This window comes from Venturia canescens, chromosome 4 (genome assembly GCF_019457755.1).
Source record: "Venturia canescens isolate UGA chromosome 4, ASM1945775v1, whole genome shotgun sequence".
Lineage (NCBI taxonomy): Eukaryota > Metazoa > Arthropoda > Insecta > Hymenoptera > Ichneumonidae > Venturia > Venturia canescens.
The window spans coordinates 4,252,721-4,479,345 of NC_057424.1; the positions used below are offsets into that span (position 1 = coordinate 4,252,721).

At 38.5% G+C, this 226,625-nt stretch overlaps 8 protein-coding genes, 1 long non-coding RNA gene and 4 other non-coding genes across 32 annotated transcripts; 5 read left to right on the forward strand and 8 right to left on the reverse strand.

Moving 5' to 3' along the window:
• Positions 1-6,191: 6,191 nt before the first annotated feature.
• RfC4 (replication factor C subunit RfC4) lies at positions 6,192-8,891 on the forward strand. Its single transcript, XM_043416651.1, has 5 exons — positions 6,192-6,512; positions 7,124-7,391; positions 7,801-8,049; positions 8,121-8,444; positions 8,548-8,891. The coding sequence occupies exons 1-5, from the start codon at positions 6,400-6,402 to the stop codon at positions 8,647-8,649; spliced, it is 1,056 nt and encodes a 351-aa protein (XP_043272586.1). The 5' UTR covers positions 6,192-6,399; the 3' UTR covers positions 8,650-8,891.
• On the reverse strand, positions 8,490-35,232 carry sprt (PDZ domain-containing protein sprite). 3 transcript variants are annotated; one of them, XM_043416648.1, is made up of 11 exons: positions 34,728-35,232; positions 22,711-22,813; positions 21,893-21,986; positions 16,378-16,458; positions 13,354-13,517; positions 13,056-13,241; positions 12,485-12,640; positions 12,195-12,347; positions 10,549-10,813; positions 10,032-10,454; positions 8,490-9,700 (listed from the first exon to the last, which is right to left on the reverse strand). In XM_043416648.1, the coding sequence occupies exons 2-11, from the start codon at positions 22,764-22,766 to the stop codon at positions 9,266-9,268; spliced, it is 2,013 nt and encodes a 670-aa protein (XP_043272583.1). In that variant the 5' UTR covers positions 22,767-22,813; positions 34,728-35,232; the 3' UTR covers positions 8,490-9,265. The 3 variants fall into 3 exon arrangements, with proteins under 3 accessions (XP_043272583.1, XP_043272585.1, XP_043272584.1); XM_043416650.1 differs by lacking the exon at positions 34,728-35,232 and having other exon boundaries at positions 21,893-21,999; positions 22,668-22,804; XM_043416649.1 differs by lacking the exon at positions 34,728-35,232 and having other exon boundaries at positions 21,893-21,999; positions 22,711-22,741.
• On the forward strand, positions 9,563-12,391 carry LOC122409249 (uncharacterized). Of its 2 annotated transcripts, XR_006260637.1 has the most exons (5): positions 9,563-9,724; positions 9,931-10,047; positions 10,118-10,359; positions 10,618-11,706; positions 11,775-12,391. It is a non-coding gene; the product is annotated as an uncharacterized lncRNA (long non-coding RNA). The 2 variants fall into 2 exon arrangements; XR_006260638.1 differs by lacking the exons at positions 10,618-11,706; positions 11,775-12,391 and adding an exon at positions 10,504-10,616.
• Positions 12,744-12,815, reverse strand: TRNAE-UUC (transfer RNA glutamic acid (anticodon UUC)). The gene has a single exon. It is a non-coding gene; the product is annotated as a tRNA-Glu (tRNA).
• On the reverse strand, positions 12,904-12,975 carry TRNAE-UUC (transfer RNA glutamic acid (anticodon UUC)). The gene has a single exon. It is a non-coding gene; the product is annotated as a tRNA-Glu (tRNA).
• TRNAV-UAC (transfer RNA valine (anticodon UAC)) lies at positions 23,365-23,437 on the reverse strand. The gene has a single exon. It is a non-coding gene; the product is annotated as a tRNA-Val (tRNA).
• Positions 33,250-34,380, reverse strand: LOC122409017 (golgin subfamily A member 6-like protein 22). Its single transcript, XM_043416204.1, has one exon. The coding sequence runs from the start codon at positions 34,378-34,380 to the stop codon at positions 33,250-33,252; it is 1,131 nt and encodes a 376-aa protein (XP_043272139.1).
• A 3,675-nt stretch (positions 35,233-38,907) lies between the features above and the next one.
• TRNAR-UCU (transfer RNA arginine (anticodon UCU)) lies at positions 38,908-38,980 on the reverse strand. Its single transcript has one exon. It is a non-coding gene; the product is annotated as a tRNA-Arg (tRNA).
• Positions 38,981-40,551: 1,571 nt separating this feature from the next.
• Positions 40,552-91,378, forward strand: LOC122408950 (uncharacterized). Of its 5 annotated transcripts, none has more exons than XM_043416085.1 (11): positions 40,552-41,226; positions 75,178-75,662; positions 76,015-76,156; positions 76,434-76,451; positions 77,808-77,953; positions 78,621-78,721; positions 79,295-79,504; positions 82,354-82,479; positions 82,611-82,960; positions 86,765-86,899; positions 87,255-91,378. In XM_043416085.1, exons 2-11 carry the CDS (start codon positions 75,614-75,616, stop codon positions 87,529-87,531), a joined length of 1,554 nt encoding a protein of 517 aa, XP_043272020.1. In that variant the 5' UTR covers positions 40,552-41,226; positions 75,178-75,613; the 3' UTR covers positions 87,532-91,378. The 5 variants fall into 5 exon arrangements, with proteins under 5 accessions (XP_043272020.1, XP_043272019.1, XP_043272022.1 ...); XM_043416084.1 differs by lacking the exon at positions 40,552-41,226 and adding an exon at positions 62,919-63,244; XM_043416086.1 differs by lacking the exon at positions 40,552-41,226 and adding an exon at positions 72,716-73,245.
• Positions 91,379-92,850: 1,472 nt separating this feature from the next.
• LOC122408951 (probable ATP-dependent RNA helicase ddx42) lies at positions 92,851-95,501 on the reverse strand. The gene is made up of 2 exons (XM_043416089.1): positions 94,956-95,501; positions 92,851-93,989 (listed from the first exon to the last, which is right to left on the reverse strand). The coding sequence occupies exons 1-2, from the start codon at positions 95,340-95,342 to the stop codon at positions 93,654-93,656; spliced, it is 723 nt and encodes a 240-aa protein (XP_043272024.1). The 5' UTR covers positions 95,343-95,501; the 3' UTR covers positions 92,851-93,653.
• A 399-nt stretch (positions 95,502-95,900) lies between these two features.
• Frl (formin-like protein) lies at positions 95,901-127,773 on the forward strand. 4 transcript variants are annotated; one of them, XM_043415795.1, is made up of 17 exons: positions 95,901-97,094; positions 111,616-111,699; positions 116,475-116,561; positions 117,206-117,312; positions 117,550-117,689; positions 117,867-118,051; positions 118,166-118,242; positions 118,414-118,729; positions 119,078-119,194; positions 119,405-119,920; positions 120,375-120,642; positions 120,806-120,933; positions 121,168-121,612; positions 121,686-121,960; positions 122,135-122,248; positions 123,393-123,508; positions 125,427-125,561. In XM_043415795.1, the coding sequence occupies exons 1-16, from the start codon at positions 96,780-96,782 to the stop codon at positions 123,468-123,470; spliced, it is 3,252 nt and encodes a 1,083-aa protein (XP_043271730.1). In that variant the 5' UTR covers positions 95,901-96,779; the 3' UTR covers positions 123,471-123,508; positions 125,427-125,561. The 4 variants fall into 4 exon arrangements, with proteins under 4 accessions (XP_043271730.1, XP_043271727.1, XP_043271729.1 ...); XM_043415792.1 differs by lacking the exon at positions 123,393-123,508 and having other exon boundaries at positions 125,427-127,773; XM_043415794.1 differs by lacking the exon at positions 123,393-123,508 and having other exon boundaries at positions 125,472-127,773.
• A 1,725-nt stretch (positions 127,774-129,498) lies between these two features.
• Positions 129,499-135,052, reverse strand: cta (Guanine nucleotide-binding protein subunit alpha cta). Of its 5 annotated transcripts, none has more exons than XM_043415800.1 (7): positions 134,603-135,052; positions 134,181-134,535; positions 133,250-133,515; positions 132,583-132,843; positions 132,203-132,253; positions 131,857-132,074; positions 129,499-131,429 (listed from the first exon to the last, which is right to left on the reverse strand). In XM_043415800.1, the coding sequence occupies exons 3-7, from the start codon at positions 133,469-133,471 to the stop codon at positions 131,072-131,074; spliced, it is 1,110 nt and encodes a 369-aa protein (XP_043271735.1). In that variant the 5' UTR covers positions 133,472-133,515; positions 134,181-134,535; positions 134,603-135,052; the 3' UTR covers positions 129,499-131,071. The 5 variants fall into 5 exon arrangements, with proteins under 5 accessions (XP_043271735.1, XP_043271734.1, XP_043271732.1 ...); XM_043415799.1 differs by having other exon boundaries at positions 133,852-134,535; XM_043415797.1 differs by having other exon boundaries at positions 133,631-134,535.
• A 40,336-nt stretch (positions 135,053-175,388) lies between these two features.
• LOC122409458 (protein rhomboid-like) lies at positions 175,389-226,214 on the forward strand. 6 transcript variants are annotated; one of them, XM_043417042.1, is made up of 5 exons: positions 175,389-175,751; positions 216,099-216,383; positions 220,864-221,031; positions 221,976-222,131; positions 223,972-226,214. In XM_043417042.1, exons 2-5 carry the CDS (start codon positions 216,114-216,116, stop codon positions 224,290-224,292), a joined length of 915 nt encoding a protein of 304 aa, XP_043272977.1. In that variant the 5' UTR covers positions 175,389-175,751; positions 216,099-216,113; the 3' UTR covers positions 224,293-226,214. The 6 variants fall into 6 exon arrangements, with proteins under 6 accessions (XP_043272977.1, XP_043272978.1, XP_043272975.1 ...); XM_043417043.1 differs by having other exon boundaries at positions 216,102-216,383; XM_043417040.1 differs by lacking the exon at positions 175,389-175,751 and adding an exon at positions 180,704-180,870.
• The last annotated feature ends 411 nt before the right edge of the window (positions 226,215-226,625 follow it).

Here is a 226,625-nt window from a genome sequence, read left to right on the forward strand (position 1 = left end):
GCAACGAGCCGCGTTGTACCAACACAACGAGCCGCGTTGTACCAACACACCGAGTCGCGTTGTATCGACACGATTTAGGCGCATTTGGCATTGAAGCTCGAATATATACGTTTACAACCGTATTGTTTTTTGTTCAAGACGATCCATGCGTGCTATGTGTATAAAGATGAGCTCAAAACAAGACGAGAAAAAATTATTTTTGCAACTCTAAATACGTATATTTCTTCATGTTTGACGGTGTATGGCCTTTTCACGTACATCTGAAATTAATGAGATCGAAGAAAATTTCCTGCCTAACGGGGAATTGAACCAACTTCCTACCTAACACTATGTCCTAATGCATGCACGCTACCTACTACACCACACGAACCAATGAAATTGTTTCAAAAAATATGCTATTTCTTTCGTCGGCTCGAGAGTGTTATTGTTTACCGAACGTGTACACTAGCGCCATGACCATATATGGGTATTCCTTTCTTATTTCGATTGAAACATCACACAACAGTCTGACTTAGGCCTCGCATGCGCCCTATACATATACCTATACATATAATATTGTTTCCGCGTATATTGAAGTCGTGTTTAGCTTTCTTTTCCAATCATGGAAAAAATCATCTACTGCAAAATCAGTGAGCAATGCAAAAAAATAAAATTTTGCCGAAGTGAACACCAAAGTGATGTAGATTATTGTGCGATGGAAGCGGTGCGACGCGTTTGTGAGAAGGATGAGTTGAAGACAATGGTCGAAAATAAGGCCATTGTTTTACAACAAGTTATCGCAGGAAAAAACATCCTTTGTGACATCGAACAGGACAAGGATATAGCTACTGAGAGCGAAATAACCTGCGTCCTGGTATACCGCTGCTCGATGATTCACTAATTAATACTTGTGCAAGTATTTACACAATCAATCAGGATGGGATTCTGATTGAAGAAGGAAGTTTGAGTCAAAGTGAGCAGACTGAGGAAAAGGTAAGAAAGTAATTGCATAATAAATTGTAAGACTGTCGTTTTGTTTATCGATGAAAAAAAGCAATACCACTAACATAATGAATTGAATTGATTGAATGATCCTCAATATAAAAATCTAGAATTTATGTGCAACCAATTCAATATTACAGTTCACCAAGGAATCATTTATTTCATACATAGTGTGCATTGAAGCTATATTTATATCGGGCTAACAAATCATAAGTTTTCATCTCATCGAAGCATTTTTTCATAGGTGAATATAATTGAAGCGACACAAAAACTGGTTGCGGTGTATACCAAATGAGATTATTCACATCGCTGCGAAAGAAATTTTTATTTTACTCCTAAGAAACTAAATTTTCTTCTTTGACCGAAGAGAAATTTGGGATATTATTGTAAAAATGCTTAATTAACTAGATATTGCGTATTACCTCTTTCACAGAGAATCAGCTATTTCACCATATACTGAAGTCAGCAAAAGATAAACATTTCTTAAATTTGTGCCCACATTTTTTTATCAGCGGTTACAAAATATATAGTTGCGATTTGATCGGAGTCAAATATTTTTGGGTTTTTCCTTTGTGAAATGAAAATGCAGCTTTTGTATTTTTTTTCTGCTGGAAAATAAATTTCATTATAACAGTCAACTACATTAATTTCATTCATACAGTCAATGTATTGGAATTATACATTTTTTGTTTATCGATACCAACATTCGCTGTCAGTGAAAGATCCTTGAAAAGTATCCAAGGTTTTAAAATTTTTTTTGCAGTAAAATAAAATCGTATAACTTTGAATTGATTGAAATTGCATTTTTCAAAATGAAATGAAATTGAAAAACTTAAATTATTGAAAAAGAAAAGTAAAAACATTTGACCTCACCGATCCTCTGTTTCACCTTTGCTAAAAACGAATTTAAGTTTAAAAATTTTGAGAAAGTACTTCTTGAGAGAAAATATTGTAATTGGGCTGATGTCTTTATTTTAGGAAAACCAGCCGACTACAAGTCATAACATTAAAAAGCAAAAAACTCATCGCATGAGAGAGGATACATCAACTGGTCCCAACTCGATTCGAAATCCGGTGTTGTTACCAAAACTAACTCCAGAGATGGATGAAATGATAAAAAATGTCGGAATTTTGCAGGCTCAAAGACACCTAACTTACTTTTGGACAACCGATCTTCTGCATCGCACAGATGGCCAACCAACGAAAAATGATTGTTTTAATTATGCAGCGACAATCGTTGCAACATACCCAGAGTTAAGCGGTGGAGATCGTGGTTGTGTAAGTATTCATTTCGTTTATTTCTCTGGTACTGTGTCGTGTCAAACTTTCAATTAAATGATTATTTATTAATTTTGTTCCATGATATTTTGAACTACAGGGAATCATGAGAAATCAACTAAGTACGAACGTACGAAATCGACGAGCAAATTTGAAAAAATCAGCCGCGAAATTCAGCCAAAACAAGCTGATACCAACACAAAACAAAACTCCGTCCTTGATTGTCAATGAACGGTAAGTTTAAATTTTCATATGATGCGCACGTGGTAATATATCGTTATTTATACGGTAATTTCTTTAGACAAGATGATGTTGACGGTATCGATGCGCTAAAAGAGCTTGAAAAAAATGTTAATCATTTGGATTTCGTACTGTAGAAAAAGTGACAACAAAAATTTTGACGAAACGCTAACCTACAGTTTGTGATTTGTGGATTACAACATTAATTAAAAAATGATCAGTTCGGAGAGCGAACTTAGAGAAAATGGTGAAATAGTCCCGGAAGCTATAAAAGAAATGGCAAAAACTGTTACGCTGAATTTGTTGCCCAGTAAGTCTAAAAAACTATATACATCAGCATACAACAGGTTCAAAAAATGGCGAAAGGAAAATAAGTCGAATTCTTTTTGTGAAGAAGTAATGCTTGCATACTTCGCTGATTTATCAAAAAAATATTCACCAACAAGTTTATGGGCTACATATTCGATGCTAAAATGCACGATTAATACCTACAATCATGTGGATATTGGTTGTTACAAAAACTTGGCATCTTTCTTGAAAAAGAATAGTTTGGGGTATCGGCCAAAGAAGTCGCAAGTCTTTTCGCGAAACAACATTTCAAAGTTTCTCAACGAAGCGCCGGATGATATTTATTTGTGCGAAAAGGTAAGTACAACCTGAACAATCATACGCATAGATGAAATTATCTAATAACTAGAATTTCTTATTCTTAAATATTATGTTCAGGTTGCGCTTATTTTTGGAATTGCTGGAGCATTACGGAGAGAAGAGTTCGTCAACATCACTGTCGGTGACGTTAAAAAATTAGAAGATAATGTCCCTCTAGTCAAAATTCCGAAGACCAAAAACTATGTTCCAAGATCTTTCACGATAGCAGATGGATTGTTTGACTTCTGTTGGAGATATATGCAGGCTCGACTGGAAACGTGCTCAATCGACAGATTTTTTCTCCGTTATTCAAAAGGCAAATGCATCCAACAAGCCGTTGGAATCAATAAATTTGGATCGATTCCAAGGGACATAGCGGAATATTTGAATCTGCCTGATGCGAAAAATTTTACCGGTCACAGCTTGCGAAAGACCTCGGCGACTCTTTTGGTGGACGCTGGTGCCGACCTGACTACGCTACAACGACACGGAGGATGGAAATCTGCAACTGTTGCTTTTGGATACATCGCTGACTCGATAAATAACAAAAAAAGAATTTGTGACCAGATTAGTAGTGGAATCGATATCAATATAAGCGAGCCAAAACAACTAATGTTCTTCCTGGTGCTGTGGGACAGACAGATCCTGTAGCGTCAACTTCTGGAGTTAATAACACTTTTAGATTAAAGGAAAATCAAGCGATAACTTTTGAATCTGCTACTACATATATCTTGAAGAATATCCAAAATTCTAAAATTTCCATTCCATCTACATTGAGGACAAATCAAGAAGCGAACGTCCTAAAAAGTGATAAAAATATAAATTGCAGTATTTCTGGTGATTCCAATCATAGGAGTTCTGAGAGAACTTGCGAAGTTCAACCACAGGAACCGAAATTTCCTTTTTTTTATCATCCCGATATTGGCCTTTATATTCAATGCTCAACTAATCAGGATGCACCTACGCAGAATTACACTTTTAACAACTGCAATGTTCACATAACCGGTTCTAATAATACTTTTATATTTAATAATTGCAACGTTGAAAATAAAGCTGTGCAGACAGAAAACAATGAAAAAAAATTGTAAATGTACCTCAATACACCATTCAAACTTGTATTGTTATTTGAATTTGAATGACACATGTTCTGTAATGTTTTGTACATCGCCAAATAAATGTACTTGTATCAAACAAATGTATTCGAGTTTTCTTCAATCAAATCTTGAAAAAAAAAATCAATTCCAAATTAATACAGAAAAAGGCGAGTTGATGTTACACAACACAACATGTATTGAGTTAATGTGCTACTTTTAACATAATAATTTCATCCCTCGGGGGGCGAAGCCCCCCGCCCCTCCCCCGCCACGCGTCCAGGGCGGGTTTATGTCACACTGCTATAAAATAGTATACGATACTCGTGACTTAAGTTGTCTATTAATGCACGGCGTTTAGCACCCTCGCTGCGCTCGGGTGCTAACTTCACGCCGTGCAATAATCGACTACTTAAGGATATATTGCACAGGCGATACAATGTTGCCATGCTAAACCATGCTAAAAACATTAAAAAATTCAAAATGATCAGAATTTTATAAAATTTGGTGAACATATTCTTTAGTGCCAAATTTGACAATACAAATTTTTTAAGATTTTTCTTCTGCACAGTTATCGAGTAATTGATCACTAAAGTTCACGTGTATAAGCATAGCGTTTCCATATATATAGGTATACATTCCGGGCATAAGAAATCTGCTTTAATGCGTAATTACTTGATAACTAAACAGAAGAAAATTTTGAAAAAATTTGTGTTTTCGCACTTGATGTTGAAGAACATTATCACCAAATTTGATCAATTTCTAATTATTTCGACTTTTGTATCATTCACCCTTAAGTCACACGTATCGTAATATACTATTTCGGCAGTATTACGGATTCTTGTACGAACGTTCACCATTACTGTAATCGTAACGAAATTTTATTGCAAACTCGTAATAAAAGATATAATTTTGAACACAGTATTTACATGCTACATTATCCATTCATTTTTCACTGTGAAATGTTTTTTTTATTCCTAGCAGATTGTACGACCAGAATTTTGGTCAAAATTTTCGACTAAAAATTTTTAGACGCAGTGACCCATTCTGAGCCGCGAATAAGATCTTTACGATTATAATAGAGTAAGCGCAGCTAATTTGGGATAGCATTATACACGTTTTTTTGTATTCCAAATTAGCTTCCTTTTCTCTATATTTCAGTTACAATGCTGCCTAAGATGCGTTCAAAGAGCCGCCATATTTACGTTAAAAATGCAAAATATAGTAATACCTTTCATGCAACGGTAGTGTTCACGTTTGTAGCGCAAATAGCAATTCCCTGAACGCGCCTCTACTAGTCGTTCCGACCTGAATTTTTGAGTCGAATTTTATATTCCCCAGTCCCGCTGGTTGGTCGCTTCGACTTGAGAATTTCAAGTTGAATTTTATTTTATTTTTTTCACTCACTTGATTATAATATTAAGAGACTCGGTTTAATATAAAATTATAAATATAAAATTCGAGTCGAAAAATCAGATCGAAACGTCTAGGTGGCCGGGAATTCAATAAAAATTGTGACTGAAACATTTTAGGGCGGGTTGTTCCAACTTCTAGGTAAGCCTATCTGACAGTTAAAGTCTACAAGTCAATGCTTTTACCCGCCAGATAAGCTACCTAGAAGTTGGAACAACCCGCCCTTAGTCATATACGTCATATATAACGACCTCGTTCGGGGCCCAAAATGAATCGTTGCAACTAAAAATTTTTATAGTTCTACTGCTGCAGTTCGAAAATTGTCTCTACGATCGAAATCTTTGGTCAGAATGACCCCAAAAATAACTAAAAAATTTACAACCCAAAATTTTCAGTCGATAAATCTGCTAATACGCAAATCTATTCTCCATATAAACGCATTTACTTTTAAAAGAAAATCGAAATGAAACTAAATATGACCCTGGTAGTCGACTACTCGAGTCGATGGCACACTAAAATTGGCGGCATTGGCGGGATATAGCCAACCGATGAACCGATTCAGTCGCAGTCGCGCATTCGTTGAAAACGCATAAACACGTCAAAAATATTCTCGCAAGTAAAAAGTAAACTTTTCGATCTTTCGAGAATTGGTAGTTTCCGTTATTACTTTTCATTGCATGTAGATAATTCTACTTGAAAGTGCGTAATAAGCAAAAGAACTAAGAAGGAAAGGGTACACTTCAAAACGATGGCAGCCGATGAAATTGTAGACGAATCTATGGAAGTTGACGTTGTACCGTCAACAAGTAGCACAAAAAATCCAAAAGACGACAAATTCACAAAATCTCTGCATTTACCATGGTAAGGAATCGAAAATATACATCTACTTCATAAAAAAGATACTATTTCATGAAAATCCATGAACTGAGGTTATGTGAAAAGTTCGCCGGTTCGTTTACGTCAAACTTACAAAAATTCTGGCGAACATTGTGTTCTTCGACATAACGAAAAATATATTTGTCAGAGAGGTTTATCCGTAATTTTACAGTAAACATTGATTTTTTGATACCAATAATAAAGAACAACATCGATAAGAAGGATAAAAGAATTTGAGGAAATAACTACCTGGCTTAAACGATTGTAGGTTTATTTGATTTCTTATCTGTAAATTGTAATTTGGTTGCTGATCAAAAAGCTGGATGAACGCAAAAAAAAAAATTCACGTTCACAATGGAAAAAAGAACATTCAAATTTGGACATTGGAGTCTAACAAAATTGCCAAAAAAAAAAATTGCAATTTTCCAATTGTGTTCCCTTTATTTGCAATTCGTAGTTTTTTATTCTATACAAACAATTCGTGAAATAAAAAATTGGTGAATTACAAATCTTTTCCCGTTCATTTTATTGAACTTTGTTACAAACTTCAATGTTATAAAAAAAATTTATGTGCACAAAGATAATTTTAATTTCAGGATTGAAAAATATCGACCACAAGTGTTCACTGACATTGTGGGTAATGAAGATACTGTTGAGAGATTGTCATTATTTGCCCGTATGGGCAATACACCTAATATTATTATTGCTGGTCCTCCTGGTGTGGGAAAAACGACCACAATTTTATGTTTGGCTCGAATACTCTTGGGTCCTGCTTTCAAAGAATCTGTTCTTGAGCTCAATGCTTCAAATGATCGAGGAATCGATGTTGTTAGGAACAAAATCAAAATGTTTGCACAAAAAAAGGTTCGTAGATACTCTTTGGCAAATAGTAAAAACATTTTTCAAAAAACCAATGTTCAAAAACATACAAAACAATTGAGATTACTAAATCGGTATGAGGCTTGTTTTACTTTTTTCTTAAATGTGGAAAAACTTGTACAATTTCTTGAAAAATCACTATGTGTACACGTTCCCAGAAAAAAAAGTCAAACAGTTATGGATTCATTCTATCTTGGAAATAATCTTGAAAAACAAGATTCCAGATAATAATATTGCCTAAAAGACAAAAATCATTGGTTTTTCAACAATAACAACTTGAATGCCATATTATACTTCATAAAAAAGGTGGCTGAAGTGGATATAATATAATACCAAATGTGTGATTATCAGTTTTGTATTAATCGTTAATAAAGTTACGATTAATAAAAATCAGGTAAATTTACCGCAAAATAAACACAAAATAATCATACTGGACGAGGCAGACAGTATGACCGAAGGAGCGCAGCAGGCTCTGCGTCGCACAATGGAGATTTACAGTAACACTACGAGATTTGCTCTTGCTTGTAACAATAGTGAAAAAATAATCGAACCAATACAGTCGAGGTGTGCTATGTTACGTTATGGGAAACTAACGGATGCACAAGTGTTGGCAAAAGTTCTTGAAGTTTGCAGGAAAGAAAATGTAAGTGAGACAAACCAAGTTTACATTAACATCAGAAATTTTCAATTAATTAACGATTCCTGTTTATCAAGGTCTCATACACCGATGACGGTTTGGATGCTATCATTTTCACGGCACAGGGGGACATGAGACAAGCTTTAAATAATTTGCAATCTACGCACAACGGTTTTGGTCACGTGAACAACGAAAACGTCTTCAAAGTTTGTGACCAGCCACATCCTCTCGCGATCAAAGAGATGCTTGAGAAATGTTGTGTCGGTGACATGAGTTCGGCACACCAAACTTTGGAATATCTCTGGAGCATGGGATATTCTGCCGAAGATCTTATAACGAATATATTTCGCGTTTGCAAAAATTTACTAATTGATGAGGTGCTCAAACTTGATTTTATTAAGGTAATTCAAATATAAAATAATATATGGATAAAAAAGAATTTTCACTTCTTTCTCAACGAAAAACTTTTATTTTCGATATATGTAAAAAATTTTTGTTCTACAGGAAATTGGAATGACGCATTTAGGAATTGTCGAAGGACTGAACAGTCTTCTGCAATTAGACAGTCTTTTGGCGCGCCTTTGTCGCAGAGGCTTGCAAAAATAACATTTCCTCTTCATTATCATCGCATGAAAAATGTCTTGGTTCTTCATCGAATTATAATAAAGTTATTCATACAATCGTATTGATAGATTATATAAAAAAATATCCCTCTTTTTATATTATATGAGGGCGAGTTGAAAATATCGGTTTACATTCATCTCTTAAAACCCCTCAACTAATTTATAAGGTTTTGAATTTGAAATCATTGCAAATTATAAATAAATGCATGTATTATTACGCTTTAACGTACTTTGTACGAGTCATTTAGTTTCCAAATCCTGTGTATAAAATTAAAGAGGGATCATTCGATGAGCTTATACGTTCACAATTGCACTTTGTACATGAGATTCAATCCGCTTTTCATTTTAAATCATACAAGATATCACTTTTTCGATTGATTCGTTTTGAGAAGGTATGTAGCGATATATAAATTTTTAATGAGGAAAATTATCGTATAGAATATTTTTCAGTGAAATCAAGTCTTGAAATATCAAGAAAAATTCTGATTTTTAGCTTTCATGAGCAGAAATCTCTTTTGTAGATCAAAAATACAGTTGCGTTATGGGTAATTAATTATTTGAATGAATCTTAATACAGTACAAAAATTATTAGTTTGATTTCAGCACCATTTTTCCATCGGTACTGATGTTAAATGGGGTCGGGGCTTAGGAGATGGCCACCTTAAGGCGCTTTGACAGGATTCCGCTCTGGATGGTGTCCTCGGCGGTGGCTGAGGTGGATTCAGGGACGATTGCATATCGTTACTATGATTATTATGATTATGATTATTGTAATTGTTTAGCTCAGTATCGCTGCGTCCGTTTTTATCGATAGTCGGTGGATCACCGCGATAATTTCTCTTCATTGGTTTTCGTGAATTTTCGTGAGATGGTGTAGTCGGTGGCGCACTCTCGACCGATTGCAAACTTGCTGCACGATGGAGCGACAAACGTAACGGTTTTTTTGGCGGTGCTGGACGAATTTTCGAATTGATCTCGTGACAACTATATGTTCCTGACATTTCCGAGTGTTCCGAAGCTCGAGATTGATTATCCTGAAAGACACGAGCCGTTATGTGGTAAAAAAACATGAAAATATTATTTTTTGGCTATATAAATGATTTAGTACTGTTTGATTTTGTTCGATGGATTTGAAAATTAATATTGACGTTTCATTACGCAAATTATATATTAGTGATAAACTATTAACGATGCTCATTTCCGTCAAACTTTCATCTTCATTGTGCAAATTCCGCTTATTTTGATGTATGTGAATTTGTAACAGAATAATATCTTACTTCATGCAATTGAAGAACATTACAACGTAGATATGATCATTCTGAACAGTTCGGTATCATATAATGAATTGAATATTGATGAACTTACCTGCATTCGATAAAAGGTGGGTTCCGAGTCGAATTCCAAAGATTGTAATGCTTGAGAGCTTCTTCTACTCTTGTGCATTTGATCAGCAGTGGAATCGAGTCGTGAGGAGCGCCTTCGTTGCGATTGCAACTGTCCCTGTGATTGATGAAAATCTAAGCTCGCGGTTGAGCGTGTTAATTGAAAATTCGTCAACGATACGCCCTTCTGACGACTTCGGGATTTTTGGTGGCCGTTTGTCGCACTATCCGATGAAAAATCAAGCAATTCCTTCGGATTACGAGAATCTTGAACGAATGTTCGTCCTTGATCGGTTTGACGCGTTCGTACGGTAGGTAAACTTTGTCTCAAATCAGCTGGACTTCGGACATTCAAACCCGGCAAATTTGCCACTAACGCCGTTACTTGAGGCCCTTTCTGGAAAACCTGAAAAATATTCCAAATGTTTATTCGTTTCTTTTGCAATCTTTTATAGCATACAGATTGAAATACCGAATAAAATTTTTTTAATATTATGTACCTGGACATGATCCTGGTGACTCGGCGGTGTCTCGACAACGGTAATTTCGGGTCGTGCTGGCGCCAAAAGATCCCGAACCTGTTCCTCGAGATATCCGATTCTGTGTGTAAGCCTGAGATTATCGGATCTCAATGTGCGAAGTGCAGCGAGTGATTCGCTCCTTCGTAAAACAACGATTTGCGCAGCGTCCGGTGCAACGGCGAGAAGCCTCGTTAAATCGTTTCTACCAGCACCAACTACGATTTTACCGTTGACTTCTAAAATCCTGGTGAACAATAATCGATAACTTGAGTTAAACAGAGTATGAATGAATTCTGGATGAATAATGATGAAACCGCAATGCAATCACAAAGTTTGGTCAATCAACTAATAAATTTGACTCAATAAAATGATAATACTGTATTGATTGGTCGATACTAAACTTAACTTATAAATTTAAATTTTCGTGATTAAAAACAATTTTTAGCATAAGTATTGACTCGTTTGATAAATCTAGACTAATAAAGTTATATGTATGAGAAAAATTTGGTGGTCTCAAAGAACTCTTTTCGAGGAATAGAGAATCACAATCCAAGACATATAGAACAATTATTTCTCGAGAAATATACGTGTTTTAAGGCTTGACGAGTGCACTCGGCGTTATAAGGGGTCATGTGAAGTTGCAGTTGCAATTAGCGGGGGCAGGCCGCGGACTTCCGGAGCTTATTGTGTGTTTCATCAGTTAATACAGTACGAGAAATTTACGGAGCGAAGAAAAGGCTTCGATTCTCGTTATCTTGCGGGTGAAATCATCAACATGAGCCTTTTTGTTTGTAACTTCGTATATTTACGAATAAATGTGTATGGTGCGAGCTTCACGGTACAGAGAATCACGAGAGAACGCGAACGCCGAGATTGGCCATTGTTCTTCCTCAATCCACGCTCGTAGGAGTGCGCGAGATCGCCTCGTGTTTACCTCGCCCATTTTCTTCTTTTTCCTCTATATATACTATCTTAATGTTCTTAAGTGTATGCATAAAAGTGACGTTTGGGCTGCGGGAAACGGCGACAAGTGCATTCTCTATTTTTCGTAACGTTATAACAAAATTATGAGCTAAAATAATTTTTGTAAAAAAACAAATTATTGGATCCGATTGCAAACAAAAGAAATCGACAACGGTTAGGCCCAATAATTTTGCTTGTTTCAGCAAACGACGAAATTCTGAAAGAATTTATCCACATTTTAGAGATAAAAAAGGATCGAATGATATTTCGACTCTATTAGAACATGTCGAGGGTTTTGTGGACACACACATGCGATCGCGCACACGAATGGAAAGAGTTTTTAGAACGGATGTGAGAAACTGCGGACAAGGCCTCCAAAACCGGGCATTCCACAATAATCGTGATCAAGACAGCTCGCGTGTGGGCCCGAAGAGAAAAAAAGATAAGTCGAGAATCAGTTATGAACTACTTTTTTCGCAAGAAATTTATTTTCTCTTTTACCAAAAAAAAAAAAAATTGACTACTTAAATAAGATTGGAATGTAAAAAATTCAAAATCAGAATAATCATAGTAAATTAATGATTAATTGTTTCGGGCATTTTTTAATTCATACTTTTTTTTACTTCGAGAAAAATGTAAAAATTTAAAAAATGCCTTTTCACCTGTCTCCTTTACATAAACCTGAATCCTCCACTGCCCAATCGACATAAAGACCCACAGCACCGTCTCGCGGGCCAGCTCCAAAACGAGGACTTTTCGGATCGGCACTGACCTCCACAGCATGAACAGTCATTTGGGTACCGCCAGAAATACAGCTATAAAATGACCATCGAATATTTGTTATATAAATAATCATGTATGCAATAAAAAATAAATTATTGAAAATTTTTGTGACTTTTTATTTCGTTCTGTCATTGTAACATGGAACGTTATCGATTGAGAAAAAAAATACCTGAATATCGTATCGTTCTTTTGCTTTTCGTGTGTTTCCGCTAATTCCAGAGCGGCCTGCAGAGCTCTGCTCTCCTCACGAAGAGTCAGAAGTTCGAGCTCCTCCCGTCCGAGACGATATTCCAATTCGGCCTGTTGAATTCTCACGTCTATGTTGCTGGAATTCGACAAGATCGTGAGATCAAAAAAATGAATATCATTTACGAAAATGGTGCGACTTTAAATTGTTCGGCTCATTTCTGAAAATAGAAACAAAAATTTTCCCATACCGGGAATCGAACCCGGGCCTTCTGGGTGAAAGCCAGATATCCTAACCACTAGACAATATGGGATGATATAGAAATAAATATTTTTAAAATCACCACAAAATTAAAGTTAGTTTGAAATAGAAAATTCTAATTTTCTTTGGAAAAAAAAATTTTCCCATACCGGGAATCGAACCCGGGCCTTCTGGGTGAAAGCCAGATATCCTAACCACTAGACAATATGGGATGAGACGAGAAAGTATGGGTTGAAGCACTTCAAAACGTTCCTGTGACATTAAAAAATGAAAATCTGCGATTTATCCTCACTCTGTGATGTCGAGACGTTCAAGGGCAAGTTTGAGGTTCTTAATGGTGAGTCTTTTGTTGTCCGCGTCCCGTTGTAATCTTTGAAGACGTTCGTCAGTCGCCTTTCTGTCAGCCTCGGTCAATGGCGGCGCTCCGTTTCTCAAAGCCAGGCGATTGCTCAATGTATTGCACAGTTGACCTTTGAGTCTGCGATAATAAATAGTTGAGGCATTAAGGAAACATAAGAAAGGAAACGAGGCTTTTTTTATTTGAGAATCCGGTAGGAGGAAAGATTTTTTAAAAATATTGCGAAACCAACGTCTGAATAATATTTTCTTTATCGCGGAGAGCAACCCTCAGGGCATCGACTTCCTTATGATGATCACGATTCCGATGACTCGCTGGCGAGATCATACCTCCAGATACGCTGCCGCCTTTTTTCCGGCGCGGTGTTGTCGATAGCGAGACCTCGATACTCGCCATCTGAAACACCAAAATATAAACGAAACTGAAGGGATGAAAATTCGTTTATTGAAATTGTGGAAGAGCGGAACAAGATCGACGATTATTGGTGAATGTCCACGAGAGCATCCTCGATCGAGCAAAAATCGATTGTGCCTTTAAACGGAAAAAATATTCAGGGAGGTCATGAGAATAAATACATTTTTGCATCATTGCAAGAATTCTCATTTTCTCTTTGTGTTCGTTTTTCCACTGGTGATGTCCACGATCGCACGACCTCCAGTCGTGACTTTCCTTCCATCTTTTTTCATCTCCATCCTCTCTTTACTCTTGCTATTCTCCCCTTTTATTTTCTTTCCTTATCCTCTGAGGGGAAATGAATATTTTGCACAAGAACGTAAGGAGAGGATGAGAAAAGAATGAAGAAGAGGAAGATCGAAAAGCAGGATGCATATGGGTAATGCTACTGAAAAAATACCTCCGGATAAAATACCTTTTTCGCTGTACCTTACTGTTTTTTTGCCTGTCTTCTGCGCCCTTCCATCTTCTCCATTTACGGATCCAACTTCGTAATTCGCATAAATATATTTCACGCGGTTGTTTAACCTTACGTTTTCAATGGCAGCTTCGAAAAGTACCTTCTTCAATAACTTATTTGCTTCTTTCTCATGAATCTTCTTCAAGAATTTTTGTTTTCGATTCGTGAGTCTTTGATTATTTGAATACCGCAATATTTATCCGCTTGAGATGTACGAAAATAACGGAGAACGAGGAAATATTTTGTTATATTTTTTTATTCTGTTCACCAGTCTTCGTTGATAATATTTATTGATCCTCACTATTCAAAAACATGACTTTTACGCAGTTCAGTCTTAAATATCTTGTGGATAAAAATATGAATGGTCCTGGGGACTTTGTTTCCGACTCCTTTTTTGAGTTCACAAAAAGGACTACTTTTTGATTTATTTTTCAACTGGAGACTCTCACGGTACGTGGTTGGCTTGAAAAGCTTCTCTAAGAATCTTATTGCAAGCGACGGCGAGTACGACGAGTCTTATATACTCGTTTATACATCGTACAGTGCCTTAACGAGTGCCGGATACTTTGACGTCGTTGGGCGCACCGGAAACTCGAGTGCAGCGAGTCCAAGGAGTCCCTCCCTCCTTTCTTGTGTGTATACCCTTATTTCTGTTTCTCTCTATCCCGTTCCCCAGGTTATAAAATAAATGAGGAAAATCCACACGAGAGTGCATCCAACAATGGGAAACACCACAATTCTTTTTAACGCTTCTCTGTATTTATGTACACAAACATTACGGTACAGGAAAGTTGTATTTTACCGTTGATTGTGTTATATTATGGTACTACTACAGGCAACGCTTTGTACGCTCAATTGAATTCTTCGTGCGAAATTGCTATTTTTTTATTCAACGATTAAATAACTATTTACGAATTAATCCGTGAAAACTTGAATTGTGATAGAAACATTATTCAAAACAAGGCTATTTTACTGTTTCGGACAAAAAACATTCTGCAGGAGTGAATTTTCTAACCCAATGTTCTAGCGTAATTTATTTTTTTATGTCACAACTGAGAGACTGATTTAGCTACTGATTTCGTACTGTTTTTATCTTTACATATTAAAACTTCTCACAATGGGAAGAAATCTCAGGGGTTTTGTCTCGAACGAGTAGAAGATAAATGATATATCCGGTTGCTTGTTCACGTCGGCGTTGTGCGGTCGCGGGTATCGTGAGTCTTCTCGAATTTCTTGGTCAATCGTTAAAGTTCTCAAGGTTGGCGGAACGACTTCCATACAAATTTCGTACCAACGTACGGTTGTTATTAGGACCGGTTTTAATTGAATCGATCCTGTAGTTGATCTGTTTTCTTTTCGATTGCTATGACAACCCCAGAAAACTTTCTTGCTAAATTGAACCTTCGAAACAATAGGTACCGTGTCCTTTTGACCTTGAGAACCGGAAAATTCACTGCCGTGTTTAAGTCATTCACCAGCAAGTGAGGACTTTTTCATGAACCGTTTGGCTTGGCCAGACAGGTCGTGAATTAAAAAAAAAAAAAAAGAGTAAAAAAGAATTTACGAGGAAGTTACGCCACTGCAAAAAGGGCCAGTCCATATTCGTGTTTATGCGTGTCTGAAGAAGTTCACGTCGTTTGGCTCCGGGCAATTTTAATATTGCGAGGACGATGGAACGAAACGAAGAAGAAGCGAAAACCTGGAGTCGGTCCTTGGCGGCAGTACCCAACGAAACGAAACATCGAGGGGTCTTCTTCGGTGTTTCGGTACCCTCGAATCTGCATATAAATCACTGACTCGACGGAAACCAGAAGAAACAAGAACACGCCTGACGTTCGGATAATAATAATAATAATGAAAAAAGGTACCAAGTGCTATAACGTGGCTCATCGATGAAATGAGACTCGAATTGGTTACTTTTCTGTATCGAGTGAAGTTAGATTTTATTTAAAAATTGGTACTTTGTTATCGATCGAATATGCGAGTGAAAATTACGCAGAAAACAACTAGAATTTCATGAAGAGTAAGGCCTCAAAAATTATTTTGATTATTTTGCTGAATAATGTTGAAAAAAAGAGAAGAAAACACGACGAACACTCCTCTAGATCTTAAGAAAACCTTTCAATTCATTTTCTTAAGTAAAAAAATGTAGAAATTTGGGACAAAAATAGCGAAGTCAAAAAATGGAAAGAAAAAACGTTAGAGTTGAAAGAATCTCACAGATTTTTACGACCGAGATTTACTTTGCTCAAGATTTTCTCCTTTTTTTACCCATCACCGTGGCAAAAGTCCCGTCATTTTTTCCCCTTTTCCAAACCTATTGTTTATTTAGGATCACTTTACCTTGGCTTCGAGGGTTTCGAGTTGCGCCATTCTTGGCTCAAGAAGTTGCTGCTGTGATCCGAATCCTGTGTGCAATGCAGTCTGAAAGGAGAGAATAGTCCTCATGAATAATGGCTCAAGAAATAAAGAAACGCTTTGTCATTTATGGATCACTGAAAAAAATCTCAAATCTAGTTACATCGAGTCATTGCGCCGATCTCGAGAAATCAATTCAACGTTTCTCACTATTGTTGATAAACGACTGAACGTAAAAATCCAAAAATCGAATGATGCAATGAGAAGAAGAATGCTTAAAATTTGTCTTTAGACTGGCTAATTCAGTATGAAAGTGCTTCTATATCGATTTATCTCATGCCGCAGGTCGCTTTTTACTTCCGAATCGTTTATACGAGTCTCGGATGGATCACACCTTTTATACAATCTCGCCGAGACCTATACAGACTCGTATAATAGTCCGGAGACTATTATATAAGTTATAGTACCCTACTGTGCGGTGTATTTTCAATTCTCTTCTTTTCTCTCTCTCTCTCTCTCTTTCTTTCTTTCTCGATTTCGTAAAGGCTCCGTGCTTCTCCTTCTTCCGTACATATCTACGTTTATCTTCCAGAATCCTTTCACGCTTATACTCAAGATCTTTTTTATTCTCGCTCTTTTCACCTCTTCAACTTCTTCTTCTTCTTCTTCTTCATTTTCCCTGTCCATTGAGCGTGTCTCTCGCAAGAGATAATGAAGAAAGAAAAGCTACAATTGTACTGTTTGCGGGTAGATTTTACGGGCAGACAAATCCCATTTTACACGGACTGTTCCCAACACCACACTCTTTCCTTGTCAGTTCTATTTCTCAACTTCTTTTTTCCCTTTCTTCTGGTTTCTCCTCTCCTATTTATGACCTTAGTACGAATCCTAATGTGTTTGCAGAACTTCCATGGGATCTACGTGGCTTCGAGCTCTCACGATAGATTGATTCTTTTCTGACAAGTCCATTTCCCTATTTTCAGAACAAAAGGTGACGAAAAAGTTTCTCTCGTTTCAACCACATCAAAATCTTTTCTGATACGTCAAATCCGGAAGGAAATTTTCTTCTCTTCTGGAATCGTGTCCCGCACGATCTCCCGCTCAAAAGGAAAAAGAAAAAAAAACAAGAGGCATTCTCACGAAAGAAAAGTAGCAAGAGCAATTAGACCATTCGTTCGTTCTGAACGAGGGCGAAAAGTGGCCAGACTTCCTGGAAACATTTGGGAGTGAAGCTTCGTCAAGGCATTAAAAAAATGAGGGGAGTTTGGTGGCTCGGTGGATAGGAATTTTACAACCTACCTCAAACGACTATAATGGATCGCGTGCGAAAGAGTGAAGCACTTTTAATACGCTCTATCATGATGTCTGCATGTATTTATATCGAGAGATGCGAGTACATTCTCCGTTCCATTCCCAATTCATGCCATTAAGTTCGACCATCACAAATCAAAATTGTTTATTATTTTCCTTCACTTCTTTCTCGAAAAGTTAACCTATTTTTTCAAACTTTCGAATCTCTTTTATTCTCGGAAAGTTCAAGGAACATGTACGCGTTAAAAAAATCGGGCGGAAACATCGAACCTTTTCAGAGCACGAAGATTTCAAGGAACCGTTGGACTCGGGACCCCGACTTACTCACGCCTTGGAATTCGCCCCTTCTCTCTTCTCGTTCTTTTTGTATGTACTGAAAGATTTTTTTTGTTCCTCGTTCTGTGCCGTGTTACGAAAAAGTTGACACTAATTCAGTAAGCAAAGTTAATGGAAAATAAACCATCGAATGATAAAATTGGAATCATCGAAGGAGAAACAAATTATTTTCAGAAATAAATGCTCCAATGTTACTGAACAAATCCCACGAATGATAGATCTACGAAAAATAAAAGAAAAGTCTGAATTGTTTGAACGAAATAATACGCGTGTCTAAAATTCTGCAAAATCCAGCGTGAAAGGCGTCGCATTCTTCTTTGACTCTGGTGAAAAAATGCGGGATACACCAGAAGAGAAGAAAAAAATGGCGAAGCATGCGAGAGTTGTGTTGCTGCGTGAAGGAATGAAGGAGAGAGATTATTTGGTGTGCGTCCTCAACGTGGCGTAGAAAAGGTGGAAATCGAATGGAAATTTAAATATTTTGAAAAAATGACTGCATTATTCCACGGTTAAAAATTATAGACGCGATGAACCTCGCCAGCATGGACGCCTGATCGGAAAACCTGAGTTTTTCGTAACTAGAGCGTGCTTCTGTAAAAATTAAATGACCTTTACAGACAGTTTTTGAGGAATTATTGATGGAATAATAGTGCGGAAGAAATTCAAATGGGTTCTGCTCATTAATCATAAATTTCCCATTAATCACGATAATTAACAGAGGTGACCTCTTTTCGAGGAACTTCAAATTAATTAAGTGACTCATGAGAACCAAGATTGGATCCTAATTGTTTTATTACGGTTAAAGTATATGAAGGCCGACGAAAATGTAGCAGGATAAAGAGGAAAAAAATTCACACGAGCTAGTCTACTCGCTTTATCACAATCTATTGTGTGTAACGCTATCAATTATTCAATATGCTTCTAAGGCGTTCCCCTCAATGCTATGGAAGCAGCCCTAAAACGGAATTTCAAAAATTGCTTGGCAAATAAATGACTGCTTCATCTGAATTTTTGAAAATATTCATCAACTGATTAGTACCGATGAGCTAATTGATTTTATTGACATTTGCTTCAATCGAGATTCACTTATAATTACTGATTCGACAATGATTTTTGTCACAAAAATCGTGCTCAAATGCACTATCAGCATTGAACGCGTTAATATTTTGGATCATTCGGAAGTGTTTATTTCAATAAAGCTGACGTGTTCTATTATTCGGAGGGATGAAATCGAGCCGACGTCAAGGGGAGTTGTAGTTAAAGATTTGCATCGAAGGGAGCCCCGTTAATCGAGAGGGACTCGAGAAAAAAACGAAACGAAACATTGGAAAATAAAAAGAAGAAAAATAAAAAACAAAAATCGTGTCGGAGAATATCGAAAACCAGTTTGGCCTCAGCGTGTGTTGTTGCCCGACTCCGTTTCTCATTCGTTAATCGTCGTTCCTTGTGCGATCATATACTACGTGAAACGTACGCACGTACGGGCGGCTTCATGCCAAGGAAAAAATATTTGTTGTCTATAAAAATCTGTACACTCGAATGAGGAAAGAGAAGCTTCCACGACTGACATTTCGATCGTCACGTCACAAGTCGCCAGAGAAAATATACGTAAATAGAGTAACCGCGTCCGAACTCTTCGGGTCTCGCAAGTGACACTTTCACCTGCAAATAGATTACCCCCTCTCCCCGTCAGTACGCTACTTTTTTTCCAAATAAATAATGGAATCGAAACACAAATTTTGGAAAAAAAGCCCCATAGTTCGCGATGTATCGTAAATATGGCTCTGGGGATGCATCCATTCGTGTGTACAATTATGTGGGAGTCTCAGGAGGTTGAATGCGCATCGGGGGATCGCGGAGGGAAAAGCATTATATACACTGCGTGTACACTTATATTTATAAACAGATATATATATGTGGTGAATTGTGCCCGGAGCACCGAGAAGTTTTCTCATACAGTATCTATTTCTGTATGCGTGTTAAGCGCGTCCAAGTCTTTCCCCGACGCGCTTACGAAGGCGTGCGAGCTTCGTCGTCTTTCTCATCTACACATGCATCGGGCTTTCTGTGCTAAAAGTTCCAAGCCTCACGAATGAAATGTTGACAGGGGAACTACTGCTGCATGTGCTCCGCGACAGGTCCTGTACTTGGTCTCCAATTTTTTTCGGTATTACCAAGGACGTGAATGATTTTCTTTCAAATCTTTGTGTCAAGAGTGTCTGGCAGCAATTTTGGAGAGCATATTGACATTTATTTCCTATCAAGTCGTGATTGTAAGGAGAGAAAACAAATTTTTCTCATTCAGCTTATAATCGATTTTACTCGACGAAAATTTCGGAGATCTATAACACCATTTTTTTTTATTAAATAACTGATATTTTTATTTGCTTACACATACTTTTAAGTTACTTGCATAAATATTCATTAACGGTTTAACTAAGCACCTGAATTTGTTCAACCAGCTGTACCAAAGCTTTGACGGTTCGATCAAAAACTTGTGTTAGCGTTGAAACATTTTTGTTGTTCGTTATCAAGCTAAATATTTTGGTGAACGGAACCAAAATTTCTTTCGGTCAACGAACTTTCCTCTGAGCGAACTTGATCTCTGTTTTTCATCCGGTCGTCATAATTATTTCCACTGCGGTAATGAGGACGTCGATGATCTTGTTTCGAGATTTTCTGTCAAAAGTTATCCGCGGCAGCAGTTTTTACTAGCTTATCAACAAATTCTTTTCAACCCAATGATCTACGTTTCTTTTAGTATATATGACGAAATATTTAGCTGCTGAATACGGTTTGAAAAAACGATATGCATTAGAACGCCTCGTGCAATCATATAGTATACATACATTTTTTTATATCAGTGTATTCCCTCCGAGTCAAGAGTACAAGCATGGCTTGAGCACACGCCCAATACACGAACAAATAATATGCGTATGTGTGTTGTATTTTGTATGCAAATATACATATATAACACGTATTCCTGGAAGATTATGTAGCGAAGAGTGCGAAGATACATGAAAGGCCTCCGGAGGCTGTAACATGATGAACGATCCACTGGAAATTAATCTCTCTCGTTGTCGACTCGATCCATTCAATACGAGAATCATTTTCGTAAATAATCAAAGCAATAAACACTTTTGATTCATTTTGATAAGTCAAATTTTCGTATACATAAAATATATAAACGAAAAGTTACAGGAGTCGTAATAAGAGATACTTTTTCGAATATTTGCTGATTCGTAATATAATCGAGTGACTTTGACGGTACATTTAATACCCTCGTTGGCTGATTTTTTAAAAAATAATTCGAACTCTTGTATGCTGTTGTTTGTAAAGTGTGAATATCGGGTAGTGAATTTATCTTTGGGAAAGAAAAATCTGAGGAAGGCCTCTCGACCTCACATTGTCTCGATGAATCGTGAGCTTTTGTCGATGAAACATAACGATGGTACGAGCTTTTGAACAACATAATATATACCAGATAAAGAGGAACAAAGAAGTAGAGAGAGGAAGAGAGAAGAAATGATTGCCAGCCAGAAAAAAAAGCTCGACCTGTTTCTCGAGCCCGAAGAGCTGAGAAAAAAGACGAAAGTGCCCTCCTTAATTTTACAAACTTCGTAAGCTTTTAATCGATATGCTAAATGACCGAAAATCGAGGTCAAGAGTTCTCGGTACTTCGAAAAGATCGACGTTTTCTTCGTTTTCATCGGATTTCAACTCGGAACAAGTTCCGATCAAAATTTCTAAAATGTTTCATTCAAAATGATGATTAAAGTGTGCAAATAATCGTTCGAAAAAATACTGAAATCAACTGAAACTAAATTTATGATAATGAAATAAATTAATTTACCAATGAAACGGAGCGTTGTTGAATTTTCAATCCAAGATCTTCTCTGTCGTCACCACAGTCAGTCGTGTAAAAGAGAACACTTTTTTTAGAGCCCCTGAAATATGCACCTGACGTTTCATTAATAAATCCACCCTAAAAAGAATACACAATAATTAAATAATCACACGTTCCACGTCGTTACATCCGATTTTCATTTGTTTATACATTTTCTTTTTTCCATCAAAGTATGCGAATCGCGAGTTGAAAAAAGTGAGAAATACGCGTCCGGAGGCAATTCCGATGCGAAAACCCTCAATTATTAGACGATAAATCATTTCGCGTGTTGCTTCCCTTTCTGTCACGAGCAATTAAAGTTGCAAAATCGGGTGTAACGATCGAGTACCAAGCGTCCCAGCTGAACTTGTATATTTCAATATCTATATTTATATTCTGCAGAGTCGTAATTTTGTGCATTTTTTTTCTTCGAGTCTCCATTATATTTTATGCAAGAAACACAATATATTGGATTCTTTTTTTTCCGCCCGTTCCAAGGGGCACTTTTTGCTTCAAATTGTTTTTCGAGTTACTATGAAATTGTTCGAAACTCGGTTACACCAAACGAAACGGAAATTCAGCAGAAAAATCATCGATTGTTAAAAAATGATTATTCTCCAGGAACAACATCAACGAAATTTGTACCCAAACTTTAAGGAGACAAATTTATGTAAAAAAAAATCTTTCAACCGTTCAGTAGTTTCGCCTGGAATAGTCTATATAGGAAAGATTGTATACATACTAGGCTCGTGAGTACAACTGTATTTATGATAATCGTTCTTCACCTGAGTGCCTTCCCATTCCGATTGAAAGAGTGATCATGCCGATGATAATCGTTCATCTCGATTTTTTAGCGTACGTCATCTCGTGGCTGCCAAACTTCAGGGACTGAAAAACGAGAAAGCGAAATAAACAGGATGATCAACTGGCACTAATTAAAAATATAGTCTTAAGGAAGTTGAAGCGATATTTATAGGACATGATACGAAAAATACATTAGATTTTATTATTCCAAAATAATGAATTGAAAATTTACGTGAATCTTCTTGAATAGCGCTTAATTATGTGTGAAAAATTTGAAGAGGTTTCACCGCCTGGTAATCGAGATATTCATTGTCGAAAATGACAAGGTTAAACACGGGCTCTTATGGAAGCTTTCAAAAAATTGCAAACTTCAACTATAAATATCTCAATTTCACGACGGTGAATCATCGGCATATCCCGCCAAAAGTTTAATACTGTCTTAAGCTTTCTGTTTTTAAAATTTTCATGTGCAAAGTTGGAAAATAGTTTTAACATAAGATACGCTTCAACCTCCTTAATGAGAGAGAAAAACGGGTTATCCAGACATTTTACGAGGATTATTGTGAAACAAGAGAAACGCCGGGAACCATGAGGGAAAAAACGAAAAAAAAAATAGTCAAAAGGAAAAAAAAATGTGGTTCCGGCCGGGATCGAACTGGCGACCTTCTGCGTGTAAAGCAGACGTGATAACCGCTACACCACGGAACCCCGATGTCGTTGGTTTATGACTAGACCCTTGGTCAATTTTACCATTCCAACCGATATTCTCTTTTCATTTTCTCATCCTAACAGGGCCTAATAAAATTTCAAAGTTCTTATTCGCATTCAATCATCGTCAAATGGATGAGAAAATCGGAAAAAGTACTCAAAATACATGAGGTCACGAACATCTCCTATCCGTGGCATTGGCATTGAAACCTAATGTATCAGTCCCGATACCATTTGATTGATATCCCGAAAACGTATTCTTCGTTTCATCCGTCTATAGCAGTTTATTATAAAAACGACATGGATTTGTACCAAAAATCGACCATTTTCTGTAAGTCCCATTGTTTTTGCTATCCGATCGTCCACTTCGACATCAACTAAAAAATTAGTTGAATCGACGCATGTTCATTTTTAACGTTGACGAAAATATGAAAAATTTTAGTATTCTGATGAATCCTGTAATCCACCTTGTTCCATCAATCATCGATCAAATGGAAGAATTGTTCCTAGGAGTGTTTGCAAACGTAGAAGTAAACTGATTATCTATTCTCCGCTCTTTCATGGGGACTTGACGGTACATAATACATGGTGTGTGCGTGCGTGCGTATGCGTTGACTAGTTTTACAGGGAAAAGATTCGAGGCGCCAGGGCGTTTCGAGTTTCAAGTACCCACGCGCCTCGATTGTCCAGCCGTATTGGCACTAAACCTTATTAATAAATGAACGCGCACCTATGTATAAATGCATACATAACTGGTTAGTACATTATCCACATATGTAGATACATATGAGTGATATGAACATGTGTATGCGTATAAACACTATTCGTAACGTGTATTAAGCAAGCGTGGACAATAGTCGTATGATTTGCATGAGTTATGCACGAGAAAGTTCTATCCTGCACCCACGTCTTATACAGGGTATGACAAAAGCCATCCCCTCGGAAATAATGAGGTAGCAAGACTACGAAATGGTGAAGGAAAACGTCACCATCCACGTATGTCTTGGACGTGTAGTCGATTGAATGTGTTTCGGATGAGTGTCATGAAAAAAATGTCGGTCGGGACGAACGACTTCGGAAAATTATGTATTTGTGTTACGTCCAGAAGGGACGAGCTAGAAGGGCTAGCTAGGTTAGTTTTACCCCTTTTCGCTGCCACCAACCTACACTGGAGTGTGGGATTTAGACTTTTAGTTAAACACATATTTAGATGACTAATTGAGAAGCTATTAATCTCGACAAATTTAGACTGAAAAATATGAGATTATTATCGAGAAATATAAGAGTAAAATAATGAAATCTGAAATTTATCCCTATGGTCACCTACGAGCCCCGAAAGAGGTGTTGGAATCGCTAAAATTAATAAGATAGTGACAAAATGAGATATACAATTTGGAATTTATTGAACGGGTGAAAGAAGGAAAGTTTGGAGGGTTAGTACGACTTGCACACGTTGATTTTGAACGAGGACTATTCTCCTCACGACGGTTTCACATACTTTCAACAATGTCCGCGCTACAAACGACGCGCGGTTCTCACACATACACACAAGTTGAAGAATAATAAAATCATATGCAAGAACAACAAATAACAACAAAAAAATTGTAACGATAAGAACGTCTTTGAGTCAGGGGTCGTGTTACTCAGTCGCGTTTGTTAACTCAAAACATTCTCTATGCGGTTAACCGAAGAATAATTGAGATTTACTACCCCGCCGCGAGTTTGCTGAATTACGGAGTTATTCCACGGGGACGACTGAGTGTCACTTAAGACCAAACGGAACTAATGTACAAAATCCTCGGCACGGTAACGAGAACTCGAAAGCGATTTTCGTGGAGGGGTTTTCGGTGCATATCAGCATTTTAGTCGTTATCAAGGGCATCCAAGAGCCACCTTGGAGGCCGCGATCAGGCGATGCCAATTCGACGGATTCCAAGGGATTTTTTCCACTCGCGATAGCACGAGGCATCGCGTAGAGACCGAATCAAGGGCGTTCTATCACCTTTAATAAGGGAAATATTTGCTTTGCGAGGAAGCGTCGTCAAGTCTCGCGTTACCTGTCGCGTGGGATTATCCTCGCGTCAGAAAATAATGAAATTGAATTAAATAAGTCGAACTAAGCTCAGAACGTGACGTTTGATTACATAATAAAAAAAGTTTAAATACTTCGATTATGTTTGATATTTTATCTGGTCAATTTATTTACGTCTTACGCAGTAGCAGGCTGTTACAACGATCGATTTTTGGGGGTTCGTGACGCAAATGTTGAGTTTATCTCCCGGTCATGTTGAGGCATTTTTGTGAAGTTTTGGGACTGATCCGAGGACTGATCTATAACGGAAAGAGGAACAATGAAAAGTGAATTTGCTTTAAAAATAGCAAAATAGTAGCAGCAGCAGGCACGCTGGGATTGTTTGGTGGGACAATGCTCGGCACTAGAGAGTTTCGAGTGATCGTCGAATACAATCGCGGATCGTTGTGTTGTGGAAGTCAAAAGTTACAGAGAAAAAAATTAAGAGGGTGGCAACGCGTGCGAAGGGTAAAGTGAGAAAATATTGTGTACACTCGTGTAGGGATTAAAGGGAATGGCGATAAAAAGCGAGGCTCATTGTTACGAACAGCACTCCAAGAGTCAGCGGAGCTGAAGCTCTCGGGTCGTGACTAATTTCCTTTTTGCTAACTGCCTTCGAGCCAGGTCAACCTTGACTTTTGTCTCTCCCACTCGACATGCTAATCGGTGAGAGGCGAGAAAAAAATCCCTTTTGAAGCACATTTGGTAGAATCACCACCATAACCTCATTTTTGCGATTTTTTCAATAACGCAGAACGTCACTGAGGTGAGATAGAACGTTTCCCTACGTTTGGATCGTCGAAAGAAGAAATGAAAATGAAGTTGAAAAACGATTTCGATAGAGATACAATGATGGAGGCTTACAAAGTAAAAACGTCTCTTTTTTAGACAGCAAAAAAGCATTAGAAAAAAATACGTTTTGTCGGGTCATCGCAGTATTCGAGCCCCACTCATTCAAAAACACATTCGACAAGCACAAAAATATATTTTTTTTTAATATAGTAGCGTAGCTGTATTACTTTTATTTCGTCAGGGGATGAAACGCTGCTTATTCGACATCCAGTGAGAAATGATGGAACAGCTGTCCATCAGCAAACCCATCCCCCGATCGATCCCTCCACGACAACTATCGACATGCACAGTACCAGACTATTATACAAATCGCCCGAGCGTGTAATATCCCACATTCGAAAAAGGTCTAAGTTCTTAGCCTTACCGCATCATTAATTATCATCGTTGCTTGCTACCTGGCCGAGAATCATTCGAGATCATTGTCAATTTCACACTCCTGCTTTACACGATTTGTTAAAAACGATTTTCAAATGTGTGTGTGTGTGTGCGTGCGTGTGTGTGTGTGCGTGTGTGTGTGCGTGCGTGTGTGCGTGCGTGCGTGCGTGTGTGTGTGAGGAAAAGCTGCTCAATCGCCATCAACAGTTTTTTGTCACTTGAGAAATATTGCAATTGTTGGATTCCAACAATTATCTTGAAAATGATGAATGAAACGTAAAAAGAAAAACGAAATGATGTGGAAAAAGAGATCGACAACGATTCGCAACGAGCACCGATTATTTTGCGCTTAAGCAAAAAGTCACGAAACTTGCCTTTCGCGCTGTTATGTGGCAAGTTCTTTCGCATGAGCTATTCGATGGCAAACAGACCCACATCCTGATAAAATGATCTGGAAAATGACAATAAATATTTTTTCAAACACTTCACCCTCCTGTTAATGGAGTGGAATTTCATTAATTCGTCCACTCAAAATGTCAGTTTCGCGTTCAGAATCATGGATTCGAATACTACGAAAAAATGGTTGAGCAATTCGAACAGTGCTAGAATCCAATAAAATAATTTTCAAGAATAATTATGATGGTTTAACAATCCAATGGATTCGAGTGCGAACGTCCCATAGCGCGCAATCGACAAATAATACAACACCACTGCTGCGATGTTACATTCGCGTAATATAGCAATGGAAAGAATCGTTACACGCATAACTTGGCAAGATAATTGACGATCATTAAAGTCCCATTGGTTTTCTCGTGGTCAGTCTACCGCATGTTACGAATTACGTTTATTTTGCTTGCCCCTGGCAAAACATACGTAAAGATATTTGAAGAAGGAGATGTGGAGTCGGGGAGAGGCAGAAGGAGCATATAATAAATGGTTTTGTTCCCAAAGCATATTTTCTGTTTCTATTTATAAACAGCAAATTCAATAATGCATTCGTTTTTTTTTATGATCAGCGCGAGTTTTCGACATCATGGAATCGATTAAGGGATGAAGAAAGTTATTCGATACAAAAACATATCAATTGGTATGCGCGTACAAAAAAGTAGCATTTTGCTTTGAATCGAGTGGTTGGAGCGGGAGAGTCTCTGTTTTGGCAACAGAGCCAGATCGAAGTCGAAATCCTGAGCAACTCTAAAACATTCGAAGGAGACCCCTGCATGGCACAAGGGTAAAGAAACAAGCCGCAGAGAATAGAAACTGATTCGAATTTTTTGTCCCGTTTTTCAATGATTTTTTTCCCGTAACTCGACCCTGATCTGGAACAAAAGGTTCGTTATGAAGTCGAACGATTCGCTGCCATGAGATTGAACTACGGGGAAGAGACTCGCTCGTTGGAAAATAACTGCTATGCCGATCGGCACAGGGGATGCAACAGCGCATTTCATCTGCATACATATTTTTCCCTTTTTTGAAATGGATTATTTCCGGCAGGTATTGATCAAGAATATTTGTTGAATTTATGGGCCCATGTGGTTCGCCAGAATGTTCCCATCCCGAGCTAGCGCTAGTTTTTGGGGAAACGTGTACCCCACATTTTCTCTTCCGTTTTCTCTTATTAGCTCCCCTTTTCACCTTTCGATTCAGAGCTACGAAATAGCATACAACTTTCGATGCGTAATCCGATTGCTTGTACAGGATATCGAGACGATTGTTATAATCCGGAATATCCCATGAAATTGAGATTTTCCATTTATCCTCTGTCTCTTCTCCCTCTTGAAACTTTTCCTTTACTTTTATCATAGCGAATGAAATTTTCGTCGGAATGAAAAAGAACATTTTACGATCTGAAAATGTATACCAACGAATGTTTGTTTTCTCGTGTCAATAACGAAGCTTCGTAAAGTAATTTTACCGAGGAACGACGAATCTTCTTCGTCGTCGTTTTACGATAAAATATTCTTTGCTGATCGGTTTTTTCTCATGTTTGCTTTTTTCTTATTTAGATCAATCAAAGAATTGAACAATGAGCCAAAAATTTATTTGTCTTTCCAGAAATACTTCTTTAAACTTTCTTCCGTTTTAGTATAGCATTGAGTCATATTTCTGTCAATCGTCGAGTTATGTGTTACATGGGGGGGGGGGGGGGGGGGAGACTGAAACGAGACGAGGGGAGCCGGCTGCAGTGCAGCGTGCATCGATAGTTCGAGGGTACCCGAGCTGGAGTATTCTTTCCCCAAACTCTGCCATAGCAGCTGGTCGAATTCAACATTCAAAGAAACGAGGAAAAAAATGTCATGCGGGGAGGAAATAAAATCGGAAAATCTGCCCCTTGAGACACCCCGAAGTGTTGAATGGTCAAGAGTTCTAAAGTTCAAAGGTCATCCGGATACCAATATATCCGTATAAATATTTTAACAGATATAGGGTATTATTCGGAGCAATAAAATTCAACGATTCCTTTCTAAAAAGTTCATTAGATCAGATCCGCCAATAATCAATTCGAAAAGGATCGATCAAACTTACGAATTGGCTTAATAAAAATGTAATAAAATTCGTTCGCAATTCGGACTGTATTATGACGTCACTCTACTTATAAACAAACCCAAACAATCGACTAACTTCTACATAAATTATAATTCAACTGTTAAGAACTACGAAACAAAGAAAAAAAATAATATTAAGCTACCAACGAATACATAAAAATCTATTCATTCATATTTATTTATGCTTGGGAACACAAAAAAAAATTTATTTTTCATATTTTTTTTGAGTCCAACATTTTATCATGAACAAAATGTTTTCAGACTTATTTTTCATAGAAACACAATGCTGGCATCGATTTTTTTCAAAATTAGCTGCACATGTGTCGTTTCGCCAATTTCATGCTTCGAATACGTCAAGTTGGATAAATTTGAGGGCGGACGACGTCGTTACACATCCGTTTTCGAGTAAGTACAATCCTATCAGGAATTCTGTGCCCACGTAGCGTGTAAACACACACGTACACACACAAATATATGAAGTATGAACGTATGTTTGCAGTGGGCTACGCTTGCCTAAATAATGTACGTTCCGGAGCGAAATTTCGACGCCATTCGTCATGGTTAGTGAATATCCAATAGTCATAAATGCGCATTGAATAGACAACATGCAGTCTTGGCGGAAGTATGAAGTTTATATGACAATGTCTCGTCATCAAACACTAATATTGTCGTCATCGTTATTAGTTTTGAGTGAAAATTCTTGAATATCTCCGCAATCAAAAATCACACGATTTACCTTGAAAATGTTGAGCTAGCAGTTAAAGTCCACGAATGAAACATAAGACAAAATATCGATGGTCGATGTTTAACAAACTCGTTGATATTTGGATGAGGCAAATATCACTATAATTTGCATCGAAAAGTCTGCAAAGTCGCTGTCGAACGACTTTTTTGCTTCCTGTTTAAGTCAATATGAACAAGGCCGACAGATGAAAAACATTTTATAATTATTTAGATAAAAATATGGCTTTTTCGTAGACAACGCGTGTATGATAAAGGACGGAGTGAGCCCTGGATAAAGGTGAAATATAAATATGCGCATAAATTGGGGATAGACACCCTTGCATTTGGGAATTGAGTGGAGGGATGAACAGTACAAGGGTTTTTGTGATGAATCGCATTTTAATGCCGCTCGAGCTGGTTCTCTCGTCGTTAATTTAGGTATCATCGTCACTTCGAACATCCGGAACTTTCGCATACGCGATAGGAAAAAAAAATAAAACGAGTTTTCGACCCTTCGCGTGAACCCTCTGTCATTGAACGATCCACAGATTGAATCGCATTACTTCTGAGGATAAAAGTCAAAATGGAGGCTTTTAAAGTGCATAAATTACATCATCTGACGTTTGCTCAGAGAATTTACGAGTTGGAAATATGCTGCTCGTATTAATATGCATGAAAATAGGGGATGAGAAAACATGCAGGCAGCCAGAAAGTCATTGTGTCACGTGTAAATAATCTGACGGCGAAAAAACGCATTGAGCAGGACTGGAAAACTTTCCTCTTCGTTGATTGACGAAAAAAAAACGAATTGAAAAAACAATTGAATACGATTGTGAGTAAGAAACAATTATTTCAACATCCGAATACTCGAATCACCGATAAAAAAATAAACTTAATTTTCCGTCGTTGTTGCACCGAATCTAGTTACGATGAAAACAACTTTGAAGTAAAAAAAATATTGGGGATAAGAGAAGAGAGTTTTTCGAGTGAAAAATCAATGCAAGGAAAAACACTTTGAGGGGTTGAAAGTTTGAAGCTTTCGAGAGAGGAAGAAAAGAGTTAGAACACGTGTGAAAGGTATTTGCAATTTCACCGGTCTTCCTCCTCCTTCTCTTTTCCTTCTTCTTCTTCTACCTTGAGGCCATTCCATTATTCATGCTTGCGTGAATAATTGCTCGAGAATTGTACGGCGCGGTATAAAATATACGCTTATGCTTTTCTATCGCGCTTTCTCGGATCTTAAATGAATTAGTCGTTAAGGCTAAATCCTTTTCGTAAATAATCTCAATTTTTTTTCAACCCTTTTGAATTATCGTAGACAAATAAAATGTTATTAAAACGAAGGAGAGAATGAAACCGACGAAACCTCCTCGAAGAGTCTCCGCGAGAAGGATTTTTTCGATTTCTCGATTCTCAGTTCACGATCTCGCATGCTCAACACGTTCCGTTCCGTCTTAGGACAATTTATTGCTGCGTAAATTACCGATTTTCCATAAACTTCACCGCGTCGCTGGACAATTACGGCGTGTCATTAATTAAGAGAGCGAGAGTTACGAGGGACGAGGAAAAATTGTAAATGCAACGATGCCTTTTGCTGAAGAGTTTGAGCAAAAAAATGACCATAAAAAGCGAATAAATTGACGAGTTCAAGCTGCAGAAAAATCTTGATTCAATTTCAGCGGATTTTCATTCTCTTCGATCGTCCAAAGATTCATTATTTTCCATAATATTTTTTCAACGTACTTTTTATTGATTTCAGCAAGACCGAACATCAGAAAAAAAATGTAAATATATATTTGACACAACAAGTCAATGACCGAGCGGAAAAACGTGGGAACATTGATAAAAAAATGGGTTCCAAGCCCAGCTGCAAATTATCATTTCGCTTTATTTGCATGGGTTTCCTTTACCTGCGACGAGGATGGACATTTCGAATGAGATGCAAGTCCGAATAAAAACGTGACTTAATGACACACTGCTAAGTAAATTACGACACCTTCAAGGGGATTATCCGAGAGGGTTCGAGGGGATGAGAAAATAAATTGGGGATGTACACCGATTGGAATATGCGAGAGAAAACGATAAACGGCTTCGCTATTCCTTATTTCGTTTATCAATTTTTCAAACAGTGTTCCGCCGCGTACAATTTTATTAATAAATTCGCAAGAATTATTGTCCCCGTCAGAGAGACTCGTCTTCACATTTTGTTCCATCTTTTTCGTAATTTTATTTCTTTTCAACTACAATGATGATATTATTATTTGATGAAAGTCTTTCACAACCTGCGCTCTCAATGTTATTATCACACGAGTCCTTTGACACAAAAAGTAGAAGAATTTAATTATTGCGTGGATGCGTTACACGGTGTCACAGAAAAAGAGAATTAGAAGGTTCATAAAATTTCGTGTCACTCAAAAGAAAGCCGTGGGAGAGCATGAATTTCCCACGAGGTTTTGTGTTTTACGGTTATTTCATGTTTTTCTTCGCGTTTGTACCATTTAATTTGAATGAAAAAAATAATAACGTTGGACAAACGCGACACGATGACCATTGCACAGTGCACGCGATCTATTCTTCTTCTCTCGCCACTCGAAAGGGTGAAAAAATCGTGAGAATAACAGTGGCAAAAAATACCGACTACAAAGTCCCAATAATGTAATGTTATTTTTCACTTGATCCAATTGATGGAAAAAAAATTTCTTGAATTTGAGGGTGAAAAATCAGGCTCAACGTTCGATTGCCTCTGCTGATAATCGCCATCCCGATTCGTCGAACGAGTCATAAATTTCAGAATCATCAAATCAATTAAGAATCTCCAAATATCTTGCGAAGAATAAAATATCACGAGAATAGGAAGTAGTAAAAAAGTTCTCGCGCATGTTAACGGACGGAGGATCTTTAAAATCCACCAACAGTCAAATAACACCTGTCGACAGGTGTTGTGGGCGTAGAGCGGAATAGCCTTTGCTCCGTCCCAGCCGATACACTGGCTAAAAACACGTCTTCCTGTTCGTCGTTCTTTATTTTCTTCTTCTCTCTTTCTTTCTTTCTCTCTGCCCTCGCACTCGTTGTTGCTTTCCCACTCGTTTCGACGCCTCCCAAGTAACCACGAATCGTTTATTCATGAGCAATAAAAAGGATTGTGATGAAATACGCTAATCGCGTGTTTCCGGATGTATTATGAAATGACAATCGGTTATTCGCACGATCGAAGAAGTTCAATAGCGAATTTCCCATCTTTATGATCACAATGCTGGCGTGACAATCGATTGAGCAATCACTGTTCGCTCGTCCTCGGTCAAACAATCGTCTCGAACGTAAGGACCAACGTTTTTCGCGTGTTCCAATAAAATTTTACGTCTTTCCTCGAGAATTCGAGTGTTTCGTATTCTTTCGATCTCTTGGTCCCGTTTCAATTCCTCGTCGATTCTTTGCTTCTCATTTTGCCTGATCGTTTCTCTTTGGGCCATCAGTTGCATCAAATCCTGTCGATAAATCATTTTGTTTCGAATTTTCGCCTGGTTGGTCAACTTTTCAATTTGTTCATCCTCCATGATCCGCCGGATTACGTTTTCGGTGAATTCTTTATCGAGGTCATCATTGCGGCGGGATAATTCGGCCGCGAACTTGATCTGCTCGTCGAGGCCTTTCTTCAAATACTCACGCATTTTCTTCCTACGCATTTCTTCCAAACGTTCCTGGATCACGATTTCCCATGATATTTCCTCGGCCACCATATCCCGAGTCCTGGAATCGTGCTCTATTGACTTTTCCGCTTGACGGTCGATCAAAATAGCCGCAACTCTTTCAATCAACTTGTCGCGCCTCTCCCGCTGCTCTTGACAAAGTTTTTTCACCTCGAGCACTCTTTTTTCCAACTCTTTTTCGTACTTTTCTACATCTCTCGTCATTTTTTCTTCATTCTCGCGGGCTACTCGTTCCCGGATTTTTCTCATCTCTTCCAATATAAGTTTGTCTCTGCTCGTTATTTCCATCATTCTTCTCTTTCTCTCGATTTTCAGAGCCAGTTCATTCTCTTCTACTATACGGTCAAATTCTTCGAGCAATTTTCTCTCCCTTCTCGCCTCTTGATCCGCCAACTTTTTCTCTCTCTTTTTCTCCGACATTTGTGCTTCCAAGTCTCTTTTGTATTGTTCTCGCATATCGCGCATCCTCGATTCCCGTTTTTCCTCTTCTCTCGAAGCTTCCAACTCGCGACGCTTTTCCATATTCAAACGGTAGTTTTCACGTATTTTTGAAAATTCTAATACTCTTTCTTTATCACGAATTTGAAATTCGAGCACTTTTTTCATATAAGCATTGCGTAACTCGGCTTCGAGTTCGGCCACGCTCAGATCCCGATATTTAGATGTCATTATTTCGTGCGTTTGTTTTTCTTTCTTTTTCCAACTATCGAATTATTTTCTCTTCAGATTTCAGCAGTATTGTGCATGAGCGACGGGGAGTCTGAAACAAAAAAATAAATGCCTCGGACGTTCAGCGACGAAAAGGATCCTTGTGGGTGACTTTTTTGCCGAAATTAACAGTTTTCGTCCCAGCGAGTTCTCGCTTTATCACACTCGACATTTGATTAATGAAAATTTTAATTAAAAACGGACTCTGTCGCTCATGCACTCCCGCTAACTGTTTTGGAAAAAGTTCGTAGCGCAAAATGAAGGAAGAACAATTGAAAAACAGAGCAAATAATTTGTTCCTTTCGTACCTGTGTGCGTTTGTGTGAATAGCTCGAGGATAAGTCTCGCCTTTCGGGTCAGTTCGCTCCGATATGCAAATCCTTGAACACTGATACGCGCCAAATCTTTAATTCCCTTTCATCAAATTCAAACAAATATATTCACTGTTTCATGTTTATTTTTCTATTTACGATTTTTCCTCTCCCAATTTTCCGAAGATCAACTTTGACGTATTTTAATTTTGTTTCACGTTGAATTCAATTTTAATGACCGAAATATTCGAGCGATTGTTCATTTTTTACGATCCCCGTAACGAGAAGTAAAATCAGACGATCAGCACTGTCAACTTTAATGCTTTTACTACTCCGGGCCACTGTTTTTATTCGTATTGATAAAAGTAATTTTTACAATAAGGATTAATATTTTTTTTTAGCTTGAACGCCGGAAGCAAACTTTTTCGTGTACGAATGGAGAAAGGTAAAGAGCCTTGGCTTAATGCGTACAGTACGACGGATCGGGACCGACTAACCGGCTTTCCGCGTGAGGGCACAGCCGAAGGAACCTTTTGCCGGTTGCCTTAGGGGGGACTCCTCGCCTCGACCATCAAACCGCATAACACCGAACACCCAGTCGGAACCGAACCGAACACACAAGACCGAGGAGCTCGATTTATAGCGTTGGACTGACTTTTCCTGAATTCGGGCTCGCAAGGGTTATGCTGGTTCGAACTCGAAAAAGAAGGCGAAGCACAGCGAAAAATAATTAGAAAATTACTCCATTTGCTAGTGACGATTGTTCGAATGATCTTCCAACAACTTTTGATTTGATGAACATGAAGAACACTCGAAATAGTTAAAAATTTTATTAAAAAGCTGTAATTTGTTTATGATAAAGAATAAATAAAGTCGTTATAATGAACGAAAAACAGCATTAAAGTGAAAAATTAATGAAAATTTATGCGCAAATGGAATCCCCTTACGTGACTCGCATTCCCCCAATTTAGGATAATATCCAACTCACTTTAGCCATTTGTAAAAGCCAGGACACTGCGGAGCTCCTCTTGCGGTCCCTTCCAGGCGAAAGAGATGGACGAGGAAAGATTAAATCTCGGCAAAGCACGGGGTATAATATCCCAAGAAGGTGAGGATGAAACAAGAAGTGAGAGAACGCGTTACCCAACCGTACAGGCTCATTCAAGAATCCATCACTTACGTAAATATCCTTAGATTCATAAACAAAACAAAATAATGTAAAATTTCATTGGAATGGCAAATTTTTATAAAAAAAACCGAAATTCAAGAAATTTTTTGCCACAATTCATGTCTTTGATGTTTTTATAATAAAATGATGGTTTTTCATGATAGAAAGAGTCTTCAGGTGCTGTCATATCGGAGAGGGACATAAATAATCGGAAAAAAATATTTCCTCTATTTAATTTGAATGGATAAAAGCACAATCGGTGCAAATTCCGTTTTGCTAGTGGTTCCTTTCGGATAACGAAAATTTCGTCATACGCTCAGCACTACTCGGGAAGAAGTAGCTGTAGAAAATAAAAGGTTTTGTGAATTTGTGTGTGGGCATGTACGCGTGGGTTATTTGGCCGGGTATTTGGTCGTAAGTGGCCGTATGGGTAGAGCTCCGTGTATGCGTTGGGAGGAGAGACAGGATCGTAAAAAGCTTTGAACTTGAAAGAAATGCAATGAGAGGTCTGGAGATTCCTCTCTCCATCAGTATCGTCTTTTCCGTGGCTGCTATGGCTACTCCCTCTAGAAGAATCGCACTTCCCAGGAAAGGAATAACTCGTTACGTTTTATTGCGCTAATATTGTGCTGAAATAGCAGCGAGAGAAGCGTTTGAGGGAAAATGACTCGGAAAAGCGATTTTTTAACGAGGCTACAAGTGCAGGAACGGGGAGAGAAGTGATTGCGCAGTAGGAGGTTTTGGTCGATGGAAGCAAAGGGGCTGATTTTTCTTTGTAAATGGTGCTGGAAACATTGAGAAATGTGTGAATAATGTTGATGAAACAAAAGCCGTGAATAACGATACTCAAAGTGAAAATCCCCTCGGGAAGGCGACAAATTAAAATTAAAAAAAAAAAAAAAAAACGCAACAAAGGGAGACGGCTCGATGCTCCATAATTGTTCATGAATCAGCGTGCTGCTGCACGACCTTGACTGCGCGTCAGCATCCTTAATCAAGTGAAAAAATAGATTTTCATTAGCCTTTTCTCTCGTGCTATGAAAAGTCGAGGGCACGCTACGTAACGAGTGTTAAAAGAAGTGAAAAAAAAAACGTAGCGGCAGAAGCAGAAGAAAAGTAGGGAAAGGCCGTGTAATGACGTAGAGGGACCACACGTTGACATACATAGTTTTGTACACGCGATGCGACAAATCGATTCCGTATAAACTAGCTCTGCACGGTACTTGTCGTTCCGAAGAACGTTTACGAGCCACATCGCCAGTCATTTGCTGGACTATTCTCAGTACATACACTCCGGTATATACGTGCATTTTTCTATACGGAGCTCCGTACATGTGCGTGTGTTTACGTTGCGTAATATATCATGCTCGATCGGAGAGACACGATACAATAGGGAATTACAAAAAAAAACCATCCGATCTATTTATTAATTAAAGTGTCTTATTTTCTCTGTCCCTGTCAGAATATCAAGTAATTGAAAAACAGGCATGACGAAGTAATAGAAGTAGCAATCGCGAATGCAATATCGAGATTTTCAAGTACAGTAAAACTATTTGTGCATTTGCCAGTGGCAGAAAATTCTTTAGTTTTCAAATTCACAATGTTGGAAAGCACTCGAAGGAAATATATTCTTCGTTCATTTTAAGAATTCAGCTATTTCCCGAGGGCACGCGAAGTTTTTCAGGGAAGAGCAGAGTCATTCGGGATAAATGATCTTATCGCTTTCATCGTAAGTACACGGGCTGTCAATCGGCACACTCGTTCAAATAATTTCCGTCCTATAGCAGATGAATAATTCATTAGTTCTACCATTTGAAGTTTCCTGTATCACTATCATTTTATCTCTATCTATCGATACGCTTTTTTTTCATTTTCACCTATATACTGAAAAAGACAAACGAGACAGCCGAGTGACTCGGATTGACGCAAGTAGGTTCGCTCCTGTGTAAGCGGACACCGAGACACGAAGCATCGAAATTTTTTTCATTTTCTTCACTCCGCTCCGAAAATGTCAGATCTTCGTCTTACTCAAACTTATTTCAACCTCCTTTACCCGAGCTTTACCAATGTCCGCCAAGAGCTTTCGTAACTGACCTGGAAATGTCACCTGACTTCAATCATGATGCTTTTTCAGAAATTAAAAAAAAATTTATCAATTTTTTATAGAATCATTTGATGGTCTTTCTCATTGTGACTTACGAAAAAGAGGCTCTCGCTCTTTCTCTCTTCCCGGCTCATTACGGTCATTATTTTTGGGTGTGTCCCAAAAATTCATAAATTTAGATGAAAACATTCGAAAGAAGAAACTCCCAAGATGGTTTCGCCGTAATTACCGCACGATCCAATGACTACTTAAACTTTTTCCATGAAAGGTTCATGGCTGGTCACGGAGCGAATTTTTAACATTTCCCAAGTATGGAAAGTTGGCACATTTTAAATAAATTTCCTCGAACCTCAAACAGTATATTTCGCCAAGTGTGATGTGATTTTGTTGAGTAAAAACGACCGAAAAGCAGAAAGAGTTATGGACTTTGATTTTAAAAAAGTCAAAAAAATAGTGCTTTCATTAAGAACTCCCATGCACGGTATAATCACCAATTAAAAATTGGTGTTCGTTATCTGTATTCTGACGCACCAACATCATTTAAAAAAAAAAAAAACAACGAAGATCACGTAGCTTGGAACATGCGTTCATATTTGATTCTGTGTGATTCACCGAGCTCGATTATTTCGGTGATGGAAATTGCAAAAAGCTTCTTCCTACGCGTTACAATTATGTTTTTCATTGCAATTATTTTTCTCGCTCATATTTTTAAAGTTCCTCCAAGCCCAGATATAGAAACAGGAAAAAAAACATTGCTGTAAACAAGGCTGTAGCAACAGGGATTGAGCTCGACTCGTATAGTCGATGATACATTGTCGGACGCTCGGAAAATCGATGAAAAAAAAAGTTGGAAAAAAAGCAAAACCATACCAGTGGTCATCTGCAATTAAGGAAAATTATTTTAGCATCCCTTGCGGGGATCGAACCCGCGACCTTTGGATTAGAAGTCCAACGCGCTATCCTCTGCGCCAAAGGGACCATGTTCATTACCAAACAAATAAACGAAGGGGTAGGAGAATTCGCTGACTTTTTTCGTCGGTGATGTACTGTCGAATTGAACTCGCGCGGGGTCGAGAAACTCATCGCGAATGAAGGGCTATTGATTCAAGACTATTAATTAAAGTAATCGCTCGTTTACAAATTTGATGGTGCTCGTTAATATTTGAGGGACCATAAAATAATTATGTTCCACTCGATCTCTTCAACATCGATATTTTCAATGGAGGTTATTGAAAGATGAACTGATTTGTATCCAAGTTAAATAACATCCAATTGATAAAAGTGCATGGATAAATAGAAAGTTGCATTATTGTTTAGTGAATGAAAGTGGAAATTACGGTGGATCGAATGACCTCCGAGTTGTTTTCCGATTGAGAGAACAATGAAGGATGCCTATTATTATTATTATCTGCACTATACTCGGCAACAGGCAGGCAATCTTGGGAGAGTAAATTTCAAGCATGGCTGGCCCGAATTCGTCAAGACCATTCCCTCTATCTCTCGTGATCTTTAATAGCAGACAATTTAATTTGGCAAGAGGCAGCGTCCGGACTATAAACGTGTACGAGATCCTTAGATACGAAGCTCTTTATGAAGGACTGTTTTGACGGGAGAGAGAAAGAGCGAACGAGAACACGAACGATGCGCCTGTGTACGTGAACAAACCCGGAATAAAACTTTCCGGACGGAGGATGCTCCGAGTGGAATTTTCGCGAGTGTAAGATTGACGTTAAACTTCGCTTGCGACGCAGAGGATTAAAATTGGACGAGACGAATGAGTGTCAAAAAACAGTGCCGTTTCAAGAGGGATCCAATAAAGTTTCAATCAGCATAAACAAAGTATCACATCGCGAGATGGTGCCATTTGAAGAGCTCCAGAAAAACAAGTCCTTCTCGGCGGAGATCGGTAAACGAAAAAAAATGACAGCTGATTGTACGGATGAGAAGGGGAACCCTCGAAATCCGAGATATCGGCAACATACGACCCGCGCAAACCCAAAAAATCTGAAAGCTCAACAGGCTCAAACTCCCCCGTTCAAGGTCAATGGGGCTAATCTGACGCACTGATCTAGACCCGTTCACCCAAGCGCCGTCAGATTCGAGTCCCGGGTCACATAACGCATCATTTCCACGATTAGATCGCACATTCTCATCCTTCCATTCTTCCACAAAACTCACTAGATCGAAGAGTCCAAATATAGGCTGCTAAGAACATGTGTTTATTTCGCGATTTGAGTGGCACGTCCGTTGAAAGTAGGATTCGGGTATGGCACAGCTTACTCGCAGCGGAGCATCCGCACGAGCGCTTTCCCAGGTGTACGTTCGCCTGGGACGAATCGTCGCGGTGTAGGAGAGCGAGAACCATCTCCAATAGCAACGCCACCCACGGCTAGGTTTGCTGGCACATTCCCTCTGCCCCTGTCCTCCCGAGCCTCGAGTACGAAATAGTCCGCGCGCGTTTCTAACCACCCCTTCCCGCAACTCCGCCTCTGGCAACCCCGACCGCGACGCTTCAACCCCCTCGGAAAAGCGTTCAGTGCCAGCGCTTCTGTTGCTCAATGCGTTTGGTTTTCTTTCGATCTCCTGGCTCACAGAGTTCTTTCGTACACGTTATGAGCATCGTATCGGGATAATTATTTTCGGGCATTTAGACCGGTTGATAGCGTGGACGGGCGAAAAATGGCGATTCCCTGGGACAGTGATAATCAGCCGGAGAATCTTGGCTAGACCGGAAGTGCATCCGGTCGATCGTACTGAATATTGGGGCGCTCCTATCAAGCATGAACGACGAAGAGGAAAGTGCATCGGAATGCTTGAATAATGCTCCCGGAAACATTGTCCCTTTGCTGGATGCATAAAAGCATCGAAACTGCGGATTACAGTCCGAAAATCGTTGGATATACGCTCACCGGTATCTGGAAATCATCGAATAAGCCCTCTTCTTTGAGCTCCAATTTCGTTTCCGTTCAATCATCGCGACTGTCGGCTTGAAGGACAAAAATAAAAAATATATCTTTTGTCCAGCAGCCCGACGGCGGTCGAACCGGGTTTGATCGGGGTCCGAAATTTTTGTGAACAAATTCGCCGAGCGACGATCTTCGCGCGGCTTTTCGAACGTTTATTTTTCGATTTATCGCTCACCTCTAACCACTTCATTTCCTGTGCTACGCTGTGTGTGCATAAGTTTTCTTTCCTGCTGGACGCATTTATTTCTGCTGTATTCGGTAAGTTCAAAGCAGTCGCGTATTGTTAATCGAATAAGAGCGAGGTCATGTTATGTGATTGAGATCATGTTCTTGCGGTGGACAATTTCTTGTCACGTACGATTGAATACTAGTGTTTATAGCGATTTTCACGAAATATAGATATTTATAACTCATTACGGTTATCGACAGTGAAAAAGCATTAGGAGTATCGTCGATCGGACACAAGATTGTGGACACGAACCGGGCAACTATTATTCTAAGCTGTTTTGTGGCAAACGAACTATTTGAAACGAGGCTATTTATTCCGTGGAAGGAATCAATTATTCGTGAAACAACATGTCAAACAAATAATTCATTGAGAACAAATGTTGGGCGAGTGAATTTTGACTGAAGGAATGAAGCTATTGGGGAGTTTCAAGCGATGAGGCATTTTTCAATATTTAATAAGGAACACCTTGATGTAGACCGTTTGTCAATCGTAATGAAAAAAACCTGCGTTTTTTCCCGTCCTTTCTAACTTTTGCCTCGAATCAAAAGTTTTGCATGAATTTCGGAAAAGGCTCTCGCTCTTTCGCTCACGAGAAGAACGAAGAAAGAATTTGTCCGGAAATATACGATCAATAATTCGATATTTCACGAACGTTTTTCAATGTTTCAGGAATGAAAAATACTCAAACCGCGTGCTTACCACCCTCGCCTTCGGCTCGGGTGACAATTCTGCCCGCGGTTTGAGGTAGTCTACTTTCCCTCCCTAGGTGTGTAATATACTATTATGTTCGCGCATTAGAAATTTGCATTACAGCTAGCTGCCCGTCCGAGCTCTAATATTGTTGATTCGCGTGTACTGATACTTTAAATACGGATCAATGAAGTCGTTACGCAAAAGCCAACCTCTGTAATTGACATACTCGTTCTCTACAGATAATTGATTGCATCGATTCTAGTTTAATTTATATTATCATGACCATTATGAGCCCTTCGTCTCTATTTCTTTCAATGAACACCGCAAGACTTCACTATGGCTATTTTCGTCTTACCGTTATTTTATAATAATTATTATTTTCATTATCATTATTAATATTTTCAAATTATGCTGTCGCTAATCCAAAAGATCGCACGAACATTTTGCACTTGGGTATTATCGTTCGGGTATCGTTTTATCGTTTTATTACAATAGGAAAAAAGTTGAGGTGTTCAAGGCTTTGTAGAATACGTCAAATGGAATATGTTTTTCATTAAAAAAAAACTGTTCTGTTAGACGATTCGGTCATTTTATTACACTCAAGTTTTATCAACTCAATTGAAGACCAAAAATTATTACATGTATTGATAAAATCAAATCGGTTTTTTCGTTTTAATCGTTGAATCAAGGCAAGATTTTCCTTTGAGTGAAATCATTTTTGAGTAGAGATATGCTTATGATTATATTCGACGTACGTTGCGGAATAAAATTTTTTAGTTATAGCCACGAACAATCCGAAAGTTTCCTTCGCGATAAGATTAATTTTTTGTTTTTTTCCACATTTCGCTAAATTCTTTCGCTACTGTTTGATTATAAACTATGTTCGTGCTCTGTCGTTTCAGAAACGATGCAAATATTATAAGGGAGACCGGGGCAAAACGGGATACCTGAAAAATGAGAGAAATTTTTTTGTCTTTTTTTTTTTAATTTTTATCCTAGTCCGACAAGAACATGAAACATATTTTTTCCAAAATATCTTGTTTTTTTTGGATTTTCATTTTTTTTTTTCGAAAAATTAGTTTTTTTCAAATTCTCTTTTTTTTACATCACTTTTAAAGTGAAAACGTTTTGCACAGATATACAAAAAGTATTTGTAAATCTGCGATTACTGCCTCGCAGATTACTGTTTAAGACAGTAATCGCAGATATATGTTTGCGGATCATCATGTGTGGTTACACCTGCACACGAATCATGTGCCCACTCTGCACAATTTTGGCACTGAATCCATGATTCAGCAGATAAAGAATACAAATTTTTACAAAATAAACATCGGCAATCTTCGTTATTATTCATATCATTAATTTTGAATTGAATTACAGAGGGTGTGCGTTCGACGTACGTTAGAGCGTTGTAAGCGCTGAGAGCGCTCACAGCGTGAGCTCGACTTACGTTTGAGCGCTGTAAGCGCTGAGATCGCTGTCAACGCTTACAGCGGTAAGTCAGAAGCACTCGGGGTTACGGGTGTAAAATAGACCCAAGGTGCATTGAATTAAAATTATAGTAAAAAAAAAATCATGAGTTTTTGAGGGGTACCCCGTTTTGCCTCGGATTTTTTTTTCTCGAAAATTGAAAAGAATTCCAGTACATTTCTTAGTTTTTGGAAGTAAAAAATAGACAGAGCTTCCCAAACTTCTGAAAAGTTCGATATTTCCTTAGGTGTCTCGTTTTGCCCCGGTCTCCCCTATAAACAACCCAATATCTCTTGATTGACTGAAACACTCAAAAAAAAATTTTTTCGTTGGCCAACTTGTGCTAATATCGGGAGAAAAAATAGAAAAAAAGAATTCTCGGAACCATGGTAACCGAATTTTTCAACATCAAGGACCATCAGTTGCGTCATAAAAACGTGAATGAAAAAACCATCAGCGTTTGCTGACAACTCTAAATATGGCACCGTAGTAATCCTATGTGTTACCCAATCTCCCTGTGAAAAATGAATCATATTTTAGTCCTTTTTTCACATCCTCCAGAGGAGGGAGAAAAATTCATAATTCATGAGAATCGTACAGAGTTCAGAGGGTCGAAAAAATGTGGAGAGAATTCGCAACACGAAAGCCCAACTCCTTTTGAAACAAGGCTTTCGCATTTAATAACAGATGGAAATAAAATTCTACCTCCACTGAGAAAGCTGCTTTTTCTTGAAAATAAAAGGAAGAACAGTGTTGCATCAAATTCATTCGCCCTTTCCACGATTCCCGATCTTTGTCGTTCTTATGCTTTTTAACTAATTAACAACAAAATAATCATCAGTCATATTACTGATTACTGTTTCCTATATTGAAGGATGATTCTTATGCAATCGTTTATTCACTTTGCACAATTTTCGTGCACCCCTAACATTCAATTTTTACAAAAACTATTCGCTCTAAATTCACGATCTTTTCTGCGTCCAGGAGCAAACACGAAATACTAAAATTAGGAAGCAAATGTCACGCTTATATAGATTCGTGGAAACTCTTAAGAGAAAACAGGACATTCGAGTTTCACATGTTGTTGGAAAAATTTTGGAACAAGGCTATGGCGAACGCGCACTTGAATCGACTGAATTCAACTGAATTGAATTCAGTGTGACTAAATTGAATAAAATAGTTTCGCCATAACTTTGAAATTTGAAAGGTCTCGGTTTACATGACACTGGATAGCTTGTTGTTTGTTCCTCGTGGTTCTTATATGTTTGGGTAATAAAAATCGATCGGATATCCGAAAAGCGAAGTCGCGACGTGCGATTATTTATTTCGCAAAATATTGGCTGCCTTGGGAATTTCTCGACGAAATATCAAGAGAAGGAGAAAGAGAGAAAAGGAGATTAAAATACGCTTGTCGGGGAAAAAGTGTTCCCTGTACACTATCCGTAGACGTGAAAAACACGCACAAATGTGTAGAATCAGTACATGCATTAATCATGGACATAGTTGTAACGAGAATGAGGTAGAGAGAGAGAGAGAGATAGGTAGACTGACTGACTGACTGAGTTTATTTAGCCATCTGGCTGCTTTCCTCTTGTTCTTACAATCTTTCATTTTTACACAATCTTCTTATGGTTTAGTTAGAGTTACCATTAACCTATTGTTCATGTCTAAGACGCAGGGCTAGCCTGCGTTTAAAACCTTTTAGAGTCGGCTCTGATCGTCTGGCAAATTATTAAAAATGTTAAAGCCCCTATACATTATCGTTTTTTCAGCCGTTTTTGTTCTCGTAGGAGACATTTTTATTTTATTGTGGCTTCTAGTTTAATATTGATAGAAAGAGAGAGAGAGATAGAAGTGCGCAAGGAGGGGAGCCGAAATCTACCAAGGTGCTCAGCCCTCCAAATTTGAGGATAGAGATAAAATCGATTACGGAAATATTAAGTAGCTGGCCATCGACTGGAGCGCATCAAATCATAAGGACGTTCGTGCAGATAAAACCCACTTTGAAAGAAAAAGTAAAAAAAAAGAAGAGTCCGTCTCTTCATCTATCAAATTTTCAGGACTCATTCCCAGATCACGATCTGTCCAAGGGACATCTTTTAGTCGTCCAAAAAAGTGGAAATCATCGTCGACATACCAGCTTACACGCATATCGTCGAACAAGCCATCGATCGCTGACGTCAAACTCAGGACACAGATTGTCACCTTAATCTCTCTCTCTCTCTCTCTCTCTTAATGGTGAACATGTTTATGCCGGTGAGAGGGATGCTATACGTACTTGATCTAATGAGTATTAGAGAAAGAATAGAATAAAACGTCCGAGTAATTGTGTATAAAATGAAAAATGGTCTGACACCTCAATATTTGAACGAACACATACGAACTGTGAAGGAAACCCATGGGTACAATACGAGAAATAAGGATAAATTATTGATAAAAAGCACAAAGACTATTACAGCAAAAAAATCTCTTATAATCAAAGGTTTTGAATTATATAATGAATTACCGAAATATGTTCGAGATATAGAAAATTTAGAAAGATTCAAATGGAAACTAAAGGAGTTAATAATGGAAAACAGAACGTTAAGGTAATGTAATGTTAGCATAAATGTGAGAATATGTAAAAAAGGAACTGTAAATATCAAATTATACTACCTATTGTATTTATATTGGCCCTGCTATAAGCAGTAGTAGCTGATGAGCTAAATAAACCATATCAATCAATCAATCTCTCTCTCTCTCTCTCTCTCTCTTGCTGCATGTATGATCAAAATAGGGCCAGAAAGAATTGATGAAGTCCGAGAAACCAAGTATCTTCGTGTTGTAATTGATGAGCATCTGTTACTAGGAAGCCATACGTGGTATAAAAGATGAGAAAAAATTGGATTTTTAAACCGAGTGAAACGATTTTTAAGGATAGCGACAAGAGTAACTATATGCAAAACAATAATTGCACCACACTATGAATATTGTAGTTCGGTAATGCTCAATTGTAGTAAAGAAAATTTAACAATATTGCAGAGAACACAGAATTGCGCGCAATGTGCGCAATTTTGATGGCTTATGTGTATATGCCTGTGAGAGGGATGTTGTAAGTGTTAGATCTAATGAGTGTTAGAGAAAGAATAGACTACAATGTGCGAGTACTTGTGTACAAAATGAAAAATGGTCGGGCACCTCAATATTTGAATGAACATGTGCGAACGGTAGAGGAAAATTACGGATACAAAACGAGAAATAAAGACAAATTGATGATAAAAAACACAAGGACCGTTACTGCCGAAAAATCGTTAGTAACCAAAGGATTTAAATTATTTAACGAATTACCGAGATGCGTTCGGAATATAGAAAATTTAGACAGATTCAATTTGAAATTAAGAGAGTTAGTGGTGGATAATAGAACTTAAGGTAGTGTAGGAATATTGTAAATAGAAGCAAATGTAAAATGTTAGATTAAATTCTTATTGTATTTTTATATTAATTCTGCTATTAAGCAGTAGTAGCTGAAAGCTAAATAAAGCATATCAATCAATCTCTCTCTCTCTCTCTTTCTCTTGGTGTTTTATTAAGTTCGCGAATAAAAAAAAATCATTAATGGGAAAAGAAAACGATGTTTTATAAAAAGACGAAAAGATTAAAATTATCATTGTCGGTACCAAATAGAATAGAGAATTTGTAGAATAAATATTGATTCTGGTCTGATTATTATTTCCACGTTGTGTAATTATTTTTTTACGCCTCTTTATTTTCACTCTTTAAAGAAACATTCGTAACAAAGTCACGAATCAATTGGATCGATTGAGCGCCACTTCTACGTAATTAAGATGATAACGTTTTTTCAAACGTGTCAGCCACTAAATAGACATGTAGAAAACCATAATGATTTTCTAAAAAGAAGTGTGTAGTCTCAAAATGTTAGAGCTTTGCAAAGCGATTTTGAAATTAACGAAAATCCATTCCGATGGAAGCGGAGTACGCAGACACGAGAAAAACTCATATGAAATGATGGTCCGCACGATCGAGTTATTTGGAAAATCACGTTGACGAGAGTATGTATAGGAAACATGGCGAAAGGCCGGATACTCATATGCGGAGGATCCCGGAATATTCAAGGAGAGAAATATTTATTACCGAGGGGAGCTCAAGGAAATCCGATGAAATCCTCTTTTCATTCGTGCCCTCTCGTTCCCCAATCTCATATAGCCCATAATCAGTAACGAGGTGAAACTTTTTCTCTTGCACCGATAAAGGGGCTGGAGGGGCAGAGAAGGGAGTCCAGCAAAATATTTGTTTGCTTTTATTTCCAACACTCTCCGATGCACTTACGAGAGAATAAGTTTGCTAACCGTATGCAACTCGATTAATTATCGATGATAAAAAAAATTACTACGCTAAAATTACATTTTTCTGTGTCTATTTTAATGAGTCTGCAAAATTTTTCAGAGACTTTGATCTCTCGTTTCCCTTCCTGTTGACACGCTCCTAGTCGAATAATGTGAATGTTCATTAGGTAAATTATTAATTTTCTATCGCAGACATGTCAGATTCAATCTTTTTATTTGCGTTCATCTTACCCGTGGAAAGCGCTTTTTCAAGAATAAAACAATGTTCAAAATGCTCATATTTGTAGTGAAGGAACGTACAAACTTCTCGTCGGAGACAAGGCTCGACGCTTTTAAAACGAGGAAAAAAGGCTGTTTCTCGGTGACTCAAAGCGACTATTAGCACGAGACACAGTGACAGTTGTAGCCACAGAATACTTCTCTACCATATCTGCACCGGTCGATAAACACACTCCAAACTCAATGCCCAAGTGAAGCGTGAGAGAAAACCATTTTTTCACTTTTACTCATGCTTCGTAGAAATTTCTCTCCACGCTATTTTTTGCCTCACGACAATAACTTGAGGGAACGAAAGGTAACAGAAATAATGAAAAGTACCTGAAAAGAAAAATTAGTTTTTTTCCATTGACTTGTGCTCAGAATTCCCAAAATTTTCATCCCCTAAAATTGCGTTCAGCGAGTCGTAAAACATACTCAGAGGGTCCGAAGATATTCGATCTTTCGAGGACGAAACGACCAATTTTATGTAGGAGTAAGACCATCACTTTCTTATATATGATCAACATTGGCTCCAGAGGACACACAAATTATTTCCCATGTGACAACGAATTAAATTTTAAACTTTTTACTTTGCGCTCACGAATGATGATTTTACCTTGGCCAAGTTTATCGAAATTTTTTACCTTTCCAGGGCATATCTAAACCTTAAATATACATAACTTAATTGGACAAAGTTTCAACAAAATGTCGTGGACTTCCGCACAAACCCTCACCGGGACTCCACGTTCGTTTTAAATCGCTAAAGTCGCTGTGCGAGGGTTCACTACAAAAACTAAACAGAAAATAAGTGATTCTGACATTTGAAATATACATGCGAGCTCTCAAACATTAAACGATCATGAAAACTTTTTTCTTTGTGACTATATTTTTACATTATTTTTCTCTGTAAATTATTAAATATTTTTCAAAATATTTCTTCCTCCTGATGGATTTCGAATTTTGTAAATTATTTTGTAGAATATACACCCAGAATTAACTCAATAATGATGAAATCCCGATACATGTAAGGGCAAAATACAAACTTCTACCGACGTTTTCTCCCCAGGCTTGTTCACTTATAGCTCAAAAGCAGCTACGCACGCATGACAATAAATATTTCATGGGCGGAAAAGCGGATAGCTCACAGTGAGTTTGAGCTATTAGCATTCCGTTTATTATTGCGTGAGAACAACATTTTGTTGGCCGAACTCACTACGAATTTGTTGAACAAAATGTAATGGATCCACCAACATTTCCTGTTCGATGGCAAACGTTTTTCTCGTTCGAAAGTCTGTTTAACTGTATAATGCGAAAATTTACTTTGGAGGAATTAGCTCAAGCATCGTCGAATGTGTGTCGAATATATTTGTTCGAAAAACTCGAGTTTGAGCATAGTTTTTGGTTAGTTTAATCTGCAGAAGACCGAAAACCGTTAATATAAACTTGATCTATAATCGGTGCTTTGTTCATGATTGACATGGGATTACGCTGGGCAATTTCGTAGAAAATTCTAACTCTGTGAACCCCGGTTATGTAAAGGTTAATGGAATTTCGGTTCCAACGTCGTTCACCGAATCGACTATTATTGGAACGATAACGGGGAAAATAGTTTATTTTTTGATGTTTTGTTACTGAGTCAACTCTCATTTGTCTAACTGTACTTAGGTTTTATTACGAATTGTTACGAATTTATACGAATTATTTTGATCTTATCTGAAAAATATATCACGTATTGCTCGATTTAGATTCGAAGAAATGAAACTTTTTATCGTCGACAAAATTTCAAAAGATTTGGGTTACGTGCGCATCAAGAATATTCGACGATTAATTTGTGTTCAACTTTATAAATGGGCCAAAAATCGTGGCGAACGCACAATGCAATGTGGTAATGGGCTGAGAATTCGAACATAACCAGTGAGGCCAGTACTCCATGGAGTTAACATCGTAAATCTTTCAATTTTATCGATCGATGATTTTGATTATTATTCATTGATAAATAATTAATTGATTTCAATTGATTGATTTCAAAAATAAAAGATTGAGTGGGGAAAAAGGTGAGCACCGTGATTCGATTTTGATAGCCCAAAAATTTCAAAATGCCACAAAATTCTGACTCATCAGTAAATGATCATTAGGGTGATGCAAAACAGATCGATATTTTTTTTTCTTGGAGCTCTAAATCACCCTGATGATCATGCATCGGTAAATGAATGAAATTTAATTAGAATCAATGGTTTCTTCTACTACTAGCATTAAACTGCTTGAACATACTGAGAATAGATAGTTTTATAATTACACAAAATTTTTGTTAATCCGACAAACTGTGATCAACAACAAAATGAAAATCACAATTCTACTGAAGATTTTTGTTGGATTAAGGAATTTTTTATGTTGCTCATGATTTGTTGATTCAATAAATAATTTTGTTGGATCACAAATTTCTTCCCTAGGTGCAATTCATTTGGACATGGTTAGAACTTTTTTCTATAGATATTCTCATGAATTTGGAGACACAAAAAAAAAACAGAAATACAAAAACTAAATTTCCCATGAACAGGACGAAAGTAGGAAACTTACGACGCTGAAGTTTACAACGTTGAAGTCCAACGGAATTAACGAAAGTAACATTCGTAATTCACCAATGTTTTATTTCACGAATATACGAATTGCAAATTAAGCAGACAGAATTGGAGAATTATTGGAATTATTGGAGAGTTTTTTTAGATCATTTCTTTAGACTACAACGTTGCAAACTTCAGCGTCATGGAAACTTTTCCTGTGGCTCAATTGTGAATTATTAAATTGAGTTTTGGACTAACACGTATTTTTCTAATGGTGTGAGTGTACAAAAGAAGTAATGAGACGAACAAGTTTCTGAGTTTTTATCTTGGCTCTTTATTCAGTAGAATGGGCCTCTTATTCATCACACGGCGTATATCGATTATATCTTCCACTCGAGCCCTCTTTGCTTTTAATTAAAAATGATTGCAAAGATTAATAAGGCCTCCCCCGATCCCTTTAATCAACTGTTTATAACCTCATGAACCTCAATTACGTGTCGAGGAACAATCTTCACCGCGAAATACTTCTCGTCGTAAACCATTTGCTGACACTTCGTAGGGTCTCTAGAAGATCATAAAAGAGTCATTAAAATTTATATTATTGCAGCTTGGAAAAAAGTCACGAAAATTCTGACGTTTTAATGAATAATATTCGAATGATTTTTCAGTATTCCCCTGGCGGTGACCTCCCAGTAACTCTTCGGATGCGATTTACTCCCAGAATCTAATTTATTTTCCGGAAAATCTATCCTCCAAATTTACTGCCACAATAGAACTTAAAATTTTCATGGCACTCTAGAAAATTGTCTCTTGGTTCGACCCTCGAACATTTCACAGATTGGTGGAGGATTCTCCGCTGTACTCAAAGTTGTAAAAAAATAAAACGGCGAAATGCTGAATATTAGATTTATTCCGTTCATACATCAACCTTTTTCCTCGTGAAAGCATACGGCGGCTCTTCCTCAAATAGCTGCCGGAACAATAAGGGAAGGAAATTGAGAATCTGCGGTGTAAAAAGTTGGAAAGTTGGAATCAAAATGGGAGAATGATCAATTCGCTTCGTTTTATCAATTCGCTTCAAAACGGATTTCATTAACTTCCCGGGGTATACTAACAGCAATCACATATTTTCCTTTGCATGCATTGTTCCTCACATACGTTGGACTCGATATATCTGTGAGCTCTAATAGCGCTTTTCTCATGTGCGGGGCGAAGAAGAGAAAAATGGGAATCGACATTTGTCTCGCTTGTCATCCCGCTTCTGGGTTACATCAAGTAATATGAGCCTCCAGTAAAGATATCTGGACCGTAAGGAGAGAGAGAGAGAGAGAGAGAGAGAAAGGTGAAGAGAGAAAATGAGAAATCAGAGTAGACGAAGAAGTACAAAAAAACTACGGAAGAAAAGCTTGCTGCCAGATGAAGCTCCGAACGGGGAATGGAAAAACAAAAAAAGGATGAAAAAGAAGTGTATAAAAAAAGGGTCTTTCGTCTTCGCTCTCACAATCTTCAGACTTCTGGCCATAAATGTGACCGTGGTGACGATGTAAACGTCGGATAACACACCTCTGGATTATGCGATTGTACGACGTAGCTCCAAGAAGAAAAAGTATCTTCGGTCTGACCAGAACAAGAAGGATACCAGAGCAAAGATATCCTCAAGGTTTACGAGACTATAAAACGACATTTTCCCCTCGAGAATATCTCCTCAAACAGTCTGTGCGAGTAGAGGTACAAAAAAAATACGGGAAAACAAAACAGAATCGTCCTCTCGGACCTGCCAATCATAAAATGTCGTCTCGTAATTGGAATTGGAGCCTCCTTGAATTCTATGCGAGATTGCGCGTAAGAATATAACAGAGATGTGAACACAATACAGAAAAACTATGTAATAAATTTGTTTCCATTATCAAACACGAATTTTAGCCACTTTTTGCGTGGATTCTACCGGCGTGATCATGTTTTGAAGACGTTGATGAATGTTTAGAGTGAGACTCAAATATATGAACCGAAATATGAATTGCGGTGCTGGAGGAAAAGGGATTAAGAATTTTGGTTAAAAAAACACGAGAATCACTTCAAAGACGATACGAAAATATGGAAAAATGGGAAGATGTGATTCTATTTTTGGAAAAGAGAAATCAAAGAGAAATTGAGGGTTTGTCGATACTGGGTCATGACCTCTCATCGAACAATTAATTCTGACGTATTTCTCGTCCCACAAAGTAAATGACACGAGTGTTGTGTAAAACGTGAAAATAAAAAGTTAACGACCATTCGAACAGACAGACTCGGATGAAAAGTTTTATTTTTAATTAACCTGATTCGATTTTGAACCCGATTCCTGTCTGCTAGTCTTTTTGGCCTCAATGGTATCCGCATAAAGTAAAAAGACTGCCGATACTTCTCGTGCGCCTCGTCAAGCTACTGACACGGTGATGTATCGACTTCACAGCCTCTGATAAACAATGGAAGGAGCTACCGAAGAGTTTGGATGGTGAATTTGATCGATTACGAAGTTTGTTTTTCACAATTTTTCACTAAAAATAATGTAACCTTTTCCACCATAAGCTCCGCAAAATAAACATTTTCGAGGCCTTTCAAATTCGAAATTGATATTCAAGCAACGCGCGCGTCGAACAACATCGCTGAAACGAATGGCACGATATTGAAAGAGTCCCTTCGAGATCGAAATTAAAATAAATTTTCGATCAAATTGCTCAGTCAATATAACGAGTTACTCAGAAGTAAAAACATGAAAAAGCAAATAACATCGAACGTGACCGAGTAATTCAACCGTGGCACAGATTGAATAGAAATAGTTCCAGATGATTTGACAGCTCCGGTCAAGAAAACAGTTGAAAAAAAGTGGTGAATATAATTAAAAGATTTAAAAAATTGTTTTAAACAAACCTAATAAGCAATAAGCAGAGTCTAGCTAATGAGTCTTAACAATTAGGAAAGTTTATCTTTAAACCTCTGCAAGGTTTTGACGTAGATTTAGACTAAAGAAAACAGAGCAACAGAAAGATAATCTGTGAATAAATTGACTAGAGAATGATAATTTAATGAGAAAAATATATGAAATAACCCCCATAAAAATTTATGATAATATTTTATGAATTTCCATTAGGTGAAAAAATCAATTCAATCCACAAATGGTTGAGTTACATTTATGGGCTGCCAACATCTTATTAATTTATCATAATAATATTCGATTGATTTGCATTAATTGAAAAATAAAGTCAGCTCAATTAATCAATTATTACGTAACTTTTCTAAGCTCCCTTAACACCTACTGTTTTAACCAGGAATAATGAAAAATAGTTCGAGCGAATTTGAACCAGCCAACACCATAAAAGAGTGAAGACCCGTCGACGTCATCGAAAAACTAATAAAAGAGTATTTCCATCTAAAAATTAAAATTGTAACGATCCGTATTTTCCTAGAAATATGAAATACATAGCGAGATTAATCGGCGTCAGTAGAAATGTTGGAATACCTTACAGATCGATACGAATAATTGGCCTGGGCAGTTAGAGTTTTGTACATCTACACACACACACAACATAGACGCTATATACAATATATATTGTATATAGCGATAGGTTGTATATAGGTATATATTGTATGTGCAATGGAAAACATAATATAGAGTATTCGAGGGGTTGAGAATATGCACAGGAGTTGAGGTTCCACTCATACATGCCTAACAATGCCTTGCAACAAGTTTATCTCTATAGACATACACACGGCGTTTCATTTAGAATCGTTGTGACCCTCTACGAATGTTATAATCATTTGTTTTTTGCATATTTCTATAGATGAACTCAATGCGCGACTGCTAGTGTTGAAAGGATTTTTATACAAATATTACTGTGTCGCTTTTTGAGGAAATAGAAATTCTACTGGACAAAAAGTTTTGTGTGATATTCCCCATACATTTTTTTCTCTTTCCTTTGGCTCAACCGCTTCTTTGATTCTTGTTCGTTTCTACTAATCAAGATAATTCCTGAGCAAACTTAGAAGAAAGTTTTAGCTCGAACGTCCTTTTGCTCAGATGGTCGCAAAGTTTTATCGCCTCTTCGACAAATGTTCCGCCTCTTAGCGAGCCCAATTGTTTGAATGACCATCCGCAGAGCGTTGATGAACTCGAACGAAAATGCCGAATGGAATATTTTTTACGGATCTCCTACACGAAAGCAAGACATTGTACGATAAAAATATACGATGAAACGTGACTTAAGGTATAACTGGATGGATAGGCTCGACCAAAAATTATATCTTGATCGGAATTTCCGTACTTCGTGATGCAATAAAAATCTGAAAAAATTCAACAACATTTGGAAAGCTATGAACAACAATTATCAATAATAATATTGCCCAAAAGTTAATAATAAATTGTTTGAACAATTTATTATTCAATAATTTTGCGGTGACCTATGATTTTTTTTTTACGAATCGCATGTGCGCATTTTTCTGAATGCTCATGATTTTTTTCAGAATTTTCATGGATTTTTGAAATTCTCTTTTTTAAATTTTTTAAGTGGCTCTATTTATACATTTTTGATCCAGTAACCATGAGACTTTTCAAAACTGATGGTAAATATGTCTTCTAAAGCATATCCAAAATTCAAATTTTTTAAAATTTTTTTCAAAATTTTTTCAAGAAATTTCAAAAATCCACGAAAATTCTGAAAAAATTCATGAGCATTTGGAAAAATGCACATATTTGATTCGTAAAAAAAAACAATAGATCACCGCAAAATTATTGAATAATTAATTGTTTAAACAATTTGTTATTAACTTTTGGGTAATATATTATTATTGATAATTGTTGTTCATAGCTTTTCAAATGTTGTTGAATTTTTTCAGATTTTTATTGCATCACGAAGTACGGAAATTCCAATCAGATATAATTTTTGGTCGAACCTATCCATCCAGTTATACCTTAATTGTATGTCAAAAAACCTAACTTTTGATCAAAAGCTATTGGTATGTCGTTCGAATTATAAATAAAAGCTTAAACAACCATCGATTACAAGGTAATTCGAAGGATAATTGCAAGATTATTTGCGTCGCAATGACGCTCCGCGGCTGTATGATTCGAAATTCTAGAAGCGCGTATTCCCCATCGGCGGATAACACTGTATCATGATTTTTTCGATGATTCGTTCCTCGAAAATAGAATCCCCCGAGAGGAATAATACTCGTAGATAGACACATAGATGAATGGGATGCTTGGAATAGGGTCGTGGAGTGGACGAAATGGGGTGTGATGATGAGATTGGCGAAAGAAAAGACGGAAAAAAGGTTGAAGGGAAAGCTTCACACTTATCACGCTCGAATCCTCATCGTGGACAATTACATTGCAGCGAAGGGTTAAAAAATAAAGATAGATGGTCCGGTGTTTGTTCTCGAACGTGATTTTACTTATGTTCATTTGACAATCATTTACGATAAAATTTATTCACTTCACTATATATTACATCTGCATGCCTTCGATTCTCTCTTATTGTCGCGTTAGTCGTTGCAGTTTCGAATTGGACGTTAAGGAGTTTCGGTACAGGCGATACAATGTTGCCATCCTGAACCATGCTAAAAACATAAAAAATTTCAAAAAGTTTAGAATTTTATAAAATTTGGTGAAGATATTCTTTAATGCCAAATTTGACAATACAATTTTTTTAAGATTTTTCTTCTACACAGTTATCGAGTAATTGATCACTAAAGTTTACGTGTATAAGCATAGCGTTTCCATATATATAGGTATACATTCCGGGCATAAGAAATCTGCTTTAATGCGTAATTACTCGATAACTAAGTAGAAGGAAATTTTGAAAAAAATTGTGTTTTCGTACTTGATGTTGAAGAACACTATCACCAAATTTGATCAATTTCTTAATATTTTGACTTCTGTACCGAAACTCCTTAAGCTATAAAAAGACATTTTTTGCCCGATGCGAAGTCTGTTGCGGAGCTCAAAGATTTTTCTTTCACAGTCTGGTGAACTCCGAAGGGTTCCCTCCACCCAATTTCTAAAGAACTCATCTACACAACGTCACTGACCTACTTCGCGTTTGCTCTGAAAGGCGCACGAGATACTTTAGAACTGGTCCGGGATTATTTGGACGATAAATGAACACGACACTGACAATGACGATGACGATCATGGCAGAAAAGCCATATAAAAGAGAAAAGAGAAGATCGAAGAAATGGAGCCATCTCCGAGGCAAGGATCATTCTGTACCCCACGTGCAGAGACAAAAACTTTTATACACTGATGAATCAGTGATTACTGAGGCAGAAGGTATTCAAAGATAATTGGAGCCCAAGAGTTTCACTGGATCCGGAATCCCCTCTATTATTAGTACGAGGAAACTTCATTTGCATGCCCCGTTTGGCCCCCTTCTATAGTCAGCACGCTGCTCCCAGATGCAGAATGCTTCAAGGGCTTGTCGCACTCCAGCCCACGAGTCACTTGAAATGAGATCAAAACACTGCTGTTACGTGACCACGGAAAATTTAACAAATTCGACCGTCTTTATTTCATTGAGCTATCAAAAATAACTCCAGTTTTTATTACTGTATAACGGTAATTTCTACCTTCTAATTCTCTTCGTGTAGGTACAGAGAAAATCCTTTTTATGCAGAATTTGTGTTTTTCTTTAATGTCTTTTGGGAGTTTAAGGAGGGTGGCTACGTTCGTCAAATTGATAAGAAATTGATCAAATTTGGTGATAATGTTCTTCAACATCAAGTGCGAAGACACAATTTTTTTCAAAATTTTCTTCTGCTTAGTTATCGAGTAATTACGCATTAAAGCAGATTTCTTATGCCCGGAATGTATACCTATATATATGGAAACGCTATGCTTATACACGTGAACTTTAGTGATCAATTACTCGAAAACTGTACAGAAGAAAAATCTTAAAAAATTTGTATTGTCAAATTTGGCACTAAAGAATATTTTCACCAAATTTTATTAAATTCTTATCATTTTGAAATTTTTAATGTATTTAACATGGTTTAGCATGGCAACATTGTATCATCCCTAGCCACCCTCCTTAAGGAGTTCGGTACAGGCGATACAATGTTGCCATGCTAAAAACATAAAAAATTTCAAAAAGTTCAGAGTTTTATAAAATTTGGTGAACATATTTTTTTTAGTGCCAAATTTGCCAATACAATTTTTTTAAGATTTTTCTTCTACACAATTATCGAGTAATTGATCACTAAAATTCACGTGTATAAGCATAGCGTTTTCACATATATATAGGTATACATTCCGGGCATAAGAAATCTGATTTAATGCATAATTACTCGATAACTAAGTAGAAAAAAATTTTGAAAAATTTGTGTTTTCGCACTTGATGTTGAAGAACATTATCACCAAATTTGATCAATTTCTTAATATTTTGACTTCTGTACCGAAACTCCTTAAGGTAATGGAATCACACGATATACCGCAACTCGAAACGAGCTATAATACTGCGGACTACCGACAGATGTCACGACTCACGACGCAAGTCTTCCATCGGGTTACAACGTTACGCATTAGGCGAATACGAAGAACCCGATGGATGAGCAGTAAAAGAGGCTGTTGCAATAGACTGCTCTGGGTCCTCGCTCGAAAAACGGGTAGAGTTCGATAAACAATTATATTGTTCATTCGGAGAACTAGTTCTTTGTACAACTCCAACGATTGTCATCGCTGGGTGGTTCAAGCGAGTTCTCGCTTGAAAAAGCGGTAAAGATAAATAAACAATTATAATTGTTATAATGTACGTAAGAGCGATAAGTTCTTCGTACATCTCCAACAACTTTCATCATTGAGAGTAAGGGTTCAATATGAATTGAACAAATCCAGCAGTGAAACTGCTGAGTTCTCGCTTGAAAAAGCGGTAGAAACCGATAAACGATTCATTTCGTTTATACGAAATGGTCTCCAACGATTATAATCGCTGGGTGGTTCAATGCAAATTGAACTCTCCAGCAGTGAAAACTGCCGGGTTCTCGCTTGAAAAAGCGGTAAGATTAATAACTATTTATTTTACTTTAAGACGTTTCGATATCCGGGAGATGGACATTCCCTAAAATACCGAAACTTGGAATCTTTAAGATTCTCTTCCCTCATGTATGAGAGGGGGTAATAGGATAGTGTAGATCCTTTCAAGTTTGGGAGTCTTATTGTCGTCCGGGCGGTGCTCCGCTAACGCGAGAGCGCTCCGTCGTAGCCCTCTGACAGACTTCTGTGAAACCAGAAATCGTATGAGGGGGTAAGGCTGTCCCGTTACGGTTTATATACGAAGGAACGATTGTCATACCGTATGTCTCCGACGATTTTCATCGCTGGGTAGTTCAATGTGAATTGGTCTCTCCTACACTAAAGACCGCTGGATTCTCGCTTGAAAAAGCGTTAGTCACCGATAAATAATCAAACTGAGAAATAAAAAAATATTTACCAAAATTATTAGAAATTTCGCATCTTCGTCCGTTTTTTTCTCCCGTTACCTTTTTCTCTGTCTCGCTTTACATTTTCCACCATTTCGGCGTCCAGCACATGCTCGCACCGACGATGATCAATTTGTCCGAGGCGCACGAAATACACCCGACATACATTTTGACATCGAGCATGTTCCTTTGTATATTTTTTATTTTATTCCACAGCACTATACTTTTTCAATCAAATCACAGCATAACAAAACTTCCCGTCAAATCCATGACGCACACAAAACGTCACTTTCTATTATGTCTCTTCGTTTGTCTTTTCGGAAACTGATGGTCGCGCTCATTTTGATAAACTAATGTCGATAATTTATTTCAATAAATTTTTAAAAGCTTCTTTCTTATTAATTTCATTATCGATTTTGATGCAACAAAGCTCAAAATGTGTGTGTGTGTTTTTTTTTATTGTCGTTGGGCTGACATTTGCCAAATTGCGTTTCGATGAATATTTACCGAGTCATTATACAATTACTCAGATGGTGATACGAAATCCAAAAGAAAAATCAAAATTTCAAAAAATCCTCATGTCAGCCCAATTGGGGCACAATATTGTATTCATAGTTCAAATTTCAACACAACCGGTTGAACAGTACGGCAGAAATCAGCTTTCGAAATTTTAATGCACGTTACCGACTGACCCATCATCTTAAAGGGGAGTCTTGCTTCGAAAATTCAAAAAAATCTATTGTTTTTGGAATTTTTTTTAGAATAGACAAAAATAAGTCACCATTGCGAACTTTTCGGTATTTTTTTAGTGTGAAAAATCTATTAATATGTACGTGCTTATTGCAATTTCTCAGCTGTGGAAAAGACTGCATTGAGGATTTTTGTATATACAGAGTAATATTCTTTTTTTTCAAACTTGCTTAAAACATAGAATTTTGCATGTTTTTTCTAGCTTTTTATTTAGGTTTAGATAGAAGCGAACTGAACACAAAAATCTTTATTATATTTTGATCAAACGTGTAGTTTTTTAGCAGTCTTTCCCATGCACAGCTGAGAAGCTCAATAACGAAGCTTTGCGCAAAAAATATGAAAATATGTTTTTGCACTCTTGAAATATCCTTGAAATTTAAGGGAGAGGGGAGGGGATGTCCTACGATAGGCCTCCTAAAGCCAGACCCCCATTAAAGAGTTCATCCGATCACCGGAATCCGTGCTCCACCAACTTTGTCTTCCTGTTATCCTGACTCCTCCCCGGAGTTTTGTCTGCCGCCAATCTTTCGTGATGTATTACGATTCTATGAAGGTCGCGGAAGGAAACGTGCGGAAAATGCGGCTTGTATTCAGGGATACAAACTTTTTTATTGACTATCAATTGACCAGCAGCATCAGAAAAATAAAATCTGCTTTTTCCTCAAGTATCAGAGTGTGATTCAAGGCAACGGGTTGGTCGTTCCACCACCGGTTACGAATGTCTGATCCCGTTAATTCGATGACCCCGTTAAACCACCGGTACGATAAAAAGGACTGTCACCCAACCGGGTATTGACCTCGCGGAAGCTCTGCATTGAGAGCGTACTGAACGTCGTCGGTGCAGGTTAAATTATTATTGCTCGCTGGAGAGCAGTTGTCGACCCAATCGCCAAGAGCTCGGGCTCCACTTCGAGCTTTCCGGATCCTCATTCGTTGAAAAATTCAGCTTGTAAAGGGTGTCTCTCACACTTATGGGGGTCGTTTGGAATCCATTATCACGAATTCATGGCCGAAGACGCGTTCAATCATGTCCGATTAGTGTTCAGATGCTCCCCTTTGTACGGTTCTCGTCATGCGAATAGCATTCAGTCATTTATTGACCGATAGTTTACATCAAAACTGAGGTGGTTTCGACTCGAACGCTTCCGCCACGGCAATCACTGAATGGTTCCTGGATGAGCAAGATTTTGTGCAGTTTCTCTCCCCGCTCTCGATAGTTCCGGTACCACAATCGAGGCTTGCATGGACATATGAGAATCGGCAATTCAATAGCGTTTCATAGTTATTGGAAGTTGATAGATCATTCAGCTCTAGTGTTCTCTAGCTCGGTAAAAATGAATGTGCGATTATTCGATGAAAATGTTTTCAACTGAAATCATATACTTTTCGTTGGAAATATACAAGCGCCGACGTGAGGGAGCTGAAGAGGGAAAAACTCAAGGCATCGCGACAGCAACGATGCAATTCTTAGAGACTGCGAAATTTTTAAAAAGCTTTTATATTCTGAGCCGAGGGTTGAAATTGAAGAGTGGAAAAGGTCAATTGGGCTTCGTGCTCTTTTGCTGTCGAGAAATCTTTCGTTTGGAAATATTTATCTTCCTATTTTATATGGGGAGTTTGTCGTGTGGTAATAAATTGTTGGAGACAAGCTGTTTCGAAGAGAAGAAATTTGGGTTGAGATAATGCGGAGAAAACATTGGATTAATCCTGAAACTCGTTTTTTGTCAAACTTCTTTATCGTCGTGACTTTTTTTAGGTCAATTCAACTTTAAGGGAGTTAAGGCGGAGCATGCAAGATCGAGTGCTCTGTGTTTTTCTATGTGTATTGGTTAATCCAATTTAATGCCAATAGACAGTGGAAGCACGTGATTTGTTATGCTACCTCGTTCCACATAGCTCGCACGAAGAGGAAGAGGCCGAAAATCGATGAGACTTGTATGCCAAGTTTATCCCTCCGTACGCCCATACACGTATATCCCTTTCTTCGTGTATTTACGTTTGTATGCGCGCACGCGTATGTGTGCGCGTGTGTAAAAGAGAGGGGGAGAGAGAGAGAAAGAGACAACATGATTGATTAATGACGAGAGGGAGACATAACGGGTGTGGTCTGAAAGGAGACTTGACTTTGGAAAATTTATCGTTGACGGGACCAAGAAACTCTGCTAACGATCATGTACAATAAGCTTGATATTCTTCCGATATTAATTGCCCTCCTGTCACCTCTAAAACAATCTTTTGTTTTCCCCACGATAAATCCTTATTTTTCTCCTTGTAAATATGTGGACGTTTTTCTATTCTCCCTCATGCTCGTTATTTACATCCGTTTACAGTCGTTAGTTCATTCATTCATTCATTCATTCATGCAGTTAACCTTCAATTTTTTCCAAGTTTCGCAACTCGCTTGTTATAAAGATTCCACACCTCATGCACGTGCTGAAAATCGCTTATCGAATCGGAGACCCATATCGATTGAACAATTTGTCGCGAGCCTCTCGACAACTCCAAAGCTCGTCGGACGTAAATAGGCACCGATGTCGCATGTAGCATCGAATCCGAGCACTCGAGTATAGAACCAATTTGAAACGGAAGATCTACGCTACGGAGACCGCGAGCAGGCTATATCGTTGAATGGCGAGTTGAATCTGAGACTCGGGTATAAGGTTTGCACGGGACAGAAATTCAAGGAAACTCCTGCGAGAGTACGAATAATCAAAGGGATTAAATCCGCTTAACCCGAGTTATTAATTGGAATTACGAAAATCCATTAGAAGCAAACATTCAAAGCGCAGAAATCCATTCATCAAAATCATAGCAGAGCGAAACTCGAACTCGAGGACTGCAACTGCCATTAGAAATGGAATATTCAACAAAGAAACGAAAATTCAGTTGGACAACAGAACACCCCATGGAAACATTTTCAAAGGCGATCCATGCAACTCCCAAAATTTTTTTTCATGATTACGCTCAGCCGTAAACATGTGGACGCGTACACGTGATAGCAATCACCGGCATGCAAATGTCAGCTGACGGAAATAAATGCGACGTCGAGGAGACGAGCAGAGTTCCCGGGGAAGCTCGAATCGTTTGCGAAGGGGCGACGATAGCTCTGAGGGAAGCTCAACTAAAGATTTGTCTCTTATAAACATAATCCGTATAAAGGATGATGAGAATATGATCGTTAACAGTTAACGACCGTCTAGCGAGCGGAGCGCTCGCTCGCCTTTCAACAATTTATTTACATACCTTCGCAGCAAATATGCGGCTCGCGATAACGAATTTACATATCTTATTATAAGCGCACGAATCGCGAACGTCATACTCATCTCGCCCTCGAATCCAATTAGTAGAGAAATCATTTGTTTGTATTGTTAAGATCGACTGAGCTTACGTCACTCGCTTGAAAATTTCCGGCCTCGTCGTTATATTTGGATCAAGTTGATGCGGGAAGAAATGAGCCATTCACCAGACAAAAATGTGGTTAAAGAGGCAATAATAAATAAATCAAGATAATTATAGGACACGTAAGTATAGAACTTTATATTTCGAATTAAATTCGTGATTACTTCAGTTGCTGAATGTGAAACATTCGATTAGAATCTTCACTGAAAACATATGCAGTGACGATTTTATTGAATTTTCATCGCTACAGATGACGTTCGAGTTCGAGTTTTCGTCTCGGTGATTACTTGCGTTGAACAAAATGGCAAAGCGAAGCGTAAAAAAAGTGGCAGCAAGCCTACAATAACAAGTAGACCATCTCTCTCAAACTCTCGTTTACAAGTATAATCCGAAAAATCTCCCAATGAAACAACACGAGTGTTTGTTGCTTTAGAATTTATTTATAGAAACACGAATTATTTATATTTTTTATTATTTATTTATTATATATTATTATATATAATTATTATATTATATATATATATTAATTTAATATTAAAATATTAAAATATATATTATTATATTATATTAAAAAAAAATATATATTATTTATAGAAACACGAATATAGAATATTATAGAAACTTCGAGGGTTGTTGAGCATTTTTTCTATTAGGTACTTACTTGAATCGTAAAGAGGCAAATTACCGTCATAATCGTTCGTCGAATGGTCGTTTATTTCTCTGGTTTGCTACTGTTTGCTGAATTAATTCATCATCCTTTTTCGAACCATCAAAATGATTAAGAGCCAAGAAACATTTGGAATACGATACCATAGATAAAAATATTTTTTATCGCATCTGTATTTTCATTAAACCAACAGATTGTGACGAATAAAATGAAACTCGTCGGTTCGTTGTACTCTTTGTTTTCTTTGCAAAAAGCAACATTTCACGGAGAGAAGATTCCAGTAAAAATTATTACGATGCGATAGGAGTGGGGCTCTATGTCGTAATATTTATTCATTCTTATGAACATACATAGTAATCTTTTGTGATGCGAAGAAAATTGATGTGTGATGTCAAAACAAATATATATCATGTGTGTACCGATATATTATCGTACCAAGCGCGAATGAAATTCTGCTATGGACCGTAGTAAATTTCTAAACACTTCGACGGATCATCGATGTTTGTGTTCGAGCTCCTCAAATTGTTCAACTGTAAATTTTGATTGTGAAAACAGTACTAACCGTAGCAAAACGGCATTAATCATTCTATTATACAGTTCATCATCGAGTCAACATTAGTACATTATAACACTAGGACGAAAAAGTATTTCGTACGCGTGTTATACGAAATTTTATATTACGAGGTGCGGAAATGGGGGTTTTGTGTATGCGAAGCGTACGTAAAAGCGTCCATTTACGTACCGCGTGATATAAAAATTTTATAATGTTTCCTCGGTGAACTACATATAGGAAAAAATAACAGTTTAAACCTTTGTTACATCGAAATACGCAATTTAAAAGTTTTTATTCGGAACTGACTTGGGAATTACAATTTTTTTGGTAAAAACCTCCAAAATGGGCAATATAGAACCGTAACATGGTGTCACAGTAATTTTTACAGTTTTTTCTCTCCGTGTAAATATTCCATGTACCATAGTAAATTTTCAAACATTTCGGCGGATCGGTGATACTCGTATTCGAGCTCTTAAAATTTTACTGTGCTCAACTGTAAAATAAGCAATTCAGAAATTTTTATTTGAAAACGACACGAAAATTACAACGTTTTTGGTAAAAAAAAAAACTCCAAAATGGGCAATATAAAACCCTAACACTTTGGCAGCATAGTAACTCTTACTATTGTTTTTCCTCGTGTATCAGCACCTGAAAATCGAGCGTTGAAATGAACAAAATTTTTTATGACTCAAAGAAACTTCGTCTAATTAACATATTTATGTTTTTAGTGCATTCTTATTGACTAATCGTCATCGGAGTAAGACGGAGCTTAATATACTTAGTCAGTTAATTTGGCGCAGTGCAAAACTGCTAAAGTCGAAATTATCGAGTTTGTGTAGCGGCGCACCTGCAGTACGACACACTATACGACAAAATGTGTAATGTCTATACATGTATATGTGTGGACGAGAGCTCGTAGTGCATGCTCCAAGAAATCTTATTAGAGTAAGGCGATATAGTGCTCGGTATCGCGTCGCTCTTATCATGTATTTTGAAATGCCAGAGTTCCTCAGTTTCGTACCGTGCTCGTAAATGTTTCCTTGCATGAGGATCAAAATTTTTCAGTCTGCCATGAGAAGTTTTGCGCGAGACGGTCCGCAACGCCGCATTTTTTCTTCGTTTAAGAACTTTTAAGAGAAAAAAAAACACGTGGACAGATGATGATAAATCATCGAGGAAATAACTGATATTTCCATGAAACTTTCTTTTTCTTTTTCCTCTTCGTCGAACATGAAAAATCAATCCGAACCATCGTTCGCAGCATTCGGGATCATTGCGACCAAAACATAACGAAAAACGGGCGAATATTGACGCGTATTTTTGGAGGTTTTGGAGAAGAATCTCCGGAAACGTTCAGTTTCTTGTTTATTTTGTTGATGCTTCATAATTGAAAATTCGTACCCTCGGCATGGATCGACCTTTACACGCAATAATCCAGTACTGCGGCAAATGCACCAGAATTACAGACACGTGCCATCACCCTGGAGACCAAATTCCGAGATCTTCGTGTTTTACATTCTCATGAATTTACATACCTGGGGAATTCCGTGCGAAATCGGCCTCGCTCTCGGTCCTCGATTTTATTTTACTCTATTTTTATGATGAATATGAGTCTGGTTATAATGACTTTTTGTAAAAGTTCACTTCTGATTAATCGACGTTATAGAAACTCAGGATGAGGAAGAAGACTGAAGGTGCGAAAATTTTATTAGTCCAATGTGCGGATTAATTGAAAAAAGTGGGTTAAAGTTCTTTCAGAAGTTGGAAATGAAATTTGATGGCGATCCAACAGCATCGTTTTCAGTATCGAAAGAAACTTTCCATTTGAGAAATGATGAAATCGAAGTTTCGTGTCCCTTCTGTGCACGGAACTCCCCATACATTCAACGCGAACAGCGTTGAAGGCTATGCAAAGTGAAATATATCTATAAATTCGGTACAAATATACGTACAACCGAACACGATACTCGGCAAATGAAAACTAAAAGCGAGGGGCTAGAGATTTTATTCGTGACAACGTAAAAAACGATAAAAGTAGTTCACATACGTGCAAACTTCCACTTATACGATTTACTCGTTTTTTAAGCTCCCCCTTGTAAACCACGTCGTATAAAAACATAAAAGTCATCTCTAACGCAAAACTACTTGGTTCGTGATTTTCTTTCGTTTCCTGCGAAGAACGATCGCGAAAAGTACGAGTATAGGGCGTTCTGAGGATAATTTTCATCGATTATATGAATTTTTCGCCATTTTGTGGATCGTTATACGATTTTTGTTGAAAATCGATATATTCTGAACTTTGTAGTGGAAATTTACAATCAAATTGTCATGTATACTCTACTTCGGGATTCTCCAAGATTCACGACTTCTCACGAGGAGTCACTCGGGCGAAAGTTTTAACTTGGAACGTCCCGTAAATGATGCAGCTACGTAAAAGAGCTGCAAAGTCTAGTTGCGAAGAGCGGAATGGGGAGGAAGGTTGTAAGGGCACTCGAAGCAGGCGGGTTACATCTAATGCTTATGCATATTCCTCCCCACCATGTTTTTTTCTCACGCGAAAGCTCATTCGTAACTTCTGTTTGGAGCACAACAGATATCGAAGAACACTCTATTGGTGGGGTTTTGAATCTTGTGATGTGCTCGAAGAGCAAAAGCAAAGTCAAGCGTTTTTCCATCTTGGTAATTTTCATTCTTCGTATATCTCAGCGTTTTTTACTCCAATAATCCGCCACTCACATTTTCCCTCGTGCTGTGTAAACCGATTTTGTTCGAGTTGCATCATCACCATTCTGGGTTAAATCAGAGCTGAAAATTGTAAATAGATCAAAAGCTGTAAGCTCATCGTGATGTTATTCGAGAGTGAAAACGACAGTTCTTCGAGAGAGAGAGAGAGAGAGAGAGAGAGAGAGTGTCTCGGGGTTTGTGAATGATTGACGTCGAAAGCTCCAAAGCCAAGCGTACACCGTACACGTCAAGTTCAATAGCTAGTCCCTTCGACCATTAAAATCGGAAACTCGATTAAACTTGTCGAGTGAGAAAATCTCTTTCTCTCTCGTTCCCTTCTGCCGAGACTTCCAGTCTCCTGGTTTAATCCCCTTCTTAATACGTATTTTTGCACGAGTTCTCGGCTCCGTTAGACACTCGCACGTTTTTTTAATCGCGTCTTCAACTTTCTCCGGAGTTTAACCCAAGACAAAACAATGCTTTTTATAACTCGAACAGTCCCATGACTCAACATTTTTCTACACAACCTTCTTGACTTTTTGACCATTCGGCGTTTCAATTATTCGACATTGAACCTATAACTTCCAAATGAATAAGCTTCTCGATATAACTGCACATTCATCGGAGCTTACGCCTTTCCATTTGGGTCAACGAGATCAATTGATTACGCAGGCCAATAACATTGCTAGATTCCCATTTCATTAACTTTGCAAATACACAGTCTGTGCTCGTGTGGAGTCAAAATATCGTTATTCAGGATAATTCTTTGGTGCTCGAACGAACGCGTAATCTCGTGAGCACACGCCGATTCAGAAATTTCATTTATTCCAGAATGTCAGCAATAATAGAAATCGGAGATAGCCTTGGATGTTTGGCGCAGTCGTAAAAATTCCTATGAAAGTCCTAACTAGAAAAAACGATTATAGAGCACTATCGAACTCCAAGATTTTAATTGTTGTCATTTGAAGAAAATTTGTTGCTTATTAATTCAAACGTGCCATGATTTTGCCTTAATTTAACGAAAGTTAATACTCTGCAATGCCAAGATTTTCCGGAGGTTTTTATCGTCACAATTTTAATTTTTACCTTTTGATTCCCTCCACGCATACTTTTTAATAATTTTGCGGTATGAACCGCGTGTTCGATGATGAAAATTCGTCAATCAAGCAGCGTCGTGAGACGTATTGGATCTCGAGGTGTTACAATTTTTCAGAAGTTGCCGAGCTCTGAGTGCGTGTATTTAGCGAGAGAATGCGAGTACGCGGAACTTTGATTCTCAATTGATTTTACTGTACGCGGGGGAACGTTTGAGCTGGAGAATGAACGATGGAGGTTAGGGAAGGTATAACAATCGGTTAAACTAACGTCGACAAAAATATTAGAACTACGATTTGAAAAACAGAGAATTTTGCGGCTAGAGAGCTCCTTTCTCACGGAGTTGGATGAAAAAATAAGAATTGGCAGGGAAAGAGTGCCCGGGGCGATTTCGAGGGAGGCTCGGTGACACGAACAGGTAATTGGAGCGTAAAGTACAAAGAGAGAGAAAGAGAGGCCGAAAGTTGGTACAGTAATAGTTGAAGTATGCGATGAACTGGTAAAGGGAGTTTGGGGTGAAGCGAAAGAAAACTGTCGCACTGACATAAATTAAAGTAGGCCAGTGAGCAGGTTGGTCTTTGTACCAAAAGTGATTACTCGTTTTTCTGTTTGTCAAAGCTGAAAATGCTTTTGTCGTGTGTGCTTTTGGATGAAATGGCATGAAAATAACTCTTCTATCATCTGAAAAGACATTTCACCCTCGGTGTTTGTGATGAAAACGTCCCGTGTTAGCAGAATAATCCGAAGGAAATTAGGAAAGTGAATTAGTAGGGGAACTTTATCAAACACTCGTAAAAGCCGAAGCTTTCTGGCCAGCCTGCTGTTGGCAATTTTTCTTGGCAATTCGCTTTCTTGTACAAGAGACGTTACTCTCGGAATCGGTTCATATAAAAAGTAGATAATTTAAGTTATCGAAGCTGGCTCCTGGCTTTTATTTCGATCCCTTGGAACATCGTTCGCTTGACATAAATTTGAAAGAATAAAGTGAAACGTTGTATTCGATTATAAATTGTTTCAAAGGATCGCGTTGAGTGAGAAAGTTCCGTATAAAATTCAACGATTCCCTCTCCACCAAGTTACAAAGCACGAGTGTGCTTTGTGTGAAAGTGAAATAAAAGTGAGAGTGGACGAGAAACAGGAGAGTTTAAGGAAAAACGAATGCGGATGGAAAAAAGCAATTGGGAGAGAAAGAGAGAGATCGTTCGCGAGTACTTGGCCCATTTTTCCGAGCTTTTTTCGCGTCTTCAGGACGCAATTTTTTCACTTAACTAGGGGAAACTTATTTATAGAAACAGTGCGATCCAAAGGCGTGCGGGATGATCGATGCGTTCGGATTTAATTTTAGCTCGATAAACACGAAGCTACTGATTCGATGATACGAAAATCTTAATTTCGTGTACATTTTTTCAACAATGAAAAGACGTGGGATGATGAGATCACAACACATGCGACTTGCGTTGCCTATTTTTCCGATGGCGAGTATGAAAAGGAAACGAAATGTCAATCGAAAAAGTATACGGATGAATCTGCTCAGAGAAGATGGAGAGTTTCAGGTAATTCGAAAACCACTTCCTCGTCCAGCTTGACGAGGGCGTTACTTTATAGAGATGCATGACGAGATTGAAATACATTGAAACGCCTTCGCGCTTGAACAAATAGCGCCAGATTTGACGGAAGAAAAGATAGATATATGTGAATATAGCGGAGCTGGGAGCGATTTTTTCGCCCCCCCCCCCCCCCCGCCCCAAATCCCGAGCGATAGCCAAAAGGGGGTGAAACAGTTCATCATTCCCTTCAGCTGCGATTCCGAGGGACGAAGTGTCTGCGAGGATTTATATTCATCCCGTTGCGAGTCTCCCTCTTCATTGGGCTCAAGGGATAGAAAGCCTCGGATATTTCTCATTTTTTACACAAATATTTTAACTTCCATTTTCACGTGCGAGGGAAAGAAAAGGCAATCACATAGAAAGATTCATTTTTAAAATAAGGAAACAAAAGGCACCCGGAAAACGAAAGACTCGAAACGCCTGCTCTTCCTGACCTGATTAAGGAGGGGGTGGATCACGAAATCAAAATAATCAAAATTTGATAAAATTCGGTGATAACATTCTTTGACATCAAGTATACAAATACAATTTTTTTCAAATTTTTTCACCACATGGTTATCGAATAATTGAGCGTTAAATCCAAGTTCTTATGCACGAGATGTATAACTGTATAATATATGATGTAAACTGTATGCTTATACACGTGAACTTTAGTGCTGAATTACTCGAGAGCTATGTGGTAGAAAAATCTAAAAAAATGTATATTGCCTTATATATTTTTAAAGAATACATTTACCAAATTTTATGAAATTCTTATCATTTTGAAATTCTTCATATTTTTAACGTGGTTTAGCATGGCAACATTGTATCATCGCGATCCACCCTCCTTAAGGAGATTTCAAATAATCAAATCGTCTCGCGAATTATTTAACCGGATGAATATTTAGCTGCGAAGAATGAGCGCTCCATGAACCTTTTGTCATTCTCCCTGATGAAACTCCGCATCATTCTATTCGTGCAACACTTTGTCAGCAAATTTTTCCATTCGATTCCTTACATTTGGGTCTCTCTTAGACATGATACGTGACGTAACCACTACGAGGATGGAGGCTGGTCACGTCCCTTTATCTTCGTCCTTAATATCGCAATTACCGCGTGATAATAAGGACCTTTCCGAATGACCCGAGGATTTCAAGGTCTCTCAATTTTCGTCAGACTCCGATTTTGCATATCGTTCTTGATGAATATTCAAATTTCGAGGCTCCTAAAGGAATGACGGCTCGGCTAAAATGAGGGGGACATTTCAGAGCTATTTCGTCTGGACCGCTGTACAGGTACGGAACGACAACAAAAGAACACTTTCTGGATGTTCTCATTAACCGAAGCAATTTTACTCGGTGACCTGGTTCGAAAAATCTCGAATATCCAATGCTCACTGGATCACACGAAACCTTAGATTATAACGTGATCACTCTTAACCCGATTACAGATGAATCCATGAGGAGGGTTATGGATGAAATCTGGATGAAGCAGAGAAGGAGAGACGAGGGTTTACCGGTAAAGGAATTGCGGTCGCCGAGTATATTGGCTGATGCTATAAAAGCCTCTTTCTTCTCCTCATTTTTATTCCTCCAACTTCCATTTGTATTCTCTCCTTCCCCTCTACGTATATAAATACTCACCTTCGTCACTAATTGAGGGAAAAGAACTTGAGCTTGTAACCATTAGAACTGTGAACTTGCTCACTATTTTTCAGAGCAAAGTCTCATGCCGAAAATTCATCTCGAAATTCGTTCAATCCTTTCCCACACACAACATTTCTCATACATAACTTTCTTAAACTGTTAAATCGAGAAACTGGCTCGTTACTTCATTTAAGGGGTCTACCCTAATTAATAGGCAGGCAAAAAAAAGACTATTTTCACGAATTTTTTTGACCGGTATAAATTATAAATATGAATATAAAAAGGGTTAGGCCTAAAAGATACACTCATAAAATACACAAAAATGTTTGTTTTATTTTTATTTTACTCAGTTTTCGCACAGAAAAGTGAGGGAGAAGACAGGTCTAAAAAAAGGATGGGTTCGCGCCTTTGATAAAATCTCCGGAATGGATGCTCGGAGAAAATAAAAAATTGGTTTTAGATTCAATAGGTAAATGGCTATAGCGCGTATCATACGATTTTTGATTTTTTCAAAAAATACAAAATGCCGGCCATTTTTCCAAAACTACGAAAAGCACGTTTTTTCTCATGGTTTTTTGCAAAAAAATAGTTCCACTTGAAATTTCAAAATTCGTATTATATGCGCTATAGCTATAGTCATAAAGAACGCGTGGTAAAATTTTGGTGAGGATCGATTTCGGAGATCCTATCAACGAGCCGTCCGAAAACGTAATTTTGAGAAAAACGCGTTATTTAAGCAAAGACACGTACGCGTCGTAAACGTCGCTCAAAATTACTCTGCTCATTATAAAATTTCAATGCGATACTCTTAAATATGTATATACTTTCGAAAAATGCAGTAAAAGAAAAATCGATTTTTTGAAAATTCTAATTGGGGTAGACCCCTTAAAAACGTAATTTATTAAAAATACACTTCCATCAAATAAAATGGTCGAATCGAGTGAGTTGAATATTGGTTCATTGTCGTAAAATGGAAAATTCAATATGACTTTGAGGAATAAACTACGCGAGGGTCGAATTTAGAGTTAAATCTCTCGGTGGTGAATGTTCTCTCAGAATTAATTATCCAATGAGTTATTGTAGAGCTCAAGCATCAATAATTCGGTACGAGTGTTTTCAGATAAAGACACGAAGAAACGAGGGCAAAATTAGCGACCCCTTGAATGCTCGTACAGAGTCTTGTTTTTCCAACTCTCCGGTGAACCATGTCAGAGCATTTCTGGGCTTTGGAACAACATCTGGTATGCTTTCGGGCGTGATAGAGGGAGACTTTCGCAGCGCGGAGCTTCGGAACGGGTACGGTATTTTAGTTGGCAAGCGGCTGGCAAAGGGAACGGTTCGTAAACTCGCTCGAATCCCTTGTGTGAAAACTTCAACCCGCACAAGCATACACGCAACGCTTTTCCGAGCGTCTTCCCGATGGACCTAACCAGAGTGAACGAGATGAAGGGAGACGACGGTGTATTAAAAGCCTCCGGACGAAAGGAGACGAGAAACTTTACAGGCTATTATTTATAGTGAAGAAAAGAGACGAGAAAAAGCTGCGCTCTGACCGCGAGTAAACTTTCACCCCCGCGTGCTAGCAGCTTCATTCGTTTTCTCTCTGTTACATTTCATTTTGGAATTTCGATATTTTTTCCCAGTTTTAGGAATTTTTCGTGAGCTCATCTATTCAATTATTGCCCATAAATTCAATGTTTTCGGTGATTTGTTTCTCTGGACCATTAACAACGCGATGGTTGATGAAAGTGTGAGTGATACAATGGCGGACACTTTTCAGGCCTCCGATTTTTTCCTTTATCACTGCATCGCTTGAGTTTACGAAGGTGAAAAAGTTCCACGAGATTGGGAGGTATTTGAACAATTTCATCCAAATGGCTTTTTTAGCCGAAATTGTTGCATTTCAAATTGAGTTTTTCTTGAGCATTTTTTTCACCCTCAACATCAGTCTTTTCCCAAGCCCCGCTGAACATACTGAGAGCGCTTGCCTGGAGAAAAAAATGAAAATAACATTTCATCACCCACTTTTTTCTTCGCTTCGCAAATTTTGTTTCCTAATGCGCTGCCGCATTTGGACGAGTTTGCACAGGGGCCCAGAGAAACTGTGAAGAATCCGGCCTATATACCGGTGACCATATTTTTACTGATTTTCAACCGGTTCGGGTGATCAAAAAAATTGCCTGCCGTTCAGTAATCGATTCACGGGCCGATATATGACCAAACGGTCACCCATCCAAGTATGTGCGAAGCTGTTTAAGGAGGGTGGCTACACTCGTCAAAATGATAAGAAATTGATCAAATTTGGTGATAATGTTCTTCAACATTAAGTGCGAAGACACCATTTTTTTCAAAACTTTCTTCTGCTTAGTTATCGAGTAATTACGCATTAAAGCAGATTTCTTATGCCCGGAATGTATACTTATATATATGGAAACGCTATGCTTATATACTTGAACTTTAATGATCAATTACTCGATAACTGTACAGAAGAAAAATCTTAAAAAATTTGTATTGTCAAATTTGGCCCTAAAGAATATGTTGACCAAATTTTATTAAATTCTTATCATTTTGAAATTTTTAATATATTTAACATGGTTTAGCATGGCAACATTGTATCGTTGGTAGCCACTCTCCTTAATTTGGGCTGACGAAACCATACGTCAATCGCGCACATTTATCACTGTAGTTACAATAGTATAGCAGTACTTATTTCCTGTGTGTCTTTTCAAACTTTTACATAATTACGTAAACCCTTTTTCTTTGCTTACATCTAATTTTTAACATTCCCTTATTTTACCGCTAAGCTTTGATCATTCCTTTCTTCAAGAATCCTCTTCAAACTGTTTGACGTATATGCCACAGATTTATCTTTGGTTCTTTGTTAAATTGTTCCTCTAGTTTCCTTTTTAATTCCTCTCCTCTGGCTCGTCCCAAGTGTTTTTCTAAATTTTTCACTATTTCATTATTATTTATCGTCTGTTTGGTTTTTGGACATTTTGTCGCCACAATATATTTTTTATTATTATTTTTATTTTCGGTGATACATAAACAGATATAAATTGACAATACTGAAAGTCTTCTGTGACAGTTTGTCAGATGATGTAATTAATTCGATTAAGGGTAAAATGCCTTCTCAATCACTACATTTAGATCGATCGCGACACGGGCTTTTATAAGCAGTGATATATCGGGCAAAGGGTGAGATCATAATAGAATCGGGAAGCGGTTGAGCATTAGGGGAAGGGTAATCAAGATTTCAATCACGTTTTCCTCCCTCCCTCGCTCTCGCTCTCTCTCTCTCTCTCTCTCTGTCTCTCTTTCTCTTTCCCTGTGCAATGTTCTCCACTTAGAGGGTGGTTCAGATTCGGGATCGATCGAGAGTGAAACTGTACATAGCTCATTAAGCTTCGGAAAATTCTATGCAAAGGGATTCTCGCAAATTTTCTCGTATAATGCTCAAACAACTCATTTGATTTATTTTCGATTGCAAATTTAAACGCTCGAGGGAGTTGCGAATCCCGGGCCCGAAGCTGTAAAATACGCAAATAGTTTTCGATCCAACAATGTATTTGAAAGCCGCTATAACGACGAAAGTTCTGCAGTTGACAATTAAGGCTCGAAAAAATCGAGAGAATGAGAAAAGCTCCGAGTTTTTTCTTTTTTCAGATAAACCTTCTTTGATTCATTATTTTCATTTCTTATGCTTAAAAATTGGATTTTTTCCTCGTTCAGTTCTCTCGGATTCGTTAATGGAGTATTTTTTTTTCGTTTTTCTTTTTTGCAGGTGCTAGAGATGGACCAATAAAACATCCGAACGAGCTTAAATTTGGAGAGATTGAGTCTCAAAACAGAGGAAAAGAACACGAGAATGCGGAAAAAATCGATGCTGCGAGTTGCAGCGAATTTTCCACTATCACATATCGCCGCCGTATCTGGAGTGACAACCAGTGACGAAAACAGATATAAAATAGAAATCTAAGACTTGAAAGTATATTAAAAATGAGCTGAAAATAAAATTTTTCATTGCTCTGACGTCCGTGAACAGTGTTGCGGGTATTTGATGTCGCCGAGCGTTGAAGAACCCGGTTAAAAGTGTCAATCTCTTTTTTATTTTTATCTTCAATCGAATTCTTGTGTGGAGAGTGATTTTGTTTCGGTCGTAAGTGTATTTGAAGAGGAAGGACGTGAGCGGCCCAAATCTGGTCCGCCTTCTTGGCGGCATGGTCCTTTGGGCCACAATACTATTCCTCCAAGGAGCTGGCTTCGTTGGTAAGAAGAAAACTTTATTTAACTCTCATGCATTTCAGCAAAGAGACGTTTGAAACAATAATATTCATACGTTGGGAAACAAAATTGGGAGGAAATTTTTTTTTTCAAAATTCCCCAGCGATTTTTTACCCTACCAATTTATAACTGGCATCGCTATAAACGCAGCCGTTCTGCAAAGACCCAAAAAAAAGTTGAAATCTGCGAATTAAGATTGAAAAGTTCATAATTCGATCCACATGCAGCGTCGGTATCGTCGTGTCACGAACACGTTGAAAATGAAATTTTTTAAAAGAATCAATTGTTTTTGCTCGATGAAGATGCGCGTGAAAAAAATTGATGTTTTCCGTGGAAGGTTCTATGACAGGAATCCCAGGAGTACCTGAGAACATAACGGTGATGTTTCTGAACCCAACATCTGTGCGAGTATCTTGGAGCACGAGCCAGGTCGAGCAAATCGAGAAGTACGACGTGACCTACAAGCCAACCGATGCAAGGTGCGTTTAAATGAATCGAACATAAATGAGTGCTGTCAGTGGAGAAGAGTAATGGAAAAAAAAACTAGATAATTTGTAGTGCATAAAAAAGTTGACTCTCGTTTGATGTTATAAATAATGGAAGTAATCGGAAAAATAGCCTGAGGCCGTATGAAATGACAGAAGACAAAGGAGTTTTTGATTGTTTCGATTTTTTCATAGAATGTATATTTTAACCGAGGAATTTTGATCGGATGACAATTAACGAGAGCTTTCCCTTCCCCTCTGCGGCTAAAAGGAACGATACCGATGACAGGTACAAAAAAGCAGTGAAAACCGAAAATGAGGAGAGCTTTTATAAGAGTCTGCTCTTGTGTGGAATTCATAGTCGATAGAATCATGAAAGCAAAACGTTCCATCGATAGACGTGCCTCATATCGTGTGTCCCCCAGTTATATTTTTATTTTTGTACAGTAGTTCATCGAAAGTACGACAATACATTTGTGTTCCCAGCCCACCAACCCAAACAAGATCTTCGTGTTGTATTATACCGTTTGTTTATTTGTGCAATGTGCAAAAACATATACAGCAGTACTGATGATCGGTGCCTGCACTATTAGTCATTCTAGAGAGCACAGTAGCTCGTTTCTCAAACACTCGGAGAAAACGAAAGTGTCATAAAAATAATGCACGTACGCAGAGAAGGAGAAGCCAAAATGGTTGTATTTCCTCGTAGAGATCAAATCGAACCTCCCAATCGTCTTTAATCCATTCGAGTCCACGAGATGGCACTCCGAGACTGAATTGAGAGAAGAACAAAAAATAGAAAACAAATAAAAATACTTCTGGGTTATTCCAGTTGGATAAATCGTTTTATCGGAGTGTACATAAACCGTGTTCTCGCATGTATAAATTCGATCGATATGGCAAATAACAAGAGGTTACCCAGAGAACGGTACTTATACATGTATTGACCTCTCACACGACGGACCCTCCACCGCAGCGAATCTCTCCTCAAAAACAGTGGAAAAAAATATAGCATCCACAATCTCGAGGGCAAACAACGAGATAAGGTTATCAGCGATACAGCACCGGTCTGGTGTACTTTGATTGCATCGCGAAGATTGGAGCTTTTATACGTTCATTGATTTTTTTCACATTGCCATCACCGCAACTTCTGTTACGATTTTCTCCTTAAAAATGATGGCTGATGCCATTTTTTAATCGATGTTATTATACCATTCCGATTGGTGCTTTTCATTTACAATGCTGACTATTTATCGATAGTTCCATGTTTTTGCACTTTTTTATCCTTTCGTTTTTTATATATAACATCATTTTTCCCTCATGAGCACCTGTACCCAAAAACTCGTTTATAGCATCGTCAGATTGCTACCAAATTGATTTGTACGTTTTTGGCGTCCAGCTTTTATTATATCCGAACGTTTTAAGTGGATTTATTCATCGTTTAATCGTTTAGAAGTACATATGCTGGTAATAGAGATCATATTTTGACACCTTGAAAGAGCACGAAGAACCCGCGCGAAAAGTCATTCATTTCGGAGGGTGGCGGGGGGCGAGGACTCGAGAGATGCGACAATTTAACATGATTCGTGTGATTCTCGTCTCGGTGTATTTTGAAATTCTGATATGACAACGACGCGGTGCTTAGTTACAGGGTGGTGGCGGTGGTCGCTGGGAACAGCGAGGCTGTTACCCTCAGTGGCTTACAAGCGGATACTCAATATCAGCTGGTGGTTACCGCCGTGAGGTCTGGAAAGAAGCTCAGGAGTCGTCCAATCGTCTTCCGAACCCTCGGTAAATAAAATTTCAATAAAGGTAGTTTACTTGTGAGGATAATCGCCGACGAACTTCAACAGAGTGTTTCTTTCGGTACCAAGTTCGTCTGCTGTTTTCGCCGCTTTTGACACACTTGTAATCTCCGAAAAATCGACTTAAATGTATTCAAAAGCACCTCACACTATTGGAGTTACGATGCGACTTAAAACGATTGGTAACGATCGCAGGGAGGGCCGAAATTGAATGAGAATAGAAAAGGAGGGAAAAGCTCAGTGCATCACAAACGCAAGTTTCTCAGAGAGCCAGGAGAAACCTCGTTAACTTTCATAATCCGTGCTGGGAGATCCAATTTTCTCCGAAGCTAATTGCAGCCTCATCCCTTTTATCCAACGCTTTCATTATTTTCCTTGTCTTCTAAACCCTCATCGGCAATATTCTTATCCACCCTTCCGACAAGCGGTAATGAAAATATATGTAAAGATCCGATTTCCTGAGGCTTCGAAGCGAAAGAGATGCAATCCAATTGATAAATATTTTGACTCAAACTCAAAAGTTGATTTCAAGAGGTTTTTGCTCACCCATCTTTTCATGGATTTCGCCCTCGGATCGTTATCCTTCGAAATGTTGTTTGTCGATGAATTTTCCATGCTAACGAAGCATACGCTTGGGGTGCCCTTAATTTTAGAACCACCACGAACTTCACCACAGCAGGATGCATCGGTAACCGGCAGCCCGCTAGCTCCGCCGCCACCCCCGTCCGCTCAACAACCACCGAATTATATTCAGGTATAACGAAAGACTTCTTCTTTAACTTAAAAATTTTTTTTTATTCCCCGCAAAGAAAACTCACTCGTTTCACGTTTCTCCGCGGACGTGAAACACCGGAATCCCCAGCTCTGCTCTCTTCTCCAATTTTTCTCACACTCTCCACTCATTTATTTTTTTTCTCTTACAACTTCCGGTCGAACTTCTGCGAACAAAGTTAGTTACGAACTGAGTTTGATGCTACGTGACGCTGAGCTCTTCAAGCTCCACGAAATCGAGTCTCGCAAAGGTTGGAATTGTATAGAAACCACCTTTGCTAAAAGAACATGAATTAGCGCGCAATAAAAAGTTGACGAACGAGTATATTTGAAAATATCTGTAAACTGTAGCTCTCGCTCCATTCATTATTTTTCTGCACAAAAAAATTAATTGCCCCAGTTCGTGAAAGCTTGATCGTCAGAAAAAATGCTCTCCAGTGAGAATTACTCTAAATTCATTTTCAATAATGTATTTTATTAATTTTTTCACAATTATTTCGGCGATGAATAATTTCCTAACGTTTTTCTACCATTTTCCAATTTTTTCCATCGTCAGATTCGTGGTGTCGAAGTCGGGATAGTCGTTCTCGTGCTAATAGTATGGGCAGGTGCGATAGCATTATTCTTCAATCGTTGGGGAAAGATTCGAATGCTTCTGCCCTACCAGCCTGACTACAAAGAGCAATTAAAAGTCCCGGGGACTGGCGCATGTGCAGCAGCGAATGCGACTTGTCCTCAGCACAATACGCAGCACGCCTGTTCCCAGGTGAGTCATTTTCAAAAATTCCATTTCGCCTCAACTTCTCGACCAATTGAATATTATAGTTCTGACTTCGAAAGTTTAATTGAAAGAAAAACTTTGCTCTCGCGATCTCCACATCTTCCAACTCTATTCGGCACAACACTTTTTTCCGTTTTTCAATTTTCATGAAAAATATCATAAAAATGTATTTTCTCGAATGAAAAGCCGACGCTTGTACCAACATTCTTTTTTTAAGCCAAAAGAAAACATTGTTTCCCTAAAAAACGTATTTCTGCATGAGAATCAAATTTTTCTCATAAAAACTCATATTGTGTAGAAAAAAAATATATTGAGTAGCACGTTAAACTAGTGTATTTTTAACGAGCACGGAGTAAAGTAGCTTCTCAAAGCTTTTTCTTCTTTCGATCAAACGTTTATTTCTACAATTTAAGTAATTCGTATATCTTCAATGTATCCATTTTGTTATACACGAATTTGAGTCAATTTATGCTGAAGGAAAATTCAAAAATTTTATTATAAATCCAGAAGAGATGCAAATCTATGAATTTCTTCACTCGGATGTTTTTCTTTATCTTCTACGAATCTGAATTGATGGATCTCCTCTTCTTAATCTACCCATACACAGACACTCTGACATTCAGAACAATTGAAACACAATAAAATTAAACGATAGAAAAAGAAAGAAGAACAGCAGAAACGAAGAAATCAATCAATGAATAATTCAAATATTAATGATGAAAATAAAAATGAAAAATGCGAATAGAAAAAAGAAGGCAAAAAACCATTGAAACGAAAAACAAAACAACCAGGTAATGACTTCATTGTCGGATATGGTGATGCAGTGCGGGGGAGGGGGTTGCTGCGTATTGGAACACTGCTTTCATTATCCACGAAGAAATCGTGAACCACGAGAGTGCGGCTGCCAATTCGCTCTTCTACACAGGGCGGACATCGCGTGACCATCGGTATATAAGCTATTAAAAAGCAGAGAAAAAGCAAAATGCATCAGAGTCAATATGCGAAAAAAATCATCGAAAACTTTTTATTTTCCGTAAATAAATCGAACTGTCAATTTGCTGTTTGCTGTCTTTTCGTAAAACCTTTTTATATTTCGTGTTCAATGAGTCTTCTTATTTTTGGTGTTAACACGTTGGCATATTCTTTCTATCTGTACAATAATCTTAAGGGTCGCAACTTTTCTTGAATTTTTTTGATGACGAACAATTTAGAAACTTGCAATAACACAGTATCAAGTAGAACATTCCGCAAGGGTCAGACACGCCACAGTCTCACTGGAGCGAAACTGATAAATTTTTATTCGCACTTATTCACGCATTCAACACACCTCTGTTTATTTTTACTATTCACATGCGTTAAGAGCACTCGAGTGTCGTTTTCAATAGACGTGCTTAACACACAAAAACGACGCCACTGTGTTCTGCGACAGAAAAAATATGTATGAGAACATCGACACGAGTCCGAAGACGTTGACTGACTAAAGTTCCCTAAAGTTCCAGCCCACATTTGACGTTTCCAAAGGTTCGATACATTCGACAAGTGAAAAAAAACCTGAATCATAGAACGTAACAAGAATTCGATGAATTGGAAAGAAACATGAGAAAGATATCGCTAATATTTTTAATCAAAGTATTCATTAGTATCATCGAATCATCTGCATAGATGATTTGTGAAAAGCACTCTCAGAAAACGTTTTTGTGCTACGAAAAATCGAAAAATTTCGTGTGATACGAACTTTTGAAATTTTCACGGAACATTAGAGGATTACACTTTGAAAATTCGTTAGTTTTAAGGTATTACTGGATGGATAGCACAGCCGATAAATTGTACCTTATCGGAATTTCCGTACTTCGTGATGCAATAAAAATCTGAAAAAATTCAGCAACATTTGGAAAGTTATGAACTACAATTATCAATAATAATATTGCCCAAAAGTTATTAATAAATTGTTTGAATAAATAAATTTTCAACAATTTTACAGTAAACCCTTGATTTTTTTTACGAATCGAATGTGCGCATTTTTCTGAATGCTCATGATTTTTTTCAGAATTTTCGCGGATTTTTGAAATTCTCTTTTTAAAATTTTTTAAGTGGCTCTATTTGTACATTTTTGATCCAGTAACCTTGAGACTTTTCAAAACTGATGGTAAATATGTCTTCTAAAACATATCCAAAATTCAAATTTTTTAAAATTTTTTTCAAAATTTTTTCAACAAATTTCAAAAATCCATGAAAATTCTGAAAAAAATCATGAGCATTCGGAAAAATACACACATTTGATTCGTAAAAAAAAAACATTAGGTCACCGCAAAATTATTAATTGTTTGTTTAAACAATTTGTTATTAACTTTTGGGCAATATTATTATTGATAATTGTTGTTCATAGCTTTCCAAATGTTTTTGAATTTTTTCAGATTTTTATTGCATCACGAAGTACGGAAATTCCAATCAGATATAATTTTTGGTCGAGCCTATCCATCCAGTTATACCTTAAACACAACGTTACAACTAAAGTTGAACCTAAAATTGGTTTTACAACCTTCACAAGATGGTACAACACTTCGATACATATTATTTTCGCGCAGGGCATCACAGTTTTGCAGGATAGAACTTCGTGGAGCACGCTTTTACAATGATGGCTAATATTGTTGTGAATAATAGTTATTGATATTGGAACAAAGATGAATATATCGAAAATAATTAAAAAAAAAAAAACAAAACAAAACAAAACAAAAGCTCAGTGGCAGATAGCAAAGTTTGCAGAATGATGAATCGATGATGCAGCTCAACGAGATACCAAAATTTGATGAGGATGTTTTGGGATAAATTCGCAGCATCTGCACTGGTCGAATCACCATGTGGATTCCATGGACAGTGGAGGGGGAGCTGGTCTTGGGTGGCCAAAGACTCCGAGACCACGAGTAAACAGCGCTGTAGACGTCGCTGGCTTCTTGTCCCAGGTAAATGCAATTTTAAATGTCTCAAAATGTGTGTCAAAAAATATATATTTTCGCAGATATCAGATGAAAATAAAATATTAAAATAACTGAAGAATAATTGCAACGCTTTGATTTTTCATAATACTTGGAAGGAATTTCTTCGAAGACACGGTTCAACATCGAAACTGTGTCGCAAGGTTCGCAGTGCAGACAATTTGCCGCTGGCCAGTGGGAATCGTCACCATCATCACCATCACCATCATCTTCACAATAATCTTAACGAGGGTAGCGAGATTAGTCAACACAATCGTCATGATGAGGGCAACGAAACAGAACGCGATACATTTTTGTTGGCGAGCCAAGAAGAGGGAGATAAAAATGTCGAGGACGCGGAATCGAAGCGACAGAGCAGTCTCGACAGCTCTACGAAGGACAATGTCGAGACTTCGATCATAGAACATTGCTATCAACAATTGCCCCAACAACCACAATCTTCAGCGAGGTAAGATCTGAACAAGTTTCGTTTCCCTCGACCGAAATATACAGCCGATACGAACAAAATATTTTCGCAATGAGGCGAAACAATTTCCCCATGCTCAAACAATTATTTGGTGGAACAAACAAAGCTTCGGTGTCATTTTGAATTTGGAGTTAATAAAATTGCAAGTTAATGCAAGAAAATATCACTGAATCTCACTGATTCGTCTATAGGCTGGAATACAAAGATTTCTTTTTCGACAATAACCGCGAATGCTATCACACGCGAAATGGCTTACTTATATATTAAGTTTACAGTTTTGAACACGAGATTCGTAATTTATTCTTTTTATTAACAAGTTGGTGAAAAAATGCACTTTTTTGGTTTTTCGTTTATAAAACGAAAATTAATGGAGCTATGAAAAAGGAATCGAAGGGCGAAAATGTAGAGAACAAAAATGCGAAGAGAACGAGTCCTGAAACGACCCAATCGATTAATAATTAACGGAGAGAATTGAAAAAACATCGAAAGCTTGTGGTTTTTTTCAAAAAGCATTTTCGTCGTTATTTTTGAAGCTGGATCTTTTTTTTGCACGATTGTAGGTATTGATAGATACTTCCTCTATGAAAAATCCAGGTGCTGTTGGATAATTAGTTTTTGAGTCATTACACTCGGAAGTTAAGCGAGCCATTTTTTTCAGCAAGGCTGGATGCTCTGGAAGTCGTCCAATTTCAATTTATCAAACCGATTTTTTAAGTAGCAGCGTTCGCAGCTACGAAATGTCAATCATTTTTTTGTCTAAATGCTCCTGATTTCAACTATTTGAGGCAGAACTTTAGTTGGTTATCGTTAAGAAAGAGGCAAATCCGTTTGACCAAATTGTACATAAAATATACTCAATTTTCTTTCGAGATAGACATTTGTATATGCAATTGATTTGGTTACCATACTAAAAACATAAAAAATTTCAAAAAGTTCAGAATTTTATAAAATTTGGTCAACATATTTTTTTTCTTGCTCCCCTAGCCGAAAGTACGCACTTTCCGGCCGCATTTCAGGCCGGGAAGAGGAGCATTTTTCGTGGCCGGCTAACTCGGCTAACTTCAGTGTGCTCTGACGATATTTTTGCGGCCGGTGATCCTTTAACATTTCGATATATGAATGTGAAGCCTGTATTCGTTGCCATGATTTTGTTTATTCGTTGCCAAGCATCATTATTATTTGCTTCAAGCGGGCGCGTATAGCGTAGCTTTTATCATTCATGTTATGCGCTATACTGCCATAAACCCGGACGAATAACATACATTTGTTCGTTCAGATGCGAAAACAGAAAATAATGTAACCGAACTAATAAAATGAATATGGTCGTCCGGAATAATGTTGTATTTCCAAATTCCAGGTTCATAGGAAAGCACATATTCATATAAATTGTCAAGTATAGCGGGAAATATTCATATATAAAAATTGTTAACTATCATGGGACTTTGAATCAGACATGTATCAACGAATTATTTATTTGTACTAATAATATTGTTGTATCATTGTGTGATATTTTGTGTGTGTTTTTTTACTTTTTGTTTATGTTTTTAATGCCCGCCCCGACCAGCAAAACCTCGGCTTCGCCTCGGTCCTGCAAAAGTCGGGCGGGCATCCCCCCCCCCCCCCCCCTCCTCGCAATTGCTAGTAATTATTGAACGTACTTTCGGCTACGGGATCAAGAAAAATAGTATACAACCCACGGCCCAAATGTTAGATGCCCTGGCATGTGCGACATGAAGGCCGAGGCGAAGCCGAGGCCTTCATATAGCACATGCCAGGAAATCCAACTTTCGGGCCTAGGGTCGTAATATACTATTTAGTGCCAAATTTGACAATACACTTTTTTAAAGATTTTTCTTCTACACAATTATCGAGTAATTGATCACTAAAGTTCACGTGTATATCATTATCACCAAATTTGATCAATTTCTTAATATTTAGACTTCTGTACCGAAACTCCTTAAGCTGTAAGAAGAAAAAATCCGACTATCAAAATTATTTGTTATTTTCCACAAATCAAGTTGGCTAATATAATAATGCATTCCAACAAATTTTATATATATTGAACTGACCAGTATGTTTCGATTTATCGAAACATTTATCATTCTCAACAAAACTGTTTAGATACTTCAGTACTTGATATTCAAATAAAAATATCATAAAAGTGTATGTGAATTAATTATAAATAAACAAATGTTTCGAGTTCTTCGAACAAGAGATTTGTTTTGACTCGTTTAGTTAAATTCACGTAATTCATATTTAATTGTTACAGTGGTTTTTTTTTCTCAGTACAAGTATCTATTAAGACGACCGAAAAATGTGCATGAGCAAAAGAACCATACCATTTATTTTCGGCTCCCCTGGTTTCTGGTGAATTTATCAGTGCTGAGAAATTTTCACGATTTGGTTGAACATATACTAAATTATTTGGTACTCAATAAAAAAGAGAAAACTTGTCGAGCGACAATAAGTGAACCGTAAACAAATTTTTCTGTCTCACTCCGATGGAACTGTTCGTATAGCGAGCTCGAGCAACTTTGTGCATGATTCATTGAGGTTCCTAGAAAATATTTTTTTCTACTGATACGAAAAGTCGATCGAACTAAATGTGAAATAAAGGTAAATAGAGGACGGAAAGAAGCCCTGGGTCGAGGGAGGATTAACGATCTAGCGAATTACGATTCTAAGAAAAAAATGGACTTGAGAGCGTTAAATGGAAGATAAAAACTCGATCCCACTCTTTATGGTGAACAAACATATTATAGAGCTGCATGAATAGCTAGTGACCTCCTCATCCTGGTAGAACCTTCTTTATAATGCACAAACAAGAGCCAGACTGGGGTAGAATTTCACATAGAAGAGAACTCCCCAGAATTGTCCACCTTTTCCACCCTCCGAGTTGTTTCAACGTATAGGAATTTCCGATCGGAATCAACGCTCGAATGACGAATCTCCGGATTGACTGAAGCGCGGTGAAAACCTCTTTCATGATCATTCGAAAAGATTATCGCTCTCTTCCAACGTTTTCATCGTTTTTTGACGCCAGAAATAAAAAATTATTCGCTCCACCTTGTCCGTCGTAACTAGAACGGATTTGAAAAAGTCGCATCAATAAAAACGTATCGAGAGAGAAATTTCCCAAGTGGAAAACTCCCTGGGAAAGCGTCTACGCGGAAAAGCAAACAATGGACCGGTTTTAATGCAGAAGTTGATTGTCGGAATGGGGTCAAATTAGGGTCGAAACGTCTCGTACAAAGAGCTCGGTGTAACGTAAACCATCCTGTCGGATATAGTCGATGGTATAGCGTAAAGCAGAGCAAGCTTGTGCGCGATCAATCAATGCTGAGAAAACGTAACACCGCGCATATTGCATCGGAGTCGCAGCACACTCTGTTTTATGTATACGGAATCGGGTTATAAATATCGCAGCCAATGAATAAACATTTTCGTTTGTTTGTGAAGAATGGAAATATTATTATTGTAATTACTGTTAACGGATCGTGAATTGCATCGATAACGCATGATGCGGCGGTGGCACAATAATTTATATGGGAAAAAAAATCCCGCTTCAGGCTTCGTTATTTATGTTTGAGTATCGAATGACCGATTAGACAATTGTGTATAATTGCCGATGGGAAGAGTCGATGAAAATAATCTGTCCCTCCAGCCCCCATTGACCATAAAAATGTACATATGTAAATAAAACGGATGATTCCGATGAAAGAGATGATTGAAGCATGCGCTCCTGTCAGATAATCTTGTTTGCTTCTTTCTTTTAATTTCACGAAGGGATTCCCCGTCGCTTCCTGCTATTTCGACAACCCCGGCTTCACTGATAACGAGGCGCGTCGGTGGATGGCGGGTTGGCGGTAGTCACGAGTACGTCAAATGTCCTGTCAGACAACCAGCTTCCATAGACGAGAGGTAAAGATTCTTAGGCTCGCGTTTCATCCTTGGTTTTCTTTTGGTAGCTGAATTACAATTTTTCGGAACCGAAACTTTCTGCATCATTTTCCTCCATAATTTCCAAAGGCCTGCGTGAACCTCGGAATTTGCAAAGTGGAAAAGAATAGATAAAAATTATTTTTATTCTGATTTTAACCATCTCAATTGGAATTTAAAACGAATGATATATTTTTTCGATTTTAATTCCTATAATTTTTCAATTCCAGCTCGAATTCAAAGAATTTTCAAAAGTATCGATTTTCAGCTTATGAGAATGATTGTTTTTGTTTTTCGTTTGATAAAAAACGAATTTTTGATGGACATTTTTTTTTAGAATGTACAGAAGATCGTGCGAGCCCGATTTCGGTCGAATGCCTCATCACCAGCTTTCGACGACGGTGAATCCGGGGGTGCAATCGATCGTAACTTACCACCATCATCGGACTCACCATTTCGAGAGCAACGAGAGGCATTCGAAGAGTTTCGACTTCGCGAAGCGCAATATCGATTCGACGAGTGTCGATAACACGCAACATTTTGGTCTACCGATTTTAAGTGTAAGCGAGCCGAGTCCACCGGACGAGCGAGAACGCCTCGACGAATATTTGTAGGATTTGCTCGCCGAGGAGTTCCTCAAGGAGCTTCTCGTGTGAAAAATCATCGATCGATCATATTTCTGTTCGTAAGCGGAGAGAGCAAATCGTATTTACGATCGAATGTCGTCGAACTCACGGGCATTCGCTTTTTCAGTCCCAATCGACGGAAAAACTCGAATTTGGGATTCGAATCTTCGAAGCGTCGCGTCACGTTCGCGTGCCAAAAGATACAGATAAATGAATTCCGTGCCGGAAAGTGGAAAGTTTGCCATGAATATTTTGTCCGTACTCGTACAAACTTCGTTTTTCTCATGTATTTTTCATCATTTTTTTATCGACTTTGTCTTAATCGATTTTTTACCAAGTGTCTACATTTTTACTGGATCTCTCAGTAGTGGAATATTTTTTAACCCCTTCAATTCAACTCCTATCAATCGATACCTCCTCCCCCTTCATTTGCATTTTTTCTCTCTTTTTTTTTCCAGCTCGAGTTAATTATGTTCTCCACAGTAAGCTAAGTCGCACCTCCTTTCCATAACTGAACGAAACATAGGAGCAAAGAGAATTCTGAATTTGTGCAAAATGCTATACGAGTGAGAGAGACGTAAGAAAGAGAGGAGGAGAAGGAGGAGAGAAGAGCGAAGCACACGGTAAAGCAAAATCAATAAGGCAACCTTAACTCTAACATTCTTCGTTAAAAATTAAGCCAGAACGAAATGAGAGGATAGGGAAGAAGAGCAAGATTCTCGAGGTCGATGAGAATTTTATATTCTCCTCTCGAGCCGAACGTCGAGGAGAAAAATTCAAAATTGGATCGATTTTTTCCGAAAACGCTTTTGTAGAAAACCAGACAAATCTTTACTCCATTGCTCGTTTGGCTGCGAATTGCCTATTTTTTTTTTTTTTCTTTTTCATGCAACAACATTTTTTCTTCATACACATTTTGTAAATATTCGAAAATATTCGTCGCGATCGTTGCTATGATTTGGGATCGAAAGAGTAGTCGAGAATTTCACGAAAAAACGAGCCCTTTTTCGTTCATCTATCATTATTTATTTCACTTTACGATGTACATTGAGCAAAATTATGCAATTGAGATATATAATAAATATAACGCGAACGATGCGAGTTAAAAAGGCAGTAAACGCACCGAAACAAAAAAAAACGTCAAAACGAAGCAGTGTGCTATCGACGAATAAACGAAAACGTGGATCCGTTCGAATCTCGAGAATATAAATAAATATATCAATAGCCGTAAGAAAGAAACAATAACTAAAAACGCGTGCAAAATGAGACGATTTTGCAACACGTTTAGCTTTAAACGATGAGACCAAAAATTATTAAGGAACAGAGGAGAGCTATTCTCTCACAACAGCAGGAGGATTATTATAATTAAATGAATATATAAATAATAAACAGAGAAAAACAAGATTATAAGAAGTATCGAATCAAAATATATTTCCGAATGTTTACCTCGTATCATTGCTATTTCGAAAGCTATTAGTGTGTTTTACGATAAATTGATGTGTTGACCAAAAATCAAAAGACATTTTTCAATTCGTCGTTAGACTGAACATGATCATTTACTCGTCACAATTAATATTCAACAAAGTTATTCGCTGTATACTCGGGTGTGTAAATAATAATGCATATCTGAAGACATATATAAATATACATCATATATGTACAAACATATTTATTTTGTAGATAAAACACTTAATAGCACTCTAAGACATCTGGATCAAATGAAACTATTTAGTTTGATAATCGAGGTTTGTCCGATCAATTGCTGTACAATAAAATTCATTTTTATCGATTCCTAATTAACGCTTAACACTATGAGATAATCGAGGACTAATTACCGTGCGTAATCAATTGAAGACAGTGATCGCTGAACCAATTTCATTCGTTAATCATCGTTTCATTGTGCATTTTCGAAAGGTAGCTCCGAAACAGTAAATTGTATTGAATACGTGAAAATTTTTGTAGAATCAGGACTCAAGTAGACTTCTGATATAAAAATGAACTCTGCCGCTATCGATTGAAAAAGAGCGAATGAGTTAGGACCAAAAACGGAAATGATATTGACTAAACGGGAGGAAAAACGAGTGTGTTTATCCACTTTTTATTCTGACTCGAGTCCCAGACACAAGTCTGTCTGTCGATATTTTTTTTTTAGAAATATCATCAAAGTGAAAAATGACAACGAGTTAATATTCCGAAACGACGATTGCCCTTTGCTCTTTTAGAAAGTCATTGAAGTGCAGAAGAAACGAGAAAAAAAAACGTCACTTTGAGGTGTTTTAATATCAACCATGCAGCTCGTGTTCGTCGAATATTTCCTGGCGAATCGACAATGCCTAATCTCATTTTATCACGAACAGAACACACGAGCAAAATTTTTTTTATCAGTAACTGCAAAAATTTGCTTTGAGAGCTCCACAAAAAAATTGGCAGCTTTTCCTACCCTTGGAGAATAAAATAGTTACGTTTTAGGCTTTTTAAAAATCCACACACTTTTGACGAGAAGCTTAACACTTGAAATGACGATACAATCGAACATACTCGTAGGAAACGAATCATCCTATAGCTCCAGTTAACGCATGGGACCAAACGAGGCACACCTTACTTCGTTTACACCTGAAAAAGTTGGTGTCGATAAAACAAAAGGAAAACAAAGCATCGTTGTTGGGCTTTTTTCGTTCGTTCGTTGAGGATAAAAAAATCGGTACGCATGTAATGCTTTCGCATGGGCACAATATTCGGAATGACCTTGCTCGACACACACGCTATTTATTCTCGCATTGTGTACATACTATACGTGTGTGTATGTATATGTTGAGTGCCCTGTTAAACGATCAATTATTCAAGTTCCGACACGACATGGAACGCGATCTTCTCCCTCTGTCCCGATACGTTCGGTTCTTCTTTCGCTTCGATTCTACCCGAATTCAATTCGTCTTATGAGAATTAATAGCAAAAAAAATTGCGAAACTCACGAATTTCCGTCGCATTCAGAAAACGAAATTCGTCAATTACGGATTTTTTACGGTTCAACAATAATGAATGTAACGTAGGTGAATAACGAAAGAAAAATTAGTCAATTACAAAGAAAATCCGATCGAAAACGAGAGTTATTCTAAAGCTGCGAAAATTGAAAAAGTGTCTCGAAACTATTCCCATGTGTAGAGAATGGAAAAACGATGGAGAATTTTGATTAGATATAAAAAAAAATAAAAAATAAAAAAAAAAAACACGCGACACCAACGAAAAACATGAATAAAGTAAACAAAGAGGGGAAAATATATTTTGAAGGACGAATAAGTAACATGAAAATTTTCATTATTCCTGAAATATCTACCGAATCATCCCGTAGAAGAAAGTACTATTTTTTGTACTCGTAATAATCTGTGTGTACAGAAAAACAAGTATGCTAATTGTACTTCGTCATATCTGCGAGAAGCAAATGAATAACAAAATAATAAAAAGATGGAGGAAACGTAATTTTGCTGAATATCGGTGAACATCGTTTCAGTGGAGTGTTTCAATTATAACATTATAAAATTCTTTTTGTATACATATTACCTATATATAATAACGCGTGATAACATATAATCTTCGATGAATCGTCCAATATGCTTGTCCCTAGAAACTAGTAAGAATTATCATTTCTATTCGATGTCACGTTTATCATTCGAGAACTCAACTTAGGTTCCTTTCATTTTTATCTTTCCTAATTTCGTACTCATAATTATGCTAATTACTTCCTCGTGAGGAAAGAAAAAACGAAAAAGTATTGTATAAAAAGACCAAATCGACTGTCAGTTTATGATGAAAATACACGTTTTAGATGTCTTAGAAAGCGAGAGTTTCTTTCATTCTTATTTCCATTCGTTCGATCCATTGGTTTTTATATCTGAGGTATTCCATGTGGGGCCGGCTTTTTCCCTGACCCGCGCCAATTTGATTAAATTTTTTTAATATGATTATATTAAGTCTAATAGACACCCCGACGTTTTTACAGATTTTTCTGAAGAGCCATTTAAAAAACAAAAAAAAATCCGAAAAAAGGTCTCTTTTTAAAAATCTGAAAAAATTCGCAAAAATCGGTGATTGTGTGCCAAACATTTTAAGCTATCACCCGTAGTGGAAGAATGGTTTTTTCTTTTATGAGCTATTAACGTTGAAAATTTCCGAAAAAAGTCGAATAATGCTCACTCCGGGCCAATAGTTAAATATTTCGGTTCCTAAAACTAATTTTTTTTACAATTTTCGAATAATCAAATCGAAATTATGGAACTTGATCAGATAGTAGTTACGAATTCCCAATATAATATGATTATACGTACAATATTCGAAGTTATTACACTGATCATGGAAGGATCGGAGGGAACTTATTTTTTTGAATGAGCAAAGCCAACATGGTGGTAAAAAAATTGCCACAACGGCGACAAACCCTCATGTACTAAAGTTTTTGTACAAATAATTACTTCAAAAAAATAACTGTCACAAAGTATTAAAAATTCAAGTTGAAAAATGAATAAAAATATGTCAATCTTTTATTTCCAAATCTAGAAAAATATTTCTCTATGACTGGTGTAATAGCTTCTAATGTTATACGCATACAATCATATTATATTGGGAATTCGTAACTACTAGCTGATCAAGGTCCATAATTTTTATTTGATTTTTCGAAAATTGTGAAAAAAATTAGTTTTAGGAATCAAAATATTTAATTATTGGCTCGGAGTGAGTGTTCCTCGATTTTTTTCAGAATTTTTCAACGTTAATAGCTCATAAACACACAGAAAAAATCATCCTTCCACTAGGGGCGATTTCACATTTTTAAACAAGGGCGTTTTTTGGATTTTTTCTTCTTTTTTTTCCAAAACGACTGTTCAGAAAAATCTGAAAAAACGTCGGGTCGTCATTTAGACTTGGTATAATCATATAAAAAAAAATTATCCCAATTGGGGGGCGGTCAACAGGGAAAAAGGGGGTCATGAAATATCTCATCTGTACCTATTTTGATGTTTTCTCGTCGACTGATTTGTAAAAAAACAGTTTCGATCGAAGGAAAAACCCGAATGAAAATATTCAAAAAAGTATCACAAAATCAGATTTGGGATTCATTTCGATTCCATTCTGTCCTCGAACCCTCAAACCATTCAATAGCGTCATCTTTTATTTACTCTTGTAACTACGAAAAGAGATGAATGGTCGGTAAATCAGGTCGCAATAAAAGTCAATTCTTTCCTGCGTATCGGCGAGTTTTCAGACAATTCGAAACTTCCAACGAAAAAATATCTCAGGGTCAAAATAATAAGAGTTTAATTTCACTAAAAATCGATTATTTCAACTTCTTTTCTCTCTTTTTTTTTATTACATAATTAACATTAACGTCGTATATTGCGGTGTAGACACTGGACGCGAATTAAGTTGATTGTTCGTATATATTACAGATCAGTTGTCGTCAAAGATATGTTTGCAATTTTTCAATAAGCACGTACGAAAATAGATCATTGTTCAGATTTTTTTTTTTTTTTAATATTTCAATCGTTTGTTGATTTTATTTATTCATCGAAAGATGAAAACTGAGCAACGCATATTAGCTGCGTTTAACATGAGAAATTTAACGATTTTTTTTCATACCGTTTCAAATAATTTTTCATTATGAAGAAGAAAACATCATGATAATAATATTAATTCATATAAATATATCTATTATTTGTACGTTTTTTATTGTAGAAAATTGCACTCGCGTCTTGCAAGGAAATTGCACACGCTGTAACATCACAATCACAGCCTCTTAGAAAAAAGAATTCTGTGTTCGCTCTAACATTTGGAAGCAATGTTTTTGTTTTCTACGATTTTAGAGATTCATGGATGAAAATTGAACTGAAAATTGATTTGTATAATTCTGGTCACTTGTATCATATGGATATTCCCACCACATGGGAAATCGAAATATTTTTTGATGCAATAAAGTTAAAATATAATTAGACAAATTATACTCCAACAGATATTCAAATAATTTAGTAGAGAGTGGATAATAATTCGCATAATTGCATTATTTGAATCATCAAAAAAAATTTCATATAAGTACGAACACAGAAATTTTTTTCCACGCATTCACATTAATCTCTTGTATCCTGGCTAGTTTTAGGATCTGACGAGCTCCCAGAGCTAATATTGACAGATTCTTGACTCAACGGAAAACTGCCACTCGTTTCTTCCCGACTGCTGAGGTCACCACACATCGAATCTGCCTCGGCACTGTCATTAAGATGTACCACATCAAAAACTGAACTACCGAAGCTAAAGTCAGAAAGACTTTCGTTCGCAGAATTTTGAAAACTCGCATTCCTTGAAATTTTTTTCAATAAATCTGCCCATGGATCCTCGAGAAAAGATCTCAAATTAACATAACTTGAAATATCGACGTTCTGGTGATTATTGCCTCGATGAAAGTTCTGAAAATAGTAAAATTTTGAAGATTAAACCTGAGTTTTGAAATTTTTTTCATTTTCATTTGTAATTTAATTGACTGATTATAATACTACGAAGGGTTTTGTCATCGATTTGTGAATGGTGGATGATAAATGAAATAAATGAAGAGAACTTGATGAACTTCATAATACAGTCAATGGGCGATGGATTTTAAATTCTCATATATTGAACAAGTTATTGGTACCGTACTCAACTTATAATAGTCATTCTATTCAACAAATATCCCACTTGAACAAAAAAAAAGAAAAACAACAAATGATTTTAGTAGCACTGGCTGCTATCCAAGATGCTACGCTCAAACATTTTTGAAGTTGGGCAACACAAGTTCTAAAGTTTAATTACAAGCACGATGCTTGTCACAAAAGGAATCTTATCTCCCAAACAAGACATGCAAATCATGAAGAAGCACACAGAAAATCAAGAATGAGGAAATACAGAAGAATTAATGCCAAAAACAAGTCGGAGTATTGGTTTTTCAAAACTTCAAATTTTGAGAAAAAAAAAACTGTTGTACTAAAGAAATAGGGAAACTCAAAAAAACGTGAATAAGAGCCAAGAAAACAAAGGACTATTAAGAACCTTAGGAATCCATCAAATAGAAGCAATTTTATATAAAAATTTTAAGATACTTGTCAAGTTGGCTTCTTCCAAATAAATGATTTTTCATTAATACTTTGGTGATTTTAGTTACTCAGGTTGTGCAAGAGAATTTATGCTGAATCAATACGAATGAAGTATTTGAGAGCTTAGAAGAATTCAAATATTTTGTACAGATGAAAACGTCTGGGCAAGATATCATTCGATAGAATATTGTCTCAAGAAAAAAATCTTTAAACAGTTTAAGTTTAGTTTGAATTGAAAATTAGATTTCTTGCAAATTCATTTGGTAGAACAAAAATAAATTGGCAGGTCAAGTGAAGTCTTTATACCTTGCGATTACCACGAAAAGAATTTCCTCCGTTTTTGTAATAAGGTGATTGTCGTTGGTTGTCCTTGGTGGTGTTATTGCCGAAATTGTTGAAGCCAGGACTGGAAGAATTTCTATAATTTCCGCGTCCTGGACTAAGCCAATTACCGCTGCTCGGAGATGACCAATTGCCGCTAAATTTTCGATCTCTCGGGGATGGACCATTTGCATTAAACGGAATAAAATCATCACTGGAACTCTGTGATGAATTTTGATTTCGAATGGGACTGTAATATTCCAAGTTCTTTGGTCGTCCATAACCTCTCCCTGGACTGCCACTGGATTTCCATCCAAAACCAGGACGACTATTTCCATTTCCTCGCGGAGTACTAAACGGTGATTTCCTCATATCGTACTTTTTTGTTTCACAAATTACACAGGATTTTTATTTTCTAATTCACAATATTAGGCGATTGTTTTTGTTGTCAAAGAACGAAAAGACGCGATAAGTAGCGTGCAACAACAAACGACGCCAATCCGGAAATGTTGACAATTGCAAATGGCATCCAGACTCAAGAGAAAAAGAAGAGAGGAATGCGTCGGTAAGAGCGCGTCAACTTAAAAACCCCAAACTAAAATCAAACCGTCCAATAATATATAATCTGATGATTTAAAACAACGCTTCTTTCAATTTGGAAAATTTCTATATTTCAATTCGGAAATTTATAAATACGAATTCGAATGATCCCACCGATTCGAAATTCGCATTGAAAAAATATATAACTTCATAGATGTCGTTATACGTGAAAAGCGTCACTAATTAAACTTACAGTCACCGCGTGATGGCACTACATGTTTAAGCTTGTTGTTCGGCAGCCTGCGTATTGCCTTGAGAGCGCGCATGCGCAAGAAGGGTTTTTACACCGCTGTATTGCTCGCGCGTTCGTCAATTCGCTGTTCGTTTTCGTTAGTTGCTCACAAAGCTTCGTCGTGTTTGTGTCATATAATTTGTGACGTTTTGTTACAATTCGCGATAGTATAACCCCAAAGTACGTGCGTGTTTTTTTTTTTTCTTTTAGAATTCCCCGCTAAAATATCTTTCTACTGTACATATTAATTTACAAAAAAAAATATGCAAGTATCCGATTGGTGCCTCGTTCATATATCGTAATAGAAGGAATAAGGAAAACTATTTAAAAAAAAAGAGTAAAACCTAAAAGACCAGCGATGGACGGGACAATACCTGTTGCTGTTGCGTTTGCTGCATCAGCACGAAATCCCGATGCATCGACGTTTTTCACGTATCCACGATACTCCATCGTGACAGATTCAATTATTTCACGTACGTAAAGAAAACAAGCAAACACAAAAAATCGACGTTTTCATGAAAGTAAATACAAATAGATTACTCATAAATTTGTATACGGTTAAATTCACAAATCAAGTGCATCGCAACGAAAATAAAAGTAAAAAGGCAACAAGTGTGCGATGACTGTGAGGAGCGGTCGTTGACGATGCGAGTTTCTCGGTCCAAAGGAGCAGCATCCTTGATCTCGTTGTAGGAAAAATTATATTCGACGTGAATAGGAGAAATCGTTTTTTTTCTCCTGTCGCGTTTGACGGAGAGGCACGTGGCCTCGGCGTCTTTTATTGCTAATCGTTCGTCCCTTCCCATCCTCCCCCAACCCCGTTACTCCCATCCCTTTTAGCCAGGCCCATTTCTAACCTCAAACGTGAAAATTCGTGAATTGGTTGTGCCCTCGACAGCTTTTCCGGCTTTTATGACGAGTGTGAAATTTACAATAAAGTGATATTTGAGTGATTTTTCATGAAACCGCAATAAACAATGGGGATCGTAAACAGTCGATACAACAACGAGAGCGCTGGGAATCTTGAGGCTTCGAGACCCGGCTCGAATATCGGCGTTGGAAACAACGTCGTCGGTGTTTCTGGTATGCGGGAGAGTCTCGGTTTCGGACTCAAAACCAACAGTCTACATCACCAACAACAACAATATTGTCAGCCAAGCCTGGGCAACGTTATGTCCGGCGGTGGCGCTAGCCTTGGTGGCCCTCACACCAGAACCGGAAGTATTAGAAGCGCACCAAGACAACCGATGCCCGATACCGGCGAGCTCGAAAAACGATTCACCAAAGTTTTAGTGAGTAACGACGCCATTTTTTATTCTTCGAACAATTGATTTCATCCTCGACTTGTCTAAATTTCTTCTTATGCTCAGTAAATCCTATTTTTTAATTAATGTCAAAAACGTACTAATACATTTTCAACTATCCTATTTTTGACATCATCTCTATTACTAATCCACTGAAACGTTGTTTATTATTATTTTTATTAATTCACTCCTTCGAAATTACTCTTCATATTGATCATATAAAATACGCGAGTGTCTCCGAGATTAATAACAGCGTCGGTCAAACGTTAGATTGAATTCCCCGAGAATATATTTCCCGCGTATTTGCATCAACCGTTCGATCGACTACAAAAAATATATTCTCGTACATTTTCAACTAACGACAAATTGATGACACCGAAATATCTATACTCAGCGTTAAGATATTTCGGTTCGTAATCACATCAAAGTGACACAACATTTTCGACCATAACCACAATATATGTTTGAGTTTTTTTTCCCCGCTGTCATCCTACTTAAAATCGAGAAGAACATCTAAATCAGTGCAAACGTTAATGAAGTATTGACCGATTCCCAAAATTCTTTGATGTCGCATCCACCGGTTTTTTTTTTAATAATCCTACGTTCCAGATAAACTTTTCGTAACCGATGAAAATGAATATAAAAAAACTTGCTGACACATACGTTTTTCCCGACGTTTTAGAGCGCGAAACAAAAATTGGCAAAGTACAAGCATACGTCAGAGGAATTCCAGGCGTTTGCGGTATAATATAACGTATAAGTTACGAGATATAGACCCCATATATTATTCTATACGTGTATATATATAATATTTTTTTTAATGTAAAGGTAGGAGGAAGAGAAAGAAAGAGACAAGTCTATATAGAGATAGGTACGCGTGTATGAAAGCGTATGCGCTCGTTGATACGGATCAGCCTACGAGTCACGTTACAACGCCTTCTTCTTCTTCTTCTTCTTCTTCTTCTTCTTCTTCTTCTTCTTCTTCTTCTTCTGAGATGCTGCTGCATGGTGCTTCGGGCTATGCAACGACCATGGGCATCTCTCTATTTTTATTCTCTTTTCTTTTTCTCAGATCACGACACGAGGAAAAGCGAGATCTTCCAATCGATTTTTCTCACTCTTCATTGTTGTCCTCTCCGAATCGATAATAGCGTTACATAATTTATGAGTCGATTTGTTTGTTGAAGCGCAAATAACGATTTATTGAAATGATTATTTTTGAAGAATGACGAAGAATAATTTTGACAAACTGATCGATAAATTTACCTTCGAATGGAAATTTAAAAAATTTCATTGACATTTCAGGCCTCATTTTTTCGAGAAATCGTTTCCCAAATCTTCGACTTTGGTCGACGAATCGGTAGCGCTGTTTTTTTAATTGCCCATGAATCACTCTGAATGTATCGGGAAGTATTTTTCTTTGAATTTTTTTTATTAGAAAAATATCGTAATGTTCAGTGCCATGTTCTCAACCTGGAAATATCCGTTTCGATATCACCGAGTTGCACGTTATTTTTATCGACTGTCACGGTGGAAATTGCTGCACAGCTGTTCGACGCATCGCAGTGGAAAAATCGTGTAAAGTAAATATAATTTTTTCACTTTTTACCTCGTTTCTCAGCGTGCGAGGGCTATTTTTAAGGTCAATTACACCGAATTGTTGAGTTACGCTCTGTTTCCGTGTAAAATAATATTTGTTCGAAAACGAGCTGCGTTGCAAATTTGTTGTACGAAAGAAAACACAATCCCACGACTATTTGGTCGCTCACTTGAACTCTGCGCGTAAAACTCAATGAATTCAATGGTCCGATTCATGAAAGCTCGCCACTGTTCCTTCTCGTGGTCTCGCGTGACTCTCAAATTGCTTCAGTCAGTTTCACTCCAGACACGATATATTTTTACTTTATTTTTCTTTCGTTTTCGGATGATACGGCTCTCGTCTTGGCGCTGGTATAGACTGCATAGCCGAACGAGTATAGAAGAAAATGTTCTATCGATTTGTCGAGGGGCGGAGGGGGGGGGGGGCGGAGATTGACGTTTTTCCTTAAGATGATGAATCAGTCGGTAATCACAACCGTGAGTGCGAGAGAGATAACTGCAAATTTTGAAAAGGAAATTTTTCCACATCGTTCGTCTGATCGAAAAAATAAAAATGTCATCGGATTTTTGCGATCGTGCTGCGTACGATGACATTTTTATTATTTTAATCGGACGAACGATGTCAAAGAGTTTCAATTTCAAAAATTCGAGGTGTGATTACCGACCGATCCATCGACTTAAGGATGTATGTAAGATTAATTCCGCAGTACATCTATTTATTTTTTAAGGTTATGTCTTATGTTAAAATGTCAATGGCGAATCATTTCTGTTTGCATTTTATAATTTTTAATAAAAAAACTATGTCATTTTGAATCATAATTTACGATTTTTAATAAAATTAATATCCAATTTGATAACTGTGGTCAAGCACAAGCGAGCCAATCAAATTACATGTTCAATATAGCGAACGTACTAACTACAAAACGCCGCTAAAACGTCAAAAGTTAACCCCAAATATCTCCACAACGACATCGGAAACAGTGGGTTTTTTTTGCGTCAAAAAATCGATAAAACTTTGAAGTTTCTAAAATTTTTTTTTTGGCCGTGCGTTGACAACGATTCATACACTTTTTTATCATTTTAGTTCGATTTTGTCAACTTCCGGTACAAATGACACGGATTTAAATGCGGGTTTAATTCTTAAATATTTCTTTTTAACCATCGGCTAAGTACCTTTTTCTTTTTTTCAATCGATGCAGATCAACTTTGATCGATGTGATCAACTCTATTAAATATTTCAAATTCATGAAAAATTTGACACGTCGATATTTTTTACATACATCCTTAAGGAAGATCTTGCGTTACTTGTGATTCAAAAAAGCAACTGAGCTTTTTTGCTCTCCCGATGATAAAAAAAAAGATTAAAATTTATTTTCGCTATTATCAAAATTTTGTTAAACTTATTTGTTAAGATTGATAAATTTTGAATATTATGATAACGGTTAAAATGCTTTCGTAGTAAAATCGTCAAGCGCAAAGTGTGTGACAACAGCCATCTTCTATTTACATGCGTATGCATATCTATCTATATTTTAAACCAGCTGGCTCATGGGATGTCAAAACTTCCGCTGTTTATGCCGTTATTACTCGTTAACCTCAAAAAGTGTTTTTTCTTTTTCCATTCCCAAGTTATTTTCAACGTTAACAAGGGTTTTTTAAGACATCATTGGTCTCTAAAAGCAATTTACTTTCTTATTTTCGTTTTTGGCTCTTCAAAGTTGGGAGGATAATAATTCTAATTCTCTAATAATTCCGGGAATAGACGCATGGTGTATTCCCGGAATTTCAAAATGTCAAGTGTTAAAGTTGGAATTTTCGATTTCCATTAGATTCGCGTTAACTTCCTTAGTGATTCTTGAAAATTTGTCATTTTTTACTTTCTGTCGAAGTTGCGCAAAGTTTCTCTGCAATTTCGCACCTTCAATTCGCATAAAGATAGTGAATTATTGCACTACCAGTGAAAAAAAAGTTGATGACGTCAGTACCTGTGTACGCGTGAGTCCATCGCGTTCTCGAATCCTTGTATACATGCTCGTAAAATTTTTATCGTCTCGGAATATTGAACTTGAAAGACTGCATTGAAGTATCGATTGATTCGTCGATGAGAAAATAAATGGAGGAAAAGTCTGCGAAAGAAATTCTTCAAATTTAAGTGATTTGAAAGTGAAGAATCCACTGGAATCGAAGTGCAAATTTTTGTTTCGACTCATGAAAAATTGATGGATTACTCTGAAGCGGGATTCAGCTCCAATCGATATTCTACAACTGCTTTTTTAACAGTCGAAAAAATATTTTTTGAGTTCCCCAAAATCTGGATGACTCAAGAATTCTTTTGAGCACGAATCTGATTCAAAAGAGGTGAGAAGGACCCTTGATCGCTCATGAAAACCATTTTCCTCGTACTATTTAACGCCTTTTTCGGGCGATCTTTGTGCTTCTTTCACAAATGAATCAAACCTTCTCGCCCACGCCCACGCGAAGCAGAAGCACGAGAGTGGGAGAGAGAGCCCGAAGGAGTCTCGAAACACGAGCGCCCGAGCTGCGTACAAGTCGCCTGGAGGCTCTGTGACCACGACCACAATGCACGAGATTCCCGAACGCACACGAATCTTTCGATATATTAGTACCAACTTCAGTATTTGTATATATATGTACAGCCGCGTCAGGCGTTTCGTGCGAAATGATACTTGCCTTGATAACCGTGCAATAAAAATAAAATTAAATTTATTAAGCCTCGGGACTGATTGGATGAACTTGATTTTCATCGCGATTGATCGCATTAACCTTTTATCTGCCTTTTCATTTTATTTGTAACGGCCCAGTTCATCAGTTATTCGAACGAAATCAGTATTTTCGAGGAAAAAAAGTTGAAAAACGAATTTCGTTCGTCCCCAAATAATTTATTGGAATTTTCCCAACTGTAAATATGCCGAATGAATAGGAGAAAAAAGAAAGAATCGCCGAGTCTCGGTGAAATTCGACGCTTCGTGTGATCGGGTTATCATTATTTTTCGAATCGGATTAATTATTCATGGAATCGCCTATACGGACGTACCTTGGCTATTGTAGGTGTTGGGCGGGAGGGGGTCGAGCGGCCAACGACCAACAACATGACCAGAATACATATTATATGGCATAGTTAAGTGTCCATATATATTTTGTATATAAACACGTAGGGGGTTTTCTAAGCCGTGGCCGGACAGGGCTGGACGGTTGTTTATTTATTTTTTTATTTTCGGCGCTGCATTTAATTATATTTTTGTTCAGTGCGGGTGGATTTACAAAATTCTGTCGCAATGACAAACCTCTGTAGAATTGTTTTTCAACTCTGCAAATGGTCAAATGGAAAATTAGCAAACGTATTTGAAATTGGAAGAAAAAAAACGTTGAGATAAATGTGGTGGCTCTTGGGATGGATGGAATTTGAATTCGACAACGAGCAGACTCGTTGATTCTTCAGGGAACAGCCCATATGCGCGTAAACACGTATATAGAAATGGGTTTACACAGGGCGAGTAGAGGCTCGTTGTGAGTCTCTCGTTCTTTAGTGCTCGCAGCAGCTCGGTCAGAGACTTTTGCCTCCACTCTTGGAGGGAACGAAAGCCGCTCGAAACTCTCGCATGGACCCCGAACACGATCGACTCCAACGTCTCTCTCTCTCTCTCTCTCTCTCTCTCTCTCTCTCTCTCTCTCTCTATTCTTCTTTTATTTCCTTTTTCGTCGTCTTTAATCCCCTTGTACGGAATAAAATACGAGAAACGACGTAGAAGAGTCCTACGACCTTTTCTAAAAAACTCCCAGAAACTGGTCACAGTCCAATTTTTTGTTTCATTTTCGTCGAGCCTCTCGAGTGAGACGAGATTTTTTCTACCAAAAATGGGCACAGTTTTAACGGTTACTAATTTTTTACGAACTTTTCACGAGGTGCTCGTTCAATACTTTTGTCATGGTGGCCTTTTTTGGGTTTTCAATGATGGATTTTTACTATCCTCTGAATATGACACTTTTTTTTCATGGAAACAAAATGAGGCACTCTCCGACAACTTTTTTCTTCGCTAAGATTTTAATCTCCACATCTCCCGATTTACGATCATCTCGTCACTCGTTATCCAGCCTTTTTTTCTCAAGTTTATCGTCGTCGCTCGCATTATAAAAGAACATAAACACGAGCGATGACGAAAGTACGAATTTGGCGGAATAAATAAAGGGAAGAAATGGGGAAAGTCGTCGAGAAATTCTCTCGATCCTTCGTCCCTCTAAATTCGAAGCTTTGCGACCGAAACACGCCACTCCCCTTCTATATCGGTTTACCCGTGAGACTGTGATTCTATTAATAAATGAGATGGTGAACGGATATGCACGCGCGCGCGCGTGCGCGCGTGTATGTATGCGCGTGCGTGTGTGAGAGCACGTTTCGTCGATATTGTTTTTGTTTTCTTTTTCTTTCCTCCATCATTTTTGTTCTTCGTACTATTTCGTAGCTTTTTTCTCCCTCCTTTACTGCTCATCTCTCTATTTTCTTTCTCGTCTCTTCACTGCCAAGCCCGGTGACAACGAAGACGAGAGAATTTTTATTTTTTATTTACCGATGCAGGAAAGTAAATACTGCGCTTCGACGAACGAGGCTCGACTTCCAGGTCCGATAAAGGGCATTCTAGACGTTTACCACCGCGAGAAAAAAAACTACAAATTTTATCAACACCGAGAAGCGCTTTTTCGTAAAGCTGTTTCCAGTGACGAAAGAACTTTTTGTTCACCTTCCTCAACTGAATGATCGGGCATAGAAACAATAATAGAGGGCTGCTTATTATTGTCTCGTGAATCGAGCGAATCGCCTTCAGCACGCGAGCAACGATTAAATCTTCGAAAATGGAAATTCCGAGAGAAAAAAAGCGCGTGGGGCGCGCCTACGTCAGCTTCCGTAGAGCGTATAAACCGCGTGGATATCCTCTCTTCATTTCCTACGCAAATAGGAAACGCACGCGTCCGTATGTGTGAGAATATGGAGGATGCGGAACGGAGGACGGAGGACACACATCGTTGTTTCCACTGAGTCATACGTTACTTTTACTCGCGAGTGAATTAAGACGACGAGCCCCGTACTCGCATTGTTGTTTCTCCTTAAAATAAGGCAAAATGGAGGAGGGAAAATGATTTTGCGAGCTAAGCTTGCGTAACGAACGATTTTCCTCGCTTCCATGTCAAACTTCCGCTAGCGCTACGAATCGTCAACCAGCACGAGGCTAAACAGGAAAAAATGCTGCGTGTAAATTATGCTGCTCTAAGCATATTCGTGTGTTTATGTGCACACAGATTTGTACGATGAGGACACTGGCAATTGGTTCTCGTTCACGGAAGTGCATTTCAGATTACACACTCTTGTTGTATACTTTTCTGTTTTGTTCTTTTTCTCTCGTTTTGGTGCACACTCTCACGACAACAATGGCAACTGTAGGTTTTTTAAAAAAATTATCATCAAGAGATTTTTGAGATAATTATTCTCTCGCATTCTTCAACGGACGAGTTTTTTGGACGAGAATTTTCGCCTTCCGGTCTCCTGACCGTTGTTGCTTGCGACCATTTTTTTTCTCTCATCTACTCCGTCCTTATGATTGCTTCGACATTTCCTACGAGGCGCTGATGACGACTGCAACTGTACTTGGAAATAAAGTAAATTCATTCGCAAGCCGAAATAACGCGATGGAGATCCGAGGGATTTTGAGAGGAACGAGTGGAAGACGCGGAGGAATAGCTAATGGTACCTAAGTGTCTGCCATTTTTTTTTCGCTTATGTTTCGCTTCCGCTCCCTCCCCGCCCTCGTTCCAACAGTTTCAACCCCTTCATCACCCTCGTCGTTTTCTCCTTTTTTCCTCCTTCATGAGCTTCCCTTCCACACGTATACGACGGATCTCTGCGGACGAGAAAAGCGTGTGGTTTATTCATCCGTGTTTCACTGCGAGGGCAAAATCGACTACGCTCTCCTTTTTTCTTCCTCGTTTCTCTACCCTGGGGGATGCAGATCCCAACACAAATAAGAGCGTTTCATCTCCGGGGCATTTTTTCCTCGATGCACTCAAATTTTTCAACATTCTCAGTTTCAATAAATCATTTCTCATAGCGAAAAAATGGAAATAATGGAACATAGCTCGGTTCAATTACCGGAATCAAATGAATCTCAAGAGAATCGTTAAAGAGTCATTTTAGTTTAAGGAAAGTGACTACATCCGTCAAAATGATAAGAAATTTATCAAATTTATTGGTGATAATTTTCTTCAAGGTCAAGTGCGAAAACACAATTTTTAACTCTCGACTGGCCGCAGGGCCAAAAAGACGAGAGTTATGCGTTTCACTGCGATCAGTGGGTGGAGGGATATTTCTTTGTCGCCAGTTTTCCCGAAAACGGTGATAGTTGTCTTGACCAATTTTTGACATAATATTCTATATATTCCGGACAGTGTTCTTATTTGTAGTATGTCAAGATTCATCGCGAACTTTTTTTTTTTTATTTAACTTTAAAAACTTTAAGGTGATGGAGCAGTCGCTATCTCGCCACCGTGAGTGCGAGAGAGATAGCTGCAATTTTCGAAATTGAATATGTTCGACACGGTTTGATCAATAAAAAAAAGCCCCTGTCAGCGTATTTTTGCCATCTTTCGGCGTCCGCTGACAGAGCCTTTTTTTGATTAGTCAAATGACAGCGGAGAATTTTCATTTCGAAAATTCGAGGTGAGGTTAGTCGACTGATCCATGCTCTTAAGATGATGGATCAGTCGGTAATCACACCTCGAATTTTTTAAATTGAAACTCTTCGACATCGTTCGTCCGATTAAAATAATAAAAATGTCATCGTACGCAGCACGATTGCAAAAATCCGATGACATTTTCATTTTTTCGATCAGACGAACGATGTGGAAAAATTTCCTTTTCAAAATTTGCAGCTATCTCTCTCGCATTCACGGTTGTGATTACCGACTGATCCATCATCTTAACGGCACACATCGTTTGAACATATCGCGATATGACCATATTTCGATCATCGACTACTTCACACCATTCTATGTTGCTAGTTTCACTCCGAGCTTTTTCAAGGTAGGGTCCTCCCATAACTCGACAGTGGCGGCCAAGTGGCCAAATGTGTAAACTCTGCACTATATATAGAACGGTGGAGAATATCTATATATAATATAAAGTTTACACACTTGGCCACTTGGCCACTGTCGAGTTGAGACGTGATTGAGACCTTATGGTTTTTCCAATATAAAAAAAACGTCAAACAACCAAGAGAGGGTTTTTATGAAATAAAAAAAATGGAGCTACATCGGAAATAAAAAAAATACTGGAAACAAAATGAATACATTTTTTAAGGAGGGTGGATAGCGACGATACAATGTTGCCTTGCTAAACCATGTTAAATACATAAAAAATTTCAAAATGATAAGAATTTAATAAAATTTGGTGAACATATTCTTTAGTGCTACTTTTTTCAAAATTTTCTTCTGCTTAGTTATCGAGTAATTACGCATTAAAGTAGATTTCTTATGCCCGAAGTGTATATATGGAAACGCTATGCTTATACACGTGAACTTTAGTGATCAATTACTCGACAACTGTACAGAAGAAAAATCTTAAATTGTATTGTCAAATTTGGCACTAAAGAATAGGTTCACCAAATTTTATTAAATTCTTATAATTTTGAAATTTTTAATGTATTTAACATTGTTTAGCATGGCAGCATTGTATCGTCGCTATCCACCCTCCTTAAGAACCTCAAATAATGCCTCATTATCTTTGTTCAAAGCACTCGTTCTCTCGTTGAAACACATTTGCACATGTGCAAATTGAGTTTCCAATTTGGAGCAACGATCTCTAAATTATTCTTCCCTCTCCCTCTGCCACTCGTTGCCCCGTTCCTCATAATCATGCTCTTACAATTTCATCTCGTTGTCCCATCTTTCGTTCTCGTTCTCGATCTCATGGCTCCTTTCGCATAGATCACTTTCGCTCATAAATAAATAAGTAATTAATATAATTGAACGCGGTGAAAATATGTTGTGCCTCGCCAAGTCATTTTGCCCCTTCTCATTCTCTTTCCCCTGCTCCCTCATTCCCTCTCGCTCTCGACTAGACCTCTAAACTGTTTCAACGATCGAATATCAAGTTGGCTCACAAATACCTCGATTACTATCATCGCCATTCTTCGTTCATGACTCACGATTTTTTAGCCTCGCTCAATTACCGAACGAGACTCGTGTCCAGAGAGAAATTTTCTCGGTCCATCAACTTTGCATCGCGCAAATTTCACACCTTTTCACATTCTCATGATTATTAATCGAGGAAAAAATTTCGAGAAATCAGAAAAACTCGTGGCTTGCCTTGCAAAGCTGAACTCTGCCCTCGGCCGCGAACAGACTGCCATAACCAACCCCAACCTGCTACGACCCTTCGTTTCGCCCGATCCCCGTAGACAGGTCTCCCTTTTCGGCTCTTCTTCGTCGCCGCTATAGCTATATCGAGGTTTTATGGATCTCGAAATCCCTTGGAAGCCAACGTCCTTGACTGTCTCTCAGATTTCCAGCCCCCTCCGCCCCCGCGTCCTTTTTCCTCTTCCTCCAAACAAATCTCCCGTGCATGCGAACCGAAAAATAAATTAATGGGGAGTTTACTCCTCGTTTACTGCGCCAGATCGATTATCGCGTTGAAATAACGAGCCCCCCCGTTATTCGTACTTTGTAGACGAATTCGTTGAACTCTTAACAGGTGCGTGCAGCAGTAATATTGTGGAAACGAGACAAAATGAACGAGATCAAGGACGCCCAATTTTTTTATGCTTCCGCCGTTTTTGTCTCGGCTGAGGAAAATCCACGGTCGCGTTTCGTCATCGTTCCGTTGCAAGGGACCCCGAAATAATTATTCCCCGATTCTAAAATCATAAATATGTCCAATAAAAATGATGTTGAAGTTTGCAGCTTTAGAGCCTAACGAAATGATCTCAAAAAACCCTCCAGTAATTCCAGTAATTCTCCAATTCGTCCCCTGCTGAATTTGCAATTCGTAGTTTTTCAACCTGCATCAATGATTTCGTGAAATAAACAAATTAGCCAATTACAAATGTATTTTTTCCTTCATTTCGTTGGACTCCAACGTTGCAAACTTCAGCTTCGTCAATAAAATGGGATTGGAATATTCGTGCTGGAATGAGGAACGTAAAAACGTGAAAATAACGTCGCGGATCGGAGCGTCGCAAAGCGAGGGAACAAATAAACTGATGTGAACAAACAGAAGAAGCCAAGATGATGGGGAAGTAGAGAGAATGAACGAGAAGCGAGATAGCGATGTATAGAAAATGTGCACGATGATGTCACTCTCAGTCGATCGCTCAAGCGAACAGTCATTCTCGCTGCGTGACGTGAATTTATCATACTTTATTTTAGATTGAGGCTCCTCCAGTTCATGAACTTTGTGTTGTACTCTCGCAGCTGAAGATGAATTAAACAATAATATAATGATATTCTTTGAGGATTAAAAACTGCATTCGTCATCACCGTTACGTTAGCAAGTTAAAAATGATTTTGTCTCGAGCTACTGTCTCATGATTTCACATAAAAATGATAAAATTCTCTCTTCGTATTTTCGTAATTTTCGTAATTTTCGTAATTTTCGTAATTTTCGTAATTTTCGTAATTTCTCTCTTCGAATTCTTCGGGTGCGCTCGCTCATGTATGAAATTTTCACCACACCCTCGATGCGAGCGGCGCATTTGTCGTGTTCTCTGCGATGATCGTCGCGATGAGGCAAACGCTCGTTAATGCACGAGAAAGTGAAATGAAACGTACGTTGGGAGAGCGGCGACGCGACGAGAACGTCAACTTTTCCCACCACGAGCATAATCATTAGGATTGAAATAATCGCGGGACGATGGGGCGCTGATTAAAATGGGGAAAACATCGAGAGTCCGTAAAATCGTTGGGTTCGATGAAATGTCGATGCATTTATTATTTCGGAGCGCTTCGATCGTTAGCGTTGAACGTAGTGGCGCGACGAAAATCACGGATGAGCTTTTCGCGTTGCGAACAGACACGTGTTCCAGTGCGCGAAGCTCTCATAGACGGATATATTTATACGTTTGCACGTACAGAAGAGGGAAACGGCCACGGCCAGGGCCCTCGACCCTGCGGACTCCGCTGGCGCTATCGATTGTTCCCGGCTGCCTGCCTTCCTCCTCTATTTGCCTCTGCCAGCCTGTCTGGCTCCCTCTTCTCTCGATTGCGCTCAAACGCACACGCACACATCGCGGCGAAGCTCTTTTTCCACACCCTACCAAAACCACACACGTAGATGCGGACACGCGTGGCAGAAGCACCCACACACGAAAATCCTTATCGGAACGAAACTGCTTTTTGATAAAATCGCATATCATTCACTTTCGTTTGAATTTATCGCGAATTCCAACACTCCCAGGAATACAGTTTCGAAATTATCGACTCCGGATCCGAATCCGTTGTCGTGGTTGCTGCTTTTTTTTTTTTTTTTTTTCATTTTTCCACTAAACTGCGCATTTTTTGTCCTCCAACTAATTCGAAATTTGGGAAAGCTGCAATTCTAACGGTGAAGAAAATTTTGAAGTACTTGGACGATCGCGGAAGTTTCGTAACGTTTGGAAATCGACGGCGTCGCTCGATTCGGAGTCTTTTCGTTGGTAATGATCTTTTGGTTATTGTACGCTTTCGATTAATCATTTATCAGGGACACATATTCATGCTAAGTCACGTTTTGTACTCTTCCTGTCTCCCTGATGCGAGGTCTGCTCACACGACCAGCACCGCGCAACTTTCGAAGATGGGCTCGGAGAAAGAAGCGTTTTTTTCTTGCTTCGCACCTCGATCAATGTTGTCAACTACTTTTTCATTGGAGTCTCCGATTCGATGGCGACATTCTCATTGTTTGTTGAGCTCCTTTTTTTCCACATGGACGAACGTACTCGCGGGATCGCGCGATTTTTCATTCCGATCGATCTGCTACTCGCGCGTATCGGAGCTCAAAATCGAGCGTGATTAACCTATCAGCCAATTTTTCTGCGTCTCGATAACTCGAATATGAGAATGAATAATCGTGAAAACGTTGAATATGCGCGACGGTGAAGTTTGCAACGTTGGAGTCCAACGAAATGATGCAAAAAACTCTCGAATAATTCCAATAAACCTCCAATTTCGTTCCCCGTCGAATTTGCAATTCCTCATTTTTCAAGCCCCGTTCGTGAAATAAAAAACGATGAAATACAAATCTTTTTTTCCCCTCCTGCTTTTCGTTGGACCCCAACGTTGCAAACTTCAGCGTGAATATTCGGCTTGTGCTTATTGTTTAGCCAACTCATGACGCTGAAGTTTGCAACGTTGGAGTCCAACGAAATGAACGAAAAAGAGATTTATACTTAATCATTTTTTTATTTCACGAATCGCATTGATGTAGGTTGAAAAATAACGAATTGCAAATTCGGCAGAAAACAAAATTGGAGATTTACTGGAATTATTCGCGAGTTTTTTTAGATCATTTCGTTGGACTCCAACGTTGCAAACTTCAGCGTCATAGCCAACTCAACGACGTCATATAACTTCGCACGCCTCGAGATAAGATTTATCAGTCTATTTTGTGCAACATCACGCCCCGAAGATTCTCGGGCCCCCCGCGCAACGAGACTGCGGCCAAGCAAAAAACATCTTTTTCCTTAATCCTACCCGGAAATGCCTCGAAAGCCTCGCTCTTCGCGTTCGCGATGTGATTTGAGTTTGTGCGACGAGAAAAGAAGAGAGTAAGAGAGAATATGAATCGAGAAGCGTTGATATATTCATAGGACCACTTAACGCTCGTTTCAACTCGTGCTCCACCGTATCCACGTCAAACACTTTTACGCTCTTTCCTATCTCGCGGCGACTTCCTTGCGTCAAAAAGACCAGACGACACCCTCGCACTTAGCTCATCTTGTGTCTTCCGCCTCCCTCTCCCTCCCTCCTCTTTTTTCTTTTCTTTCACCAAATGACTCGCCCATTCGACTTGTTTGCTTCCCTAAGTGCAGCTTGATAGACCCATCCCTCCCTCGCGCAAGAACAGTATCAAATTCTCCCCCTTTCACTTGCTCCTGATTTCTTTCTCACCGAGCACAAGAACATTGAGATTTCAGCTACGGCGATCATCCTCGAGCGGAATATTTTACAGAAATTCTCTATTTTTGTAAACCAATCTATCGGACGAACTAAACACGTTTTCCAAGATAAATTTTACCCAAGAAAGATCTTGCCAGTCTCTTAATTGTGATCGTTCTCATTGTAATAATGTGTTTTATTATAAATGAAAAAATCTTACGGCGCTGAAGTTTGCAACGTTGGAGTCCAACGAAATGAACGAAAAAAAAACATTTGTAATTCACCAATTTTTTTACGTAACGAAGTATCAGTGCAGATTGAAAAACTACGAATTGCGAATTCGACAAGAAATGAAGTTGGATAATTACTCGAATAATTGGAGGTTTTTTTTAAATCATTTCGTTGGACTCCAACGTTGCAAACTTCAGCGTCATAAAATCTCGGGGAAAAACAAAAAGAATGGAGTAACAGCTTATTTCACGGCGTTCTTTATTTTATCTCAATCGTTGTTCATAATGCTGGAGTTTGCAACGTTGGAATTCAACGAAATGATTTAAAAAACCCTCCAATAATTCCAGTAATTCCTCAATTTCGTTCTCTGCCGGATTTGCAATTCGTAGTTTTTCAACCTGCACCGATATTTCATGAAATAAAAGATTGGTGCATCACAAATGTTTTTTTTCGTTAATTCCGTTGGACTCCAACGTTGCAAACTTCAGCGTCGTCATTGTTCTGCGTTTGATAATTATCGTTTTTTTCTGTTTCTCGGCAGGCTTCGATGGATTTGCCGCCGGACAAAGCGAAGCTTCTAAAACAATACGACAACGAGAAAAAGTGGGACATCATTTGTGATCAAGTGAGTATAAATTTTTGATCCAACACGAGAATAAGCGCGTGTCAAAAGTTGGCTCCGTCGTTCCATTGAGACTAGATAAATTGCGAAATTTTATCACATCCTGTACAACAAAAAATGTATATATAAATATCCGTTAAGATTTGATAATCCGCATGTTCGGGTCGAGCGTAAACGCGAAAAATACGAGGGAACAATAAGAGGAGGGATCAACGCTCTCGCGATGTACAGCAGACGTTTCGCCATTCACGAGGCATGATGAATTGAGAAAAGGAAGGAAAAAAGAAACTAGAGAAAAAAGACAATTTCTCCCGAGCGAAATATAATGCATGACGTAATGCTCTCGACGATAATCGTCTACACGAGTTCACGATCGACCCTCCTTCTTCAGTAATCTCGACGCGTCGTTCGTATTCGATCATTTCAATGAAACATAATTTTTTCACCTTTTTCCCTTTCCATTCATCTTCTTTATATTCTCATATTGATAGAAAGCGAGCTTTCTGATCAGACTAATTCGGCCACAGAAAGCAGCAGCAGCATACGTAGAAGGAGAAAACGTCGAAAGTTGAAGGACGAATTCGTTCGTTTAGCTAACGAACCGCCTCGCTCTCGATTAATATTCACTCGTTCCCCGCATTATATTTTCTGAATCCCTATGAAAGCAGTCTAATTAACTCGGGCGTCACTTTCGATTGGGCTAAAACTGAAGTCTAATACGAGGAAGAAGCTTCGCTTTCGTTCCCTCCGCGTGTCCACCCTTGTCCGTTCGTGTTTAGGAGAAAAAGTTGAAAGCCTCCGAAATTTTACGTCGGAAGAGAAAAAAACAGACGGGAAAAGAAAAAACTGAGAAAAGGAGAGAGAAAGTGATAAAAATAATGAAGAAAAACAGCTGAATGCAGGGGATGGTGTATACAATTTTTTCCTTCATCATCGCGGAATGAAGGCAAGGGAGTCTCGGTCTCTTTCTTTTGGCATCGTTTATTGTAACGTATAATAGCGCGGCTTGCATTACATCCGTCTCGCATTACCCTTCATCCCTCCCTCTCTTCGTTTCTGCCGCTGGTCCATTTGCCCTTCTACACGATGCCTAAAAAACGAAACGAAAAAACCTACTCCCGAGCACATGCTCTTTTCCTCTCCTTTCCTTTCTTCCCTCTCTCTCGCTGCAGGACCCTTCGAACGTCTCGATTAAAAACACCCGGATCCCCATTCGACCATACGTCGATAATACACAAAAGCATACTCGATCAAAGATGCGGATTAAATTTCCTCAGGGCTCCATACACGCAAGTGACGCAAGGGCCATTTAACGCTGGCTCGCCCCTGCGCTTCGAACTAAAATTTCACCGGTTTATATCGATTCATTACCACTTTCAAACAACAACGTCATTTATCCAACCTCGAAGAACTTCCGGTTGAAACGCTACATCGAGCTTTGAATAATTTCTCGAGAAATATTCATGTCCGAGGGAGCAAAATATTGATAACGAAAAATGGTGAAATGCGATTAGAACGAATGGAGAGCATCGCTTTTTGTCCAAACATCGTACAAATTCTTTGAATGTTTTGACGTTGAAGCAGCATCAAGCTAGAAGGGAGCGGACAGTCCAAAAATTATTGACGATATCAATCGATGATGAATTCAGAGCGATTGTGTAAGTTATTCGATTACGATAAATGCGGTATTTATTCGATCCATTTTCAGTAGAATTTTTATCCGCTTTTCGACTCGTTACATGCGGAAGAAGGATCAAGAACTTTTGCTATGAACCTCAATTTGATGGCATCACTTTATATTGCGAAAGACTCGGGTCAAGAGTCGAACGGGAGCTATAAAAAGGAGGGGAAAAAGAGAGAGAGGACCCGCATCATCGAGTACCCAAAGAGGCTTTCAAGGGTGTAAAATCGATAAAACCTCATGACGAATTAAATCTGAAAGGCTTTTTAATGGAGCGATGAAATAATCGGGGGCTTTTGAGAGATAACATTGCCATTAATCTTCGTCTATTCTCTTTCAAGTACTGTTCATTTCGGACCGCAGTATGCTGATGATAATCGTTTCTATCGATGTGTATGATAGAGGTTGAGACACGAGTCGCGACTAGCTGCTCCTGCTCCCGTCAAAAAATTTCATTCAGTTTAATCTACAGCATTGACATTTTTTCAAATGATTTTTCGCAAAAGTGATAAATAAAGTTTCGAAAATGTGGGCAGGGGGACAAAAATAAAAGCGAAATTTGAAATGATGCTCACACGATTGACTTCAATTCTCATTCGTTCTTATCGTTATTAGCATATTGAAAATTTATCTGCGAATCGCCCAGAGTTCGATGCTCCGAATGTGTATTATACACGAAGTTATGGGTGCCACGATTCTCTCTCGTCGAGTGTTGTTGAATATGCCATATCGACGAGGGCTGCTGATCGTCATCTGTATGTGGTCGTCGACTGCAATCGTGCAATCGTGATTTTACACACACATACACGCGTGCGCACACATATACACCGGCACACGTAAATATACGTAGTAAGATGTTTTTGCATGGAGAATAAATGGCGAATATTATGTCGAGAGCCTCGAGGAACGAATGGAAAGTCTTTCGTCTCCAGAAAGATAAAAGTACGAAGGACTCGGAGAGATGCAGGCGGCTTGAAAATTCGCTTGAATTACATTGAAGGGCCTCGGAACGAAAATAGTATGGACATTTTTCGTATCAGTCCTTGAGGAGTAATTTTTGGAGTTTTTCTCCTCGCAATCGAAGGAGAAAGAGACTTTTTGTAAATTTTGGAATCGTACCACACTGAAGTTTACAACGTTGAAGTCCAACGGAATTAACGAAAATAACATTCGTAATTCACTCATTTTTTATTTCACGAATCATTGGTGTGGACTGAAAAACTACGAATTGCAAATTAGGCAAACAGAATTGGAGAATTACTGGAATTATTGGAGAGTTTTTTTAGATCATTTCTTTTTGAAGCTTTCGTTAAGTTCGTTTGAGTATTAATTTCATTTTTTAGTGACAAGCATTTCTCGAAAATTTTGAATTTTTTTCGATTTTTCAACCCTCGTTATCCCCCCCCCCCCCCCCCCCCCCGCCATTTTTCATGATTATTATTCAGTTAGTTCGATGTGTGCTGCTGGATGTAACGAATATGCGAAAACGAGATTTTACTTTTCATCTCCTTAGTCTCTCTCACACTTTCGCAGAGGCGTCACGAACGAGATCGTGAGTCATACGAGGATGGAACTCGCATTAAAAATTTCTACGAGTCGTTCCATGCACGATTGACGTTTCTCATGGCTCCAAATCTAGTTTTGTGGAAAAGAATCATACACCAATCAGGCTGACTCGATCCTTCGACATCTCAACATCGAGAAAAACCTGTCCCTAAAGAATTTCGACAACTATTTTTAAAATCGAGCTTGATAAAACTTTTCGATTAAGAACGGAAATTTCGAAAGTCCACTCATTACAAGTAATGGATAAGAATCGTGCATACAAATACTGAAAAAAGAATATTTGAAATTTTCGCCTACATTAATGTTGCATCATTTTTCTCTCTCGTATATGATTATACAATATTTTTAAGTCTTTTTTCCTCTACATCGATCGGAGGAAAAAGGCGTTACGCCGTCTCGACCAAACCTTAAGAATTGCACTTTCACTCGTTTCAATTATACACGCTACAGTCGGGAGAGTTCATCGTGATTAAGTTGTAAACAGTTGGATTTGCAACCCCTTTCCCTCTCGACTTTTTACTCATTACCAGCACTCCCGTTTTCTTTTCGTTATTTTCTATTTAAAAAATTGAGATTAATGACTTATAATTTTATGTCGTTATCTCTGAGCTGTTTTTAATTTTCGTTATTTTTTTTGCAATATCTAAAAAAGAAACAAAAAATATTCTTTCCGATTAAGATGATGGATCAGTCGGTAATCACACCTCGAATTTTTGAAATTGAAAATCTTTGACATCGTTCGTCCGATTAAAATAATAAAAATGTCATCGTACGCAGCACGATCGCAAAAATCCGATGACATTTTTATTTTTTCGATCAGACGAACGATGTGGAAAAAATTCCTTTTCAAAATTTGCAGTTATCTCTCTCGCACTCACGGTTGTGATTACCGACTGATCCATCATCTTAAGTACTTCTTTGTGTTCATTGAGAAATTTCCATTACAGGCTGATTCCGACGTTCCACAGTCTCGTCCTTTTTATTTCATTTTTTATTCTTCCACTAATCATTTTTCGTAATTTATTGTTTACGATCACGAGAATTTGTCGGATGTAAAAATTAGGAAAAAAACGCATCAATCCCCCCCCCCGCCCCTCCTGTGCCCTCGCATCAGTTGCTTTTTTTATTCTAGAGTCTCGAAATAAATCGAGGGCTTCTAAGAACTCACAAATAATATGTGGCTGTATGGGTATAGAATAAAGAAGACTCGGAGGATCCAGGGTGACGCAGACTCGGCTCTGTGGAGAAGGGCTTCCCCCTTCTGCAAAAATTTCCCTCTTTCCTCTCGATCGTTTGATGAGTCGAGCGAAATTTTCGACTCTTTCGAGGATTAAATCGATGATGGCAATTAAAAAATGAAGTGGAAGATCCTTTTTCGTATATAAATTAGGGAAAAAAAATTTATTTGTTTTTCATTTGAAAAAATGCTGAATGACCGAATGATCACAAAGTGCTGATAAAATTTAATGAGAAGTCAATCGATTGAAAGAAAAAATACACTGCTACAGGAGATAAATATTTGTCATTTCAGGAACGAGTTCAAGCGAAGGATCCGCCCTCCCACTATCTCGCCAAGTTACGGACTTATCTCGATCCAAAAGCCTCGCGAAGCCATCGGGTAAGTTGGAGAAAATCTTGGGAGGATCGTGATTGATGAGCCACTCCCCTTTATTACACTCGATGATCAATCTCTGAGGCTAGAACCGAGCTAGATATCTCGAGAATAAAACAGAACATTTTTTGGTTATTTGAATTTTCTTTTGTTTGTGCCGCAATTGGCAGTTGAATAAAAAAAGCGATGATTATCGCGACAGTTTCGTCCGTTCTGACACGCTCACTCCTTTTTTTTTGTGTGCGCGTTTGCATCCGTGTGTTGTGAACTCTCTCGCTCATTCTTAATGCAGGAAATGTATTCATCGAGTATTTCCTGCCCAGTTTGTAGTATTTATAAACCTCGAGTCCTTGACTCTCAACATCATTTAACATCCTTTTTATTTAATTTCATTATTCACGCCTCATTTTACATCTGATTGTATTAAAAATATGAATCATCGAGCTGATAAACGATGGATGCAAATTCGCATGTCGTAATTCATTCGAATAATCAATTATTCGATTCATTTCACTCTCGCATTTATGCCAATTCGGTGGTTTGTTTTTTTATCCTTAATTATGATCGTCTTGTTTTATTTTCTTTCTTCTTTATTCACATTATGAGAAAAGGAAATAAATTAAAAAGACCGATACTAATCCATTACACAGTCGTATCGTTTCTTTACGTTCTTTCAGAAGAGAAAAATGGTCGGGGAGTCGACCTCGACTCAGGTCCTGCGAGATTTGGAAATATCCCTTCGTACTAATCATATCGAGTGAGTTTTAACTATTCGTTTCTTCCCTCACCCCGCCCCGCCCCGCCCCCCACCCGTGCCATCATTGAATCAATCTTTCCGAAAAAAGATCAGATTGAAAAATCGTCTCGATCAATCCATAAAACATGAATGTACTTAAGAAAAAAAGAACAGCTGCTGACGCTGAAGAAAAATAATGATATTAATGAAATATAAAAATTTCGAGAAATAGCACTGAAATGACCATTTAATTTTCAGATGGGTCAGAGAGTTTTTGGACGACGAGAATCAGGGACTCGATGCGCTTATAGATTATCTCAGCTTCAGATTACTCATGATGCGGCACGAGCAACGCTTACTTGAGTCGCGAACGAATTCCGAAGAAAAACTACAAACGAGTGAGCGCAAGGGATACGATTCTTAAGACAAGAAAAAATAACGAGGATAATATACGAGTCGATTGAGTTTTTTTCTTTAAAATTGTCAATTATTTTTCTACTGTTTTTCACGAGAATTATCTTTTTATTACCATTGTCATGTGCTTACGTATATGCGCTTTTTATTCTGTCCTTAAGGTGGTGGCACAGCAACTGATAATTCATCGTTGAACAACGGATGCCTGAGGCCACCTTTGCACGAGCTTAAGGACAGCCCAGGCGTTAAACGACGATCGAGACACGTAGCTCGTTTAAACATGGGCGAAGCTAAAGACGACATTCACGTTTGCATACTGTGCATGCGCGCCATCATGAATAACAAGGTAAAAAAGGAAGCAACTGAAAATGCCTATTCTTCGAACAAATTCTCTCTTTCGACAGTTTATTTCTTCTTTTCGCTTTGTAAACGAATAATTTTTCGTTGTTTTACCTTTCAGTACGGGTTCAACATGGTAATTCAACACAGAGAGGCCATAAACTGCATTGCTCTCAGCTTAATACACAAAAGCTTGAGGTATTTCATGTCCACACGAAACTGAACGAACGAGAAAAATCATATATTTTTTATATGTCTATTGAAAAAAAAAAAAAAAAAAATGATTTTTGACAAAATAATTCGTATTGCAGTTCAGGGCTTTAAAATATGTGTAGGGGAATTCTGATTGATTTTTCTCTTTGTTTTCAGAACGAAAGCTCTCGTTTTGGAACTTCTTGCTGCAATTTGCCTCGTCAAGGGTGGTCACGAAATAATTCTGTCGGCTTTCGACAATTTCAAAGAAGTTTGCTCCGAGAGACGAAGATTTACCACCCTCATGGCTTACTTCACCCAATACGACAATTTTCATATCGAATTTATGGTAGCGTGTATGCAATTCGTAAATATCGTCGTTCATTCGGTCGAGGATATGAATTTTCGCGTACACCTGCAGTACGAATTCACGAAATTGGGACTCGACGAGTACCTCGAAAAATTGCGACACACCGAGAGCGAAGATTTGCAGGTTTGTAAATAAACACATTTATTACTTTTTAACGATGCATTTTCATCGTAAATAAGTTTTTCATTAATTTTTTTTACCATTACGAATACAAAAAAATATTTTCACAATTAATTGTTTATGAATATGCATGAAATAAAAATATATTGATCTGAAAATGTTTACTCTCAGAGATAAAAAACGAATGAAATTTTCGTCAGAACTTTACTTTTTATCGGAATTCATTTGTTTTTATTTTGACACTTTTACATTCATTTTGCAATGACACATGAGTTCTGCAAATCCGTGAATATGCTGATGCGTTCGTTTCTCTCGAAGTTCGTTGATATATTTGCACCTCGGAATTCACAGGTACAAATCTCGGCGTATCTGGATAATGTTTTCGACGTGGCTGCCCTCATGGAGGACAGCGAGACCAAGACTGCGGCCCTTGAAAAAGTTGCTGAACTGGAAGACGAGCTAGGACACGTGAGTGAATTTTCCCTTTGACTCTCGCATCTTACTCGTTCAAATTATTTCGTCTTAATAAAACGAATCGATGGAATTTTAAAAAAGCGCGTGGAAGAAATAATAAAAAACAACGAATCGTACAGAGGCAATTTTTTTCTTGGCATTAAGTCTTACGTTTACGACAGAAAAACGGTGAAAAATTCTAAATAATAAACTTGGTACTCGTAGGCTCACGATCGAATGGCTGAATTGGAACGAGAATCGTTGGCGAAATTAGCAGAGCTCGAGACTGAATTGGGAGCGATTAAAATCGAATACGTGGAGGCTCTCGAGGCTCGTCGCATGGTCGAGGATGAATTGACTGCTTTGAAAAGACAGAGGCAAGATTCAGCGAGAAGGCAGAGCGTTCTCGAAAGCAAAATTATTGAACTTGAAACTCTCACCGGTACATTGACGAAAGGCACTAGCGTTTCTGGTTTACGAAATGGTTCACCAGCGAATTCACCCACCTCCGAAAATTTCGTCTCCTCGACGACCGTCCCCAATTTACCTTCGCCGACTCCTCAAAATCCACCTCCTCCGGCCCCTGCTCCACCGCCTCCTCCTCCACCCCCGTGCCCACCTCCACCGCCAATGAACTCACACGCACCTGGAGATTTCAAAGTCCCACCACCAGCCCCTATTCCACCACCGCCTGCAGGAATGATGCAAGCTCCCGATGGCGCTATGACCATCAAACGAAAGGTCTGTATTCGATTCCCTTTCTTTTCGCTAAGTTTTGTCGACTTTCTCTTTATATATATATATATATTTTTTTTTCTTCAAATAATATCCAAGTCCGCACCTTCGAAAGGCCGCAAAGATGTGTTATTTTTTATATTATCTCTCTAATTTATGAATTCGTAATAATTTTTTAGCAGTCTCCAGTCAAAATTATCAAATAATTTTAGTATCACAAATAACCTTACAGTCTGTAACCGAGTCTCTTGATATCCAGTCAAACTTAGGCTTCGGTCAAAATTATCAAATGATATTAGTATTACAAATAATCTTGAGAGTCCATAATATGAGGGTTTTCATTGTATTTCAACTAAAGCAAAGGGCGTAACTTTTTTAATTTACTCTTATTTTCTATCCAATAGGAAGTTTAAACTTTCCAAAAAAATGATTAATATTATACAATGCTGTGTAAAAATAGGTGCAAACCAAGTACAAACTGCCGACGCTCAATTGGATCGCCCTCAAACCGAATCAAGTACGGGGAACGATATTCAACGAATTAGACGACGATCGTCTTCACAATTATATCGATTTTTCGGACTTTGAAGAGAGATTCAAAATTGGCATCAGCGGTCACGTTGCTAACGGAACCAACGAAATCGATGGTCTCCAAAGCTTTCCTAGCAAGAGATTCAAAAAGCCTGAAAATGTTTCGCTTCTGGAACACACGAGGCTACGAAATATTGGTAATTGAAAGAAGTTTCTTTTTTTCATCGCGAACAATCTTATAATCATTTATCGATTTTTTCCCCCTCTTTTGCCTTCTAATTTTTTAAAAGTCGTTCCGGTCCCAAGCATTACTCGTTTTCCAAACATGCATCAACGTTTTTCGATTATTTCTTTTTTCAGCCATATCACGAAGAAAAATGGAAATGCCGGTAGAAAAAGTCATAACGGCGGTCAACGCTCTCGATCTCAAAGTACTTTCACTTGAGAATGTCGAATTGTTGCAACGTATGGTGCCTACGGATCAAGAGGTAACGAACAAAAAATTTTCGTTTTCGCTTGATTTTCATGGCAACGAACTGAAAATAATCATAACAACAATATTAATAATAAAAATTACATACGAGTTTAATTTCACATTCGAATTGAAAATTTGAAATTCAACATTCGCATATGATTGTGATGAAAATTGAAAGTGAATATAAAATTTCGTTTACATGTCAAAAGTTGATAATTTCTAACTTTGTTTTATGTTTTCATTTCAGATAAAAGCGTATCGCGAGTACATAATCGAAAAGAAGAACGTTAATTTGTTGACCGAAGAAGATAAGTTTTTGATGCAACTCGGCAAAGTCGAGAGAATATCGACAAAATTATCGATAATGAATTACATCGGTAATTTCTTCGATAATTTGCACCTGATTACGCCCCAGATACATGCGGTTATATCAGCCGCGAGCTCGGTAAAAAGTTCGAAAAAATTGCGTGCCGTCCTCGAAATAATTTTGGCCTTCGGGAACTATTTGAACAGCAGCAAACGTGGGCCTGCATATGGATTCAAATTGCAAAGTTTAGACACACTCTTAGACACGAAATCGACCGACAAACGCATGTGTCTTTTGCATTATATCGTCGCAACGATCAGGCTTAAATTCCCTGAGATTATCAATTTCGAGAGTGAACTCATGTACATCGACAAAGCAGCGACTGGTAATTTGTGTGAATTGGAAAGAAATATTTATTGGAAAGCGAAGAGTTTGACCCCGTTTTTCGCTTTTTACAGTTTCGATTGAAAATATTACGACCGACGTTCACGAGCTCGAGAAAGGTATGGACCAGGTGCGCAAGGAATTCGAGCTCAGGGGCAAGGAGAAACACAACACCGTGTTACGCGATTTTTTGAACAATTCCGAAGAGAAATTGCGTAGATTGAAATCGGATGCGAGAACCGCCGGCGAGGCTTTTCGCGAATGCGTCGAATTCTTCGGCGAAAGCCCGCGGCAGGCTGACGCCAATACATTCTTCTCTCTTCTCGTCAGATTCGCGCGTGCATTCAAGGTTTTAACTTACGTCTTAACAATCATTTTTTAAAAATTGCATATTTCTCTCGTTGAATTTTTTTTCATGAAAATTTTTGAAAACTTTTTTATAATTCATCATTATTATATTTTCTTCGTGGTGGTAAAGTTTCAATCTTTCTGTATATTTTTACTCAACTTTTTCTTGTTCCAGGCTGCGGATCAGGAGAATGAACAACGTCGCAGATTGGAAGCTGCTGCTGCAGAAGCTCTTAATACGTCCGAAGAAGTCATCAAGCGAAACAAACTGAACCAAAAGAAACAGCAGGTACATTATTTTTTTTTCTTGGTTTTTGTGAAATACAAATGTTATTATTTGTAATTTTTGCCTCGTTTATCCTTTTTTAAGCATGCATCAACTTCGTTGCCACGAATTTACTTTTTAATATTGGTTATTTTTCTTTCATTCGAAAGTATTCATTTCGTTACTACTGGATTCGAATTTTTTTCGTAAATAACAAATTGCACACATTTCTTCATTTCGAGTCTCAATCGAAACGTTCTTTATCGTTTATGGGTTTCATTGTCTATTCTTATTGATTTTCATTTTAAATATTATTGTAATTAATCACATTCAATAATGGAATATAATCGGTTAACGAACGTGTCGATTGCTTTTTCCACACTCATTTTACAAGCGTCACCAATCACACGAAATTTTTTTCTCTCTTACTCGTTCGCTCTGTGTGTGTCTCTCTCTCTCTCTCTCAACATCAACGTGCTCAAAATTTCGTTTGTGGCACAACAAATACTCATTAATATCAGAACAAAAAGGTACATAATTGAAGTATGATTCTTCAAAATTGTGGTGTAACGCATTCAAAGCAATAAAGAAAAAAAGGGAAAAAACACTGCATGTCGTGACATTAAGCATGGTGTTAAAAAAGGCTTGATTCGTCGTTGCCAATCCAGTCGATTTTCAATTTCGAGGCTGTTTTTCTGGGATGGTTGAAAAAGCATAATTTTTCCTATTCCTTTCTCGATTGTAAGATTAAAATTTTTTCGCAAATGTCGAGAAATTTTCGAGCTTCATCATAATTTTCGGAATTTTAACGTTTTTTCAAAGTTTCTAAGTTTTTGAAAACGTTTTTTTCGCAATTGATGAACGTCTCGGGATATTTTCATCAGTTTCGGGTATTTTATTATTGTTTCAATCCATTGAGCGATGAAATGTGAAAAAAAGACTTTTGATCACCCCAGTGTTGTTGTTTTTCTTCGTTGAACTGGGAAATATTTTCTATCTTTCTGTGTTGTTGCACACATTATCGATCATAAATGTTTTATTGATTTTTTCTCTCGTTTCGGGAGTGGACAAATTTTAGCTTTAAAAAAAGGAACAACCAAACAAAATCTCATGTCAACCGTTTTCATTTGTTTCTTATTTGTTACATATTTATTTGGGGATTGTAAAGACACCGAAATTTTGCTGTAACACGAACAAGAGCCTGTTGTTACACCGGCATCTTAACGAACTGGAGCTCAGAACGTAACAATTGTTAGAGACAAAAAAAATACCGATTCGCAACATGTAAGTCTTCTTCCTCACTCGCCTCACTTTTTTCGTCTTTCTTCCTCCCTCTCTCTCTCTCTCTCTCTCTTGCTCTTACACATACGTGTTTCGCCACCTTTCATTTTAAAAAATTATTGAATGAATTCGATACTTCAGTCAAATTCCAAAATTTGATCACTGTGTGATGGATATGAAATTTCAAGGTTGTTTAAGTTTTTTCTTCAAACCGCAAACTCGAATCTTTCGTCACTTTTCTGTCATTAATAATTTGTATCGAATTTCTTTGGTTAGCCTTTTCATTGCTTCATTTCCCTCAACATCGAGCTTACTAAAAAAAAATCGCATAATTATGTATTGTTAGTGACAAACAATGCGAAACTGTGTTTATGACCTTTTTGTTTTTCGTTCAATGACTGGTTATCTACGATATATTCGTAAGATTCTCTTTATCCACGCGAGACTAAAGAATGTTCCGCACAATCAACATTTCGCCACGGAATGTTTTGAAGCTTGTGTTGATGTTGCTTCAGAGAGAAAGACGCTCATTATTCACTCACTCTCATTTTCATTTAAAAAAATCATTGAATCAATTCACTCGTTAATTTCATCGAACATGTACCCGCTATAACTCAGTCATCATCCATTTTAATAATCATTATAAATCATATTCCATTTTGTCTAACGTTGAAATTCTTTTTATTTATCTATTTAATCTGTTTTCTCAGTTTATTTTTATTGAAATTTGTATTTCATTCAATATATTTAGGAGTAAAGGACTGATTGAATTAATCAATTAATTTCAGTTGACTAACGTGCTTTATATATTTGTAAAAAATTTATTGTACTAATTTAACGAATCAATGATAGATTTTTATTATATTATTAGGAATTAAGAAACCGTTCAATCTCGAGTATAGATACGCTGCCCGTTCTGACTTGCCTTTTTAATACAAACCTGCCGCGTTTCTAGATATAGACGTATTTCGTAGGCTGAGAAAAAAATATAATGATAATGAATTCCCAAAACAATCAATCCATATTTACAAGCAATTTTATTGAGTCACACAATATTCTGTTTTACTTCCACCTGCAAGAATGATATTTCATCAACAATTTGCATTTCTGAAGCAAAGCAATTTTGAAGGTGGCCAAGACGCGTAGGTTCGTGTACAAAACTAGGTGATAATGTATTTAAGGAGGGTGGCTACCGACGATACAATGTTGCCATGCTAAACCATGTTAAATACATTAAAAATTTCAAAATGATAAGAATTTAATAAAATTTGGTGAACATATTCTTTAGGGCCAAATTTGACAATACAAATTTTTTAAGATTTTTCTTCTGTACAGTTATCGAGTAATTGATCACTAAAGTTCAAGTGTATAAGCATAGCGTTTCCATATATATAGGTATACATTCCGGGCATAAGAAATCTGCTTTAATCCGTAATTACTCGATAACTAAGCAGAAGAAAATTTTGAAAAAAATTGTGTCTTCGCACTTGATGTTGAAGAACATTATCACCAAATTTGATCAATTTCTTATCAATTCGACGAACGTAGCCACCCTCCTTAATCCCGTTAAAAAAAAAAAAAAAAAAAACAATTGTGGCATAGACAAAATTCGCGTTTATGATTTACAGATTTTGCTAACTTTTTCTCGATTAGTCTGATGCACTTTGGTTAACTGAACGGAGATTAATCGTCAAGTTTTTTATCTTAATTTTATTCTCATAGGTAATAAATTCATTTTATTCTATTATTATTATTATTATTATTATTACTATTATTAGTATATTTGATAGGCGATTTATTATCATTTCATTCATTTAATTGATCTTATGTTTTGTTTTTTTTTCTTTGCTTCTTCTCCGTTCTGTTTTTCTTCGGGGATTTTCTTTTCGATTCGAAATTGTACTTCAATGCCGACGTCAAGGATGCGGTGATAAATGAATTGAAGAACAAAACTCGTATGGTCCAGGAGAAGAAGCTGCTGCAACAGGACGAAGTTTACAATGGTGCCCTCGAGGATATATTGTTGGGTCTGCGATCGGAGCCTTATCGTCGTGCCGACGCTGTGAGGCGGAGTCAACGTCGGAGAATCGACAATCATCGATTATCGCGAACTGCCGAAGAGCTCGAACTATAAAAATGAACATTTATGAACAAAAACAACGACGAAATATCGTCTCACCTATCCAATCGCTAGAGAATGAAAAAGTCGCGGGAATTTTCAAAAAAAAAAACAACCCTGGCACGAGTTTCGAGGGTGCTCGTAAGTTCATTTCCACTTCACACATAAGTCACATGCCGTCGGTGCTAAGTGAACTGCGCAAAGATTATTATTATAAAGTTAGCCACCATTACGAAATGTTGATTCTCCGTTTTTCTGTTTCTCTACCAGTTTCTCGATTTTTCCATTTGTTTTTATGTTTATTTTTTCGTTGACAACATTCCGTAAAAAAATCGTAGAAAACTTTACTGATTACCAGTCGTTACTCGATTTTTTTTCTATTCAACCTTCGAGATAAAGTAAAAAAGGATGGGTGAACGACTTCAATACTGGAACAAAAAACTGCCGTACAAAAAATTTTTCTGACGCACACTTTTGCCTACATACATTCATATACATAAATATAAATATATTTATATCATACGATTAAGCATTGGAACAAAGAACGCGAGTGATATTTTTCTGTCCTTTGAAAGTTTAAACAAACACAAACAAAAGTTGCCATATTCATGAAAAAACAGAATGCTACATTCCTTCGAGAATCTCGTGATTTTTTTCATGTCAATTTATCCGGAACGAAAACCGTGCAATTATAACAGTAACTTGTTTCCGCGATGAATTGTATGAAAAATTCTTTTGATATACTTGTATTTTTTGTACGCTCCTTCGAATTCACCTTAACATGATAACGCATCAACGCACAAATTTAGCTATGTAGAAGCCAACGAATTTTTCACTTTTTATACGTCCTACGAAACAATAGTCAAGAATTTATAACCGAAATGAAACATTCTAAAACAACAAATACGCGAATAATCGATAGGCAAAAAAGCGAGAAATGACAAATACTTGTAAATATCATTGTAGTATATCTATATTCGAGAACAGTTGACAACTATAGAATAGCCTGTAATTATTATTATTATTATTATTATTATTATTATTATTATTATATTTACCGTTTATGATTAATTTGCCAATGTGATGTTTAGATAAAAAAGAAGAAATATCTATTATAGTGATACGAGAAAAGCAAATATATAACTTAGCGATATTATCCAAATTCGATGTAGAAAAAATAAAAAAATGAACATCATTCATCATTAAAATGATAAATCGCGAAATTACAATTAATGATTATAATAAAAGTGAGAAATAATAACTGATCAAAACAAACAGACCGAGAGGTAAAAGTTATACGAATTTCGTCGTCGACGGTGTATATATTTAAAACAAAAAATGTAAAAGATTCGTTACGATAATAGCCTGAGAAAAAGGAAAATCTTTCGCATTTTTGTATACTGAAAAAAAAAAACAAATAAACAGAGAAAAAAGATTGACATCGATCGGTGCCAATTGAGGGTATGGATCAGTCACTTAATCTCACTTGGAATTTTCGAAACTGAAATTCTTTGCCACAGTTTGACCGATAAAAAAAAGGCTCTGTCAGCCGACGTAGGGGCGATGGCAAAAATAGACTAACATTTTTATTATTTCGATAGGTATGGAAAAATTTCACTTTCAAAATTACAGCTATATCTCTCTCGCAGTCACGGATGCGATATACCGACTGATCCATGCTCTTAATGATCAACGATGCAAATGTACATTTGATACTTTATTATACTGTAATGTCTTTAATACACCAACATTGCTGTCGGAATTTGCAGGTATGGATTTTTTTTAAATATTTCTAATTCCATTTTTTGGAACCGATGCACCATTTTTTTTTATTTGTAATAGCTTTCAAGCATTCGTTCCGTTCCAAGATTTTGTTCACTGTTCGGAAAAAAAGGAATGGAAATGACGCTCATGAATCGTATTATTTTTCTATTTATTTTTTTTTTATTATTCAATCGTTTGATTCGACAATTCTACAATTATACCATAATTCGTGTAACATAATATTTTTATATACAAATATACAATATACAAAAAGGCACGGTATATCTACATATACTTCGGTTCGCATAGAGGATTAAAAAAAGAGTGCGATAAAAATATTTCTAAAAAATATATATATATAAAGATATACATATATAAATGTAAATGGTTATAGAAAAAGCCGCTGTTGAAAGTAGGCAAAAATTTATTTAAAAAACCCCTTCGTACCGTATGAAATTCATGATGCATCCGTATACCTTATCAATCGCGAAATTAAAAATTAAGCTTGCATAAAAACAAGTATGATTTTTCTCTACAGATGTGTTCCTCTTATCGCTGGTAATGCTCGCAACGTTCGAACACGGTCTATGTCGATAGGGTTCCGGTTGTTACGGGCGATAAATGGAACGCGCCTCACAAAGTTCTTTATTTTTCCTGCTTCACGTAAAATCGTTGTTTTCCCTAAGAGAATATCGATATTTTGAAAATCATGTTGCTATCCATTTATAGTAGGGCACTACGATTTTTTCAAAGATTTTTCATTTTTTTCATTTGTTCGCTCAAGTAATTCGAACGTATATTTTTTTCTACCGTATTTGAAATGTCACATGAAGGTTTGAAATATCAGATTAATAGAATTTCGGTTTCTAAAATTTATATTCGTTTTATCCGTGAGTATCTGTATTTATATTATTGCTGCCATAATTGCTTTGAAAAATGAAAATAGAAAATGAGCCTTCAATTTTTTTGATCGAGAGAACGCACCGCAGAATTTATTACATGCTCAATCTGATTATTGAAATATAATAATCGTCGTTCATTGTAATGTAAAAAAGTATTTATTTATTTATTATGAATCTTTGCTTTGCAGGGACAAGCCCGGCAGTATGATAATTCTGCGATGCGATGGTTAGCATTTTCAAAATGTAACACGCCCTATTAAAGCATCTTGAATTCTGCCATAATTTTTATTCTCAACAAAGAGGAAACAATTCCAATTAAGATTGAATCGTAAAAAATTGGATGACAGTATGATTTTTATTTTCTACGTTCGATCGTCGACACAGTCTTATTAATTAGCGTAATATATTCTCGCTTTCTCATTCACTAGTTATTGATACGTAACTGTCGTGCAGATCAGCTTAAAAATGTTCCAATTGTCATTATCCATTATAAAAAAAAAAGAATAAAAAAAAGATTTTCTCTCATCGCACACTCGTGGTAATGTGATATGATCGTACGAACGGACCTAATTCAATTTACATTTAGGAATGTTAATAAATTTCATCCATTTTTCCACGTGTTTCGGTGAGGGAGGGAAAACAGGGAAGAACAAAATACATTACGATTCCTAACGTTTATTACTCACGGGCCTCGAAATCATTGGATGGAAAAAAAGGAATTTTAAGGCGGGAAATCAAGAGTGATCACAATGATTTTTTCTGAAAAGTTGGACTGTGAGATCAGTTCCATGCATCTATTTACTTTTTCAATTTCGCGTATAAAACAAAAAGTGTGAACCGAAGTCAAAGGTGAATAAATTTAAAGTGAAAGTTAATACATGCAAAACAATTTTTCTCCTCCCACACTGGATGAGTTTACATAAGGAAAAGACAAAACGAATTAAGGTGATCTATCACTTGTGCGAGTGCGAGAGATGGCTGCAAAATGGGTGCACAGTTTACTCGGACATGCTTAATTTTTTGAGAAAAATAAAAGTTACACCTTGTTCTTTGATAAAATGAGAATGGCGCGTAACTCATATTTTCTTTTAAATATCAAGTTACTCGGAATAAAACAGGCAACAGGTTTTCTACCGACTGAACAAGTGATAGATCACCTTAAGGGTAGATTAATACTGATTTTCTTTAGAGGATAAAACGAAAAAAGATGAAATCAATAATTTTAATGTAAACGGGAAAAAAATAATAATCGTTTACAAACACGTGGGCTGGCACATTTTTATAAGACGTTGATTTTTTGTTGTTGTATTTTTCTCCCGTTTTGCATAGTTTTTATCTTATTCTACCACGTATCATTCATCGTGGCAAAACAATTATTGAACTTAATTTTGTTTTGCCCACAGCTGCTCTTGAACACAAAACGGTTACAAGTTTCATTTGGCTCTTATGGCATGGAGCTAGTATTTGGTTTAATCTGTTATTTTTTTGCTTCTCTTCATCTCTTGCGGTCTCTCTCTCTCTCTGTCTCTCTTTCTCTCTACATTCACGTATCGTTACGAGTATAAATATTTATTGGCTCCGGTTTTGTTTACGAGGACGAATATGCTGGAAACTTGCGCAACCATTCCGTAATAATACTATTTCTTTCACCAACATCAATCAATTTTTCAGCCGAGTAAACCAAAACTCTCGTGTATAACTTTATAGAAAGTGAACTTTGGCTCGATCGGAAAATGCTAAACCTCCCATAAACAGCACCGGATTACATGTATTTTTCGTATACGTTAAGATTTGAAGAATGCAAATTGAATTGAATTGACAAAAAAACGTTAGAAATTTCTTGTCCAGTGATTTTCCTCTTTTTCAGCTGGATAATTAGCATCGCAACGACGAATCAACTGATCAAGATAAGTATTATTCACAGTTCTGATGGAGCTTAAATTATTTCCAGCGAAGAACAAAATGCGGTAAATAATTATTATAAATCAAAAAAATAAATTAAATCTCATTCATCAACATATAGAAGTAAAATCTCGGCATTATTAGATTTCCTCATAACTTTTTTCACTTTTCACACACGATAATTCGTAAATAATAATAATAATAATAATAATAGTAATAATATTGTAATGAAAACAAGCTTTTGGACGAACCAATCTGTACAAATATGAAAATTTCAACGCTGGCGTTTTTAGATAGCGCGCATACTTTTTTCCGTAGACTTTATTATGTATATGTGTATGTATATATATATAATATATATATTTTATATAAATATATAAATTCATCATCGCAGAGATTATGGACAACGCATAAATATAAATCCTTACATTTATACATATATACATACATGTATATACCGAGGCATATATGTATGTATATATGTATATATTTATATCTTGAAATATTTAAGTATTGGATACGAGTCGCTATTTACACAATATATTATTATTATTATTGTTTGCGTTTGTATAAATTGCAAAATCCTCAACTTTATCAATATTTTTATCAAAAAGTATCGGGTAAGAACGAGAACGAAGAAAAATAATAGAAAATTCTTGGCTACTTCACATGCGTTTGAAAGTGAAATATTTTACCCTTTAAATACACGCATCCAGTTAAATTATTTCATTCTTCTTTCTTACCTGCCAAGGTTCCTTATTTTAAGAATTTTTTGTTTTCTAAATATCGTCCATAGAAAAGTGTAAATTCTACCGCTACAAAATCGTTTTTTTCACTCCTCGTTCCTCGCTTCGTCCGTCATTTTTGAAGAATTTTTGTTTACTGAAGCATTAACGACTCCAAATTTCGGTGCAATATTGTGTCTTTCACCGCGTTAAAAACGACCTTGATATTTTCAGTGTCTACCGCTGTCGTGAAGTGATGAAACAAGGGCTTTCTCGGATCTCTCTTTACCGATACAAACATATCGAGTATGAAACTTTGCACGTCCTTCATGGAATGTGAATCACCGGTGAATTGCGGAAAATACCAACTGACGTTTGTGTCAGGTGACGATACCTTTCTCTCGAGCAAATCCGTCTTGTTGAGAAAAAGTATTATTGATACACCTCCGAATATCATGTTGTTCACTATCGTGTCGAATATGTTTCTTGACTCCTCAAGTCTGTTGGTTCTCCTGAGCAAACGAACACAATCAATCACACATCAATATTTTTCACCGTTTTCGGAATATTCAAACTGAATCTCCCTTCAATGGGACTGAGAATGGCCCCAGTTTTTCTCTAGTGAAACATTTTTTTGATAATGACATTGGACATTTTTTTCAATGAAAACTTTTATCGTATACAGCGAACATTTTAGGTTGAAGAAAATAATGGCGGAATTCTGGACCATGTTGTAGAGTTAACGTTAATGAAAATTGATTGTGGAGATCTAATGAAAATTACGTTTTCTCTAATTTACTGGAGTGACGAAATTTCCAAAATTCAATTACAAAATATTCAATAGTGTTTTCATTCCTTGCTGAACTAAATTTCAAAAATTCGAATATGAGGAAAAATTATTTACACTATATAAAAGTTGTGCTTTATACATTTTCTCACCTGTCTTCAAGCAAAACTTGATCGAATTCGGAAGACGAAACAAGAAATAATATTGACGTGACGCAATCAAAACACTGATACCATTTCTGCCGTTGCGAGCGTTGTCCACCAACGTCCACAAACAAAAATGGTATATTGTTTATTGGTATTACGAATTCTGATATTCCTTTTGTTGCTTTTCTACAGTGCAAGATATCTTGATGCGTTGGTATATATTCCTAAATCATAAAAAAAAGAAAAACCTTATAACATGGACTGATAATAAAAGCAAGAAATCTCCATTCAATTTTTCTTCAGTGCTTTCGAACTGAATCAAATGAATGGAGCTCTCGAAAAATGTACTTACGACTCTTGCAATCCTGTCGAGACTGTCCAAAAAGTATTGCACCGAGTCACTCTACAACAGAACAGAAAATTTCACATTTCTAGCATAAAATTCTGAAGCAAAGATAAAAAATAAGCAAGAAGACAGTGGAAACTACCTCACGATATTTTTCATTGCGCCATATTAATGTTTTGTGTTTCACAGAGGACAAGAAGAAAGAATTTATGTTCGATCACGAAAAATTATTTCGAACAAATCCCATTACAGTTCACTCAAGATTTTCTGCTTTAACTCATTCAATTCAAACAAGAATCTGTACTTTTGTCAATCTCATACGTTGTCTGACATCTTTTTTTTTCAATTCAACAATTTTAACTGAGTGCATTTAAAAAATACATTACCAATTGAAATTCTCTTCGCCTGTCGAAAGCTTTTCTTATTGACGCATCCCTCCACAAGCTCTGAAGAGACGGTACATAATGCAAAAACAGTCTGGCATCCAAAATCATAGTATTTTCGAATTTCAATAATTGATAACCGATATCATAATTCTTAGGATTCTCCCAAGGTATGTTAAGCTTGTCTCTTGCATCCACCAACACTTTCATGCCTTTTATTATATTCTGGTAAATCACATGTTGATATTCCTTTATTAAGTCAGGCTGAAATACAGAAAAAAATTGTGAGAAATAGAAGTTTAAAAATGAGACCTGCAAAATGATCATTGAAATTTTCCATATATTACAGTTTGATAATCGCAAACATCGATAAGCATTTCCAAAATTTCATATCGTTGGAATTCATTCATTACACTTACAATATTATTACAAATAGGAAAAACAAAACTTCACAAAAATTCTCATTCCTATATCACTTTTCCTAACAATAATTAAGTAATTTTTGAACGAAAATAATTTATTGAAAATAAAATGATTGTAAAATGTGTCGTGTGGACTAAAAAAAAATGAGAATAAAAAATTCATGTGAGAAGCTTAAAAAAATGACGATGTAAATAAGACGAATATTTCAAAAACAAAACAAAACGATGGTTCCATTTTTCTTACGAACCTCGAATTTGATACCGTGAATAATTCGCATCTGTTTAAGAAAAGTGGATTTTCCACTTTCGCCAGCACCGAGTAGCAACAGTTTGACCTGTCGTCGAAACGCTTGTCTATCTTTTTCGAGCATTCTGTCGATTTCCTGGCTCTTGTAACGTTGCTCGATCTCTTCAGGGCTGAATTTAAATCTTAGGCAACAAGTGCACGACCACGTTAAGGAACCCGCCATCTTGGTTATTTTACACCCCTTTCTCCGCCTGTTTCAATTTTCAACTAAACCAGAAGAAAAAACAGTTTATGATTGTTAATTTTTTTCAAGTCTTTTTCTTAGAGGATGATACGGCCCCCGTGTGCTGTGGAACAGTAGCAAAGTTTTTTCTTTCCTAACCTCAAATCAATCGCGATGTTTTGTGGACCGGAAGTGTCGGATGATAAATGGATATTCAGTGATTTTGTTTTTCTCACAAAAATGTTGAAAACCAACGGGGGCGGGGGGGTGGGGGGGGAGGAGGAAATCATACAAAAACTAGAGATGAAAGAGCGGCGGGCGTCAGTGAGCCGCGAAAAACGGCGGGGAGGCGTAGACCGACCATCGCATATTTGTCTCACCTGGGCGTGAAAACTCGCCCGGAATCGTTTGTATTACTCGTATATGTCTATATTAACGACACGAAACACTGTATATACACGTACATAATAATTATTATTCCCAAGTAACGTCCATATAAGGGTAAATGTGTATGTATGTCTATCTGTATATACGAATATTTTGTATATACATATACATCTGTACTTGGTTATTCGCGAACAATTGATAAGTCACCGCAGTATGAAACATTCGAGCGCACGCAATCCGTGTCAAAGATGTGTAGGTGTTTAGTCACTTTCACGATAATAAAAGGGGAAAAAAAAAACAAGACGAAAACTATTCATCTCACTATCATTTTATATCGGCAATTATTCTTGATTTTTGCTCTTCCTGTGCCTGACCGTTTCAATACACGATTTTTCATTTACATTCCACTATTTTTCACGCTTCTTTCTATCTCAGACGACGAAATGTCTCACGAGTCATGGAGACGGTCAACTCGCGAATTGCTCATGATTAAATAATCGCGAGTACGCCACTCTCGGGATAATAATTAAATGAACGGCGCGGCGTCGTTGGTCGGTCACAGTCCCGCATCATCGTCATGCCGTGTCCGACGTCGTCGGCTCGGCCGTCGTCGAGCGATTGAGTGACGCGCCGGACTTGCCCCTTTCACCGTCTCGCTGCTCCCCGCCCCGCCCCCGCTAGACCCACGAAAATTCGCAATTATTTCAACTTTTTGTTTCGTCTATCAATATCGTCGTTCCTTACCGATTTCCTTTCATACTGTTATTTATTATTATTATGACAACTTCTCGTCCTTCATTTTCACTAAAGTCTCCATGTCCTTTTTTGACAGTTGACGTTTCAACCTCGTTTTCTTCAGCTCATAAAAAATTGAATTTTCTGAAGCAAAATACAAACGGTACACGAGTGTCACTCACATCTTGCACTGCACCTCACAGAATTTTCACTCTTTTCCGAACGTAACCTAACTTTTTATATTTCCGCAATTCTATCTGAAATTTTCGGTCTGCACTCCTCTTTTTGTTTCGTTAATATGTGTTTATTCAGATTAAAGAATCTATCAAACTGATTGTGTTAAATTTAAATATACATTTCCTGGTTTTCTCATGGTTTATTATATGGTTGTTTCTCTACTGACTGTCTACATCCCACCAGAGCCAACACAGAGGCACAGAGCGCACTCTACGCCGCCGCACCGTTGTAGGGGAATTTTCTTGTCACGTACACACTCGCTCGCTCCTTGCTAGAATAACCTCAATATGCGAATAGTTGTCATTTTTGTATCCAGATGGAGAAACATAAATTGAGGTAAACGATTTTATATACAGATATAGAACGTCGCAGTTTCTAAATAAATACTAAAATAAAATTTTTAAGTCCAACTCAATGGAAACGGTCCTAATATCGGCATGGGTATTTCAAATATCTACATTTGAGAAACAAACAAGAATCGTTCCCAGGAAACTTGCATTTCAGTCAATTATACACATAAAAAAAAATGTACTAAAAAATGTTTCCTCTGTCGATTTAGAGAAAAACACAGAAAAAAGAAGTCTCATAGGTAAAACATAATGTTGCGATTCCTTTTTTACCGACGACTGGTTATAAATTCATAGAATTTTTATGAATCGTGGGTAAGGTAAATTTTTCAAAAGAACACGCTGTCGGTAAGAATGATACCAATTTGTACGAAGAGTAAAGCGGCGAGGAAACACGAAGGAATCTTGCAATAATTCGTTTTGGGTACGGTCACACGGACCGTTGGTGAGACGGTCAAGTGAATATACCGTGGATAAAAAAAAATAAAAATAAAACAATATATGATATAGTAGCGTTGAAGGGTGATCAATTTCTTGTTCGGTCGCTAAAAATCCTGTTATACATGGTTTATTCCGAGTAGTTTAAATTTAAAAGATAATATGAGTTACACGCTATTCTCATATTTTATCAGAGAACAAGGTGAATCTTTTATTTTTCTCGAAAAATCGAGGATGTTCGAGTAAACCGTATAACCGATGCACTTTTTAGCTATCTTTTTCGGACTAGACGCAATAACGCGGAAGAGCTCGTCACTCGTCACGAAATACACAAAAACTGTATCAACGAAAAGTACTCGCTAGACACTAATTGAATGGGTCATTTCAGTATAAATGTGAATCGTGAGTGCTTGTAACTCGTAACAGGGAAAAAAAGGATGTAATGGGACAGCCTTACTGCCGGCACGATTTCTAGTTCCATAGAAATCTGTCAGAGGGCTACGGACGGAGCGCTCTCGCGTCAGCGGAGCACTATCCGTAAGCCAATAAGGCTCCCAACCTTTCCTTTCGCCTCGTACCTCGTCCATGTTCCTACCAAAATTGTACAAAAACTAATAAATAATGGAGCCGCTTATCATTTCTCGATATACGGGGAAAGATTATTTAGAAGGCATTACACTCGATCGCTTTACGATAATACAATAATGAGCATTGGATGAAATTAACCACCTCCCGAATATCGACACGTTTAAATTTGTTAAAGTTTTAGCCACATGTAGCATTGAGATTTATAAAAACTGTGAATTGCCACCAAATATATGACACGCCGAGCTTCTATAATCGAGACTAATCAAATGAATATGCATTTTTCAAATCACTTGTTGACCGCTAACGAATTGTAGCGCTTAGTACGACTGACACCTGAGTGATCAGCCGAACACTAACTTGCTACAGCAAAATTTAATGAACGTACAATCACATTAAGGAAAATGAAATTTTGGCCTTAATCAGATTGATTCTATTACCTGTCGCAGTTGTCGTTCTCATTTTCCGAGGCTCCTATAATTTCATTTCATTCCCTATTTTTTCCTCAAATATCGACATTCCTCTAATTGATGCACCTCGCCATGTGTGATTCGTCCATATATATATATGTATACATGTATATAGATGGAAAATTTTCCGACCAGATGTAATAGGACGAGGTCGAACTTCTATATCTGTGAATGCAATGGAGATCGACACGTGTCTATTGTGAATATACGTACGCAAAGATATATAGGGTAATATGGGGCAAAATGGACACTCAAGGATTTAAGCAAGTTTCATTGATGAGCATATGGTCTTTCAACTATTATTGAGTCCCAAAATTGATGCCCAGTCCTTGTTTCCCAAGTTTCGTAAAAAAAAAATAATTAGAGGCATAAAAATCGAAAAACCGGAATTTTTCGAAGTACAGCTGTTCCAAGCGACTGTTCCCGAATGGAATGTCAACTCGGTAAAAAGAAATGAGACTACTCAGGCTCCATTCCTTGGATGCAAATGAAAAAAATGAGTCACATATCTTATATCCCATTTCTGTCATGTTTTTGAGGAATGCAAAAAATCAACTTTGGGTCCATCGTGTTGGGGTATATTTGGTATTCACACTATATCGGAGTCCCATCATTTATTCGTGGTCCTAGTTTCCGAAATTTCGTCAAAAAAATTTCCGGGGCAAAACGGACACAGCCTCCAAGAGGCATAAAAATCGAAATATCGAAATTTTTCGAAATGCAGCAGTTTAGCAGACAGAAAAAAAGCTCACCAAGACAGCCAAGTCCTCGTCTTTTGAAAACGTTTCTTGCATTTTTTGCGAAGGGTTATATTCGTCGTCCTCCGAAGATTGGATTTACTGTGTAACTTGCAAAAAATGGGCACACACCTTGTGAACAATTGTTGAAGACGAAGATGTCAGCTATGAGTGCGATTTTTGTAAAAAATGAATAAAAAACCTTTTTTCCTTATTCGTACTTTGATTACTATTGTGGTTTTTAAAAATAAGTCAAAAAAGCGAATAGATAGTGAGAAAGTAGTTTGGGATCTATTTTGCTCTGAAACTTGAATCTTTTGGGGATGTCACCGTGGAATTCAACAATTTACCATGATGTATGGCCAGGATATGATTTGGAACCGAAAAAAAAAATTTATGCATTTTATGAAATTTCAGTTTCGGGTAAGTCCGTTTTGCCCCGGAATTCAACTTTATGAGGCAAAATGGACACGTTTTGCCCCATGTGTCCATTTTGCCCCATATTACCCTACATGTATACAATAATGAATTTCCGGTCTCTCCCCTTCTCTCTCTCTTTCTCTTTCTATCTCCGATCATCAAATTGCCACTCCCATCCTCACCATTTATCGAATCGACGTGAGGTCTTTGAACCGGAGGGGACAAGCCCTCGAAAAAAGGCTCGTCGGTATCTCGAAATTCTGTTCGATGAAAACATTTCATATGCATAAGTACCCACCGATCGACGTCTTCGGAGATTCCGAAAAGTCAGAAAATTCGTAGAGCAATTATGCTCTTTTCACTCGCATAAAGATTTTTCCTCTTCTTCTATTGTCCATTTTTCAAACGTTCGAGCTCAACTGTTTTTTCATGCAATCATAAAATTTTGTAACATTATTTTGAGCACGTTGCATCAATTCTTCGTAAGCGTTTGAGTCAAATTTACGAGCTGAAAATTTACCGAATCCTCCACATTAAGCAGGCGATTGAATCACAACGTTTTTTAGTCAGGTACCAGGCATTGAAAAATTCGAATCCTTTTTCAAAAAAATGTATTTTTTCGTTTTTATCTTTTTTCCATCATATGTCAATTGCAAGTGTCATGACATTTCGATGATAAAATCTATCTGATAGAAACGATGTCTGTTTATTTGTCCTCCAAGTTTTCGAACTGATTATCGAAAATATTGTTTTTTTTCGCTTGTATTTTGGACGAGATGCTGTTGTACTCTCGTAAAGCGCTCACATAGTGGTATTTTTAGCACGAAAACTCGGCATCGTGTGCAGCAAACTTCATTCCATCAGTGTCGTCCGTTTAGTCTTGAGGAATATCTGGTTCGGTGTGTATGAAAAGAGAAAAGCGATGAAGAAGAGTCGAGGACAAGACCCTCGGAGTTTTCCAGTAGTCTCGAGAGACGCTTTCGTCAGTTTCGTCTCGTGCAACCTCTCCAACCCCTTTTACTAACTACCTTCCACAACGACTTCGTCTCGAGGCTTGAGTCTCGTGGTTCTCGCGGTTGGCTCGATTGTCACAGGAAAAGCCCTGAAGACAGAAGTTATGAAATCGTTGGCATTGGGTCTGAAGAGCCAGAAAACCTAATTATTATTCATTTTGATGAATTTTCATAAAACCACATTAGGATTGAAGTAATAATTGCATATTTTGTTCATTTATTTATCAATTTATAGAAAAGAAACATTTTTATTTTCGTTGTTTCGATTAATTTGGCCAATTTGACTAAAAACGAACCGTGGAGGTAGAGAAATTAGAATAAAATGGTTGCTTCTCGTTGATTATCGTCGATGAAAAAAGAATCGATGATCATCGACCGTTCATTTTGCAGAGCCGTTTTGAAGCGAGTGAAAAATAGCGGCCAACGAGTGTGAGTTTCAAGCTGCAGGTCGCTCGAAAGTCACGGCTAAATTACTCGTGTTTGTGGCAGGAATGAAGGGGAGGAATGCACGGAACAAAGGAATCGCATCCCTTGATGCAAGAGCGAGTCTAGCCTCACACCTTGGAGAATACTACCAAACACCCTGCCATCCGACTATTATTATCGCTCCCTCCGTCTCTGCCGCATCGAGCTCCTACAAACTCGCTTAAATAGAGGTTTGGTTAGACCGAAGAGGATAGTTAAGATATTGAGCCTTGTCTGCGAGTAAGACGGAGACGAGGGAGAAGGAAACGACCGCTCGTGAAGAGGTCCATGCCCGGGAATCTTTGTAACCCCTGTTCCTGACATCCCTTCTTTGATTCGAACCATCCCTTGCAATAATTCATATATTTATAGGGGAATGTGGGGCAAAGTGGCGATTTACATATGTATTGTCAATTGTCAACTACTGTTGTGTTAAAAAATTCATTTTTCACACTTATTTTCCATATCCTGTCAAAAAAAAAAAAATAATGGGGCAAAGTTGACTTCACCTCGAAAAATAATAAATGCTCTACTGACGCTTCTGACTAATTTTCTCGAATTTACGATGAAATTTAATGAAATTTGAATTTAAAAAAAAAGAGAATGGAGCAAGGTGGACTTTTCTTTTTGAAAAAAAATTGTTGTGTCCACTTTGGTCCATTTTTTTTTTCATAGAATTCAGATTTTATTCAATTTCATCGTAAATTCGAGAAAATTAGTCGAAATCATCAATAGAGTAGATTTTTAATGTTGTTCACTTTGCCCCATTTTTTAATTTATTTTAAATTTCGTGAAAAATTCTCTGTTAGAACGCCGTCTCAGCTCACATTATCGTTGTAATATTTTAACACGCTAGTGCGTATACGAAAACAAAGCTTATTCCGAAAACTGTTAAGGTATTCCTTTCGCAGAACCGTAGTTTTTGGTGTCGTAAACTAGGGTACTCGAAATTTGGACTGATTCCTAACCTCTGAGAAGTCGCTGTTATATAGGAAAAGCTTCTGCTTCTGCCATTTTTCCAACTTCTATCGTTAATATATTTTTTCAACATTCGATGACCCTTTATTTTTATCATCGCTATGGATTCCTTACATTGTTTTTCTATCCGTGAGACAGTTTGTATCAGGAATTTAGAGATATTAAGAGTATGAATTATTGAATAGAAATGTGGTGATGATGGAATCTCCGTAAGCTCCCGTATAAATTTTATAATTTTTGAAATTTTAATTCTTCCTTAAATGTTCGATAACCTGACCTGAAATTTCGCCAATCTGTTCGCATACACTTGTACTTTACTGTAAATTAAAATCAATTTTTTGTAGAGAGTTCGGGTTCGTGAAAGGAATACCTTAAGGGTTACATTCGAATTTTTACCATCATGTTAGATCGAATTGGCTGGTGAAAAGAAAAAAGCTGCAAAGGCCACTAAATTTTATTTATCAGATGTTTCCCGTATTTTTTGCGAGGTACTCTATTTGAAATCGATTTAAAACTGGATCCACTGCGCGTCATGTCAAAAGTAAAAAATAAATGGGTGTCACGTCAAAATAACTCGGAGATAAAATAACCAGACAAAAAATAACATTCGTCAAAATAACATGAAGACAAAGTAATGTACGATAAAAATAACACAAATAATGAAAAAACTAACGTTCAAAAAAACAAGTTCAGAGCACACCCATTGAAAGTATCGCAGATAACGATGTCGCACACACATCGAAAGATGTTCCGGACACACACGCGTGATGTGTGTGCGAAATCGTTAGATGGGTTTGGAATACTTTCGATGTGTCTACGGTTATCATTAGGTTATTTTGTCGTATATTATTTTGTCATATGTTATTCTGTTTTTGTGGTATCTCGTCGTGTGTTATTTAGTCTTCATGTTATTTGAACGCATGTTAGTTTGTCTGGTTATTTTGTCGCAGTGTTATTTTGACATGTAATCCAAAACAGGCTTTCACCTGGTGCACAGTTATCGATAATGATGATGATGTTGGTTATCATTGCGATTAGTATAAAATTCATATGAGTGAAACAAACATTTTAGTTACTTAAACCTTAAAGATTAAAATTCACAAAATCAATTAAAATAAAGAGAAATACTCAAATATTTTATTTCTTAGTGTTTATGTTTTTCCGTTAGTTATCTCCAATTTGTTGTTCAATGATACATTAATACTAAGAAAATCGTTAAAGAAAACATATCCTGAGTTTGAAAAAAATTTTGAAAAATTATTTTATCTTCAATTTTTGAAAAGTCCACTTTGCCCCGAGCGGCCACTTTGCCCCATCTTCCTCCGCATACAAAAATCCGCTTTTTCTATCCAGGTCCCTCAATCTGATGCACTTTTCTTGCGCCCAATCCAGAACCATTGACCGAACGAATCTTATACAAAAATAAGAGATAAAATTTCAAACAAAAATCTCGTCTACTTTCTCGATATAAAAATAAAAATCAAACAGTTATAGCTTGGTTTTCACGAGAAAAAGTGATTAAAATTATTGGAAGAAATAGTGGAGTCCAGTGGCACCGTCCTTGCTGATTAACTCAAGAATTTCGTCAATTTTTCGTCAACGTCCACCGTAACCCACCGTGACAATTGCTCTCAAGATTAAAAAGAGTATCATTACGACTAAGCAATCCTCGATTAAGATATTAATGGAATTATCCATTATTTCGTGGTTTCCGAGTATTGGAATATCGTAAGTTAGTGCGTACGGGGTTGCGGGATGAGCTAAGAGGGATAGACGTCAAGTCAAAATAGACGGTAGTACACTCGTCCCCTGACGTCTCGTTAAAGTCCAACAAGGTGCACGCGCTCAAATTAATTGTCACCTAGCTCGCTCGCGCGGGCGTGTGTGTGTGTGTATGTGTATGTGGGACAGAGACCGTGGAATCGTCAGATATAGAGACGAATGTTTGCTCGTTTCCTTTGATTACCGCTGTTTCAAGAAGATCCAGTGGGAATTACTGATAGGAACGGGGCTGAGAAGGAGAGATTGGTATTTCGGTCTCACTCGTGCATAATTATTTCAGTAAATTGGAATTTTTGTATAAAACGTGTCGTGAGAAACAATGACGTTTGATGAATCGAGACTTCGACGTTTATCGTGGATCTACTCAAAATCAGAGATGTTGATGCGACTCGATACTTTTGAATCTCGTTACGAGGCTATCGAGAATCTTCAACCATGACTCGCTGAAGAAAAACAGCGATGCAGCCATCTCGAATAATAAGCTCGAACAAATACTGAGCCAAATGATTTTGAACCATGACGTTTCCGTACAATACCTTAAACAAAAACGATGATTTTTGAACGAAATAAATTCTGATCCAGACAAATCTGTATATACAGATGACCTCGGACGATAACATCGATTCAAGTATATAAATATGTGTACATGCAGGATCTTGAATCAAAACGCCGATCGAAGCATTCCAGAACCATGTCCTTGAACGGAAACGTCGATGCAGTGACAGACATGAAGAAAATTTTTGATACGCGACACAAATGTATGGGGTATCAAGAAAAAATGTTGACACTTCTCATACGAATGTATGAATTTACATAATTTTTCAACATCACTTGAATTTACCAACTTTTGTTCACTCGCCTGAAGAGTTGTTCGTTCGACGACTTCATTTGTCATCGACAGAGAATCAGCTGCCCCCAAAATGGTGAACAGAAGAGATTAAGATGTTTTCTTTCTTCCGTTTATTTCCAATTTTGCTCTGGCGAAAAGTAAAAAATGGATTCTGTTCGAACTGCTCGTTCTATTTTTCAATCCCCACCTACTCCACTCCGTCTTCTTATATATCTGACAAGTTGATCCGCTTTCGGGGTCGACTTTCCAGTGGAGAAAAATCAACGATTTTTACCCTCCTCCATTCCACCGAGCCCTGTGCTCACTGCTTCCAGACCTGTGTGCGAAGACGTTCCTCTTACTCCACATAGCATCTATCTGCCCATCTATCCATAATACCTATATGTACTATCCCTATGGAGCATTCCGTTCAAAATGGTTCGTGAGATCAAAAAAATCTTGGGAATGTTGACTCCGACTGGCAACCAACGTTCGAAACTTTCTCAACGACCATACCAACCAACGTTGAAAACGTTCGGTTTACGGGAGTCTTTATTTTCTTAATAAATAAATGCAATTTGATAAGTTCCAATGGAACATAGTATAATGGCAGCCAGGGTTCAAAGTAAGATTTCTGCAACTTTTTCTAACAATAAGAAAAATATTTTAAACCTTAATAGCAAACAGAAAAATGCCTGAGAACGTTCGGTTTACAATTTATTTAATTTGTTTGATAAATCAATTTGATTAACAAACGTTGAGTCCCGTAGAACATCGAAAATAGTGTTCCAATGACCTCTGGTGGTGAAATGGGCTTGTTGACACACGTAAACCCGAAATGGGAAGTCCTATAGGTGCGTGTATCGCCGTCTCAAGACAGTTTCGAAGATGTACTCGGAGCTCTTTCTTCTTTGGGGTTGGAGCAAGGGGCTGCAAAGGGGTTTGGGGGTACACGCGACGTGTCTACGAAATTGATTGCTCTCGAAGGCGGCTGGAGAGGCGTCCAGCTTGCTCGAACCTCTGAAATAGACTCGGTACAATGAAACCCGTCAATACCGAGTTTGACCAAATATATTTGTACTCGAGCTTTTGACGTTTGTAGCCTATTTTTATTCCACCTCGGAGCAGATTCGGATCAGTTTGGATGAGCAGAATTTTCATCGTTGTAACATATTACCTTTGTCGCAAGTGGTGAACGTTTTATGTAAAATTTTCATAATAATCAAATAAGAACGAAAAACATGTTAAAAAGGGGAGTGTTGAAAGAAAATTGTTCTATTTATTCCACCGAAGAGGAAGAGGGTTGATGAAAAATTTTCATCGCGTCTAAGTCGAGGACTCTTTCTTTCTCCATCAGGCACTTGGATTTTGAGGGAGGGACAACTCGAGGACAAAAAAGCCATTTGAAAAGGTTGAAATGTTCGGCAAGCTCGCTTTAAAACTCCAATGAATCTAAATTAAATTCTTCATCAAGCTGAGAGCAGGGAGGAAGAGGCAGGAGAGAACGAGAGGGAAAGCGGAAGAGGAATAGTGAGAGGGGAAGAGGGAACAGAAAGGGAAAGGCATGCGGGAAAAGGGAGGAACGGAGAGGGATGTGGTACGGTTAATCGAATAGAAAGAAAATTTCGAGTGCTGAATACACATACTCTGGGGGACGAAGGCTCTTTTCCGCAGGCCGATAGAAACTTTTTCCAACGTTTTTTTGTTCCTCCTCCCTCTCTGTCTCTTCAATCCACACACACACCCCTTTTGATCCGAGCATATATATATATTATGCCACTTTGGGTTGCTTTTATTACTCGAGTTTTTTCTTCACCCCCGCCCGACTTCGTTTCAAATTCATTTTTCGCTCAACAACCGTCGTAGGCGAATGAAGAATAAGATAAATAATGAAAATAAGGCGCGGATAAGATCTAAAGGAAATGGCAATATACTCGCGAAACTCCTGTCTTCGTATACGAATGAGTAGTGACACGGAAAAAAAGAAGAAAGGATTTGATCCTATGGGCATTTTCACATCAAATTTTGTATCGCTCGGATTATTGCAGTAAAAAGAAAACACCGAAAGATCTCCGAACCTCTTTCTCCGCTCATTTTTCTTACGATCACTACTTTTTTGTAGAAAGTTAATAGAAGAAAATTGAACCTTCTTATTTAAAATCGTGGCAGGTAGGACATATTTTCATCACTCCTTTCATCGTATAAAACAAAAATGAATATCGATCACCGTCCGGAGAAAAAAGTGTAAAATAGAAAACAAGAGAAGCGAACGGAAGAGGAGAGAAAGAGAGAGAGAGAGGGAGAGAAGGGCGTGGAGAACGCCGAGACTTCGACATCTTTTCATCGCTGTTTCTTTTCCTTTCTGTCTATCGTCGTAGAAACGACTTTCCGGGAGGGGGGATTTGTAGACTTGTTGAAAAGCTCGGAAAAATTATCCTCCGGGATTGTCATTGAACCTGACGCAAGAACGCTGCGGGTTTTCACTTAAACAACTGCTCCATTTATTATCCTCAGAGCGTCAAATAAATTCCAACGGTTTCATTCATTATACTGTTTTTTAATGTGACACTCTACCGCCTTGCTGTCTTTCACTTGCTCGACATGTTGTTTTCAGAGTTGATTTTCAGGTTGGACTGAGCTGAAATTTGTTCGAACTTATATTCTGTTATTTCGACTTATTCGATAATAAGACCACTACGCATTCCTCAATCGTGTTTTATACGCGATTAGTGGATCCTCAATAGACGAATGTAAAAATAAGAGAAAAGACTGCCAACTTTTTTCAACGTCGCAGAAGTCAGCTTCTCACATCAATGCGGAATGTTTTTTTTTCATCAAATATATCTGTAGGCAATGGTATAATAATAATGGAAGGAAATAGTTATGGGGTACGAGAGCCCCCCGGCCTGCAGCGTCCGACGTCTCGCATGATGTCGTATGGACTGCATTGCAAGCCGGTGCGAAATGCGGAGGATTATAATAATTCGCGTGGCTGCATCCAATTTCAATTTACCCCGAAGCTGCTACCGCTACTTCGAGTTTCCTCATGCTCTTCCTTAATATATGAATATACATATATATGTCTTAGGATGGCTGTGACGGTTCTCGAATGGCAATGTGAGTTTCGGCACTGTTGAGTATAGCGATATAAAGAACGAGAGCAAAGAAAAATGGAGGAAAAGAGGAGGACGATGAGATACCCATGAAGGTGATTTGTTTTTTTTCCAAGAAAAAAAAATAACTTTTAGTACTAAGAAAAATATTGTGTAAAGGGCTTGACGGGATCATTACGCGTCCCCGAGGTTATGCAAGCATTGTACGCGGTTTCCTCGTTATCCGGAATGATATTCCAGCAGAACTGGTAAATCATTCGTTTAACTTTTGATAGAAGATAATTCGAGAGAATAACATAACAGATTGGAGGGTAGGATGGCAGCCATTTTGTTGGAAACAGACATTTCAAGAAGAATGGAATCGTCTGTGGTAGAGAACCTCAGGACAGTGGCTAATCCACTGTGATGAATTTCCTGCATCGAATCGCAAGAGTAATTATGTACATGCCCGGTACGATAAGTGAGCGTTCCGAGGAATTGACAATAGTCAGCATTAGCGTTGTGTAATTTTCTGGTTGGGAGAAACAGATTTTCATCATTGATCCCCTACTGTTAGGCAAACCACCCTAATCATTCTCGCATGGCTGGCAAATGTGCTATGAGGAAATTTGGGGGTTGAAGCTTGGCCCAATTGCTTGGAAAAGAGCCTGGGGCGTTCCTCAAGCTTTCAGAATGGCATGTGTATTACGTTGGCTGGGGGAAGTGTATACTCATCACGCCAAATAACGTCGAGGCTTGTTTCGATCAAATCAGCTTGCTATTAGCTTCGATCCATTGACGAACCTGAGTGGAAGTTTAAAAGTTTGGTGGGTTTGGTTGCCTTTTAATCTGGTCGATCGACCATCCCCCACGTGGTAAATCATCGTTGCCCAATCCTTCCAAGCTCATTTAACGGTTAAAACACTGTCTCGAAAAGAAAGTTGTGGCCTTGAACCTTAATCGAGTATCCCATTAATTAAATTATTTGCCATTCGGTTTATCTTCGACTTCTAACTTCCCGTCTCGGTTGCAACCATATCTTCCGGACCCAAAAGTACGTTACAGGAGGTCCGGGACCACGATAACCAAGGACGACTCCTGATAAAAGGTCAACCATGCCAAAAGGTATGTTCGGGCTGAATCCCACCGACCATCAGAGCATCCATAAAGTAAGCTCGCGTCCTGTACAACCGGACTCTGGAACTCTGACCAAGAGCACTTGTCTACTAATGGCATTACTTATTGACTTAGTTTCGGCGTGACCACGCGAGTTGGAACTGAAAGGAGGAGAGGGCAGCTTCCCACTCGCTGAATATTAATTATTCGGTTATTCCGAGTTTAACCAAGTGACCAACGCGCATATTCGAGTTTGCTCCCGTTCATTCCTCAACATGTATTCCGGAAGTTTCGTCAACTCATGACCCTCCGATTTTCGATCGTTTTGGATCATACATTTTGGTGATGGGATTGATTATCATGGTATTTCACTCACTGTTTTTTTTTTGGTCAGTTGTACCAAAAACTAATGAACTTTCACATTGAAATAATCATTTTCGCGATGGCTCCAAGTTTCGTTCAGTTGAGAGCGGTTATACTACGTGATGAAGTCAGAATAAATAACTGTGTGAAATTCCGGCATTAAGCTTGACTTTTCATTCTCGTTGACCGTTGGATAATGACGAAGGAAAATGGAAATATTTTTCCGAAAAAGCTCGTCACATAATCCCCTTTCTCCCTTGGCAACTTGAATTTTGTTGGTCGTAGCTCTCAACGCAGCTTCGTACGCTTCAAACGAAATTCCACATAGGTATGCAAATGCTCTCACAGTCCACGTAATATCCGCTCCTTTGTATTATAGCCCGCTGCTACTTCCGTCCGGCTCACGCAATTAGTTAAGCATACGTGTAATTTATTTCTGCTTCCTACATATCGATATACAGTACCGACTAGCTGAAGAGAAAGTGTTTTTTTCTCTTCCTGTTATTTTCATAGGGTAATTCAAGCTGAAAATAACGGAAAACGTAATTATAATATGGAAAAAACGAATTATAAAATGATTCCGAGTCGTACAAAACTGGGTATGAATGAAAAAAAAAGTGAAAATTTATACGAGATTTCAATGTTTCCATTTTCAAACAATCGCTGTAAAAGTGCCAAAATTTTCGAAAAGTATATTCAATTTTGAGTCACGAAACGAATTTTTTGTTCATTCCAGTTTATTCGAGCTGATTTGCTAATTAGAATAGCGATTTAACTTCAATATGGATTTCCACACGTCCCTTCGACCGAAAATTGTTCGCTAGATGTGGATGGATGGAGCGAAGCTAATCTCGTTGTTGATATTCTTTTCATTTATTAAACCTTTTTACTGCATTGGTGAGGGAGCGAGAGGGTGAAAGTCAGACGGAGTGAGGGATGCGGAGAGATAAAATGGCGGCAGGAGGGAATTCGGATAAAGAGGGCAACGACTGGAAAAAAATTCTCTTACGATAGTAGAAGAGCTGCTCTTGGCGTCTGACACTTGGAAACAGAAAGGGTGGTGGGTTTAGTTCGGAGCAGAAGATGAAGGGTAAGTTGAATGAGTCGGGGAGGATCATTGACCGTGGAGATTATGTCGATGTATGTGTATGTGGCATGAAAAATATACGTGTCTGTGTACACGTATTTTCGACATGTGTATACAGAGAGGCAGCAACATTTTTGATCGTTATATATGTGTTGGCAGCGAAGAGGGAAGAAGCCACGTGAAAATCCTCGATGCATGAAACAAGTCCCCATAAGCGTGAAACCCTCCGAACAAAAAAGCGAACTCCAGGGGTGGTTTAGGGTGCGGATAAAACTGATGCTGGACGAAGAGAAACGTGACGAAAATACAGACGGAAAGAGCTGCGTGAGAAAAAGATATTATAAGAGATGAAAATATTTCGAGGTATCATGAAGAATAATAATGATCATGATTATTGCGAAAAAAAGGTGCGAGAGAGAAGGATGTGCAAAATATGACGCGAAGGCGCGATCGACATGGCCAGGCTGATTATGCAAAAAAATGATGCTCGGGTTTCCCACTCATCGCATTCATATCTCCTGATTACTGCATTCTCATGGAAATGAGTCAACTTGATCGATACTTTCACCCATTTCTAGCTTTATAGGAGCAACTAAAAAAGCTTGATTTCGAGTATCGATCTGTCCGAGTACGGGCCCTTGACCATTGTTTTTCAATCCTCCACGAGAAAACACTGTTTCGTAAACCCTCTCGGGCCGTATGTTGCTTCTACGCAACATGAACTTCCAGGCCCAATAAAACTGCATCGGTCAGTAGGGTCGGGGTTCTAACTGCCTATTTCCATCAAGCAAGATTAGATTGCACCACAGATACTCCTAAATCAAGAGATAAACTGCTTTAACCCATCGAAATATCAATATGAAGTCGGCGTTTCATGTTGAGTTGGCGTTGTGTGAAAAGGTGCTTTAGTTATCGCAAAAGAAAAGTGAATATACATTTTTTTTCGTACTTCAAACGTTATTTCCTTTCAAAGGGAAACTAATATGATGTACTTAAGGTATTCGATGCTAGATTCATTCGTAAATTTTCCTGATTTTGCTTCCCAGGGACCGGGTGCTGCGCGCAGCGAACATTCAAAAATTCATATTTCCCAACAAAAAAACTGAAATGTCACAATGGATTCGGAAACTAGAAAGTATTTTTAGATAAAATTATGAAGGGAATCATTTCTTGTCAATGCGAAATAAGTCTCGGTCTGAGAGGGTTAATGAATTGAGTAGTAATATGAAAATTTTCTTATTCGCGTGAAATATGTAGACAGTTTTACGTAAAGGATTCCACTCATTTGAGAGTGGTTACGGACAAAATAATGGATCGATTAGTTGACTAATGAACTTACAGTGTCCATTTTTCCCGACACTTGGATGCACATGAACATAAATATTATGCCCTCGATATTGAGGGTGTAGCTTTCCATATCCAGAGGGTATGCTTTTTCATACAGTTGCGGACACGTATAGTTGGACATGCATCGATTGGATTAACCATGCCTCGATACACCCTCTGGCATTTCTATCTGTATCCAAAATACATTCACACGTATTATAAACACATTTATGGATTTGTATGAACAGAACATGTGCTTTTGCAAAAGTCTATATGAATGTTCATGATTCATTGACACCATGACTCAGATCAAGTTTTTTTCTAAAAATATGCCTGTAAGCTTTGTAAATATCTCGTTACTTGCAGTCACTGAAGATGGTATTTTTTTAAACATCTTTAATCGATACGATAATGTTTGGACATGACAACAGTCCAGCTCAGTTTCTTCTACGGTAAGACCTCGATTTTTTACCATTCCCTGATTCTTTTGCCCCCACCCAAGATCTTTTGGCTAGGGGAATAGTATTGGGATCTGACATGGAGGCGTGGCCTAAATTTAATATGGCGCAGACGGGGGTGTAATCGCCATATTAAGTCCGTGTAGGCCCATCGTGTAAATATAGCATTAGTTATAAAATATTCAGGATAGATAATGCTAGTTTTAACAATAAGTGATATTTGCTGATGGTCCGGTCCAACTTCTAGCCACCGAAACTTCTTTTTTCTTTTTTTTTCTCTTTTTGTTATTTGATTTTATTATTTTTATTTTTTGCGAGGTGTAAACGCAACTACTTCCATTTTTTGTTTAATTTTGCGCCAAAACACCCGGCTATAGTTTGAAAATTCGACACCAGATGTCTCACAAATTTTGTCAGATCCCAATCAGTGGGCTTGTTTATCCCCACCACCGTCGCGTTCACACGCCGGCCACGCCGCAGTCGGTACACGCGGTTTTGGTGATGTACAGTATGTGTAACCTCAAAACTCACCACAGCTTTTAGGTTAGTTCATTTTTTTCAACCACGTAGCGTTACGGTTACGCGCATGCGCTTAATCTTTCGCCCCTCCCTATGACGTCTCAAGCCACACCTCCAAACTGAACCCCGATCTTTTACCAGTCCTCTCCCCAAGTGGTTAAAAATTGAGGTTTTACTGTATTTTTTTTATCACAAAAGCTTTTTTCCAACGGATAGACACCTGCGCCCCTTTGGCTCAACGCTTCAAGTTTTTAATATGACAAGCGAGATTTCCGTGATTCCTTTCGGATTTTTTAATTTCGACTGTAACAGTAGTATATATTTTTTTTAATTATCAGTAAATAAAATCGCGCTAGAAAAATCTATAAGAAATCGCGCAAGCGTTTTCCACAAGCAGTACAAACCCATAAGAAATTTCGTACTAAATCAGGTAGACGTGAAGGGTCAGACCCAGGTCGTATCGGTGTGAAACGCCCCGTATATATCACAAACATATATGAGCATATGCTTCTGTACAAAATTATCATGTTTATATATATAGACATATAATTATGTGTGGATGCTAATTCAATAGTTTTATCACACTTTACGTATTGACCCATGATATTACTCAATTATCGATATCTATATAGAAATATAAAATGGATCTCGAATATTATGCGTTCAAATTGCGTGTTACCCTATAGCGAAAACATTATTCTTGCGTAAATTACATGATGCTGGGCTTAAACATCTGCCCGAATGATTGGTGTCTATTTAGTCCCTCATTATTCGATCACATTTTGGATACGATCTCGAAATGAAGTCACGATAATAAAGTCACGTTGAACTCAAAATACATTTTTCAAATTTCTCATTAACATGCAAATTTCGCATCTAGTTTGAGTTTATTATATTCATTATTATTGGTATTAATCATTATTTGTTGTCTCTTATCATTATTTTTATTACTAATTATTTCTTCATCGATTCATTAAATCATTCATTCGTTCATTATTATTATTGTTAATAATTATGGATCATTATTAATTAGCCACGGTCTCATTAGAATTGTTGGCATCGTTATGCGATCTGAAAGCTCGAGAATTTTGTAAAATCGACCATCCATCAATGGGTGGAGAAATAGCAGGTCGTTACTCGGGTCGTTACCAAGACATTATTCCATTGTTTCTTTTCGTTTTGTCATGTGAATTTTTCAAAGCGACCCACGAAACATTTATACGCTGAAATTTTTCATTGGACATTGAATATTACAGGGATGAAAAAATTGAGGATAAAAAAGAAAAGCTCCGTTTCGATGAATCCCATTGAATTAATATTAAAGAAGTGGAGAAATCGAAGAAAAAAATTCGAGTCCTTCCTTATCAGTATTCTTCTCGTCTAACAAGAATGAGCTAAAATCGAGAGTAATTAAGAGTCAGCGAGTTCACGTGACCAACACAAAATCGATGGTGGCGCCTCTTGTAGTAAAGTATAACTATATGTAGTAAATACAGTCGCTGACACATGTCAGACACCTCGCGTATATTCTACCGGATTGCTCCGCGAATTTTTATTGAAATCGCGACGAATAAATTTCGTAATGAGCAGTGAAGTGGTGTGAATCCGACTCTGGTCTCTTCGGTTGTGGCAAATGTGTGTACAATTTGTAATAAAATAATCTTTGTGACCGGCGTAAAAGGTGACATGGCGGACGCAAACTGCTCCGTATTTTTATTTATTCATTGCGTTTGTGTAAGAAAGGGAGGATTTGGGCGATGCTGGAAGCTTTCACGTACTTAAATTTGACCGAGGTGCATGAGACAGCTAGTGAGACATTCTTTTCAAAATTGAAAACTCCGATTGCTGGCCATGCAACGAAACACGTCTTTTTCCATGATTTGGTTGAATGAATATCGATTTTTTAGCCACTCGATACAAAAAAGTCAATTCACACATCGATGGATATCGGGGCCACGAAAATAGATCATTCCGATGTATCCCAATCAACGAGATTAGTTATTTACAGCAGCCAAAAAACACGAGGGAGCGAGAGTCCGCAATGGAGACGTGCCAATCGCGGACGCTCGACGTGACACGATAATTTGCATCAGGATTACGTCTCTTTCTCTCTCTCTCTCTCTCTCTCTCTCTCTCTCTCTCTCTCTCTCTCTCTTTCTCTCCTACAAGCTTCTTCGTTCCATTAAATATTCATCCAAAAAAGGATGACATTAGCGAAACATGAATTATGGCGAAGAATGCTTCCCGATGAACGTAACCCTTTGTTTCAGTGATCCGCGGGGTCTATGCGCATCGTCCAGAGAAGACCAAAAAAATCGCAACCAAATTGATCAATTTGTGGGTTTATTTTTTTTTTGTTTTTTATTTTCCTAGGGTGAAACTGGAGAGGAGAGTAAAAAACGGGGGTTATCGACTGGCCTGCAGGCGAAAGATACTTAATTCGATTTTGTAATTGGTCCCCCGATGGACCACCGGTGGGCAGAGAAGCGTCGATCGATTTACAGGCACTTTCATTGTAGTATAAAACTAGCAGAATATTGCATTACAGAATAAAAATTTGAAGAGGAGATCGAAGCAACGGTTGTTCATAATCGTTGACAAATACGATCCTTACGCGAAAAAGGATATAAAAAGTGATCGCGAACGTTGAAACGCGAATGTGATAGAAACCAATAACAATTTCGGGATCAAATGTTGAATAATTGTCGACGAATTTTTGTCAGTATTTCATATCACTTTTCGATGAAATAAACTGTTTTTGACAGCTTGTCGCTGCAGAGTCATAAGAGATTGATAGCCAAATTCGTCCATTGATGGCTTCACAAACGGAGCTCGGTTTCCAGCCACGATCCCTCGCGGTTAGCATACGAAGTCTAATTATGAGGATCGTGTGAGATGAGATCAAGGAGAAGTAGAGGAGCAGAAAGCGATTGGGATTCGGCAAGTAAACCAACCAAATACCATGCAAGCGTGATCCGATGGGTGTGCTTTTCGTCCAGATCCCAGATCCTTGCAGATTAGAAGCTATCGGTCTCCCCGTTTGAAGAGAAAATCTTTTCAGGATTCATCGTAAAGCGAGCGTTCTTCGATCTTTTTTTTCCAATTGCTCTGTAAATGTTTTGATCGAATTGAGAAAATTTTCTTGCGTGACAAGCAACTAATTCGCTCTTCTTTTATAGTATTTTGAATTAAATTGGACTAGTATAATGACTGCAAAGAAATTCGATGCATTTAATAAGATGAAAATTTTATTGTTTCCATGCTTTTGGCTCAAAGTTCTGCTGCCTTTTCCCCTCTTGTGGTTCCAACTCGAACCAGCCCATATTCGGTGCGAAGGCAAATATGATGGCGCTTGCTGAGATTGGACAATGTTGATCAAATAACGTAGGAATACGACCCGCATCACGTGGTCAGGGTTACGAGGGTAGGAACGAGGGAGGGAGGGAGGGAAGCAGCTAAGTTCGTTTGAAGGGGATGAACGAGGGAGCAAGAGGGCAATATGGATTGGACCGGACTTGCAGATTAATTGCAAACACCACAAACGTGTCGTCGCTGTCTCACGTGCAAACCAAGAGCATCCCTTGAAACAACGATCTGGAGCGGATTATTCGGGGATGAATGAGAAACACGGAGGCTGGGATTGGGGATGGTGCTATTTTTCTCCATTTGCGATCGCGCGTTTACGTCGAAAGGGAATTTTAACTTGGCTGCCCGATCGGAAAACGCGATTGTAGGCAACTCCCGATTGTCCAAAGGCTCAAATTCCTAGATTCGCTTACTTGGTTCGTTGTAATTGCTCGGAAGTATCGAATTTTCCGAAGATGTACAGAACTTCAGTAAAATCAAATCGAATGTGAGGTCGGAGCTAGAAATACAAGGAGGCGACTAAATCTCTGACGTCCGAGTGGAGAAAGGGAGAGGAAAATTGAAAGGGTAGGAGAGAGGTCAAGAAAGGGTCGATCTTGAAGCAACGACCGAGACGCTGTACTTCGACGTTCACTCCTGTGCAACAACTATGTGACTTCAACCTGGAGGAAATGCAGGCACAGATCGACCGAGACTCCCATGGGCCTTTCCGTCTCAAGCTCCACTTGAATCGCTTCCCAGTTTTTCTCATATTTTCCGACAAGGAGCGAAAAAATCTTGAGTAGAATCTCGAGGAATCTAGAATTTTTTTATATTTCAATAAATTATTTAAAAAAAAAACCATTTCACTTGACACACCGCTCTTTTTTTAATGGCTCATTTTTCCAGATGCTTATCGAAGACTCGACGAATATTTGAAGCTCTTTTAGAGCCACTCTCTTCGTCGTTAGTTCACTGCCAATAATCCTCGAGGTATATCCAATCCACATAGAATGCTCCATACATACCTGTAACTTTATATACATACACGTTCTCTCTTATCTTTCGTGATATACGTGTATATAGTGTGTGTGTGTGTGTGTGTGTGTGTGTGTGTGTGTGCGTGTGTAAGAGAAGTTTCAATGTGGGTAGAACGTTATTGCGAAATTAATTGGAAATCGATTCGATCCAGGCTACAAGGACGGCGAGGACTTGGACGAGAATAGGGTACACAGAGAGAACGGAACATCCGACGCTCTTATGCGTATGCACTGCCTGTAGTTTAATGTACCAAAGACACCATATCGATACCACTTACGACACTTGATACTGAAATCAAATTCGAACGACTGTCCACCATGTATTTCCAATTGCTTGTCACTCGCCATCATTATTGACCAAGCATACCCAGTTATGTATAAAAAAGAATTTCGACATTATTAAGTAAATATCGGATCTTCCACCCAAATTCGTGCAATTCAAGAAAACTTCGAGCTCTTTCGACTTCTCCACCGACATCGATTGACAGCTACGAGGTTTCATGTTGGACACTTCCTAAAGTCGAGTTGATTCGAATAGTATTTTATCATTCGTATGAATGAGTTTTGTGACCGGTCGCCTCAGTGCTTTTCATCGTTACCGCGAATCCTTGTTTTCTGAAGTTAATATTCTCATCGGATGCGGCATTAATAAAAAAAGGCACAAAGTATAAACGAAATAATTGGCTTGAGATTCGTATTTTTCTTCGTCTCATTGTTTCGAGATGGCTGAAATGAAAATTCGTGGAAAATGAGCAAGGAGGGGGAAGGAGGAGGAGAAGGGTGTAAGGGATTGCGAGAGCTCATATGTGGCTAAAAGACGCCGCAGTGTCTCGTGGGAGAGAACTCTTTTTGTTTTTATTTCCTTTTTTAAGAGTTCTATGAACATAGCTACGGAGCAAAGTCTTGGGGAGGCTACCTCACGTTGCTCGCGGCTCTTGACAAATTGAGATAACGCGGTTGTACAGAGAGCAGCACCGGAGATCGGCGTGGAAGAAAACCGAGGAACCGAGAGAGCTCGAGGAGTTACAGTCGCCCAAGTACTTTGCTCTCGAGCTCTCCACTTCCCATGGCGAGTCATATGTATATATCGAAGTATCGGACTTTCTATTTCAAATTAATCCGGAGATGAAACCTTTTTAATTGATATTCCGATCGCGATATCCCAAGTGAAGTGCACAGCTCGCTTAAATCGTTTCTCTATTTCGTCGAAATCGATACAACTTTTCACCTGTAATTCTTTGCTTGCATTTTAATGAATTGTTGAATTTTTATCCACGAGAATATTCAATGCTAGAGAGTCGGTAATGTTTTAAAAAATGAGCAATCGTGAACATTTTCTCGCTTCAGATTCAATATGTTAACTTATCAATTGGGAGCCAATCATTCGACGGATCTCTCATGAGAATCATTGTTTTTTTTTCGAAGGAAACGCCCCTTACATAAGTGCATCATGCGGTTGCGGATACAAGCTATCCAGTAGAGCGAGTTTCTTCTCTCTCATGGCGGGCCATGTGCGGGCTTAGATGTCCGTAGATGTGTGTATGAGTGCGCAAGAGAGAAGCGGGGAAGAGAAAAAGGGACGGAAGACGAGAACGACGACGTGGAAATTACTGAATCTCGTTACAGGAGTTTAGCCGAATGTCAAAGTTCCGCTACTCGTCTGGACGGAGGTCTTTCCTGCAAAATAGTATACACAGATATACATAATCAAGCAGTTTCGAGTCTTGAATCGTCATTCGCTTCGTTGTGCCTCTCGCGTCACACGGTGAGTTCCGAGAGTTGGGCTCTTCCATTGAAATTTTTCGAACTCTCAAATTCGGCCAGCTCTTGAATGAAAGTGCCTGAATGATTATTTTACTCGTAAGGTTTCAATTGTCTTTGACCGAGCCCCCACAAATTATTCAGCCCCCTTCAAAGAGCTCTTTGATTTCTTACAACAAAATATAAAATCATTTTCGCATCATTTGTTGTTGGAAGCGTTTAGTGCAGCGTCATAAACTCTGTTCAATTTTATCTAAATTGAAGGTGTATTTTCAATCGAATCAACTTTTTAACCCCGTCGATGTTTTTTAGGATATTCCTGCTTCGTTTGAATATTTATTTCTATTTGTGACAGCTCGACTATAGAAAAAGTTAAAAGCGCTAACTACAAGACTTCTTTTAAAAAAGCTTGGAAGCTGTAGGCTTTAGGTTTCAACTGGAACGAAGCCCCGTTACGGTACGGAGAGTGACGTCCAGGCTAATATCCTTCCGCTTCCTGTCACTGGTGACGCGTGTGCGCACGTGACAGACTCTATATTCCGTAAATAGTGTGAGGAAGAACGAGCCAGAAAGCTCACAGTCACGAATAATATATATATATAGTACATACTTTTTCTTTCATTCGTTTTCGTTCTCGCCAATTTTCTATACATATACGCAGGCATTTACATAGAGGACGATTTTTTAACACAGCCAAGAATTTCCGGTGGGCTTAATACGTATATACGAGGCGACGCCATTTTTGTTTGTTCGCCTCGTCCATTTTTTAGTATGAAAAAGTGTCCCCGACTTCCTCGCATGCCTTGGTGCTAAGCATTCTTTTTTTGTTCCTTTTTATTTCTTTTTATTATTATTATTATTATTATTATTATCTTTTTTTGCGTTGAATTTTTTTATTTTTCATCGTCAGCTCCTGCGCTACGTTTTATCGTGAGCTGAGAAAGGTTTTCAACCCCTATGTCTCATCTCCATTTTCATGCGGCTAAAACTCTTTGTGATCGCAACTTTTTCTTTATTTTATTTCATTTCATTGTCCTCTGCGTGATCCGACGAGCGGTCGTACCCATTCAGAGGGTAAAAACATGAAACTCGATAATAAAGGAGATTTTTCGTGCATGTTTCTCGCTCGAGGTCTGTAGGAAAATCAACATTCTTACAGGGAGATTATGATGGAAATTCATCCCTTTTACACATTGCCTAAATCCCTATAGGATTCTCCAATTAACACGGACACTCGCACTTATTGTTGCACGACTAAGTAATCACACGACTTGATTAACTCGATTGAACAACCCTTAAAATAACGCTGTTTTTGCATGATCTTTGGTATTCTCGCATGCAAAATACCTTGAAAAACTGTCTGCAAATGAAATAATTTTGTTCACCCCTCTCGAATCGTTTATTATTCATTAACAAAGATTTGAAGAGTCTCGTGCGGCAATATCTGCTCGCGGTGTGATGAAAACCAAGCTAAAAGCTCGGGGACTGAGAATTGGATGGAGGTGGGAGTTAGTTCTACCGACCTATGAGGTATAACAGCTCGCGAGGGTGCAAAGTTCAACGGATGAATTTCAAATAACCTTTCTGAACGACGAGGAATATATACACTCTGCATGGGCCACTCAAAGTTGAATCACACTCGTCACGCCGCTAACGAATATAGAAAATAACATCATTTTCTCTCAATTTTCTAAGCACATTTGAAGAGACGGAACATAAGCTCCGATAAAAAAAACTCTCCGAAAAGTAAAAAAATTATGCTTTTTCAAGTTTCATTTGAAAATTATCAAAAGAATGAACGAGAGTCGAGCTGACCGAATGAAAAGTGAAGAATTTCTTGAACTTCTCATTTGGAAATGAATGAATATTCTCTTATTCCGTTTGTGGACAAAAATGAAAGTGATTCGAAGGGGTTGCTGATTATTTTGATATCGTTGATAAAGCCTGAAACGCCCTATGTGTTAAGATCTACGGGTATTACGTTTACATATACATGAAATAAAGAGAGTAAGGATGGGAAAACGTCGGTTATATCAGACCGGTATAAACTCTCGTGTCGTAGTTTAACCCCAGAGAAAACGAGGGACGAAGCTCTCGTATTATTCTTGTTTAATTTGTAAGAACGACAGAACATACCACAGAAGCGCGTTCTTCGTTCTCAGGGTGGTTCATCCAAGCGCCATAACGACGGCAAAAAAAACAATCGGTGAATTATGTTTTATGCATGTCTTGATTTTTAATTTTTCAAATTGCACGCCGACTTCTCTTTTTGTACGTTCCATCAGCGGAGAATTTAATGTGAGAACCAGTGCATTAATATTCGGAATGAAAACAACTGCTGAAGAGTTTGATTAAATTCGTGATTTTCTGCAATTATGAATTTTGCGTATTTATGCAATTTAATCATCATTGAAGAAAAATCGCGAGAGCGAGAACGTTCTCGCGGAAAATGATGTTTCTGGTTTGTTTCAGTGTAATAACGAATTTCGTTGTGAAAACATAAAAGAGGAAGGAGGATGATTTTCAGAAAGAGTATCGCAAAAATAGGCACGAACTCGCCCGGAGAGGGGCTGAACAACAAAGAAGCTTTGCCGACGAAAGTAATCACGTCTAGTGGATGAAAAAAAATGCACTGACTAACAAGAGAGATCCAACCCTCGTATGCTCCTCGTGAAAAACAAAGTTGAACGAAAAAAATCGAATACTGGTTGAGAGGATGCTTTTTCAAGCTCTACCAATGGGTTCTCATATGTGGCAAGTGAAAAGGCACCCGCGGAGCGAGATGATGAAAAACATTGGATAAACGCTGATGCGGACAGACCGTTCGCTCTATTGGCAAAGAGACAATGAACCAAACATATTCGAAGCCAAATGCAGTTCTCAGTTTCCGAGTCCTACTAAAAGTAACGTTGGTCCATGAAGAATTATTTTTCAATTGGCTTCTCCTTCATCAAATGATCAGCCACCCCGAGTAAACTTTGTCAAACCAAAATTTGTATTCGTGTAAGCTTGTATAACTTGTCAGAAATTTCCACAAAAAATAAAACGAGCCGCGATTATTCTCAAACTTGCGCTGATCATGATGAGCCACTCATTTACTTTTCTCCTTGTAATGAAGATGATATAAAATCTACAAAAAAATCTCGATAATCTCTAAGTAGTGTCATCGCTTATTCGTTGGTAGTTTTGTTCATCGTATATGTTTGTACGAATTAGATTTGAATCGAAAAGTGTAGAAGAATCGAATGACTGTAACATCCTATGAAATGTGGTATATTCCAATGTATTTTTACATCTATGGAACAGATGATTTAAATAAAAGATATGGAGAAATAAAAAAAAAAAAAAAAACAGAAGCTTATAAGGTTCTATGAAACGCCACACTCGTAAAAAATATATCGATGCCTGAGGGAGGCTCGCCGCATCGGTTGAAAGCCGAAAATATCTCTGATGGATTTACCATCAATGTTTTTTCTTTTTTTTTCGATTCCTCTTGCTAAAATGGTGAAACGTCAAACATCATTCTGGCATTGCACGTGCAGGGCTCTTCAGTCGAAATGACCGAGTTGATTTATCTTAAAAAAGGAATTTCTTATTGTGAAATAAAAACGAGATACGAGTTCAGTGAATGGAGAATGCGAATTGGAGATATCGACATGCTAAAGCCGTATTTTAATGCGTCACCGAAAACTTTGAAGAGTCGTTGAAAATCATCGTGGATATAGGAAAGTTGGCATGGAAGGCCCCATTTAAAGACGAATGCTCGTGAGTAACGGAAAATTTTTCGAGATTGCCAGAAAATATAAATAGTAGAGAGAATTATGAGCTAGAGAACTAGAAGAGAATCGAGAGAGTCTCTCACTCGAGCTCGTCGACTTTCTCGTTCTTCCTCTCTCTCTCTCTCTTTCGAACGATCGGTGGATGCTACTGGTTGGGAAAAAATACGAAAAAAAAGATTGGATGAAGAGATGAGCGATGAGGTGAGGGCGAGCAGGACGCCCGAAAGAAAGGTGGGAATGGAAAAAATGGAGGGAGGAGGTGTGGGAATCGGGCAAGAGGGAAGGGCCGGGGCTGTGAGGGTCAATGGGGAAGGGGTGCAACGGGCGCGGAAAATTCGGACGCGCTTTTTCGTCGGGACCGGAAGTCAGGGCAGTAACATCGTGCGATACGCCCAACTAGTTTGCAACGATATACGACCATGCGGGCTTTTCCATGTTGAATTATTCCATTTGCAGCATCTCTCGCTACCGATTTCCGTCTTCATTTCGTCTCGCAGAGTTATCTCTCGCCACTTCGAAAATCCTGAATTTCTTGGCGCCTTTTCATCCCGAGTCTTTCTGTACAAATATTTACATTCGCGTAAGTTATCATCAATTCGCTGAGTTTTCTCAATTCTCGCGAATTTCTGATTAGCTTTCAGCTTTGTTTCAAGTAATTTCCCTCCGTTTTACTGAATCTCGTCAATGTTCTCGGATGCTAAAAGTTCTCCGTACACTATACACGAAAACATCGGACATGCAAAGTATTGTAAAATCGTAATTGTTCATTGGATATCAACCATAAAGAAGGAAAGTTGTACAGAACATTTTTGAGAAACACTTCCGACTGAAATTGGCGTGACATCGTGAAAGCGCCCATATATATCAATACATATCTTTGTTTACATACATATATATTGAGATATATTTCAAAGAGGATGCTTCGCTCTCTGGTAAATTGGTCCCAACCGAGAGCACACAAGCGTTCCCATCAGTTTTTTAAATGCTTTCTCTATCTGTCCTTTTTTTTTATCTCCTTCGGGCTAAAACGCGTCAATGAACGAATTTCCTGCTATAAATTGAGACGCTTTCGCACATTTTTTGCTACTATATTCACAACTGCCAACACTTCGTAATATAAAAAATTTAAATTGCTGCTATATATTTCATTTGATTTTATTTTTATTTATCGCCGCAATCAGCTCCATATTTTATTCCATATTCTCGACACTTTTTTTTTTATATACAAACGAACGGCTACGAAACGATAACGCGTCACAGAAATATCCAATTATCTGGGATATTACATGCATCAATAATTTATGGAACTTTATTGCAGAATATATTTTTATGGAATTCCCGATGAAATCTCCACTGCCAGGGCTCAGCGTTCTTTTTCTTTTCACCAGCCTTCCGCTTATTGCGAATCTTCCTGCTTGTGGTCCAGCTTCATCTGACCTATTCCCAACTGTATTGCACACTTTCCATGATGAAGGGAAACTGCTGAAAATTCTTACCGAAACAGCCGGTGCCTAAATAATCTCCTCGGAATACTGTCGCATTCATCGAAGAAAGCCGCCACGTGAGACTTCCAAATTCGTTCATCGACCACCCTCGTATATCGCATCGCAAGGTATTGAATCGATATAATCATATAGCGAGATGGAATCCGAACCGGGTGCGATTGCAGTTGAAGCATTAAAATGAATGCTGGATTTCTTGTCGGTATCGAATTTTCAAAACATTTTTCTACAAGACTAGTTTGATTAACAGTACGTACAGGCTGGATGATAGGATCCTTTTTTATAGTAAATATATATTTTTTCACTTGACAGAGATACAACCGTAGTCAATGATAATTTTCGTTACGAGTAGTTTGCTTCACATAACTGAATTTTTATTCTTCGGAGCGTGGAGTTTCTTATCGATACTCTCTATTTTTTGTTTGAATGGTATATCATTTTTTTTGTTAATTCAGCTGAAGGTTTTCTTACTAGAACAAAGTCTACGGAGATTCAATATACAATTTTCGTAGCAACAAAATATGATGTTAGAGTAAACCAAATATCGTCAAATAACCCTCGATTTCGTTAATCTAAATCGTTATCTATTTGAATCATTATTTAAATATTTTGTGCAATTTAATAAATATTGTGTCGTGCGTACGAGACTAAATATTTCAGTTAAGCTGAACATTTTTCAAGTGTTTCAACCAAATTTTTTTCTTAGTGTGCCTAGAGAGCGAGCACAAGTTTTCGATAAAAGCAAATGAAAAGATAGCAAATCTCGAGGGTTGCTTTAGGCTCTTCCCTGCAGTAATCGAAGATACTCCCTGGCGCATCTTCGATTACTGCAGTGATCGATTCGCAGAAAGGTTTTCATTCCTCGCTATAGAGCAACCTCCACTCTCCTTAACCCTCCTATGCGGGCAGGCACGTGCCCTTAGTGCACGAGAGCGGTTTTTCATGACAAAAACTATCGCCGACCTTGCTCAACGAGGTATTTTCCTATTGCTCTTCAACGCTGCACGTAGCACACTTGTCGCTTCAGAATTCGGTCTGGATGCGTCCGTGAGTGCCAGTTTCGAAACAAAGACAGGAGCACACCTATCCCAGATTCTTTCACAAAAGTAATGTCTTCGAAATGCAATCTTTCGGTGACCTCAAAACGCCTTGCCGAGTCTAAAAATTTATTTTTTTGTTAGTGTTGTTGTTTGATCGTCACCGAAATTAAGTCTTTTTATATAACGTGACCACGTTTTCCTCGCTTTTTCAAGCGTGTCTACGGGACCCAAAGTACTATCTCCCCCCTCCCCCCCAGCCCCACTACTACATCCTTCAATTTCCATTCGAAAGTTACGAAAAAATGCCTACTTTGGGTCCCGCAGATACGCTCAAAAAAGCTCGAAAACGTGATTGCGTTATATAAAGTACATCGTGTGCACCTCGAAGGTAAAAACTTTGTTTCATTTTAGGTCCTCGGTATACTGTGCTGGAAACAATCAAAGGAACAACAAATTTCCGTCAATTTATTCCCAATTTTTGAAAGGCTGTATCTCAGTCAAAAATTTCATAAAATACCTCGAGAGAAACAATTTGCAAGTTCTTTTTTTTCACGAGTGTGCACAGTCTTGAAAAAAATTTTGCAACCCAAATCAATATAAGCACCGGGTAGCTTGTTCATTTACCTTCAATTTCGTTTTTTAGAATTCTCCGTACGATTTTTTTTCCGGAGACATTGATGGTTGAATAAAAAAAGACATTTTCGTATTCAATCATCGATGTCTCAGCGAAAAATCATCGCACAGTCATTCCAAGGACCGTTTTGAAAACTTAAATGGTCGCACTATAAAGTGCTCACCTTGTTTACGAGGAAATTTCTTTTGTTCCATTCTCAATATTCATTTGAAAAAAAAGTGAAAAAATGGCTTTTTACAGCTGTTCAGAAAATGGACTGCAAATTTACGAATATCAATGAAATCACTCATGTGAAGCATAACTTTTATAGTTCGATGTATCCACAATAACTCTACCAATTTGCAAGTTGATTGGGCAAACCGGTTTTCTGCCCCGAGAGATTAAAGTTTTGCAAAAAATTAAAGGAACACTGGGCCTGAAAATGACACAAGCATTATTAAAATGAAAAAGACGACTTTTCGTCGACTTTTCCTACAACTTCACATCAAATATCGCCTAAATTTAAAAAACGAAGAAAGAAAAAAAAAGCCAAAATTTCGAAAAAAATTTTGATTTTTTTTCAAGTTTCCGTACATTTGAAAATGCACGTTTGGCACGTTTTTCATACGATATTAGGTCTCGTTGTCCCTACCGTTGGCATTTGCGTTACCCAAAGCGTACCGTGGGAGAACATGTCAAACAATTGCTCGATCACCCTGACGAGATTTTTAAGGATGTTTATCTCTCTTACACGCACACACATGCATGCACCTACGCACGCACGAAGCGTAAATCCGACCGTGCAACCTCCCCGTGGTACGGGTAACGCAAATGCCGGCGGTGGGGACAACAAGACCGAATATCGTATGAAAAACGGGCTAAACGTGCATTTTCAAATGTACGGAAACTCGAAAAAAAATCGAAATTTTTTGGAAATTTTGGTTTTCTTTTCTCTCTTTGTTTTTTAAATTTGGGCGATATTGCACGTGAAGTTGTAGGAAAAGACGTCTTTTTCATTTTAATAATGCTTGTGTCATTTTCAGGCCCAGTAATCGTGTTCCTTTAATTTTTTTGCAAAACTTTGATCTCTCGGGGCAGAAAAACGGTTCGCCCAATCAATTTGCAAATTGGTAGAGTTAATGTAGATACATCGAGCTATAAAGGTTATGCTTCATATGAGTGTTTTCATTGATATTCGTAAATTTGCAGTCGATTTTCTGAACAGCTGTAAAAAGCCATTTTTTCACTTTTTTTTTCAAATGAATATTGAGAATGGAACAAGAAAAATTTCCTCGTAAACAAGATGAGCGTCCATTTAAGTTTTCAAAACGGTCCTTGGAATGACTGTGCGATGATTTTTCGCTGAGATATCGATGATTGAATACGAAAATGTCTTTTTTTATTCAACCATCAATATCTCCGGACAAAAAAATCGTACGGAGAATTCTAAAAAACGAAATTGAAAGTAAATGAACAAGCTACCCGGTGCTTATATTGATTTGGGTTGCAAAATTTTTTTCAAGACTGTGCACACTCGTGAAAAAAAAGAACTTGCAAATTGTTTCTCTCGAGGTATTTCATGAAATTCCTCAGTATTCGTAATTAATTTGTGAGTAAAAAATGGCTAACTATCTTTAAAGTCAACGAACGAAGCTTTAAAATGCTTTTTTATTTATCGTGATATGACTTTTTTTTACTGAGATGCAGCCTTTCAAAAATTGGTAAAAAAATTGACGGAAATTTCTTGTTCCTTTAATTGTTTCCAGTAGTGTACAATATACTATCGGGGCTTTGGATGGATTAATAACTTTTTGTGTCTCCTTCCCTTCAAAAGTATCATCTCTTTCGGCTCCCAAGGAACATTTGAAACGGAATAACTTTGCATTCGTTCAATATATCAATAAATATATATCAATAAATCCGAATTAATATCTGAATATATTGAAATACTTCAATAGTTCCAATTATTAGCGGACTAAGAAGGATCGAGTATTTGAATCAACGTTTTTTAATTAGCTTTTCGAGGTATATTGTGGATGTTTAATCGGATTGACTTTCCGGCTCTATTCATTGCTTTGACCGTTTCGATATTATGTGTGCTTTCGTGCTTTTCGTAATGGAAAATGACACATTTGAGCGAGGCTCGGAGAAAAAACGGTAACAATCTACTTTTTTATTCTTCATTATACACGTGCTTTGTGGAAAGAACCGGTACGACTGTCGCACCAAAGGAAAAGTTCACAGTGCTTCGAAACTCACAAATGAATATTTCTATGAAATGGTAGATGCGCAGAAAAAAATGTATCGAATGAAGAGGAATATATAACGATAGAAAAAAAAAACGAAAAAATCGTTCAACGCTCATCTTTATGGCGAATGGAAATCGAAAAAAGTGAACATGCAGTTAAGATTTCTCGATTGCTCAGTGATTGGTAATCCATTGAATAAATGAAAGTCAACGCAATTAAGAATTTCTCGATCACTCAGTAATTGGCAATTCATTAAACGAATAAGAGTTATCAGTGAACTTACTAAAACAGAAGAAAAAAAGAATGCACCGAAGCGTCGACCGGGGGATAAAAAAAATGATCGAAAACTGTGAAATTCCGAAGGTACAGCATTAAAGTTGGACAAAGGAGTTCGTACCTACATTGGAAACGATCGAAGTGGTGGATGAAACTGGAGCGAATGGCTAGCGGGACGCGACCTTTAATATCCGGTGGGACTGTGTATATCGCTTTTCCGCCTTTTCTGAGGGAATTTTGCTGCTTCTGCTAGAGGGCGTACTCATGGTCCTCGCGGTAGAATACGAGTTCTCGTGGTTAATCGTACGTCCTCTTCGTGGCCAGTCAGCTCTGCAGTTCTCGAGCTTCCTGCTCTTCACTCGAAATGCCAGCTGACGACAGCTCCCTTCTCTTCTCGCCCTTCATCCCTTGAGCATCGTGGTTATCATCGTTATATAGCTAGTCCGCATGAGAGCTTTTCTAGCTCTCCGAAAGCCCCTCACTTCCTCCGTGCGCTCTATTCTACTTCATTTCCTGCTCGCGAGACCGCTGCGCTACTTGAATTTCACGCAAATCGTAATAACCCAAAAGGAGAAACGATTTCATTTCGTTTTTCTCCGTAATTCTCGTCCTTTTACGCTTCTTATTCGATCATTGAGTGAACATTAATGGAAAGATGCTGCTGGTATCAATTTTCTTCTTTTCAATTTCTTATACGCATTAAAACGAAAATACAATTTTGTTACGATTTTTTTATCATTAGATATACAGGCAATCAACTTTGTGTGATTAACATCGGTCTATTACGTTCGCAAATGCAAATTCAGAGCCAAAGGCGTTATCGTTGATTACAGGATACCTCTTTTGTTCCAAAATATCGTCAACATATAATTGTTTGTTATACGAGTCTCAATAAAAAATAGAAAATTGCGAGTTATCATAATTATAGCGAAGCGCGCCATGCTCGTAAATTTGTCTCTTCATAGTGGATTTGGCAAAACAGTTCCTCTTGTGAAAGGGCTGCCCCGGAGGGTTCGAAAAAATCGCGATTTTCTCCACGGCGTGTGACATAATGCTCTCGTATAGCCACGCGGCGATTCCTCCTTCCAGTTCGGCTTAAACCTATGCATTTATTTATATGTCTCTACGAACATCCATGTATTTTTGAACGTGTGTGCATATATTTTCATACACTGCTCGATCGTCCCGTGGAAAATGCTTCGAGATCGTTTGCGAAAATGGCTAACGCACAGACGAGCCAATTCAACTCCCAAGAGTTATAGATACCGACTCGCGACTTCTGCATGTAGAAGCTGTTTCAAGCATAATCGATGCAACCTTTGTTGCCAATTTTTATTTGTTTTTACCGAGATTGCTTACCCTTCTGAAATTAGCTCTGAACTTTGATCCGATTTATCTGGCTCCGTCTCAACGAGGCATGTTTTCTTCGGCAAGGAACTTGAGGAAAGGTCGAAAAATATATTTTTTTTAATGTTCGTTATTCAACTCTTTTGGAATAAAATAAAAATTCACAGCATCAACGTACCAAAACTTTCGTTCAAAACACTACGAATGTTGCTGTCTTCTGAATTATGGATTGAAAAATAAAATCTGGAGAATGATGAGAGAGAGAGACGAATTGGGGGAAAGATCGGATATGACTTACGGAGAAGCAAAAGTGGGGAAAAAAATTTTGAAAAGCGTGATTCTCGAGAATAGTCGTTTCGAAATGGAATCCCCTGTAGAAGGTATTTACCATTGGATACGCGATTGAACCGGACCCTCTAGCAAAATATATCGCGTTACCGTCATAGAACATACCGTACAGAGAGTCCCGATTACCCCTTTTGCCATTCTGTACTGTACGCTCGCTTGCCCTCGTTTTCCTCATCCACCACCGCCACCCCCGCCGACCCTTCCCCGTGCTCTTCTGCTCCTGCACTTGGTCAGGGAATATTCCTCGTTTGCCGTAAATCGTGAAATCAAGTTTAACGAGCCAGGCTCATCTATCTCTCTTCCTCCCAAGGCCTCGGGGTGCGATTTACCCCGTACACACGAGACAACGGTCCCACATCCCACAGTGAGGATCAGCTAGACAATATGTGAATGTTACTCTGTGAACCTAACGATACTTCGATCTCACGGTAAACAAGACGTCTACAAAAGTGAAGAGATTTTTTTCTTTTTCTCTATACGTGTTGACTTTGCGTTAAAACAATTTATTGGAAAAATATAACAACTCCGGAAATTATTATCCGATTATTAGCAACGATATTTATTCTGCAGAATGTTTGAGTGATTTTTTTTTTTCATTAAATATTCTGAAAGAATACAACGATTCGAATCTCATATATAAATTCGCGGTGTATCGATGAGCATCGATGAAATTCGATGAGAATATAAAAAAGTTAAAGTTACCGTTGTATTAATAGAAACCGAGGACAGATTTAAATGGTTGGAAAATTCATGAGTACAGTGGGTAATTTTCCATGAAAATATAGAATCAAATGTCCTGGTCCATTCAAGAGATTTAGCTTTATTTTCATGAAAACTTACTGTAAAAATTGGCAAACAATATGGACCGTCCTCTGTTTCTATATTTCTGTAATGGTAATTTTCAGCCTTCTACTCTTTTCCGCATATAATAATCATAGCAACGTTAGGATTTTTTATGAATCATTTTATCTCGCAGACGTTGTTTATGACTGCAAAAACATAGAGAAAACTTTGAAATGGCAACTGGTGAAAATAAAAAATGCAAATTGAAATAAACAAAAGTAAACAAAGCGAGAGTCTTGAGAAAGGGTGTGGAGAGGTGGATAAAACTGGCGTTGGTTTTTATCGTCGTTGCGGAGAGTAAAAAAGTGTACTACGGTAATGTACTTTTGGACAAGATAAGGAGTAGGTATCACAGGCGAGCATTTACCACCGGAACGGATCGGGGCTTGAAACAGAAGGGGTGAGTTTGTTCACCTGGGAAGAAAAGTGTATGTTTTTCTGGTTTTCCACTCGTTTTTTCTTTAGCTGGAACAAGCACGAGAGAAGTAAAAATGGTGAGTGCTGCTCACCGGCAACCGTCACGAGAATCCAAGCGAGGGTCGTTTCCTCTCACGGACTTGAGGTGGCGTATATTAATTTTCCAGATCTCTCTAATCTCGCATAATCTGTCCATGATTTAATGCTCGCAAAACAACGAAAAATTCAACCTTGAATGTATACAATGAGACAAAACTCAAGCATGCTTTTTACCTGGCTGTGTTTTACGGCGAAAAAATAAAGGGCGAAACGGGAAGACAGCGGTAAATTATTCTCCAGGTATATAACGGACACAGATTATGTAAGAAAATCCACGTCTGCTGACTATCAGTCGCACGAGAAAGTCTCCTGTTTTAGGAATATCTTCCTGTCTTTTCAAAAAGCAACGATAGCAAGGCACGAACGCAGAGGATGTTCCAGGCAAAATCATCTACAGATCGGACCTCAAAATTCAGTATACTCATCTGCAATATTGTTCGCTCCAAAAAGAATAGAATTATACAATTGCGAACGAAAGACAGAAAGTCAATCGGTTAAACATGAAATTTATCTTCATTCTTCTCCGGCCCATGCGATTAAACATTTTTTAATCCACCGATCAATTGTTTCTTATGAGTTTTAAATGAATTCGATTTTTTTGGTCGAGCTTACAATTCGAAAATAAAAATACCTTAGCGAAATTCTGGTAACCATAATTTTTTGATATCCGACGGATTATTATTTCTCGAATCGTCGACTGGTTCGCAAATGAGTCTGCAGCAACAAAGAGCTTTTGATTGTCGATCCTCTCACAGAATTCTCAAATTTACAAAGGATCTGGTACATACACAAGAGATTCAGAGATGGATAAGAGTTCCACTACATCTATAAACCCTTTGATTTGTTCCATTCGCGTCCAGACGTTGCTTCATTGATTGTGGATGCTGCTTCTGTAATAAAGCGCAGACAGGTCGTTCTGAGTGAAATCATCGGAAATCAACTTTGAAAATAGGTCAGAAAGTAATAACCTTTTTCTTTTTTTTAACTAAAAATTTGTTATCTATAAATAAATCGCAAATTAATATTGTGTAATCTTCTTAAAAAAAAAAACGTCGTTACCAATCGAATCAGGCAAAATTTTTCTCACCAATTCGAAGCTAAAATATTTTTTTCCACAAATTTACGGTTCTCGGAACGAAGATTCTGCTATATTTATATTTGACGGTTTCAACCATGGTTTCTACGATCCGTTTGACATAGAATGTGCTTTATGAACAAAACTACCGAATAGTCGAATCCCTGGAATTTGTGTAGATCGAGAGATTTTCATTGTATAAAGAGTGTAGCTTTTTTTACATCGAGTGTCGAATGAATTCTCATCGCACTGCCAACAGAGAAGTGGGTTAAAAACCCGCATAAAGTAAGCTTTGTATTTCCGTTGTTTAATAGCATCGATCTCTCTCTCTCACTCTCTCTCTCTCTTGCATGACGAAATGAGGAACGGAATTTGAAATCATTTCTGATCATTAAAAAAGTGCTGGATTTTCCTATTTTATCATACGTCACATTGGATGTAATTAATTGATGGTTTTTCGTGGTTCGACGAATTTTAAATAAAGACAATGTAAGTATCATTTAGAGTATTTGATTGTGGAATTGAGCCTCGTTATTTGGAGATAAAAATTGTAAAATTTTCACGAGACACAACGGTTCGATATATCTTGTATAGGGGTGACGTTAACGAGAGGTCGTGGACAATTAGGATAATACCAGAGCGCATAAAAGCGTGTGTTCATATATAATATGATGGGAGAGTGATAAAGAGATGCAGGAAACGACCATTAGAGCCAGTGAATCGGCGTTTAGGGGTGGGTTCGAAATAAGGGTATCCGAGGGTGGAATTATCCCGGAAAATGTGCACGTGATACACACTGGACGCTCGTAAAGAGACGGAAAAACATTATTCCGTAGTCCGAAAAAAATGGTAATAAAAAATTTCCATAATAAAATGTGAGAATAATTAATTGGAACGAAAAAAAAACTTTATTGAATGATTCTATTCGCAGACTTTCGTTTGTCATCGTTTCGAAAAATAATTCCATTCAAATTGAATAGTAACGCTGAGAAAACAGGATTAAAATCTTGTGGATTAACAGAATTTTTTCGTTCGAAATACATGCTGACCACAAAATACTGGGGTTTAACTAATTTTTTAATTTGGAAAACAAAAATGAAAAAATACCTTTGTTCCCCGAAAACGTGGAGTATAATAAAAACGAACGAGTTTCGCCATCGGGTGTGGTGTTTATGTTGACCACGTTCTCCCGGGAATTCCCGCAGAAAGGATTTCATGTGATCACATGTGGAATTCCATGGGACTGTTCATGCCGAGTCACTCGAGAGAAAAATCTATTTCATTTGATTATTGAAAAATCAAATTAGAACTCAGCAATGAGTCCGGGACTATTTCTAATCGATTGAAGCAGAAAAATCCAACTTTGTTCCGATCTCGCAAATATTATAGGCGACTGTTTCTATCTCGGTTATGAGTTCAAAGCTTCCATCTGCTGTTACCAAAGGTATAAAAGTTCTCTGGCATGGATGAGCCTGTATTAATATCGATGTACATACGAAACAGCGATAAGAGAAGCGAAGTGATAACATCAAATTTATGACAAATTGACAGCTTTACGCATTTGTCAGGGTGATAACGATATTGACCAATCGTTCATGAATTTAGTAGCGCTGAAGAATTTTCGATTTAAATCGTAATATTCGAATCTGTAGCCCTAGCATTGGATGCACGCGCGTGTGTCTGTAACGACCTGCTGTATTTCTTTTTTATTCGAGAGAACATCTTTATACTCTGCTGCCTCATTTTCGTGTCTGGAAAACATATATTCCCAAGCGAGGGGTTAAAAATATGTACACGGGTGCTTCCGGGTCAAGTCGACCCGTTACATTTTTCAGTATTTTTTCTAAACATTCTTCCTTCCTTTCTAAAATTACACAATTATAGTTAAATGATAATGATTGAAGAATCCGTAAGATTTGTATCAAAATTGAAAATAAAAAAGAATCCGACCATGCGAACGTGAGAGCAGAGTCGATTGAGAACTGAATTGCCGAGTCGAATGAGCCACATTTTGTTACTGTACAACTATTTCAATCGAAATTTTTCAATAGTGGTGCGATCGAGAGAGTTTTGAATGGAAAGAAGAAAAATTTTTGCAAGCTCATAATTCCGGGGATTTCAGTTCGAAAGCCCCGTGTGTACGAAAGTCTCGATTCTTCGCAGCTCTGCTATTTTATATGTACAGTAATAACAGAAGAATTGTAAAAGTGGTTGGGTGCAAGGAACCCTCGGATGGGATATCGCTATATACCGTAACATCGGGAGAGACATCGAAGGTATTGGAATCGTCACAACGATCGTTCATATTGGATAGTATCATCTCCGTCGAGTTGCCTATTTTTGTTCTACGTAGAATATGGAATTGAATTGAAAAAAAAAATAAATGATTGAAAAATTCGTCGAATGAAATAATCCATCGCCTCTCAATTCCGTGTCTCTTGCTAAATCAGGAGCTTTAAAGAAACCAACCGGATAGCCATAAAAATAAACGGAAGTAAGCCGGACAGACGAAGACGTCAACCGTGACATTTCAGCTAACGAGATCCTCGGATAGGAAATTCGAAAAGAAGTGTGACGCAGAAACAATAATTCGAGCTCGGAATATTCGAACGACGAAAAAAAGTATTCTTTCGCTGGCTCGAAAGTCCCGTACATTTCTTACAAATACAATACTGATGACACAGTACCGATAGAAATATTGCCCAGGGGTGGGTTGTCTCGTGTGGTGTGTCGAGATGATTTTTCCACAATTTTTCGATCGTCTCGTTGCGCACAGGATACGTAATACGGTTGTTACAGTTGGTGGATGCTTCGGGGTTGTTCGACGTAGACTGAGGTTTGGGAGGGGTGGCTGCTATTATGGATTGTACATTGACCGAGAACCGAGACGTAGTCACGGGGAAAGGACGTTGGAAAAACTCGACGGCATCGTCGCGACGTTTTACACGATGTATTACCGCGAGAGATAGGGGTTGGTTTTTATGTACCCGGTGCAACCTTCTCCTCTCCGGTAATAGCAGAGAGCTTGCGACGTATATATCGATGAGAAGTTCCATCTCGTCATGCGCTCGGATTTCTTTTATCTCGATTGCATTTATTTAAGATTATTTTTTCGAGGTTCAACAGTTATTCCGATTATTTTTTATATTTTTATTACGAGATCGACGGGATGGTGCGTTCCAAACTAGACGCATTATTTCACCCTTTGATCGACGATATTTTCAATTTATTTTTTATCTTTGATTCATCACTTTTCGCTTTATCTTTCATAAATGGAGAAAAAAAAAGTATTGCAAACCTATAAAACTGAATATTGTTTCGATTCGCACGCAGTGTCTTCCCACCTTTATACCTTTTGTCCTCGTCTGTTCCCTCCGTGTTTCCTCGCTTCCTATCTCTCTTTTTTCAACGATGTTTCGCGCGCGGCTGCGCTTTCACACTGATGCGAACGACGGTCGTCATGGGAACGGACGTGTATACATCGGTATAAAAACGTGAACACAAATCGTATATTTGTACATATCCGTAGTGAAAAATTGGTGCTAATATGGATCAGGGTTTGGATAATTCTCGATCTTCCATCTCGGTTGCTCGCGGTACCAAACGACTGATGCACATATTTTGCATAGGTCCACGGTAGGCCAGATAACAGCCGTTGAAGCGGATTCGGCTCGGTGGGGATTCGTACACGGAGAGACTTTTATACGAATATTTCGGATGAATTTGCTAGAAAAATTTTCTGTGTTTTGTAGCAGCGCTGTTCTATATCGCCATTATATTACATTTCACCAAAGTACATAGTAATTTTGATGCCGAAAGCAGTTCTCTCAAATTTTACTATGTACGACAGGCAAAATTTAGGTATGCGACATCATTCTTACATCGAACGATGTATCGATATCCGAATGTCACTCGTGTCGTTGGCGAAATGTTAAAAATTGGTGAATCGGACTGGACAAATTGCTTGAAATTTTACTATGTGCCGCTGGTTAATTTTCATGTTTATACTCACAATGCCTCATATAGTTGGTGGACGCATGAATTTTGCTATGTTATTGAGCAAAATTCAGTGCGGTAAAAGGGAAAATACGAAACTATGCAATTGCTCGTATAGCACAGAGAAACGATTGCTTTTAATAAAAATTCGCTCGGTGTTCATTTTTGACATAGTACAGCGCGTTATTTACTATGAACTGTGGTAATGGTTCCCCAAACTTTTGCATTATTTGACACGCTCTGTAGCGATTATTATTATAATATCGATGTAGTCCGACGTTATTATAAAAACATAGTAATTTTTGCTATAAAAGTCTCTCCGTGTATAGAACCGAATACCGAACTTTTATTTCCCATTCGCGAATTCAAATTCTTCCTTTTTAACGCGCGATCACAATATCAATATACTTCCACGTGCATTTTCCAAGTTTACATTAGCCGGGTGTATCGCTGAAGTATATTAAAAAAATATGAAGTGAACAGAAGTTCTGAGGGCAGGTAAATTTGTTAAGGAAATGCTCTCCCTTGATTAGGCAATGTGACGAACAAACGAGAACGGCGGCTCCTATTTGCACCGATCGTTACATATATGAATACACAAAAAGCTGGAGAGAAAAGAGAAACGGTAGGCGGAAGAGGAAGGTGGATAGACTGCGGAGGCGCGCGTCGGGACTCGGGACGCCCCACGTTCTAGTATAATCGTACACCCCGCGCTCCCTGGCGTCGTTATATCGTATATATAGTAGGCCAACGGTTGGTTTCCCTCGGTTCGGTTCTCGTTGTCACAGTCGTCGAGTCTCCAGTGCACGCGGCGACCGCTAACCGGACGCACGTGTGCTCTCTGCTTCTCTCTTTTTCTCTGTATTCTCTATAAGACCTCGATTTCCTCGATCGCGATATTTTTTGTGACAATAGGTTGAAGAGGAGTCAAATTTAGGGGGTTCAAAGCGCAAAAAGCCGGGGGAGAAGACAAGGAGAGGGTCCGCTTCTAAAAAGTTCCTGTCCCTTGGGGACGATTCGCATCTTTCTGTGGACTTTAGTTTGAATATTTTGTCAAAAATGACGTAAGTTTGTTTCAGGACTGTGACTGTGTTTGTGTGTGTGTGTGGGTGTGGGGCGAAGGGGCAGGGCGAGGGCGAAGAGGAAGCAGAATTCTGTTGTTGCAGGTAAGATTCGTGGATTATTCATTTTGGTAACACTTTTTGCAAAACTCTTGGAAAAAGCTCTAATCTATATTGAAAACCGTGCAGGGACGAGGACTGAAAATTGAGTGATCATACAAGAAGCTCCAAAGTTTCAATCGCATTAAATAAATTGTTTCCATTGTTTCCAATGATTCAATGAATGCAACCAGTAATTTAGAATAAGTTTGAGGAAGCCTCGTTAGGGGATGAAGTTACTTTATGAACTCGGTACAAAGTTTGACAAACGCAGTTTCGGAATTAGCGTTGCGAATTGTTTCGCACAACTTTGAAAATTTCGTAGTCAAAACCTACACATAAATGGCGCATGTTTTCGTTCACCGTTATTTGCATCCTCATTAGGTGGTCAGAAGTTTTTAACTACTAAGAAGATAAATTGGACTGTTTCAGCATGTAATTAACCGTCGCATATCATTAAAAGCGAATATTCGAGCCAGCCGCAAAAAACTCGATGAAAACAATCTTGTTTTTTTTTCGTTTCATTTTTCCCCCACTCTATGACCCTCGTAAAGAGGATTTTAAAAACTATAAAAGGTGAAGTTTTTACCAGTTTGTAGACTCGATCGAAGTGTGCTCATTAACTGTACCATTCGCGAATAAAAAAATTTTCATATCCCTGAACCCATTTTTTTTTCGTCAGCCTCTGGCATAGGAATGGGACAGGAATGAATAAATAAGGTTGAAAAGTTAAATGTGCCGAGATCCGCGATTGGCAGTTTTTCTCGATGCGACAAACGAGCGAGACTTATTAAAGGAAAAATGAAAATGTAAGCTCCACTTTTCCCGAAAAATGTGTTCAGGAATGCTACGCGTTACGAGAAAAGTATAAAAGTCGAGTTTGCAAATAAAAATGTGGATCCGAACACTTGAAATTCTTCAGATCTCGAGAAACGCGATGAAAATTTATTAGCCAGTTACAGGAAGTTGGGCTGCGCGGATAGGTCAAGATAGGAGGGGTATCCCATACAAATGTATAACGAAGGAAGGGTGAGAACAGATAGACCGAACGTTTACCGAGTATCGTCGTTGAAGGACTATCTTGTCAGTGGTGCGAACGCCGTTAGCCGGAGGCAAAGGGAGGAAGGAGGAGATGGGGCTAGACGGTTTTGTCCCGCAACCGGAAATTGTGTCCTCGGGCCATTACTGTTTGCGTACGTTTGCGTTTGTTCCCTTTGAGTCCTTTGGCTCGGTCCTGTGGTTCCCAAAGCATCGCCGGATGCGCGCCGATCTCGTTCTCTTCTCAAGCTGTCATATAGGACTTTTAAACGCGGATGGTAGGAGCTCGCACTTTCTACTGTTCAAAATTTTTGCGTAGTCGAATTTTCCTTTTCCCCGCAGGGTATGACCGTTGCTTGTTAACGATTTGTGGAAACTTGGGCAATCGAAAAAGTTCGTCGGAAGGAGGAAAGCAATTTTGACGGAAGACGCCCAAGCAGATCGATGCCGAATGCTGCATGAATCTGCCTATACATTTATTCGTCCGTGTATTTTGGTGGTATGTGCGAGTGAGAGCCAGCGTTATGTGCGAGGCCTCCGATTCCGGTGTACTTATTCGCAGTGTGAAACTCCACCGACCCCACCACGCCGTACGTCTGACTATACACGCCCGTTTCTACTTACCGGTGTCATCATACCCGTACTCCATTGCATACGGTAGAGATGCTTACCGTTGTATGATATCGCGTGGTATGCTCATGTTAGTTCGTTGTCACGTACACGTCAGAGAGATTCGAAACTCCTTGACAACCCCTGATACGTATACGGATCACACGAGATGACAGAGCATTCCCTTTATGAGTGTATACACGGGGCGTTCTCTCCGAATTCGAATATTCCTCGGATCGTCACACCGACGGAATAATTTTCAGTTATATTTTTCTCAATCTCTTTCGTTGTTTTCAGCATTTTTTCGATTATGTTCTAGACATTTTTCCTCTCCACTCGATCAATAGTTGCCACTTATGCGATAAACGAGATGGCGAGCTGTAACAGTATTGGGAGAATGCATGAGATAAAAAATTTCGAGGGTTTATGAAAAAAGGAAACTCGGCGTGATCGGTATAAGCGTGTTACAGTTTTTTTCGCACAACATCACTGATAAAGAGAGTACCCATTTCGGGATAAATGAACCGATCCAATTAAGGTTTTTTACACTTTGAGCGTTCATAATAAATTGAACTAGCATTAAGCCAGATCGATTTGCCGAAAATCGATCGTTAATTAGCATAATGAATTTTTCGCCGTTCACGTTCAAACGATTAATCTCCGAATGAGAGACAAAATTGGATTAATGAAACGTGATAGTGAAACAGAGGAAGTGTGTGCATTGAGTACTAACCCGGATTCTTCGGCCTCGCACGAAATACGAGTAATACGTGCACGTATGGGCGGTTCAACATGGAATTATTTGGCTTTTATTTTTTGCGAGAGAGGTGCATGCGTTCTTACGAAAAAAATATATGTTCATTCATAAAATCCAATTTGACCGAATGCTTCCCGAATGAATAATTAAATCGGTAAATAGAATTGGCCATGTAGTTGTATCGATTCGCGATCGAAAAAACGAAAAAAAAACGTGCACGCCGAGGGTGAGGTGAATGCAAATAGGAGTGTCTCATGAATTATTTATTTTTCACGTTAATCCAAGTTTCTTCTTGGCTGCCACGTAGTCGCATCGTCTTTTTTCAACACTGCATAGCACGGATGTTTATACATATATATAAATATATATATCTTACTTTATCTGCAAAGTATATTCTTATATACACTATACACAAGCTTGGAAAGAGACAATCGAACTTTTCTTCAGGAAGATGTGCACACCTCACTCTTCATTCTCCTTCTCCTTCGACGTCACCAACAGAAACTGAAATTCACCGGATAAAACGTGAAGAAAAGTTGGATCTCTCGTTTTCACTCTGTTGTTCCATTTCGGCTGAACCAGAAGGAACCGAAAAACACGAGGAAAACAAAACAAGAGCGGCGGGGGGGGGGGGGGGGGGAGGGGGCAAAGGAGATGAAAGATTCTTCCCTCGCTGGAAAGTTACTCCAAGAATATGTAACGGAAGTTCGCAATGCTCAAGGGGCAGTGATGTAACGGCAAAGTATTTTTCTTCGAGAAAAAATCAATTGCGAATAATTTACGAGCTGTAGTAATTCGGTTAAATATCAGTGAATGATTCATGTTATTTCTGACTCCGACATGTTGATTACCATTATTTTTCTTTATCACATAATATATTTTCGTCACAACTCATACACGAAGAGACTTTTATACGAATATTTCGGATGAATAGATAGAAAAATTTGCAGTGTTTTGTAGCAGCGGTGTTGTATATCGCCATTCTATTACATTTCACCAAAGTGCATAGTAATTTTGATACCGGAAGCAGTTCTCTCAAATTTTACTATGTACGAAAGGCAAAATTTAGGTCTGCGACATTCTTACATCGAACGATGTATCGATATCCGAATGTCACTCGTGTCTTTGGTAAAATGTTAAAAATTGGTGAATTGGACTGGACAAATTGGTGAAATGTCGAAAATTTTTGTATCGTTGAGTCACACCGTCCGAAAAGAAGTAAATTCTCTTTTCAATAAAGATTTACTTGACAAAGTCCGCTTATGAGCGAAGCTATTGCTTGAAATTTTACTATGTGCCACTAATTAATTTTCATGTTTATACTCGCAACGCCTCATATAATTGGTTGTCGCATGAATTTTGCTATGTTATTGAGCAAAATTCAGTGCGGTAAGAAGAAATATACGAAACTATGCAATTTCTCGTATAGCATAGAGAAAGGATTGCTCAAAATTCACTCGATGGTCATTTTTGCTATAGTACAGCGCGTTATTTACTATGGACTGTGGCAATGGTTCCCCAAACTTTTGCATTATTTGACACACTCTGTAGCGATTATTATTATAATATCGATATGGTCCGACGTTACTATAAAAACAGTAATTATCGCTATAAAAGTCTCTCCGTGTACTTACTCGCCGTAATGTCGTACTGCGGTGAGAGATTGATGTTTCCGCAACAGTTAAGGAGGGTGGCTACATCCGTCAAAATGATAAGAAATTGATCAAATTTGGTGATAATGTTCTTCAACATCAAGTGCGAAGACACAATTTTTTTCAAAATTTTCTTCTGCTTAGTTATCGAGTAATTACGCATTAAAGCAGATTTCTTATGCCCGGAATGTATATCTATATATATGGAAATGCTATGCTTATACACGTGAACTTTAGTGATCAAATACTCGATAACTGTACGGAAGAAAAATCTTAAAAAATTTGTATTGTCAAATTTGGCACTAAAGAATATGTTCACCAAATTTTATTAAATTCTTATCATTTTGAAATTTTTTATGTATTTAACATGGTTTAGCATGGCAACATTGTATCGTCGCTATCCACCCTCCTTAAATTTTCTCTCCAATGTAAAAAAACAATGGTCCGATGGAATAACAACGATAATGATAAAATATGCTGTTTTGGTTCGGAGAAGACAAATAAACGCGAAGCATTTTTACGAAACACGAGCCGACGATGCGATTGTAACAACAAGCTGTATTTTTTTTCCATCCACCACACATCACGCCGTCGAAAATAAAACTTTTCTCGACGTGATATTTTCTTTCAAAATCAAATATACACAGAAATATAAGTGACACGGACGAAGGGAAATGTGGTAGAAAAAAGATTAAGTGCAAGTAAATTGTCGGTGCCAGAGAAAATTTATTAAAAATATAAAAAAAGTAATGTAATACGTAGTACATGTACGTGTATTATAAAAAAAACGTGGATCAGCGAAAGAGGGGAGGGGGGGAGGGGGTGAAGTAGGACGGGAAGGAAATGGAAGTAAGATAGCGAGTAAAGTAAATGGAATGAGAGTATAATATATCTATATATAGGATGCACTCGCATGGCCTCCGGCTCGAATCCTCAAGGGACTGCGCGCTTGGAAAAGCGAATGCTTGCAAGGAAGGAGTCAAGACAGTCACTCCGCCAAACGTGCGAGAGCGTAAATATATCTGAAGTGGGGGCTGAACAACCCCCAGAGGCGAAAAACACCACGACGGTGAGAGGCTTCAAGTTTATATATATATTTATATATACGAGCGGGCAAAAATCGTTTACCGATCGCCAAACCGTGGTTTTCCTATCAAAATATCCCACTGAATTATCCAGATTGCGTTGCTTTTAATGCTCTCGCGTATGATCCTCCGGGACCTTACGGGACTTAGGATAAATCCTCCCAAAGTGAAGCGAAAGCACTTCACTAAATTCCATGCTCTTCTATGAGCTTTGCCCTTATAGAGCGTTAGCTCTGACACACTTTTCTGTCGTATCGTAGTTGGACAAGGGCCAAGGGAAACTGTACAGAACCCGACCGATTTCTGTCCATTAGCACCATCAGACCGTCATTAAAACATACTTGAGCTGAGCGACCGATGTTTCAGCTAGTAAACAGCTGGATGCAATAGCTCTAACGAATATTAGCCCGACTTGGGATGACTCGAGAGGAGAAGTCTCCAAACACGCGTTACTTATCAGGAGAACAAAAGTGTTTTATAATTGAATGTTCCTGAGATTTTTAGCACGTTGAAACAACGAAATAAAAAACTCGATGTGGCCTCGTTTGCCTTAATTTTGCCTCCTCTTTCTTCATGGTCATCTCAAATTTATGAGTGTGTAACACGTTCAACGTAAATTTGCTTTCGGAATATAAAATTTGTATACCCAGTGAGTGTTACGTACGTAAAAGTTTGCTCCCCGAGTGGAAATAAAAGGAAGGAGAGAATCTCGAGGAAAAAATGGGCGCTTGCTCTTTAGTTTTCGCTGTTTTTCTATGCCAGTTTTTGTAGCCTCCAGCTCACCCCGAGCGAGGCAGAGATTTCTTGGTCCTCTTGTCGTCTTGTCATATCCGGAGAAAGCTGAGCTTTTTTGCCTCTTACCGTCCCTCGCGTTTCTAAGAATTCTTACCCGGACCTGTCTTCCTCCAGAAGGGTACACGAGAGTCTTATGCAGCTGCGACTGGAAAATCTCGTTCAACCCGAATATACAGAATTTCCGGCTACATACGGTCATTCGATTCTCCACCTCTCGAGCTACAAGACTTCCTAATATCGAAAATCTTGACACAAAAAACTCTTATTTTCTCACCAACCTTTTATTGCGTGAGCATGCCGATCTCATTTACATTTATTTTTTTATATTTCATCGTCCATTCCACAGTTGTGAGGTTTTTCTAAAATTTCCACCCTCCGATTTCACCTCAATGTATTTTCACGATTTTTCGAAATTTCTTCTTCGACTAGAGCTCGACATGACAGACCGACGGATCTTCCTGAATAGTCCTACAGATGAGGGAAGTCAACGAGTAAGCGATAGATCAAAATTTCTTCTAATTGCTAACATACGAGAATTGCCTCATAAAGATTTTTTTACCTGGTGCGTATCTCTCGCAGTGAAGATAGACATGAAGAACGCCCGGAAGTGTCTGTGCAACCGGAACGCCAAGCCCACTGAGTTTCCGGTGCTTCGAAAGGCAAGATAGAGAACGAAGATGATTTTCAATTATGTATATATGTATATATGCCATATGCAAGGACGAGGGTGAAACGACCTTTTCCTACTCGATTCTACCCTCGTTCTTTCTCCCCTTCCCTCATCCTTTTTTATACATCCATTTCCTGCTGGTGGAGAACGAAGGATTCACCAAGATTCGAAATTTTTATCTCTCCTATTGGGAACCCTACGTTTTTTCTATTCAAGTTTCCTTCGAAGAAAGGGCGCGTATATATATATATATATATATATTCATATACGTATATGCTGTATCGACAAGAAATTTTACTTCACGATTTTCCAACTTCTCGAATCCTGATAGAAAACTCTGGAAAGAAACTTGTGCACATTTTGAGTCAACAGATGATGGAAGAACGCCAACGATTCTTTTATTGTTCGTCGATTTTATAACATAATTTACGTTGAATTATACAGTTTTACATTTGAAAAAAAATGGTATTGATTGTTGAAAATGTTTCAACGTTCGTTCAATGATTGTCAATTTCATAGAGCAAACCGTCGGTCTTTTCGTTTTGAGTATTCAACAAATCTTTTTGGTAAATTAAATTCACATGATTGAAAAAAGAAAGCAAGTGTGCGGTCGGAAATTTGCGGAGTTTTTTTTAACTCCACGTCGTACGTCTGTACTGCAATATTTCTTTTGTTATTCGCTACTGCGCTGTGGCGAACGCAGGTGGTATGGGGCGCATGAACGACGAAATAAGAGAAACGACGGAAACTCTTTGCAGATGAGAGGGAAGCAAAAAACAAAGAGCAGAAAAACGAACGGAGAGGGAGAGCGAGCCAAAAAGTGGGGAAGGGAGAAGAGATATTCGAGGAACAGAATTCCAAGTATCTTCGAGAATTGTTTGCCGACTGGAGGTTTGAATAAAGCATCAAAGTTCAGCTTTTATGCCTTGAGGAAGGAAAGAGGGGGAAGGGAGAAAAGAAAGTTGAAAGAGCGAGTGACTGAGAGCAAAAACAGAGCTGAAGAATGCACCGAGGAGAAGGATTGAAAAAAAGTGGGGGCTCGAACGAGAAAGAGGCAAATAGACGAGGACCGAAAGCGTCCTCAATATTGTCATCTACTCTTTTCCCCTCCATTCGCTTTACCTCCTCAGGCATCACCGCGCGAGCGCAATTAATTAAGCGTCCAAACTTCCAAGTTAATCGTTCTATAACTCGACGACTTGGTTGACCGATCGTTCCTCCAAGGTGGAAGACGGAGTATCCGAGTGAATATTTCAAAAGACCATGCGATGCAATAATCAAAGGGCACTCGTCATTCGAAGCCGATACATTATGACACTGAAAAGAAGAGCCACAAAAGACAAAAACTACGAATTGAAATAACTTTTGTGCCGAATGAAAAGAGTGAAGTAATATAACGTCGTTCAACCAACGAAGTATTTTCCCTAGTGGAGGGAAAAAAATCGACACAAAACATGTCGTTAATGTCGATCGGAGACATGGAAACCGTATAGAGACATCAAACTCTTTACCCCTCGGGAAAGGCACCTTTCACATAGGCGAACTATAGTCGACAAGGCTATCGCGTGACAGCGAGTCTTTGTACAAGTACATGGAATTAGGGTGGGGTGAAAAAAGCGATACTATAAACAATACACGTGTGCGAGGTCCTCTTCGATTTTTTTCAACCCCTCAAACGCGTTGCTCGTAAGGTTTCACGCAGTTGAACTGGAAAAAAAATAATAAAAAAAAAAAAAAACAACGACGAAAGATACCCGTGTAAATAGTAGGGATATACTGAGATTCAAAATTGTATCATTTTTCAAAATCATTGCTTCGGAAAAAAAAATTTTATCAAGAAAATCGGCAACCTGAGAAACACAAACATAAAATACAAAATTTCCCCACGAGAGAGTATCTTTCGCTATTTCGTTATTTACAAACAGTATAACATTGATACGTTCCATGAAAATCCTTATCTTGGTTAGAGGCAGTAAAAATCGTCCGCCGATAAATTCGAGAGTTCGGATTTCTTGCTCCCAATAAATAGGCGAGCAGTCGAGTACACGATAGAAAAAAAGTAGCTCTTACATACGAGAACCCGGTTGAAAACGATTCTGAATCGACTTTAATTTCTTTTCGAATGTATTTTACACCCGACCACGTAATTTTTTGTCCAGCGGTGGGGTGGAAAAAAATCCTCGTAATTTCAAACCCTTTCCAGCTCTTTTGGCTGCTAATGTCATCTCGATCTGGCGCGGTCTCGTTAATTTTCAGCCAGGTTCTTTGATAGCCCGCAAACCTCTCGAGCAATTTCTATTGCGAGGAGCGCTCGAGAAGGGAGGGGCGAAGGGGTTGACTCAAGCTGGATAAAACTGGCAGAGAGAGAGAGAGAGAGAGAGAGAGAGAGAGAGAGAGAGAGAGAGAGAGAGAGAGAGAGAGACGAAAAGAGAGTAACGGAAGGGAAGTTCGAGTGGAAAAGAGAGACATATATATCCACTATAAGGGCAGGGGTAGGTAGGAAATCGCTATCAATTTTCCTCTAATGGTGGCAGAGCGTAACGAGGTCGAAGGACCGAGGAAAGTGTCACCTCTATACGTATATACGATCGCAAAACTCGCTTATGCAACCACGTGAAGTCCTGCACACCTCCCGAGGACGAAGTAACTAACTTATACCCGAGTTTCCTCCATGTACACCAATACTCCGACGAGCGTTTTCACACCCTATGAGATCATCGGGCCAGATCATGACAGTTTCAGGTTTTCGTCTGAATTTCCTGAACCACTTCCCTTTACGCATCGATGATCTTCGCAGGGATGCGGATGCATTCAAATTTCGTTGCACTATATGGGAAACCCGGTGATGAGGAATCAACTGCTGGAAATAATATTCAACTTATAATTCGTTTTATTCCAAACGAACCAGCCTCAACAACTTCTGTTGGCCAATTACAATTCCTGGATATATATTGAACAAACGTAGTTAACTGATCATTGTTTAAGATGAACAGCTTACTTAGCAGTGATTCAAACAGCAAACAATGAGTTGTTTATTCGCTTCGCTAATTGGACGGTGAACGCACTTGGAATAATTAACGTCCACCATCTTGGAGTATCTTGTTTGCTCTGAAACTTGGTATGAATTAACGAAAGCGTCGCTTCTGGAAATCTGGTCAAAATGCGATATAGTTAGGACAACTTGTCCACACTTCCTTCTGGTACAAACGCTTAGAACCATCGTGTCTTAAATTTACGAGGAAACTTCTCAGTTCGTCTCATTACGGGATGAGCGAGCCTCTGGTTTCTGGGTTCTGCTTTCACAGTTACACACGAGCTTTTCCTATGTATGATTATACACGAACCTGAATCCGTGCCGTTAATCCCCGTCGCCTGGGTTTCTAGCCACGATCCCCGATTATATGGTTCATTATATCTGATATTCAGGTGTAAGTCCTCTTTCCAGCATGTTCTCATTTCTGAGCAAGATATTAGCACTGGACTTGATTTGGCTCATTAAATAATTTCAGAGCTGAACATTCCAGTAGCTGATTTAGCCGGTGTCGATCATTGACGGGCCGAATTATTCTCATTCGGGTACAATCTCTTGCTATGGAAATTCTAAACTAGTTGATTGTGAGCATCATGATTCTCGAAGATCCAAAAATAGGCTTCACGAGTTTTGGCACACTCCAATATCATCGTGTCTACATTTATTCCTGGTGGGAGAGAGAGAGAGAGAGAGAGAGAGAGAGAGAGAGAGCTTTATCCCGAAGGTGAGGAGACAGAACGAAAAAATAGTTAGGACAGAATCGTGGAAGATCCTGAGGTAAGCATGTGCCAAGTGGATTTTGGCAACGTTTATCCACAGCAAAGTTTCCGAGGGAGAGTTATTATTTTCTTATCTCGAGTGCATGCATGCCCTAGCTTCTTCCGCATGCTACTTGAGAGAAATTCCCTTCTCTCTCTTAATACCCGCTGCTACACACTTACGAAAGTAGTCTGACATTTGTCCAACTAGAGAAAACTGAGGAACTTTTGACCCAACACTCGTGATTGCACGAGGCAAGAGACTGGAATTCAAGAAACTCTGCGCTATGGGCTTTGGGCTCAAGTAAGACCGTTGGATAAGGGAAATGGAGTCGTCATCTGTTGAAAATGCTCTGGATCAACTGAAAATGTAACGCTCATTAACTCCGGGCCTTATTTTGGGGCCGAGCGAATGGGTTTGAGAAAATATTGTTCGAACAGCGACATATGCTCACAAGAAATTTGATGAGGAATGAAAGTAGTTGGCGTTGAAATTCTATATCGGAGCACCCGACTGACATAGTGGCACGTGGAATACAATGAAGCAGAACGAAAGTTTTGATTATTCACGAGACCGAGACATCGTTGACCTCATGAATCTTAACAGTGTTTATATATAAACAAGCGTAACCCATGCATCAAGATGATGAGAACAAAATTTAACCTCTGAATATTCCGTTGAATTTGAAGAGAGCAAGTTGATTCCGAGAGTCGCTGATCCTTTGCCATGTACTTGAAGAGACTTTTGGAGATTCGAATAACCTCAATGGCAGGTGGGTTGTCTCAGGTTTCTTTCAGGAGCTCAGCTTCAATAGCGCACGTGCCAACTCTCGGGGTGACTGCATCACTTGGATCGTCGAAGACTCGAAGTAGGAGAGAAGAGTAAGATTATAGAAGCGGCGCTGGAGAAGGGGAAACATTTTGAGATGCTGTGTGCCATCAAGGAGAGTTGTAAGGAGTTGGTGTAATCCTTGTTAAAGCGGAGCTAGAGGCGAGGAATGAATAGAGCCCAGCTACCAGACAAGTCTTTCTCACGAGAAGCTCATGGATGCTGAGCTCGTCTTACTAACCCTAGAATCTTTTAATTATGGTTAGCTCCAAGTATCAGTAGTCTCTTTCAGCCCTCTATCTTTCTTTCTCTCTTTCCCTTTTCCCTCTTCCCTCCCGAGCTCCGACGGCTTGGGAATTTTCGTTCTACCTTCTACCTCTCTCATCCACCGGAAAATCTCTCCCTCCCAACGAATGCATTCGCTGGAATACTTACGCCCACCAAGTTTTCACTCTGGTGACAGAAACGGGAACTTATCAGCCCCTTCGTCCTTGCTACCGACCCTATTACCAACACTTTCTGCTCTCTGTGTATATGACGAGAGAATGAAACTTCCCGAGAGAATCTTCGCGGCTTCTTAATGAATTCTCGAAATTTGTGACGCTTCCCGCCTATCCCTGGAACGAATGAAACTACACTTTCCAACAGTTTTATATATTGCGGTCGCTTTTTATCATCTCCAATCATTTAAACTCGACACATTTTCTTGTCTTTTTGTTATTCTTTTGTATTATCGAATTTTCTAACGGGATTACACAACGAATTTCATCGTTTGATGACCATCTTCAATCATTTCGAACACGAGTCAGGCCATGCTCGTTAATAATACTCATACCATTTGACCTCATTTTCTTTAGCCAAGAGCTTAGAACATAATCGGGAATAATTACTCTAATCGATCATACTAGCAGTTCCTGCTAGGGTTTTTTATTTTCATTTTTGAACTGTTTTCGAGGTATTACAGGTTGAATTTCAATCTAGAAATTACACACGCGAATATCCATAATGCCGTGAAATTGTCATTCTCGATTATATTTATAAGAGTGCAGCAGCAGGTTTCACGCGATTTTTTTTTTAACCCTCGGCTGCGAGCCCTTCCCGCGTCTCTTGATATACGTATATTAACACATTATACCTTCAATCAGTGTTAATGCTGGAATAATTGAGAATGATAGGGAATATTAAAGGAACGACCGGTGTACGCGCGATCACCAAACAGAAATATAATTGACCGCTGACGGTAGCATTTCCATTGCGGAGTTCAATCAACCAAATCATCCGCGTCACCTGGCAGAGTTGACGATCATTAACGCCCAGATCAATTATCTGACGTTAGCCACATCGGGAACTATTCAGAGTAATCATTAATTATGATTAGAAGATGAAATGCAACTGATTAAAGCCGAGTGAGCCTAATTAGCAACTATTTTATTTTATTATTTGAGAAAAAAAAACAAAATTGTTGCTTTTGGAAGTGACTCATCGATCGAAGCTCTTTGGAATTGAGAGATTGGGAATAAACTTAAACTACAGTCGTTTTATTAACGTGGTGAGTCGAGAGACAAAAGTTAGCTTCTGTTTTGAAAAACTCACAGGAAAGATTGAATATTCAAAAATGATATATCTTTGTCGTGAAACGATTTTTGAAATCGTGATGAAATATTATGTCGCATGCCAGCAGATTTTTTTCGATGCTTTTCACGCGGATGTCTTTTGTTGCGAAAAACTTTTGAAAAAGCCGGAAATTTCGTTTGTGGCTACGAGTTACCTTCAATACTCAAAGTTTTCTCAGAGGTGGGCTTTACCCGTTTCCAAGTGCGGGAGATTCGCTTTTAATTCGTGAAACTTGGGCGACGAGTCGTGGAGAGAGTGCTCTCAAGAGGGATGAGCGCTGTTTTTGTCCGAGACAAAGAGAGACAGCTCTGGATAGAAGGAGGGAGAGAGAGAGACCGAGAGAAATAGCAATTCGGTGGGTGTCTCTAGGAAAAGGGCTACCACGGGAACTAATTACGCGCGACAATGAGGCTTCCCCAAGTCCTCTTGCTTCGCGAGAAGATGAAGAAAGCGAGCGAGAATAAGACGAGCGAAAGAGCTCCCTCGAGGCCAAGAAGATGACCTCGATAACGTGACAAGAGTTACACGAGAAACTCCTTCTAGAATTACCCAACGAAAATTTAATTTTACCATGAAACCTATAAATCATAACCCTATTTTCTTTTATTCCATACAAAAGTCGTATTCTTCGATGGTTTCATGACTTGACTTGTCTCATAATCGAAACTGTCATTTCAAAGAATCAACTACTCTTGCATTCATCTGATGAGTGTAGAAAAATGTGCAATGAATATTTATCATGAAACAAAGTGGAAAATTCACCTGTGAAAATTTCTTTATTGTTTGTGTCCAGGTTAATCGTCCATTGAAATTTCATCTCCCACACTAAATGTCGAATTTCCCATGCACATCGCCCAGCAGTGGTATATATTTTCATTTTTTTTTCTCCACGAAAATTAATTCTCTAATGAAATCACCATAGTTGAGGGGGTCCTTCTCTTTACGTAGAAGATTTCTCTATTCATATGTACGTATGATCTTACTCTGCGCTCATCCTTATATTTGCTTCGCTTTCCCTTTACTCACGTGTACAAATATGCACACTATTTCTCAGTCTAGTTATGCATTTTATGGCAGGCACTTCAGATATACGGGGCGTTCAATATCGAAGCGAGAAGTTGCTGATAAAATGGTGAGCGAAAAATTGAATTTTCCTTCTTTCTCCATGCAGCAATGTATTTCTAAAATTTTAATTGCATTTTGTAAGATGAACAGTAATTTTCCCGTGTTTCAACATTAAATGTTATGTCACTTGTTATGAAACGTGTCGTTTGATTTGACGACTTAGTAAAAATTATTTATCATTGTTAAATTTGAGTTCGGTACATGTGTTAAAAGCACGGAGGGCAAATGTTGGTAAATTCGGATTCATGAGTAGATTTGTTTGGCGACCCCTATGAGGTAAAATGAGGTGAAAAAAATGTACATATAAACAAAAATTTATGAGGATTTCGTCTCGAACGCGCCCATATACTTGCGAGCTCGTGAATAAAGGGGAAACGTTTTGTTGAGGGAAAGTGGCACAGTATAAACGAGGGTTATATCGGGCGTGCTGAGGATTTCGTAACAATTTGCATAAACATGGAGATTGATACGCGCAAAATAACGAAAAACTTTTTTCTCTCCCTTTCAGGCTTTTTTCTCGCTACCTTAAACTCTCGTAAGACTTTATCCTATTTTCCATCCACTTTCCTCCTTCTTTTCCTTCGTATCGCTCATATAGTGTACAAACTTGTACCTTCTTTAAGTGGATCGATCCAAGCTTGAGTATAAAAACACGAAAAAATAATAACACTCGCTCACATTTGTAAAACTTTTCTTCTTTATGGTCCTACTTGATTTGCAAAAGTCTGTCGCTTTTTCAGTGCTGATCGAACCATCACTTTTCACTCCTATCAGATAACGGATCTTCGATTATCGCAGTCAATATTATCGTTCTTAGAGTGCCATAGAAATTTTTAACAAAGGAGAGGCATAACCTTCTCGAACCGTATGTTGCTTCTACGCAACATGCACTTCCGGGGCCAGGTTACATAAAACTGCATCGGTCAGTAAGGTTGGGGTTCGACCTGCCTATTTCCATCAAGCAAGTAGGTTAGATTGCACCATAGATACTCCTGAACCAAGAGATAAACTGCTTTAACCCATCGAAATATCAATATGAAGTCGGGGTTTCATGTTGAGTTGGCGTTGTGTGAAAAGGTGCTTTAGTTATCGCAGAAGAAAAGTGAGTACATATTTGTTTTTTATACTCCAAACGTTATTTCCTTTCAAAGGGAAGCTAATGTGATGTATTTAAGGTATTAGGTGCTAGATTCATTCGTGAATTTTCCTGATTTTGCTCTCCAAGGACCTGGTGCTGCGCGCAGCGAACATTCAAAAATTCATATTTCCCAACGAAAAAACTGAAATATCGCAATGGATTCGGAAACTAGAAAGTATTTTGAGATAAAATTATGAAGGGAATAATTTTCCTTCAACGTGAAATAGTCTGAAAAGGATAATCTTGTTCAATATAATGAGAAAAATCAAGTGGAGGGAAAAACAATAGACGTGAACAAGCGTGAATGACATGAAAAGTGACAATAAGATATATATATTGATAATTATCGATTGTACTCGTCAATTCACGAGACAATTTCTGATGGCAAAACGGCAAAAACGCTCGGGCCTCTGCATTGTTTTGTTGGGAGAAGAAAAAATTGGTTTGAAGCGGGCAGGAAAGCACTCGCGAATTAATGATGGTCGAGACCGATAAAGCTATCAGTCTGACCGTTCTCTCCGTGGCGTTTTCTCTCCCTCGTTCTGTCTCCCTCTCCTTCGCCCCGGGTCGTTGCCTCATAAAAGCGAGGTTAAAGAAACGTGTTTTTTTTTCTTTTGCATTTTTTTACTTTTTTTTCATCTAGTTTTTTTTTCGAACGTCCCTTTTTCACTCAACTGCGACGAGGACGACGTCGACAACGGAGCTCGGGCAAACGACCTCAAAATAGAAGATGGGCAAGGAAAAAAGGAAGTGGATCAAACGAGAGGAAATCTGCACTGGTCCTCTGCTCTTCTGCTCCTTCTCTTACTCTCGCTACTTGTTCTGTATCCCTCGTCTTCTGCCACCACATACGAGGAGAAGAGAGCCAAGTCACGTGTTGCCAACCCAACAATTCGTGACCCCTTTTGTTCACCACTATAAGTTTTTTTTTTTTTTCAGGACTTTTTCCACGTCCTCCAACCTCAACCTTCCTCAAGCCCACTTTACTCAACTATCCTTTGGCCTTTTATTTCTTTACCTTTCGGACTCCAATTGACCCCCTATCTCTTTCACAACATTTTTTCTCTACTCACAATGCTTCACTGATCTCTAACGAGACACTATATTGTATCGTTCTTTAATTAAAAATCAATTATGATTGGATGATCGAAAAAAGAATTTTTTAATGGTTTTTTTTTCTATTATTCGAAATATAATGACAAAATGTGGAATCAAAATTTAAAAAAATGTTGGGAATTTGTTGCGTACATTCGAATCGACTGTTAGAATGGTTAGAATCTTTTAAATTCAAATTCGTCGTGTAAAATTTGAATCTAGTAGTAAAATTCGCTTTATTCTTTCATTTCTTTCCTCTATTTCAATGAGAATGAATAAAATTACATCATTTAGGACGAAGAGAATCATATGAATGGAGCTTACAAAATATTGAGAAAAAGAGACTCTCGGGCATTTCGTTATGTACGGTGTGGAAGACCCAGCAGTATATCCTCTTGCTCGAGGATCATTGAGCCAGGGGACTCATCTTCATCCACCCGAGAATCCTGAAAAATGTCTCAGGGCTACTTAAGTGCCTGCGGGCTTGGGAAAATCATTGTGACTTCTTGGCCAAATGATTCAACCCCTGGAAAGAAATAAAATAGTCTCGTTTCTTTTCAGTCTCTGGAGAAAAATCTTCAACGATTCAAGAAACATGGAATTTTCATTTGATCCCCGATGCACGCGTTCCAAGGCATGGGCGAGTCTTCAATAATGGTTGAGACAAACTGGAAACGCTGAATTCGTCAGTGTACATTTTTTGCCTAATTTATCTTGTCCTACTTTTGTACTCAGGATCAAAAAATATCCCGGAGATTTGATCTCGCGTTATCGAGGATTGGTTGGAGGCCACCCTCAAGAACGATAAGTCAATGAGGATGGATACAAATAGTGGGCAATACATTTCGTTTTCTAGGACGACGTTTCATCCCCTGCAGCATTTTCGTACCACCTTAAAGTAACTGTCCCATGTACTGACTTTATATACAAAAGTGCGAGACACAAAAGGACTCAAGTTGACTCATTTCACCATCAACTTCCGCCTTATTGTTTAAAAGATAAATAAAACGAGAGAGAAGGAGGGAAAAATGAAGAGAAAAAGATGAAACGCGAAAGAGAAGCAGATAGAAAAGCTTTGTCAGTGCAAGTGGGAGTTTCTCTTGCAAAGAAAATCGTTTTCTCGCTCGAATCGTTTTACCGGAATGTATTTGTTTGTACGTACTTCCCCGCACGCTTTTCTATCCGTTTGAGCACATACAGAGCCGTGTATGTGCGTTGACTGTTGTGTGTGTGTGTGTGTGTGTGTTTTACCAGGTTGCCTCTGTAGCACGAGCTTTTGGTATGAGAAAAGTTTGGTGGGCGAAAACTCGAGTAAATTCGCGAAAGAGAGAAAAAGAGAGAAAGAGATAAATGTGAGACAAGAAGGAGGAAGGGTATTTGTATATGGAGGTAAAAAGGAAGGTAGCGAAAAGAAGACGAAATAAGAATGTGGTACGCGAAAAACGTGAGCTCTTCTCTTTTCACCGAGAATGTGCCCGAAGTCTGTTCAAAAGCATCTTGGAAGGGGATGATGAAGGATATCTGTCCAAAAGAAACTCGAGATAGCGTATAGATGTATGGAGATATATTGAGAAAGAGAGAAAAATAGAAAAACGAAGAGATGGAAAAAGAGAGGTGGAGTAAAAGTGGAGTGTGTATGGAGCTTTTCGATCTTCGCTTCCCCATTCGGGTGATTTTTACGAGAATCGAGACTTACAAGACTTATGATATTTCGTCCAACTCATTCCAGATCTCAATCAATACGTCTTTAGTGACGGAACGAAGCATCCCCATAAAGAATATTCTCGTTCCAAATAATTTTTTCCTAAAACGAACTTTTCTACTTGCCGTTACAATGATTCTGATACTGTGCTTTTATACATATATATATATCCATGAATAAATATTTGTCATCTGCTTATTCCGCACCGGGTGTACGTGTTGAATTTAAAACAGCTTAATCTGCAAAATCAATATAATCGTAATTGTTACTCTTGTTACAATAGCTCCCAACGTACGTGGGGAAAAAAATTTGGAAATTACGGAACGAGCCGTGCATGCATCTGCGTAAAGTACACTCTCCTCATCCGCCTTGTCCGTGCTCTTTTGTACTGTCGAACGAAGCCAAAGTGGGTCGAGATGACTGACCGAGAGTAGACGCGAAAGAGAAAAAGAGCCGGGAGATGGCTTCGTATAAACCAACCCCTACAGTCGCTGGTTAATAACACGGAAGTAGAGTTTTCGCAAGAGCAAAGAGAGAGGGAGGTGCGGAGAAATGACGAGATGCAAAAGGAAACGAGCCATAGAGACGAGTGAACAAGAGGTAGAGTTTGTGGCTCGGTCCAATGTGTGCAGACTTCGCTAGTCATCTTCTTGTTCTTAGGCTTTCGCCTACAGATATATTCATAACTCTTGAAAAATATACGTTGGAATTTGCATGCATCTCATCGTTGGTAAGTAGAGATGTGTAAGTGTAACGTTACGTTACAACTTATGGGGATCTTGTGGGAGTCTGGAATAATGAGGAGCAGATGGGGCTGAAAGAGAAGGCTGTTCCATATTCGATGGACAAAAGTTCCGACGGAAGTGCACTTAATCCGGTAGGATGTGCAACAAGTATTCTGCGGTATCTTCACAAATCAAGATCCAATTGTCCTTAAATTGATTCGAGCTATGAATAAAGTAGAATTTCCCTATGATTCATGGTTGAGAAGATTAAAATAAGCAACGAAAAGTTTGGGCTTGCATGATTAGCAGCGTTTTAGTCGAATTGCGCAAGCAGCCCGGTGAGCCCGCAATCAAAGCGAAATCCTAAAATTGCCACGAAAATCATGGGTCCCATTTCAATCGACAAAATCGCTCGGTAAATCCGTAGCCAAGAAATTCCAATCTTCATACCGAGTAATTCGATCAGCAGAGATGGAAGAACTCTCTCGAGGATCCAACTGCCTTCTGTGCGCATATGTATGTGTATGTGTTTCGTTCAATTTCCGTCGTTGCATTCTCTGGGCAGTCGAGAGATTTTTCGGGAAATAAAAAAAGAAAAGAGGTCGCACGTACTTATTGCAAGATCTTACGTGGATGTGTGGCTGCTGGAGGAAGAACGTTGCTGCTGCTGCTGCTGCTACTGCTTTTCCATATAGATTCCTGCTCGGGATATCTGGGCGGCGGGCCAACACACTGATGCTCTTTCCCTGCCGATCCAACGGCGCCTTTCACACCGCACGAATTTCCGCCTTTCAACGCGCCCGTGAGAAATATACCCCTCCTCCCGCCTCCCTACTTTTTAAACCGTTTCCTGTAGCAAAAGCTGTCGTCCTTTTCGACGAGCATCTCCCCCTCCATTTTCCACAAGCCCAAGAAAGCTCTCGCGATTCTCCGTCCCAAAGGATTCTGGTGACGTCTTTGGACCCCCCCCCCCCCCTAAAATGTCGCTGCTCTGGCGAACCTGGCCAGTCTCCAGACCCCTCAGTGCCTTATCTACTTTCTCAGGAGATGAGCGTGAATGCAACGCATCCACAATGCTCCTCAACCTTACTTTGCTCAAGCCTCTTAACCCTCTCCGGTCTGCCTAGCACCCGATCACTCACCCATTCATTCGTACTTCTCTACCTTTTTGCTCTGTTTTCGAATACATCCTATGCTTTGTCGAATACATCCTATTTGAATAGTCGGCTCAATCCAACCTGATTTTCCAATTCTACCAAATCCTTTTTCAAACCTTTTTTCGGTCTCTTACCTCGAGTTTGCCGGACCTCGCAAGTGCGCCTTCGAAATTCTCTGCTTTTGTAGATCTTCTAAATCAAAGTCGCAGACGTATATCGGAGGTGAAAATATTTTGTTTTCTTTCGAATCGTTCCGCTTCAGAAGGTCTCAGCGGTGACTTCACCTCGCCTCAATTTGAGATTTGAGTAGATAACTCGCAAGCCAAGATATTTATCCCCTCCAGAAGTAAAGCGCTCCCGTGGCCTTCTAGAAAAACACCGAACAATGTTATCCAGGATAATCGATTGTACAATAGTCGCAAGTTATATTCGAATGGTCTCAATAACTGGCCGAGTACTCGCCAGGAACATGTTAATTCGACAATATTCAAGGCCCTCAAAGCTCCACGATTCGTGAGGATTTACATATTCCACGCATTGCGAGACTATTCAACACATAAGTGGCCGGAATGATGCTTCCTCTATTCTCATGGTGGTGGAGTTGCCGCGTCGGTAGGTGCACGCGCCCCTCGTACCCGGTTGAATGTAACGGTATGCGAATGGTGGAGAATGTAGCGATGGTGGTCCGTGCGAAGGTAAAGGAAAGCCGGGCAACGTTATACCGAGGATTTGGAGGCACTGACGACGTGCATGCACGTTTAACCTATACGTTAAATTGCATATAACATTCCCGGTGAAAGTAGGAGGGAGTCCGGGTGGAGGGACGATAATCCCGATTTCTCGTAGCGCCTCGTATCGAGTCAGCCATAGAGCCTCGGTTAGGGAGGGCCTGCTCGGTTTTCGAGCCGGCAACGCTACACCCACCGAACACCTAAACCAGAAGCAGGTTCCTATAGTTGCAAGATAGGAGGAGAGAAGACTCGTGAAAGCCCGCGACACCTACCATCACCCGAATGTACACTCGCTCTCACGTCGATGTAACTTAACGGCACATAACCGAACTGCGCCAGACTCTGCTAACACGATCCTGAAAACGACGTATTTTATGTGTGTATGAACGAAATGTGTGTATCAAGTTCGGTGAATACGAACGTTACGATGTGCAAGCACGGATATTGCACAGTCGAAATTCTTGCAAACTCATTACCTCCTCGGGTCTGACGGAGCTCGCGAGCTTGTACTTATGGATCGAGGGCAGCACCGGCGAGTGTTGCGTCAACAGTAAGTAGCGTTCTCGAATTATAATTCGACATTTTTATCGCTCAATCGAATCATAGAATTAGCAGAGTCTTTTGTGCAAAATTTTTGTTTTCTTCAGAATGAACCAACATGCTATGTTATTCTAAACTAGCTTCTCGGAATTTTGACTGTACCCGTGTAGTACAAATTTGCCTCCACAATATTCCGGAGTTGTACACGTATACACACGAGGCTTACTTAGTTATAGGTTATCGCTTATCCGTGTCATATGGAGGAGCAGTATATTCGCATAGAGCCAATAAAGTATGGGGAGAGACAACCGCGTGGCTGGCGGAGGGGGGGGGGGGGGGGAGATGATATTGGTGTCACAGCAGAAGGGGGAACGAGAGAAGGCGGGGGGCGGTATAAAAGCTTGGTTGGGCGAACAATCGGAACGCGATTAATTTCATATCGCTTCGACGGCCACGATCTATGCGCCCATCGTTGATGAATATATATACTCGCGTTAATCGGACGAGCACAGGAGCTAGGCTTTTGCTAAAGTTATCGGTAAACGTCGATGAGATAAGAGTTTGAGGAATGCATTTTTCCTCCTCCCGATGCCTCACTTTTTCTTGGAAATCCTTTCATCGCTATTCGATGAAGGATCGAGGAGGGCTCGTAGATGGCGCTTAAGTCGATCGGAACGAGTTCGTTCGAGCTATTTTTCGAGAAGGGGGCGGTAAAGCGAGCTCTGTATTGCCGCTGGAGAGCGCTGCTTTGGCTTGATTGGATTATTTGCTTACTACCCTCGGGCGCGCAAAAACGACGACGACGATGACGACGACGACGAAAGCTCCAGGAAAGGAAGGACGTCGCAGAGGTGTTTGTAGAATAAACTGCATATATGTATACACCGCATATTTCCCTCTCTACTATATACACACAGCCTTGGGCTTTCTGGAAGCTATAGAGCCCGTGGTATTCTACGATAAGGGAAGCACCCAGAACTCATTGACGTTCCAAGCAAAATGCTTCTAATCTTTGCTCCGTACCGTCTTCTTCCCGGATGGTAATTTATTTTTATATTTACGGCGTTTTTTTCGATAAAGATTATATTCTCGTGGGCTATATGTCGGCACGACGATGAGCGATATGTCGCTGAGAGAAACCGTGTCATTGAAAAAGTTTCAGGACTTCGATATTCATCGTAGTTATTTTCATGCATATCATTTGGAATTGAGAGTCGAAAGACGCCACGCGAATTCAAACATTACACACAAAATATAAATATGCTGATTCGACAGATTTGTGCAACGAACGGTGACGAATAAAGTGAAATTCGTTGACCGTTGACCAAACACGGATCTCCGGCTCATTCAAACGGACTTCATTCGTTGGCTCAAATGAATATTTCTCACCGCACAGCGGAAACGCACTTGGTTAAACAAAAGTTTTGTTAGATCAAGAAATTTAATTTATCCTCCGCGCGATTTGCTGAACCAACAACAAATAGTTTTCGTGCATCTATTTTGTGGCGCAAAATTTCATTTAAACGGCGAGGAATCGACGAAAAGGGCGTTAAATTTCGTAGGGAGGAGCAATAGTCGGAGGAAAACCAAGCGAGAAAAAGGGATGATGCAGTTGCAACGGTGAGCAAAGCTCTGCAGCTGTGGGAGGGATCGCTGAATCGTTTGCTTCGAGTTATGCGAGCTATTCCAACTACGTTTTTCAAAGGAGTTGGCCAAGGGAATGAAGGGAGGCGAGCGTGGTGAGAAAATTAACGCGTTTACGATCGTACTTCAACCGGCTCGGAGAAAATAGTGTTGAATAAAGTGAAAGCGTGTTCAGAAAAATTGCCGATGAAAATAGTGTTGCGGGAAAAAAAGCGTGTCTCATAATTATATTATATTCTCCGTTCGATCAATCAAATACGTATCAGAATGAGAAAGAATTCATCAAACTCGAATCCCAACAATTTTTTCGGTGTCATAAAAGTTATTCATATAAAAACGAACCGCAAACTTTTGCATGATGAAAGCAAACCGGAATATAGTTATATAACATGAGATATATGCGAGAAAAAAAATCAGTATATAGATGTGACTAAAGACAAACAAACCGGCAAATAAAACAAAAAAAAAGAAGAACGTATGGAGAATCATGTAAGAGCGAACCCCGAAGAGAGGGGGGGGGGGGGGGGGGGTATGTTGAAGAAAAAAACGTTGCTCATTTTTTAGAGGAGTGTTAAAAGCGCCAGGGAGAAAAAAGTGCCGCTCTTTGTGTTTCCGTTTAACCTTCACTATTTATACACCAATACCGGGACGTGTATTCGTACAATATACGAAAAACACTTTCCCAAGAAAAGTTTTATATCCTTCTCTTTGACTCGAGTTTTTTCACATTTTCCTTCTTCTCATTTTTTTCAAGGACTACCCACGAAGCAAAGTGTTTGAGCAACTTTTATTAAAAAATAATAATAATAAAATAAAAATGAAGAGTCCCCGAAGTGTAAGAATTTTTGCACGTAATCTTGAAATTCTTGAGCAGAAAGAGCAAGGGGCAGGAAGCAAAAGGAAGAGGATGAGGCATGATAAGAAGGGAAAAACAAGCCTGTGTCAAGTCATGAAATAGTATTACCTAATAGTATGAAAACTGCACGGAGTAAAGGAGTCAAGACAAAGTGAGTGAAATGAGAGAAAAATGTGAGAAGAGCTTTTCTCATGGAATTTGTTTTTACGATGGAGCAGTACAGAGGACGAAGGAGAAGAATTTTTCAAGCCAACGAAATAGTTCCACGCCCGAGGAGGAATCGTCCGCATTTGTATTTATTCGAGGTCCAGGGGAATGCGGATCATCTAAGGAAATATTACATTCTTTGCCAGCGAAATTCCTTCTATAAATTTTGATTGAGTCATCTCAAAAAATAAATACACGTTTGCAGCTGTCAACTAGACATCAATAATTTACGAAATTCGTAAATATGGACATCCACCAAATATACTAGACAAAAACATTTTAAAAAAGTGCGTGATCGGATGAAAAGTTCAATGACCGAATCTACATCTCATTTTTCAATTTATTCACTAATTGAATTTCTCACATTACCATTGTTCTGAGGACAAAAAAAAGTATCGAGCTCTTATTATCTCAGTCTTGGCCGGTTCATTACACTTCTATCGATAAACACTTGAGGTCAGGTTGTGTATGCATTGTACACAACCGTATTTCACGAAAGTCTACTTCAGCCTTGTCACCTTGTGGACTCGATGCAATTTTTCTTCCTCCGTAACAATTTATTTTAGTAAATGTAGGAGGGAAAAGTAGATATAAAAAATGGAGGGAACTAGATCCCCGGATCGAGTAATAAACGATCGGCAATGGAACGGATTGCGAGTGTAATTGAACGAGTTGAAGCTATACCTGGGGATTTGGAAGCGTTGTAAAATTATATCGCGCTATAATATTCGTTGGTAACGAAGCTCTCGAAAGCAAAGCAAATCGTTTTTGATAACGAGCTATAATCTTTATCGATTATTAGCCAATTATCAGTCCATTGTAATGAAAACTGTTTTGGAGAGCGTTCGAGCGTTTCTCGTTAACACAAAACTGCTCCACGTTTCGAAAGCGCTTCCGCATAAAAACGAACTCGAATTTTAATTAAAAATGTTTTTATTCCGAATGGCTATCCATAGAACTTTGTTACGAGCATTTTTAAATGTTCGAAGGCATTCGAGACAACTAAACTGACAAAAAGTGTTTCTACAATCACGGAATTTCGTTTTTCTATGCATTACCGATTGCCTCATTTTTAGTGACAGTTAAGCTTTAAACCCGCGGTTGGTGAAGCAAAGTGCGAGAATGTGAGGGCGATGCAAAGCAAAAGCGAAAACTAGACGATGTGCCACCACGAAACGACGCGATGAATTTAAGCAGATTTATAATTACACGCCACTGTGAATTTTCGCACAAGCGGTTCACCTAAAACGCCATCTGACGGTGCAAGGGGAAAAACGAGGCGAGGAAAATTCATACATGGACTGCGAAACGACTTTTATGCATGCATATACACAGACCTACCAATACATACGCTTTCGGATGTATAAATATCTGGGAATCTATAACATCGCCGATATGCATAGGGATTTCCAATTCATTTTCGGATATACCGGTGCTTGGAAAAATGGAAATAAAACTTTGAATTTTCCGTGTTTTTCTTTTTTTTTTTTTATCATCAGTTACACTACAAATATTCTCAATCGATTTTCCACTCGGTACATTCACGCAGATACTGCGGCTGCCAAAAGTTTCGGAAAAGCATGAAAATTCGTGTTTTTTCAACTCAACATTCTCCATCAACATCCAATCAAGTTGAGTGCGAATCGTCCAAGAATCTTCGCGAATAAATTTACTAATTGTGTAACAATTGATCTGGCAAGAAAAACACCGTACACCATACACGTCTTCGTACGTATATATACGCATGTATATTTACACGGAAGTACGTGTGCGTATATATAGATAATAGGCATGATCGTGCTGCCACGTTATTTACGGCTTCTCTCGTAGTTTTGGGTCTCAAATGAAATACGGCTCGCTGCACGTTGTGTGCCGAGAGGAGCGCTCGTTCAGAGCCAGGAGCTTGAGCTCCGAAAACGAGAGAAACACGACAAAGCGGCGAAGGAGGAGGAGGAGGATTCAGGCCAAAGAGAGGGGAAGTATCTGAGTATACACGTCTCATCCGCATGGGCAATTTCATGCCGAATATCTAATTGTAAGATTTATTTGTCCTCGCCGGTCGTAGAAATTGAGAACCATAAATTTAGCGATCTATTCGAGCTTTCATTCTTCCGAGTTTGCATCAGTCACTCGATGCACCTCGAATTGTTTCAAGTTAAAATTTATCGACGCACTCTTTCATTGATTGGAAGAGAAAAACTTACGGTCCGGGGAGAACGAGTGCAAAAGCGGCCTGTAATAAAAGCTCTAATCGAAAAACAATCAATTTGATCTGAAACATATGGCGTGTTCTCATTGCCCAGTGATCATGACTCGAACCAACGTGTCATATATAGACACGGGGGAAAATCGTGTACATTTCGTTCCATGGGCTGGAGAAAAAAATGCCCAAAATATATGCGCACGGAGTCTGCAAATTTTTGTTTCTTTTTTCTGTTGTTCAATAAAATTTGAAAATGCAGCGTTGTGATTAATGCAGCCTTGTGGGAATAGTTTTTGAAAGGTCTCGAAGAAAAGGACTCGCAACTCGATCGCGTTTCCAGTCACTGGTACAGCTCCAAATAAACGAAGGCAGCTGCGACGGGCCAAAGCACCGCAAGCGTGAAAACGATATTATTTTTGTTGAAAAATCGTTCCGATCTATTTGTTGTAAACACTGAAATCGGTTGTTCGTATTTTCGATTTGAATACTAATATTTATTATTATTAACACGACTTTCGAATGTACAAGTATTTCGAAATTCATTCGCATTTCAATATATATAAGGGCTGAGGCGAATCGGATTCGAAAACGAGAGACTGTGGATGCATAAATCGTATTCTGGTTCGGTGTTAATATAGCTACCCAGTTGAAAATGTTATCTCTCATACAGGATTTTGTACAAAACATCTCCATGTAGCCATTTCTATATATGTGTTTGAATTAATTTATGTATATATAGTTGGATGCACTATTTTGTGTTTGTCTATATGTAATAGTACGTGACAGAGTACACGAAGGCACTTACCAGTCACTCATGGACAGATTGTGCGCTACCAGTTACGTACCATCCACGCGAGAGACGTACGCACAGAGTTGAGCGAATGAAACTCCCGCAAAGGGCTAAATTTCGTTCGTACACACTGCGACTCCAATTCGTGCTACCGCTTTCCATTTTATCGCAGGTCCATCCGCTCCCTCGTTTTTATCCCTCTGCACGTGCACAAACGCACGTACACAAGTTGGTACCCGGAGCTGAGAGAAGCAGCGTGTGTCGCCCTCGATGACCATTTCCTCGGGATCTCCTATGGGACGGTCCATGAAAATCGCGACGAGCTTCTCGGTCTGGTCTTGGACATATGTAGTCGTCATTCAGGGCCGTCGGAAACTTCTCATCGCCTTACAAGATTTTCGTGTCCGTTGAATCGAACTCAAGTTTTCACAAGCAGATAGTTTCGAGCCAATGATGTATAAAATACAAAAATGGCGTGCCAATGGAAGGAAGAAATTGATTTCTTTGAACTCCAAGGGGGTTTTGTTCATTTGTTGTTGGAAGATCATTTGAGAAAAAATGATAATGAAATCTTCACATTCTCGACGGACCCATACCAGAGATACAAAAAAGTGAGAAAGAAAAGGAGCGTTCCAGAGATACAAAAAAAAAATTTGAGGAAAATTGTAGAAAATTTCAATATCGCAGCTACTTCGCATTGAAGGTCTGTTATAATCCAATACAGCGTAAATACACGTGGGTACACGTGATATATAAAGGCTAAATTCGTGTGTAGTATAACTCCGTTCACGCATATAACCATTTGCCGTAATGCATTGTGCGTTTCCGAACGCCTGAACGAATTCGGGGACGCCGCAGCCCCCGCCGAGAGAGTTTCCCTAATACCAGCGCCGGACGTTGAGCGTGTGAACCGCGAAATGAACGCCCGAGACAATAGAGGAATCTGGTATGCTCGCTCGTGACATCCCTCAGTAGAAATAGCAGGGCACAGCCAGACAGAATACTCACGAATACGTGCGAACGCACGCACATGCGTAGATCCTTCTTTCATGAAGAGAAATAAATTTATATTGGTTTTTCTAACTCATAGTCGAACCCATAGAAGATTCGAGCGTCAGAACCATTTATTTCTGTCGGAAAGAGAAGCCGATAAATAGAATCCAAAAAACCCTCGGTTGACTACGAATATAAGCACGAAATTTGCTCCAATTTTCGATCTACCAAGCACTTTTACGTACTCATCATTCGTGTTTTCTTGCATGAAGTTGACAAAACTTTTTCGAATATGGTAGTGATACGGATGTGATATATAGCGTCGACTCTTTCTGAAAAGTTCTGTGGACATACGTGTATATGAACAGACCCCGTAAATGGGTTATTCAAAGTGCATTAAGCCCACACGTGTTTTCTACTCTCGTGCGTCACCGAAAAAAAAAGATTAAAAAAAGCCATCTGAAAGCTCGCTAATTGCTGGAAGTAGCAGCACTAAACACCCTCTGATGCAGCTATTATGTACCCTGAAGAGCCTGCTGTTGCTGCTGCTGCTGCTGCTGCTGCTGCTACGTTGGAATACATATACATGATAGAGAAACAATCATTACGAAACGAAGTAAAAACATTTCTCTTTTCCTTTTTTACTCCTTTTTATTTTTTACCTCCCCAGAAGGAAAGTCCTCTCTCACAAAGCACTCGCAGAGTGGATTTCATACGCAAACATTCCACCGTAATATTATAATAGCTCGGCGAGCTAAAAAGCTTTGAAAATTCATCGACTTTCAAGAATCATGTGACGCCTTAATTACAATGTCATTAAAATGAGATTAGAACGCTACGATTTAAACATTTTTTTTCGCCGCTCAGTCTCTCCATCTGTGTCTCGCCTCCTGTTTCTTCATTGTCGTATTTTTTTTCGCTCGCATTCACGGGTCAGTCATATCCAACGCATCGAGAACATGAAGTGAACGATGACATTATATGCCTAACTCAAAATAATCTGGTAAATTAACCAACAGACAAAGTAACCATGAACAAAAAACCAATGGACAATATAAACCATGATGAACAGAATAACCGTGATGAATATAACCGATATAAAAAATAACTATATCCCAAAACACACAAAAAGACACACACACATATGCGCGTGCGCACAAACCTGAAAAAACAAACAAAAACATAAACACACGTACGTACCAATGCGAAGGAAGAAAAATTGCAGGGTGGGTGTTCTCGAGACATCTTGAGATGTTAAACATGTTAAAAACAATAAACGATAAATTTATAATGAAGCATATCGAATCTAGTAATATATAAATATGCCGCATAGGGTTCCATATTTACCCGTAATCAACTTTTCAAATGAATATTTCAATTTTTCTCCATATTCCAGTGATTAGAAACTTAAGGTGGTTCCTCCACGAGACAGTTAAATTAGGAAATTATTTAAATTTGGCATACGTATTGTTTAACATATGAACAACACCTCTATAAAATTTCAACAAGTTTCACCATCCCGAACCCGAGATATATGTAATTGAAGTTGACTCAATTAACACGTAACATATGGACCATGCATAGGCAAACAGCACATTATTAATTCTACCGCTAGTACTAAAATTAGGAAGTTTATAAAAAACGAGGAGGAGCTAGAGCAGGATATCACAGATATTGTGAAAAAAAATCAAGGTGATTGACCATCTAGTTTGACAGATACAGTCTCGAGAAGTACGAAGGTTTAGGCTGCATACGATATATTTTGCAAGCGAACAAGCGAATGTCGTCTGTATAGACAACCTTTTCTGTGTGTTGAAGCGTAGCCCGGATAGTTCCGTCAAAAAATTTACTCGCGATGTCAGATCAAAAATACTTTCAGAATAAATTTTACGAAAGCAAATGATATTTGTACTATATCTGCTGGCACCGAGTACGTATATAGGGTCTTTAAAAAGTTATCGATTACGATCCGAACAAATTATCAATTTAATATGCAGACAGTACATAACTTTTAGTTGGGGCTGTCGTAGGGGATCGACCTTAAAGCTTGTTTCAAATGAGACGATTATTATTCTCGTCGCTATTCTATCTATGGGTCGTATTGTTCACCGGTTTTTTTTTGTTTATGGTTATTTTGTTCGTTGGTTATTTTGCCAGGTTATTTTGAGCGAAGTTATTTAGGCGGGACACCCAATATACCACCGGTACACGCCACTTTTGGCTGTCAACAAAGGAAGTTACCGCAGAGTCTTCGATCACAAAACTGCATTCATTGTGTTGTTTTTTGCTGTTGCAGAGTAGTTCAACTTTGGTAAAAAGCGTGGAAAATAGTATAAAAAGGGGAGAGAGCTGACACGCTCTTGGGCCCATTTCGCTGTAAATTTTTGCCCTTTCTTTTATTCGAATTCAGAATCCTCGATTCACTCGAACTAGGCTCTCGTAATTCCATCTCTACCCCCGGAAACGATTAAATTCGCGTAACTGTCTCTCAGCTCTCTCCACTCTTCACATCATTCATTGTGATTTTTTTGCCTCCTCATTCAAGGGTACATTTTTTCAACAGACACTCCATGTTATCACGGAACGAGCAATTCCGGGCCATTTTGAGTTTTTTCTCCGAACACTAAACGACGGGCCTTTTGTTTTCGACGCTTTTAGCCTATTGAACTTTTAACTCGATGGTCACTTCAAGCTCTCGCATGCGCTGGCACACTTTGTCGAGGAAATATTACTTTGAAAGACCTCCTGAAATGATGGTGAACGTCCGACTTTTATTCCTAGGCGATAATCATTCTGTATAGCTGTGTCCCTAATATTGGAATTTCCGGGTTTCGTTTCACTCATGAAATGCATTAAATCCCCGCCATATATTCCATTGAATAAAGTCTAATGAGATCGTGATTCCTCTGAACCTGTTCAATGAGTGTGCTCATTGTTGATTCAATGAACGAATTTCTCTTTGTCTCTTATTTTCATTTTATTTTACATTTATGACGAAATCAGGAGACCCATTGATCCACGGAATCATATTGAGAACGCACATGAAAATTTGCATGCATATCGCGAGGCTCGCCTCAATAGTGGGACAACTTTAAACTCGTTCTTTCAAATTAATCATCTCTAATTCTCCGTCCCATGTGATGTGAATTATCGAAAATGACAACTAAAGAATTCTGACAACCCGAGTTGAAATTCCATTCGAATTAAATAGGTGGTAAAACGATTCCGAAATAATGCAAAAGTTGATTGAAAACTTCGGGGGGAAACTTAGAAAAAAAGTCGAATATCGTTCGAGGAAGGTTTGAAGGTTTGAAGAATTGAATTTTGATGATGGCCTCGTCATTTTTTTTCGAAAAAGCCGAGTCAAGTAGAGGTGGGGAAAGAAAAAACGAAAAAAGCGCTATTGAGAAGTGGAGCTAGAGCATTGGTTGATGGCTCCTCTCGCCCCCGCGACCCCGAATCTCTGTCATCGCCCCTTGAATGGATGCGTTCCCCGGAACCCGAGAGAAATTGAGAGAGAAGTGGAATTGAAGTTCATCGATGCAGACGGAAATCTCGAAACGTACGAGCTTTTGGCGCGCTCTCATCGAGGATGAGCCAAGGGGTTGAAGGGGCCGGAGCGCGGGACAGAAAAAGAGCAAACGCAAAGGTTCGCCTTTTATTTTCATTTTTATTACTCCACGAGCTCCAGTCGAGGCTGAAATTTGCATTCGATCATTCGACATAATCAACCCGAGCCCGCGAAAAAATTCACGATACTGAATTGCTATACCGAGCTCTGTAAAAATGAGACGAGCTCATCTGTGAGCCGTATTTTTTTTGCGTGCGATTCACGCACACTAGTAAATCTGTGGTTATCGAACCACCGAAAAATATGCTCGAAAAAAGACAGAATAATCAAATATTTGAAAATGAAATTTCGTTGGTTTATATATACCAGATGAAAGAGGCAGCAAATGTAGATAGCAAACGAAAAATATCGGGAACCATTTATTTCACGATGAAATTGCGTAATTTTGTCGAAATCAGAAATCCAAAAATTCAGGAACCATTCAGTCAAACGTCATAGTCGAATACATGCGAAAAATTTCGAAAAAAATAGACAAAGTGTATAGACGAAAACATTTGTCTGCGTTTCCACGAATATCTTTGTTAAAAATATCGATTGTTTTATCTCACACTACGGAGAAAGACTAAATCATGAAAAAATAAGGTAGAAGGATAAACGAGCTTGACAGAATGCGCGAGAGAAATTTCAACACGCCTTCCTCCATATATATTCCCGAATGTTCCCCCTAGAAAATCGTAGCCAGGCGTTGGAATGTCGTCAAGAATAAAAGGGAAGAAAAAAATTCTCACTTTCCGATAACGACCGCAATTCTCCCTGATAAACGGGATGGACGAGGAAAGCAGCAGGATTCGCGGACTTCGACAGCGAATATAGAGGTGCGAAGAGCTTATCCCTTTTCGAGACATGTATGGGGCTTACTATGCAGGCGACGTCGACCGTCTTACCAACCACGTTTACGAATAGTTAAACCTTCATCACGAACTCCTGCTTCCAAAAATTGACAATTATTAATGATCGATAATCAAACGTGAAACGCGCGAACAGCCGGTGAAATATTAATGGTAGCAAGTTGTAATTTCTAATGGATACAGAGGACTCGAAGAGCTCGTACATATTAAATGGGAAACGAGAAACTCGTGAGCTGCGATCAAGACTTTTCCACACTTTACTCCCCTCCTGCTTGACTCGTTTTCACGGTTTCTTTTTCCTCCGCGAGCACGGTAATCAGTGTTTGTCAAAGTCTTAGTCTTTCGCGACTTCGCGTTCATTTTTTAGTACCGCAGAAGAGAAGAGAATAAAAGGAGCTCATCAACTTTGATGTTTCAAAGTCGTCGAACGAGTTGTTGCCACACTTTTTTAGCCACGAAAGGAATGGATTTTCATCGATGGAAACTCTTCACTCCCTTATTGACCGATTTTTCCTGGTTGTTTATCCGTTCACAGCTACGGGGTTTCAATGAAATTCGCTCAGAAAGAAAATTTTCGCATTCGCAATTTAAACGGGAAGGACGAATCAATAACGAGAATTTCAGCATATGCATTGAAGCGAAAACCGTTCTCTGAGGCACACATAAACTTTGAAATTCGTTATAATGAAAAGACACAATTCTCTATTTGAGATTTTCACTCGCAATCTAAAATCTTCTGAATTAAGTATAGCCAGAGGGAACATGATTAATGCTAGCGTCTGGCACGACAGAGATAACGACGAGGATGGCGCACAGGAGTGAATAAGCTTTTGGAGGATTCCTAAACGCGGATTATATCATATCACAGGGCTGAATACATATACTGCGAATGTATACAACAACTGTGCACACAGCTTCACCCGCGTCATTGTTGCCAAACCCCAACTTTGCAACAATTCTGTTCAAATGCGAGCATACAAAGTGCTCGCGAGTGATCTCCACAAATTTCAGATCCTCAACAAAATATATATTTTTTTCATAAACGCCAAACGAAATACACGCTAAGGAGTTTCGGAACAGTTGATACAGTGTTGTCACGCTACAAAAAGTTCAAAATTTTATAAAATTTGGTCATCATATTCTTCAATACCAAACTCGATGGATACGTAGGGGAGAGTAGGGTAAAGCGGAACAGGCGAGCAAAGCATATGTTTCAAAATCTCAAAATTAAAAAAAAACTTTTTTTTTGAAAATTGATTTTTTTTTTCAATCAATAAATTGACCTACAAGCTCAAAATGAGCCACGCTAGTTATTATCATTGAAAATATGGATGTTTCCAATATACAAGATGTTCAATAGGAAGTTGCTGAAACTAATCGGCTGTCATTTCAAAACACGTGCACGGAATCAGAAAAGCCAAATTGCTTTAAATAGAGGAAACTCTGCAGTTTTAAGCTCACATAAATAAAACCAAGTCAAATATTTTTTATGTCAATTTGTTACATCTTATAAAAATAACGAAAAAATCCAGTGATTAATGATAGATATTTTCGAAGTGCGAACCGTTAAATTGTGCACAAAAATCAATTCTCTTTTGAAAACTGTGAAAAACAGCGTTCACCATATCGTTCGTAATGCCGCGAACCACTTTCTAGATGGCCGCGATCAGTTCTTCTACAGTGCTGAGGTTTTTATCGTAATAAGGATCTTCAATCAATGTATCTTCAATATAACCCCACAAGAAAAAATTATCGCCATGAGAATATATCGCCATGAGAAACGACATCGCTTCTGAAGTCCAATATTGTTCACAGCTAGGATAGGTAAAATGTTATTTGGTGGCACTAAAAATGATGTCAGAACGCCTCGATCGAACTGCTATTGTTTTATTGAATACACATTATATCCATTTTCCTTGGTTTTACCTAAAAAGCAAAAGAGTTGTGATTTTTGTCACTTTCAGGTGTGTATCCTTTAAAAATAAGCAGAATACCATGAAGTTATCGTATAAATGAGATAAAATTGTATAAATATCACATATGTTGGAAATATATCCATATTTACAATGATAATAACTATTTCATGGCTTATCTCGAGCTGATAGGTCAATTTATTGATTGAAAAAAAATCAATTTTCAAAAAAAAAGTTTTCTTTGTAATTTTGCATTTTTGAAGCATATGTTCTCAGCCGGATAACGAAATTTTGCAGATTTTCAGTAGAAAAAAAATGTTCTAAATTTTCGGGGGGCTGTTCCGCTTAGCTCACCTGTTCCGCTTGCATAAACATAAACGCTTGATAACGTGCATAAACATAGCGTTTCAATATATATAAGTATACATTCCGGGTATAAGAACTCTGCTTTAATGCTTACTTACTCGACAACTATGCAGAAGAAAATTTTGAAAAAAATTGTACTTTTGCACTTTATGTTGAAGAACGTTATCACCAAATTTTGTCAATTTGTTAACATTTATTAACATGTACCGAAACTCCTAAAAATGACACACTTATAAGAACCGATTTTTTAATATTTTGAATAAAACAGCGGAGAAGATCGTTCCTAACACATTGTGCGAGCCCTGCATATATTGATCGCGGAAAGCATATACGAAACTTTTTTTCAGAGTCGAGTGCATGCAAGAAAACACCCAGAAACGAAACGGATCATTGATATTTTGCTCATATTTTAACGAAATATTCGATTTAAATTAATTTTCGATGAAATATCAAAAGGTTTTCCGGTCGAGCCGACATGCACAGCGATATCGTATAAGTTATAAGTGAGTTCGCCTATTTTTCCATTGAAGGACGTGTATTGGATGAGGTCCCTGAAGAAATTCGACATTCTGCGCAGAGATTCAAGCGGTTATGAGAATGGATTATTCCGACGTTGGGCTCGCATTGCAACGCGTCGCACGATCAGTGTGAACATCTGAATTGCTTTCACTGACTCCAAAGATTGGAGGGGGAAAAGTGAAATAATAGGAAAGAAAAAAAATAAAAATTGAATAGAAAAATCCTGCCTTTTCTGTTTGTATGTTTTACTTCGCTCGTTTCTCTCGACGCGCCTGCCTTCAACGAGAATACGAGAAAATTTTCGTAATTATTTTTATATCTCAACCGCGAATCAAAGAGAAGCTTTTTCGTATACTTATAACGATTGTACCCTTTCTCTGCTGTGGAGTTCTCGGGGAAGAGGGTAAACGAATGAATATGCGAAAAATAAAGAAATACGAGGACGGAAGAAACTGGGGAGCGGAATATGAATAAAATGCAATTTATATATATACATATAATTTATTTATACTTTTTGCTTGGTCTGCCAGTCTCTTTCTTCCCCCGTTTTATCTTTCCATCGCACCAGTACCTCGGTCATGTTTCTCTCTTCCACTCTGCACCGAAGAGATAGCGGGCTCTCACTCTTTTCCGCGTGTTCATAATGCACGTAGAAAAAAAATAGTTACTCGCATTATAATGAGATTCGTATTCGAGAAAGCAATCCTTTTGCTCTTCTAATTTTACCTCGAGTTACCATTTAATGTTGACTCGAACTGAAGTTATCTAGAAATGTAGTTGAAATTATTTTGCTGAGTGAAGAAATTAATTAAAAGACCTGCAGGATGCAAAGCGGTTTGTAGCATCAATTGGAAAAAGACCATCGGACAAATCTGTACAATAGTGGGAGAGCCAGCCGACTGATACCCACCATATTTTTTTTTCACGAGCTCCTAAAACATTCCAAAACAGCTCTCAACACATTCTAATAAAATCATCGAGGATAAAATCGAGCTGGATGATCCGGTGTTGAAATGCCCATGTAATAATCAACGTTCATCCATACGTATATATGCTTTCAGACGCCTCTTGTATACATTCAACTGCAATATTGACACGCCTCACTACACTCGGTTCTCATTCACCAAAAGCATTCAATCTTTGTTTCCTCCAACACTGATATTCATAGGAACGCTCCAAGTGAGCCGGACAATCCTGGCCTCAATTTCTCTTATTTTTTTTCGCTTTTCAACTTTCGTTCGAAGATTATACTCATGAAAATGAAATCACTTTTTATATGCGAAACACTTTTGTGCTGAAGAAACAAACGAAACGAGGCTATGAATGAAAAAATTGAATGAATCGCTGATCCAAATTAGTGGAAAATCTGGAAAAATGGAAAATATTATTTCACGAGGGTGATTATTCAGTTGTGGAACGTCCAATAGGTTGCAGACAGGAGTTTTAAAAGTGGCGGGAGTTGGTATAAAAGAGGGTGAGCCTTAAAATCTTTAATGTCTCTCGTAATTTTAATGCAGCTCCGCGTGTGCTTGTTGCTGGTACAGAAATAGTGGGAGAGACGAAAGCACTGAGCACCCTGGGAATTCTGTTCCACCTCTTTGCCTCGCCTCTCTCTTTCCGCCCATTTCAGACTCTTCTCACTTCTGCCATCCCCTGGTCGCTCTTAAAATCTGTGAACGAGTTATCCTTACCCTAAAGCACGTCTAATATACGGCCATGCCTCCAAAATATAAAATTTTGTGATTTTATAATGCACTCATCCTCGTAGTAAATTTTTACTTCTATTGCTATTATTTTTAATCTCATGGAAGGAAGTGGTATAACGAGAGAGGTGCTCAAATCAGAAGAGATTCGAGTATTTCGACCCCACATTGGAAAATCGGATGATACTTTCTGACGAAAAACAGCTTAACCCTAAAATTTTTGCACTTTTCACAACAGTCTCTAGTTTATAAAAACTTTGAAGTCGATTCTGTGAATAAAGAAAAATCCTCCATCATGATAATGTAATAAGCACAAAATTATTTTTAATAAAACCGGAGATTGATCGATTATAATAATATGTATGTAAAAAGTACAAAGTTATTGCAAAACAAATGAAAGATCGATTGATTTTTTATGAATGGTCCAATACATACACAATATCGACCATTATCGAATAGCTGAGACGCGGTACAACACATTCTCCCACACACACACACACACGCGCGCGCGCGCACACACTTGTTCCAACACACGCAAACACACTTTGAGTGCAGTGCACCCTATCTGCATGGATCTCATGTTATTCAAATTTGAGGATAAATCAAACCCTCCTTGGGGCAAGGCAAGGGCTTATGTATTTATATTTATAGGTATAGACATGCAGAGAGATTCTGCTTTATGGATTTTTCTAGCAAGGAAGATCCATATCGAGCTGAATGTTCCTCGGATAAGCCCTATGCCGAAGGCTTTTCGTACTTCATGTACAAAAGCATATCGATGCATTTTTGAGTTCGATATCGTGCAGTTTGATACGATATGAAACACTTATAAATATGTTTTTTGCATAAAGCATAAAAATGCATGGAGTTTAGTCCGTTTTCTAAAAACGTTTTTCAATCGAAAGATAGTTGAGACAATAATGGAGGAATTTTATATTACAACACTTTATACGTATCGAATAACTCTACTCATGGAATTATATAGAAAAATATTAATGAGAAACAAAACAGTAAAGGGAGGACTCGACGTTCGGTATAGGAACTGGCAGTTACAGCAGGAGAACGCTACAGTTTGAGTTTAAGAAGGTCGGGAGTTTGGTCAAGAAAAGGGTATAAATTAATTGATGCATCGGGCTGTAAAAAAAATATAAAATTTTTTATTGAAAGCTTTGGAAGCACATGACCTACAGTAACCTACCACTGGTATATAGGTAGACCTCACGGTACTTTCGTAATTCCAATTTACATGCAATCGATATAGCCATGAGCCAATTCAACGGAATCTTTGAGCCACCTGCGTACCCACACTCCCCTTCCCATCGTATTTTTTACGTTAATCTGTATTCTCTCTCGTTCTCTTCTTTTATCCTTCTCATTGGTAGCTAACGTCGTATTTTTCGACTTGGCAAAAAACCACTTGAGCGCAACGCAGCCATCAGCCTTTTTACGAAAGCCTTCTGGTCTATCGGTTCTGGATTTCCGTCGAATTTCCGCAACTCAACGAGATCGGATCGCTTCTCATTCTGTCTGGGCAACCTACACGAATACACACTCCTCGTCTTCCATGGAATAAAATTCGAGGTGCAAAAGTGCATCGGTAAAACCTCATTGCCTATAAACATAGAGAGAATTGAGGTAAAATGGAACAGCTTTACCTATTTTCATACGAGCGTCTTTTTAAACAAGTTATCAAAAGTAGTTGTCAATTGATGTCCCGATCGCGTCAAGCAACTGTTCATACGCTCATCCGAGAAATAAATTATAAATATATGGTGATAGTATAAAAATGCCTCAAATTTTTTTATCCGTTGACTCTTTTTCTTTACACCATCGCATCGAAGAATGTTTGCAAATGTTGTTTCTTTGATCAGCATGAGCATTGAGTTTTTCGCTTATTCGTCGAATTAATCAGGATTTAGTGGTTCACTTTATCTCGGGTATGCCATTTTGCCCCATGTCGGGCAATCTAGACCAAGAACACGAATTGAAAATCCAAGATTCAATATTTTCTTAGGTCGTTTGCACAACCGACCTCTCTCCGCCCTTTCTACTTATCATTCTCAAGCTTGGCTTTTGTTTACAGCCCAGCACTCCCCGCAGACTTGAGCATCAGCTATTTTCAATGTCAGTTTTCCCTCCTTTCCTTTATCAGAATTATCAGAAAGTGTGAGAGGAGAATGATGAGGGAAGGAAAAAAAACTGCTTTCTTGCTGTTTGAATGAACACGGAGCATGTCTACTTGACACTGCAGTTCCTAGAGTTTTCAGGCGACTGGACTTGAGAAAAATTGCAAAGGCATTTTCATCCGTGGCCTCCTAGTCAAGCTCCAATGGAATGGGGTTGAAACACGGAAAGAATAAAAATGAAATGCCGGTTCGAAGAGTTGCATTGGGAGGCATGAACGCGGAGAAATGAAATAAACAATTGGAAGCTCTCGCGGACGCGAGTGGGGGTAAAGAGAAAAACTGATCAACTATAATGGGCTCCTACGGAGATTAAGCGCACACGTCCTCTCGCGGTTGGCATTAGTGCAATAACGTGACGGAAGTGAAAAGCCCCTTCGACAGGAGAGATTGCAGAGGTTCGGTGAACCCGAGAATCTGAGGGCTGACCCTTTAGCCCTGCAATTACATTGCTGTGGGACACCAGAATCCGCGACCCCGCTAGACACCACGCGTGTGTCATGCTGTCCAATTCCTCTCCCCAGCCCCGATGTGCATTCACCTATGTATGTACGCACGTATATGGATTCGTGCATGTGCATAGGCTTGATTTGTGTGCCCTGAGGACCAACATTATGTTAATTACGCGAGAGAAGAGGCAAAACAGGGCGCGGGCCGCGAGGACGGTTGTTGACCTGGTCACGTTTCACTCTGGCTCGTTGTTGATTAATGAAGATGCTCCGGCGTTCATGATTCCCCACATTTTTTCTCGAATTAATGAATGACATTTGGTATCCGTTAATATTGACCTCGGGTCTGGGATCAACATTTCATCCGAATCCCTAATTATCATTAGAACTCGATATGCTACGGATTGTTAATCGACCAGAACAACCGCGCCATTTTCATTCAAGGGCCGGTTAGATTCGCCAAACAACAATTCAGATGATTGAGGAGCTACATAAACTTGGCTGGAAAATGGCCATTCGGGTCGGGGACTCCGGGAGAGCACTCACTGTTAGCCATCCACAGCTCAATGCACGTCCAAATTGAGCCGCACCACCACAAATCGTCCATGCCTAGACCAGAATTAAAAACCTAACAATCAGGCTGAGGTGGCTCCTTGTTGTGCAGATTTTGCTTTGGGATCGCGCACAGAATAGAAGGAATTGTAGGCATACCCAACAAAAGCGGACGAAGAGAACGAGCGAGCATCAGAAGAGGTGTGTCCGTGGACCGAAAGCTTTTTGGTTCGGTGCTAGTTCGAGGCATAGCAAACTCCTAAACTACTGAGTTCAAGTCCTCCATTGTATTACTTCATTGTCTCCTATTTTTCGAAGCCCCATACAAATCAACGAGCCTGACTAATCTGGTCTGAATTTTTGGATGCAATCCCGAAACTGGTCTGAACGCTACCAAATAAAGAGCCGTCCATTCACCTCTAACTTTCCTTATTTTTCCTTTCAGAAGATTTCCGAAAAAATGGACGTCGAAGCAGCGTTACTGGTGACGTCACCGACGTTGTCGACGATTTCGACAACTTCTACGACGACCGAGCCCCGGCTCGATGATCATAGTTATCCTGAGAACCCAGATTCACCCGACTGCGAGACTAAACCGGTGTTGAGAAAACTGAGAGACGACGAACTGACCTTGACTCCAAGACCGACTCCGAGACATCCACTGCCACCGAGGAAACCAAAGTTTCGAATTCGGCCGCCGTTTCTTATGATATGTATCAGTATCATTGAGGTAAGTCATGATTTCTTGATATTCCCGTTGCTTTATTACCGTCGGAACCGAGAAAAAAGACCGTATCAGCCCGATCCTCCAGCAGGATTATTCGGTTCATAAATCAGACTGGATTCTTTCCTTCTTCAACTCGGACGTACCTGGGTCATTAAGTAGCTGCCACGACGTATTCCGGAGTACGCGCTATATTATCTACCCGTCCTGTTTGCCGTCTGGGAAAAACAACCGGATTTCCTACACACCCGGATCATGCTCCGCTGTTGTAGCTTCCACTACAAAAGAGACCCCAGCGAGATTCGCAGCCGAGAAACTATGAATCCACCAAGCTAGAGAGCAAGAGAAAGAGAGAGAGAGAGAGAAAGTCGGAAATAGATGTTGTGGGTCGACAAGCGGAAGGCCGGAAAGTACGGGAGAAGTAGGTTAGAGTAGATTCAAGAGAACAGGAGCTTCAATCCTTCGAGGTTGAGTACTTGAGGTACGGTTTGAGGCAAGAATCTGCCACAATAATCCCTAAGCCTCAACGCAGTCCTTCACAACTTGTAGGTTATTGCGGATCCACCACTTATGCAAATATTACTGGATGCTGTCGATTCTGGAATGAATAAGCCGCCACAGAAGCAGAGGTAATTCATTTCTGGTTCAGCGAGTCAAACCGAATTCTACAACAGTGGACCTAACCTAAACGTTCTTCGACGAATATGATCACTACTTTCAGCTCGTTTTTAATATCTAAATCACAAAGAGAAATGATTATTCTCTAAGCAGATGCTTTTTGGGCTCCGTAACGACTTTTCTTTCGGTACTCGTGAATAAAGGTGGCAACGCGAAAAATTCTTCGTATACGGGGTCGTCGTACGTGAATGTACGAAAGAGTGCGAATCCTGGGAAGCTTTCGGGGCAGTCGACCGTGCGATAAAATTAACAAAAGCAAGCACCGGCCTGACCACATCGAAAGTAAAAATGAATGGGCATAATGGAAACCACGGAAACACAAAAAAAAACTTCATGAGAGACGAGGAACATTGAGACTTTTGTCTATGTACCGCGGAATGAAAAATTTGGACAGGAGTGTACACCGCGACAAGAGATATGATGGCAGTTGTAAAGGAATAGGGGAGAAAGTGAAAAAAAAAGGGCGCGGAATGGCCCCAGCAAAAGGCGACGCTGGCGTTGTGCGAATGCGAATGTGAGATATTCTCCCGCGCTTCTGTTTTCCATCTGCCACACAGCGACCTCTACTGCCATTTTCTTACACTACCTACGCTCCACTCTAATGCACAACTCGAACTTTTTTCTTCTCCTCTCTTCCTCTTTTTATTCCTTCTCGTTCTTCAGGGCGAAGCTCTTCTCGCTATCCCCTCCCTCGAATACAGGAGATGGCGCTGTCTACTCGGTTCCACTATTTTTCACGGACCGCACAGGAAATAGATGTTATATCGTCGGCACCATGCTCTCGAGTAATGCCACCAGCTTTCCTTTCGTACTCCTTTATAACCAATATATTATATTATATGTTCGGACATGTGTGTAGAAAAAGAAGTTTGACGCAAGAACTTTAGCTCATAAAAGTCAGAAGGAACTTGGAAAAATGTGAAATTCTAAATTTCACCTATTAATCAGGAGTTTGTTGACTAAGGAATACTTCGAATTCGTCGAGTCGATAAACGCATCGGAAAAGGATACGAAAACTCCGTGATCAAAACCAGTTTCCGCTGTAATCTTATTCACTGCTGAAAGCGGGCCGCAACCATTTTAATAAACGCCAGACATTCCCCGACTGAATGCTACTTCATTCTGTTCAATTAAATTCTCCATTGATGCACTAATATTTTAATAAAATCAGCAAACACAGGGTATACGTTGCGTGAGAAATCTCCCCGTTCGCTCGTTGAAATTCGAACGATATAGTGTGATTTGAAATTGAAATAGAATCGATTTTATTGCGGAAATCCTCGATGGAGAGGAGCTCTCGATCCAGAAGGGCTCGAAGGGTGGTCGTATCCTTAGTGAAGATATTGTTAAAATAAAAGAGATACGATGACGCGGAACAGGCGTTCGTGTTGAGGAACGTTAATATCATCGCGTGGAATGTATAGGTGGGGTTACATCAGGGTGGCTAATATTATTTATAGCCGTTGTATAGCAGTCGAAGCTCGTATAGGGTTCCACGTTTCCGTGGTCTACGCACACACAACACTCTCTTCAATCCTCATTAACGACATGCTTTGGACGATGTATAATGGGGGAGCTGTTATCCTGGGCTGTTCGAGCCCCATACGCCTTCGCTCAAACTAGACTCGCCGTGTACTCAATGGACGAATAAATGATAAAGAAAATTATTAAATTTAATGCACGGCGAAAGAGACGCTGACGAGATAAAAGAGAAAATTGAGCGAGGAAACGAACCCACGATCTTTGACAATTCATAAAGTTGCTGGCTCGTCATTGATCGCCACGAGCCAAAGTATCTGCGCGTGGCTGAGGGCGAACTGTACGAATAATGAATTTTCATCGAGTTCCATACGCTAATGATTCGCGGCTTCGCGTTAGAATGAACAGGAGTCTGCCCCAAACGATCCTGCGTTTTCCATACGATCTCCTGCATATTCCTGGTCATACATACATCCATATAATACACACGAAAGTGTGTGTACACCTGCACATATATCTTCTCGTCTGCTAGCAGCATCACTAGGGATGCTCGAGTCCTCGACCTCTTCGCGTTTCAACGAGTTTGCATACTGTATTATGCACGGATAACGTATAGCAACAGAGAGAGAAAGAGCGAGGGGGAGGGGAGCCGGGCAAAGTTGTATAAGGGCTGTTATGTATGCACGAGAGCGTGAGTCGCGCATTGATTTTTTTTTTCGCCCGCTTCGTCTGCTTCTTCTGTATTATCAGCGATTTTCATTCGCGGCATAAATGCGCCACGGATGCCGTCGGGCTCGGCAGATCGAAATTATCATCTGACGGACGTTCGGAGAACAAAGCCCCAGGAAAATACTTATCTGTTGGAATGTTTCGTGTCGTTTAAAGCGTTGAAGCAGCATCTTGAATGCACAAACGCAGAATCTGAGTTGATTCATTTTTGATCTTCGGATCTTCGTAGGGGTTCTTTTGATCGAATTTGAATTCAAGACTATCTCGATGATGCTGGCTCGTTCTCGATACCAATTGTTTTTCATTGGCCAATTAAGGGATTGATGTTTTTAAAGGGATTTCTATCAACTACTCGTTTTCAGTTGACTCCTCAATTAGTTCAATTTGTGGAAGACGAAGATAGCGAGTAAACAAAAATATCCCTTTGTAACGCACTTCTATGCTTCGTCACCGTGATTCCCGCGTCTTTGCTTTTTCCCCTCTCAATTAAATCCTTCCGTATAGAACATTCGTCGGCCACGAGCTGCACTGCCGTCGCAGTCTCGCTTTTGTTCGCGAAGGAGCGGCGGGTGAACCGAACCGATTCATTCTTTGAATTAAATTAATTAGCGAGTCTCTCGTTCTCTATTTCCTTCTCTCCTCGCTCTTCTGGGTCTCTCTTCCTCGCTTCCAGGATCAGGAAAACGACCCGAGGAGGGAAAAGCGACGAGAGCGTTGAGTTGTTCCACGCCGAGTTACACTTGAAATGAATTTTCCGGCGACGATTGTTCAAAGATACTTTCCCTTGTGCCCGACGTTTTCTCTCGAATTCTTCGTTTTACAACCCCCTTGCACTCTCCTGTCTAACAACTTTTCGTCTCATGTAAATTTTTTGTGCGTCACTCCCATTGAAATCAACTTTTGGCCGGGTCTATGCTTTCGAGCACTCAAATGTTATCAGCGCGCAAATGGTTCCGTCTGGCACATGTTTCCGTCTCATCAATAATTTCACAAAAACCATAAACATTCGCCCAATGGCTTTGCCCGCGCTCACTGTACGTCAAGATTTTCATAATTTGCTCCAATTTAAAAATTACGATACGGTTTAAAGTTTAATAGCAATCACGAGATTCGTGCCATTCCAATAATATTCCACTCGTGCCTTGCCAATGAAAGATCGGCATACAGATTTCTCTTTCATTCGGAAAAATTCGTACACAATAGATATGAATTATGGAAGGAAAGGACGAAACGATAAAGAGGTAAACAACACAGTACGCCTTTTCGACTCATGCAGCTTCCTCGTATTCATTATCCGAAGACCGAAGCATTTTCAACGCACACATACGTGTATTGATGTAAGTTCAGGATGCACATCAGGCATTACGATTTCATTATTTATGCTCGTGGAGTAAATGATCTGAGTTCGGATCTACGACTTGTTGTAGTACGAGATAAAAGAGACGCGGTCTTCGAGAATGGCTCTTAGCTGATAAATAAAGGCGGATGTCGAAGAAGCTCCGTTGCATCTGAAATAATGTTGATATTCGTTGTGAATAAATGATTTATTTGCTCAGCGATAATCGTCGAAAACATGTATAATCATAACGAAAAATTGCAGATAAGCATCCACTTGCTGTGCGACACATCAATAAAAGAATGGCTGGATTATCATCCTCGAAGGAGAATCCAAGGTTGGAGGTTTGCGTCCTACATGCTTTTGCACTCGGATGCAATTCATCTGATATCGAACGTCGTTATTCAACTCGTACTTGCGACTCCACTCGAGGTAAGAGTTCTGGGAAGCTATCATCATTTTGCTTCAATAGATGCACCGGTATCGATTAGAAAATTGCGGATGTTTGAACATTTATTTGTGGCGAAGCATCAATAAATTAAACGTTTTGCGAGGTAATTTTACCCTTCGAATTCAATTCTACCATATTCTCCTTTGAAGAATAATCCCAATTAGTGAAATTAAGCGAAATATTCTGTATGAATACTCGGCAAAATTCAATAAAATCGGCTCACAGGTAATTTATAGTCAAACGTTCTCGAGCCTTCCGTTGGTCAGTTTTTCGGTCGAGTTGATATATCGTGTTTAAGGATAGCCGAATACTCCAAGTGGAAGGGTGCTCTGAGAGAAAAAACCGAACGAGCAAGTGGAAAAGGGTATATAAAGAGACAGCCACGTCCATACTGGTCGAGGGTAAAACTGCACGGTATTAGTAATGCTCGCTGCGTTCGTTTTAAAGGCGCATGGGGAAAAGGGGGGAGGGAAGGAAGAGCAGAGGGATCGGCGGTTGAAAAAACGAGGAATTGGAAATTGGCGTAATCGATTGAGAAGGCTAATTTTCTTGATCCTCACAAAGGAAACAGGAGCAAGAAGAAAAAAAACAAAGACCTGGATGCTCGTAAAGAATCGCGTAACTCACCGATGCTCGTTAATCGTTTGACCAGAGACATGTTCAATTCGATAAAAGAAAAAAAACATTCCTTCGCCAATCAACCGAATTTCGTGCTTCACAACATCGGTTATAAATTTCATTGAAATTCGGATTATCAACGATTTCTCACTCTCGTCCAATACGATTGATTGAATAAATTCCTTTACGTGTATTTATTAAACTGTGATTCATTGAATTGAACAGAATTCAATTGAAATTAAAAATAATTCAACGAAAACATCTTCATCAGTTTCATTATTATTACATGACTTTTTTCTGATTTCAGGTCGAACAAGGGCGACTGGCAGTGGCTACGGTTTATCTCGGTGGGGGTGTTTGCGGGGCGTTGGGAGCATCGCTACTTCATCCAAGTCTGCATCTCGTTGGTGCATCGGCAGGTGTCTATGCTCTGTTAACCAGCCACCTGGCCCACTTGTATCTGGTAATTAACTTTTTAATTTTTCGCTCGTGTACCACAAGAACAGTTGTGCGCTGATAGATAAATGGTGGCTTCAAGAAAGATTCGTTTTCTTAAAGCAAACAATATGTTGTCGCTAACGTAAATTCGCTGACGTTACACATAATGAAACAAAAATAGACGACTCACGTTGTTTTGTATCCGCCGTGGAAGAGTTTGAAGGAAAGGAGCACAAACATAAAGTGAACTGAGCTACGGGCCAATTCCAATTACAATTCCTGTACTTATTCATCCCCCTCCCGTCCCTCTTCCTCCCTCATTCCCTTTTTCTCTTTAGCACAATCTCCCATTTTCCTCCGCTTCGTAGATTTTCTGAAAGTTATCTTTTGTGGCTTCCCATCGTGGATTACCATCTCTCTCGTTCAATACAACCCGTCAAGCTCGATAGCATTCGTGTTACCACTTGAAATGTTCTTGTATAAGTTATTCTACAACAAACAGACCATCTTTTGTCGTCAATTTTTCCCCCATCTAGCAAACCAATGAATTTTTTCACTCAATTCGAAACCATGCAGAACAATTAAGTTGAAGCTCATCATTAACAATGTGGATAGAGCAAATCTATCAATGAATTTCAATTTAAACGTTTCAATAGTATAAATCTGTGCACTTTTTCTTCTAAATAACATGAAAGATCATTATTATTGTTCTAATCAGTTATCATTGATTTTACGTAAAAATGGAGACGTTGAATTTGGCATGGCACAACCCATACAAACCGTCGCGGAAAGATGCAGCCGGTATCCTCAAAGCTTTTGGTGGATACACATTGGCGAAGAAGCGTCGTTTCGTGGTAAAGCAAAAGGAGGCGAAGGTTTGCCCTCCGTTAGCAAAAAGAGGGAGGAACGTAGATGAGAAGGAAAGAGGTTGAACGGACGGGAGAGAGAGAAAGAGAGGGCCACACCTTGTGGGTAGCAACTTTGGCCATTTTCACAAGGAGCTATAACACAAAAGACGTTCTTCCTGCTCCGGGAATTTCCTGCCTCCTGCTATGACTGAAGATCGTAATGTCCCCTCCTCCCAAGTCTCACTTAGGAGCTGCATCTTAGCCATAGACAGCGGGGACTCGGTGGAGAAGCTTAATCGCTTGCCACCATTAATTTAACTTCTTCATGAGAATTCCGGTGACTCCCAGGCTCGGTCGTCTGACCATTCGTTGCTTTTACTACTTGTTTCACGATGTATGGTTTTATGCCACTTTTTCTCTTTTCCGAATGTCTCATCAACTGCCATTCTCGCTTTGGCTACATATCTTCGAGTGCACTCAGCATGAAGGAATAATCATTAACTTGTAATTGCAGCGCTGTTTAATCAAACTTTCAGGCAACTTTCGAAATAAGAAATCGGTGTAAATTACCATTTCACTGTTGTTTTCAACACAAATTCTCAACTCCATCAACTCATAACGATCATTCAATTCATCGTGACGATGTTTAATACCCAACGAATTAGCGGAGGGTGAATAAAAATTATCCAACTACCCTTTTCTTACACTGTGAATATTCATTAAATCAACAAACGGTGGCAAATGAAACGGAATTCGTTGATTCAACAAAATTCTTGTTGATTCAATGATATTTCTGTCGTAGCAAGAAATATTTATTTGAGCCAGCAAGTCAGGTATTTGTATCAACCAAGATTTTTTTAAGCCAACAAATTCCTCTTCGTTCGCCATGATTTGTTGATTCAACAAAAGTTTTGAAGAGTCGTCAAGTTTATTTTCTCAGTGTACATCGGTATTTCAAATAAAATTAGTGATGAGAAAGAGGAATTTTTGGGAAGATAATCCGTATGTTATTTTCAGTGCCACGGAGAGCTCCGCTACGCCCGTTGGCGTTTGTGCGCTGTGCTTTTATTAGCAGGAGCCGACGTGGCAGCATTTCCCGTTCCAGCGTTGCTCGGCATCGGAAGGGTTGGTTGGCCGGCTCACGTAGCAGGTGCCCTAGCGGGTCCTCTTCTTGGTCTTGCAGTCTTTCCGAAGCAAAGCAAAAAGGATGCTCGAGGTCGTCGGTTCGTTGTTTTCGTCAGATTCATCTCGGCGGTTAGTCTGATGTTGCTCATTATCGGGGCGATACTCGGCAACATTTATCTCATCGCGCTTCCCCAATTGCACGATCCTTCATGACAGAAGTACGAGCTACTTGTCAGACTGTGCAAGAAATCATTTCTCATAGTGAAAATTCGAGAGAGCGTTCAACGAATTTTCGAATGAATCGACGGACCGACGGAGACACAAATCAAAGAGTCAATAAGCCGCTGACTTGAATCTTTAAGAACCTCAATCACTTTTTCAAAAGCCACAAAACGGGGCAACCATTTTCATTAATTTATCGTTTCATTATTTAAAATAAACGGTTGAAAAACTTGTATATTATTAGAATAAGAATGTCGTAGATAAAGAAAAAGTAGCTAGTCCAACGCGTTTATAACATTCGTCGGCTGATAACATTGACAAGTTGATCTCATCAGCATCATTAGAATCATCACTATTATCAATATCATAATAATCTCGAATCCTGACTCTGGTGGAATAAAACATCGAGCGAAAATATTATATAGATCGCTCAGCACCAGCGAATGGCTATCAGTATAAAACAATCAATGAAAAGAAAAAAATCATCAGCACAAGTTGAAATGTTTGAAAATCATCGCTGTACTGTCCATTGAAAATTCATCGCTCTGCCATTAAATTTACCTTGAGTTAATGTACAGAGGCCAATCATCAGATACACTTCGACAGTTAAAAACGCCCTCCGTAAACGAGAATTCATTGGCTGTCTTCCCTTGTATATCATTGATTGAGGGTGAAAAAAAAGGATGATAACTTCTCGTTCTTCCTGATTTTCATCGTGTAACTAACCGAGTAGCGTCTTGAAGTGCGGTGGATTAAACTTTGGAGATTTCACTATCGGGTAAATTTTGTTTTTTAAATGTCCTTCACCGCACAACGTAATTATTGAAGGGTGAAATACATCGTTGAAAAAAAAGGCACGAACAGTTCGATTTTCGAGAATCTCAATAGTATTCGAACGATTTTTGTTTCGTTTCTTTTCGGATCGATATTCGAATAGTCTCTAAATCGTGTTCATTGCATTTTTGAGCGCGCGTTGCAGACATACACGTTAGTTGGATAAGGCAAAATAGATATTCGAGATCTCGTTAAATTACAGTATTAGACAAATTCCACACGATGAATCGTTTCAAAAGAATTAACGACATTGAAATTCATTCGAATTTGTTCAGAATGAGAAAAAACGACATCGGAACTCTCTTATTTCACTGCCCGTTTAATAATAGACATTATTATTCGATGATAAGAACTGTAAATGAGTTAAAATCGGAAAAGATTTGATACCGGAATATTAATATCCACGATGATAAAGAGAATCGATTCTTATTCGAATTTCGTCTCTATTTCCGGCCCCGAGTGGAAACCAGAAAATAGATTGAAAATACGACGAGACGCACCGGGACAGAAAAGTCTCGACTGTAAAAAGTCATCACATTTCACGTACGGGAAAGTTGAAATCGAAAGGAAAAATTCAAAGTGTCGTGAAGAATGAAAGAATTGTGCGAAATGATGAGAGCGAAGAAAAATTGTTTATCGATATTACGTAAAGTAAACTGGCTGTGATTATTTTAGTCTTATCATCATCGATCGACACAAGTATGTGGAGTGTTGAAATTTGTAAATAATTGATAATAATTAATCGAACGCTATGTATATCCGAATCATAACTGAATTCATTTACATCCTGTACTGCCAATAAGGATATTTCATAGTAATCAACGATATGATTGATAACAATGATACCTAAATAAATAAACTTGATAAAATAAAATATTCGTAATCTAAAAAATAGTATTAATAATGATATTAAGTTATACTAAGGAATTAAGTGGTGCGTGTGTGTATCGAAACAATCAATTACGTGCAATAATAAAACAAATATTTGGAAATAGAAGAGAGAGAGAGAAAAAAGGAGCGACGAGCGACAAGAGTGGAAGAAATACAAAACGTCCAATTAAGACAACAAAAACAAACAAGTAAACCGTATTTCGATTTTGATTTTGTCTTTTCCTCGAAAAATCCCCAGCTACACCATCAAATTTTTGAGAAAATAAGAAATGAGAATCGTCCCGATACTGCATGACGAGTGTCACGAGAGGCTAATTTCCTCGATATAACTGCATCCATTCACTCTCTATATCGCCTCCACTTAAACCGATATATCTCTAATTTACTTCGATAATCGATATCCATTCACTTTTTCTCATTTCCACTTCACTCTTTCTCTTCAACTTTCCTATTCTCCACAAATTTACCTCCCGTTTCAGTCCGAACGAAATTCATTGGATATTCAGCTATGGCATGCTACAGAACAAATTGAACAGGTATGTGAAAATCAATGCTTTTTTTTTTAAATTTAATCAGTCAAATAAATTGGAGAAGTGAAC

Bases quoted from the DNA above. Each gene is read 5' to 3' on its own strand.
- RfC4 (XM_043416651.1), top strand. From the start codon at position 6,400: ATGGCAGCCGATGAAATTGTAGACGAATCTATGGAAGTTGACGTTGTA. The intron at 7,392-7,800 runs GTTCGTAGATAC...AATAAAAATCAG, and splicing joins AAATGTTTGCACAAAAAAAG to GTAAATTTACCGCAAAATAA. The intron at 8,050-8,120 runs GTAAGTGAGACA...CTGTTTATCAAG, and splicing joins AAGTTTGCAGGAAAGAAAAT to GTCTCATACACCGATGACGG.
- sprt (XM_043416648.1), bottom strand. From the start codon at position 22,766: ATGAACGATTATCATCGGCATGATCACTCTTTCAATCGGAATGGGAAG. The intron at 12,641-13,055 runs GTGAGGATAAAT...GTCGAATTCCAG, and splicing joins GAACGTCTCGACATCACAGA to CAACATAGACGTGAGAATTC. The intron at 10,814-12,194 runs GTGAAAAGGCAT...ATTGTTCACCAG, and splicing joins GGTTTATGTAAAGGAGACAG to GATTTTAGAAGTCAACGGTA.
- LOC122409017 (XM_043416204.1), bottom strand. From the start codon at position 34,380: ATGACATCTAAATATCGGGATCTGAGCGTGGCCGAACTCGAAGCCGAG.
- LOC122408950 (XM_043416085.1), top strand. From the start codon at position 75,614: ATGGTCCTTTGGGCCACAATACTATTCCTCCAAGGAGCTGGCTTCGTT. The intron at 78,722-79,294 runs GTATAACGAAAG...TTCCATCGTCAG, and splicing joins AACCACCGAATTATATTCAG to ATTCGTGGTGTCGAAGTCGG. The intron at 86,900-87,254 runs GTAAAGATTCTT...ATTTTTTTTTAG, and splicing joins CCAGCTTCCATAGACGAGAG to AATGTACAGAAGATCGTGCG.
- LOC122408951 (XM_043416089.1), bottom strand. From the start codon at position 95,342: ATGAGGAAATCACCGTTTAGTACTCCGCGAGGAAATGGAAATAGTCGT. The intron at 93,990-94,955 runs GTATAAAGACTT...TACTATTTTCAG, and splicing joins CTTTTCGTGGTAATCGCAAG to AACTTTCATCGAGGCAATAA.
- Frl (XM_043415792.1), top strand. From the start codon at position 96,780: ATGGGGATCGTAAACAGTCGATACAACAACGAGAGCGCTGGGAATCTT. The intron at 118,052-118,165 runs GTAAAAAAGGAA...TTTACCTTTCAG, and splicing joins GCGCCATCATGAATAACAAG to TACGGGTTCAACATGGTAAT. The intron at 120,643-120,805 runs GTAATTGAAAGA...TTCTTTTTTCAG, and splicing joins CACGAGGCTACGAAATATTG to CCATATCACGAAGAAAAATG.
- cta (XM_043415798.1), bottom strand. From the start codon at position 133,471: ATGGCGGGTTCCTTAACGTGGTCGTGCACTTGTTGCCTAAGATTTAAA. The intron at 132,075-132,202 runs GTAAGTACATTT...TTTATGATTTAG, and splicing joins TCGACAGGATTGCAAGAGTC to GAATATATACCAACGCATCA. The intron at 131,430-131,856 runs GTGAGAAAATGT...TCGTTTGCTCAG, and splicing joins CAAGTTTTGCTTGAAGACAG to GAGAACCAACAGACTTGAGG.
- LOC122409458 (XM_043417040.1), top strand. From the start codon at position 180,715: ATGGCCTCCGGCTCGAATCCTCAAGGGACTGCGCGCTTGGAAAAGCGA. The intron at 221,032-221,975 runs GTAAGAGTTCTG...TTCTGATTTCAG, and splicing joins TACTTGCGACTCCACTCGAG to GTCGAACAAGGGCGACTGGC. The intron at 222,132-223,971 runs GTAATTAACTTT...TGTTATTTTCAG, and splicing joins ACCTGGCCCACTTGTATCTG to TGCCACGGAGAGCTCCGCTA.